Source organism: Phyllostomus discolor, chromosome 1, assembly GCF_004126475.2.
Source record: "Phyllostomus discolor isolate MPI-MPIP mPhyDis1 chromosome 1, mPhyDis1.pri.v3, whole genome shotgun sequence".
NCBI lineage: Eukaryota > Metazoa > Chordata > Mammalia > Chiroptera > Phyllostomidae > Phyllostomus > Phyllostomus discolor.
This window is the reverse complement of record NC_040903.2, coordinates 2607487-2880993: the sequence shown is the minus strand read 5'-3', so window position 1 is coordinate 2880993 and position 273507 is coordinate 2607487. Positions and strand designations below refer to the sequence as shown.

Here is a 273507-nt window from a genome sequence, read left to right as displayed (position 1 = left end):
GGAGGAGAACCAGGTCCTTATGATGCATTTTTATTTCAAAAACTAAGAAGCCCCGGTCTGACCACCTCCCGCCATCGCCAACCCGACGGCAGCCGCCCCGCTGCCCCTCCTCGCTGTTCTCCTGGCCTGGGTCCGGCCCCTTCCCCTGGGGGCCCCAGGCAGCCGTGTGCCCAGAGTCCGCCTCGCGCTCACTGCGTCCCGAAGTGAACGAAGAAGGTCCGGATTTCCTTCGGGTGGATGGTGACCGTGGGGCCCTCCTGGGGCGGGGGCCTGGAGCCGCCTGGGGTGGGGCAGAGGCGGTCAGTCCGGTCCTGCCCCCTGGAGCCCCTGCCTCCCCAGGACACCCCCCCGCCCCCGCCACCACCACACCTGCCTACAGCCTGCTGTGGCTCCGCTGGTGATGCATTAGGTGACGGGGCCCCCCTGCCCAGACTCCCCCTGCCAGTGGGCCTCTTGCTGCCCTCCCCCTAGGGCCCCGCCTGAGGGGGAGGGACAGCTGGAGGTGGACACTGGTCCCACCCGGCCGCATTTCCCCTGCTGCACGGCACTCAAGGCCTCCGGATTTCTCACGGAGGCCCCTGGGGCTGCCGTTTATCTATCTCACTGGCTCCTCCCTCCGAAGTCACACCCTGGGGCTCAGGCTCCAACTGCCCACCCACCCCTCCTCCCTCCCGTCCATTCGCCCATTCACCCCCACAGCCTCGACGTCCACCTGAGCACCCGCCAGCGTGCCCAGTGTGGGGGTACCGAGAGGAGGTAGGTGCGTGGGACAGAAATCACGGGGGCAGGCAGAGCAGAGGGGGCGCCCGGCCCGGCCCTGGCCTTGGTGGAGGCTTGAGTGGGACTGGCCAGAGTGACGGGACAAGGGCGTTGCCGGCGGGGGGACAGCGGGAGCGAAGGCTGGGAGGCACGAGGCGGCCTGTGGTCGGCCGGAGCCGGCAGGACCCGCGCCAAGAGGGGCACAGCACAGCGGACTGAGAGCACTCGAGGCGCAGCTGCGAGCCTGGGTCGCCCAGGGCATGGGCGGGGGCGGGAGCCCCAGCGGGCGGACGCCACCCCGAAGCCCCTCTCAGCCTCCTGCGGTGGGCCCAGGAGGGCTGCACCGTCGGAGAAGGCGGGCAGCCTGCCCTGGGTCACGCAGCCCCCGGGGCCAGCACCGGGGACCAGGGGCAGCCAGCGCCGGAACCAGGGGCCCCCGAACCTCCGTCCTCCGTCCGCCATCTCCAGCGCTGCAGCGAGCCCACGTCCCAGGTCCCCGTGAGCGAGCGCTCCTCCACCGCCAGCACGGGGCCCAGCCCCCGCAGCACGGACTGCAGGGAGAGCAGGGCAGGTGGGCGGGGGGCGGGGGGAGCCACCAGGGTCCAGGTCCAAGCAGAGCACACCCCGCAGCAGGGGCGGCCACCCAGAGCCCAGCACGCACCCCGTTTCATCCCCACAGGAAATGCTCTGGCTCAGGGCGGGAGCCCCATTTCACAGGTGAGGAAACTGAGGCGGGAGGGAGGAGCGTGCTTCCCAGGCGCCCAGCTGGGTGTGGGTCCCAGGAGCACACGGACACTCAGAACCCCCCTCCGGTGTCGAGCCCCCATGCCCAGTGGGGGCCACAGCCGCCCCAGGGGGAAGCCAGTCGTGGCTGCCCACCCCCCTTGCCCAGCAGCTCCGCCCGGACACCCCGTGCAGAGACGGGGCAGGCGGCCCGACCGGACGTCCAAGGGCAGGGACAGTCTGCTGACCGGGAGGGCGGGGGGGCCGGGGAGCGGCTCCCTGTGCTGATGGAGGGTGCGCATGCGCAGAGGGCCACCCCCGACACTTTGGTCTTACACCTGCTCGTGAGGCCTGAACCAGGGAGTGACCACAGGCCAGCAGCAGGAAGAGAAAGAGGCAGTTGGCTGAGGACAGCTGGGTGGGAGGACACAGGGGACCGGGCCCCTGAGGATGGCATCAGGCATCTGAATGCGGGCAGACACAGCCACCCCCAACGCCGGCCGGCGAGAAAGCCCCGGGCCCGTGCCTCAGCCGGCAGCTGTCACTCACAGCCAGCCCCGTTCCTAACCGAGGCCGCTCTGGCCGCCCTGACCGGCACCGTCCACGTGGAGAAGCAGCACGTGGTGCCCACCCACCCATCTGCCCCGCTAAGGGTCCCCGAGCCTCGCCTGTCCCCCCGGAGCGGCACAGGGTGCCCGGCGTCCAGGCGCTGCCTCTGTCTCCCCCGCGGACACACTCGCTCCAACCCGGGCACGCGTGGCTCGGACCTGCCTGCGCTCAGCCTCTGAGGGCCCATGGGGCGGAGCCAGGTGAGGAAGGGGCCGTCCCCTGACCCCCGACCCCCTTGGTGCTAAGCACCGAGAAAGGGGGTGCTCCAGAAGGCACCGCAGAGGAAGGCTCGGGTGGCTCGTTAGGGCTCTCCGGGTTCCACGGAGGACCTGGGCATCGGAGACGCCCACAGCAAGGTCGGGAGTAGGAAAGGAGACAAAGGACAGTGCACAGCCCCTCGTGGAGTGCCGCTGGGGGAGGCCCGAGGCGTCTCTCAGCACCCTCTGGGGAGGAGGGCGGTCTGGCGGGGCGCTGGTGGGGGGCACGGGGCGGGCCCGCCGGAGCCCACGCTGGGTCCTTTGCGAGCGTGTCCTGATGCACCTCGGACACTTCCAAGTCAGGGCTGTCGCCCTTGGAAAGTGCCTTCCCGGCTCAAGGTCCCCCCAGGAGGCCGGACATGTGGCCAGGCAGCGGGATGTGGGAGGGGGCGGAGTACCTTCAGGTCCACGGTCACCGGCTGAGACAGGTCCTGGTGCTCGCCCGCCTCGTACAGGTGGTGCAGCCGCAGCAGGACGCGGCGGAGGTCGGCCTCGGGCTGCCCTCGACGGCCTGGGACAGGAGGGGTCGGCGTGAGGACCCCGCGTGAACCCGGCACGTCACACACGCACTCCATTTCACACCCTCACGCTCCCGGGGGCAGCGGACCGGGCCTCCCCCGATGGACAAGGACGCCCAGGCTCGGAGCCGGGGACACACACGGCCACTGCACCCAGGGGAGGATCCCGCCCAGCCCAGTGACTCTAAGGGGTGACTGACGCTGGCGTCTGGGGGGTCTCGGTCCTCAGTTGTTGTTGTTATGGCCTTGCCCTCCAGGCTCCCAGTCTCTGCAATTTTCTCTCCTTCTCTGCCCCTGTCAAGTGCCGTGTGGCCACAGAACCCGGGGCCAGTGCAGAGCGAGCAGAGGTGACGCATCGCCTGCCAGTCGCCAGGACCAAGGCAGCAGGTGGTACCCACAGCCTCCATCAACGGGTCCCTGGGGACCACAGTGCGAAGGGGCTCCCTGCGGCCCCGCTGGGTGGGGGACGAGCACGGGCTGTCTGCACAGACAGAGCCTGGGGCCCTTGGTCATGGCAGCAGAAGTTTATAAAATCTCTTCTACGTGATCCTGGTAGGGCCCGGGACACGATCCGGGCCTGGCGAGGCTTTGGGCCCCTGGTCATGGCGGCAGTGGTGAGGGTGGTGGTGAGGGTGGTGGTGAGGGCGGTGGTGAGGACGGTGGTGAGGGCGGTGGTGAGGACGCTGGTGAGGGTGGTGGTGAGGACAGTGATGAGGATGGTGGTGAGGGTGGTGGTGAGGGCGGTGGTGAGGGCGGTGGTGAGGGCGGTGGTGAGGATGGTGGTGAGGGCGGTGGTGAGGACGGTGGTGAGGGCGGTGGTGAGGGCGGTGGTGAGGATGGTGGTGAGGGCGGTGGTGAGGGCGGTGGTGAGGACGGTGGTGAAGACGGTGGTGAGGACGGTGGTGAGGGCGGTGGTGAGGGTGGTGATGAGGGTGATGGTGAGCATGTTGGTGGGCATGTGAGTGAGGACGTCAGTCATCATCCTCTTCCTTTTCCTCTTCTTAATTGCACAGACTTACTCTGTGGGGACCAGGTCCCGGGGGGAGCTCTGGGGACCCGAGAGTGGCTGCGGTGCAGTCCGCTCTGCCTTTGAGCTGCTCAAGGGCAAAGGGGCCGGTGAGGCACCGCAGGACCAGCCAGGCCCTGGCCAGCGTCAGCCCCCTCTGGTCACCGTCATCACTGCGGCGACACGACTGCTCCCCGCCAGACGGGGAGCTCGGTGGGCAGAGACATTGCTCCCTTGGTTGCTGCCCCTCCCCGGTTCCCAGCACAAGAGTCACTTGTTCGGTGAATGAGCAGAAGTCGGGGACAGTCAGATGAGCGGAGCTCAGAGGGCGGGGGTCAGCCGTTCAGGACCACCGGAGGGGCCGGGGAGGCAGCAGCACCCGAGTGCAGCCCCGGGGCTGGGCAGGGTGGGGACAGCGGTCTAGAGATAGAGGTGGCTTAGGAAGGATCCACGGGAGGACCGTGCGGGCAGGTCCTCGACTCGGGTCCAGGCCCACCTTGCCCCTGGCTACTCGACGCCTCTCTGTGGGCCTCAGTCCCCCCATCTGGCAGGTAAAGGACCAGGTGGCCTTGCAGAGCCAACTGTGCGCAGGGGGCATGAGGGTGGGGGGAGTCCAGCCCTGGGCCACACGCCTCACCTGTCTGGAGTCTCTGCAGGTGCTCCGTGTGGTTGGAGCTGTAGTTCCAGCCGGGGATGCTCAGCGTCTGCAGGTGAAGGCTGGGGGGCAGCGTCACGGCCTCCTGCTGACGGGGGGCCAAGCGATTCTGGCCAGTCTCTGCAAAGCAGACAGCTGGGTGAGGGAGAGGGTGTGGGGTCAGACCCCTCCCCCCGCACAGGGCATTTGGAGCTCTTCACACCGTGGTCCCGTCACAGCCGACAACCCCCAGCCTCGCCACCAGCAGCCCATGCTGCAGGCCCTGACCCCCCGCCCAGGTTCCCACCCTGGCCTTTGCTCCCCCAGGCCCTTCCCCCCAAAAGCCCCTCCTCCCACATGTCCAGCTGCTCAGAGGATGAGCCTAAGAGCTGGACGGACCCTGAATCTCATGTCCAGCCACTTCAAACTAAGACGGGGAGACTAAGGCCAGAGAGGTCGCTGCCTGTTCCAGATCAGACGAGGAGCTCACACAGGGCCCTGTTTTCCGTGCAGGGTCTGGGGTGCCAGCCCCTCTCTCATCTGGTCACCTGCGCCCTCTCTGCTCAGAAGACCCCCCAGACCCTCCTCCTCCTTCTAGGAAATGCTCCTCTCAACTCTGGGCTGCAGCTGGAGCTGCCATGTCCCCACAGGACCCCAGGCCACAGTGATTGGTCCAGGCTTGGGTCACATGATCCCATCAGGACCAATCGGAACTTTCCCTGGGACTTTAGCCCTTGAGACCCAACGTCCAAGCCTCGATTCCTCTGTGGGGAGAAGACCTGTGGCCCAGAGCTGCTCACAGCCACGTCCCAGGTTGGGAGGAAGAAGCTCCACAGGCAGAGAGACACACAGGTGACAAAAGGAGGGAGGGGGACAGTCTCGTGAAGGTTCCAGCTTCCTGTCCCAGCTATACCTCTGCCTTTCCCTCAACTACGGAGCCTCAGAATAAAGTCTCCATGGCTCAGACATTCACGTGGGGTTTCTCTCACTTGCTCCAACAGAGACCAGAGTGGGGCCCGCTGGACCGAGCCGACCACGGCCACCACGGAGCTCGCCCAGACACAGCCTGTCCCCCATGTGGGAAAGACTGCCTTTGCCGGGAAGGACCACTGACCGACCCAGGAGCAGCCCTTGCTGCTAGCCAATCAGAGCCCGCTCCTGGAACCTGCAGCATGGGACCTGGCGGGGAACGGGTGGGTGCTCAGGGCAGTGCTGGGAGGGAGGGGGGTGCCCGGGGGGGCCCGGAGCTGCCCTGCCTGCCACAGGCCCAGGCCACTGCCAGCTCCCTGTCCATCCGCGAGCTTTCCCGGGCTCCGCACCCCCCGCTGCTCCTCCAGGGTCCTCTTCTGCCAAACGGCAGGACTTAGGTGACTCTCTCGGTGCGGACCCATGACCTCACCTCGGCCTGCAGCGTCTCACTACCCTAATCCCACAGGTCACCAGGTCACCAGGCCCTCCCCAGCCCCGCTCCCTCCTGCCCTGCGGCCCGGACCTGCCTGGCCACGTCTCCTCAGAGGACACCCGTGAGGACCTCCTGCCTCAGGAGGGGACCGGGCCCTGCACTTCCACAGCCTGCCCCGCCCCACCCAGGGCCACCCCGGCCCAGCTGGCTCCCTCTGGGCACCCCGTACTGGTCAGCCTCCCGAGCAGCACCACCGGCCGGTGCTGCAGGGCCAGCGCGCTCCTTTGCTGCAGGCCGGCAGTCTCTGGCCGGGGTCCCAGCAGGAGCCAGAGCACCGGGCGGGCGACCGAGTTGTCGTCCAGTGTGACGTCGTAGTCCAGGGACAGCTCCAGGTTGTTCTGCAGCCGGCGGTGGAGCATGACCTGCGGGGAAGGGTGGGGTGACGCCCCTGGCACCTGGGGGCGCCGGGGGTGGGGAGACGGGCCTCCTCCTACCTCCACCTGTCCCTTCCCCGGGCTGGAGACGCCGTGCGCCTGCTCCGACAGCAGCACCAGCCTGCTCCTGCCGTCCTCGATGTGGGCCGACTGCACCATGGGGTAGTAGTTCTGGGGGCGCAACATAGCCGGGGGTGTCGGGCAAAGGGTAAGCCAGGGTCACCTCTGGCCACCCCGGCCAGCCCCCGGCACAGATGCAGCAGCAGCTGGAGGCGGCGTAGGGAGGGGCTCTGAGCCCGGAGGCAGGCAGACAGAGGGGGACTCACGTCTGGCTCCCCCGTTCCCCCCGCCGCATGAGTCGGGGAACTGACCCCACTCAGGCCTCCCTCTGTCCTCCTGTAAACGGGGTGCAGAGACGCGCTCTGGACACGGGTGCCGGGGGTGGGCGATACGGGCCCGACAGGGGCCCTTGGCCGACCATGCTGGCCGTGGAAGGGCCCCACAGGCCAGGTCCCCCGGGGCAGGATGTCCCGGGGCTGACAGACTAAATGACCCAGATCGGGGCCCGCCCCAGAGGGCGAGGGCCGGCAGACAGAGAGAGTGGGGAACAGAAACTGGGGGGAGGCAGAGCAGGCGGGGACACAGCGCTGTGACGGGCCCCGAGGGAGGGAGGGAGGTCCCGAAGGCGTGTCGGGGACGTACGAGGTGCCCAGCACCCCTCCTCGCCTGGGTTCTCCCAGGGGACCCGCGGGGCTCTGGGGCGAGGAGTTACCCCCATTCCCACAAGGGCTGCCAGGGGCAGGGAAGCTAAGTGACCCGCCCAAGGTCACCCAGCCTGGGGCCAAAGGCTATGGGGCTGACCCTGGCATCGGACTTTGGGCCCTGCTCCCTGTGACCCGCTGCCCGCAGTGTCCCGGGCCGAGAACACCAAACACGGGTCAGTCCCGCTCGGCCCCGGCCAGGTGCCACCCCCCACTCTGCAGAACGGCTCTCTGACAAGCCCCTCCCGGTACAGGAGAGGAAACCGAGGTACGGACAGGCCCCTCAGGGACTTCCCTCAGCACACGGTGGCCCCGGGGTGCAGGCGCCAGGTTGGCCGGAGCCTGGGTCTCCAGCCCCTAACGACAGCCCGCGGGCCGGGCCCAGACAGGCTGTCCCCAGGGCCTCTGCGGCCCCGTGCCGGCGGGGAGGCGCCCTCAGGGCTGCACCCGTGGGCGCCGCGGGCGTACCCGGGCGATGGTGTTGTTGGCGTAGCGCCGGTAGGGCCTGCGCTGCGTCTGGTAGCCGTTGCTGTCCGAGTAGAGCACCTGCCCGGTGGGCAGGTCGGTGCTGGTCCGCAGCACGGCCTCGCGGTTCGGCTCCAGGGGGCCCACGCGGAGCTCCTGCTCGATGCGCTGGCACAGCAGGTCCCCGTCGTAGCCACGCGGCACGTGGGCCAGGCGGGAGTAGATGGCGTATGTGGGGTTCTTGGCGTTCGCCGTCCTGGGGGGAAAGCGCCCCATCGGTGAGCCACCTCCTAGAGCCTCTGGACGCCCTCCCCTCCCCCCGTCCTCTGCTCCTGCCCTTTCTGGCTTTTCTCCCTCCCTCCCCGCCTCCGCCCCGCCCCCTCCCTCTGCAGGCGGCCGGGCACCCAGGTGCCTTCTCAGGGACAGGATGGGAGGAGCCCGGTGGGCCGACAGGGCGGGGCTCCAGCCTGGCCCAACGGCCTCTGTCTGTGCTGTCCGTGGAGACACTGGCGGTCCCCTCCGTGTGTGCGTCCCTGGCCCCGTGGGCTCCTGTCCCAGCACATGCAGATGGAACCGGGAGGCAATTCACCTCTTCATCCGACTTCCATCGGGCAACGACCGTGCGCCCAGCACAAGCCCAGGAGCCGAGCATCTGAGCAAAGATGGGCCCTCCACACCGGCCCGCGTGCACCTACTGTGTGCCGGGCACAGCCCGCACAGAGGCCGGCGCACCTGTAAAAGTACTGCCGGATCTCGGTCGCGAGAGTCCCATCGATGACCTCCATCCCCACCGCCTTCCACGCGGGGCCTGCAGGCTGCCCAGGCGCGAACACGTAGTTATCGGACACAGGGCCCAGGTTCGTGTCGCCGTTGACGCGGTACTCCAGGAACTCCTGGGTCACGCGCACCGTCCGGTTGCTCTGCCTGCCAGGCGGCAAAGAGAGCGCTGTGTTGCTGTCGGGGGCCGTGTCTCCCAGGTGTCACCCTCAGGAACCGGAACCAGCTGCCCCCCACCCCTCTGCGCGGTCACCAGCCGTGAACGGGGAGGGGAGTGACCGGCAAAAAGGCTCCGGGAAGCTCAGGCACTTGGTTCAGAGAAAAGCCCTTCACACCCCGGCTGGTGGGGCTCAGTGGACGGAGCACGGGGCCTGTGGACCAAAGGGTCGCCGGTTCCTTTCCCAGTCAGGGCACGGGTGTGAGTTGTGGGCCAGGCCCCCAGTAGGGGGTGTGCGAGAGGCAATCACACACTGATGTTTGTCTCCTTCTCCTTCTCCCTCCCTTCCCCTCTCTCTAAAAGTAAATAAATAAAATATATTTTTTAAAGCCCTTCACACCCCATCCGAGTCCCTCCCTGGCCCTGAGTGCATCACAGAGGAGGAGGGGACAGAGGCTGCATGACGAGCCACAGGGGCACAAGCACGGGGCTAACGCTGCCACAGAGGAAACTGCCCACGGAGACGATGCGGGGTCACCCCTCCCAGCAGCCCCCTACAGTGCAAGGGCGTGTTTTTTCACGCTGACTCCGAGCTGTCCGGAGGTCCCACCCAGAGCCTTCGCCCACTTCCCGTGGTCAAATACTCGTGACCCCGGGGGCAGGGATTACAAAGCCGTTTCTCCGCTGAGGCTCCCGCGGTGGGAGTGTGACATCCCCCGAGACCGCACGTGCAGGAGGCGCACGGCCAGGACTCGGGCCCCCTGCCACGCCGCCGCCTGCACCCACCCGGTCACTGGGGTCCGGGGGAGGGAGAGGGGGGCGCAGGGGAGGCCAGAGCTGTCGACGCACGTTTGGGCTGCAGACCTGTGTGGCCCGAGCCACCTGTTCCCACCAGCGTGTCGCCCCGCCGGGCGGCCGAAGGGGAAGAGACACCTCTGTACCCACTGTGGGGCTGTCTTAGGGACGGTGCTGGGGGCGGGAAGGAAGAGCAGGTGTCCAAGAAGCCCCCCTGAGCCCCTCGAACGGAGGGAAGAGAAGAGAATCCTGTCCGTTGGTCCGGCCTCCAAGGCCACTCCCACCTGCTCCCGGGCCCCCACCCGGCTTCCTGCACAAACACTCCCCCGGAGGCGTCGAGGAAGTGAAGAGCCCCCACAGACCGGGAGATGGGCCGATGTCACCTGACAAGGGACTTCCGTCTAGCAGAGGTGAAGGACTCCTACAAGGGAGGAATAAAGGGACAGCCCAGCTTTGACACGGACAAAGGACGGGCACAGACGTCTCACCAGGGAAGACACCCAGAGGACCAGTGGGCACAGCGAGAGATGCTCAGCAGCACGGTCAGCGGGGAAATGCAAATCAGAGCCACCTGGAGGCACCGCTGCACACCCCGAGGACCGCTGTCCTCGAGAAGACAGGCCACGCCCTGGCTGGCATAGCTCAGTGGATTGAGCGCGGACTGGGAACCAAAGTGTCCCAGGTTCGATTCCCAGCCAGGGCACATGCCTGGGTTGCAGGCCATGACCCCCAGCAACCGCACATTGATGTTTCTCTCTCTCTCTATCTCCCTCCCGTTCCTCTCTAAAAATAAATAAATAAAATCTTAAAAAAAAAAAGAAGAAGACAAGCCACAACAAGTACGGGTGACGAAGTGACCCCCACACACCGTGGTGGGGCTGGGAGACGGAGTGGTCGCTGTGGGAGACGGCCCGGCAGCCCCTCAGACGGTTGAACACAGGGTCGTCCTGTTTACCCCGGGGATGCCGCACGGAGGGGCCCGCCGGAGAGGAAGGAAAGCCGTGACCACATGAAAGCACACACGTGCGTTGCCATAGCAGCACTATTCCTCAGAGCCAAAGAGTGGGACTAAGCCAAAGGCTCATCAGCTTCAGACTGGACAAATAAAGGCGGTATGTGGACGCTGTGGAATATTACTGAGCCCTGAACAAGGAATGCCGTACTCCACACACGCGCACTGTGAATGACCCTCGGAAATGCGACACTATGTGCCAGAAGCCAGTCGCCGAAGGACCACACGCGGTCTGTTTCCATTTTACAAAATGTCCAAATCCGGACAGATGGCCAATAGGTTAGAGCTGCTGGGGCCCTCGGGGAGTGGAAAATGGGGTGCGTGCGTCTTATCTTTGGGGTGATGAGCACGTCCTGAAGGACCCCCAAGCCAGCGTCGGATGCCGCCTTCTTCCACCGGACTGGGGAGCTCAGAACATGTGGGGGGTGTACCCCGTTTCTGATGCTCCCCCACGCTGCCCGCTCTCAGCCCTCCCACTGGCCACACGCTCTCAAGAAGGACCCCGTTTAGAGGGACATCCCAGGGGTGGCCTGAGGCTGAGCTCCGGGTGACACTCCCCTCGCAGCCACGCCCCCCTCCCTCTCCTCCTCCCCCCCACTTCCTCTGGGGGTCCTCCCAAACTGCCAGCTGGCGGTCCCCTTGGGAGCTGGAAGCGGGTGTTCTGGCCCAGGCGGCTGGGCCGGAATGAAAACCACTGGGGGTGTGGCCTGAGGGGGGACAGGGTTGGCCCCTATGCCCCCCCCAGGAGTCAGCTGCCCTCTCTGCTGGGAAGAGGTGGCTCCAGGTTGAGTGAGGGTCGGCACGGGTGTGTGGACGGGTAGAAAGGTGGGCAGGTGGCCGAGGGCACGGACGGGAGGGGTGTGGATAAACAGGCGGGGCGGATGGGAGACTGGAGGCGTGGGCGGGTGCAGAGCTGAGTGGGCGGGTGGTGGGCGACAGGTGGGAGGCGGCGGTGGGCGGACGACCAAATGCGGGGGGGGGGGGGGGGTTGGGTGGGCGGGCGAGTACATCAGTGAATTTCATGTTCCTCTAAGTTTTACAAAGTGAGCAAAAATGAACATTGTATTTGTTCCCTGGGGTGGGGGGTCCTTTAACACCCCTTTTCCCTCAGAATCAACGGCTCTGGAATAAAAATTTCAAGACAATCTTTCTCGCACTGGCCACAAAACTCACGCTCCTAGAAATAAAGGCGGTAACAGACAGAGAGGCCTCCCCCGCCCCGGGTTCCTCCCCCAGGCCGGTGAGGAGGTAAAGGCCGAGTGGGGGAAGGCCGGGCTGAGCCGCGGGCAATGCCTGCGCCTCAGAGCCGGCCGCGGCTGCACCTCACCTCTCCCAGACGCTGTGCATCAGGTTGGTGTCCCGGTCGAGGAAGACGGTGTAGCACCCGTTGTGCACGGGCACCAGGCGCCTGCCCCGGGGCCCGGTGCGGCTCCTTGGCCTGCGCTCAAACACGGAGGTGAAAGCCTGGGCGGCCCCATCGCCCTCCCCGGCCTCCTCGGCGGGCCTGACGCTGTAGTGCCGGTAGCTGAGGCCCGGCACCGTGGCCAGCACGTGCAGGTCGTATTTACGGGGCGCCTCCTTTCTTCTCTGGACCTGCAGGGCCCGAGGTGCGGGACGTGACCGGTGTGTCGGGGCCGGAGGGGACAGGTCTCCTCTGTGAGCCCCCACCAACCCCCCTCCTGGGCAGGGCACTCACTGCCCCAAGGGCAGCAGGGTCCCCCGCCACTGCACTCAGCTGAGCTCCCCTCCTTGCACCGTCCTGCTCAACAGGACCCATCCCCGGCCTCATCTCCCTCCCCCGCCCCCCTCCCTCCGGGCACCAGCATTCCCGACCGCCCTTCCTTCCCCACACGCCTGCCGTTCCCTGCCTCTGAGCCATCGCTCATGCTGTTCCCTCTACCTGGAAGGCCTTCTCTGGGAAGGGGGCGACCTTACTCCCCAGTCCTCTGATTTTGCAGGAGGGGTGCTCTCAGGGTACCCCCCGGCCTTTCTCACCCCCCATTCTCAGATCGGGGGAGGGGACTTGAAGAACACACAGGGCACAGTCAGGGACCCCCCTTGCTCTCTGGAGAGAGCATGCAGTCTCCGAGCCCCTGTGGGAGGCCTTTTGGGGAGCCCCGTGAGCGCACCCACGATTGCCACACAGCCCCTGCCACCCGGGCTCCCCCCGAAACGCAGGGGACATCCTATGCCCCCACACCCTGCTCTGCCAGGGTCTTCCCCTGTCATGGGGACCACAGGCCGTGTTTCCTCATCTTGTCTGCTGCCTGTCTCTCTAGCCTGAACGCCGACCCCCGAGGCAAGGACTCTGGCTAGCACCCAGCACCCCAGCGCCTGGACCCAGGCCTGACACAGAGTGGGCGCCCCGGAACACCATTAAGTGGTCCACTCTGAGCGGGGTCGCGTCTGGCGGGAAGGGTCGTCACGTGCCGGGTCTGCACGACGCAACGCCCTCCCCCAACCCCTCCCTCAGCCTCTCCCCCAGCCCCTCCGGGGCGGAAGGACACCCCCGCCTCCATCTCAGCTGAGGACGGCTGCCCTGGCTCCCGGCTCCCGGGCCGTTGCCCTACACCCGACTCTCTCTTCGCCTCTGTGTCTGCCCCTTCCCCACAGCGGCCCGGCCGGGGAGGCCGAGCCCAGCCCGGACGAGCGTGTGCTGAACGGCTGACCGATAGCAACTCCTCTCCCACCGCCCAGGGAGGGGCCGCGGGGTGGCAGGCCGGGTGCCCCGGGGGACCCGGTCCGGCTCCAGGCAGCAGAGGAGGCAAGCGGGGACCACACGTGCACACTGGTGTGGGGGTGCTGGGGAGAAGCGGCGTGGGCCTCTGCCCCCAACCTCCGCACCCCCACAGAGCACCCCACCAGGACGCCCGAAGGCCTGTCCTGGGAGGAGTGGAAATTCACATTGGACTCGAAACAGTCCCCGCAGGAGGGGAGGCAAAGGGCCTCCCGGGCAGCGCACGGCACGCCGGACGCCCCCCAGGGAGGGGTCAGCACCCGGGAGCAGCTGGCCAGGCCAGGCACCCGAGAGGCCCAGTGCCAGGCCCCCGGGTGGGTCCCACAGGTCCTCAGTGGACACCCCCCACGGTGACATCCTCGGCGAGGGTGGGGTTGGGGGATGGTCCCGTCAGCTGCTCCCCTTCCTGGGAGCGCCTGGCCCGAGCAGGGGTCAGCGGCGGCAAAAATCGCGCCCCTACCTGTGCGGGCACGGAGTGGCCCGACTCGTCCGTGACGCTGGCCCTGGAGAAGCCCACGGTCAGGCTGATGACGGTGGTGACCGCCCAGGCCAGGGGGTTGTAGACCACCGTGGAGTGGGCCTCGGTCGCCCGGCCTGCAACCGAGCACAGGCTCACACGCTGTCATCGGCCCCTCAGTGCCGGGGAGAGGGGGGCAGCGAGCCCTGGCCCCCGGAGCCCCCGGGGACCCGCGGAGAGGGCCGGGGGCGGGGGTGGTCAGCCCGGCAGGGCGCTCCACACCGCCCGGCCCACCCCTGTCCCCGGGTGGGAAGGGAACAGCGCCCCCCTCCCCCGCCCGACAGCTGAAGTGCAGGTGGTCCAGGCCCCCTCCCCGGAGCCCCCGCCAGGCCCCAGGTGCCCACCCCGCCCTGCAGGGCCTCGCTTACCCGCGTGGGCTTGCGTCCCGTCCAGGGCGATGGAGGACATCAGCTGCAGCACGCCCCGAATCCCCGCGCGCAGGTGCTCCGTGAACATGTTGCTCACCTTGATGGCCTCCGTCCCGGTGACGGCGTCGTGGTGCTGGACCTGCGCCCCCCCCCCCCCAGACAAGAGACCAGTGGGGTCAGGGCTCGCCGCTGCAAAGCGCTCCCCAGGCACCTGGCGGCGCCCAGGCCGGCCACCCTTCTTCTCAGCAGGAGCAGGGAGGGGGCGGGTCCCGGTCCCTCCCACGTCACAGGGAGGAAACTGAGGCTCAGGGAGGCTGACCTTGCCCGCCGTTTCCTGACCTTGCGGAAACCCGCCACCTGAGTCCCCCACCTTGGGCAGACGACAGACTCCAGGAAGGGACCTGTCCTGGCTTCGCAGCCATGGCACCGCCCTCCCCGGTGACACAGGAGCCACCGAGCTCTCTGGGAGCGGCCCGCTGTGCGGCAGCGGGCTGTGCCCGTTATCACACTCCGATGCCCCGCTGGGGGCGCACGCGGCCCTCACGTCCAGGGAGGGGGGTGGGGCTCAGGGAGGGGATGCCCGTGCCTGAGCCCGCACACGGGGCTGAGGCCGAATCCAGGCAGGACCCCGGACGCAAGGCTGCTCCGCCTTGCCCTTTGCCCTCCGGGTCAGTGCGGCTCTAGAGCTCCCGGAACTACCAGCCGATGCTGTCAGAGGGTCCCCTGTCACCGTGCCCCAGCCTCGTCACCAAAGACGACCTCAGCGTCCTCATCTGGGAAGCGGCCCCCAGGGACCGGGGGCTGCGTGCCGATGACCCCGCATGGGAGGTTCCCGTCCCGCTGCTGCCGCCGGAAGGTGTGACGGTACCTCGGACACGGCCCAGCGGAGCTGCTGGAGCTGCTTCAGGGCCCAGGCGGGGTCCAGGGCCCGGCGGGGGGCCGGCCGCATGTGGCGCGTGAACATGGACTCCCCGGCGTGCAGCAGGGCGCTGGCCCGCCTCGCCAGCCCCTTCAGCTGGCTGCGGGACGTGTAGAAGCCGGTCCAGGCCTTCAGCGAATCTGGGAGACGAGGGCCGGCGTGGGTGTGCGTTTCCTGCCCACGCAGCTCCCCACGCCCAACCCCAGAGGAGCTGGGGCCAGAGAGGGCACGGCCCACGTGGGTCACCCAGGAGGGCTTGGCGGGGGGGGGGGGGGGGCACCGTAACCCAGGGCTCCCGCCCCAACCAGGCCGGGAACTGCCCCTGAGCGCTGCAGGTCCTGGTGGGGACAAGAGCGCCCAGCGAGGGCCGGGGATGACATGGTCACCGGTGACAGCTGCGTCTGCTGAGCCCCTGCCCTGCGCTGGACCCTAAGCTACGAGCTTTCCTTGTTTCACTTTATTTCTACAAACCCACAGACTAAGGACCATTCGTGTCCTCGTTTCACTGAGACGCAACAGTTCCCTGACTCGCTCGCAGCCAGGACGCAGGCTCAGCCCGAGACCATCACTCCCAGCCCTCCACTGGGCTGTTCGTGGCCTCCAGGACACAGGCGTGCGGCACACAGGGTCCCCCGACTATGACCGTGTGAGGACAGAAGGAAAGCTGGGGCCTGCAGACACGCAGAGGAGCCCCCTGGTGGAGCCCCCATGTCAGGGGAGGTCCTGCAGGAGGCGACGTCACAAGGTCGGCAGAACTGACGCAGGGGGAGAAGGCGGGAGGGGGCCCTTCCGGCCGGGAGCACCACAAGGGCAAAGGCACGGAGGGAGGACCCCGCTGCGAGTGGGCAATGCTGGGAGCCAGGCTTCGTGTGTGCGGCAGCCGGGATGCTCAGGTGGGACAGGCGGGTGGGGACAGGGCCAGCCCCCCAGGCCGCAAGAGCAGGGCAGAGCAGACACTGCAGTGACACCGAACCGCCACCCTCAGCCCCCAGAGGCCGGTACCTGAGGAATAGGGCAGGAAGTCCTGGTGGTGGCGGACCTGCCAGGTGACGTTGTGAGCGTGCACCGCGCGGAAGTAGTCCCCCAGGGTGGCGTACTCCGCCGTGACTCTGAGCCTAGAGCTGTGTTTGTTGATGTAGCGCAGCAGGAGGTCCATGTTGGCGAACTGCAACGTGGCGTTGAAAAACCACCTGTCGCATCCCTGCAGGAGGGACACAGGGGCCACGTCCTGTCCTGAGAGCGGAGCTCAGCCCAGGCCGCGGGGCCACGTCCTGTCACGCCCTCCCACTCGCCACGGGGGCCACGACGTCCGCAGAGCAGCTCCCGCAGCCGAACCCCTGGGCGTCCCCTTCTCCTGCTCCCCCTCTCTCCCATCCGGACCTCAGGTACCTCCTGTACTTGCTCGTCTCCCACCTGATAAGGGGGAACGTGTGCCTCTGGCCACCTTCAGCCTCTCCCCCAGCCCCCCGACAGCCATGGGGCTGCTCTGTTTTTCTGTGTTTCGTGTGTGTGTATGTGCATTTCTATAAAATTCTCACCCAAAGACACTTTTTTCATGGTTTTGAGAGAGAGAGAGAGGAAAGGAGAAAGAGAAACATGGATCGGTTGCCTCCCGCAAGTGCCCAGACCAGGAATCAAACCCGCAACCCTCCTGGTTACAGGTCACTGCTCCAATGAACCGAGCCGCACCGCTGGGGCTCCATGTAAGTTGTGTTTTTAAATTTCACATGTAAGTGATATCACACAGTCTTTCTCCTTCTCTGACTCATTTCACTCCCTTGCATTTCTAAAAGCCATTTAGTGTTACTACTCGCCACGATCACTAATTACAATACTACGGTAACTATGAATAGCAATGGTAGTAGCCATGACTCATGTTTATTGACCTTAACATGACCTTCAGAAAGGCTATCAAAGTCCAAATTGCTAGAAACACGCCACCTACCAAGACCGGGTAAGAAAAGACAGAAAACGTGAACAGACATGTTACTAGCAAAGAGACAGATCAGTAATCAAAAAGCTCTAAACAAACATAAGCCCAGGACCAGAGCACTTCACTGGGTAATGCCATAAAACATTTAAAGAAGAATTAATACCATCCTTCTAAAATCTTCAAAAAAAAAAAAAAAAGAAAGAAAAACGAAACAGAAGAGGAGAGAACATTCCCAAACTCATGGATGAGGCCAGCCTTACCCTGATACCAAAATCAGACAAAGACATCGCAAGGACAGAAAAGTACAGGTCAGTCTCCTGGGCGACCACAGATGCAGACATTCTCAACAAAACATTAGCAGACTGACGTCAAAAGCACATTCAAAAGGTCACACGCCGTGACCCAGTGGGGTTCATTCCAGGGATGCAAGGGCAGTCTCCACCCACCAATCGACTGACGTGATACATCACGTGGACAAAATGAAGAATAAGAATCCTGCCATCAGGTCAATAGATGCAAAAAAAGCATCTGACAAAATTCAACATACATTTATGATATTTTAAAAAAAACCTCAACAAAGGGCACAGAGAGAACACACTTCCACACCACAAGGCCACGAGTGACGGCCCGCAGCCAACACTGCACTCGGTGGAAGGAAATGGAGAGCCCTTCCTCCAAGGTCCACAGCCAGACAAGGGCGCCCACCCTCACCGCTTTTATTCAGCACAGTTTTGGAACCTCAGCCACAGCAATTAGGCAAGAAAAAGAAATAGAAAGCATCCAAACTGGAAAGGAAGAAGTAGAACTGCTCTTATTTGCAAAGACAGGATACGGAGAGAACCCCCAAGAATCCACCTGAACTGTCGGAACCAATACACAAATGCAGTAAACTTTGAAGGATACAAAATCAATACACAAAAATCAGCGGTATTTCTACACGCTGATAAACTAGCAAAAGGAAAAGTTTGCCCTGGCTGCTGTGACTCAGTGGATCAAGTGCCAGCCTGCAAGCCAGAGGGTCACTGGTTCAATTCCCAGTCAGGGCACATGCCTGGATTGCAGGCCAGGTCCCCGGGGGGGGGGGGGGGCACGCAAGGGGCAACCACATATTGATGTTTCTCCCTCTCTCTTCTCCCTCCCTTCCCCCTCTCTAAAAATAAATAAATAAAATCTTCTTTTAAAAAAGAAAGAAAAACTTATAAACAATCCCATTTACAATTGCATTAAAAAGGATAAAATGCCTAGCAATAAATTTTACCAAAAAGGTGAGAGACCTGTGCATTGAATCTACACAACACTGATGAAAAAAAACAGAAGATGACACAAATACATAGATTGGAGGAATTATTACTGTTAAAATGTCCATATTACCCAAAGCAATCTACCGAATCAATGCAATCCCAAATGAAATTCAAATGGGATTTTTCACAGAAATAAAGTATCTGAAAATTTGTATGGAACCACACACACACACACACACACACACACACAAACCCAAACAGCAAAAGCAATATTGAGAAAGAAATACAAAACTGCACATATCAAGTTGATCAAATTTTATTACAAAGCTATAGTAATCAAAACAGTAAGCCCTGGCTGGCGTAGCTTAGTAGACTGCGCACAGGCTTTGAACCAAAGCATTGCAGGTTCAATTCCCAGCCAGGGCACATGCCTAGGTTGCAGGCCAGGTCCCCAGCAGGGGGCGTGTGAGAGGCAACCACACATTGATGTTTCTCTCTCTCTCTTTCTCCCTTCCTTCCTCTCTCTAAAAATAAATGAATAAAATCTTTAAAAAATAATAAAAAAATTAAAAATCCAGTGTGACAAATGTTGTCTTTTGTTTAAAAAAAAAGTAAGGTATTAGCATAAAAACAACCACATTGGTCAATGGAACAGAAAAGAAAGCACAGAAATAATCCTATTCATATCTGTTCAGTTCATTTATGGCAAATTAGCCAAGCATCTACAATGGGGAAAAGGACAGTCTCTTCAATAAGTGATGTTTGAAAAACCGGACACCCATGAAAAAGAATGTAACTGGACACGCCCTCACACCACACACAAAAACCAACTCCAGAGGATTAAAGACTTCCACGTAAGCCCTGAAACCATAAAACTCCTGGAAGAAAGCACAGCCAACCAGCCCTTGGCCATCAGTCTTGGTGGTGAGTTTCTGGCTTTGACACCACAAACACAACAAAAGCGAAAATAAACACGTGGGACTGTCATCAAACCAAAAGCTTCTGCAGAGCAAAGGAGACCATCAGGATGAAAAGGCGACCTACCAAGTGGGAGAAAATATTTGACAGTCATGTATGTGATAAGGGCCTCATATCCAGAATATATAAAGAACTCAAACAACTCTGCAGCAAAAACGCGAACAATCCAGTTTCAAAATGGGCCAAGGACCTGAGTAGACACCACCCCAAGGAGGACACACAGACGGCCGGCAGGCTCAACACCTCTCGTCATCAGAGAAACGCGGATCGAAACCACCGAACCGTGTCGCCTCACGCCTGGGAGGGTGGCCGTCCCCGCAGAGACAAGAGACAGTGTGGGCGAGGACGTGGAGGAAAGGGGACCCCCCGGCACCGTGGGCAGGAGTGCAAATCGGTGCAGCCACTGTGGAGAGCAGTGTGGAGGCTCCTCAAAACATGAAAAATAGAATTACTGTATGATCCAGCAACTCCACTTCTGGGTATTTAGCCAAAGGAAGCAAAACATTAATTCTAAAAGATACACGCACCCATATTCACAGCGGCGTTATTTACAATAAATAGCCAGTACAGGAAAGCGGCCCGAGCGCCCGCCCACAGACGAATGGAGAATCGCAGCGCACACACTTCCGGCCAAGACGGAGGCGCAGGCAGACACGCTGGGCCCCCTCGCACAACCAAAAGAAGGACAACCACAATTTAAGAACAAAAGACGACCAGCACTGCCAGAAAACCTCACTGTACGGAGTCCGACGACCAAGGAGTTAAAGAAGATGCGTTCACCCAGCCCGGGAGGACGGGCGGAGGTGGGCAGGCCACCATCACCCAGCCCTTAGTACACAAAATGCCAAAGGGGCTTATCTAAGAAAAGGGAGAAGACCAAAACTGTGAACAGTAACATGACAGCAAACTCACAACTATCAACAAACAAACCCAAAAAAACAAAAACAAACTAAGCAAACAACTAGAACAGGAATGGAATCACAGAAATGGAGGTCACATGGAGGGTTATCAGTGGGGAGGAGGGGGAGGGGGAGAACAGGGGGAAAGGTACAGGGAATAAGAAGCATAAACGGTAGGCACAAAACAGACAGGGGGAGGTTAAGAATAGTACAGGGAAGTGAGAAGCCAAAGAATTTACATGTACGACCCATGGACAGGAACTAAAAAGGGGGAATGTGGGTGGGGGGTGTGGGGCACGGGGGATATAGGGGGAAATGGGACAACTGTAATAGCATAATCAATAAAATATATGAATAAAAATAAAATAAAAAATAAATGTGGGATATATATATTTATGACTCTGTGCACCCTTATGTTCATAGCAGCATTACTTACAATAACCAAGATCTAGAAACAGCCTAGGTCCCCACCAGTAGTGAGTGGATAAAAAAACTGTGGTGCATTCACTCAGGGGAATACTACTCGGCCGTGAAAAAGGAAGCCTTACCCTCCGTGACAGCATGGACAGACCTGGAGAACATCAGCTGAGTGAAATAAGCCAGTCGGAGAAAGACAAATACCATATGATCTCACTTATGTGTGGAATCCCATGAACAAACTAAACTGATAAACCAAACGGAAACAGAGGCCTGGACACGGGGAACGGACCGGCAGCCGTCAGAGGGGAGGGGGAGGGGGGACTGAAGGAAAGAAGGGGAAGGGATCAGCTAAAGATCACAAGTGCATAACCCCCCCTCCACCCGGAGGATGGCGAGGTGATGGCCAGAGGGAAGGGGCGGGGCGGGGGCTGGGTGGAGATGGGCAAAGGGTGGGGGGAAACGGGGACATCTGTAATAGTGTCAACAATAAAATGAAGAAAAAATAAAATAAAAATGGATGCCTCAGGGCTCATCTAAAGCTATGTATACATAGCAATACATGGGCTGCATTCCAGGGGGAGGTGGGGGTGAGCGCAGCAGAGGGCCCCGGGGTGGGCGGGGGAGGAGGACCGCCCGCCCGCCCGGGGCTGAGGGCGGCAGCCCGGCCTGGCGCCTGGATAGACCGCAGAGACAGGCCCGGTGAGAGCGGGACACGAGCCCAGGGCGGCCCCGTCCCGGGGCTGTGATGCGGCCACAGGGCTGGGACGCCGCTTACCCAGGGCCAGAGGACGTGCGGGGTCCGGAACCAGGCGGCCCGCAGCTTCACCTCCTGCACCAGGGTCTCCGTGTACTTCTTGACGTTGTGCGCCGTGACGGGCTCGTCCATGTCCGAGAACAGCCCGTCCGCGGGCGGCTCCGGGAACCGGGCCTGACCTTCCCAGTTAAAACCCAGCCTGCAGGAGAGAGAAGGGTTGAGGGCCCCCACCCCAGGACGGGACGCCTCCTGCGGTCCCGGGGGGCAGGCAGGGCTCAGCCAGACCGCAGACCCTGCCGGCCCCGTCTTCTCTCCACAGCGCAGCGGGCAAGTCCGAGGTGGGCAGGTCGCGGGTGGGCAGGCCGAGGGGCTCCCATCCAGGCCCCATGCTCACCAGCGGTGGGACCTCGGGCAGGTCACTCCCCTGGGCTCACGTCACTTCAGCCCTCACGTGCAGCCCACCCCCTCTGCGCCCCACGTCACCATGCGGGTCACGTGGAACTCATGAGGTCGCTCCACTCAGGGCACCGCCGAGCCCACCCGAACAGGGGCGAGGGCTGCTCCTGGGTGGGCACGTGAGCCGCTCGCCCTGGACACAGCACGTAAGGGGCTGCCACAGGCCTGAGTCAACATCAGTGAGGTTTGAGGTGATGTGTTAGAAAATCAAATAAACACCAAAAGTCATGGCGAACAAAATCTCAAAGTGTTAACCAAAGACAGAGGAGCATTGGGGTCCCCCCGTGGCCTCAGCCTCCGGTGTGGCTTGGCCGGCCCGCGGTCAGGGCTGTCCCTGCCCGGGGGTGCGGCGAGGGTGGGAGCTGATCTGACACGGGGACAGCGCTCACGAGCAGTAGCTGAACTGGTCCATGACGTGCGTGAAGATTTCCTGCTGCGCCGCCAGGGACCGGGACCCCCGCCACACGAACTGCAGCCCCTGCACACCAGGGTGGGGGGGACAGTGTGAGGGCTGAAGGGCAGCAGAACGGCCACGGGGGGTCTCCGACTGCCCTCCCCTTGGTCCCGGGCTGCCTCCCCCTGAAGATCCCATCTCACCCCCCCGCAAAGCCACAGCAGGCTGTGGGCCTGCTCATTCACCCCGCCTCCTTCTCAGGGCCGCCTGCAAGACAAGCTCTGCTTGAATGCCCCCAGCCACAGGGAACTCATCACCTCTCACTAAGTGGGCAGCCTACGTTTTGTAGTTCAGACGGATAGAAAGTGTTCAGGGTTACAAGCAGGGATAAAATCCTGCTTCTGTTAGCATCGCCTCTGGGACCCGCACATGCTCCCTGACTCTCCTGTGACCTGATTCCAGGCCACGAAAATGGAGGGAAGCCACGCCCAGCTCACAGAGTTGCCCGTGGGTGCAACACGCTGGCACACACGGGGAGTGTGCTCAGTGTTCAGCGTGGTCATCCGTGGGGCTCACAAGGGTCACTTGTCTCGCTCACCTGCAGCCCGCCCGCTCTGCCCTCCTCCTTCTGGGCGGGCTCCCTCTGGGCGGGCTCCCTCTGCTCTCCGGACCATTGCTGCGGGGGTCGCTCCGCACGGGACCCTGACCTGAGGGCAGGGGCTCCGGGGGACACGGAGAACCCGGTGGCGAGGGGGTGCCGGAAGGGGCGGCGCGGGCGGGCACGCCCCGCACTCACCCGCGCCTTCTGCATGGCCTCCTTCAGGTCGTAGTCGATCCGGCTGACGACGTGGGCGTCGAACCCCGCCAGGGCGAACAGGGTGGGCGTCGTGGCGGACGCGCCGAACGGGTCCACCTGCCAGGAGAACTGCGGCCGGACCCCGAACGTTTCGTAGAGAAAGCCGTGTCCCTCTGCGGAGAGAGCGCCGCCGCCGAGCTGGGGGCAGGGCGGGCCCCCAGCCTCCCAGGGCCCCGGGGGCCCTGCTTCCCGGCCAGCAGGGTCTCCGGCACCAGGCGGCTAATGCAAAGGCCCGTCTGAGACCGTCCCGCCACTCGCCCGTTCACTCGCGGCTTCCCAGCCGCCGCCACGGCCACGGGCCCGGCTGTGTGGGCGGGAGGAGGAAACCAGGGGCTCTGGGAACAGAGCTGCGTGGGGTCCTCGGCAGAGTTGGGGCCCTTCCTGTCCTGGAGGGGTGCCACCCACTCCACACTTGCCATGTTCTAGGTCCGGCCTGCAGGGTTAGCCCTGGGGCGCTCAGGGCAGAGGGCACCGTGGACTGAGGCCAGAGCCCAGGGCTGCTCCCACTGTGGGCGCCCTGGGACAGGCCAGCCAGCTCCCCCCGAGTCACCCCACCCAGCCACACCCACCACTCTGGTTCGGCTGGACCCTGAGCTGAGTGAGCCCTGGGGCCCCAGAGGGGAGTCAGACTCATGTGGCTGACAGAGGCTGCCTGAGATTTCGGGGTGAAAGAGGGAGGCGGCAAGGAACTGTGGGGACCCAAATGAGGGTTCCTGGCAGACGAGACTCCTCAGTTGAGTCTGAACGGTGAGGAGAGTACCGCCACCGCCACAGGGACGGTGTGGTGGGGACAGGAGGCGGGGGGGAGAAGGTGGCGGGGGCAATGGTGATGGTGTGACAGCAGTGGTGACGGTGATGATGGTGGTAATAGTGGTGATGATGATGGTGGTGGTGGTGATGATGGTGATGGTGATGGTAGTGATGGTGATGATGGTGAGAATGATGGCAGTGATGGCAGTAATGGCCTTGAACATTTACCGAGTCTTCACTCGGGAACACTGCACTTCACTCACGTGGTCTCTTTGAATTACCACCAAACCCGTCTTAAGGAGGAGGACACTGAGGCGCCACAAGGGGACATGCCTTGCCCAGTTCACAGGGCTGGGCACGAGGGGAGCCCCATCCAGCCCACACTCACGGCCCCCGCATGCAGCGGCAGCACAGGCGCGACTGCGGCACCGGCCGGCCACTGTTCTCGGTGGCCAGTCTCTGGCTCCAGGGGAAGGTGAGGCCCAGGACCTGGATCCCGACACCAAGTCCCCGCCCAGATGGCGGCCCCAGAGGAGCCCTGGTGGTGGGGAACAGTGACCGAACCTGTGAGCTGTAGAATCTGGTCATCGAAGTGGGTCACAGCCTCATCGTGCATGACCTGGCCACCGCTGACAAACTCCAGGCGTCCTTCGGCCAGAAGCTGGCGAACCTGGGTGCGGTGGGTGGACAGGAAAAGCCGGGTCACCTCCCCAGAGTGGGGGAGGCCCTGCAGGGTCGTGCCCGCAGCGCCCCGCGGGGCCGTCCCTGGAACTCCACACTGGCATTTGTTCCACAAACGCTGGACGCTGCCTGGGCTGCTCAGCCCGGTGGCTGCCTCCCACGGCCACACTCGGCCTGTGGCGGCTACGTGATCAACCTTTTCCAAATGTTTTACTTTTGAGAGAATTTCCAAGTGAGAGAAAATGTGCAAGAATTGCACAAAGAACTCCCGTGTATCCGCTCCCTGGAGTCTTCACGGCTGAACGCTTTTCCTGGTTTCCCGGATGCTCCCGTCGCTCTCTGCACCAGGCAGCGCCTTGTAGGCCATCTGAGAGCTCGGGTCCGCACGTGCGAGCCTCTCAGTGCTTCGGTTGGTGTTGTGTAAGAACAAATGATTTGATTTTATTTTATTTCATCCTTTATTTATTTATTTTTAGAGAGGGGGGGAGGGAGGGGAGAAAGCGAGGGAGAGAAACATCGATGCGTGGTTGCCTCTCATGCGCCCCCTACTGGGGACCTGGCCTAGAACCCCGGCATGTGCCCCGACTGGGAATCGAACAGGCGACTGTTCGGTTCGCAGGCCGGCACTCAGTCCACTGAGCCACACTGGCCAGGGCAGAACAGAATGATTTTAATCAGAGTGTAATGATCAAAATCGGGAAATTTCACACAACACGCTGCTATCTAACCCACAGACTTTAACTGCATTTCGCCAGCAGCTCCTTAGGCCTTCCTGGCCTCTCATGGGGCTGGCCCCGTGGAAGACTACAGGGAGTCCTTCCATGTGGACTTTTCTCACGATATGCTGAAAGTTGTTTGTTTGTTTGTTTGTTTTCAGAAGATCTTCATCTGATCCATGTTGTCCAACATGTTTCTAATATTTTTGAATGTTAGAACATCAGCCCTGGCTGGTGTGGCTCAGTGGATTGAGAGTACAGGCCTGGGAACCACAGGGTTGCCAGTTCGAGCCCAGCCAGGGCACAGGCCCGGGTTGCAGGCCAGGTCCCCAGTTCAGGGGCACACACAAGGCAACCACACATCAATGTTTCCCTCTCTTTCCCCCTCCTTTCCCCTCTCTCTAAAAGTAAATAAATTAAATATTTAAAAATAGAAGAGAATGTTCATTTAATAGTATTTAATGTTCCTTCTCTTCGTCCTTGAGGAACATTAAACACTATCGAATGAGTGAATGGAAGCACGGAACACAGTAACAACCAGGGAATGGGGGCCATGGCGCCCCCTGTGCTGGGCCCCCTGTACTGCACGTCTTACTTCTTTACCTAGGCACAATGCTGGTGCCACACCCACTCAACAAACACCGAGCGAGCCCCCACTGCGTGCTGCTGTAGGCGGCCGCCCACCGCCCACCAGGCCCTGTCCAGGCTGTGGGGACTCGGCCGTGAAGAAAGCAGGCAAAAATCCCTGCTCCCAGCCAGCTGGGCCATCGAGATGCCCGTTCAGGGCTTTGCTGGGACCCCCCTCTCCCCAGGCATGGCGGTGGAGGTAGGAGACAGATGGCTGGGTTTGGGGGTGTCCATGGAAGGGAGTGCGGACCCCTCACTGGACACCTGGAGAAACAGACTTTGTCAGACGTGTCTGGTTCAGAACCCTACGTGTCAGGCGTAAGCCCTGCGACCCCAGGACAGTCCCCTGCCGTGCCTTCTCTGAACCTGGGCCATGTCTGTCAAGTGGGGTGGCTGTCCTCAGCACACAGGCTGTAGGCAGGGTTCGGTGAAGCAACGTGGAGAGTAGGAGCCCAGTGCCAGGCACGCACCCACCCCTGCCCTGCCCCTCAGCCTCAGACCCCCCGGGGGCGCCAGGGCCTCCCTGCCCTGCGTGCTCAGCGCTGCCTCCTGGAGCGAGTCCCTCGCCTCCCTGAGTTCGGGGCAGGGGCTGTGCCGAAGGCAGGCCGGTGCCTGGGGGTGGAATGTGTTTCTAGGGCAGCCCCTCCGAGGAGGGGGGGTCACTGCCACCCCCTGATGTGGGACCTGCAGTGCCAGAGTCCTGTCCCTGCCTGGGAGCACATGGGGAGGTGGCAGTAGCGGCAGAACCCGCCCTGCCGCCTCCCCGCAGAGAGGGACCTCCCTGACTCCCTGTATCGTGCAATTCCGACCTGCTGCCGCCTGTCAACCACAGGAACTGTGGCACCTGGCCAGTCACCAGGTCCCAGGCCCGTGGGGGTCGTGCAGACACAGAAACGAGGGAAGAGGGTGTGGGCTCGGGGCCACCCAGGGGGCGCCCTGCGCAGGGGCACAGCGGAGCCACCCGGCAGGGTGCTGCACGCTCCTGCAAACAACCTGAAACCCAGCACCGTCGCCGCCTACAGCCTGACCTTACAACGTACGTACGTGCGTAGGTACGCCCGACCCGACCCGATGGGGACACGTGCGTGCCCCGCCCCTCTCCCTGCCGTCCCCGCCCACGGAGTCAGTCACCTGCTGCTTCTGCGTCTCCGAGGCGACGCGGGCCCACCACAGCCGGAAGTACTCCTGCTCCGCCAGGACGAAGCGCCGGTGCTTGCCGCGGGTCAGCGCCTGCGCCACGGTGCTGTGCGTGCTGGCCGCGTAGGCCCGCATGTTCTCCTGGGGAGGGCCACCGTGGGGGGACGCGCGGTGACCAGGTGTCCCTGGGCCCTGCCTCTCCAGCGACACCTGCACCGGCCTGTCCCTCCCCTCCCCCACGGCGTCCCGACACTGGGGAGGCGGGGACCTGCCCCTTGGAGAGAACGTGCTGTCCTGCGGGGAGGCGGGAGGACTCGGACCGTGAGGCTCTCCACGGGCAGTGTCCCGGAGCCAGCGGCGTGCTCGCTGCCCCCGAGGGCGCCGTCGGGACCGCACAGTCAAGCCCACCCTGGGGGCCTCTGTGGGCTGACAGGACAGGGCAGGGTGTGTTGAGAGCTGCCACTGAGAGGAGCTGCCCCAGGGGTTGTCGCTGGGTCCCCTGCCTGCCTCCGCCAGGCGGGGGGGAGGGGGGGGGCTCTGGGGGATGAATGGAGCCCAGCCGCTTCCATCCGGGTCTCCAGGTGCACGGTGCCCCCCAGCGGCTGCCAGCAGGCAGCCAGCAGGCTCCAGGGCTCGTCCTGAGCGACCCCTAGGCAAGGCCCCACCCTCTCTGGCCCTCAGTTTCCTCTTCTGTAACTGGCGGGGGTGGGGGTGACAAGCGTGCTCCCGTCCCTTAAGCCATCTCCACCCGCAGGGGAGCTGTCACCCCCAGGGGTTCCCCGTGCCCAAGACCAGACCTAACACTCAGCACCAGTCCTCTCCCCGCCTCCCTCCCTCTCTCTCTCTGTCTCTCTCTCCCTTTCTCTCTCTCTCTCTCGCTGACTACTCCCTTACTAATGTCCGTTGCAGAGGTATCGATCCACAGCCAGGGTCTTTGTTCACTGTCACACATGTCCTCTCTCATTCCGAAGAAGAGTCTGAGGCAGCCATGAGGGCCATGGGGGTCAGCCCCTCCCACCACCCCCCACCCCCGCACCCCCCAGCCCTGCAGAAGAACCTAAGGAAAGCAGGGACCTGCCCGCTTTTTCTTTGTGCCGATTCCTCCGCTGATTCGACAAATAGTGTGGCGCGTGTCCGCCGTCCACCAGGCACAGCGAGAAGGGCAGGGATACAGCGGGTGAGCCCCGCCCCCGGCGGTGGAACCCCCCCCACCCCCACCCCAGCGGGGAAAGCCGTCCACAGAGACAAGGCAGTAGGGCAAATGTGGGGGAGGGGCGGACTTCAGATGGACTCCCGCGAGGCCTCACCGGAAGGCGACCTTGGAGGAACGAGCGCAAGGGAGTCGGGGACTGAGCCCGGGGCTGCCTGGGAGCGACACCTTCGGAGCAGAGGGAGAAGCCGGGCCGCGCTGAGACCCGCAGCACCCTGCAGAGGGGACTGGGCCCCGGAGGGGTCTCCGGGACAAGCACCGGCCGTGGCCTGATCTGGCCCACGCACTCTTCACCTGACCTCCACATCTGCCACTTTCCCTGTCTCTGGTGGGGAAGCTGAGGTTCACAGGCAGGAAGTGGTCCAGAGGTGACCCCGGAACCAGACCCTTCCGCGCTGGTGCAGACCCCCAACAGAAACCCACGGGGGTCCAGCAGGGAGGCACGGGTGGAGCACCCGGGGCCCATGGGGAGTGGCGCCTGGCACCTACCTCGACCGTGTAGAGCCAGCCCACGTCCATGTGGCTGTGGGGCACCACGAAGACCCGGATGGGGTCCTTGCACTGGGCCCCCGACAGCCGCCACGCCACCAGCTGTGTGAACAGGGGCAGCCAGTCGAGCGGCCCCATCCCGGCACCTGGCAGGTGGTGGCAGGCGCAGGGACAGTTAGTCCACCAGTGGGCGGGCCCCCGGGCAGCAGGCTGGGCAGTGGCCCCGTGGGGGAGGGAGCAGGCAGGGGCCTGGGAGGGGCGATGCCCCCCGGGCTAAGCGTCACCTGAGCCCTGCAGAAGGGGGCGCTTGCCCAACGGCTGCCAACGATCCTGCCCCTGTGTCCAGGTTTCAGGCCACTGCTGTCCACCTCAAAGCCAAATCCTACACACCGCCGCCCCGGCAGCCGGGCAGACATCCCTCCGGCCGGGGAGGGCCCCTTCCTCGCCCCAGTGCCCATGCCCCTCCGGGGCTCTGTCGGCATCCGCTCCGCACCCCTGGGCTGGGCTCCTGGACCTAGTTGGCCCTGCAAGCTCAACTCAGTCCTCGGCTTGGAAGTGCGGCCCCCGGTACCGGCGAGGTGGCGAGACCTCGGCTCTCGTCCTCTGCAGGATGGATTGGTCAAGGCCAGTAAAAACGTGCTGGCCATGCAAGACATGCTCCGAGGGGACTGGGTGGGTGCCCCGGGTGGCAGCATCTCAGCCAGTTTCAGAGCTCAGGGGTTCGTGGGCTCTGCACCCTGGCCTCCCCCACTCCCATCCCCCCTGCACACCCACCCCCCTGTTGCTCACCTGGCTGTGCCACGGCCCAACAGCGTCCTGAGGCTGAGTCAGAGGCCTGGGGACCACACCTCCGGCGTGGCGAGGCCAGTCTGGGTTAAGATTTACCCGAGGCCCTGTGGACTCGCAGGCATGCATGCAGGGACCTGGGTCTGCTGGGGTCCTGTCCCCCACCACCACCACCAGGAAGCCCTCCCTGACCACTTCTCCTGCAGGGAGTCCCCCGTCCAGCCCAGGGAGCTGGGACTGGTGTCACCACTGTAAGGAAGAACACTGGTCGTCAGAAGGACTTGCCCAAGGTCACACAGCCAATGCGGGAGCAAGACCACCGAAAACACTCAGAACTAGGACGGGGTCCCTGGATGGGGACCTTGGCAAAGTGCTGAAGTTCTCTGACTCCGGGGAAACGTCCAGAAATACGGGGCGGCGGCAGAGGAGCTGTGGACTCAGTGAGACAGAGCACTGAGGTGGCAGGCAGCGTCTGCGTCCCCAGCCCACCCTGGTGGACCGCCAAGGGCCCACGGGTGCAGCCCGGAGGGGTGAGAGTGTCGTCAGGAGCCACCCCTGTCCCCCCATAGAGGGGGCCCATATTGGGGGTACATTGCCTGAGACCCGAGGGGCCAGCCTCTCGGGCTGCGCTTCCCGGCACCGCCAGGGTGGGACCCGCCCTCCCGCAGCGGCCACCCACCCCGCCACCCTGGCAGCGAGCACTCGGGGAGACCGCCACCTCTGGGCAAGCCCGGGTCTTCCCGGCCCCACCCATCAGACCCTCCCTGGGTGCCGACAAGGAAAGTGTCCCCCGCCACCTATGTCCTCACGACCCTCCAGGACGCACGGCCAGACCCATCTCCCGCCGCCCTCCCTCATGGCCGCCATGTGCCTGGTTTCAGCCCCAGGACGTGGGGCAGTGCTCCCCTTCCAGCCTGGCCAAGTGGGGGGCCCTCTGAGGATGGTCGGGAGCCCAGAGCCACTGACAGAGGCCCCTGCGGACCCTGTCAGCAGACTGGGACCAGAGAGACCGACCGTGTCTCTCTGGTGAGCATGTCCCCATTCTGTTTCCCGAGATGGCCACACAACATCCCCCAGGCAGGGAGCATGTCACAGGCCATGGCCTCGACCTCCTCCCGTTGAGAGACGGGGTCTGTGTATCCTCCCGCTGCAGCCGGGTGGGCTGTGACACACATGTAACCCACGGAGTGCGGGGAAGTGGTTCCTCCTGGTGAGCGGGGCGTCCTCCGGGGCACGCCCACCCCCACCACAGGCCACGCCCACATCTCTGGACCCATGGACACCTTCGTCCTCCCTCTGCCCAGGGGGCCCTGGCACCCCTCCGTCAGTCAGTGTGCCAACGCTCTCCTGGCGTTCGAGGCCGTCCCCGCAGCATGCTGGCACTGCCTCCTGGGGCCAAGTCCTTTGTATGTGGTCACAGTCCGCTTGAGCCGCCAGCAGACACACCACGGACTGGGGGCTTCCACAGGAGACGTGCGTTTTTTCTTGGTGGGAGGCTGGGAGGGCCCCGGGTGCGGCACGTCTCCGCAGGGTCTGTGGCAACCACAGAGGCTCGCTGTCCCTTCCCCAGGAGTGGCCTTTCACTGCGGGGACAGTGCTCCCTAGGACAGGTCTGGTGTGTCAACCTGAAGAGCATTCTGTGTCCCCAGTCTGAGCAACCGACTGTCCACTCCAGGCCAGCACACACTGGGGTCTCCCCACATGGTGCTGGCGGCCCCCACACGGAGCCCCCTGCCCTGCGTGTCAGGTGTGGGCACGCCCCCGGGACCTCTCTCGAGCGGGCCGTGGCTGCGGGGGAAGGGTGCAAAGCGTGACCTGTTCTGCATGATCTGGAAGAAGGAACAGCCTGGCCGTTGCTTGAATGCATGTGTGGGAGTTTGCAGGGCCGGCACGCTGGCCCCGCTGCCTGTTAGTCCTTGTGACGCCGCGTCCTCCGTCCTCTGGAGCCAGTGGGGCAGGCCTGGGGGCTCACACTTGCTGCGATGGGCAAACTGTCCAGGCCTGCACCCACGCCCAGGCCCTGGGGCCAGCAGCAGGGACCCCAGCACCCCTTGCCTCCGACCTGCCAGCGCTCCCAGGGTCTGCCCGCCGGAAGCCTGACCCTCGGCTGTGTCTCAGGCCTTTGGGGTTTGGCCCTTGATCGGGCACTTCCAGAAAACAAGTCCCGGTTTGTGGTCCTTTGTTCTGGCGGCCACGGAAACCAGCACGCTGACAGTCCTGCGGCGACAGCGTGCCGCTCCCAATAACGGGGTCGCTGGGAGGTACCTGACCCTGGGCCCCTCATCAGGATAAGTCTGTTCTCCAGGGCGTGAGGCAGCAGGGCCCCCAGGGTCGCCGGGGTCGAGGCAGCTGTGGGCCTGTGTGAATGATGCAGAACCGACTTACCCTAACCTGCAACCGGAACACTCACTAGTATAGGCCAGCGTCCCCCTCACCCTCTCTCTGTGCCGTTTCTTAGTCCTTAATGAACCCCTCCGAGGACCACTGACCCCGGAGGGACGCAGAGGCCCCTCGTGAGTGACCATGCAAGGGACAAGGCAGCGGGGAAGCACCGGGAGGGTGTTCCGAGTGCCAGGCTGGGATGGGCCTGCAAGAAGGGACCACCCTTGGGCTTAGAAAATATACTTGACACGTCTTCAGGAGAAAACAACGCCACTTCCAGAGCCCCTTTGTACGAGGGCCCGAGGGCCGCCACAACCACGTGCCACACACTGGGGGCTTCAGCCACAGAAGTGGGTTGTCCCCCAGGTCCGGAGGCCGGGTGCCCAAAATCCAGGTGCCCGAGGGCTCCCGGGGAGGATTCCGTCTTCAGTGCCAGCTCATGGCGGCCCTGGCAGCCCCTGGTTCTCTCTCTCTCCCCTCTGTTGCTGCCTCCCCCTGCACAGAGCCGCCTTGCCTCGTCTCTTCTCACGAGAACACCAGTCACGGGGGAGCGGGACCGCCCCCTCCCACTCCAGCACAGCCTCGTCTACCTTGATCACTTCCGCAAAGACCCCATGGCCAGAGGAGGTCCCGTTCCCAGGTCCTGGGAGTGGAGACCCCTGTGTGTCTCCGGGGGCCACAGTTCCACTCGCTGCAACCTGAGAGAGCACAGCTTGCGTCTCCGTGCGTGGCCACATGTGGACAGATTTCCAGGCACCAAACATCCGGGGAAATCTCCACAGAGCGCCCGAGCCCTGCTTTTTCAGGAGCAGGTGGGGCTGACGGACTTTGGTCATCGAGCAGGTGGTGGCGTTGTGCATGACAGCTGCAGTTTGTAAGTGACCCGAAGACCCGTCCACAGCAGCGTGGATGAGCAAGGGGACAGTGGGTCTCCAAGTTGGGCCCCAAGACCAGTCGTCCAAGCACCACTTGGGAAGCTGTTAGAAATTCAGGTTAGCCCATCATAGACGAGTGGATAGCCCGGTCCACGTGGCTCAGTTGGCTGAGCACCATCCTGCAAAGGGGAAGGTTGCTGGTTCGATTCCCAGCCAGGGCACATGACTGGTTCGGTCCCCACTTGGGGTGCATGCAGAAGGTGGCGAGTCGATGTTTCTCTCCCTCTTTCTCCATCTCTTTCTCCATCCCTTCCACTCTCTCCAAAATCAAAAATAAAGACAAATTTTTCTTAAATACAGATGACCAGGCCCTACCCCAGACCAAATGAACCGGCCACTGAGGGGGCGCCCAGCAGCGTGTTGTCCCGGTGCCCAGGCTCCCAGGTGGTCCGGTGCGGGCGGCAGGCCGGGGCCCCGCCCAGAGCAGTCGGAGCCGCGGCCACGCCCAGCGCATTAGCGTGTTAGCGCGGGCGGAGGTGCGTGCAGAGAGATGATGGGGGCTCCGTTACCCGGGGTTCCAAACGGGGAAGGCATACCAGCTACTCAGGGTCGTTATCGCAGCTCCTAACACGATAAAGAAAAGCAAAGAAACCGGCAACCAGAGGCCGCAAGGGGGCCACATGGAGGGGGGAGACGCAGGACGGGGTTGGGGGGAGACGCGGCGCAGTTCCCGGGGATGCCGGCGTGGCTTCATTCCCGGGCCCGGCGGATGGTTACGTGCGCGTTTCCTTTAACGTTGTGTATCACTGTAGTTACATATATCATATATATTATAAACAGCAGACTTCCTATGTATCACATATGATCTATTCCCTGGGTAAATGTTACATAGATGACGTATCTATACATATATTATTTTCACAGAAAATATTAAAAATGTTAAAAAATATACAAAAACGTGAAAACGATACAGGTGAAAGCGAAACCAGAAAGAACGACTCCAGGGTCACACCTAACCCGCAAGGGCGCCCCGGCGGGAACCCAGCCCGCGCAGACCGAATCCAGCCGGCTTCGAGCCCGCGGGCCCTCTGGCCGGAGCAGGGACGGTCGCTCTCCACCCAGACCCCCTCTCCCCGCAGGGGGCGGCCGGTTGCGGCCCGGACGTGGCTCCTCAGGCGGGACTCCGTGCGGCGGGAGCTTTTCCACGACGTGACCGCCTCCGGGCCCACGGGCTCCTCCGGCCAGGACAAGCCGCTTCCCCCCGCCGCGCCGCCCGGTGCCCGCGGATCCGGGACTGGAGGTCATTCGGGTTCCAGCCCATTACGTGTCGGAGCGTCTCGGACACAGCGAGAGATGAGGGCTGCCATGCACCGCTTCTCCGGAAGCCCAGCTTCGCTCCGGGACGCCCCCTTCCTCCTGGTTCCCGCTTCCGGCCGTAGACACGCCCCCTCCCGCCACGCCCCGCGCCCCTGCACCGCAGGCGCTTCCCGCGGACACGGTGCACGTGCCTGCAGCTCGGCTCCATCTCACCCCCGCCCGCCGGTCTCCCTCCGCGTTGGGAGGAAAGCTGGCGCGCTCGCAGACCCTTAGGCATTTCCCCTCTCTCTGCTGAACTGAATTTTACTGCATTGTTGTTGGGTTTTCTCCTCCTTGGCTACTGGCCGGTTTCTGTTTTATTCTTTCTTCTCTTCTCTTTCCCCCTCATTACTCCGAAATTTCTACGAGTCTTTTCAATTTTGTTAGTGCTCACTCCCTGGATTTTTTTGTCCTATTCATTATGGATAAGCCCGTGTTTGTTTGCTGGGACATAGAAACAACCATCACACCCCGCCACCCCCAGGGAGGGGGCTTTATCACCCTTCTCCCCCCTCCTGTCCCGCCGGAGATGAAAGCTGGGGTGCAGCGGACATGCCCACTGCCCCTCCCTTTCTGACCCCTCCGAACTTGGTTTTGTGGGGCTGTCCACGCCCCCGAGAAGCACGCAAGAGAAAAACGGAGGGAGCACAGTGGTGGGACGCCCTGGGAACCCGCTGGGTGCAAACCGCAGGAGGAGGGGTGGGGGGACAGCCTGGTGGCGCCCCAATGACCTCAGGGACAGACAGCCGCCTTCTCCCAGCCCTGGAACTGGGCGTGCCCAGCCCAGCAGAGGGGCCCAGGCTCACTAGCACCACAGTGTGCAAGGAGCGGCTTCAGTCCCACCCTGCCCCGGGTGACTAACAGGTGTCCTGGGCTGTGCTCCAGGCCCCCCCCCCCCACACTGGGCCCCCAGCACCCAGCCAAGGGCATCGAGGGAGACAAAAAGTCCCTTTTTCTGCTCCCCCCGCAGGGTTCAGAGCCAAGCCAGGACACTCGGCCTTCCCGCTCCTGCCCCCAGGGCGCCTCACTTCACTGGGTGCAGGACGCACTGTTCCGTTTCAGACTCCAGGGACGAGCTCCCGCCTGGCTCGCACTCACGCAGCCGGAACGCCCGGTTTCAGCTGACCGCGCCCTGGGGCTGCCGGAGGAGGGCGAAGCTGGCCAGGAGCTGCACCTTTGACTCTCACGGTTTGGACGGAGGGCAGAGGAAGATGCTACGGCTCTCCTAGGGGGACCAGGGTGGGGTGGGGGCCGCAGCGGGCCCAGGGCAGGGCAGTCACCGGGAGGCAGGCATAATAAAGGGGGCAGCGTCAAGGGGGGCACTTAGGGCCAATAACACCGACTGGGTCTGCTTGTCACCGCTGCTCACCGGCCACTCCAACAGCACAGTGAAGCACAAACTCCCTCCCTCAGCCCGCGCCGGCTGGGGTCCCTGCTGGGAACGCGTGTGCCCAGGGCCGAGATGCCCCCGGGTGCCCACGTCCTAACCCCTGCTGCTGGGAACACCGTCCTTCACGCCCAAAGGGATTTTGCAGGTGGAACTGACGAGACAAGCAGGTGACCTCGGGTTATCCAAGTGGGGCCAGGTGACTTCGTAAGAGGAGTAGGGGGTCAGAAGCAGGGAAGGAGGTGGAAATGTGGGCCAGGGGCCAGGAGCCCAAGGGCAAGGGCGCCTGCAGAAGCCCGGGAAGACAGGGACCAGCTTCTCCGCAGAAGCCTCGGGAGGCCCGCGGCCTGCTGCCGTCTCCGCTGGACCGCTCCCTCCAGACCCGCCGGGACGAGGGTGGATCTCGGGGTGCGATCACCTGTCGCAGCAGCCACGGGAGACTCACAACGTGCAAGCTTGATGTGAGCTCATTCGAACCATGTTTCCCCTTCAGCGAGCACGTACTCTCCACACGAGTCAACTCGGGAACTTCCAGCTGCAGAGCAGGCCGGGCACCGGCACCGGAGGACGTCGCTGCCAGCCGGAGGCCTCCCCGCTGGCTTGTGCGCGGCTCCCCGTCAGGCCCTGCCGTGCCGCCGTGCCCGTGCTCCGCAGGGTCAACAGGGCAGGGTCAACAGACCGACAGCACCGTCCTCGTGAGAATAAACACGCCTCACGCTGCGGTCCGCACCCTGCGGGGCCACCTGGACTTCCAGCCTGTGTTTGCGATTTAAAACGCAGTGTTGGGCGAGTGGGAATTTTATCTATTGGGTGGTATATTTTAATTTGAACAATACCTTCAAAATGTAGTTTTAATGGTTAATTGCTTTAAAACTAAGGAGCTAATTAAGAAAACACAATGTTATATTAGTGGTGTAATTTACCAGTTGCCTTAAACTGCAACTTTGGCAGTTTCGGTTTTGTTACAATTCACCTACTGATTATTGGACACTCAGCTGTGTCAAGTGTTAAAGTGAGACTATCCTGGAAAGAAAACTCACTGTGTTTCTCCTTCACTCCCACGCCCCACGTCACGCCACACAGCACACGTGTGCGCGGGTCTGAGGGACCCTAGAGTCGGCGTCAGGCCCCACAGGGCAAGGGGCCCGCGCCAGAAGGCTGCCCCCACCTCAGACGCCGACCACAAGTCTCAGGCTGTTGTCACCGGTCCTCCTGACAGACCGGCTGTGACCCGGGTCCCCGGGACGGGCTCCTCGGGTCTGGCACCCCACTCACTGGTTCTGGGAGCACGGGGACACACTTGTCCACTGGGGCAGTACGGAGGACACAAGTGGACACATGAAGAGGAACAGGGGTCCCCGGGCACAGCCCCCGGGGTGCCCACCCTCCCAGCACGGGGACATGTTCCCCGGCAGGGCAGCCTTCGGGTCCTACGGAGGCTTCATCACGCAGGCGGCGGGGAAGATCAGTTCCTTCTCCAGCCCTTGTCCCCTCTGCCGAGTGGGGGGTGGGGGGGACACGCCAGGCTTATGGTCACGGCTGCAGGATCGTGGTCTCTCTGGGAGGGCGAGCAGCCCCCACCCGGGAGCCTACCAGGCCACTCAGAACAACAGGCACCGCCGTTACCCAGGACCCACCAAGGGACGCTAGAGCCCTGAGGTGGGGACGGGGGACGAGCACAGTGTGTGAGCACTGCCAACGCTGCAGGTGCCCCCACGCTCCAGCCGCCGAGGCTGGACAAGGCGCTCGGGGGCAGGCCGGTCCTCGCGGCCCGCATCCCTGCACGGGCCCGAGGGGTTGTCCACGCCGCTGAGGGCAAGCTGTGCTGTGTGTCCTTCGGGGCCCTGGGGGACTTTGGAGGACCTTGGAGCCCTGTGTGTGGGGCGACCAGCAGCCGGCCCCTAGGCATGCTTAACTCCGGTAAGAAATGTGGAGGGGGCGCCCTTAAAGACACGGACCCCGTGGAGCACAACAGAGAGACTGTTAAAGGAAGGAGGCGGCAGCTGGTCCGTTTTGAAACAGGAAGTGCCCACGACACCACGTGTAGTTTGGGTTCGAGTTTACTCCTGCGGGGAGTCTGTCACAGACAGGGAGATTAAAACCTATCCCCTGGGGTGTCCCACGTGCCCAGAACTTTACAGGAAGGGAGAACAAAGGGCCATCAACTCCATTAGCCCCACCCACTCCCCTGGTGCGGACAGAACGTGGAGGGGGCGGGTGGGGAGTGCCAGATCATGGGAGAAGCTGCCTTGGACCCAGAGCTACAATGGGGCTCATCCCTCCTCTTCCCAGAACTGAGTTTGGAGGGGCCACCACTCCCCAGAGGGCAGCCCTGCCAGCTGGGGAGCAGCAGCCGAGGGGAGAGGCCACAGATCGGCCACCGCCCCCTGCCCTCCTCAGATCCATCAACACCCGGCTCCCCACCCCACCCCACCCCACCGTGTGGGGTGAGGACTGTGCCTAGCACAGGGTGAGCCTGGAGGTTGCTGCTCTCTGCACCCCACACTCTCGCCCACACAGCGAGGGGCGCCAGCCTCACAGAGGGCGGTGACAACACAGTGGGGGTGCGTGCTCGGCCCCCAGGTCACTTCCCCGCAGCGCCAGCACCTGTGACCGCAGGGTGCCGCCTCCCTGTTCCCAGAGGAAGTCCGCCCCGCCCCTTTCCAGACTCCCAGGCAGGACTGCAGTCCACGGGGCAGCTGTTTTGAAGACTCAACATTTTTTTTAAAGATTTTATTTATTTTCAGAGAGGGAAGGGAGTAAAATAAAGAAAGAGAGAGAGAAACATCAATGTGCAGTTGCTGGGGGTCATGGCCTGCAACCCAGGTATGTACCCTGACTGGGAATCGAACCTGCGACACTTTGGCTCGCAGCCTGAGCTCAATCCACTGAGCTATGCCAGCCAGGGCTACGACTCAACATTTCACCCATAATCTTCTTTCCCATTCTTCATTTTCCTATAAAGTGATTATCACTGTAGTGTTTTACGCGTTCGTTTTGTGAGTACAGGGAAGTACAGAAACAAAACAAAGGATGGACCCTAAGCGTCCTGCTCTGATGCCTTCTGTGGGCCCGCCCCGCACCCAGGCCTCCCGTTTGCTGCAACCACCCAGGCGGCTCCTCAACCAGGGCAGCCGACCCTCCTTGACCTTGCCACTGCCGCCCTGACTCGCGTCTTCAGCAAACCCTGGGGCCTGTTAGGAAACGCAGAGCAGCCGGGGAGGACCGTAGGACCGCAGGACCGCAGCCCGAATTCCTGTAAGACCCTGGGAGCTCAGGTGCACCTGAACCATGAATACCTCTGCTCCGGGGGCCCCAGGAGCAGCCCCAAGACTGAGTCTTTCTTAGCCAGTGGCATGTCATCACAAGTGCAAACTACTCTTTCCTGTCAAACATCCGAGGAAGCTGGCAGCTCAGAAGGGCCCAGGACGTCCCGGGGCCTCAGATCCCGGAGCACGAAGACCCCAGTGGAGCATGGACATGCCCCTCAAAGCCACAGGAAGACCCCCGGGGCTACGCTCCTCCCTCCCTCCCCGCCTCCCAGGTGCCTCCAACACCCACAGGCCCCCTCCAACTGGGCCGGGGCCACTTCCGGGCCTGTGTCCCCCGGGCCTGCGCACGGGTGCTTCCAGGCCCGGACCAAGGGTCAGCGGGTCTGAAAAGTGCCCTCCAACACCCGGCTGACTCCCTCCTCAGCGCCCCACCACCACCACAGTCCCAGCCCACGTATACCTGTGGTCCCGGAGTATCCCCAGGGCCACCTTGCACTTGCAAAACTGCCCAGGTGTGTCTGACAGGTGAGTCTGCTGCCCTGAAGAGGAGTGCAGGCCTGGAGCCCTGGGCCCACGGCCGGGTCCCTGCCGGTCCCCATCCAGCCCCTCAGCAGGTCCCCCGAGCAACGCCTTCGGAGAGCCGTGCACACACTGACCAGGGCCTGCGGTGACCACTGTGTCCCAGGGCGCCTGCCGGCTCTCACCCTTGCTCCGCCCCCACAGTTGTTCAACCTAGCAGCCACTGAGCCTCTTCCTGCATGGTCAGACACCTGTCACTCAGACGACCGCCCCTTCCGATTCGCCGTCCCCCACCGGTCCCTCCCACTTGGGTGCCCTGCTCGTCCCACCTGCCTGGAACACTTCCCTGGACATCCCTGTGTGCCCCCCATGTCTCTGCTGAAGCGTCACTGTCCGAGGCGCCGCCTGTGTGGACAGCAACACCCCCTTCTGTTTCTCCTACTGGACTTACTGATGATGAGACACATAACCTCACTTCCTGCCTCACCGTGGCCAGCTCAGCTCCGGTGACATTCGAGCCTGCGAAACATCAGACCCACACGTACAAGCCCAGGGTCCAAGCACTGCCCAGCTGGGCGCCGGGGCACTCAGGGCTATGCTGGACCCAAGATCAGCGCGGGGCGGGGGCGGGGGGAGGCCCACTGCCACTGCAAGATCGCCTCTCCCGGAAGCCCCCGTGGTCGGTGCTGTGGAATGGCACAGGGTCGCAGGGGTGAGTGACCACATGGACTTCAGCCCCCTGCCGGTGGGGCCAGGCCGGGTTCTCTCAGAAGGCCTCTCCGTGCTCTGCCGCCCCCTTCCCGCTACAGCCCCAGCGGCTCACGCCCACCTCCCGGCCCCACGGGCTTTGGAGCCCTTTTCTGAGCACCCATCTGACCTCCACTTCACAACAATGATCAACAAGAAACTCCATTTTAAAACAAATTTATTTATCTCACCTTTTTCCTGGCCAAGTCAATGGCTTTGGTCATTGGTACAAAGGTTCTAGAACTGGGCTTTCAGCCTCTGTTCTCCCAGGGAAATCAACTTCATCACAAGCCTGAGCTCTGACGGCCGGGCTGGAACCCCTCCGCCGGAAGGGGCCTCCGGCTATCAGTCCGGGACCCCCTGCAGCCGCCAGCACCGTGCTTCCCTCCCCATCCCCACCCTCACCCGGCCCCACAAGGTCAGGTGCATTCTGGCAGAGATGCCCCTGAAATGCGTGGCTGCATTCTATCAAAAAGTCAGCAAACACACATAGTAACTAGAACTCACCCCCTAACCTAGGTTACTCACCAGACAGGTTACATGATGTGCACCAATTAATGTGCCACAGAAATACTACAGTTCTGGAAAAAAAAGAAAAAAACCACAGCCTTCTTCCTTGACTTCATGGACTGCACAGTCCCAAAATTCATTCGCCACCGTCCTCCACGCCCAGCCATCCTCCGAGCCGCCTCAGTTGGGTCCAAAGGGGTCTCCACGCCCTCCTATCGGGTCTGGGGTCTGGCTTCAGCGGCTGCAGCCAAGGCGTGTCTTCTGTCTTGCAGAACTCCGACCTCGAGTCCTTCTCACGGGTCCCCACATTCCAGGAAGCATAAAAAAACAGCAAAGCACAAGGGTATACTTGCAAACTTTAAAAATACAAGTTACAGTAACAATGATGACCACACAGCAGCTTCCAACCTAGGTCCTATTTCTTTTTCTTTCTTTTTTAAACGTAAGAGCATTTAATAAAAAGTAAAATGTACCTAAACTGTCTTTTCCGAGCTGAATGCACCTAACAGTCATATTTTACACAAAACTGTATAATACTGAACTTATATCTACCAGAATGGTCCTGGAGATGGCGCGTTTACCATGATGAAAACGTAGACAGAAAAACGGGGGGAGAAAAAGGCCGCCTCGCGGTTTCGGCCTCTCCAGGCGGTCAGTCCTCCTCACCGGCCGACCGGAGCCCAGCGGCGGGGAACCTAGAGTGCAAGCGGGGGAAGCGCGTCAGCACAGCGCGCGCACCCGACCAGCGGGCGCACCCGACCAGCGGGCGCAGTGCTGCCACTCCCACAGGGCCACGCTGGGACGCTGCGAGTTCCCCGAAGCACTCGCGCGTTTCCAGCCTGACTGCAGTTGCACAACCCTCCCACGCGTCTCTCCTCCTTTGGCCTGTGACCCAGGTTTGCGCCTTAGTGACTGGGCTGGTCCACATTCTGCAAATATTTCCTCTGCCTGTTTCCCAACTGCACACCAAACTATTTACTTCTCATCACCAACGTTAGGAAAGTAAAATGAGATCTAAGCGAAGTCGCAGCATCTTAGCCTCCCCGGCCCCACGCCGCCTCCCACCGCCCAGCGTCGATGCATTTCGGGGCAGAGCATTCGTCACGAAACCCCCTGCAGCAAGCGCGCCGCCGCCCGCCGAGACGCACCTGCTCCCGCGCGCGTCCTTCAGTAGCACCCGTGGCTGTCTATCTGCTGGTGCAGTTCCACGATCCGCTTCCCCATCAGCGCGGCCTCCGCCGCCTTCTTCTCCACCTTCTCGCACAGCTTCATCACCCGCTTCTCCGCCTCGGCTCCGGGGCTGCGGGCGGGATCCAGGACGCTCTCCTCCGAGGCCTCCACCTCGCTCTTGATTTCGTCCAGCAGGTTCTCGATCTCCAACAGCTTCCGGCGGGCCCTCAGGTGCGCGCGCACGTGCGCGCGCTGGAGGGCGGTGACGTCCCGGCGGACGGCGTGCAGCGCGGGGCTCAGGACCCTCTCCCAGTCCTGCTCGGGCTCCCGCTCCTCGTCGGCGTCCACGGGCCGCATCGCGCCGCCCGCCGCCGCCCCTCGCCGCCCCGCGGCCGGGTCACCGCGCCCGAGAGGCCGGCCGGCCGGGAGCGAGCGCCGAGCGAGGGGCTGAGCTCGGTGGAACCGCCACGGTGACGAGCAACAGGTCCTTTGAACTTTCGCAGCCGAGGCGGCGTCCAAAATGGACTCGCAGCCGTCTGCCAGAGCGCTGCTGGCGTGCGGCCCCCTTACGACACGCCGGAGCTCCTTTACGGCCACGCCGCTGGTGTGACCTGGCGGGCGCGCTCGCACGTGCCTGCTCCTGTCGCCCTGCAGCGCTCTGGCGCCTCGAGGTCTCACGCCCGGGTTACGAGTCTAACCCGTCTCCTTCCCGGCGCCGGTGTAGTAAAATAGCTACTCCAGCGCCTGCTGTGTAATGCTCTAAGTGCTAACGTTCTAAGTCTTACACTAGCAAATTAAGTTGGTACTGTTAGAATCCATGCACCCAGCAAGTAGGTGGCTTACCCAGGGTCTGGATTTCAATCGAGGCAGGGTCGTGGGGGAATTGCTTTTCCCTGAAGCTAGTTGAGAACTGTGATATCCCAGTGCGGGGGTGCTAACGGCCTTCTCCTTACAGCCCTGCCCAGCCTCCGCCGCTACTTTTGACTATAGGGTAGGTTTTACTCTGCCTTGGGTTTTGGTTATGTGTGCATCGTGCCTTACCAGACTAGTGCAGGTCTGAGTCAGCACGGTTCCTCCCCTCCGGCTGGCACTGAGTATGCCCTCGGAGAATAATACTGAAGGAATTCATTCTTCATTGTGCTGCACAAGCACCTCTATGAGACCACAGGCCCTCGGGGCAAGTACTAAGTCATCTATTTCCCTCCAGCCCTCACTGAGCTTGGCACACGGTCAGTGTTTGATACATGACGCGTTACTATTATTTCCTAGCAGACATCTGTATGATGGGCAGCTACTGCTGCGTGTTGTCGTTGCAAGATGGACAGTGTGAGTTTCTGGCGTTAGTCTTTGTGCATCTGGCAGATACACTGGGGAGACCCTCGTTGCTGGTTGACCAGGGTCACTCTCAGCTTCTAAGGCCACTCTCTGGTCCTTGCACATGGTCCCCTCCCTATTCAAAGCAAGCAACAGAGTGTCGAATCATTCTCATCCCCTGAATCTCTCTGACATCCCTTGTGCTCCTAGCCAAAGAAAACTCTGCTTTCAAGGGGGGCACATGAATGGATTAGGGGTACCTGAATGGTCTCCCTTCTGTGATATAATGTACCATAATCACAGGAATGATGCCAGGGAGCAGAGATCACAGGGGGCCATCAGAGGCTCCCAGGAATGCTCAGGGCATGGCTCTCACAGCGGCCAGATAGACAAAGGTGGTGGTCGTGAAGTCTAGAGGGCTAAGCAGACCTCAGAAAGACTGCTTGTGGTGCTTCCTTGGTACATGAGTGCATGCAGTAAAATACATGGGAAACCCACGAAATTTTTGAGGCAGCCATGTTAGCAACAATGCTGTCTGCCTGTATGAAAAGAGACTAAGACTGTTCAAAGTGCAAAAAAAACCTCCCAGACTCCCAATTTTCTACCAGTAGAAAGTAGGCTCCACAGCCAAAAGCTGGCATACTCTTCAAAGCGCTCTGCAAATGTGGTCAAGGAGTGAGACGGATAAGGAAGAACGGGCCCTGGCTGGTGTGGCTCAGTGGATTGAGTGTTGGCCTGTGAACCAAAGGGTTGCAGGTTCAATTTGTGGGTCAGGCCCCCAGTAGGAGGTGCGCAGGAGGCAACCACACGTCGATGCTTCTCTCCCTCTCTTTCTCCCTCCCTTTCCCTCTCTCTAAAAATAAAATCTCTTTTTAAGAAAAAGGAAGGACTCGTTGGAGAGCACAGACACCTGGGAAGAACAGTGGACAGAGACAGCCCCTGAACTGAGAATGGTTTCCACATGTTTAAGTGCCTGTAAAAAAGAACAGGAATATGTGACAGACTGTATTTGGCCCACGAAGCCTACACACACACACACACATACACACACACACATATATATATATATATATATATGATCTGGCTCCTTACAGAAAAAGTTTGTCAGTCCCTGCCCTAGTGAACCTCTTCTAGGTTTCAGAACCAGAGCCTAATCAAGGAACTTTTCTTCTCTTTAAAGTAAATAAACTTGGCAATATTTGCCCAACGGAATGTCAAAATTGTTACAATTCAGTAACTGGTGTTACTCATTCTTCCATTATACACGGGCATCATCTCGTCCCAGCCTCACCCTGTACGTTGGGTCTGTGTGGATATGACAGATTGTACATTGTGTCCCCCTGAAATGGTGTTGAAACCCTCACCCCCAATTAGATGGTATTCGGAGATGGTGCCTTTGGGAGGCAATCGGCTGCTGAGGGTGGAGCCCCGTGGTGGGATGCGTGCCCTCGTGAGAAGATACACCGGAGAGCTAGCCGGCTCACGCCCTCCGCCACGTGAGGAGACGGCGGGAAGGCAGATGTCTGCGGGCCAGGAAGAGAGCGCTCACCAGATGCCAACTCTGCGGGCCTCTTGACCTTGGACTTCCCAGCTCCCAGAACTACGAGAGATAAATGTTTGCTGTTTTAAGCCACCCAGTCTGTGGTTTTGTTACAGTGGCTCAAACTGACTAAGATAGTGGGCAATAACTTGTTTTTTTAAAAGTTCACGGGCCACCCTGGCTGGCATGACTCAGTGCATTGAGCATCAGCCTACAAATCAAAGGGTCACCAGTTTGATTGCCAGTCAGGGCACAGGCCTGGGTTGCAGGCCAGGTCCCCAGTGGGGGGCACTCAAGAAGCAACCACACATTGATCTCTCTCCCTCCCTTCACCTCTCTAAAAAAGAAACAAATAAAATATATGTTTTTTAATTCCAAGGCCTCTGGGCCATGAAAAAAACATATTTAAACCTGATGGGGATCATAGGATCCTGGATTTCCAGCCCAGTGACACAGTTGGAATAAACTGTGGGGCCTACTTTGATGAGGAAGTGGAGAGGACACTTTACACGCATAATTGGGGGCTGCGGGCTCAGATGGTGGTAGATTGCGTGGCAGAATCTCAATTCCCCACCCCTTCCCGCGTCCCTGTCCTGCGCCTTGTGTCCTGGCCAGTGAGGCGTTAGCAGATGTGAGACAAGCACACGCTGGAAGCTTGCCAACGAAGTCGGGCCCTCCTTATTCTCATCCTTGCCTCTGCTGTGAGAAGGGGAAGCTGGACTGTCTCCCAGGTATGAGGATGAAGGTCAGAGAGACAGTGGGCCAAGACGGGCCCTGGCAGGCTGCAGGACAGCCTCCATCGGCCGGCCCGCAGACCCACTCCTGAGCCGGGCTAGACCATCCAGCTCCCAGCCAACCTGCAGACACTTGAGAAATGTTTACTGTTACTGGACTTGGGGTAGCCTGTGCGGCAAAAGCTAACTGAGGCACACACTGGGAAGCCCTTCTAGGTAAGATGATGATTCCCAAATAAAACGCCAGCCTCTCCTCTACTCCACGTCTGTGTTTGATTCGGTCTCGGGGCGGGGGGGGGGGAGGTGGAATCTCAACAAGAACGCCCCAAGGATTTGAGTTTTCTCTTTAGAATCTTCAGCCTGGAGTATCTTCTTCTGGAAATGGTATTCACCCCTTTGGCACCCCCAAAGCTGCTTCTCTATCCCGTTTTCACCCCTTTTTCACCTTGAACCTGTGTCCTACTTGTTTGGATGTTGCGGCACCAGACTCACAAGTTTTAGAAAACAAATCCGCCGCCGCCGCCTCCACTTTTAGTATCGTCCCCATGCAGAAGTGCTGTCGCCAGAACCCTGTGCATTTTGCATGAGCAAGGTTGCATCACTGCTACCGCCAGCGGTGGACCACAGCAGACTCTGGGGAAGCAGTAGACGGGCAGAGACAACCGGAGAGAGAGGGGGAGAGTCTGGATCCCAGCTTTCCCTGATGCCGTTCAGTTCCCGCTCATCATCTGCGATGTGCAGTCTGTGAAATGAAACCCCCCTGGGAGAAGCCATCCATCAAGTAATTAATTATGAAGCAGAGAGCCGGTTCTACATGACCCACAGTGTGAAGACTTAAAAGGGGCCATTTCTTTCTCTCAGAGTTAAGTGCTGGTTGTTTTAAGCCAGTAAGCTTTCCGGTGATTTTTTTTTTTTTACATAGCGATACACAACTGAAAAAGATACTGAGATCTGAAAATGGGGTGCTGCTGGATCAGCCCCAAATGTGGGCGTGACTTGGGGACTGAGCAGCAGGCGGAAATTGGAAATACAGGGGAGAGCGAGAGAGGGCCTGGTGGTTTGAGGAGTCTCCCTGGGAAGGCTAAGAAAAGGGAGGAGCCTGGCGGAAGGGCGTCTTTGTTACACGGCAGCGGCAGAGCACTGGGTGACACTGCCGCCGGCGGGAAACGGGAAAGGGGAGCGCACACGCAGCCGTTGAACTGGGCGAGCGAGCTAAGGCCGTGCTGAAGGTGTTGCCTGGCTGCTTCTGGTCACTTGCAGTGAAATGCAAGCGTGGAGAAAGAAGCTAAAGAAACAACTGTAAAGTACAAACAAAAAATAAAAAAGCAAGCCGGGACTTGCTGGGCGTGCCGATAAAGTGGCTCCTCGTCACCAGCAGTGCCCGATGGCCAACGATGCGAACATTGAGAAGGTTTCCAGGCAGAGATCACACCCAGGGTGCTAGGGTGCTGTGGGGGAAACAGTCTTTAAAGATGCCTGCTGCCGTCTTGGTGGGGCCTTTCACACACACAAGAGGCCTTACAAGGATTTTAGAGGCACGCCCCACAGACATTTCCTCTTGAACAGGGTTTCTGAAGTCTTGAGGGCACCATCCCTGCAAATACCACTGGAGCCCGAGGGAGAGGAGGGCTTATTTCAACGGCCGTTGTGGGTGTGGTTTTTGCGTGTAAACCTATTAATCCATTATGAATAAATTAATAAGAAATTCACAAAAGTTTTACAGAGATGTTATCATTTTGAGCTAAAGGACACAGACGATACAAAATGAGAAGGGAATTTTGGAAACCGAAACATCGGTAGGCAGGAAGCAGGCTGAAGGCACCCCTGGGCTGCAGTCCCTGGCTACCTTTGATGGTTGGGCCTGAGCGCCCCGAGGGCGGGGCCAGCGTCCCCCAGGGCCTCCCAGGCGGTAAGAGTGAGCCGCAGTGGTAACGGAGGGACTGGACACGTGGCACAGCTGGATTTCAGAATCGCCACGGCCCAGCGACTCCACAAACTCCCCGCTTCCCCCCTGAAAACACCCACTACCCATTTAGCAGTCACCCCAGACGCAGGGAGGGCGGCCTCCCTTTATCTGCTGGCCACCACCAGTCTGCTTTCTGTCACTAGGGGTTGTTCTGTTCTGGATAGGTCGTATCTATTGGTTAACTGAAGCTGCCACAACAGAGCACCACGAACGGGCGGTTTAAACAACAGACATCCATTTTCTCGTGGCTCTGGAGGCTTGGAGTCCAAGATCAAGGCGCTGGCAGGTTCAGTCTCTCCAAGGCCTTTCCCCATCTGCTTGGGGACGGCCGCCTTCTCACCTTGCCCTCGCACGGCCTTTTCTCCCTCCATGAGCGTCCCCGGTGTCGCCTCCTCTTCTTGTAAGGATGCGAATCACACTGGATGACCTCTGTTAACCCCTTGAAAGGCGGCTGTGATCTGTTTGTGCCCCTCCCCCAAAGTTCATGTGTTGAAATCTCATGAACTACCAATGTGATGGTGCCGGAGACGGGCCTTCAGGGGGCGCGAGGTCCTCACCACGGAGCCCACGAGTGGGAGTCAAGGGTTCCCGCAGAGCTTCTTCCGCCTTCCCGCCCGCGCGGGCGCATCAAGACGGCGCAGGCGAGGCAGTAGGAAGAGGACTCCCGCCGGGACTTGGTCTTGGGCTTCCAGCCCGTTTTGTTCCCAGAGGCCTTGCTAACTTCTGCTACTAAAGCTGAGGACTGATCGTTAGCTTCTTTCAACTCTAGGAGCTGTGAGAAATAAGTTTCTGTTGTGATAAGCTACCCAGCCCGTGGTATTTTGTTATAACAGCCCAAACGCACTGGGACAAAGGCCCCGCCTCCAACTACAGCCGCGCGGGGGGGGGGGGGGCGGGGGGCGGGGCTAGGGCTTCTGCGCGGGAAGCGCAGGGAACGCAGTCCCGTCTGCTCTGGACATCTCGTGCGCAAGGGATCGCATACTACGTGGCCTTCCGTGTCCGGCGCCTTTCAGCGGGCAGCGTATGTTCCAGCTTTGTCCGGGCCGAGGTGCGTGCCCGCGCTCCATCCCCTTTCATGGCCGAACGATGCGGTTGCATGGAGAAGCCGCCGTTCGTTTACCATCACCATCCACCGCCGTCTGGGTCGTTTCCGCCTGTTGGCATTGCATATAATGGCATTTTTAAAATGCTTTTTCATCTTATTTTAAGAAATTCTTCTCTTCTATGAGGTCATAAAAATAATCTTCCTTTACAGTCTCTTCGGAAACATTGAGTGGTTGTTCATGTTTGCGGGAAATCCATCCGGGAGCGAGGTCGAGGCAGGGGCCTGGCTGCAGTTGCCCCCACAGGTAGAGCCCCGCTTCCTGAACGTTCTCTCCGTTCCCGCGGGTCTGCAGGGGTTACCCCCGTCCGTGCAGGGCCTCTCTGCTGGCTCGTGGCTGCACCCATCTGTTCCCTTCCCTTGGTCCCCAACTCTGGGCTGTCATGACCTCAACTTAACTACCAGATTAGCTCCACAGTAAAGGCACTGACGGCTGTCTGAGTGGGCAAGTCCCCACTGCCCCTCCCTTTCCAGGAACGTCCTGGCTTTTCCACGTGTCCATCGAAATCTCGGGCTCGTTCTCCACGTTTGACCAACACGCTCAAACAGGCCCGCCTGATGAGCTGTTTCAGATTCGGACTGCACTGGCCCGCCGGACCGACGGGGAGCATGACCGTACCGGTTCTGTCGATCCGTTTAGTTGCTCTTCACTGCATCCCAGTGCAGTCTCACGCATAACGTTTCCCCAGTTGCCCTGCGTCCGGGTTGTGAATAGCATCCCTCCCCCCTGAAACTGCTGTCCACTCCCACCCTCGGAACGGGGCCTTATTGTAAAGAGGGTCTCGGCAGCTGCCACGAGTCACTACGAGACCACACCGGATGAGGGCGCGCCCCAAGTTCCATGGCCAGCATCCTCACGTGGGGTCTCGTGGAGACCCAGGGAAGACGGCTGCACGAGGACAGAGGCAGGGACTGGACCAGGCGCCCACGGGCCGGAGAACGCCCAGGGCCGCGCCCGCTCCGCTGCGCCCGGAAGCAGGGAGAGGCTGGCACAGACCCTCCCCCGCAGGCCCTCGGAGGGCCGCAGCCCTGGGACACCCCCGTTTCTGACGTCCAGCCGCCGAACTGTGTGCGAAGAAATTCCTGCCGCTTGAAGCCACTCAGTTTGTGGTGATTACGGTAACCCTCGAAAAACAAGGTGCCATTAAAATGATTTCGGTCCTACGATAAATGACACCTTTCAGAAAATTCACTCGTTCCCGGCGAAGAGAAACACCACCGCCTTCCACGTGCCGGTTTGGTGTCTGGAGACCCTGCCGGGCTCTGCCACCCAGGCTGGGGGTTCACCTTCAGGGCTTCTGACCCACGCGGTTTCGGAAACATCGGGTCGCTGGGACGTGATGACAGCAGCGGTGGCGGTTTCAGAACTACGTCCGCAAGTGGTCTGCTTGTCCTCTGGTCAGGAGGGGGACTCGGACCCCTCCCCAGGCGCGTGGGCGGACCGGCTGCTGCCCGGAAAAGACCGCGGAGTCGGGCCTGTCCCCGCTGCTGCCGCTGCTGCTGCTGCTGCTGGGCGGAGCAGCCTGCAGCTCTAGGTGGGAGCCGCGGCCCTCGGGGGGAACAGCGGCCATGGCCCGGGCTGCCCCAGGGGAGCCCGTGAGGTGGGGAGTCCGAACAGGAGGCTGTACAAAGCTTCCCTGCGGAAAAGGGGCGGCGGGCAGCGCTCGGCACCTCCGGCCCAAGGAGCCATCGGAGCGCCGGGCAGGAGAGCAGAGCGCCCCCTTGAGCCCGCGGAGCCGTCCTGGCGGTGTCCTCTGGGGGCGCTGCTCGGGGACCCTGCCTTGTCCACTCTCCTCCCAGGCCACCTCCGACACCCGCCTCCGAGCCGCGCCCTGTGCGGCGCTGCGGCCTGAGGAGCCCGCTCCCTGCCCCCGCAGGTGCCGGCCCCGGAGCGCCTCCAGGGGCTGAGCAACCCCAGGAGTGGGCGCACGCGGCTGGGACCGTCGTGGGTGATACAGTGTCTCAGCACCCTCGGGCGCTCCCTGTCTGCTCAGTGTCGTCAGTGCCAACGTGCAGTCGACACAGCCAGGGGTCTCCCGGAGAGTCTGGCTGTTTCGGTGACTGCTCCCTGCTGTGTCCTACCGGCTCTATCCTCCCCCCCTCTGTCCTCCTCTCTCTGTCCTCCTCTCTCTGTCCTCCCCCCTCTGTCCTCCTCTCTCTGTCCTCCCCCCTCTGTCCTCCCCACTCTGTCCTCCCTCCTCTGTCCTCCCCCCTCTGTCCTCCTCTCTCTGTCCTCCCCCTCTCTCCTCCCTCCTCTGTCCTCCCTTCCTCTGTCCTCCCCACGCTGCCCACTCCACACGCCCGTGAGGAAGGCGTGGCTCTGGTAGGAAGGTGACGGCTGTGCACTTGCCCCACCACCTGCTGACACCCACCGTGTGGAGAGCCTTTGAGGGAGATGCCTGTGGTCTTGTCTCCTCTCTAAGACGGCGCCTTCTGGAGCCTTCTCCTAACCGCCTCCATTGGGGATGCAGAAACCCTGGCCGTTTGCAGCCCCGAATGGCCAGTGGTGGTGGACTCTCGGGTCGCCTTCAGAGAAGCCGCTGCGGGAAGCGCAGGTGGGGGACGAGGTCCAGCTGCCACTTCGTCGGCCCTGCCGCAGGGGCCGCGCCGAGGCTGCGTCCCCCACAGAGAGAGGAGTTCAGGGGCCAGGTTTGCCACCGGACAGCCCTGTGGCCCCCGTGACCAGCTGAGCCCAGGGTGCTGTCACCACACAGGCTGCCCGCAGTGCTCCCGACCCCACCCCTCCTGCGCCTGGGGGAGCTGCCCCCGGCCAGTGAGTGGCTTCCCGCCCTGCACCCCCACTTTGCCCTGGCCGGACTGCCCCCTCGGGCCTGGGAAGGGAAAGCCACTCACTCCCCCACACCCTTCTTTGTGCCTGTTCAGGGGTCGGGGCCACCTTCTCCCCCAGCCACTGCCACCTCCCTGCTGCCCTCCCTCGTGTTGAAAACGGCACTCCTGAACAAAACAAAACAGAAGAGTGCCCCTGGGGAGCACTCGCTGCTCACGTGACCACCCCCCCTTGTCATCCTCCACCCCCGCCATCGGGTCCCCTCCATTTATTCTAACTTTGGGCCCTGGCGCCTGGTTTCCTGTCCACCCCGTGTCCTGCCACCTTCCTGGGAGAGTTCCCTGCTCACACGGCCGCCATCCCGCACCCGGGCCCACCGCGCCAGTCGGTGGCTTCCTCGCAGCCGGCACCCTTCTCCACGTCCCTGGGCCGCGGGTCCCCCAGGGTGGCCAGGGCTGTCTCCACGGCAAACCGGCTCCATCCCGGCTCCGCCGCCTCTTCCTGAGTGCACCCCTCCTGCTGGGTGACGCTCTCACCAGAGTCACTGGAGCTTCTCTAAAACCTCTCTGACCCCAGAATTCCTTTTTTTGTTTGTTTTTTTTTGCATCTTTTTTATGTTCCCTACCCCAGGATACGTCAGTATTGATTTTAGAGAGAGAGGGTTGGGGAGAGGGAAGGCGACATCAGTGTGAGGGAGAAACGTCAGCCGGTGGCCTCCCACACGCCGCACTTCAGCTGGGGGCCAACCCGCAGCCCGAGGGTGTGCAGGCCGACGCTGCAGCCCACCCAGCCACCCGGCCGGGCCCCTTGAACAGCCTCCCCCTCCCGTTGCTGCCCCACTCCTCACTCCCCCATTCGTCCGGTTCGTGTGCGTGGTCCATGGCGGAGACAGCTCCTTGGCAGCACCCTAACCTCGCACCCCTCCTGGGCCTCCTGCCCCCTTCCCTCATGCTGCCAGAAACACGGCCCCCGGCCAGCCGAGCGCTGCAGGGACCGTCCCCACCGGGGCTGCCGAGGTGCCTGGGCTCAGGGGGTCCCGTCTCAGCTGTCCCAGGTGGTGAAGAACGAACGGTCTTTGAAGAGGCAGAGGATATTGTGACTGAGCTTCAGAGAGCTGGAGGAAGCCGCAATGGGGGTGCACACCGGGAGAGAGGGATACTGGACATTGGGAGTCAGGAGTGGAGAAAGCAGAGCTGACCGGGGAGGGTCCGTTGAGCGCAGGCACCGGGGGGCGGCCCGCACACACTCCCACTTGTGCGGCCACAGTGCTGACCAGACGACAGGTCCCGCCCGCCGTGGGAAGATGGCGGACACTGAAGTGCCACGTGCGTGCACTGCCCGGGGGAAACAGCTGAGGCCCCTCCTCGTCTGTGCCACCTGTTCGTCACGGGTCGCAGGGCGCAGCACCCACCCCGGGGTCCCAGGCCAGGGGTCAGCCAGCAGCCTCCCACGTGCGGGCCCCAAGCCAGAGGGAGGAGAGTTCTGGGCGGGTCTCTCACTGGAGGTCCCGGTCGGGTGTGACTTTCCTTCCCAGCTCTTGGACCGGGAGGGGTCTCACACACGTGTGCACGCGCACACACCGCCAGCACCGCCAGGGCACTGGGTGCAGCCCTCCCGCGTGCTGGGAAGGCGGAGGATGTGAACAGCTCTGATCGGCCCTGCGGCAGGAGGCCCGGGTCCACGTGAGTCCTGTGAGTCTCACAGAACGCCCGTGCGGGTGTCTCCTGGGGTCGCGCAGGGGCGGGGGGGGGGGGGGGCGCTGGGTGCTCGGCCTCCTATTCCCCAGCCCCTGCCCAGGGCAGCCTGGGCTGTGAGGGGTTGTTGTTGTTTCTGTTTTTAATCCGCACCCTAAAACATGTGTGAGAGGAAGAAACATCAACATCGATCTGTTGCCCGCCGTACTCACCCCAACAGCGGATCCAGCCCACAGCCCACGTGCTCTGACGGGGCGGGGGGGAGGGGGTTCAAACCCGCAAACTTGTGGTCTGCAGGCTGATGCTCCCTCCGCCGAGTCACCGGGCCAGGGCCACTCTGAGGTCTTCATCTCCGGGAAGGTCTCTGTTGTTAACGCCTCCCCTCCCCTCCCCTCCGGCCGAGGGCTGACCTTGTCCTTGGCTGCTGCCAGTTCTCCCGTCAAGTCCAAGAAAATTACTTTCTCCTTCCCAGGGGTCACCTCGGCCAAGGACACGTCCGGACACAGCAGCCTCCCCGGCCTGATGCGGCCAAGGGGGACTCTGACACTGCACCTCCACTTCTCGCCGGAGCTCGTCACCTCACCGCCCCCACTCCCACCCCCACAGCCCTTACACGCTTCCTTCCGTCATACCATCGGTGTGGAAGGACAGGCACACCCGCACCGCCTGAGCAGAGAGGCCCCAGCTCCAGGAGCCTCTGCGGCGTCAGGAGCCCCGCCGAGGGCCTCCGCCAGCCCCGTCTGCGCAGCGGCCGCCCAGGACCTGGTGCTGCCGGGCTGCCAGGCAGACAGAGAACGGGACCTGCCGTGGACAGCCCCAGCGACCCCACCGCACGAGCTGAGCTGCTCAGAATGCCTCCTATTGGGGCTCTTTGCTGAGAAACTGGAAGTGGCTCAGTTGCTCCTGCAGCCATCGGCAAGCCAGGGCAGACTACAGGGGCCAGGGGCCACCGGGACTTGGCGGCCGCTCTCCAGTTGTGACTGGAGTCATAAGAGGACAAGGAGTCGCTGACGGAGCACTCGGGACTGGCTCTCAGACGGTGTGGGGACCACCCCTGATGCCCACGTTCCCAGGGCCGTGAGTGCACGCAGCCCGTTTCAAACCGGGAAAAGGTGGCTCTAGGCGTTGGCACAGCATGAGGCTTCCAAACTCAGGTTTTTTTATTGATCTGAGAGAGGGAGAGAAAGAGAGGGACATCGACTTGTTGCTCCACTTCTTTCCACATTCACTGGTTGATTCTTCTGTGTCCCGACTGGGGATCAAACCAGCGACCTGGGCATCCCGGATGACCCTCCAACCGACTGGGCCACCCGGCCAGGGCTTTGCACTACAGTTTAACTGAGGAAAAAAAGCAACATGAAACTAAGGACACCCACAGGTCACACGTGAGCTACCTTTACGTTACAAAAATTTAAACTTTCAGAGGCTGGGGAGGATTCCCTGTGTGCACACCAAGACCCACGTCCGGAAGGGGGCACGAGGCGGTGAGCGGCCGTCTTCCCAGAGGGCGACCGGGGAGCCGGGGAGCAGAGGTCACCTCTGCATCTTTTGAAGTGTGTGCTATCTGTATCACCTATTTAAACACCCATCACCAAATGCAACACGGTGCCCTGACACAGGAAAAGGGCCTGAGTGGGAAACTGGTGAACCCGGAATCCAGCCTGTGGCCTATTAACCAACACAAGCATTGCACCAACACGAGTTTCCTGGTTTTCACAAACAGACCAAATGCAGTTCCGGGGGCTGGTTTCCTGGTTGGTAACCCTGTTCTACCTGCTTCTCCTCACCATTAGGAGGAGCCCAGAGCCCTGGCTGCTGTGGCTCAGTGGACTGAGCGCCAGCCGGCCTGTGACCTACAGGGTCACCGGTTCAATTCCCAGCCTAGAGCATGTGCCTGGGTTGTAGGCCAAGTCCCCAGTTGGGGCACATGAGAGACAACCACAAACTGATGTTTCTTTCTCTTCTCTAAGTGAAATCTTTTAAAAGGAAGCACAGGCTCAGAAAATCCCCAGTCTTGGGCACTTTCTCACTGTTCCTGTGCCTGGGACGTCCCTCAGTCTCTCCTCACTCTTCACGGCCAAGTTCGCCAGTTACTTGCTCTGAACGCTCTCCGTGACTCGCCCCCTTGAGACATGGTTGTCTAGAGTGTGACAATTTCCACGTGGTCTGCATTTCTCAGCAGGTTTCCCCAGGAAGCAGACTCTGATGCAAACTGGGGTGCAGGGGAGTCTGTTAGGGGTGAACACCTGTGGGGGGGGGGGGACACCCAGACGGGGCCCAGGGAGCAGCAGAGTGGTGACCAAGCCCTAACAGAAGTGTCAGCAGACCCCACAGGGAGTGGCTCTGAAGCTGAGACGCCCTTTGAAGTTGTCCCGGGGAGCAGCGAGAGGGCTAAGGCCCTCCGACCGCCAGCCCATGCACCACTGGGCACGGCCACCTGGGAAAGGGGGCCTGGCCCGGGCTAAAGCAGCTCTTAGGCAGAGGCGCTGCTCAGAGGACGGCCCAGCTGAGGGCCACCTGCCAGCGACCCTCACGGCAGGTGGGGGAGTCCATCCTTCGTTTCTTAAGGGGAGAGGTCTGCCAGCTCCCCACGCCTGAGGGCAAGGGCAGGAGGAGAACTGTTTCCATTTTCAAGAGAGAAAGATGGGGAGGACTGTGGCTTCTGAAGGCAGGAGCCTGGGCCCCGGAACACGAGGTCCCATCCCCAGTTCCCAGTGTGGTCTGCAGAGATAGGCCGGCCCTGTGACCCGAGGCTTGCCGGGGGCACAGAACAACCTGTAAGAAATTCGTCCTCCATCTGGCAGCGATGACAAGGACAAAAATTCCTTTCTTAATAATCGTTTAGGTCGTTTGTCTTTTCAAGCAAATGAATACTTTTATTAACATGGTAATTTTCTTAAACACATGGTAGGGTTTTGACCTCAAATACTCGTTAGGTCTGCTACTCAAACGAACCTAGAGCCAGACAACGTGTGAACCTTAGAGACGCCTCGTCCGGTGCCCGTCAGGGTCCAGTGCAGGCAGCCCTGGCTCGCCCTCCGCGCCCCTCGGGGCCTCTGCAGCACCTCCTCCGCTCCGCCCTCCGCGGCGCACCGGGCGTCACCCCGCGGCGTGCGGAGTGACCCGACCCCGCCTCCTGCTCCAGGTCCCACGTCAGACAAGCTGGGCGAGGCCGTGCAGACGAACTGACCAGACCGGGTACATCAGACAGCGTGCCGCGTCAAGTTTAAACTCTGAACAAAATACATCTCTCCTCCTTTGGTCTCACACAGAAAAACTTCAAGTCCCGACATACAGACGCCGCCATCTTCAGCCGCCGTCTGGGCCAGGCGTCCCAGCCAGGCCGGCCCGCTCCCGTTCCCGGGCGCAGTCTGGCCCCTCCGTCGGCTTCTTCGGCCGCTGCTCGCTGCAGAGTCGTCTTCTGCAGCCAGGCAGCTCCTTCAGCACCTCCAGAGCCGGGGACCCCAGCTCTGAGTCTCACGTGTCACACAGTTCCAGGGAGCTATCAGGTCGCACAAGACAGGGCAGAGCACCTCAACATCTGGAGACCACCAGAGCCCAGGGCAAAGGGGGCCGCCGCGAGACTCCCGGCCTGGGCCCCGCTCCCCAGACGAGACACTGGACAGGCACAACTCGCATTGAGGTCATCACCCGCAGACCACAGCAGAAACGTAGTGTAAATGAGGACAGAGCACAGAGAAAACGAGGGAGGAAACGGAAGGCTCTCCGGGTTCAGCTTCTCCAGGGCGGCAGCCCGTCTCCGCCAGCGGACCGGAATCCACTGGCTGTAAACCTGAAGGCAGTTGGGAAAAACCCATCATTAAGGGGCTGATTATAAGAGGAAAACCAACCCAACCCCCCCCCCCCAGCTGAAACCAGCCGTGGAGGCCGGACGCCCCCTCTCCCGGCGTCCGGCAGGGTCTCCAACTGCCCAATGACGGCCTGGGCCTGAAAATTCTGATTGCACGGCCCGTGTCGTGATCTCGTTCCCATGGCAACTGAAAAGTTCATTATCCCACAATTACCCAAACACATACCCCACCGAAAAACTGTTTTCTTCCTAATTACCAGTGTTAAAAAAAAAAGCATCTACGAACACCTCCCACAGTAAACACTGAGCATGCTTTTCTCCTCCCCTCCCCCCATTTCCCCTCCGGCGGGCACCACCATTAATCAAGCAAGCCCCGGAGACGAGCCGAGGGCTGGGCGCCTCGGGGGCCTTCCCCCCGCCCCCGCCTTACCCGCCGACCCTCGCTCAGGACGACTCGCTTTTCTCTATCCGCCGGACCAGCGCCACCAGCATCTCTGCCATCTTCGCGATCTCCTTGGCCTTCTCCTCGGCCTTCTCGCCCCGCTTGGCCGCCCGGCCGTCGCCGCCGTCGCCGCCGGCGCTCTGCAGGTGGTTCAGGGCGCTCTCCTCCGAGGCCTCCACCTGCGTTTTGATCTGGATGAGCATATTGTCCATCTCCCACAGCTTGCTGCGGTTCCGCAGGTACGCGCGCCCGCGCTCCCGCGTCAGCGCCGCGATGTCCTCCCGCATCTCGTTGATGACGGGCAGCAGGAACTGCTCGAAGTCCTCCTCGGGCTCCAGCACTTCCACCTCCTCGGGCTCCGCCAGCTCGACGACGTCCAGGGGCCGCATCCTCGCCGCGCCTCCGCACCCGGTCTCGGCGTCTGCTGCGGAGAGAAAATGGAGACTCGCTAGGCCTAGCAACAGAGTTCCAGAATATTCTCCAAAACTTTTACCCTTCTGAAACTTTCCGGCTCGGAGAAGCCACAGCAAAACACGACTTACGAGCAGAGCAGCGGCGAACAAAATGGCGTTGCGGCCGTCAACCAGCTCCCTGCGTGTCGCGGCCCCGTTCACGACACCGCCGTGCCTCTTTACGGTCGCGACGCTGGCAGCAGAGGCGCGGGCGCGCGCGCGTCCACGGAGAGGGAGGTGCCGGAGCAGCCGGCTCCTCCGCGACCGCGCGCGCGCAGACACGAGCACGAGCACGCAGGCTCCGCCCGCTTTCCTTTCCTCTCAGCCTGGCCACGCCTCTCTGCTCCCCTGGCTTTGGGGAGCGTGCTTCTCGTGCGTCCTCCTGGAGGTCGTGTGAATTAAATGTGTTTAAGATGTAAACGCGATATACGTACACGGACAGAGGAAGATGCTGTGACAATTATGTATTCAAAGGCTATGACATCCCTGAGGAAACCCTAACAGACCCTTGCTCTTCAGGAGCAGGGCTCTGGGCCGGCGGGGGAACGGGATTAGAGAAGGGGGCGGGGTCTTATTCCACTGTGTGTCCCTAAATCCTGAGCCCTGCTTGGCACCCATCAATGAATCCGCCTTACCATCACTCTTCTCCAAGGAGGACAGACAGATGACCAAAAGACATATGAAAAGATGCTCAGCATCACTCATTGGAAAGATGTAAATTAAAACCACAGTGAGATATCCTCTCACATGGGTGAAAATGGTCATCAGCAATAAGCCAAACAGTGAATGTTGGTGGGGGTGAAGAGGGAAGGAAACCCGCGTGCCCTGCTGGTGGAATGCAGTCGGGTGCAGCCACTGCGGAAAGCTGTACGGGGTTTCCTCAAAAAGCCTGACCATGGAACTGCCTTCTGACCCAGCGATCCCACTTCGGGGACTGTATCCTAAAAACTCAGAACACTAACTAGAAAGAATATACGCACCCCTATGTTCGTTGCAGCATTATTTATAATTGCCAAGATTTGGAAGCAGCCCAAGGGCCCGTCAGTAGATGAGTGGATAAAAAAGCTGTGGTACATTTACACAATGGAATTCTACTCGGCTGTGGAAAAAAAAAAACAATCTTACCTTTTGTGGCAGCATGGATGGACCTGGAAATTATTAAGCTAAGTGAAGTCAGCCACTCAGAGAAAGATATGCACCGTATGATCTCACTTGTGTGTGGAGTCTAATGAACAAAATTAATTAATGAACAAAATAAAAAACAGGTTCATAGAGAACAGACAGCTGTCAGAGAGGCGGGGGTTGCAGGTGGAGGTAGAAAATGTGAAGGGATTAAGCAAAAAAAAAAAAAACCAAAAACCTTATAGATGCAGACAACGGCACGGTGCCCACCAGACGGAAGGGCAGTGGGGGAGGCGGGGGAGGGCACAGGGGAGACAGATGTGGACGGAAGGAGGCCTGGCCCGCGTGCTGCACCCACAACACCGTCAGTGTGCAGACGACACGGAGTCGCACACCCGAAACCTACGTAACTCTACCAACCAACGTCACCCCAATACATTTTTAAAAGATATTATTTATTCATTTTTGGAGAGGGAAGGGAGGGGGAGAGAGAGAGAGAGAGAAACATCAATGTGCGGTTGCTGGGGTCCGTGGCCTGCAACCCAGGAATGTACCCTGACTGGGAACCGAACCTGCGACACTTTGGTTCGCAGCCTGTGCTCCATCCACTGAGCTACACCAGCCAGGGCCCAGTACGTTTTTTTTAAGAAAAGTAAGTAAGAGACCTTTGTGTTTAACACTGGCCACAGCTCTGTCTAGCAATAGCTGAAGAGAAGCTAATTAGCTCTGGAAACTAAGCTCACAGGAATATTTTTTTAATGTATTGATTTGAGAGAGAGAGAGAGACAAAAGCATCCATTTGCTGCTCGCCCATCCACTCGGCATCCCTCGCACTCAGCCGAGGCTGGAACTGAAACCCTGGGGCGCCCCAGGGGCACTCCAACCAACGGGGCCACCGGCCAGGGCAAAGGAGTATTTGGAAGCTAATTACTACAGCCATGTAAGGTCGTATACCGTCTGATTGATTTTGTCTGGTTTTCTTTTCGTGTTTGTGCACAAGTGAATTATTGAACCTACGCTCTAAGTGAACGGATCCATCTGAGAGTGAATAACTTAGAGTCCGTCTGAGCAGTGTCACAGACATCGGACACGCGCAGCGGCAAAACTTCAGCAGAGACACGGGCGGGCGAGCTGGGTGGCGGGCTGAGTCGAAGCGTGCAGACTTTCACTGTGTGTTTTGAACCCCAGGAACCCCGAATACTCTTCCAAGTCTGGCTTACCATGTTATCTCTCTGTTCTTTTATTTAAATTATCCCAGAAGGTCTTCTGTTTAAAACACAAATTAAACAATGCAAATGGGGGCAAAAAGCATTGCTCCATGCAAAAATGCAAGGACAGAGCAGTTCGTTTCCTAGCCTGTTGTTGACACAGTCACAAAACGGCGAGAAAAATGTCAGGAATCCAGCCTGACAAGGCCCTGGGCTTGGCTTCTGTTCTCCAGTCAGAGGGACACAGTCCTGCTTTGGAATGTGGCAGAGTTAAGACCAAAGAGAAACAAAAGTCATGGAATTCTCCTTGTGGTTTTTCCCACATTTCAGTTCTGAGTGGGGAGAGTGCCCCCTCCCCCGCTTTGTGTGGAATAGTTCTCCCTCTGGAAGGGCCCCAGGTCACCCAGAAGGCGGTCTGCCGGAGCTCCCACCCTCCCCTGGGCCAGGGCCCTGTCCCAGGGCCCCTAATTCAGAGCACGCTGAGGCCGCTGGCCAGGGAACCACACCGCAGACCCCTGGGCTGAGCAAGCCAGCCCCTCTGTCTCATTGCCTCATCTTAGGTGTCACCTCCCCCCAGAAGCCTTCCAGGCTCCCGCCAGCCTCTGGCACAACCCTGTCTGTTGCCATCCGTTTGCTTCTCAATGTCCAGACGCAGCTGTGCCTTGGAGCGTCTGGGGCAGAGATGGCAGCGGGGAGGCGGGGAGGGAAGAGACGGGAGAGGAACGGCCGTGAGTGCTGGGGGTTCCGACACCCTCCTGCCACACCTTTGAGTGCCCTCTCTACCTCTGAGGAGTGACAGTAGTATCAGCATTTCGTCGAAGACTGACCGTGGGTTACCGGAGAACTCGTCCCAGGGGTCGCAGAGCACGAGGCAAAGCGAAGCCTGCGGAAGGCTTTCTACCACGTCAGGGCGCTCACGGGCAGGCCGCTGGGCGCTGCCACCACGCCCTGCTGCGCCAAGGCCCTGGGTCGAATACTTTCCCCAGAAGCCTTGTCCTTCCCGGGACCTCGGATCGGGATCTGGTCGGGAACGGCCGTGGGGCATTCATTGCAGGTGGAGCAAGTGAGGATGAGGTCGTGGCTGGAGGAGAGTTCGCCCTTACGCCAACGTGGCTGGCGGCCCGAGCAGGGGAAGAAGACCCTGGGAGGGCGAAGGCAGGAACCGGAGTTACTCGGACACAACACCAGGGGGCGCCAAGGAGTGCCAGGCAGCACCAGGGGCTGGGAGGGAGGCTGGGCCGGCTTTGGAGCCTCGGGAGAGGTTTGCGAACAGCAGCCCCGCCCCACCGGCGCCTTCCCCAGGGCAGGAGGAGGAGGCCCCGCCCTCGCTGCTTGGAGGCCCAGGATCCGACGTTCATCATGCTCCAGTGAAGCTCGGTTTCCGAACTCTCGACCTCCCCCCTCACCGAAGTCCTCGTCCTAGGAGTTCCCGGGAGTAAAGCTGGCATGGTGCTGGATCTGTCTGGGCAGGGAGACGGCAGATGAGTCACCCAGTGGGCCTGTTCGCCCGAGCCCCTGCCCTGAGCCTCGGTTTCCCCTCTGTCGAGTGTGGGGGTCCACAGACAGTGAGGCCCCTCCTCGTCCTTCTCTTCCTCACTCCCTGCCCAGACCCCTGCCCGCTCCCAGATGTCCTTTGGGCAGGTGGCTGCAGGACCCCCCAGTGGGCCATGGCCGGAGGGCTCCTCACTTTGAGGCTTCCCAACTCCAGCCTCACCCTCAGGGCCCAGCAGCGGGCCAAGGGGGCCCCGACGGCGGGTCTGGCCTTGTCCCTCCCAGCTGGCTGCACAGCGGGGGCTCCTGGGGGGCTTTGGGCCAACCCAGCCCAAGGAAGTGGGGCCCAGGCCCAGCCGGTGCTCAGAGCCACCCAGGAGCTTGGCTGTGCAGCCAGGGCCCGGAGGCCCAGACTACCTACAGGAGAAAAACCTGGGGGGGCTGGCCTGCAGGGCCTTTCCTGGTGTGTGCACCCCTCTGTCCAGCCGCTCCCCCCGTAACTTCCTACTTCCCCAGAGTGCCGGTGGCCGGTGTTACCCAGCCTCCAACTCCCCGCCCCGCCACGCCCCGTGTGCCCTGGCTGTCCCAGCCCCTCTGCAGCGCTCCGGGACCAACTCCCTCTGCAAACTCCGCTTTGCTTTGTGTTTTAAGGGCTGTTTGTGGGTTTGCGGCTGACCCCTCCTTGCCCTCTGCGCCTCCCTCCTTCAGTCACCTCTCCCTGCCTATCCCTCTCTGGCTGGGAACCCCCCGAGGTCAGGATCTGGGTCTGTCCCACCGTGTGTCCCCCCCAGCCCAGCGTAGCGACCCGGTGGCCCCTGTGAACGTGCTGCCCCAGCGTGGTCTGGGGCCCGTGCTGACGGGGCCGCACACGAGGCCCTGCACCAGGGCTGCTGAGCACGATGTCCTTCTCAGACACCCCACCTGACTCCGACCCTGCAGGGCCTTCCCGGAACTTCCTGATCCCCCCTCAGGCTCGGACCTGCAGGAGGTGATTCCCACGCACCCTTCCCCCCCCCGGAGGCAGAACCGCCCGCTGGGCTCCCCGCATCCCCTGGGCAGAGCCTCCGGGTGATTGATTACCTGGCTCCTTTGTGTCTCCCTTTCACCTGCTGAATGTGGAGGAAAGTGGTAATTCTGGTTCCCCTGACCTCTCTTGACCCTGGACCTGGGAGCCGCCCGGCTCCTGGGAGTCTGAGTCAGCCAGGCAGACGGTGCAGGGGGCAGTGGGTGGCCCGGGCGAGGGGGGGTCCCAGGCCCTGCTCAGGTGTGGGGCCCTGAGACCGTGATGACTGTGGGGGAGGAGGGGCGGGGGGTGCGGGTGCTGAGGGCAGGGGCGCTTCCCTGTCCTGTATGGGCTGGCCGTCCAGGACACCCATGCGAGCCAACAGGAGACGACCCTCCCAGGCCCCCACCCCCGGGTGGGGGTGCCAACCCAGCTCCTCCAGCCCCCTGCTCCCCGCCTCGCTAATACTCCTGTGGCCCCGGGCCCCACAGAACCTGGGAAGGAGACCCCGGCGGGAACTAGTGACCCTGGGGGTCCTACGCCTGGCGGGGGTCAGTGAGCCCCCCCAGTCAGGGACAGACAGAGGGTTTTCCTGCATGATGCGATCCCCAGTCTCCTTTTGGGAAGAAACTAGCTTTCTGGACAAATGCAATTTCTGTTGGATTTTTTACATTTAAAAGTGGCACAAACACCTAGGGCGGGACGTTGGTTCCCTGCTGGCCCAGGACTCGAACCGGCATTCCCTCCTGTTTGCGTTTGCGCTGTCAGGGATGTCCCGGCCACTCGGCAGACCCTGCAAAGACCCCACCAACACGGGCCTTTGAGGGAGCCTGCCTTGGCTTCTGGAGCAAGTTAGAATACAAAGCTGGAAAAAAACATGCTCAGCTAAAATTTCAGAAAGAAACATCCTCTTTTTTTAAAGATTTTATTTATTTATTTTTAGAGAGGGAAGGGAGGGAGAAAGAGGGAGAGAGAGAGAAACATCCATGTGCGGTTGCTGGGGGCCGTGGCCTGCAACCCAGGCACGTGCCCTGACACTTTGGTTCGCAGCCGGAGCTCAATCCACTGAGCTACACCAGCCAGGGCTCAGCATCCTCTTTTTCAGCAAAGAGGTGGGGAGGGAGGTTGTGAGGGTGGGTCGGACCGCCACGGGCCCTGGCCTGTCCTCTCCCAGCAGTGCCTCCCCTGGGCACGCACCGGCCCCTCCTGGCCACGCAAGGCCCAGGTAAGGCAGCCGCCCTGGCGGCGGCAGCCCCAGGCCGGGCTCTCTCCTGTCCTACATCTTCACCCTGCGGCTCTGGGAGCTGGGTGTGACGGACTCCCTCTGAGAGCTCACTTCAGCCGGCTCTCGGTCCTCAGCCAGCCTGGCCCAGCCGCCTCCCCGCACCCATCTGACCCGCACCCTGATATGTAAGTCCGTGGCCTGCCTTTGGCAAGAACCCCCACCCCGTACCCTGGACATCCCCTCTCAGTCACTTGCCACCCGCTGACCCCTCACTCTGCCCCGCTGGCTGTGAGTGACAGCTGTCCCTGTCCTACTGGAGTTGAGCATGGGCCTGTGACCCAAAGCGTCAATGGTTCAATTCCCAGTCAGGGCACATGCCTGGGTTGCAGACCAGGTCCCCAGTGCGGGGGCGTGAGAGGCAACCACACACTGATGTTTCTCTCCCTCTCTTTCTCCCTCCCTTCCCCTCTCTCTAAAAACAAATAAAATCGTAAAAAAAATTATTCTGGATCATCTCTAATCTTTGAGCGACTGTGACCCGGGTCTTCTCAGTGCGTCTCTCTCGTTTTTCTGCGTCTGGGGTAACAGTTCCACAGGAGGAGCAGCACTAACCCCACAGCAGCGCCGGGCTGGACAGAGCCCGACCGACAGCCGACGAGGCAGCGCCTGCGGGGACCTGGGGACCCGGCCAACCGCGCACCCTCCACGCATGTCTCGTCACAATTTCGCAAATGGGGGCCCACTGATGCAATTTCTCCTTCTTTCACAGACACCCGGCCACGGCCTGGTGAGTCTGAGGACGAGGCACGCCGTGACAGACAGGGCAGGTCGCTGCGAGTCTGTCCCACCGCATCCCGGATTTTTCGTCTGCACGTCCAGGCGGCTCCGTCATCCGTTGCTATAGCGACGCAACACTCATCTAGGTGAGTCCCTGTATGATTCCACCAGGGGGGTGGTGAGGGGCGTGTTCTTGGGGTGATTTCCCCGAAATGGGCCCTTCCTTATAGACACATCTCGGGAAAAATGTAGCAAAGCTTATACTGATAGAAGGAGAAGCCCAACGTGTGGCCAACAAACCATTGACTTTGTTATCCTAACCAATACTTAGAGTATCATTGTCTGGTAGGTGGGAGACACTAGCAGGTACCCAAGTTAAATGTTTTTTTTAAATATTTTATTTATTTATTTTTAGAGAGGGAAGGGAAGGAGAAAGAGAGAGAGAGAAACATCCATGTGCAGTTGCTGGGGGCTGTGGCCTGCAACCCAGGCATATATCCTGACTGGGAATCGAACCTGCGATGCTTTGGTACGAAGCCCGAGCTCAATCCACTGAGCTGTGCCAGCCAGGGCCCAAGTTAAGTTTTTCGTGTCTGACGAGGGAGGGGCCTGGGGAGACACGCTGTTTCCATCAGGGGGCCGCAAGGAGGACAATGAGAATACAGTCGCTCCGTGCACATGCAGCCAGCAGCAGCTGCCGCCGGCAAGCGTGCAGGCCTTGCGGCCGCCTGGGACAACTGTCCGCCTTCATGGTTGGCGGCGTCTCGTCCCCAAAAAGCCCTTGATCTCTGCCGAAGGTGGAGGCCAGTGTCAGAGACAGGAGCACAGGTCCACGTGCCCTTAGGCCCCGAGTAGGTCCCTTCCGACCGTGCTGGGGAGTCTGCAATGTCTTTCCCAGCGGACAAAAGTCTCCAGGTGATAAGTTGTGGTCTTTGAAGTCTTTGTCATCCGGTGAAAGGTTACTCACCTATCAGTCCTTGTACACTGGCTAGTGTTACTAATGCATCGGTCCCTAGCAGCGGGCCAAGGAGCGCTTAGCAATAGTGCAGGATGTCTCCTTCCGGGGAAGTCGAGTCATCCGCCCCTCCCTCCGGGATCCCAGGGCGGCCGGTGACTGCGTCACACGGTTTAGAAAGGCCGTGCTCACCGCAGACTGCAGGCCGAGGGGCGCCACACGGAGAAGAAAAACTTCTGAAAAGGTGCCCGGCTGAGTTTTCCTCGTATCATTTGTGTGTTGTACCCATCCAGAGGCCTGGGGGTGACAGGCGGGCGCGATGGGAACACCGTAGACCAGGCCGGACGTTACACATGGATCGTATCGTTTGCCTGTGCAGGAGCCCCTGGGTCACCGACCCCCAGGGCATTCCCCAACGGGGGAATCAACTTTTGTTCAAAATAATTAACCTCCCACGAAAGCGACTGCTCTCCTGAAAAAGAACGCCCCAGCCCGTACAAAACCCCGGATGATGCATCTGTGTCTTCTCGACATGGTGACCCTTGGGGTAAACCCAGGGACCGTGCCCGAGGCCGAGGGGAGTGAGAGACCGGCCGAGTTAGGACGGAATAAACGCGCACCGTGTGCTTTACGCGCTGCGGCGGGAGGAGGAGTCCGGTAGCACCGCTTCCGCCCCGGACCCACCCTCCAGGGCTCCGACCTCGGCGCGCGTGCGCACCTGACGCCGTGCAGGAGCGGTAACGAAGCTCCCACAGGGGAGACTGGTTTCTGTGGGGTCCGAGCCGAGTCTGTTCCCCTGGGACAGAGGTCCCCCTCCATTGCCCCAGTCTCTTTTCCTCGCAGCCCTCCCTGGGACCCGGCCTCCCCGGGGGCTTGTCAGGCTAACATGGGGCCCCTTTTCTTCCGGCCAGGAAACTGGCTGTCCTCTGCTGGCCGTTTACTCCGGAGGGCTGGCGGGCCCCCAAGGTCGGACCCCGGGGGCCCCAGAAGCTCGCTGAGAACAGCAGGGATGCGATCCCTTTGGGAGGCTCCACCCCCTGGCTGAGAGGCTCCGCCCCCTGGCCCTGGGACCTCACCCTAAGAGGGATGCGTGGGTGGAATTCGTCCCTCCCTCTTCCCCAGTGACCCCCAGTAGGGCCACACCGAGGCAGGAAACCTGAAAGAGAGTGACATATGTCCAAAGAGCACCCGCCGCGGTCACCCTGGCTGGTGCTGTTAAGTGCCAACCCACGCCCTGGCCCCCAAGTTCTACCCAGGCTCTCCCCCTGCCTCCACAGGGGGCAGTGGGGGCCCTGCAGGCTTCCCCGGTGACCTACGCCTCCACTTCTGTGCCCACCACTGGGGAGGAGAGAGGGGGGCCGTCCGGGGGGTGGGGTGGGGGGACCCAGACTTGACCCAGACCCCACGCTTGGCGCGCTCCTGACCTGCACAGAGGCCCTGAGGAGCCCTCCCGCTGTCTTCCGCTTGTCGCCGTCAGAAACGGCCAAACCTGGGAGAACGTTTATGAGTGGATTGGAGCCGAACTGATGACAGTTGCAGAGAAGTGAAACCTCAGTGGACCGAGAAAATGCTCCAGAAAATGGCAGGTCTGCACCTTACGTTACACCTCGCAGTCCAGAGAGGAGGCAGGAGGGGGTTACGTGAAACCCACCGGTGGAGGACTGGGGGGGCCGGAGGAAGCACGGGGCGGGGGGCAGGGAACCTCTGGGACTGGGGGAAGGGGCCATGATACACAACTGCTCCCTCACATGGGCGGGCCCTGCACAGTTACCTGTCAGCCACGAACCTGGAGACAGTAACACTGAGGGCATTTGTGACTGCTCCGTGAGTGGTTGGAGGTGTGGTGGTGAGGTGGTTGTGCCCCAGGGGTTTGGAAAAAAGGGAAATAACCCACCACCCCAAAGCTGCGTTGCCGGAGATCTGGAAAGACGCAGAGTGGCCCCACCTGGGCAAAGGTGGACTCTCTGTTACTGGAAGACTCTGGCCCAGCTCAGGGCCTGCCAGCCAGGACCAGCTTTCAGTCATTTTAATTCAGACCATCCCCTGTGGCTCCTCTCGGTGCCTGAGCAATAAGGCTGGTGCGCAGACCTCCCACGGGCTAGTTGGTTTTGCTAGCTGGACTCGGTTCGCCCACACCCCGTTCACTGCTCAGGCCTCGGGACCGGGCGCACCCAGGCCCTGGGCCTTATCCTGTAACCGCGTGGAGGGGGTCTGCGGAGCGAGCAGCTCAGAGCTGAGGAGGGGCGGGTCCACTGGGTGAGTCACAGGCTGTTGTGAAAAGCAGGCAGGTCCCACGTCGGTTCACACAACGGTTCCCTCTGTCCGCCCGCGGGCGCAGCGCCAGGCCCACCTGATAGCCGCAGGGACGGACAGGGGCCCAAGCGCAGGCCCGCTCCTTCAGCACTCAGCAACACGCCCGGGCACGCACTTGCCCCGGAGACCCGGCGTGTCCCCCAGGGCGGGGGTCAGCATTGTCATTCGGTGACGACCCCAAGACCCAGGGAAGCACAGTAAAGTGGGGGGGGGGCTGTACCTGGCCCTGGCGGGCGGGGAGGGGGGTGCAGAGGGGGGAGGGGTCCCAGATCAGGGCACCAGGAAGTTACGAGGATGCATTTCTCCGGCACTGAGTAATGCGGCCCGGGGAGGAGGGGGCGGGGGGACGGGGGGAGGGGCGGGTTCGCCGGGCAGCCCAGCCCGGCTGGTCCCACCCTCTGTGTCAACAGGAAGCCGGGCTTTATAAAGGGCCAAGAGGACGCCCCTGGGCCATTTCCTCAGCCACACCAGCCCCCCCCGGAGGAACGTGCACTCGCAACCAGCACCATGTCGCGACTGGAGACGGCCATGGCCCTGATCATCGAGGTCTTCTCGCAGTACGCGGGCGCGGACGGCAACGCGCGGAGCCTGAGCAAGGGCGAGATGAAGGTGCTGCTGGAGAAGGAGCTGCCCGGCTTCCTGCAGGCGAGTCTCGGGCCCCGGGGCAGAATGAGGGGCTCCACCCGACGAAGGGGCCTGCTGGGGGCTGGGGAGGGGTACGGGGAGAGGCTGGGAGCAGGGGCAGAAACCATCAAGACCCAGCGGCTCCAGCCACTGAGGGATCCTGGGGGCCGGACCTGCTGCCCCAGGCCAGGGACTCTGGACTCCTGAGCAGGAAGGGGACAGCCCTTGCAAGAACTGGAGCGGCAATGGGCTGGTGACCAGCATCCTTCCTCTTCTGGGGCCCCATGGCCTCGCCAGGATGGGACCTGAGTGGTGGGGGGGGCAGGGGCACAGGGGTCAAATCCAGGGCCATCTCTGAGGGTGGGGGAGGATTGCCGGTCCCTCAGGACTGTCCCTGTCCAAGGCTTCTGGCCACAAACAGCCCTGTCCACTGGCTGCTTGCTCACCTCCCCCCGCCCCCACCACCACTCCCAGGTCCCCGGGGGCCTGGCGTCAGTGACACTGACAGCAATACAACGGGGAGGCGTCCCATCCTGGTACCTGTCTGTCCAGAGCCCACCTTCTGGGGGCCTGACAGGGAGGCCTCCCCGGGGCTTAAACCGAGGGTCCGCCGCCCCCTCCTCCGCCCCCTCCCTTATTCTCTTCCTCCCCTGCCTCTCCCAGGCTCTGCCTGGCTGCCCCCTAAGGGTCTGTGCTGATACTGATTCTTCGACGCGGCAGCCTGAAATGTAGAGCCTGGAGCGTCACTTAAAGACACCCAGCGTTTCAGTGCATTAGGTTTCGCTCCCTCCAGATGTGAATGCAACAAAGAGAGACATTTTTAAAGCCAAAGTTCACCTGCCTTTCTCTATCATCGACACGTCTGGCAGGAAATGTAAAAAGACGAAAATGTGGAGGCAGGAAAACCTCGTACACCCCGCCACTTTCCACGGGGGGTGTGAAAGTTGGTGTGAACCAATTTCTAATTTATGTGCAGTTTCATTTCCCTTTGAACTTGATGTCTATGCTCGCTGCACACCCCGCCCCGTGCAGGGGGTCCTGGGAGCACAGTTGGAGAACCGGCCAGGACTCTTAGGCTTGGGTTACTGCGGAATCCCGGGGCAACCTGATGACGGCGGGGGGCTGGGTTGCACTAGCAGGGCCCGCTGTGGCGGTTCCCCGACGCGCAGTCGGAGCTTCGTAAACCCCGGGTGGCTGTCGGGCCGCACCGCAAAGTGGTGGCTCTAGGATTGGCGGGTGCGGGGCTGGGTCGTCAGCGCCCCCTGCGGTTGGTGCTGGGATCTGCACCGTGTCGGTGCTCGCCCCCTCCCTGAAGTTGGTGCCCCGCACTGTCACGTGAGCAGGCTCTCTGAGACCCCCGCCCCGCCCTCCGAAAGAGGACCTGGGGCCTTGGGGCCCAAGCCAGGGACGGCAGGGACCCTGAGTGAACCCCAGATTCTCTGTTCTCCCCGGTGCCTCAGGCAGGGCCAATTGGTCTCTCTTATGCCGTGACCGCGTCCTGAGCCACACCTGCCAGGGCGACGCCCACAGAGCCACCTGAACTCGGAGCAGGGCTAGAGCGCGTTCTCTGGCACCCTCGAGGTGGCGCACGGTGTGCGGCCCAAAGACAATCCCCTCAAACGCGTCAGGGGAGGTCCCCGCCTCCCAGAGCCCCAGTCTCCTTTCCAGGGGCCACATGTCTGCTGCGCGCAGCGCGCGGGGGCACGGACTGGGTTTCCCGTCCTCCGCCTGGGGGCGGGGCTTGGCTGTGGCCGGGGCGCCCCGCAGCAGCACCCTCATCGCTCACCCTGGCGCCCTGTCTCCTCTAGAGCGGAAGGGACAAGGAGGCCGTGGAAAAACTGCTCAAGGACCTGGACGCCAACGGAGACGCCACGGTGGACTTCAACGAGTTCATAGTGTTCGTGGCGGCCATCACGTCCGCCTGCCACTCGTACTTCCAGCAGCAGGGACTCCACTGAGGCCCTGCAGACCCCGGTTCCTGAGTGGGGGGCCCAGGGAGCAGGCTCCTGGCTCCCAGAAAGCTCTGGGCAGCAGTTATTTATCTGGGATGAGCGAGTTGATTAATAAAATGCTTTTGTGAAATGATCCTGGTCTCGGAAGCTGATTATTTCTCCAAGGCCGCACTGTCACCTTCACCAAGGAGCTCACTGATTTGCCACCACGTTGTGCTCATCACCTGACCAGGGGAGACCTGGAGAAGGAAGGGCGTGGGTGGGTTGGTGATCCATTCTGGACGTTTGCTGAGTCCCCACCCTAGACCGGGCCCCAGGGAGGACCGTGGGACGGGCATCCATGCAGTCGGTCAGTCCTGTGGTCACTCATCAAACCCTGGCCTCTCCTCCACCTCCCATCTCTCCATGTCTTTTCAGGGAACACCTCTTTTGGGGTACAATACTATTTGTTCTCTTTTGGCTAAGAAGACCATAAAACACAGGAATAGAGGAGAAATGAATTAAAGCGAGGGTAGGGTTAGAATCACCGCCAGTGAGCGGCTGGTCACGGCTCCAGTGCTCCCTGTCCACAAATCTGTCTTGAGGAAGTCACCGAGGTTGGGTGTTAGGTCAGGGCCTCGACCTGCTGTAGGCGGTTGGAGCCATTTTCTCCAGAGCAGGAGTGGGCATCGCCGAGAGACCCTGAACTTGGCATTGGACACACTGATACGGAGGCTTTGGTGTGTCCCTTGCGGGGGAGGGGCAGCCCATGTTTTCGTGTGCGGGAGGGTTGCATGAAATCAGACAAGAGCAGACACACGTTTAAGTCAAGTGTGAAAAACCACGTGAACGTCCCATGGGGGAGCTGGGCGCGGGGACCAGAGTGGGAATCACTTTTCCTCTTTTCCTGCTTCTTCACAAACGAGTCGCCGCCCTGTGCGTGGCAGACCACCGGCTGGAAGCAGAGCCTACAGGAGCTGCTGCCCACGCCAGAGCCCTTGCTCCCCGGCTGCCTTAGGTCCGCAGGCCCGCGCTCAGTCCACTGAGCTGCACCAGCCAGGGCTCTCCCGGCCTCCTCATAGCTGGGGTTCAGGCACCGGACCTGGGACCCCCAGACTTGGGGTAGGACAATTTATGCCAAAAGGGGGACCTGCAGAAACTCTTGGGTTTGGCAGCAAGGCTGTAGAAGCTTCCAGCTACGGAGTCCTGCCCCTGGCTCTCCAGGTCTCAGCAGAGCCCGGCCAAGTCTCTTCTGAATCATCACCGCCTGGGGCGGGAGGAGGCCCAGGCTTTCCGACTGTGAGCACAGGCTGCTGGAGCGGGAGAGCGGCCAAGTGCCACTCCCTTCCAGTGTCCTTGGGCTTCCCGGGCAGGTCCTTGCAAGTCCCAGCCTCAGCTCAGGGAGACAACAGGGCCCATCGCCTTCGGTCTGTCCGATTTCACCCCCCAGGACGGCCTCCGGCAGAACCCCGGCTTTGAGGCAGATCCCTGTTCTGGCACAGGCAGCACCCACAGCCGCATGGAGGTCTGGGAATTCTCCTCCTCACGCTGGCGCCTCCCCGGCCTCCAGCTGGTTGGGAGAAGAGATTCCCGCCCCCAAAGAACAGCCTCCCTCGGGTCTCCGTCACCCATCTCTGTGCGGGTCCCCCGAGCAGGAGCAGGAGGCAGAGAGCCCGCTCCCCGCGGGTGAGGTCCCCAGCCACCTCTCTGGAGTTCACCACTTCCCGGAGCGCCCCCTAGTGCCCAGGCCCAGGTGAAGCGGAAGCCGTGTCCAACCAGCATTTTTTAATGATTGTGTGGAATTCGCTGGAATGAGGGTACCCCCGTTTGCTCATGATTCAAGACATAGTTCTTACTTTTTGTTTACTTAAAAGGATGCTGCAGTTAATATTTTCATGCATGTATCTTTAACGTAAGCTCAGGTCATCTCCCCAACATGAATTCCACTTTTAACCGAGGATTATTAGGTCAGAGGAGAAATGTTTGTTGTGGTAAAAATATACAATATCACATGCACTGTCTTCACCATTGCTAAATGTCCAGTTCAGGTGCCAGGTATATTCACGGGGTGTGCAGCCACCCTCCGAAACCTCTCACCTTGCCACATGAGGCTGCGTCCCCCTTGGACAGCCCCCCGAGAGAGCGCCCGGGCAAGCTCGGGCTATTTCCCCTATGATCCGGCTCCTCTCAGAACCCCACATTGGTGGAATCCCACGGTGTGCGTCTTACTGGGGCCGGCCCACCACACTCGCCATCCTGTCCTCCGGGCTCACCCGCGCTGGAGCGGGGCTCAGGGTCTCCCCCTTCCCGAGGCTGACTACAGCCCTTTGTGTGGGCGCACCGCATTTCGCCGACCCACTCATCCATTGGTGGACACTCGGGTTGCTTCCAGACGTTTTTTATTTATCTATTTTTTAAGATTTTATTTATTTATTTATTTTTAAGATTTTTTATTTACTTATTTGTTTATTTTTAGAGAGGGAAGGGAGGGAGATAGAGAGAGAGAGAAACATCAATGTGCAGTTGCTGGGGGCCGTGGCCTGCAACTCAGGCATGTACCCTTGCTGGGAATCGAACCTGCGACACTAAAAGAGGACGCCTGAACAGGGACTTGAACCCTGGACCCTCAGATTAAAAGCCTGATGCTCTACCAACTGAGCTATCCAGGCTATTTATTTTTAGAGAGGGGGGAAGGGAAGGAGAAAGAGAGGGAGAGAAACATCAATGTGTTGTTGACTCTCTCCCACACCCCCCACTGGGGACCTGGCCCACAACCCAGGCATGTGCCCTGACTGGGAATCAAACCAGTGACCCTTCAGTTTGCAGGCCGGTGCTCAATCCACTGAGCCACACCAGGCAGGGCCAGACTTTAAAATAGTATATATATTTAACCCAGGTGAGGTGTGTCTGCAGTATCATGCTTGGTAATGGCGCTTTTCTCCCCCAGAAGCAGCCAGGGAGGGCTCCCCAGCCCTCGGGCTGTCACCAGCACCCCCTGCTGATGACTTGAAGAATTGGTCCTTGGCCAAGCTGTGTCCCCAAGTGAGGACGGTGCATTCTCACCTTCTCCAGGATGAATGCCCACATGCCAGTAGGTGCTGAGACGGCCAAGGCCTGGCTAACTCACCCTCCTGAGCACAGCAGGTCACGTGGCCCGTGAACCAGGCCTAGCCGGAACTCAGGCTTCCGCAGGTCCTCCAGGCCTGCCCCCAGGTCCTCTCCGTGTGGCAGGGGTGGGCCCAGAGAGCTGCTCTCCACCGCAGCTCCCTCCCTCCCTGCTCCACAGCGACAACCCTGCTCCGCCTGCACACCCCAGGCCTGCCCCTGGCCGCAGGGCCCGCTGCCAGCCTGGCCTGCCCTCCATCCACAAGGCTCCTTGCCTGTCGTGAAAATGGCACCCACTTCTCCCACAGGCCGTCTTCCCACATCCCACGTGCTTCCTTCCACAGGTTCCGGGCCTTTCTAGACAGCCCTCCCTCCCCTCCCAGCAGGCCCTGCAGCACGGCCGTCGGGCTGCACCACCCTCCTCCCTTCTCCTCGGTCTCACGGCCTTTGGAGCCCCTCCCTCGCCGCAGTCCCGGGGGCTCCCGGGCGCCCTCTCCCACACCCCAGCCTCCCGCCCGGCGCACGACGGCTTGTCTGCAGCGAACTGTTCTGCAGCCTCGGCCTCCCTGGGGCTCAACACTTGGAAGGTTACAGGCCGATTTTTTTTAGAAGTTCTTTCCGTTTGAGTTTGTCTCTCCACTTGTTTCCCCACCGCCAGTCTGAGTCATGCATCGCTGGCGAGCCTGCCACGGGAAGCACTGAATGTTCTCCCTGCACCTTATCAGATGGCGCACCGCGGCGGCTGACTGTGGCCACTCCGATCACCAGGTTAAGACGGCATTTGAAAAAAAAAAAAAAACAAAACGGCCAGTTCCAGAGCTGGGCGTGAGACGTCTTGCTGGATCGAAACATCTTGTTCTGACAGTCAGGACATGTTTGAAGAATGACCAGTGCGCAGGGAACGGACACGGAAGCCACTTCGAACAGGCGCCCGCTGGCCCAGTCAAATGCTGCTCCACTATGGAGTAATTCTTTTCACTTTTGTAACTAATAGTACTTTGCATTGAGGTACTTTGAAACTATGTAAATATCCTGTTCCTTACACACTTAACTTATTCATGTATTTATATTTATACAGTCTCCCGTATTCGTCAATGGGTTGTCATTGCCACTACCATTGTTCTGATCATCAAATTGCCCCTGATCCGCCTGTGGGTGCCCACTAGGCTGGCCTCTAGGCCCTTTTGACATACCCCCAGGGCTTTTTGAACACGGCCTTGCTTTCTGCCATGGAAAGGTTACCGGAAGGAGGCCGGACTCTGAGCGGGTCTGCCCAGGGCCGGTGGGCAGGGTGTGGGTTTTTGACTTTGTGTGGGAAAGATGTGCCAACAGGAGCCCAGGTGACTGCGCGGGTGCGTTTATTAAAGCCGGAGCAGGGAGACGAGGAAGGGCCCAGCACAGAAGCAGCAGCAGGGGGGGAGTAGAAATGAGCCTAGGTGGGCTGCTTCACCTCCCTGGGACGTCAGAGAACAGGGGGGCTTTGGGACAGGTTCAGGGGATCTGCCCGGGGCCACCTGTTGCTGCCCATTCTGCCCCCATTACAAGGCTCCTGGGGTCCCCCAGAGTTTAGGAGGTGCATGTGTGAGGAGGGGGGAGAAAGGAGAGGAAGGAAATGCAGGGAAATGCTCCAGGGAGGGGGAGAGAGTCAGATCGGTGGGTCCTTCACCGTAAAAGCTTTTAAGGGTGGAGGTCTTTGGGGAGGCGCTCAATAGCGCATTCATCAGCTCCCCAGGTGTGTCCCCTCAAGGGCGTGGTTTCACAGTCGGCTGGCGCCAGGGCAGGGGTCATTGTCCCATGCAGCTGGTCCCAAGGTTAGCGCAGAGTCATACGTCTGGTTCGTGACTCAGGCCTAGATGGTATCTGCAGGGAAGAAAGCCCTGGGGACCTCGGGAAGAGAGGCCGAGGTCCTTGTCTCCCCAGGTTTGCCCCCGGCCGGGCACTTCTGCCGTGGTGACCATCTGCACCTGGCTGCCAACTGCTCAGCCAGTTTGTTCAGCCGTTTGCCTCGGTTTCCCCATTCCGCTTGCCAAGGAATTTTCCTAACTTCTTACTACCCTGCCTCGGAAAGATGTCTTCTTCTCTGTTTTCTAAGTTTTCTCCATTCCACACCTAATAACTGAGCATAAAAATGGGAGAAAATTAGGTGCTTCAGACAAAGACGTCTCGTCTTGGTTAATAATACATTGGACAACTGAAGGATTATACAGCTAAACCCTCTGGTCTTTCCGGCAGTGCCCTGGCCTTGATCTTTGCTGGGAAACCATTTCTTAATTTTATCCCTGTTATTTCAGACGTCTGAGGAGGCTCTGAACTTTCAAAGTCATCAAGCATATCTTTAGTTAATCTCTCCGCAGTTTGCTGTAAATAGCAAGAAAAAGCCGGGGGCAGAAAGGCACGCTTCCTGGTCCTGCCCACATTCTTCATCTCTTGGTCAGGACAGAGCTGCCAACCTCTGTTGGAAACCTCTGTAAGACACATCCGAATCTGTAAGAGTTTGTATGAGTTTATTTGAGCCAACCTGACAACAATTGCTGGGAAGCAAAACCTCAACGGCTTGAGAAAGTGCCCCGGAAAAGGCCGTTTTGCACCTTATTTTCTACCTTACAATCAAAAGAGGAGGCACAAGGGGGTCACGGGAAATCCACTGGGGGTAGACTAGGCAGGTGGGAGAAAGCAAAGCGGGGAAAACTCTGGGATTGGGGGAAGGGTAAAATGATAGACACGCGCTTCCTTACACAGGCAGGTAGGGACAGGGCAGTTAACTGTCAGCCTTGAACCCGATTAGCAATGACAGGGACGGGGTCTGTGGTGGTGGGTTTGCCGGTGCGCCCCCTGGGTTTGGAATGAAGTGAAGTTACCTGACCTTCCAAAGGTGTGTTATCACAGGTGCAAAACGACGGTAGACAGGCTCAAGATTGACTCTGTCACAGAATGTTCGAGCCCAGGGCAACCACTGCCCGCCAAGACCTGCTTTTGGTTATTTAGTATTAATTTCAGACCACCCCGTGTGGTTACCTTCGGTCTCAGAGTGTGTAAGGCTGTCATGCACGCCCCCCCAAGTGCATGACTTAGATTTCGTGTGTGGCCCCTTTTCATCCACACGGGATACGTGGCTGTATGAGATACAAAAAGTAACCAACGCGTACGCACTCTCCATACTTGCAGTACGCCTTCATTTTTAAATAGGGTTCTGACGAAGGGCATGCGCACAATAACCTCAGCGCGCACGCGCCTGGATGGGCGCGCGGAGGCCGAAAGAGGGGGCGTAGTGGAACGTGCGCGAGCACGGTCGGAGGCAGGGGCGTGCTCCTGTGCGTGCGCGCACGCAGAGGCCGGAAGCAGTCTGGGAGCCCGGAAGTCGCGGGCTATGGAGGGTCGCTCCGCAGACGGCGGGCCGTCTCAGGAGGGATCGGGGGCGGAAGAGGCCGAGCCCCAGGGCGCCGGCTGGAGCGGGGACAGCGGTAACGTGTCCCAGAGCCAGAGCAGCGCCTCGGGGCCGTGGGGGGACGAGGGCCCGGAGTGGGGCGCGCCGAGCCGCGATCTGCCGCTGCTGCGCCGCGCTGCCGCGGGCTACGCCGCCTGCCTGCTGCCGGGCGCCGGAGCGCGGCCGGAGGTGGAGGCCCTGGACGCGAGCCTGGAGGAGCTGCTCACCAGGGTGGACGAGTTCGTGGGCATGCTGGACATGCTGCGCGGCGACTCCTCCCACGTCGTCAGCGAGGGCGTGCCTCGCATCTACGCTAAGGCCACGGAGATGCGGCGGGTGTACGGCAAGATCGACAGACTCGAGGCCTTCGTCGGCATGGTCGGCGCCAGCGTGGCCAGAATGGAAGAGCAGGTCGCCAGGGCGGAGGCCGAGCTGGGGGCCTTCCCCAGCACATTCCGGAAACTCCTGCACACGATTCCCGTGCCCTCCATCTTCAACAAGGCGCCCCCCAGCGGGCCCCGGCAGACCCGCTACGAGCCCCCCGTCCTGTTTCGGACCGAGGACCACTTTCCCCCTTGCAGCGAAAGGCCTCCGATCTGAGTCGGCCGGACCACATCGCCAGAGGACGCTGCCTGCTCGCATGATCTCGAGTGTTAATTAAATCGATGGAAAATCCTGTTAATAGGCGTATGTCGGAGTACGGAGTTTTAGCTTATTGTTTGCACACTGTTTCTTACTGTCTTCGTTATTTCACGTCGAATGTATGCTACTTAAATGTCTTCCAGTCCTCGCCTGGAAGCTGCTTGGTGGGAGCGACAGGGCAAGCGGAGTGAATGAACTCGTCTATGCATTGTGGCAAGGCTGTTATTTTTATGGATTTTACGGCTCAACAAACAGTATTACCTTTAAAAGATTTATATATTTATATACTCTGGGAAACTACTGAGCCATTAAAGCTTTGGTATAATTCGATCCTAATAGCGATTCAGTTTTCTATAGCTTCTTACTGTGGTAGGTTGTAAACTATTTAACATCATATTAAATTTGCCACGTGGATTGTAAACCTAAGGAAATTATACAATTTCTGAGAAAACTTATTGAATTATTCCAGCTAATTCCGAAGTTGTAATTGAAAATATGACCTCACAATCTTAATTTGTTCCTAGAAGACATGTCTATATATGGTTGCCAACATTTGGTTTATAATTTAAATATTAATAAAAAATTTTTAAATTTTATGGGAAGAGATTTCCTTCTGTGAAAAGGACTGTACGTCTTTCATTTTCTGTTGGTTTGAAAGCAGGCGTGTTGCCCTTAGGATTTTAGGAGCGGGGGGAAGAAAAGGGCGTGGGAGCCCCTCCTTCCCAAGGCTGGCAGGAGGAACTGACCGCCGCCGCTCTTTCCCGGCATGCTGTGCTTCTCCCCCTCGAAGTGAAGGGTCAGATCCCGTGTTTGGGTGACTGGTCTTAGCCGACGACACAGAACCTTGAAGATTCGTTGTAGACACAACAGGCCTCGATCTGGACCCTAATCTGTTTCATGAGGTGGTCCTCCTAGACGGGACCCCCAGTGAGCACGCAGCTTAGGCCGCCTTTGCGTCCCTTAGAGAGCGTTGAGGCTGGCGGAGGGGGCGGAATCCTCACTCAGCTGTGCATCCTGGGGAGTCTGACAGCGTAGCTTCTGTGGCCGGGGCTTTCCTGGACCTTCTGTGTCTGGGTCTTCACATTATTACACAGTTACACTTTCTGTGCAGGGGCTTCCCTGATTTCAAATTGGAGAACTGAGTTCAGAAGCTGAAAGAACAACTATGTTGCATTTACTATTTGGCAACTACTGGGTATGGCTGTGGTTCATCAGTATCGCCTTACAACGCAGTCCGCTGAATATGAGAGTAGCTTCCTTCCATAACAGCTCTGTTGCTAAAATGGTTTTTGAACTTGTGGTCAATATTAAACAGCAGGTAGTAATTAGGACAAGTTATGAAAAAGCAACTTAAAAGCTGAGGTTTATTATCTGCATAATAGACACCCTAAATTCCAGAAAGCATAAGTTAACAAGTGTGTCGTAAAGTAAAACTTCCTTAATTAGGAATACATAGTGCTTAGATCTGTTACCTACAAAAAAGTAGATTGGGTTGAGGGAATTAAAAGTATAATAACCAGTAGAGGGATGAACGAACAAGGAAAGGGAACTCACAGGGAAAAGGGGGACAGACTCCGGTGGAGAGAATGACGGCAGGGGAGGGTGGGGGCGGAGTCACTGAGCAAAAGGGAAAAGGGCTCCCGGACTGGACCACAGCGTGGGGATCGCTGGGGGAGGGGAGTATACCCTTATACTATACCTAAATGGTATACCCCTATACCTAAATGGTAATGGGAAAAATACAATAAAGATTTTTTTCTAAAGGAATGAAATTCAACTTAACAGCTTTTCAAGCTAGCCATATGTCATTTTCTGGCAATATTTTTTTTAGCTCTGTTTTAGATGATAACTGACATGATTATATAAGCGCAGCCGAGCTCAGGGGCTTGGGCCAGCCAGTGCTGTTTCTGTGGTTTTTGAGCGGAGATTAGTGCGGGAGCGTGGCTGGCGTGGGGATTTGAAGCTGGGCTGCATAGCACAGAACAGGTTAGATAAAGGTCATTGGTCCCCAGTGGGGGTTGGGGGAGTCAGGCACCCTTCCCCCCATTCGCTCTGGCACTGCCACCTTCAGAGCTCCTGGCTCCCTCCTGCCCCACCCCCGACCAGCAGCAGAGTTCAGAGGGTGCATTTGGAGCTTGGAAAACCGGTCCTTCCACCTCTTCCCAGGTTGGTTAACCTGGGGGAGCTGGGGTGGGGGTCAGCTGTCTTCTTGGGGGACCCTGCAGAGCGTCTCAGCTGCTGGAGTCTGGAGCCCCTTCACTTCCCAGAAGACTAAACAGACGGGGTTGAACAGAGCCTGAGAGGGGAGCCCCCAGTCACACAGGAGGCAGTTACCGTGTTCTTTGCTCCCACGCCCGAGAGCACAGTAAGTGCTTGGAGGCGTCAGGAGTCCACGGGACACACCCCCAGTCCCGGGGCAGCCCTGCGTGTCCAGGAGTCAGGTTATACACACACACGTGGAACTGGGGGTTCATGAGCTGGAGAGCCCTTTGGGCTCCCTTTCCCCGCACCAGAACTTGCAGGAATGCGAGTGCCGGCTTGTGTGTGAGGAGGTGGGGCCTGGAGTCAGCCCCGTGTGAATGGGCTGACTAGGATTTGAGGGCCGGGGTCAGCAGAGGGCCAGGCAGCAAGTGGGGTTGCAGGGCGGGAGGTCTCCCAGCGATCCCCCGGGGCCCTGTGCTTGTCGCACAGCAGCCACAGAAAAGATTCCATAAACAAGCGTGCGGGCAGTGTGCGGGTACAGCTCAGCTTACAGACACGGGCATGTCTTGAAACACGAGAGACGTACGGAGAGGAAAAAACTAGCAGCGGCCAGGAATTTAAAGCTTTAAACAGCCTTGGCTAGACAGCTGTGGGGGGCAGCGGGGGGGGATGGAAAGTTGGAGTCCCGGGGATTTTTCTGTGGCTGAAAGTGAACATGGAGAAAGGTGACTGAGGGTGGCAGGTGGAGCCCAGGTCCCCAGCGCCTCTGGGACTTGAGACACCGTCAGGAGCAGGTGGAGCCCACATTGGGGTCCCATCTGCCCTGTCACCCTCACTTCATCTTTACCAGAAACTTGGCCGCTTGGACTCTCTTGCGGGAGTAACTTCTCAGGACGTTGGCTCAGAGTGACCTGCTGTTAACAGTGAGAACCAACACCCATTCCTCAGGAGGACTGGGCACCACCCAAAACACTGCAAATGCACCTCCTGTGCACCCCCCTCCGCCACCCCATCTTGCCTGGTGGTCCCTCTGTCCCCTCCCCAAGCCACACGCTGTTGCACGGCAGCCGACGGGGTCCTCGAAACCCGTAAATCAGATACACTGGCTTTGCCTAAGACCTTCAAAAGCTTCTTGTTATGTTAGAATAAAATCTAAATGTTAGTGCGGACACAAAAGGGGCCACAGAGTAAACGCGACAAGTTCAGGGAGGGCCGCCCGGTGGCCTTACAAACGCAGAGACTGCAAGCGACCACGTAGATGGGCTGAAACGGAAAGGATGCAAGTAAAAGCGAGTCACAGCGCGTAGTCACGTCCTAGGCCGGTGTGTTCCCTGGCAAAGGTCAATCTTTACCTTGACTCAGCCTGTCCTTACCAGGTCCTGGCGCGGGGAGAAGGGAATAGGGATTCTCTGAGCCCCTGCCTTTAGGAGCTTGCGAGTCCGAGTGGCTGCAGGAACAGCCGCTGCCCAGCAGGGGGCGCTGGCGGAGCAGGAAAGGCCTGGGAGCAGCAGGCGCAGCCGGGAGTTCAGGACCCAAAACTCAACAGCAGCGCGCGGTCAGGGCCCTGGGCTCTGCCCACCCCGAAGGCTCGCAGTGTGGGGAGCACAAGGCTGCTCTTCTTGTGTGGGGTGTGGGGCATGGGGCGGAGGGCGGCCGGTGGATGAGGGCCACGTCCCTCTCCCGAGTTCTGCTGGCCCTGTGACTCCTCTCTCTTCGCTCCGGAAGGAGCAGGTTCGTTTATCCATTTGTTTGTTGTTCTGTCTCCCAGCCAGGGCGAGGAGCGCGGCCTCTGTCTGTTCTGTGTGCCCCACGCCCGTGTCACCTGGGACAGTGCCTGGCCCGGGGCAGGCCCTCCAGACACACCTGGTGAAGGAGTGAAAGGGGCCCGAGAACGGGGGAACAGGACAAAGGGGGGGCGCGGGGAGGGGGGACGGGAGAACCGTGGAGGCTGCATCTCACGAGCCCCTTGGACGGCAGTTCAGCTCCTTGCCCGGGCAGCACCAGAAAACCTGCTCCGGTTGTTCTCAGGGGGAAAGGCCGGCCTTCCCCGCCCCCAACTCCCCCGCCAGAGCATCTGCCACAGTTCCTACCTAGGCTGTGGAGAGGCCTCCTGGCAGACTTTCCTGTGGTTCCCGGGACACTGGGAACTGAGACAGGAGCCGGCAGGCGGGAGCCTCTGCGGGGTCAGTCACACTGCGGGAGGGACGCGGGGCGGGGCAGGGCAGGGGCAGCGCCAGCCCGCCTGCTCCCGGAGTGGGCTCAGGAAGGCTTTTCAGTTGGAAACGGAAGTGCTCTTATTTTAAAAAATACGTTTTTGGAAAATTTAATCACTGTTCTGATTTTTTAAAGTTTGTGGTAAAACACACATCACACAGATGGACCACCTTAACCACGTGTGGGGTTCGGTCCGTTCCCGGGGTGGCGCAACCAGCCCCGCCCTCCGTCGCTGCTGGCACTCCCCTGGTCTTGCAAAACTGACGCTCTGTCACCCACTGCACCCATTACACAACCCCCCGCCCCCAGCCCCCGCCCCCGCCCCCACCATTGCACTCTGTCTCCCAGAGCCTGACTCATCTGGGGACCTCGTGCAAACTGGGCCACACAGTGTCTGTCCTGGGGGGGGGGGCAGGGTCGGCTCATTTCACTCAGCATGGCGTCCTCAGGGGTCACCGTGTTAGCGCCCGTGTCAGGACGTCCTTTCTTTTTTCGGCTGGATCACATTCCTGTGGACGGACGGTTCACACTTGGTTTATCCTCCCCCTGCACCCCAGGAGGAGGAGCGATTTCCCTGGGGGCACATGCAAGCCTCCGGTGGTGCCCCCCCCCCCCCGTCCCATCTCCCAGCCGGTGGGGTTTCCGGATGACAGCCTCTGTCCCCGCCAACTTCCTTCTCTCTGCTGGCCCTGGCTGCTGGGCAGGTGCCGTGGTCCCCCCCCCCCCCCCCGCTTTCGTGCAGTGAGATGACGCAGTGTCCAGGGACCACTCGCTGTGCCCCACCCTGCCAAGGTTCCAGAGTTTATCCCGGAGGCCGGAGGGCAGCAGAGTCAGGTTCCACGCGTCCACGCAGGTCCTCAGGCCTTGCAAGGCTCCCGGACATGCTGTCTCTGGCCACTAGGGGGCAGCGTGGCACAGCTGGACCGGCGTCCCCAGAGCTGAGGGCCTGGGGCAGGTTACTGCAAATCCCCATCTCAGGTTTCTCACCTGGAGGCTGTGCCCGGACTGCTGGACTGCTCGGGCCCCACAGAAATCAATCTCCCGGGTCCTGCTGGGGTGCTGCCCGCCCTGCGCCGGGCTCCAGAGAGGTGGTGTGTGGTGGACTGCGTCTTCCAACATGATACAATCCCACGGTCTCTCCTCACTCTGTGACCTGGCTGCTCTCCCCACCAAGCAGTGGGGGTGACTGTGTCCCTCTCCTCGGAGCCCCCAGCCACCTGCCTGCAGCTTTGGGGACGCTGGCCGCCCGCTGTGAGGAAGCCCAAAGCAGCCACGTGGGGAGGAGCTGAGGCCCCAGTGGATAGCCAGCAGACTGCCCAGTGTGGACACACCTCCGCAGGATTCCAGCTCGGGCCGCAGACGTCATGGGGCAGAGACGAATCCAGGTTCCTGACCCACAGCATCTGCGAGCTGAACAAATGGCTATTTCAGGCTAGGACATCTTGGGGTGCTGAACTCCACAGTCAGAGTACGGGGGCGCCCCCTGGAGGGGGGGGCAGCTCCGAAGTGGGGCAGATGAGTAAGTCGCCAGCCTCCACTGGGATGACCACCAGGCGGGGGAAACTCAAGGGCCGGGGCCCAACAGACAGGGAGAGGCACTGTCCCCAGCCTGGCAGCGTCCATCTGCCGGGGGCCTTGGTGCAGGGGTGGGGAGCCTGCAGGTGGAGCCGGCTTGAGGGCTGCTGCTGAGCGGCCACGGAGCGTGAGCACGGAGGCCTGGCCCCACCCATGGGCCTGGAGAGATTGATCCGAGTGCCAAGTGCAAAGTCATGAGGCAGGAAGTGAGGGCAAGGAGGGGGCTGGTCCCGAGGACTGGGAGTCTGTCCCCACGATGGTCCGAACAAGGGGCCATGACCGGCAGATTTGCCCGGGAGGGTCTTGCTCCGAGGCCGGTGCGCAGCGGCAGGCTCCGCCCACACACGCTGGACTCCCCTTTGCCGGCAGCTGGGTCCCCTGTGAGGCCCCGCGCTCCAGCCCCTCCTCCCGCTCACTCTGGGGCGCTGCTGCTTCTCCTGTCCGTGGGCCTTCCGGGGCCTGACCGGCTCCCTTGGGGCCCTGTCCCCAGGGAGGAAATGCCCGGCTGGGGGAGCAGGCACTTTGCTCTGGCCTCTGGCAGGGAGAGCTGTGGGGTATCCCCCCCCAGGAAGTGCACATGAGCCCACCCCGTGTCTTCTGAGCAACTCAAGTTTCTGCATGTGCCCCGGAACACCCAGACTACACACACACACACACACACACGTGTGATGCACACACATGCGCACACAGCACGGTGGTGAAACACACAGGCACGGGGCCCGGGAAGACCAGGGCTGCACCCCTGCCCCAGTATTTACCAGCCGTGACCCCGGCCCAGGTGGGACGCTCTCGGGCCTCGCTCTTCCCACCAGCGGGATGGGGTTGCTAAGGGCACCCGCGCGGAGGGAGTACCGCGGGGCTCAGGTGGCGCTGTGGCGCTACTCACCAGCCACCGCCTTTCCTCTGGGGATTTAAATTGTTGTCTGTTTTTGGGGAGAGGGAAGGAGGGCAGGAAGGCGTGTCCATGTCCCCAAGTGCACGCGCCTTTCCCCGGGGAGACAAGGGTCTGTGGCCCGGGCACGCGGACCCACTGTATCTGTCTGCGTCGTGACCCTGCACCCAGCCCCCGCCCCGCCCCGAGCCTCGGGAAGGTCGCCGCGGATGGATGGCCCGGTGTGGCCTCCCCGTAATAAAGACCTGTTTCTTCCTGGCCGCACTGGTGGCCTGGCCACCAGCTGCTCCGCGAGCTCCCCGGAGCGCCCAGCCGGCCCGCCCTGGACACACTCGGGCCTTCTGTCCGCCCCCACCGCTGCGGGCCGCTCACAATGCAGCCCTGTTCTCCCCGCCGCCAGCCCCGCGGGAGGAGCCCGTGCCAGCCTCGGGGACACGGGGGGGGGGGGGGGGGCTGCTCTCGCTGGTTTCCAGGAAGCGGGCACGCTGTGTGTGGCCCGGGCCGGGCACCCCTGCGCTGGCGGCCCTTCCAGGTTCGGGAGTGACTTGTCAAGGGCCGAACACCTCCCTGGAGGGCAGGATTCCCTGAGCCCCCGGCCCGCCGGGCCGCTGCCCTGGCGCTGGGCCTGTGTGCGAGCTGTTCGTGTGGCCCTGGGGGGCACGGGCCGCCGCCTCCTCCTCTCCAAGCCTGAGATTCAGCGAGGGCCGCCCCCATGTACCGGGATCTGCCGCCCCGGCCGCTCTGTCCCCTGTCCCTGTTCAAGTTCCCCAGTTTAGCGTCTGTCCTGTCTCTCCAGAGGGGAAGCGTCATGCACCTGAGAGCTGTCTGTCTTGCAGAGGCCCGTCCCCCAGAGCCCAGCGCAGTGCCCGGCCCCCAGGGGGCTGCAGGGAGACGAGTGAGATGCAGGAGTGGGCAGAACCACCGCCCCGTGCGGGACTCAGGCTAGAACCGGTGAAGCCGTGAGTTCGAGGACCAAGTACTGAATTGCAGTGACGGGGGGCACAGGTGGGAACCCCTGTCTAACCTCTTCCACCACCTGATCTCCCCCACGCACCTCTCAGCCCTCCCAGGGCCATGGGGGCCTATCTCGCTGCCCCCCCCACCTCATCCCCACACCTAGAACCCACAAGCAGCCCGGGGCCCGGTAACCCACCGCTCCACGAATATTGGTTGAATGAGCAAGCCTTTCACTTGACCTCTGGTCAATTTGGGGTCACCCTGGCTTTGTCCTATCTCAAGACCTTTGCACCGCTATTCCCCAGGCCTGGAGTTCTGCTGCATCCACTGCCCCACCCCCACCACGAGCATCCTCCTCCTCCTTCAGGTCTCAGCTGGAACCACCCCTTCCCAGGGTGGGCTGCCCTGGCCACCCCCTCTGGGCCACTCCCTGCTGCTCCCCACCCAGCCCCCAGAGTTCCTCCCCAGGCCTCAGGAAGGCCAGGTTCACGCACCCATTTCCACTACAAGGGAAGCAGGACCTGTCCTGTCTGGTCCACGCCGGTGTCCCCGCTTCTCAGCGCAGTGCCAGGCTCACGGTCCTGGCTCAGTGGACATTCCTAATGCCGCGACAACCCCAGGGCGCTGACTCGGTGTCCACGTCACAGCGCAGGGCCGAGACCCGACACGTGGTGTGCCCGAGGTCACAGTGTTTGTCCGCCATGCGGGCCTCCTGTCCCCCTGTTGACTGGACAGGTTTCAATCCAGACGGAGCAGCTGCCACTGTGGGAGGGAGACGGGGAGTAAGGGAGGCAGGTGTTTCCACGGAGGAGGACGGGAGCAGGGGTGTGGGGGGGCCGGGCTGTCCTCTCCTTGGGAAGAGGTGGTCAGGGAAGGCTCCCTGGGGGAGGTGAGGCAATCCCTGGACGGAGTCCCAAGAAAGGAGATGCACTCAGCAGGGGGTGGGGACTGTGCCAGCAGCTGTGCAGAGGGGACACGGAGCTGGCCTCGTGCTCAACTGGGCCGGTGTGAAAAGGAGGCCTGGGTTTGCTGCACACAGTCTCGTGAACCCAGGTCCTCGTGGGGAGCCCGGGGGAACCGGTTCATGTCAGTGTAGGGGGGCATGGCCCGGGACGGAGCCACGCCTGAGGAAGGGATGAGCTCTCTCTCTGGGTGGTATGTAAGTTAGATCGGGAGTAGGACGAGGGGTTAGCTCAGCAGGCAAGCTGCCAACCCCTTCTCACACAGCGAATCCAGAGGTCTGTAATTGGACAGCGTCCTCGACAGGCGACAGGCAGACGAGGCATTTAGCAGACACTATCAACATATTAATATAAATATGCACAAAGGTGCTTGTTACAGATTTTCGTGACGGGTAACACCCGGCTCCTCAATGTCACTTTTCAGAGTTTTCCTGATGCAATCGACTTGCGTGCATTCAGACACTGGGCTCACTGCCAATCATTTGTAACAGAGGAAAACTGGAAAGAAACTGAAAGTTCTCTGATATGTGAATCTTGTGCCTCCCCTCCAGATGGAGCTCCAAGAGGGCGGGCCTTTGTCCGCTGATTCGCTTCTCTGTCTGTCCGTCATACCTAGTGGGTGCAAGAGACACAATGCAGGAAAGAGGAGAGAGAGAGAGAAAACCCATCAAATCAGTAGTAGTGATTGTTGCCGGGAGATGGACTTAAAGGTAATTTTTGTTCCTTTATGTTGTAGTTATATTGTCTACACTAGTATAATGAATACACATTGTGCTTGTAATGGGAAAATTTTTGAGAAAAAAATAGAATGACATCAGGGTTAGAAAACATTGTTTCCTTCGCTGGGCTCTGAACAGGGGGTTTCTGAGGCCACGCCGAAGCACGGAAGGCTACGGCATCCTTTCTGGCTGGCGTCCCACGAGAACAATTCACCGGACTGGGGCAGAAAATAATGTTCAGTTTCGCAGCGGCCACTCCTAACCCCTCGCCACCTCCCATCCCCCGTGGCTGCTTTTATAGCCTCCGCAGGGTGCAGGCTTGACATTTATCTGGGCGGGCAAGGCGTGCAGGCTGCCGGGCCGCTCCAAAGCCGCGTGTGCTCGGGGCAGATAACAAAACGCGGATCCCTCCGCCAACAGGAATCTGCCTTGGGCGCCGCCTTCCAAGGCGAGCGCGCTCCCTCCCCGTGCGGGCAGCGGCGGCCAGTCTGTGTGGGATTGCTCGAGACCGTGAAATGGCCCTCTCCCGTTTCTCATGGCCATAGGGATTCGGCCTCTCCGGGGGGCAGCCACCAGCTGGAAGTCACCATTCACCATTTACCACCGTGGGAGGTGCCGAGCTCCCTGCTCCCGGGGTAGGGGGGAGGGGAGTCCCCAAAGTCTGGTCTCCTTGCTCCTTGAGGAGGCCACTCCCCAGGCAGCTGGTGCACCCTGCGGGGAAGGTGGAGGTGGCCACCTGCCTCAGCCTGGCGGCCCCCACCGCTGTGACCCAGCCGTGCATGGTCAGGAGGCCTCCAGGAGAGCCCAGCGCAGGGCCAGGCCCTGGGAAGGCCGCTCCGGGGGAGCAAGGGACCCACCCGCTGGAAGAGTCCAGCCGTCCTCCTCTGCCAGCCGCCACCGCGTCCCTGGAGAAGCGTCCCCCTGCCACGGGGAAAGCCAGGGCGCTCAGAACCAGACAGAACCCAAAGATCAGTCCAACCAATGTCAGTTCAAGCCTTCACTCCCCTCTTTTTTGTCCTCCCCCAGGGGCATCTGTTCATCGATTTAGGGAGAGGGGAAGGGAGCAAGAGAAGCATCAACGTGAGGGTGAAGGGTCGCATCAGTTGGTCGCCTCCTGTGCCCGCTGGGACCAGGAGGCGGATGTACCCGGACAGGGGCTCAAACCCACAACCTTTCGGCTCCATGACGACACTCCCACCAACGGAGCCACACGGGAGAGGGCTCTTCGCCCATTTAAAGTCAGGCCGTGAGGGGCTTTTGCTGTTGAGTCCAGTCGTTTCTTAGCGCCTGTACGCTCTGCACAGGTTTCCTCTCATCCCGCGGGCGGTCGGGAGCAGCCTCTCACGCACCACAGCTTTTCATCTGGATGAAGTCCGGCGCGTCTGTGCTTTTCCTCGTGTGGCCTGTGCGTTTGGTGCCGTGTCTGAGACATCATTGCCCAAGTCAAAGCCGTGAAGCTTTTCTCCAATGTTTTCTTCTAAGACTTTTACAGTTTTAGCTCTTGGATTTGGGTCCATTGTCAGCTCATTTCTGTGTGTGGTGCTGCCTTGGGGTCCGGCTTCATTCCTCGCATGCGGAGGTCCATTCTTCCCAGCCCCGTTTGCTGAAAAGACCGTCCTTTCCCCGTGGAACGGTCTCCGCACTCTGGCTGCACGTCCTTTGCCCAAGTAGGCGGGGTTCTGATCCTGGTCCTGTATCCCATTGGTCCATGTGTCTGTCTTTACCCCTGGGGGGCAGCACCTTCAGCTTCCTGTCCACGTGGGTGCACACTTCCTTCTGCTGTGAATAAGTGCTGATTTGGGGCTGAGATCAAGGGTGACTTTTGCTTTCTTTTCCTATTTTGAAGATTTTTTTAAAAAGATTTTATTTATTTATTTATTTTTAGAGAGAGGAAAGGAAGGAGAAAGAGTGGGAGAGAAACATCAGTGTGTGGTTGCCTCTCACATACACCCTGCTGGGGACCTGGCCCGCAACCCAGGCCTGTGCCCTGAACTGGGTTTTGAACGGGCAACTCTTTGGTTCAGGCCAGCACTCAGTCCACTGGGCCACAGCAGCTGGGGCCTATGTTTAAGATTTCGATGTGCTTTATTGTATCACTGTTATAATAAACTCTATGTGCACTTACTTGTTAACACATCAAATGGCCACTCTTCTTACCACCTCTCCACAGCCCCACCCCAAGGCCACGGCCAGGCCTCGGCGTACCTCGCAGCAACAGTTCGCTACTGACAGAGTCGTTTCTTGTTACTCTGAGCGGACAGCTGGGAGCGAGGCGCACAGCTGAAAGCAGCAGGCCTGACCGCGCCCACCCCTCGGTGACTCAGCGGGGTGGGCACGGGGTCCTCCTCCCGTCCTCTCCCTGGGACAGAGCCGCCCCCGGGGGGGGAAAGGCCGGGCGCACAGAAGGTCGACGTGGGTGCCAGAGGAAAGGTGACATGTCCGCCTTCTGCTCCCGGAACGTCCCAGCTGAACAGGCTCTGCCGGGTCACCAGCCCTGCGAGTTCCGGACAGAGGGGAGTGGAAGAGGGCTGGGAGTCGACTCACCCTGTAGTCAAAAGCTCTCATGGGGAGTCACCGTTCTTTCTTAAGAGAAAAGAGCGTTTGGGCAAAGGAAGGCCCTGTTGTCGGAGTAGGGGAATCGAGAGAGGGCAGGTGTCAGCCGCACACGGACGTCCCCTAAACGGTTCTGCAAACGACACCTGGGGAGTGCGCGTGGAGCCCCCCGAGTGGCCACCCACGGGTGAGGGCGGACGGAGTGCCGTCTGTTTGCGCTGCATACAGCCCCCCAGACCACGAAATCAGGCGCAGACACAGGCTGAGATGTGGACGAACCCCAAGTCCACAGTGCGAAGCAGCCAGGCACACAGGCCTTGGAGTGTGCGATTCCGGGTACATGACACGTCCCGAACAGGCCAATCCACAGAGACGGGAAGTAGGTGGGTGGGCCCCAGGGGTTGGGGGAGGGGCCGTCCGTGAGACTGCTACTGTGCCACAAGGCTTCTTTGGAGGGTGACCGGAATGTTCTGGAATTAGCCGGTGGCGATGGTTGCACAACAGGATGCGTACACTAAAAACCACTGGATTGTAAACTTCACAATGACCAATTGTATGTGACGTAAATTAATCTAAATAAAAAATGCAACTAAAAAGAGTACACGGAGGGCGCAGCCTGTGCACGGATTACCAGCAGCCACCGTCGGTCATCCCGCGCTCGCCCCGGCGTGGGGCGGCCCTCCGCGGGAGCCCACTCTGCTGACGCGCCCCGGGGCCTGTTCTTGGGTATCGTCACGGTTACAAATCCGTCCTCGCAGAGTGGGTGGACCACCGTGGAAGCAGGAGAACCCTCTTGTCCACTCTAGGCAGAATATTCTGTCTAAACCGTCATGGGCAAGGCCCGCCTGCCCGGGAGGGGTCTGCCCTGGACGCGGGCGGAGGGCAGAGCGAGCCGGGCTGCCCGTTCCCGTGGCTGCCACATGGCGTGGGTGGCGGGCACTAGTGTCCTGTGAAGCTCCCTGGTGTCTCCCCACCCACCCAGTGCCCTGAGCCCCGCTCTGTTCACCACGCCGGCTGGGAGGGGACTTTCAGTGTGCCACGGGCGTCGGCAGCTGTGTCGCACCGGGGCCAGCGGGGAGCCGTGCGGCAGCGTGGGCGGGGGGGGCCCGTGGCACAGAAGCCCCTTGCAGAGAGTCTCCTGGGGGAGGCCCCCCCCGCCGCTGCCGTCTTCGTTGTGGAAGGAGTGGAGGGCGGGCAGGGTCGGGCCGCAGCGGGGGCTGCGTGGCCGCTGCAGGGAGAGAGAGACACCTCCTGCAGAGGGTCCAGGAGGGTCCGGGACCCGCGGGCCCTTCCGGGTGTCTGGGAGCCCAGGACACGGGCAGCCACAGGGGGCGAGGTCCCAGGTGTGTGCCTGCATGCCCGGGCCCAGGCATGCCATCCGGGCAGACGGGTGGTCCCTGGGTCAAGCGGATGGTGTGGGCGTGGGTCTGTGTGTAGAGGGAGCATGACATGAGGTGTGAGTGTGCACCTGGGTGTGAAGGTGTGCTGGTGGGCACGTGTGTTTGTCCAGGAGGGAGGGCATGTGCGGGCTGGCCCCTGCTGGGAGCAGGGAGGAGGGGGCTGTGGGGGAGCCCTCTCCTGTGCCCGCCCCCCCCCCCGGCTTCTGTGCTCTTTGGCAGGGCCGCCCAGGCCCGGGGACCCTCCATGTCTGGGCCAGAGCTGCAGCGCCCAGGTTGCCTGTCCCGAGAGCCCCTCCCTGCCCTTCTCCCCTGCTGCCTCTCTCCCTCCCGCCCTCCGGTACCGCCGTCCCTCTCTGTCTGTCTGTCCCAGCACCCCCCACTCCGGAGAGGCCCGCCCAGGCCCTGCCGGGCCCGTCGGCAGACGCCACCCCACGGTCCCCGGGGAGCTGCAGCACCTGCCCGAGTCCACCCCCCTGGCACCTGTCAGAGTCCGGAGGCCTTGTCTTCTCATCTCCCACATGCCTCGTCGCCACCCCACGCCAGGGGGTCCGAATGAGTGTGTTCGGGCAGACAGAGCCGCGAGGGATGTGGGGGCGGACGTGGTAATTAAAGAGGGTGCCCGCAGCCCGCGCGGCTGGCACTGGGGTGCCTGGGAACTGCTGATAAGAGCGCTTCCTGCTCCGAATCCCCAGGGAGTCTCCCCAGGGACCTCGGGGACTCCAGAGGTCAGGAGCCAAGCTCTCCCACCCCCACGCAGCCCGGGGCACACTGCGGTCACGGTCCCATTTCACAGACGGGAAGACTGAGGCCGAAGGAGCCGGAGGGTAGCCTGAGGCCTCGCAGCACAGCAAAGGCGCCAGCTGTCGGGACCCCCCTGCCCTTGGGCAGTCTAGGCGGGGGTGGGGGGAGTCCTGAGTGACAAGGCCCCGGAAGGGGACTTGGGCCACCGTATCTGGTAGCTGAGGAGGACGGCCCCCCATTCCATCACCAGTGTTTCCTGGCGCTTCCATTACCGCCCTAGGAGGCCCCACCGAGGAGCTGCCCCGGGTCAGGTTCTCTCCCCGAGAAGCATTCCGGGTCTCATCTCCTTCGCTCCACATGCGCCCACTGAACCCACACCAAGCTCCCAGCAGGCCCTGGGCCCTGGGAGCCCACCACGCACCTAGTCTAAAGTTAAGGAGGACACCGAGGACCCGGGGCCGCCCCCTCTGGAGAGCCCTGCCCGGTCCCTCCCGAAGCCCCTGACCCTCGTGCCTGAGGTTTGGAGGGGGTGCTGGCCGTGGCTGTCTGTCTGTCGGTCTCTGCCAGCCCGTGGCTTCCGTGGGCCTGGGCGACAGGGCCTGCCCATGGCAGCAGTGGAACAGCGCTGCGAGGCAGGGGTGGCAGCCCCTTCCAGGAGAATGCCTCGTCGTAACTGGGGAGGGTTCATGCAGGGGCGAGGGGTTACAACACTCAGCACTGCAGGCTGGCGGGGAGTGGGGCTGGGGCGGGGTGGGGAGGGGTCAGCCAGGGGCAGGGATGGCGTCAGGAGGCCGAGATGGTGGTGGCCTGGCCTTGGCCAGAGAGTGCCTCTGGCTCGGGAGCTGCCCTGGTGCCACCCTGCCCTTTCGGGCTGACCTTGGCCTTTCCCAGAGGCCAGCCACTCCCTCTGCTGAGCCAGGGACACACCCCTCCTGGAAGATTCTGGACGGGGAAACTGAGGCTCGAAGAAGTGATGTGCTCGGACCCACGGCTCCCCACAAGCAGAGCTAGAATTCAAACGCAGGTCTGTCTGGCCTCCGCCACCGAACAGAGCAGCCTTCCGAGCTCCAGCCAGAGCAGCGCAGGGACAGGGATGGTCTTGGCAGAGGCGGCCGCCCTCTGTTTGAACGCACTTCCTCACGCGCCAGCTCCCTGGGCGCTCCGGGGAGCTGTGAGGAGGGGCTGGGAGGGAGGACGTTCTTATCTCCGTTTACGGAGGGCACAGGGAGGCTCGGAGCGCTGGGTGCCCCAGCCAGGGCAACCTGGGCTAAGGGCTACCCAGCCCGCAGAGGCTGGGCCTCGGCCCCGGGCAGGGTTGGCTCAGGACAGCTGGGCGGGGACAGGGCTCCCACCCAGCTCCGGGCTTCCCCTTCCTCCCCGCCCCTTGCCCCGGCTGCAGGCTGTGACCGGCCTGCGAACTCGCTGGGTGGCCTGGACACCGGGGCGGGAGTGACAGACCCAGGGAGGTGGAGGGGCCAGGCCAGCCGCCCATTCGTGCCCAGCCCGCCCACCCCGCTGTCCCCACCGAGCTCGCGTGCAGTGCCGCCAGGGTCTGTCCTGCTCTGACCTGTTTTCCTGGCAGCTGCTGTCGGGGCTGGGCCGGGCCAGCCCTGGGTGTCCTGCCAAAGCAAAGGTGGCCGCGGGGTCAGATGCGCGTTCTCTGCCGACCCCGCCTTCGCACACGCTGCCCCTCCACGGTGGAGGGGGCTCTCTCCTCTCGGCTCGTCCTGTGCACGCCAACCAGCCGCCACACCCCGCCGAGTGGTGGCGCGGCCTCCAGGAAGCTTCCGGACGCCCCCAGAGGGACTCTGCCCCTGCTTCCTTGTCACGATGGGTCCGGCCCTCTCTGTGGCAGTCCTGGCTACGGCAGAAGTCCCCCTCCCTGGCGGGGAGGCTCGACTCCCCCTTTTCTTAGGTGAGGGGAGACACTTTACACCAGGGCGAGTGGGGCGTAAGGGTCCCAGAATCAAGTGCGTGTCAGGGAGAAGCAGAGGCAGCCACGGAGCTGTCTAGCCGGGGCGAAGGGCTCAGTAGCCACCGCCACCCCCCCCCCCCGCCCCCCCCCCCCCCGGCTGGAAGGAGGTCTGGCTGCTGCTGCTGCAAAGCCCAGCATCCAGCAGCCCCCGGGGCGGTGGTTCGGTGCCTGGCTCCGCCCAGCAGCTCAGCTGATCCCCTAAGGAGCTCACTTTTCTCTTTTTTTTTAAAGATAAATTTTTAAAAAGATTTTATTTATTTTTAGAGAAGGAAGGGAGGGAGAAAGAGAGAGAGAGAGAAACATCAATGCGTGGTTGCTGGAGGCTGTGGCCTGCAACCCAGGCATGTGCCCTGACTGGGAATCGAACCTGCGATGCTTGGTTCGCAGCCCGTGCTCAGTCCACTGAGCTACGCCAGCCAGGTGGCGAAGCTCACTTTTCTTTAACTAGCGAATCCCATGTGCACTCTGGACCAGGCAGGGGTCACTTAGTCCTCACGACAGACAGTCGGTCAGCGTGGAAGGTGCTGCCGCTGCACCCGTTTATAGACGGGGAAATGGGGGCACCGCGGGGTCAGGAAGCTGGCTCACGGTCACGCAGCTGGGAAGTGGCAGAGTTGGGCTTTGGACTCTGGCCATCACTGAGGACCAGCTCCCTCTGGAAACCGGAACCCAGGGTCGGGGGGGGCTTCCGTGCAGCCAGGAGCACTGGTGCAGCATGGGACAGAGCGCCGTGGCCCAGCCTCCCCCTGGCTGTGCGGCCTTAGCCAAGTTGCTTAACCTCTCTGGGCCTTCGGTGTCTTCTTTCTAGATAGGGCCAGGGCCGGTGCCATGCAGGTGGCCTGTACTAAGCCCCTGTGGGGGGCCAGGGCCTGTCCTGGAGCCCAGGAACACAGCCGTGATCAGAGCACCTGCCCACTGCGACTTGGCCGGCGCCTTCTTCAGTTGCAATCAGCTCCTTCTGATGCTCCTCTGGGCCCGCCGATGGTGCCCAGAGGGCCGGAGAGGGTGAAGGGAACCCCAGGCCGAAGGCAGTGGGCAAGCCCTGGCCCAGGGGCTGGAGCGGTGGGCGGTACAGGGAAGCCCAGGACCGAGTGGGCACTGCTCCTGGCCCTGGGCTGGAGGCCCTGAGGTCGGGGCGTCCTGTCTGTGTCCCTCGGGTGGGGGCAGGGTGACAAACGGCAGTGGCGGGCTAGTAGTCAATCCCTGGGCCTGGCCCCGGGTGCAGGGAAGTCCCTGGCTGTCACGGAGCAGACGCTCCCAGCCGGCCAGGTCCAAAGCAGAGACACCCTTGGGTGCAAGCTGGGAAGCTCTGTTTTTTTCCTTCTCCCCTTTATTCCCCTCCATGTCTCTTTGTATAGAGTTACTTTCTTTCTGGACATAAAAGAGCAACTTGCTTGTTGTCAAATTAAAGTTGGAGAAGCTGGAAAGGTACCAAACTTGCACGGAACACCAGACCCCCGCTCCCAGCCCACAGAGAGGATGCCCCTATTGAGCAGCCCGCAGGGGGGCGGGGGCCCGGGGTCTCCCCGGCCCTTTCCGGAGAGGTTGGGGTCCAGCTGACACGGAAGTGTGTGCAGCTCCTTGTCCCGAACACAGAACGTGCCATCGGCTAAAACCGTGCTTCCTGTGTCTTCCCGAGCACAGAATTCTCATCTGCTCGTTGTGAAAACAAATCAGTTACAAACTCGCAGAACAGAGCGAGTCCGGGGGAGAGAAAGTGAAAGTGCCCGCCTCGGTCCAGCGTCCGTCCGGCGACTGCCCCAGACTCCACTGCGGGCGGCCCCAGGGACCCCCGCCCCCGGGGGGTAGACCAGCAGGCGTGTGAGGGGCACCGGCTTCAGCATCAGGCCCGCGGGGGTAAGGCTTTGCATCCCTCCGCCGTAGGCACCTACCTTGTCCGCTGACCTCTCCCTCTCCGGGCCTAGGTTTCCCGGGAAGTGAAACTCATCCGCGCGGCCCACCCAGTGAGGTTCTGGGGAAACCAGTGAGCGAGCAGAAAGCCTGGCCACGGGGGAGCGGAGACAGGTGAGAAGGAGTGACGGGTCAAAGGGCTTAGAGGCGCACGCCGTGAGCGCTCAGCACACGTCGGGCCGTGCAGCCCGCCGCCCGCAGAAACCGCGGCGGAGCGCGCACCACTCCGCGCGCACCACTCCGCGCCAGGGCGGGGCTTTGCGTCTGCAGCGCCGGGACTCCTCCCGACAGCTCCCGGGAAGGCGCGCGTGTCCCCCGGGTTCCACGGATGCGAGAGACAGCGGGCATCATGGCGGCGCTGTGCACAGCTGCCAGAAGGCGGACACAGCCCCGATGCCCAGGGACAGGAGGATGGACGGACGAAATGAGGTCTGTCCCACAACGGCGTGTTTTCCAGCTGCAACAAGGAGTGCTGTGGCACTGGCCCGGCTCCACCGCGGAGGGACTTCAAGACGTTGTGCTGAGTGGAAAGAGCCAATCACGAAAGACCACGTGCGGAGTGACACCGTGTCCGTGAAATACCCAGGACGGACGCAGCCCTGAGGGTGGGAAACAGAGGGGTGTGGCTGTCAGGGGCGGCGGGGGGGTGGGCGTGACTGCTACCCGGCGCGGGGTCTCCCCTGGGGAGCTGAACACGTCCCAGAACTAGATAAGGTGGTGGTCTCACAATACGGTGAATGTGCTCAATGTCACTCTAAAACAGGCGATGTTGTATTAATGCGAATTCCACCTTCATGTTTGGAAAAGAAGAAACAAAGACCAGTGACCTGCCCAGGCTCAGGTCCGCCCAGCCAGGGACAACCCAAGGGGCCGCGGGGGCCCTCTGGCCCGCTGACCCCGGGCTGCGCTGCAGAGCCCCCTGCACCCGTCAAGCTTGGGGTCCGGTGCCGTGACCCTGATTTCCAGAAGCAGTGTCATGAGGTCAGAGTCACCGAGTGACACATCTGGGGACAGAGCCTCGCCCTGCCCAGGCACCCGGGCGAGTGGGTGTGAGGGCCACAGGCCCGAATCCAGAGACACAGGTTGGTGCAGTTGTGCCCGGAGCCCAGCCGGGTGGGGGTGGCGCTGGCCCTCGGCCTGCCCCCGGGTGCAAGCCCGTGCACTCGCCACCTCCTCCAGGCTGCCTGGGTTCTATTTAATCCTGCTCTCTCCCGGGACCCCAGACTTGAGGGCTGCAGCAGCCCTCGGGGCCCAGACCCTCACACCCCCACGTGGTTGGTCAGTCATGGCACGGAGCCGCCGCCGGTCGCCTTGCAGGCTCAGGGCGTCCCTGGGGGTCTCCGAGGCTCAGTGTCCACATCTGGACGCCGAGGAGACAGCGACTCAACCGTAGGGAGGTCCCCACGGGAGCCAGGCAGCCTCTGACGAGGGCGGTGGCCCGTGTCCACCCACGTGCCACCCGCCCCTACACCAGGCGTCTTCCGCGGCATCTTGAGAAATCGGTTCCAGATGCGGAGATCCTGGCACACGACGGCAGTGAACACGATCGGTGAGCCTGGCACCCAGGGGATGCTCAGTAAGTGGGTGCTCTTATTATTATTATTATTATTATTATCATTTATGTAACGGTTTTCCCGCGCAAGTGTCCACGTACACGGAACACTTCCGGAAGGCAGCACAAGAAACTGTGGACGGCCGTTCGTTCCAAGAATGATGCTTCCCTCACCACCTGTCTGCTCTCTTGAAAACTGTCCTCAGGTGCATGGGTTACTTTTGTAATAAAGTGGTTTAAAATAAAATTATACTCCAAAATACAAAATGTTAGTTATTAGGACCCTCTCAATTCACAGAGTTCACAGAAGAGGAAACTGATGCCCAGAGTCCGCCTCCTCCAGGAAGTCCTCCCAGTGCCCAGGCAGCACACAGCCTCCTGCAGCCACAGAAAAGTCCCGCCGCCTGCCCCTGGCTGTTTCCCTGGCTGCCTCTCCCACGAAACTGGGAGCGCCTGGAGGGAGGGCCCGCTTGACTCACCCGAGTCCCCACTGCTCCGCTGCCCGGCCCCGTGCACTGGCTGGCGCCGGCTGGGCAGAGCCAAGTGAAGGAATTAGGCTCGGAGAGGTTGAGCTGGCTGCCTGAGATGACAGAGCAACTGGCTGTGCAGGGTGAGGCCCAGGTCTCTGGGCTCCGACTCCACCGCCCCCACTGTACCCTGACCTCTCTAGGACAGGCCCCAGCCCAGCCCCCAGGTTGCAGGGAGGAAACTCTTGCCCACGCGTCATAAATGTGCAGAGGAGGTGACCTGGGAACCGTCCAAATGGCCACCAGCCCTCCTGCAGCTGGGCTGGTGTCTGGGGTTCGGGAGGAAAGGTCGCTCAGGCCCCTAGGGGCAGCTGGTGACGCCCCAGGCACGGAAAATACCAGAAAGTTCTCCAAGCAGGAGCCAACCGGAGAAGGGCTTGCCCTCCTCCGCTGTCTTACGTGACGCTCCAGCGTTGAGGTTTCAGCCTCTGAAACTCAGACGCAAAATTTTCTGACGGCAGAAGAGTGCTTCCCGGGCGCGGAGCGGCTGCCGCTGGCTGGGGGATCTGCAGCCGGGCCCAGCGCACACATGGACCATGTTGCAGGGGAGAAAACGGAGGCTCAGAGAGGAAGCCGTTCGTGTGTGCGTGCGACCTCAGACAAGGCCGTTCTCTCTCTGGACCTCCGCTTCCCCATCTGTGAAACGGAAGGGCGGACCACGCGATGCTCAGTGTCCCTCGGTACCGTTCCACGGTGGCCTCCCACGCCTCTCTCTGGACACGTCGCATCCAGACGGCAACGGCTCCCTCCGGTCACTCCGCTGTCTGTGGTCCTGTTGGATTAGCAGGTTAAGTGACCGACCTATGTGTGCTCCTCCTCTGCCACGGCCCCACCCCTTCATGCACACACATGCACACACGTGCACACACACGGAACAGGGGAACTGCTCACTCCAGCCTGCAGCCCGGCCCTGCCTCCGCGGGAACACCGTGCCACCAGCCCCGGAGGGGAGGCACCCCTGGGCAGGCCGAGGACAAAGGCAGCTCTGTCCCGAGTCCCAGGGGTCACCCCACGTCGCTGTGCGGCCCTGACTGCTCACCACCCGGCCCTTTCCTCCCAGCACCCGGCGTTAAGGGTGGGCTGAAGCTCACGCTTGGGCAACCGGCCCGTTCTCCTGCTGCCCGATGCACCAAGAGGCTGCGGCCCGGGGGTCAGCGTGGAGAGAGGGCAGGAGGGCTCTGATTCGCAAAGAGCTGGGTAGCCTACCTGGGAGAGAGGAGCTCGAAGCCCTGCGTGAGGGGTGGAATGGCCAGCGGCTGCCCCCTTCGGGCGGCTGGGCTGCGCTGGGCTGGGCTGGGCAGCTGGCCCCGGGCGTGGAGAACTGTGGGTGCCAGAGGGCTCCCCGAAGCCAGCTGTGACCACAGTGACCAGCGTGGCCAGGAGCAGAAGCACAGCCCCTGATACTTTCCCCTGCATGCTCTTACTGTTACATTTACTTGTTTTAAAAGGCAAATATAAATGTGTATTTTATATGGTATTAGCGACATAAATAGATTTTGCACAATGCCTGGCTCTGATAAGAACTCCCTAAATTTTAGATATTTCTTCATTGATTGAATTATGTGTAGTGCTGATTTTACAACATGGCCCTGCAATTCCCTGCGTGGCAGGTGCGGCGGGTCCACATCGCTGCCTCCGGACCCTGGGTGGGACCCAGGGTGACGGCCTCAACCGAAAGGCACAGAGGACGCCGGCTCGGTGAGGCCGGGGCTGGGTTGCAGCACCTCCCCAGGCCTCTTTCCCGGTGTATGGAACGAGGCGGAGGAGGTCCCTGCCTCCCGGGAGGCCGGTGAGGATTTAGAGGGTGTGCACAGGTAACTCACGTGGGCCCGAGCCAGGCTCAATACACCCCACCTGGGGCTGCTGTCCCCCCGCCTCCCAGGCGGGGCCACCCCTGGGCTGGTCTGTGCTCCTCGGCCCACGCTTGCCCACACTCCGGTTTTCTCTCCCACCCAGACACACACACACACACACACACACACACACAGAGTATCCTACACGCAGTTGTCCAGCAAAGCTTCACTGGGTGCTGTGAGTGCTGGGCCCACCCGGGACACCTGGGAGTACAATGGGGCACCTGGGTGTGACCCGGGAGCTGCCCCGCCGGGGAGGGGGGCGCAGGTATTGAAGAACAAGTACTACAAGTGGTGACCCGTCCCGGCTGTGCCCAGGGCTGTGCCGGAAGGCTCCGGGCCAGGGGGGCATCCAGCCACGGGCGGGTCAGCAGGAGGGAAAGGGGGCCAGTGCGCCGTGCAGCGGGGCGGGGAGGGGACTCGATGTGGACACGCACACCCCGTGCGTGGGAGCCGGGCCCCAAGGACACACGGTTCAGAAAATGTTGTTCCCTGGGCTGACGGAGCCTGGCCCCCCCCCCCACCCCCCAAGTTCACAGCGAAAGCAGAACGACGCCTGAAGACGGCCAGCCCGAACCCTGCACCTGAGGTTCCAAAACGAGCAAAACCCAGGCCACGGGGAAACCGGTCGGGGGGGCTCTGGTGGGGGAGGGGCGTCGGTTAGACGGGGACGCGAGGGCGAGGGGTCCGGGAGACGGGCGTGTTCTAGGTCTCGATGGGAGCAGTGGTGCTGAGGGTGTGGACACCTGGCAACACGCGTGTCTCAGGTCTGTGCGTGTCAGTCCATGCAATCATTTATAGAAGAGAGAGAGAGAGGGAGGGAGGGAGGGAGGCGAAGAAACCGGCGGCGATAAGACAGCAGGAGACGCAGCGTCGGGGGGAACGGGGTCTCCCGCCCAGGGAGCCCCGCCGGGTGGCTGCGCCCTCTGAGCCTGGTGCTCCCCCTGTAAAACTGACCAGCCGCCTGGCCTGGCGGGGCTCCGTGCACCGGAACTCTCCGTGGGTAGTGCCTGGTGCCCAGGCCCACGCACTCGGTTACTCGGGCCTCCTCCCCGACCTTGTCACCTGCTTTGGCCTGGTCCATGTTGAAAATGCGTTTTGGGTTAGCTCTCTGGAGCTCACCGTACAGCTCAGAGCTACCTGCAGCAAGTTCCCGTCGGTCCCACCCCGGGACACAGCAGCCGGCCACTCCTCGACCGGGGGCCCTGCCTTGGTGCCATTGGGCCGGACCACCCAGAGCGCTCTCCTGGTCTCTGTCTGCAGGGAAAGGACCTCACAGGGACAGCGGGGACAACCGCGTGACGAGGAATACAACGTCAGTGTCCCCGAAAGCGCCGGGATCCTGCGCAGCCCTGGAGAGCACTCCTCAGGGCCCCGCCGGCAGCCCGGGTCTCCCGTCCGTCCCTCCCTCCCACCGGCTCAGGGCTGGGCCCCTTCCTTTGCTCCCTAGCCAGCCACCGCCCACCGCTTCCCCTGGGGCCCAGCACGCCACCCTTCCTGTGGAAAGGGACGCAGGAGAGCCAACAATGAGCCCACGTGGGACCAGTCCGAGGCTCAGGGCTCTAACAGTCACTGTCCCCACCCTGGACCCCTCCCTGGGACGATCCCGGGCCCATTGCTGGCTTCTGGCTTCTGCTCAAGGCCGTGAGCTTCTCAGGTCTCCCCGTCCTCTGCCCCCTGCCCTTGGAGCGGCCCACTGAGCCCCGTCTTCCGTCAGGTCCTCCCCTGGGCCAGAGGGGGCCCACCGGTGCCATCCTGGCCCCCCAGGCCCCCTTCTCTCAGCTGGCGTGGTCGGGGGGGTCTTCTCCAAGCAGCACTGTCTCCCTGGGAGCTCGGCTGCCGTCTGGGGTTCCCTCGCATAGTCTCGTGTCCCCCGTGATCCTGGGGCCCTGGGGGCCAGAGCCACGGGGTGAAGGGCCCCGCCTCCTCGTCCCAGGTGGGAGACGCTTGGTGGGCTCCTCCGCCGAGCCCGTCACCAACGATGCCAACCTCTCCCAGGGCGATGGGTTACACCATGTTCCAGAAGAGGAGGCGGCTCAGGGGGAATCCGCGGCGCACCTGGAGCCACACGGGGGAGTCAGAAGTCAGGGTTAGCTCCGACACTCGGGCCACCTGTTCGGAAGTGACCCCCGTGACGGGTCTCTTCCGTGGTGGAAAGAGGTGCCTTGGCCTGTCCCACTTGAGACGTGAGCTGGGCAGAAACCCTGGACCCCGAAGTGGCGGGGAGGGTCACGTGGGGCCCACCGCCCACTCGGCACTGAGTCAGAGTCAGACAAGTGCAAGAGCCCCGCCGGCCGTGCAAATTCTGACGGTGCCTGGGCTTCCTGCTAAACCCTCTCACGGCGGGGGTCCTGGTCGCCAGGTGGGTCGTCAGGCACCTGCAGCACCTGCAGCAGGGCCAGGAGCTCCTACGGGCCGGGAGCCTGCAGAGCCCCTGCTTGCTGTCTTTCTGGCCGGGAAGAGGGTCTTCTGGGAGGAGGGGCTGTGAGAGGGCTTGTCATCATGCCCATTTTCCAGATGAGAAGGCTGAGGCGGTGGGGGGTCACACAGGGGGTAAGCAAACCCTCATTCTTCAAGCCACCTCACACCAACTCTTTTTTTTAAAGTTTTATTTATTTATTTTTAGACAGAGGGGAAGGGAGAGAGAGGGAGACAGACATCAATGTGTGGTCGCCTCTTGTGCACGCCCCCACTGGGGACCTGGCCTGCAACCCAGGTATGTGCCCTGACTGGGAATCGAACCAGCAACCCTTTGGTTTGCAGGCTGGTGCTCAATCCACTGAGCCACACCAGCCAGAGCCACACCAACTCTTTGCAACAGCTTGTCCCAAGCTCCCTGGAGGTGACCTCCATCCCAGAGGGTCTCAGAAACCTGGACCCAGGCTCTGAACCAGAACTAGATTCTGTCCTGGGGCAGGTGATGGGGGACGTGACGATTCTTGCATTCTCGCCTGCCGAGCTGACCTGTAGCTCATCGTAAATCCACGCCCTGGCATCTAGAACGGCCTTCGGGTCCCCGGCAGTCTGGTCCAGGAAGTCAGCCCTCCAGAGCAGGATGGGGGGCCTCTGAACCCCATGCAGCCTCTAACAGGATGGGTCCATGCCTGGGCGAGGCTGAGGCAGAGGCAGGCTTCCAGCAACGGGGTGCCCCTCCCTCTCAGCGTGCTCCCCATTCCTGTCACCCGCCCCGCAGCTCCCTGCCAGGCCCACAGTCCTGCTCTGCCCCCTCCCCATCCGGGGCCTCAGCCGCTGTGTCCAGTACGGGCCCACACGGGCCACCGTGGGCGCGCCCATTTCCAGGAGCTGCAGGGGGTGCCAATCACAGTCCCCAGGCCTGGCCCCGCCCCCGACCCCACCCCCGCCCCGCGGAGCCCGCCAACATCCCGGCGGTCTCGCGAGCCCACCGCTCCGCCTGGCTCCCTCCCCGAGTGTGGTCAGTTCCGGGGCGGCAGGCGGGGAGTGCGTGGGGCTCAGCAGAGTGACTGTGGCTGAGTCACCTCTCCCCAGACCTGTTCGTCCTCAGCGCCACAGAGGGTGTTGTCGCCAGTTGGCGTTCCTTCAGCTCGTCTCTCGGCCTGCACCGTGCTCATCGCTGTGCGGACTGACCTCGTTTCATTCCCACGCAACCCCGAGGGGTGGCTGCGACCGTCTCCCCTGCTCTGCGGACAGGAAACCGAGGACCAGAGAGCTCCACTGACTTGCCGTGGGTCTCAGCGCCGGTCTGGGGCAGCCAGGCCCCGAGCCCAGGCGCCCTGGGCCCCTCCACTCCCCGTGGCTCCGGGGTTGACCGGGGTGTGGGAGGAGTGCGGAGGGGCCTGGGGGAGCAAGCCCTTTCTGCCTGCCCGCGCCCCGGGGTCCCCGTCTTGTAGAAAGTTACCAAACCGAGTCTTCCTTCGTCTTTAGCCGACAGCCACCGTGCGCTCGGCGGCCGGGTGCGGGGCTGGGTGTGGAGTGGTGGACGTGGCGGGGAAGCTGCTGCTGTCCCCACGACAGACAATGAGCAGACAGTGAGCGTATTCTAGTTCAGGGGGGTGAGCGACCCAGGGCGCGTGGACACCCGGGGCGGACTGCAGTGGGGTCCGGCCGGCCCCGCCCCACAGAGAGGACACGGGGGGGGGGGGGGGCCCGGCGTGTGTCGGGGCGTGTGGTCGATGTGACCGCATCCTTCTCTGCCAGGCGCCTCACCTGTGCCGCCTGGGTTCGCCCTCCCCACAACCCGCACCGCAGTTTCCTTACCGCGGTCCCACAGACGAGGAGACTGAGGCTCGGCGGGGTCAGGCCAGCAGCCCGGCGCCACACAGCCGGTCCGTGGGGCAGCCTGGATGCAGGGAAGTCTTCTGCTTCCGAGTCCAGGGCCTCCTCGCCCCGGGGAGCCGCAGGTCACAGAACACAGAGGCGCTGAGAGCTCTTATTTTAGGAGCCCGGGTTCCGGTCAGGAGTGGCCTGGTGTCAGAGGAGCTGAAGAATCTGTCGGGCCTTCCTCCCCCCTCATCCCAGGCCGGTCCCAGCAGCTCTGGCCCTGGGGTGGGGAGTCGGGGGGGGCGGGATGGGGCCACAGAAATGAATAAACCGTGAGGGGTCCTGCCTTCCAGGAGCTCGGGGTTTAATAACGGTGACCCAGACCTGCGACCCAGAGTCCCGGTGGCACTTTGGGGTGCCCACTTTGGGGTACCCTAACAAGAGCTGGGCGGGACACCCTTTCCCGACCGGCATTGATGAAATGCTTCCCCAACCACAGGGTGGGGCAGGGCGGGGCTGGCCCTGTGTTCTCTCTTGTGTGACTTTTAGGGCTGGGCCCTGCCCCATGGGGACCCTTCAGGGACCCTTCGGGGTCATCCTTCAGGGACAACACTGATGGGCTGACCCTGGTGGCTCCAGAAAGAGGGTGGGGCCCCATGGGATTCGGGGGAAGCTGGGCAGATGCAGTCCTCCCTATTGCTAGTCCAAAGAATGTAGGGCCCTGGGGGGGGGGGGCGGGAGCGGGGGTCAGCTCGGGTGAGCCTGTCCTGCCTGGGACCTGGGGAAGGCGCCTGGCAGCAAGGGTGGGGAAAAGCTGCACTTCCCTGGGGTCAGGCCATCACAGTGGCTGCAGAATGGAGCCAAGTGACGTCCGGCACTGGCTTTGGGGTCCGAAGCCTGCAGCGTGACTCCCGGCTCTGCCTCCCACCAGCTGTGAAGTCGTGGCCAGGCCCCGCAGCCTCCTGGAGCCTCCTGGAGCCTCCGCTTCCTCACCCACAAAATGGGCACGTCACCCGCAGGGAGCGCAGCGCAGTGCCTGGCGGCCACTCACTCAGGGAGCAGAACCTGCGGCCCCAGTCACGACGCTGCCGCTGAAGGGGGGCGTGGCCTAGAAGCCGCCACCTGCTGGGCGTCAGACCTGGGCACAGAGGAGGTGCTGCACTGCGGGGAGGTGTGTGTAAAAATGGAAATACAAACATACATTCTCGCAGCGACCTCTCCCGCCTTCTGTGCATGTTTGCATGTGTATAGTAAACATATTTAGAGAGGGGTGGGGGTGGGGGCGGGGAGGAAGGAGAGGACGGAGAGAACAGCCTTTGGGGGAGGAACCTGGGCGGACTGGCACTGATCTGTATTTGGATTTTGAATCAAGTGGCAGTTTGACTTCTTTAAAGTGACATTTGAGTTAGGCTTGTTGGTGAGCCTAATGCTGACCCTCAGGATGACCTGCCGGAGAGAGCCAGGCCCCACCCAGGGGGCGGTCGGGCCGCAGGACCCACCCACGGTCCCACGGTGAGAGGGCGGCCGAGCTGGGCCCTGACCCCAGCGGCGTCTCAGGGGACTCTCCCCGGGCAGCAGCGCGGAGGTTGTGGGGCGGGGCTCCGGAGGAGGGGCCCCGCGGCCATCCCTGGTGGCCTCTGGCCGGGCAGCGCCGGACAAAGTATCTTCCCCGGGCCTGGCAGTCCTCACTGGCTCCATCTGAGAAGCGGCCCCCGGCCTCCGCTCTGCGGGGGAGGAAATAAAAATAGCCCAGCGAGGGGACAGCGGCTGGGCGGAGGGCTGCAGGGCGTGCCTTTCCTGTGACTCGGGGTCTGCAGAGCGGGTCCCACCCTGAGCCTGCCCTGCGGGTGGGGCCCTGGGCCAGACGCCCAAGAGGCGGAGCCCAGTCGGGCACGGCAGCCCGGCTCGCAGGAAAAAGAGGTCACGCGGCCGAACACGGTCGTTCAGAAGGGGTGGGGGGGAGGGGGTTCCAGGCAGTGGGAACAGCCTTTGCAAAGTCTCCGTGTGACAAATGCGGGCCACGGGCAAGTGCAAGGTGCTGGGTGCCTCTGGGGGGTGGGGAGCCTGTTGGGCAGGATGCAGGTGGGACTCGGGGAGCAGGCCGGCCCTGCCGCAGTGGTGGCGGAGGGGGGCAGGGGGCAGGGGGCGGGGCAGGACTGCGGGGCAGTGGGGAGCCCAGGGAGGCTGTGGAGCGGGGTGGCGCATCCGATCAGCGTCCGAGAGAAACTGGGTATTCCCGAACTCAAGGAGCAGCCCCACCTCGGCCTGGACCCCACCGCCTGGTCCCTGTGCGTTGCTGTGCCTGCCGGTCCTCCCCAGGACTCTCTCCCTGGCTGCCAGCATGGAAGCCCCGCCCACCGCCTCCCGCGTTCACCAGGGCCCCGGGCCCTCCACATGACTGCATGTCCTGTCTCTGCTGTTAACAAATGACCCTGAATTTACCACCTTAAACAGCACACGTTTATTCTAACACAGGTCTGGAGGCTGGAGTCTGGCCCCTGGGCGTCTCCCGGCTAAATCGAGGTGTGGGCAGGGCTGAGGTCCTTCCCGGAGGCTCTGGGTGGGTGGGGGGAGGTCCTCCCCTTTCCCAGCACCTGCCCCGCCATTCCCAGGCCCTCTGCTCCCCTCCTCCACCTCTAAAGCCAGCCACAAGGTCAAGTCCTTCTCTTACCACGCCCCTCTGACCCCTCTCCTGCCTGCCTTCCCGCTGTTCCGTGATTGGCCAGATGATAGAGGATCCTCTCCCCACAGCACGGCTGCGTCTCCGCATCCTGGCACATTCTCTCAGGCCTGGGCACTAGGACATCCTTAGGGGCTTGTCTGTGGTAACAGACCGTTGGCACTGAATCTCTGCCCCAAGGCCTGCTTCAGGGGGCCCCAAATTAAGAACCCCAAATCGTAATCCTCAGCCCCTCACTCCCCTCCGGGTGCCCCCAGCACCCATCAGCACTGCCCCCCCACCCTCTAGGGGATCTGGACGGTTCTGCCTGTGACCGACACTGGGTTTGGCAGAATGTTCACCGGGAGTCACCTCCTGGAAGCGCCCGCCCCCTGGCCACAGCCTCGCACCTGCTGTCCCTCAGAGCCTGGGTGGGCTCCACTGACAGTGGGCGGGAGGGGCCGCCCGGACCCCTGGGCGGGTCAGAAGTGCCAGCCGCTTTCTCGGGACATGAGGGCCGCTGCCGGCAGTGGCCTGGTGGTTCTTACCCTTTGTCTTCTTTACAGAGAAGAGAAACAGTAACGGATGCTTCGCTACCACCCTGCACTGCCAGCCCTCTTAGGGGCAAGAGTAGCTTGTTTGTTTGTTCGTTTCCTAGATGCAGAGAACCAGCTGGCTTCTCCCAGCCCGGCACAAGGACACGTGTCCTGGCCAAGCGGGTGCCGCCTGTGCGGGGGCTGGCATTCGGGTGGCCTGGGAGAGGGCTCCTCTGGGCACCTGCCAGCACCTTTGCCTCCAAACTGAGACCAGTTGCAGGCCCGGTGCCAGCCATGGGGTCATTGGGCCGGATGGTCTCCAGGCAGACATACCGACAGTCCCGAGGGGCTCGGGGTCCAGCCAAGAACCGGAGGGGCGTGCTGTCGCCCAGAGCAGCCCGGCGGGGGTGGGGGGGTGGCAGGGTCGGTCCCATCTCCAGACACGCTTCTGCGGCACCAGGTGGTCCTGCCTCCATTCGATCCCGGACACGAGTTAGGTGGTGGATTTCGACTTTTGGGTATTAATGATATCTCCTTAATATTTTTTTGTTCAAAAAAGGTGTATAAAATTGGAGGTTTTGCATGATTTTGAACGGTTTTGTTGTTGCTTTGTTCTGTTTCACGCAGGCTGGGTTGAAGGAATGTTACTGTTCGGTAACGCTGGGTGCGCTTCGGCCAACTGGATGGCCCACAGAGCTCTGGAGCATCTTTGTCTGTCTCCCCCCAGGGGAAGCTGGAGGTGAGCCCCTCGGGGGCCGCTCCCCACTGCCGGGAATGCTGGAGACAAGGCGTGGAGGGGGCGGTAGTCAGGAGGATGGTCCCCTGCACATGCCCAAACACTGCCTTGGGGACTGGGCACCGGAGGAGGCCCGTCCCGAGGGCATGTGGGGCGGCGGGAGCTGGGCTTGGGGTCAGTCTCCAATCCCCATTCCCGCTCTGCGACCTCCTGGCTGCTCGACCTTGGGCCAGGCCCCTGCTTCTCCCTGCTGCTGTGACATGGGCTGGCACTGGCACCCATCTCATCGTATTGAGGCGGTTGGATGTATAAAAACATGTCGAGTTCACTCTGGCTGGTGTGGCTTGGTGGATTGAGCACAGGCCTGAGAGCCAGAGGGTTACCGGTTCAATTCCCAGCCTGGGTTGTAGGCCAGGTCCCCAGTACGGGGCGCACGAGAGGCAGCCACACATTGATGTTTCTCTCCCTCTCTTTCTCCCTCCCTTCCCCTCTCTCTGAAATAAATAAATAAAATCTTTTTAAAAATGTAAAGTCCACCAAATGCCCCTGGCACACAGAGAGCTCAGAGCAAATTCCAGCATCGCCGCTGCTCACCAGGCCTCCGGGGCTCGCTGAGCACACGGGAGACGAACCGACTCATTTCAGTGGGAGGACGAGGCACCACTTACAAATGAGGGACGAGGCTCGAAAGGAACCGAACCGAACCGATCCGCGGACTCATGCCGCGCACAGCCAACAGGCGCGCGGACGCAGCACGTACACTGCCTGGCAACGGACCAGCCAATGAATGAAGGGCGGTCCATCCGCGCGACCGAGCATCACTCCGCCCCAAGAAGGAAAAACGTTCTGACGCCGGCCCCCACGTGGCCGGACCTTGAGGACATCGTGCTGAGTGACAGAAGCCAGAAACAGATGGACACATTCTGTACGGTTTCATTCACATGAGGTCCCTAGAGGAGGCAGACTCATAGAGCTAGAAAGGAGAGCGGTGGTTGCCGAGGGCTGGGGGCGGGGGAGTCACTGTTAGCGGGACCAGTTTCACTTTGGAAAGGTGAAGAGTTAGTCCTGGCTGGCATAGCTCAGTGGATTGAGCGCGGGCTGCGAACCAAAGTGTTGCAGGTTCGATTCCCAGTCAGGGCACATGCCTGGTTTGCAGGCCACAACCCCCAACAACCACACAATGAGGATTCTCTCTCTCTTTCTCCCTCCCTTCCCTCTCTAAAAATAAATGAATAAAGTCTTTTTAAAACATCAACTGGGCTTTTTTTTTTGAAAAAAAAAAGAAAGGTGAAGAGTTGTGGGGGTGGGGTGGGGTGGGGTGGGGGTGGTTGAGCAATGTTATGAATGTATTTGATGCCACCGAACTGTGCACTTAGAAATGGCTACGGGGGGGCATCGTATGTCACGGATATTTTACTACAATTAAAACTCTTCAGAGAAAAAGAAGTGCCCCCACTTTGCCCTGGTCTCTCTGCTGGGAAGATGGGGGGCAGGTGTGTCCGTTGAGTGGATAGAAGTCAGGGGGGTGGGGGGGGTCTCCAGAAGAGAGCTGAGCGGGCATCCGGGGAGAGAGGAGAGATCGGTGGGGAAGGAGGGGCCAGGCAGCTCCTCCGTGCGGGCCTGGGCGCACATCACCTCGCTGGGCTCTGCGTCTCCACCCCCTGGGGCGTCCAGGCCCCCCAGCTCTGGGGCTGGGGGGGGCTGAGACAAGGTGCCGGGTTGCTCTGCAGGGACCCTGCCCGGCCCCTCTGTCCTTGCTGCTGCCGGGACCTGCCTCTTCTCTCCTCCGCGCCTGCCACGCCCCGAGCTCGGCTCTGGGCCAGGGGCCTGATGGGGGGCTGACATCCTATTGGGGGGACAGGCAATAGGCCGGTGAATAAACGGGCATAGGTCCTATGAAGAAAGATGGGTAATGGGGCAGGGGCTTCCAGGGGCAGGGCCGACTGAGTGTCTGGCGAAGGGGAAGGTGGTGCACTGGCTGGGGACTGGGACGGTGTCCTGGAGGAGGTGGCATTTCGGGCAGGCCTTGGGCCGTTGCTGAGCAGAGGGTGCTGGGCCGGAGGGGCTAGAGACGGGGAGCTCAGGGCCTCCGTCTCGTGGGAAGACGTGCAGATCCCAGCGGAGCTGCGGGGCGGGAGAGGGCACAGCCAAGCACCTGGAAGGAGATTCTCCTGGGCAAAGGGGCGGACAGCGGGCTGGACTTTGGAGGGTGAAAGAGTCCATCAGAGCCGGGCAGCGTGCCAGGCTGGGAGCTGCCCCGGGGGCCCGAGGGCCTGCTGCGCAGGTGGGGAGGCTCCGGGGCCAGGCGGGCTGCTGCGTGACCCTGGTGAGGCGATTCTCGTTTCTGAACCTCCAGCTGCCCGCTCACACGGTGAATGAGGGTGATAATGACACCCTGTGAGAGGTGCTGTTTTTGGGGAGGACCTGGGAGTATGAGCGAGGTGACGTAGGGACCCAGAAGACGCTCGGGGGCAGGGGACTCCTCTCGTGTCCCTCCCGGTGGGTGTCCGAGTGGGCGGGGAGTGAAGGGTGGACTTGCTCCATTCGGGTCCTGGAGACACCCCTTCCCCCACACTGGCTGCCCTCCTCTCCCAGGAGAGAATCCCCTTCTGAGACCCCAGGGTCCCCATGGGGAGCCTGCCCCTTCCCAAGCCCCAGCCAGCTCCACCCTACCCATTGGGAGCACCCCATCCTGGCGGCCATGCTTCGGGGAACCTTCTTTCTGCTCCCCCAAAGGCAGCCAAGGGTGAGCGAAATTCCTGCTTGACGTTAGGAGTGGCCCCAGGCCCTCTCCATTCACCCCTGAGGGGTGCCGCTGGGGGACCACGGGAGCCCCAGGCGGTCAGTGAAGGTGCCTCTGGTCAGGTGCGGTGGGCAGATGGATGTCACAAAGGTCCCCCAGCCTGAACTGAACGGGCCCTAGGGAATGGCCCCCAGCCCAGCTATTCCCTGTGTACAACACGGAGGCGCTGAGGAGCCGGGCCCCTGCCTTGGACTGATGCCTCACGCTGTGGCAGGCTCCGCACCATCAGCTCCCCCCGAGGCGCCTTCTCCCTGGAAGTCCCTTCTCCCTGGAAGATGCCAGCTCCCTACCAAGGGCGCTTAAGCACTGTCATCAGATTGTGACACACTCGTGGTGGCATGTAGACATCAACGCGGTATCCACTTTAATCGGCGCCTGTGTAAACACCGTGTGTCGGGAGCTGTTAGGACAGCCCTGCCCTTTGGGGCTGCGGCAACCTCAGGTCTTTATGCATTCGGGGGGCACGTATTTTGAGCACCTGCTGCGTGGGAGGCCCTGTTCCGGGGCTGTGGGTGCAGCAGAGCGCACAGCAGATGGAGGCCCGCCTGCCCCCTGGAAGTCGCAGTGGCTGCGGGGAGAAGGGTCTCTGTCTGCCCCCACACAAGCAAACACACAGGAGACACGTGGAGACTGCTACGGAGAGAAAAGCGGGTACCCCCGGGGCAGAGCCCAGGGCTGTGCTGTCTTATGGCCGTGGGAGATTTCCAGGAACGTGATGTGATAGGCTGAATGGTGGCCCCCCCAAAGATATGTCCACCCAGAACCTTCGACCGTGGTGGCCTTGCTGGAAAGAGAGGGTCTCTGCAGATGTCATCAGGTGCAGGACCTGCAGAGGAGATCACACTGGGTTGTCCGGGTGGGCTCCAACTCCAGCGACGAGGGGCAGAGGAGGACACGGGGACACACAGAGAGGCCCAGTGACTGCCAAGTCAGAGGCCGGCGTGATGCAGCCACCAGCTGGGGACCGTCTGGCCCCCTCCGGAGCTGGAGAGACACAGGGCTCTGCCTTAGCACCTTTGCAGGGAGCGGGGCCCCGAGGACGCCGTGGTTGCTGGTCTCCGGGAGAATGAACTTCAGGTGCTGGAAGCCACCGAGTTTGTGGCGGTGTGTTGCAGCAGCCCCGGGAAACCAATCCACGTAGCTTCTGACCCAAGCCTGCACGCGGTGAGGAAGTCACCACGCCCGCAGGGGGGAGCGGGGCTTTGCGGGTGGAGGGCATACTGAGGGCAAAGGCCCCGAGGCCGCCTGCACAGACGCGGGGAACAGCAAGAGGTGGGCGTGGCTGCTGCAGGTGGTTCTAGGAGCCTGAGAGCAGGCCTGAAGCCCAGTGGGAGGCCTCGTGAGTCAAGGACTTTGACCTTCGCGGCCCGCCATGGAAAACCACTGGAGGGGTCTCAGTTGGAGGGTGATATGACCTGATGTGGTCAGTAATCAGACCACCCTGGCAGCTAATGACACGACCAAGGGGGTGCAGGGTAGAAGCCCACTTTATGGGGCCCCCCCCGCCCGCTGCACAGAAGTCAAATCTGATTCCAAAAGTTTGTCCAACTCTCATGAGTTACTGAAGTTCTGGTGGGAAAAGAAAAGGGGAAGTTACAAGCCACGGCCCCCAGCAAATGTCCCCCCTCTTCCTGTTTGAACATCTCGGCTCCTTTCTGAGCGCGCTTCCCACAGAAGCCACTGTTCCTCTCTCTCCAGGCAGAGCCTCTCACCGCCGGGCAGAGCTTCCTGCAAGCCCCGGGGAACATCACTTCCTTATGGCCCGGTCTTGGGGCCAGACAGTGAGCAAGCGTTTTACGGGCATAGATTATCCTCTGCCTCCAAAGTCACAGCCGCCCAGAAGGGGCGATAAGAAAGCTGTGGCTCAGGGAGGGCCAGGGACTTTGCCCCGGGGAAACGCGACGGGTCAGCCGGGGAGCCGGCCTCCGCCCGACCCCGCGCCGGTGCAACCTGAACTCCGATGGGACGGAGGAGGAGGGAAGCGTCACCGCGTCACTGCGCGTGCAGGCACTGGCAAAGGCATCCGGCAGCCGCCTTTCCCCTGGGTTCCCGCAGTGGCCTGGCGCAGCCGGGAGACGCAGCAACAGCCTGCGCGGCCTCAGGGACTTGCAGGCCCCTGGGACGTATCCCGGAGCGACTGGCAGCGAGGCCTCCCCACACGGCAACGCTCACCACGCCCTCCCGGCCTCCGCCCCAGGATGTGGCTTCTTCCTAAGCGCACCCTTCGTCCGCCCTTCGACCCCGCAGTCCCAGACCCGCAGGGCCGCGGAGGTCCCTGGGGAGCGCGCTGCCCAGCGCGTGCCGGGTGCCTCCACGCCTCCCGCGGGCTCTCAGCGACGTGGTCGGGCGTGTGCAGGTCCTCCACATGCTCGTTGCTCGCCCCCCTTGAGTGGGTTCGTCCCATCTTGGATGACCTGGGGCAGCTTAAAGAGTTCTAAAAGGGGAAAGGATGACCCAGGTTCCGGTGCTGAGCCCGGTGACCTTGAACAATTCACTTCGCCTCTCTGAGCCTCACCCGTAAAATGAGGGCCCGTGGGGCGGTGGGCGAGGTTGAAAAACAGAATATAGGTGAAGGTTCTTTTTTTTTTCTTTTAAGATTTTATTGACTTATTTTTAGACAGAAGGGAAGGGAGGGAGAAAGGGAGGGAGAGAAACATCAACGTGTGGTTGCCTCTCATGCCCGGTCCCCCACACCGGGAACCTGGCCTGCAACCCAGGCACGTGCCCCGACTGGGAATTGAACTGGCGACCCTTTGGTTCACAGGCCAGCGCTCAGTCAGCTGAACTACACCAGCCAGGGCTAGGTGAAAGTTCTTAGCATAGTCCCTGAACATAGTAGGTGCTCAGTAAAAGCATCCGCTGCTAACAGTATAAATGTGTATAACCTTCCCGGAGGGCAATCCCAGGTGTGGCTGGAATTCTAAACGCTTGTTCTCTACCCAGCGCAGGTGCTGTTGATCCTCTTTTACAGGCGAGGAACCTGAGGCTCCGTGGCCATCCAGAGCCTGATGGCTTTGGCCAGAGCCTGGCTCTTGACATTATGGGAACTTTCAACTTCATATGAGTCTGAGATACAGTTAGAAGTCAAGGGCAGAGGGCCACCCAAGGAATCTTCCTCTTTCTGTCTCGTTCGGAGCTTCTGAAAGTGCACACGGCCTGGCTGACTGTGCAGGGGAGGGGGCAGGAGCCCCAAGAGAGGGTGTAGCTCCCTCCGGGTCACACGGTAAGCGAGGCCCAGCAGCCAGGCTCCTTCCCCCGGGGCCCTGCTCCCCAGACAGTCCGGGGCGGACTCCCGAACTTCCTTGTGGGCATTTCTGAGCGAGGTCTGGCCTGGCACCCGAGAACTTGGAAGGCAAACAGCTCCGGAGCCAAGAACTCCTCACCGTGCTCGACCCAAGCCGGCTGAGCAGTTAAACGAAGTGTCCCACAGCACATGGCCGCGGGTGGTCCTTTCCACCCTGCCCTATGAACGGCTTCTGACCTCCTGGCCTAGGAGTTTACTCCCAGGCTGTGGCCACGAGGCCTGGCCTGGTCTGCACTCTGCTCACTCTCACACACACACACACATGTACACACACGCACACACAGAGCAGGTCTCCAGTGGCCGCTGGAATTCGCTAGCCATGCCAAACTGCTTTTGGTTTCTCAGTGCACTACGGCCTTTCCTGCCTCAGGACCTTTGTACGTGCTGCTCCTCTGCCTGAAGGCTCCGCCCAGCGTGTGCCCCTTCCTGGTCACAGACGGCTGAGTCCTCCTCGTTCTTCGACCTGAATATCGCTTCCTTGGAGGAACTGTTGGCCAACCCCATCGCTGAGCAGATTCCTCCCATTTTTGTGTTTGTTCCTATGGCATTCGTCACTGTCAGTGATGACACCTTCCAAAGTTGTTCGAGCCAGTCTCCACCCTTACTCCGACTGCAGGCTCTGGGGAGCCTGCTTGTTTCGCTCTCCAGTGCCCAGCGAGGGTCCGGGCGGGGCCCGAGCTCAGGCAAGATTCACAGAGAATGCAGAGCAGCGAGGAGGGCAGGAAAGGAGCTCGGGGGCTGACGGCGACCGGGGTTTGACTCCGGGCCCGGGCACGTCCCAGCTGAACTGCGCACGTGTGAGCATCACTTCAGTGCTCCCTGAGCCTCGGCTTCTCCGTCTGTGAGTCAAAGGCAGCAGCAGCCCCTCCCTCCTCAGTGGGGGGGCGGGGTGGTTAAGTGAGATAGTGTATGCCATGCAGGGCCGAGAACTCGGTGGGTGTTACGGGTTGGAATGCGTCCCTCCAGAAAAGATAGGCTGGGGTCTGGACCCCCAGGCCCTCGGTGGCCTTATTTGGGAACAGGGTCTCTGCAGATGCCACTAGTTAGTTAGGACAAGGCCCTCCCGGTAGGTGGTGGGTGGGCCCTGGTCCACTGGGACGGGTGTCCTTGCAAGAAAAAGAGAGTCAGAGGGGAGGGAGAGCTGGCCGTGTGACAAGGAAGCAGAGACTGGACTGACGCCTCCACGAGCTGCAGGGCACCGGAACCGAGCCGGGGCCAGGGAGGGCTCTGGCCTGCGGCCGTCCCAGGGAGCACGCCCTGCGGACACCTGGGTGTCAGACTCTCACGGCTGAGACGAGTTTCCGGTGTGTAGGCCGCTGAGTCCGGGGTACGTTCTACGGCAGCCCTGATTGAGGGGGCTGTGAGGCCAGCGTGCCCTCCTTCTTTTAGGGCTTTGTCACAGTTCATGCCCACGCTGTCCCCGGTGGACAGGGCGTGCGTCCCCCCCCCCACACACACACGGCTCTGTGTCCTGTTCGCCTGGGGTGCTGACAGGCAGCCCCGAGCTGGCCCCTGAGCGCCTGTGGGGTGCCCTTAGAAGAGCGCCGTGCACTGAGTGGAGGGAGGAAAGGGCCAGTGTCCGCCGCCCTTGCCTGGCTGGGGCCCGCCCCATGCTGTGTGCCAGGGAGATCCTGTCTGGCCCCCAATGTGCAGGTGAAAGGAGGGGATCCGGTCCGGCCTGGGTTCTCAGTGGGGGGGGGGCTTCTTCTCTGAATGGTGTTCTCTCCTCCAGGTGCCCTCCTCCTGGCCCGGTGCTGGGGGAGCCCCGCTGGATGGAGAAGAGGGGAAGGCTACCTCCCAGCTCACCTGCTCCAGGCCCTCCAGTATCACCTGGATGGAACAGCCCCTCCTACAGAGGGCCCGGCTGCGGACGGCTGCCGGTAGGCTATGTTCACCGGTTAGCACCTTGCTTAGAAGTCAGTTCCCAGCCTTCTGCTTGCCCGTCACCCAGGCACAGGTATGCAAGGGTATGCCAGGGAAAGCAGAGCAGATGAAGCCTCCCAAATAGTTTTGTGTCATTAGTGACGACAAGCCATCAGGGCTAAGGCCCGGAGGTCTGGTGGGTGTCCGACCTCCAGGCTCCTGTCGAGGGGTCTCACTTGCTTCCCGCCCAGTTCCACCGGGTGGGAGGGTCCCCTAAACACCGAAGGGGCTTCGTATCCTGGGCAGCCAATGAGGAGACAGAGGTCCGGGTACATCTGTGGGGTCGGCCAAACAGTCCGTTACCGCTTTTCTCTGTAGGATGGCTCTTGTCCTGCTTAGTTGTGTTTCATTTCACTCCAAACCATTTTGTTAGATTGTATTGTCACAGCTGCCCTATCAGCCGTGCACTTAAAAACTGTATCAAAATTGGTGAACTTTTGTGTAGCCAATTTAATGTTGAAGATGGAAGAAGACACACAACGTTTTCAACATATTATATTCTTTCTTATTTCAAGAAAGGAAACAAACACGACCGAAACCCACACACAGATGTGTGCAGTGTGCGGAGAAGGTGCTGTGACTGATGGAACCTGTCAAAAGTGATTTGCAAAGTTTCTTGGTGCTATTGACAGTCTGACCAAATAATTCTTTGCCGTGGGGTTGCCAGGCATGGGAAGATGTTTAGCAGCACCCCGACCTCTGCTCCCTAGAAGTCAATAGCGGGAGATCGCTGACACACTCAGAATATCCAAATCGATATTGGGAAAGATGAAAAATGTGTCTTTTATTTTATGGAAAAAGTGTAACGGACTTTTTGGCCTAGTGAATATCTCAGAGCTGCGGAAGCCAGGTCGGAGAGAGGAAGGGGTTTTCTCAAGGCTACACGGCGGCCAGCTGTCTGGCCTCAGAGGCTGTTGCGAGGTCACTGCTGAGGCTGACTGGCCGGGCAGAGCATAAGGACCACAGCTCGGCAGGTGGGAGGGGGCGACAGCGGGAAACAGCAGTGGGCGAGGGGGCACGACTGTGCGGGCCGGCGGCAGGCGTGCTGGGGCCGGGGTGCCCCCAGCCCAGTAGACGGGTGCCGGCGGCAGGCAGGTCTCAGCCCTGGGAGAAAGTCCAGGGTGGGTTGGGGGGGGGCGATGTGGCTGTCCTGACACGTTCCTGTCGCTGCGGGCTGCAGCGTGGCTGGAGCTGCCCAGGAGCACGGTGAAGGAGGGCGAAGTGGCGGAGTCAGGAAGGACGGAGGAAGAGGGCCCGGAGCTGGGGCAGGGGAAGGCGGGCGGGCGTTCACTGAGTGTGCGTGCTGCGTGCTGCGTGCCACGTGCCGCGTGCGGACCTGAGCTCCCGCGCGGATCCCCTCTTCCCCGCACACCAACCGCCTCAGGTAGGTCCTGCTGGGATGCTGCCGTTTACAGGCGAGGAAACTAGGAGGCCAACTAGCTCACCTGGGTCAGCAGTCTAATCAGGGGCGGAAAGGCTCCAGCCCCGAGGTCCAGCCTGCGTGCTTACCCATCACGCTCCCCGCCTCCAGCCTGGACGGTCTCTGCGGACGGGGGGGGGGGGGGGGGGGGGGGGGGGACAGGAGGGGGAAAAGCCTTCAGCCCTTGGAACCAGTCTGAAGTAGTAAGATGGGACTTGACATTTATATGGCCTGTTAGGGTCTGGGGAGGACACCGCACCTCTGATTTTGTTCGGCCCTGAATGCAACGGACAGACTCGGCCAGTGCCCGCACCATTCTCTCCCCATCACTTCGAGTACTGGGGGGCCCTGTGAAGCCCCCTCCAGCTCCTCCAGGCCTTATCCCGAGTCTGTGTCAGAGCGGGAATGGTATTTACCACTCCTGAGTGGAATGCAGGGCTGCTGAGAGGGGGCTTTTGGGGGGCTGCAGGCCTGGGGAGATGAGCTGGCCACCTTGATTGACAAGGTCCACGCTGAGATGACCAGTTAAAACTCTAAATGAGGGTGATGGCGCCTAGGGAGGTAATGGGACGGTGCCTAGGGAGGGCTCTTATCTGGATGCGGATTAAAAGCTGACTCAGGAGGGACCTGAGTGACACAGTGCTGCCCGGTGGCAAGGGCAGGCTGCAATCAAATCCTGCGGCTTCCTCCTGCAGGGAGCAGCCTGGCTCGCGCAAGCTCCGCCCCCACCTCTCCGGAGCCCCCCCTCTCGGCCAGCGGGAGAATCTCCCCCTGGGGCATGGGGGGGAGTGGGGGGGCGTGGGTTGCAGCAGTGTGAGAAAAGCTGCTGGAGGTCAGTAAATGAGCTGGTATTTTTACTGTGGGACAAAAGTTGGGGTTTGTACATATTCCTTTATTTCTTAAACCAGACTTTATTTTGTAGAGCAGCGTCAGGTTCACAATGAAACTGAGCAGAAAGTACAGAGAGTTCTCCTGTACCTCCTGCCCCCACACACATGGCCTCTCCCTTTCATCCAAGTGCAGCTTCCCTGAAATTTTGTTTCCAAAGTTTGAAGAAAAAAAGGGGGGGCGGGCAAGAAGACACTTCAAAATCCTCCTGTCTAAACTCCTTGCTGTGTGGATGGGGAGACTGAGGCCCTGCAAGGGAGATCACGTAGCAGAGGCCTCGGAGCCAGGAGGCCTGGCCCCCGCTGTCCGCCGGTCAGCATGCGCATCATGAAGCATCCCAGATGCAGCCTTGGCCGCTGTTCACCACGCATGCACGTGGTTGCAAAACACTGCCCCAGCTGGCATCCAGGCCAGCCAAGTCAGAGGGCACCGGAAGTCGTCATGCTGCCCTTCTACCTGCCTCGCCCTCCTGCAGGGGTTAAAGAGCTGTGGTCGGTTGTTGTGAGTCGGGAGAAGTGAGCGTTCATGGACGTGCCCAGAGACCAAGTGGTTTTCTTTTTAGAAAATCCTGACATGGGACTCTTCTGCCTCTACCCACCTGTGCTTGAATGCCAGTGTCCTCTGGCCTCCTTTGCATTCCCTGGGGACCTTAACCAACAACCAAGATAATTCCCAACACTGAACAGAGCTGTGAATAAAAACCAAAACAGGGTGGTGGCCCTATGACTGGGAAGGTTGTTACTCTAAAGTGGGGGTCAGGGAAGGTGTCTCTGGGCAGGTGACACTGTAGCTGAGCCTTGAACAGGAGCCAGCTCCGAGAAGATCTGGGGACAGAGGGTTCCTTAAACAGGAATTGGTAAGCGCGAAGGCCCTGAGACTGGGTCAGCCAAGCTTCCAGGACTTTTAGCAAAGCAAACAATTGCTAAGGAAACAAAGTAACCAAGACAATTTCATTCTCTAATCTGTGTGTGGTTATATAGCCCTTCTGAGACCATCTGAGATAAATTGTTTCAATTTTTTTTTGCTTTCACAAAACAGTGACTATTGATGACAACAATGTTACTAATGTGGCAAAATTTAAAGTTGACAGCTCTTCAAATCCCCGATGTTTTGGAGGGGGCATTTTAATAGTCTGCGAATCCCAGGTTTGGGGGCACCTAGGAACTAACCCCTGAAGCCCCATTAGTTGACCCCCACCTTTGCTCCCTGAGCACCCTGGATTTCCTATACCCTTTCATTCTCTTTCTCCCTTTTCAGAGTTTAATTTCCAAAAGGGCAGGGCTACTCCTACCTGGCACCTAGCCAGGCCCACAATCAGCGCTCAGAAGATCCTGATTAAATGAACACACCCTGTTTCCTGATGAGATTCGTTTAACAGAGATAAATGCTCAGACAATAAAACTGAGCAGCCTGGAGAGAGCTGGGTGAAGGAAGAGACCCCAGACCTCACAGCCAGGAGCCTGGCTTCAAACCCTGCCTTCTGCAAGAGGTGGTGCGGCTTAGGGGGGACACAAGAGCTTGCCAGCAAACCTGAGGAGCCTCATCTTTCTCACCTGTGAAATGGGGGACAATAATGCCTGGACTCGGGATTCTTCTGAAGAACAAAAGTGATGCCCGCAGAAGCCACGCTGCAGGTGGTGTGTAAACGCTGCCGGGGCCGCCCCTGCAGCACTCAGCACCTAGCGACCGGAGTGCCCCTTCTCAGTCCGTAGGCCTGCTTCTCCCAGGAGCCTGTGAGCTGGCGCGGGAACTTCGCTCACAAGTTCTGAGCAGAAAAGTTCGGTGCCTGGCACCCAGCGGATGCCTAATAAGTAAATCAGTGAATAATGACCCCAGGCAGGTTGCTCCCCCTCTGAACCCCTTTCCACTTTGTAGGTAGGCAACCTCCCGGCGCTTTCCTCTCCGGTTCCTATCATACCTAGTGATTTCCTTTTTGGGGCCAGCCCTAGGAATCACATTTAGGGAAGGTGGGTGGGTGAGAACAGGATGATTAAAAGGTTAGTGCATTTTTGGTTTCCACTTCCGAATCTTCCAGAATTTATTTTTGCCTGCTTAATAAAAAGAGCCACGTTAAATTTTTTTTTAGCTTGTCTTTTTTTTTTTTTTAAATTAAAGTCTTTATTTTAAACCGCCCACTCCAGCCATCCCAGGACGCAGCGAGGAGGGGCGCAGACAGGTGGAGCGTGTGCCGGGGAAGGCGGGGGCTGCACCGGGCCGCGGGTGGGGCGGTGCAAGTCGCGCCCCATTTCCCGGGCGGAGCCAGAGCGGCGACGGAGTTTAGGGGCTTTTGCAAAGAGCAGCCCCACGCGCCCCTGAGTGTGGGATGTCTGCCCTCCGACGCTTCGCGCACTGGGTGGACTTCCGGCTCGCCAACCTCCCAGCCGGGCTGGGTACCCACGCCCAGCAGCGGCGCGGCTCCAGCAGGAGCCAGCGCGCTCCTCCCGCCCTCTCGCTCCCCGAGCCGAGGCCGGCTGCAGGGGCGGGGCGCGGGCGGGGCCGGGGCGGGGCGGCCGGCGCTGATGTAATCCCGACGCCTGGGCGGAAGGATATGGAGCGCGCCCGGTTGGCGGGGCGCTGAGGCCAGTTGCCGGGTAACGGAGCAGAGCGGCCACGGCGCGCCGCCTCCCGCCCTCCTCGAGTGGCGCCGGAGCCGCCGCCGCTTTACGTAAGGCGCAGGCCAGGGCCGCCCGGCGCTCGCAGCCGCTCGGAGCCCACGGAGGGAGAGAAGGCGCCACCGCTAGCTGCCGCGCCGCTCGGCAGGTACTGGGGGAGGCCGGGACGGGCGGGCGGTGGTCCCTCGGCCGGGCGGGTGCGGACCAGGCAGGCCGCCGCCGCCGCCGCCGAGGGACTCTGGGGCCGGCCTGATGGAGGCCGGGCCGCCCCCTGAGCCGCGGGCTCCTTGAGAACCCCAGCCCGGCTCCGGCGTGCGGTGGGCTGCGGGCACAGGGACCCCCGCCCCGGGTCCGGCTTGTCGCCGCGCTTCGGGCGAGCGGGGGGAGGACGATGAGTCCGCACAATGGGCCGGTGTCACAGCGCTGGGAGCGGCTCTTTGGGGGAAGTGAGGCGGGGGCCGGACGTGGGGCAGAGGCGCGGAGCCCCGCGCTGGCAGTGGCGGGATTCGTGGAGTGGCCGGCCGGCCGGCGGGTGGGCACTCGCCGTACTGCCCCCTCCCCTCTAGCATTGTCCTTTAGGGGCCCGGGAAGGGAAACCGCCGGCGGGGGAGGGGCCGGGCGGGGCGGGGCGGGCGCTGACTGACGGGCGCGCTGTCCTGTGGTGCGGCGCGCGGGGGGCGGGGACTGGCGGGGGGCGGGGCCGGGCGCTCGCGGGGTGGGGCGGGCGCGGCGCAAGGTTTAGCGAAGGTTACGGCCGCCTGCAGGAATGACAAACCCACAAAGTCACTCGCCTCCGCGGCGCGAGAGGTCCTGAGCCCGCTGGGTCCTGAACCTGCCGGTTCCTAAGCACGCGCGTCCGCCGCGGCTTCTCGGAGCTCTCCGCTTCTCTGCCGGAGAGAGACGAGGGTTGTCGCGTGTGAAATGCTGCGTTCCGCTCCAGGATTCGGCGTGCAGGCGGAGGGGCACTGATGGCAGGGCTCGCGCGCTCCTGGCAGCAGACCCCCAAATCGTAGCCGAACCAAGTTTTTATTTCCCTGGTTTCGCTTTCGCTGCCTCTCAGATTTTGTCCCCTGAAGGCCGGCTGCAGAGATCTTACCCGGCAGAAAGTATGGGAGATAAGCGGGGAGGGGAGCGTGAGACTCGTTGGAACGATTTAACTAAATGCGGCGTCTGCTAATAATTACCTGGCGAGATACTTGGATATCTGGGTTGAATACTGCGTCCAAGTTCCTGAGAAGGGGTTTTACGTCTTTGGGTCTTTGCTTGTCTAGAAACAAAAACCAAAAACGATGGTAGAAGATTGGTGGGGTGGGGAGGGTAAGCATTTTTGACAATAGGTGCTGCGAATGAAACTATGCACGGAATCCCGCAAGCTCGATTTCTTCCGTGAACATAAAATAAGACCCGCGCCAGGACCCCTTGACCGTTTCGTAGACTTTGAATTTAAACGGGGGGCAATCCGCCACTCTGCGTCCTGAAGGTCAGATACCCTCTCGTGGTGATTTTCGGTCTGCCGTTCTTAAATGGGTCTCAGCATCTTTATGCCTTTCCTTTGTGACAAACAGTATTTCTGAATCGGTAGGTAAGCTCCTTGCAATTCCTGTTTATACGGGGTGGGGCAAAAGTAGGTTTGCCGCAGTGCCTGTGTGAAACGCAGAGTTTATTCTTGTTGTTATTTATTACTGTATTTTCCATACAAACAACTGTAACCCTGCTTTTGCCCCACCCTATATTCTTGATTCAATTGCTGTACCTGGTAAATAATGAAATTTTTTAAGTTAGTTTTTTAAAATATTTTGTTTATTTTTAGAGAGAGGGTAAGGGAAGGAGAAAGGGAGGAAGAGAAACAGCAATGTTTGGTTGCCTCTCCAGCACCCCCTACTGGGGACTTGTCCTGAAACCCAGGCCTGTGCCCTGACTGGGAATTGAACTGGTGATCCTTTCTTTTGCAGGCCCGTGCTCAATCCACTGAGCTACAGCAGTCAGGGCTGAATAATGAATTTTTAATAATTCAAAAAGTAGTCAGTGTACTGCTTAAGTTTGGGCACATGTAATGCTTTCTACTTAAGCCTGTTTCATCAATGAAATGCCAGTTTGGCCACTGGAACATGGAATGGAGGGCGGAATACTACTTGTAAATGTTTAACTCCATATAGCAAGTGGAATTCAAGGTACAGGTTTTTTTTGTTTGTTTTTTAGACTACAGGTCTTTCACATGGCATTGACAGAAAGCATGTAACTATTTGAAGGGTAATTAGCTTATTTGTTACACCAGTTGCAAGCATTGAGGAGAATGACATGGATTTTTAGCACTTCTGTAATGCTATTGTAGGTCACTCAGGTTTTACAGCAGCACTTTTCAAAAGTAACAGGATTAAAAAAAATTTTCTCCCCAGTGTGGAAAAGTACTGAGCCTGGATTTTCTCTCTGTTTTCGTGTCATTTCACGTGGAACAGTTGCTGGCCCCTGGGCCAGTTTTCCCACCTGCAGAGTGGGGGTGATGGTGACACTGGTCTCCGGACGGTGGGGTGATCAAGTGAGGGGGGAAGTCAGAGACTCCAGCAACGTTCCCCCCTAAAATACTAGATGGATGCCAGCATGTCCGAGATTCCGGTTTCTTTCTTGGCTTAAAGCTTTGACTTCAGGCTCCTCCACTTCTCCCTGCCTGGCTGCCAGAGTCACCTCTCTGGAACCTGGTCAGATTTTGCCAGTCTCTGGCTAAGAAAGCTCCAGGGCTGGGTGTTGATTGGAGAATGGAAACTGGGCCCACGAGCGTCACACTCAAGGCCCCTCGTGGCCCGGCCCCAACTGTCCCTGAACTTCACCTGCCCTCCTCCTCACCTCTGCATACTCTGCTGCTCATCAGGGCCGCGCTTGGTCCGGGGGACGGGCCCAGCCGCTGCTCCCCTCCTTCGCGCATTGCCGTGGCTCCCATGGGAAGGCCCCTCTCGCTCCCCACCCTTTCCGTTCTCACGAGCCACATCTGGTTTTCTGTCCTCTCCGGAACGCTCTGGAAACCCCGTACAAGTGGATGGATTCCTCATTTCTGCAGTCACGGCCCTCTGTGCTGACGTCGGTGGCTATGTCAGGTGGTGCCGTGGGTGTCAGACTGGCTCCCAGCACCTCGCTCTGGAGTTGGAACGTGGACGTACTCGGGCGTCTGCTGGAGGAAGTCCGTGACCCGTCTCGCGCAGCAGACTGTTATTGTCAAGCACGCTCATCGCAAACGCAGAGCAGCAGCCACAGCGTTGGAAGTGCGCTTGTGCTCTGCTGAAGACAGTTAATACTTAGAATATTTCTTTTCAGTTATTTTTGGTCTCTCACGTGACACCAAGTGGGATCTTTACACAAAGTGCAAACCGCCACCTCCCATCTGTCTGAACTTTCAGGCCCCGCGAGCCTGCATTGCTGGCTGAGTCACTGCAGCCTGTCCCTTGGATAGAGGGGACCAGAGTCCAGGTTTGAAACATTCCTTTCCTTTGCAGTGGAACTTTGCTCCCAGCAGATTACATGCTTTTTGATTAAAACGGTTGTTAAAAAAGATTCTCTGTACCCATTAAATAGCAATCTGCATTTGGAGGGCTTACTTATTATAGATTGTATTATTTATTTTTAGAGAGAGGGGGAAGAAGGGAGAGAAACATCGATTGGTTGCCCCTTGCAGGCCCCCACTGGGGACGTGGCCTGCAACCCAGGCACGTGCCCTGACTGGGAATCGACCTGGCGAGCTGTGGTTCACAGGCTGGTGCTCCGTCACTGAGCCAGACCAGCCAGGGCTGCGGGGCTTGCTTAAAGACCACTAGGCCTGTGTTTGAGAGACTCCATTTTTATTTTTTTAAAGAAAGACTGAGGTTCGCATCTCTGCTCAGCACTCACCCCCCGGTGGGCAAGCCGGTTACGTCTCTTTTGGACTTGAGTCCCTTCACTTCATGAAACGAGAACAGCCCTGCCTGTGCTATTTTTGCCTCGTAGTGTCACTTAACTCGGCTCACACTCCGTGTGCGGCACGTCCTCTTTCAGATGGAAGGCAGTAAGGTGTCCGTCTTCACAGCACCTTCGTCCTTCTCGTCACCCGGCTGCAGTACTTTGTCTCCCCTTCCTCGACCAGAGCAGATTTTTACCAGGCCCCCCCCCCGGGCATCTTTTCCCTGCCCTTGTTTTCAGAGCCCCCCCCCCCCCCCCCGCCCCGCCCTCTGCAGGCGGGCGGTCCTTCCGTGGATGGTCGGGGAGGCCTGCCGCCCAGCCCCCTTCCTCTGGTCCCTGTGGTCCTCCTGTGTTCTGCTTCCGGACAGATCTACTGTGTAAGTCAATTCCTAGCACCCCCCCCCCCCCCCCCCCCCCCCCCCCCCCCCGCCCAGGTGTCTACACCAGAGGTCCTCGCAGTGCCCCGTCTCACCGCCCCGAGGGGAGCAACCTAGTTCTGCCGCAGGCCCCCTCCCGCAGAGGCCTCCCCTTGGAGGCCCCCCCCCCCCCCACACCTGGCCCGGCTGGGAATGAGTGTTGCAGGGCTAGGGAGTCGGGTGGAGACCGGTGCCACCCGGCCCGTCCCAGCCTCGAGCTGGGTATTGTACCGCAGCTCTCCTCGCCTTGCGTTTCAGCACTAGACCTCTGGCCACTGTCATGGTCATCTGTCCCGTTCCTTCGTGCTGGAATGTCCTTTCCTGTCTTGTTCTTACTGCCAGCGTCCCTGATGCCGAAGGTTTGCCTTGGATACATGTACTTCTGTGGAAGGAGCCGCCCCCGATTTTCAGAATTAACTCCTCGTTACCGTTCTCCCACACGGTGCCTGAGTGTGGCCCCCGCTTAGCTGTTTCTTCCTTTTGATTTTTTGGTCAAGCCTTCACGCAGAGGTCTCTGGATTACGGGCCCCTCGAGGGAAGAGGGGAAGTCTCCTCCGAGGTCACTTCCCCCTGCCGTGCAGCGCAGCCTCCTGCAGAGCAGGTTTTCACTGAGTGTTCGCATCGACTCCCTCGTTGTGTGGTCTCTGGCCTCGGCGCTGGGCGCGCATCGGACTGCTCTGCACGACGGCCTCCTGACTCCACCCTCCGGCCACACGCGGAACGGGGCCCACCCAGCGTGTAGGCGGTGCTCCGCAGGTGGCCGCTTTTAGCTGCTCGTCGGAGCAGGTGTGGAGAGCACTAGTGCTTGGGGGAGTTGGTTGGTGTGTAGCTTATGCTGGTTGACTGTGACAGTGCTCACGGGTTTACTCCTGGTGCTCGTATGTAAAGAAGTCATCTCGCCTCTCCACCTGCACCTCTGTTCTTTCATTAGTTTTGAGAATAAGCAGAAAAGTGAGCATTTGGAGGCCCATGCTGCTGTGGCTAAGTGGATTGAGCACCGGATTGCGAAGTAAAGGGTCGTTGGTTCAATTCCCAGTCAGGGCACATGCCTGGGTTCCAAGCCCAGTCCCCAGTAGGGGGCGCACAAGAGACAACCACACACTGATGTTTCTCTCCCTCTCTTTCTCCTTCCTTTCCCCTCTCTCTAATAAATAAATAAATAAATAAATAAATAAAATCTTAAAGAAGAGAAAAAATAAAGAAAAGCGAATGTTCAGTCGGAGAGGGTGTTTCACGGGCAGACTCATGATGGTGGTCCAAAATTACTCGGGAGACAGGCACACCTAACTGTAGGCAAGTCTGTTACTCTGCGTGTGACTTAAGGTAATCACTAGAAAATGGAAATTGTAAGTTTTTACACTGTGTATTCTCTTTCAATAGAGCAAATATTTCTATTTAAATCTTATATCTCGAAATAATTCATTAAGCAATAGAGTCTCCCTATTTAGTATATGGAATGGTGGTTGAAATGGAAATTGTGTCTTTGACATCATCTTCAAGGCGTTCCCCCCCCCCCCGCCCCCGCAAGGGGGCTTTCTCTGTAGCCCCGCCCCTCCCTCTGTCTGGTCGAGGTCTTACCTGGCCTGCCATGAAGGGAGAAACCAGGTGAGGAAAACTGGCTCTGATTCAGAAACTTTTAATTCAATGTTTAGTTACTATTTTTCAGTCTACATGCATTACTTATTAACAGATTGTATCCAGAAACTTTAAAAAGTGGTATTTGTTGGCTCTAAAGTAATATGGAATTCCTACTTGCAACAACATAAGAATATGTATTGATTGCTTTAGTGTACATTGACTGTATTTATGATTATGAGCTTTTAAAAAATCATTAGAAATCTACATATTCTTAATAAGCTGCTCTTAAAACTTGCCCCAAAGAATTGGGGATGATAGGGTTTCCCCAGTGAATGAAATAGTAACTGTATTAGAAATAAAGGCTTTAATAAAACAAAATTGATAATTACAAAAATGTTTGAGAATATGTCGCCGTGCGTGTGTGTGTGTGTCTAGCTAGAGTGACAACGGAATGTGAGTTCTGTGGGTGCAGGCTTTGTGTGCATGTGTGTGCCATGCGTGTGTGAGTGACCTTCTTGTGACCAGAAGTGAGCCTGGGCACCGTGTGTGGGGGGCTCGCTGGTGCCGGGCGCAGGGGCGCGGCCGCTCAGCACAGACTGCCAGGCGGTGAGCCGGGCGCCTGCGCGGCAGAGGTGTCCGCGGGGTTGTGTGAGGGTAAGGGGACCTGCCGCAGTGCGGGTCAATCGTCCGTGGGGGAGGGGAACCGAGGTGACCTCAGCGATGGGGGGAGGTAGAGTGTGGGAGGGGTTTGTTTTCCTTCCTGGCCAGAGCCGGTTTCCGCTCAGTTCCATGTTCCAGAGGCCTTTGCAGCCTTCAGAGTCTGGACGTGACTGGTGTTTCAGAATACCTGCCCAGCTGGGGGTGCGTTCGGGCTCTTCACCTTTGTCCACGCAGTTACCAGCCTTGTCTTAGACGTCTGGCCAATGTTTGCTCCCCGGCAGCGTCTTCTCCGACGGCATTAACCGAGCGGGGGTTGACATTGGAAGCCCAGGCGGCAGTGACTGTCCTTTGCCGCTGCTTGCTTGGTCCCACCACAAATAACGGAGTAATGGTTGTATTTTGGTAACATTTTTTTGCTAGTACCATCGAAGGAGTTTCTTGTTTTTGTAAAATATGAAGCTTAATTTCTTTTTAAAAAAGATTTTATTTATTTATTTTAGACAGAGTGGAAGGGAGGGAGAAAGAGGGAGAGAAACATCCTTGTGTGGTTGCCTCCAGTGTGCTCCCCACTGGGGACCTGGCCCTCAGCCCAGGCATGCGTCCTGTCTGGGAACCGAACTGGCGACCCTTTGGTTTGCAGGCTGGTGCTCAATCCACTGAGCCACACCAGCCAGGGCTGGAGCTTAATTTCAGACAGTTAAAGTATATTTTGTATTATTTACCAAAGCATTGTTTTGAATGTAAGTAATTATTATAAAGCCTCTGTTTACTTAAAAACATATGTTAAAAATCTAAAAAAAGAAGTAAATTGTAAGGTGAAATGTGGATCTCCTTCACCCTCTTTGCATGCTGTACTCATCTAGAAGAACTTCTGAGCAGCTTCCGGGACGTCCCGGGGAAGAGTTGCGCCCGTACTTGTCAGCAGCGGGGTCGTGGCCGGGAGCGCGCCGTGTTGAAGCAGACAGCAGACGCCGTGTCTCGGGTGCTCTCCGCGCGGCTCGCACAGACCTGCTTCGGCTGTGCCGGAGCTTCCTTAGCTGGCCGACGGCTGGGCCCCCCGCGCTGGGCCACTGCAGCGCCGGGCTGCGGCGCACAGCCTCACACTTGCGTGCCCTTGTGAACGTGCGTGAGGAGCCCCTCGGCTCCGTGCGGCCCGCAACACCTGATCGGCCAGTGTCCAACTTCTCTGAATTGTCGTGGGCCGTGTTCAGGTTTTTCTTGCTGGTTGTGTATTTTAACAGTTGTAGACATCGGGCTGGACATATTTCCTCCGAAGCAGTCACGCAGTATCATGTTGTATTATTGAGGATGGCAACGTTCTGAATTGCACATTAAATGTTAGGTTAGTAAAAATGGTGAAGGCCCCAGTCCACCTCAGGAACCAGCATCCTGAGCAGGCACGGGGCCCTCTGTTGGTTTGTGTAATGCCCTGCTGTCACAGTTTCGACACGCTTAATGATTTCGCACGGGACCCCGCAAAGAATGTAGCCAGTCCTGTAAAGAGTATTTACTTAACTCACTTATTTAACCTCTGCACTGAATTCTCCGGGGTGACGCCGGTGAGCAGAATCACACAGGCTTCAGGGGCACCACCCTACCACGCAGCACCCGCACGCTGCGTGGGGTGCTGGCTGGCCACCCCAAGTCAGGCCTCTGTCCTGTAAAGACTTTGAAAAGAAGCACGTAAAAGTAAGGGTCCCTCATTCTCCCGCGTCCCCGTCCTGCTCCCCAGGACTCCCGTGGACGGCGTACCAGGAGCGCCCCCACTCGGAGGCTTCTTAGAGTGCAGATAAGTGTGCACCACACGTGTGTGCTTGAGGGCTTTGTAACTGCTAAATGGAGATCCATGCAGAGTCAGTGTGTATATTCTTGAAATCTCAGTAATGATCTAGAATGCTGCAAACTAAAAAAAAATTTTTTTGAAGGGGTTCTAAAAACCTTAGCTGTAAGAAGTTGGTACAGAATTGTAGTTTCAGGTTTCATATTAGTTTTTGGGTTTTTTTAAGTGTACTTTCTTGAAGCTTTAGGGGAAGCAGCCTATGTTTCAGAATGTAACAACCCTCATCACTGATGAAATTTCACTTTCTTAAATCTAGTAAATCAGCTCGAAGCCCATGTAGGAGGGAATGGAAACTTTATTTATCGGTTAGGCCCAGCTGAACAAGGGGTTCGCTGGTGGGGTACAGGGTTATTTGGGGCTCGGTTTCATTGAACGGTAGTCAGGATCCGCGGGGAGGGGAGAAGGCAGAGGGTTCCTGGAAGCAGCTGCAGCAAGTGGGTGAGGAGCACGAGCCGCACCTGTCACAGCAGCCCTGCCGCGTGAGGCCGCGTGTCGGGGCCTCAGGTGGACGGTGTCATTTCATCCTCCTGGCGGCACCTGAGCGAGGGGGCGCCGAGATGCGGCTGTGGCTCAGCGGCCTCCAGCAGCCTCCTGGGGTTATAAATAACACAGCGGGGCAGGAGCCCAGGCGTCTGTCCTTGAAACTTGGAGTGCGTGTTCTTTCCCCAGCCCCACTCTTCCTGCAGGGGTATTCATGCCCGTGACCGTGACTGCTGGCTTCGTCCTAGGCCTGGACGCCGAGACGACTGGGCTTGCGGGGGACTTGTTGGGGGACTTGTTGGGGGAACTGCCTGGGAAGGGAACGGGGAAGGCGCGGGGGAGTGCAGAGGATGCGGCTGTGAAAGGCGAGAGGAGGGGTCGGGTGGGGGCAGCCTCAGGCCAGGGCGGGTTGGCGGACACTCGGCCAGGCCGACAGGGGTCTGCCTCGGGTGGGAGCCTGGGTCCCGCGCCCCTCTGTGCTCAGCATGGCTGGGCAGCCTGGGGTACGTGTGGCCTGATGTCCTTTCTGTGGGGACTCGGGGTGTGCAGTGGCCTGGGGCTGTCGGTCCGCTTGGCTCCCCACGGCAGGTTCTGTCGCAGGGCCTCGTGAGTGGGGCCACGCAGCCACCGCCTGCAGCGCCGTCTGTCCTGCTGGGTGGGGAGAGGCTGGCCGCACGGATAGGCAGCGGTCATGCACGTCGAGCAAGCGCAGGTTCGTGCTGAGAAGGAAAATGAAGCAAGAGGTGGAGAGGTTGTGTCATGCGGCGAGGACAGGGAAGGGCTCTGATGAGGTGACACTTGAGCTGAGACCTGAAGGCAACGGGGAGAAGGAAAGGAGGACATCCCAGAAGTACAGTGCATCTCGGGGGCGGGGGGCTGGGCTCGTGAGGACCCTGGGTCTGGGTGCTGCGGTGGCCAGCCAGGAGGAGGCTTGGCTGGCGGATGAGCTCAGGGCGCGAGTGCAGGCGGGAGGCACCGTGCGTGTGCGCCCCAGCACGTGGCTTGCACAGAGGGACCTCTGTCTGCCCTTGACTGACGCTGGGAGGGCCAGGGCAAGGGGGTCTGGTTGGGAACCCCATTTTTTAAAAAGAGGTGTTGTACGTGGAGATGCCGATTAGACACCGACTGGTGCAGTCGCCTGATGGCCCCAGAGTTCTGGGTTCGTGAGAGAAGGGCACAGTGGAGAGGGCGTTTGGAGTGATCGCTGCACAGGCAGTGTGTGAAGGCACGGGCTGGGGGCCGGGCAGGCCGGTGCTGGTCAGGAAGGAAGCCACAAGCCACACGTCGGCTTTGAGCACTTGAAACATGGCGGTTTTTTAAAAAAATGTCATTTATTTATTTTAAGAGAGAGAGGAAGGGAAGGAGAAAGGGGGAGAAACATCAATGTTTGCTTGCCTCTTTCGTGTTACCTACTGGGGACCTGGCCCGCAACCCAGGCATGTGCCCTGACTGGGAACTGAACTGGCAACCCTTTGGTTCTCAGGCCGGCACTCAGTCCACTGAGCCACGCCAGCCAGGGCAAAATGTGGCTATTTTTACTTGTCCTGTCTTGTGTCCAATGTGTATAGGATTTCAAAGACTAAGCATGGGAAAAAAGAATGTAAAATATCATTCCTAATCTTTTACTGGATTGTATTTAGAGTGATAATATTTTGGGTATATTGAGTTAAATAAAATATATTAAAATTAATTTCACTTGTTTTTCTTTTTTAATATGGCTACTAGAAAGTGTTAAATCACACACGCGTGGCTGAGACTTTGCCCTTGGACGGCGCTGAGGGAGGAAGCCCGGAGAGCCCGGGAGGGCGGGCAGGGGGCGGCAGGGCCGTGGTGGCTGCGGCCCTAGGGCCTGGGCAGGGCCTGACCTTGGCTCGATGGGTGGGCCCCTCTACTGTTTTATTTTTGTTAATTAAAAAAAAAAAATCGATTTTAGAGAGAGGTGAAGGGAGTAGAGGGAGAGAGACCAAGAAACATCATCCTTTTGTTCCACTTGTTGATGCATTCATTGGTTGATTCTTGCATGAGCCCTGACTGGGGATCGAACCCGCAACCTTGGGGTACTGGGGCAAAGCTGGGAGGCACTGAGCCACCCGGCCAGGCTTTTCCTAAGCGAGTCCCATCAGGACAGGAGCACGGCCTGTCCGATGTGAGCCGAGACGCACCCCTGCTGCAGCACTGCCCGCGGCAGCAGGAGACGCACACTCGGGAGCGCCGCGCTCGGTGCTGGCAGGCGCCGGGGCTCCTCAGCCCCTGGCTCGGGGCCGCGGCTCACAGCCCAAGCGATGAAACTGTCATGGGGTGTCGGACCGCCCTTCTTCTGATGCTGCGCGTGCAGGGTGCCTTTCCGTGTTCAGTGAGGCCCCCGGTGGGCTTAGCTGTCACGGGGCAGGGCCGTGTCGCCCTCTGGTACTCACTCCTGCAGTTGGGCGTTCCGGTCTGCACAGCGGCCCGGCAGCCCGCTCCCCCTTCTGCCCGCTCACCGCCCTGAGGCCCCCAGGCCCCGAGGCCCCAGCTGAGGCGCGGGCGGGCCTGCCGGGGGCCGTCCACAGGCGTCTGTGTACTGGAGCTGTGGCTGTGGCAGGGGCGTCCCACCCGCACCCGGGGCCTGCATGCAGCCTGCATGCGGCCCCACACAAAATCCTAAATCTACTCAAGACTTTTTTGCTGCTCAGTTCTCGTTAGTGTTTGTGCATCTTCCATGGGGCCCGGAGGACGCGGCCTCTTCAGCGGGGCCCGAGACCCCCGAGGGTCGGGCAGCCCTGCCAGTGTCGGGCGTGTTCTCCTCCTCCGGCGCCACGCTCCCCCGCCCCGCGCATCTCGTGCTCCCGCTTGCTGGGACGCGCGTGCCCGCTTGCGAGCAGCCAGCGTTCGGAACGGCCTTCCCCTCGCCACTCGGTGGCGCCGTCACGGAAACGGGACTGCTCGGCCTTGCCAGGGCGGGCAGAACGCTGCCTCGCGGAGGACCGGGTCCGGCCGCCAGCGCAGAGTCGGGGCTGGCCTCGCTCTTGCTCCGGCTCGGGCGTGGGGTCTGCCTGCCTCTCAGCGGCCCGTCGGGACAGGGGGCAGTAGTCAATGGCCAAACCAGACACTTTGATTAAGGATCTGCTGAATGCAAGACCAAAAGGCTTTGCTTGGATTTTTCAAAATCGTATGGTGGCACGGGGGACGGCAGGGTGGTAGGGGCCCCAGAGCAGCCCTGGCCCCGACCTGCTGGGGGCCTGCATGTGTGGTTATGTTTCTCTTTTCCCCCCTCCCCTTCCCTCTCCCCCTCTCCCCCTCTCCTCCCCTCCCTCCCTCCCTCCCTCCCTTTTTTCCTTTCTTTCATCCTTACCTGAGGACAAGCCCGTTGACTTGGGAGACGGGGAGGGAGGGAAACATCTCAGTAGGTGTGCCGCATCAAATGGAGAGTACTTTGAAGGCAACCAAGATTTAAACATGTAAGAATAAGTACATGATTTTTAATACATAAAACCTGGGTTTTTCTGGGGAGGGTCCCCTTTGTGGGTTGGTAAGCGGGGGTGGGAAGGTGGGCGCCGAGGCAGCCCCCTGGGTCGCCTGTGCCACGCCCCCTCTCGGGTGGGCGCTGGATCCCCCGCTCCGAGAGATGCTTGCGTGCCAGTGGTCAGGTCTGAGCGTGGAGGTGGCGTGCTTCCGACGCCGACCCCAGCCCCGGTCTTCCTCCTCGCCGCCACATCGCTGTGACACCGGCGACTCCAACCTCTCTCATCCCACGGCACACGGAAGCTGATTACTAATGCTGCGGCCCACCAGAAACTGTATTTTTGCTGATCTGACAAAAAATAGGTGTAACTTTGATTCATTCACACCAGATGGCTATTGTTGTATTGGCTGTTGTCATTTTTTACAATTTGACAGCCTACGGGGAGGGAGGCCAGTGCCCCGGACTGAAGAGTCATATTGCGTGTTCTAAACTTCCTCGCGGCGCGCCAGGTGGAAACCCCCGCTTTGTACTTTTTACCGAGACGCATGGTGCAGGGGAGTCCACGCCGCTTCAGCCAGCCGTGGGGTGGGGTGGGGCGGGGTGTGCCCCCCGGGAGCCGGGCTTGCGTCCCGGGGCTGCTGTCGCGGAGCAGAGGCCCTCAGGCCGGCGCTGCAGGCGGCAGCTGCTTCGCTCCCAGCCCTGGAGGCCAGACGTCTGACCCCCGGGGGCCGGCAGGGCTGGCTCCTTCTGGAGGTGCTGGGGGAGCCCGTATCCTGGGCCTGCCGCCCGGCTTCCGGGCTCACCTGTCATCTTGGGCGTCCCCAGGGCTTCCTTCGGGTGGCCTCTCCTCTCTGTCCACACTTCCCTCTCCTTACAAGGACACCGGCCGCCGGACTCAGGCCGGAGCAGAGGCGGGTCGGAGCGAATGGTGCTGGTAAGCGAGTGAGAAGGAGCCGCGCTCGAAGGGGGCCGGCGCGCCCGGGCTGCGGCGCTCGCACCGGGCTCTCAGACAGAGGACCAGCCCTCGGAGGGGCGGGGGTTTGGGTGGGTCGCCACGGCCAGAGGGCGATGTGGGCCGCTGAGGAGGACCACCCGCTGAATTCGCCGGAACACGCTCTCTTTGCTTTAAAGTTACCAGACAACACGCCGCCATTGCCCCCCAGTTTCTGCCCCCGCTGTGTCAGGCTCGCAGCGGGCACACCCGGGTAGTCGCAGCCCCTGCCCTGCGGCCACAGGGGAGGGGACAGTGAGTCTGGTGGGCCAGTCCGGTCCTTGCTGCTTGTTTGGGCCGGGGGTCCTCTGGAAGCAGCTGCGGGCAGGCTAGATGCGGAACGTTGGCGGGCAGGGACCCCTGGGGTCCACAGCCGTGGAAGGGGAAGGGAGGTGGGCCGCCTCGTGCGCCCCACGGGGAGCCAGGGAGCTAGAAGAGCCCCCGCTGGACCATGGGGCCAGGCCTGGGTGCGCTCCTGCGGCAGTGGGTGGGCGCGGGGCCTTCCTGGGCCCGGGAGGGCGCGGGGTGGGGCGGCTGCCCGCGGGGGAGGCAGTGCCGACACGGCACTCCCGGCGGCGCGGCGCGTCCCGTCCCCAGTGGGGCTGGGTGGTGCTTCTGCGTCTGCCGCAGCTGGACAGGGCGTTCCTTAAAACATTCTCCGGGTTGGTTCGGTTCGCTTCGTTGGTCGGCCTTCTGGGAAGATACAGAGCATGGTCTCCTTTCTTGGCGGCTCCCTCAGCTCCTCCCCGCACCGTGCACGAGGGGCGTGTGAGGCAGAGCAGAGGTACGGCGCTGGGGCTCTTCGGCCCCGGGCGCACGCCCTGGCTGCTCGCAGCCGTGTGGTCTCGCGCGGCCTCTGTGCCGGCCTGCCCCTCTCCTGCGTGTGGTTGGGACTCCCTGGGCTTTCCTCAGCAGTCTCTGTGCTTTAAAGCATTCATCGGTGGCGTTAAGGTTCTTCGAGCAATAGCTCATTTCCAACATTTTGGAACCTATTAGAATTTAAGATTCTCAGTTCACGTAATCCTAACCAACTCTTTTCCCCTGTTGAATTCGTCCTGCTCTGCTGATTCCAAGGACTTCTTAAGGAATCCCTGCGTGCACTGGACGACCTCCGAGCAGAACGTGGGTCCCGGACGGCCGCGCAGGACGCGGAGCACTCCGCTCGTCATCCCGGCGGGGCGGCCGCTCCTCTGCCCGGGCATGGGCTGTCGTCACGTGGTCTGCGCCGGGCAGCGCTTCGCTCTGGAGTTAGTTCCACCCGCTTGCAAGTCCCAGCTCTTCCTCTTTCTTGCTCCTTGGGGAGGTCAGTTTTCTATTCCTAGTTTCAGTTTCACCATCTAAGAAAGAGGAATAATAACGCTACCTACCTACCTCACAGGTTGTCAGGATGAATTAGAAATACGTGTAGGACTTAGGACTCAAGGAGCAGAAGCCGCTTCTGCTGTGGCTGGAAGGCAGCCCCGTTGACTGTGAGGGAGGAAGACCCCCACCTCCCTCGTTCCAGGTGCAGGGGACCGAGCCACCTCTGTGACCCTGGCAAGCTCCAGGGGGAGGAAATGCGCTGAGCCAGGCACGCACGTCTGCAGAGGGCCTGCGGAGAGGTCTGCGTGCGGGAGGGACCGTGGGAACCGCTCCTGGGCGACTGGCAGGAGACGGGTCGCCCCGCCGACGGGCACCGCTTCTCCCCCCTCCCGCCAGGCCGGCCTCCGCAAGGCAGGGGCCGCGCAGACGGGCGGCAGGAGGGCAGTGCCGGAGGCAGAGCTGTCATGGGCAGGTGCTGACGGTGTGGGACACCCGTGCAGGACACTGTGCCCGAGTGTCCAGGGATGCATCTAACAGCCGAGGCCTGTGTGTGAAGACTGGAACGCGCCTGAAAGACGTGAAGGGGGACCTCGGGAAGTGGGGTGTGGGCCCCGTTCGTGCGGAGGAAGGCCCGGCCGAGAAGTAGCGGCTCTGCTCACCTTGACCTCTGAGGGAATGCCCCTTCAGTCCGGGTCCCCGTGGGGCAGGGCTGCTCGTGGGACGGACAGCGGGTTCCGAGGCCGTGAGAGCGAGCGGAGGGCCGAGAGCAGGGGCACTTCCTGCAAAGGGCAGGTGACTAAAGCAGGTACCCTGAGCACACACGAGCGCCCCGACAGACCCGAGGTTACGTCTTGTGCCCCTCTGCTGCCGAGAGAACCGGGGTGACAGGTGGGGTGGGCGGACAGCCCAGGTGGTGCTGTGGCAGCTGGTGTTCCGTGCAGAAGAGAGAAACCGGGCGCTTTCTCCACAGTTCCAGCTCCCTGATTCCGGGAGCGAGAGAACTGGTCGGTGGGCAAGTCCATGACCGTTTTATTACATTTTACAAGGTTGTCCTGCGGTGACAAAAGTCAGCTGGGTGTGTCGACTCTCAGTGGCTTACACACCCAGCACTTCTTCCTGGCTGACACCACGTTTTGGTGGCAGCGAGCCAGCTGCTGAGTCTCGGTTCCAGGTGTCTTCTCATCCGGGGACCTATGCCGAGGAAGGAGGCCACCCTGTGCGGGACGTGCTGTTCCCGCGATGCCCGGGAAGAGGCCAGGCTGCATCCACAGTCACGTGGAAAGCCTCTGTGTGGACTTGGTGTCTGCCATGCCCACCGCAGTCCGTGGGCCGGACCAGTTCCAGGGAGCGGTGCGGGACTGGGTCTCCGCCGGCAGGGGGCGCTGCCAGACCGCCCCTCGGGGACCCGTGTGACACGTGCACGGCCGGCCTCGATAGAACAGAAGGCTGAGGAGGAAGGCTGCGTTTTACCGAGTTCCCCGGATGACCCGTGTACTTTAGAGTTTGGGGACTTTCTCTTGTTTTCAAGCACAGGTGTGCTTTAAGTTGTCTTGTCACACGTGCGACAAGAAGAACTCGGACGCTTTCAGAGGAAAATGCAGGCCAGTGTCTCTCTGACTTGAGGGTAGGGAAGGATGTTTGAAGAGTGTCCTCAAACCTGGTGAAGGGCGACTCTTCCTCACCCAGCCTTTCAGCCTCTTCAGGCGCAACCCCCCCAACCCCCCACCCCCGCCACCCCAGGACCGGGTGGGGGCCCCGCCCCGCCCCAGGAGGGCAAGCTGCTTGACTCGGCCCGCCGACCCGGGTGTGCGTTCCACGGAAACGCCCGCGCAGGCGCACCCGGCATCGTGTTTACCCGAATCCCCGGGCCCCGAGGCCCAGGCAAATGGACGCACCGAAGGAGCCTTCCCAGAGACTCGCCCCTCCCACGAGCCCTTCCCCAGCTGCTGTGGCGGGGACCTCCCAGAGCCCGGGGTGGGGCCGCGCCCTTCATCCCGCCCCTCTCGGAGCCCCAGGGCGCCTGCCTCCCCCCCAGCTCCTCCTGCGTCCTGCAGGGAGGGGGGTGAGGTGAGGGTGGCCTCGGGTCAGGCGTGGGGGTGGCGGCTCTGCTGTGGAGGTTGGCTCCAACCGGAAGGGAAGGGTGCCTCTTTCCCTCCCCCAAGGACCAGGGCCACAAAGGGGGTGTTGCCGGAACATACTAGATCACACAGTGGTGACTGACGCACAGAGCAAGGCGCTGGTAAGGTAGGGAGCAAAGCGTGATGAGTTCCTGGATGCGCGGTTTTCTCTGGGAAGGAAGGCGTGGCTGGACCCTGAAGGGAGGGTAACGGTCCTTGCACAGGCCGGGGCGCGGCCGGCTTAGCCTGCGAGGTGGGGGCGCTGTGGGGGATTTGACCAGTGGGTAGTGACGTTTGCATCGACTACACAGATCTTTGACGGGGACACGCGAATGTTCTGGGCTCTGTGAGAACTGGGGCAAAAGTCACTGCGCCGGTTACAGTTACTGGTAGTTAGGTGACACCCGGAAGGTGCATCTGAGTAACATTAATTCATTAAATATTTCAAGGGATTATTTCCATAGTCGTCTAAGTTCATGTTCACTTGAGCAGAACAGTTATCACTAATGCCAAGTCCAGTGTTTCTCATGACAGAGAACTTGACAGAATAATCAAGTTCGTATTTAACACGAGTCACTTGAAGGATGATTTTTATGTTCATGTTTAGATAGTTAACTATTTTTCTTCCAACTTTGTTTATGCTTTTCTGACCCAATGCAGCGTATGTTTCTGCTACCTTCTTTCTTCTTTCACCTTGACCCTGATTAGCGCGATGACGTGTGTGGCTGGAACGTATCCGTGACGTTGTAAAGAGTTCAGATGTGTGCGGGGCTCTGAGACAGTGTCCCAGGCCAGTACAGAGGGGAGAAGGGGCTCAACTGGTGTAGCGCCCAGGCCGGAGCGTGGCGCCGCTGCCCGGGAGCCTCAGTGCGGGCTCAAGAATGGTGCGTGGTGAACCTGTCTGTGAAGGGCTAGCCGTTCGGGTTTGGAGGAGTCACACCGTGTCGGTGCTTTAGGGAGAACTCCGTGGATACATAGTTCCACTGACGCTGTCCCACTGCGGCCGCGAGTGTGGCGGGGCCTCTGCCCGTGTCCCGGGCTCAGGGCGCCTGAAGCACGCTTCAGTTAAGCGGCATTTCTGCATTTTGGCAGCCGTGCCTGCGCCCGGCAGATGGCTGTGGAATCCAGGGCCTCCGGCTCGGCTCTCCGCCCCGCCAGCCCCGGAGGGTAGCCCCGGAGGGTGCCCTCGGAGCTCCGCACTCGCCACCGGGCATCGCAGAGCCACCGGCCGGCGGGCTCGCTCCTCGTGGTGGCTCTGCCGTTAACGCCCTTTTGGTCCACCGAAGACAGCGTGGCCGTGTTGTGAGGCGGGAACAAAGGCAGGGTCACTCCCGTGGCTGCGAGCGGCTGGCTGGCTGCCTGCCTGATGCGCGGGGCCCGCCTCGCTGCCGCGCACGCAGTGGGCGCCGGCGCTCGCCGGCAGTCAGTGCGGCCTCAAGGCCTGCGTGTGGGGCGTCGGAGATCATTCATGATGGGGGCCGGGCGTGCTGGGGAAAGGGGAGCCTGGGAGGCCCGAGACCCTGTAAGAGGGAGCACTGACTGACTGGCTGTACAGCATAGTTTGTGCAGGTTGTTACTCTTTGTGATTTAATCTTCATTGTGTTTTTTCCCATTACCATTTAGTCCCCTTGTACCCCCCTCCCCCGGCAGTCACCACCCTGTTGTGCATGTCCATGAGTCCTTTTTGTGTGGATTGTTTAAAGGAAAGAAAAGAATATATTTAATGATCACATTCCTAAATTATATCTTCTATGTTTAAGTTTTCAACCCTGCGAAATTTAGGAATTGAGGACCCTAGGTGATCTGTCTTCATTATAACTTGGGCCTTAGGGAAAATGTCCATTTCCCTGGTTAGACGGCCGTATCTCCCAAAACGTGCGCCAGAGGACACGGAAGGGTCCGTCGTGCAGCGAGGGTGGGGAGCGCTGTCTCGGGTCTCCGCCCCGGGGGCGCCAGTGCACGTCTCCGTGATGTGAGCGTCAGGATGCCCCGAGATACACACGCCCGCCTCTGTTTCAGCTCTGGCATTTCCCCAAGTTTTGCGAAAGGAAGAAGTTCTAGAGCAAAAATAAGCACACTTGCATTGCCCACCGTGCGCTCGAGGGACACGTTAGCAGGTTGTCTTTTAAATGCTGACACTGCTCATTTCAGTAGCTTCCTGGGAACTGCAACTACAGTTGTCTTCCGCATCCCACCGAAGTCATGGTTTAATCTGGAAAACCACTAAGGGGTAAGAAAATGAGATCAAGTCCTTTGAACCTGATCTGACTTGTCAACTGCGTATCTTTTTGCAAAATCAAATACAGAATTTTATTCTGATAGTTTAAAATTTCTGATTAGTAGGATATGAGTTGGATAACCCATTTAAAATTTTTATATTGATTTCTATAATTAGATTTCTTACTGACATACTAAAATATTACCAAAGTATTCCTTATTACCTAATTTTATTTTGGACGCCTGTAACATGCGTTAGTTAGCTTATGGCTTTCTCTAACACCGTAAGTAAGCACTGACCGCCATGTGACTGGCGAGTTGCAGAGTCACAGGCTGCTCTTCCTCCCACTCACGGAAACTCACTTCGTATTCCTGATATTAGCAGCTGAAAGCTGTACAGTTTTGTGCAGACGTTTTGACAAGCAACAGCCTCACTTTGAAAAATTATTTTAGTGCACAATAATCCAGTATTGTACTTTATAAAATGTTTCATGCTGGACAAAGTGGGTTCTAAGAATTGTAACTGTTTTAAGTTTGTTGTTTCTAAATAAACCTGCTCAGGGTTTTTGAAATTACATTTCTTTTTTAAATATAATTCATTGATTATGCTATTACAGTTTTCCCATTTTCCCTGCTTTATTCCCCCTCCCACCCACATGCCCCCTCCCTTTAGTTCCTGTCCATGGGTCGTACATATAAGTTCTTCGGCTTCTCCATTTCCCACACTATTCTTACCCTCCCCCGTCTGTTTTCCACCTACCATTTATGCTGCTCATTCTGTACCTTTCCCTCCTCTCCCCTTCCCCGCTGAGAACCCTCCACGTGATCTCCATTTCTGTCATCCTGTCCCTGTTCTAGTTGTTTGCTTTAGTTCTTGTTTTTTTAGGTTTGGTTGTCAACAGTTGTGAGTTTGTTGTCATTTTACATATTTTTGGTCTTCTTCTTTTCCTTAGGTAAATCCCTTTAACATTTCATATACTAAGGGTCTGGTGATGATGAACTCCTTTAACTTGACCTTATCTGGGAAGCACTTTATCTGCCCTTCCATTCTAAATTATAGAGTAATCTGGGATGTAGGTCCTTGCCTTTCACGACTTGGAATACTTCTTTCCAGCCCCTTCTGGCCTGTAAGGTCTCTTTTGAGAAATCAGCTGATAGTCTGATGGGACCTCCTTTGTAGGTTCCTGTCTCCTTTCCTCTTGCTGCTTTTCAGATTCTCTCCTTCTCTTTAATCTTGGGTCATGTAATTAGGATGTGCCTTGGTGTGTGCCTCCTTGGGTCCCACTTCTCTGGGACTGTCTGAGCTTGGAAATAGACTGTCCTAGAAGTCTATTTCCTTTGCCAGATTGGGGAAGTTCTCCTTCATTATTTGTTCAAATAAGTTTTCAGTTTCTTGCTCTTCCTCTTCTCCTTCTGGCACCCTTATGATTCAGATGTTGGGATGTTTAAAGTTGTCCTGGAGGTTCCTAAGCCTGTCATCATATTTTTGAATTCTTGTTTCTTCATTCTGTTCTGCTTGAATGTTTCTTCCTTCCTTCTGGTCCAAACCGTTGATCTGAGTCCCAGTTTCCTTGGTTCCCTGTACATTATTCTTTATTTCACTTTGCATAGCCTTCACTTTTTCCTCTGTTTTGCGACCATACTCAACCATTTCTGTGAGCATCCTGATTGCCAGTGTTTTGAACTCTGGTAGATTGGCTGTCTCTTCGTTGATTAGCTGTATTTTATCTGGAGCTTTGATCTGTTCTTTCATTTGGGCCATTTTTTTTTTTTTTGTCCCAGTGAGCCTATTATATAGTAAGGGGTTAGGGTTAGCCTTAGGTATTCGCCAGGGCAGGGCACCCACGTGACTGTGAGGGAAGGTTCGAGAGGGAACACTGCTGATTACTTGGCTCTGAGCTGGCTTTCAGTCACATCCCCTTACTTCCCACAAGCAAATGGGGCTCTCCTGGTCTTGATTCCTAGGTGGGTGGGTTTGTGTTCGTTCTAGGACCCTGTGGGTCTCTCCAAAGAACACTCCTGTGAGGCCGGGAGTTTCTCCTGCTGCAACCCCCACAGGTGTTTTCAATGGGAGGTTTTGAGGTTTTATTTCCCTGCGCTGGGATTCTTGGTTGCCCCGCACTGGGATCCTGGGTTGCAGGTTTGTCTCGCTCCCTAGTTGTTCCTCCCGGTTTAGCTGCAGGTGAATGTGGGACCGCCCGCTCTGCCGGCTGCAGCCTCACCTCCCCTGGTCCTCCAGCCTCCCCCCACAGCGAGTCCAGTCTGCCTGGCTGCCCATCTCCGCCCCTCCTACCCGTCTGGATGAATGTTTCTTCTCTAACTCCTCGGTTGTCGTTCTTGCATACAGTTTGATTTTCTGTCAGCTCTGGTGGTTTTTTGTTTTTAAATTTGTTGTCCTTTTGGTTGTGCGAGGAGGCACAGTGTGTCTACCTGCGCCTCCATCTTGGCCGCAAGTCCTGAAATTACATTTCCTAGAGTGAAGATCAGTTTCAGTTTCTTCCAAATGAAGTTTTAAAACTTCTAAAATTTAGTTGTTTCATCACCTTTCCAACGTCTTTTAGGATTTCACTAAAAAACCTTCTGTTTTGACGTTTGGATTTCGTTGGCAGCTGTTCTGCCGTCTGGTGCAAGAGGACGTAGGCCGCACCCATCCCCCCACCGCTGACCGAATGGCTTTTTATCCCTCTTTCCTCGCCCCCCCATAAGCGGCGCCGACATCCCGCCTAAGAAGAGTCTTCCAAGAAAGAGCTTATTTGAGCCGAAATGGTGACAGTCGCCAGGAACCGAAATCTCAATGGTCTGAGAAGATGCCCCGGAGAAGGGCAGTTCCGCAGCTTGTTTTCTCCACGAGACTCAGGAGGAGACGGGAGCGGTTCCCCGGGATCCGTGGGCGGCAGGCGAAGGGGCGCGAGAAAGCAGAGCCGGGGGTCTCTGGGTTCAGAGAGAAAGGAAGCCGGAGGGAGAGAGACCGGCCCCTGTCGCGGGGGCGGGCGCAGGGTGGGCGCCACTCACGGAGCCGGGTGGGTGGTGGGGCGTCCGCGAGCCGAGAGGGCGCTGCCGGCGTGCGCACGCGCAGACCGACCGCGGAGGGCGCGCCCCACAGCCGGACCCTCTGCGCGTAGCCCTTCGGCTGCTCTGCAGCGCCGCGTTGGACTCCGCAGTGGGGAAGTGAGACGTTTCTTACCGTGCGAGGGGACGAGGAGGGGATCAGTGTAAATGAAGGCAATTTTAGTTTTTTAAAAAAGGATAGTAAGGAGATTTTTTCCATAAAAGCCAGTATAATTTGCATAATTACTGTTCTTCACATAATCATACTAGTGAAGGAAGCTGCAAGATTAAACAAATACCCAACAATTGGGGAGGGTAGTTTCTAATACTATGTTCCATTTGGATACCATTTTGTGAAATGCAACAGCCACGAAATACGCAGTCGCGCTTCTCATTCCCCGCTGCAGCAGCCCTGTGAGCGGCTGAGAGCGGTAAGGGGGGCTAAAGCTTACCATTTTATTGTGCCGATGAGGACAGCGACCCCTAGAGGCTGGGACGCGAAACCCAGCAACCGAGCAGCAGAACCCGGGCCGACTGCAAACACCTGGGCGTTCTGCCGGTCGGACGAGCCGCCCTGCACCTGGCTCGCTCCCCTTCAGACTGCATTTCACATGCAGAATCAATATAAAGAGGAATAGACAGCATTTGAAGTTTGGGTGTTTGCCCACTATGCTCTTGAACTCGGCCAGGCAGATGTTACCTGGGTTTTTCCCGTGCTCGCCCCGTTTTGGCCATGTGATGGATTGCACTTGGAATACGTTTTAATTAAACAGATAATTGTGAGCCAACATATCGAGGAGTCTCTTCCTTTTAGTTCAGAACTAGAAATAAAGAACCTCTCATTTGTCAAATGTTTGGCCCTCTATCAAAGGCTCGCTGGTAACTGAGAGGAAGCTTAGTTATGACCCAACTGTCCTCCCTCCCCCCTCCCGCCCTTCGTTCCTTCCTCTTTCTTTTTAAAGATGTTGTTGTTGTTGTTATTATTTGAGCTTTTTTAGAGAGGGGGGAAGGGAGGGAGAAAGAGGGGGACAGAAACACCGATAGGTTTCCTCTCAGGCACCCCCAACCGAGGACCTGGCCCACAACCCAGGCGTGTGCCCCTACCAGAATTGAACCCTTGACCCTTGAGTTTGTGGGAGGACACCCAGCCCCATGGGCCACACCAGCCAGGGCCCAGTTTTCTGTTCCCGGGTCATCTGCTAACAGTGGGAGGGTCAGAGTGAAGAGGATGGCCACTCTCCAGCTCCAGGTGACGGCGGGGCCTCTCCCTCAGGCCCTGTTACCGGGGCCCACGGAGAGGTCCGCACCGGCGGCCGTGGAGGAGCCTGGACCGCCTGACTCACCGGTCCTCGCTCTCCTCCCCTGGTCCTCTGCCGTCTGCACTGCGGGGGGAGGGGGAACGAGTTGTCGTCGCCGCCAGCTCCGGGGGTGTGGCCAGCTCTTTAAGAATTGTCTGGGCCGGCCACTGGCCGAGGTGGAGGAGGAGCTCTGTTGGGGACGATGGCACACGTGAGTGTTCAACCGGCTTTCTGGGGAGGTCGTGGCAGTTCACGTGCGTTGTTTAGTTTGCGTTTGTTCGCCCGTTTTTTTCTCACCTGCTTCTTGAATTCTTCCTACGAAATGAGAAACTTCTTAATGACAGCGGAGAAAATCCTGTGGTGGATTGATACCATGCTCTAAAAAGTAAACATAATAACAAAGCTAAAGCATTATTTCTATTATTAGTATTCACAGTGAACCAAGTCTGTTGCGGTGTGAATTTTTGTGCATTTAAATAATGAAGAAAGCCTTACCCTAAGCTGGTTTGCAGTAAAATGAGTGTTTTAGAGGCCCCATGGCAACGGCGAGTACGCAGATTTCAGCTAGAGCGCGCTTCCCGCACCCCCAAACCCCCTGGGCGTGATGTGTGTGGTCGGGTTCGTTCCCCAAGTTCGTTTAGGAGTTTACCCGTGTGTTCTGGAGGGCCATCGCTCTGCAGTTCCCTCGTCTGGGGTTGGTGTCGGGACACTGCTGGCCTCGTGCCAAGATGTGGCAAATGTTCTCCCTCGAGTTTTTTGGAAGGGTCTGTATAGCATTGGCATTATCTTTTCCTTAAATACAGTATTTGGTAGAATTCAACTTTGAAGCCATTTTTGCCTAGAAATTTCTTTGTGGAAAAGTTTTGGACTATGAATTCAGTTCCTTTTCATAGATGCAGGGCTGTTCAGTCTGTTTCTTTTTGAGGGTACATCGGCCCTTGGTGTTTTCAGGGAATCGGTCCGTTTCACCCGGTCGTTTAGTTTATTGGTGGGAAGGTTTTCTAACACCCCCTTGTTTTCCTTCTTGTGCCGTACCAGCCACTGCGCCCCCGCCTCTCTCTCTCCCATCGCTGCCGGTGTGTGTGTCCCCCCCCCCCCCCCCCGCCCCGCCTGTCTGTCTCATTCGGTGTTGGGAACCGCCCTGCCTGGTATCAGAAGCTGTAACCCCTGCCAAGGCTAAGGCTGAGGGAGCGACCTTGGAACCATAAGCCAGCAAGGAGACAAAGGCTTATCTCCCTGGCAGGAGCACTGCTTCTGCTCCTTTTACTTCATCCATAACTGGTCCCCAGTGCTTGGTCGGTTAGCCAATGACGGGTAAGATTCCCCAAGGGGGGAACAACTTAAGACAGGCACGATCACATGGGAGGCCCCCAAGGAAGGACTTTGGGGGCTACAGCAAAAGGGGGTGATGGACCCTCGCCCCTCAGCTTTGACATAGCCTGAGTCCTCATCATCTGGGAGAAAATCTCCTTATCTCCTGGCTGCCTTACTTCCCTTGCTCCACCTAAGCCTGAAACAATGACAGGGTGGTGCAGCCCTGTGCTGGAAAGGGCAGGTTCCCCGGTGATCAGGCCTAAGAAAGAACATGTAAAATCCTGTGAAACCTGCTTTGTTTAGAATGCTCTCAGTTGAATGACCAGGGTCCAAGGAAGAAGTAAGTTTGTTCCTTAAAGTTTTACCGCTCTTTGACCCTGACTCAAAATAGGCCCTCAGACTTCCTTGTTACCTATTGTTTGATCCTTACTTCCTGAAAATGAGTAATGAGCTTTACCTGAATTCTTATGCAAACGAAACCAATAAAAAGCCTCTGGGGGAGGCGGGGACCAGGACGCTCCCCACTAGAAAGAGTGGCCATTGTGTTCCTACTTCCTCACAGGACCTGGTTGTCTCTGTGTATGTTTTTCTCGTGTGTTGAGGAGCCATCTGCAGCGTTCCACGCTCACTGCCGGTCAGTGATCGCGACAATTCCTGACACTGTCGGTGTGTCCTCTCTCTCTCCCCCCGGACTGTCTGGCTAGAGGGCTGTCCAGTTTGTCTAAATGAACCGGCCTGGTGTCGCTGTTTCCGTTCTCTACCTCGGTGTCAGAGTGAGGAGGACAAAACTCCTCGGTCCCAAGTCAGTGTGATGCGGACGAAGCTATCTCTGATGCTTTTGCTGATTGTAACTTTTGTGTCAGTTCTGATTGGGTTTTAATTAATTTATTTTTGTCTTCATTTCCCCTCCCTCTGTCTCTGCTTCTTTGCATGCAGGCTTTTTTTTTTTTTTTTTTTAAGATTTTATTTATTTATTTTTAGAGAAGGGACAGAGGGAAAGAAACATCAGTGTGTGGTTGCCTCTCGTGAGCCCCCTACTGGGGACCTGGCCCGCAACCCAGGCCTGTGTCCCGACTGGGAATCAAACCTGCAACCCTTTCGTTTGCAGGGCAGCCCTCAGTCCATGGAGCCACACCAGCCAGGGCACATGCCGGCTCATCTTTGATTGGATGCCACACATTGTTCGATAATTTTATCTTCTTGGATGCTGTAAATGTTTTGAGCTTTGTTCTGTGACTGTGGTGAAATTAGTTGGAAACAGTTTGGTCGTTTGGAGTCTTGCTTTTAAGATTTGTTAGGCAGGATCGGAGCAGAGTTTGGGGCTTTACCCTCTACTGCTGAGGCACGGCCCTGCTTTGTTTTCCACGCAGTGTCCCCTGAGCCTGGTGGCGGGTGTCGAGGCCGGCTGCGGGGAGCATCCCAGCCACACTGCTCACTGGGGCCCGCGTGCGCGGGCGACCCCTGGCAGGCTCTGGAGGCGCCCCGTGTGTGGCTCTCCTCTGCGGGACCTTCACGTGCGCCCCACCACGTGAGGGCCTCTCCCCGAGTTCCCTCCACCGCGGCTCCAGGTCTCCTCGCCGTCTTGGTTGGTCCCCCCTGAATGAGCACCCACTGTCACCTTGCTTCTAGTGGTGGCCCCAGAGCTGAATATCCTTTAACCTATGATCTGTTTGGCATTGTGAGGTCCAAACACATTAACGAACTTAGGGTTTTAATTTTCAGAGTCAGCTGGAAAATTTCAGCAGATGAGAATGATAGAAAGTCTTTTACTTTATGTAGTTTTTACAATTCAGAAAAGACAGTATAATAGAGAAGATTTTAGAAAGTAGCAGATTATATACATTAGTGATAAATTAATCTAGTAACCTAGTCTGATGATGGATAGAAATTAAAAAAAATTTTTCATGTAAAATTTGCTTTGTAATTAAATATGAAACGCAATAAACTGAGTCTTAAACCTTTGGGGGAAAGTCGGTCTTTCTGATTTGATGCTTTTACTGTGCTTTTACTGTCTGGTAATTCATGCAGAAGCTGAGCCAATGAGGTTTACCTGTCACTTTGTTAGTTTTCATTTTCTAGTGGCATTAATTTTCATCAGAACTCTAACACAAAGAGTATCATGATTTAATAAGGCCGTTGTTCGATTAGTTTGACGTGTTGAAAATGTTAGTCTGGGGGAAGTCGTTGAACGAACAGAGCGGTGTCTGTCACCAGCAGTCCCGAAGCCGGCGCAGGCGTGAGAGAGGGAGGGGGGTGCGTGGCGGGGCAGGGACAGCTCAGTCTGGCGGGGGCTCGGCAGCACGCCCACATGTCACTCCACTTCCTGTGCAGTGAGTGGTGAGCGAGTCCAAAGTTTCTAGCCTACAAAATACCTGATTATTTATGGTAAACCTAAAATGTAAAGGACCCTTCTGTCACCAGCATTTCAGTGCAGTCACTGCTCAGCTGCTTGTTTTCTGTTGTACTTAACAATGATTAACGATTTGTTACCGAAGAAATTCTTTCAGCTTTACAGGTGAACGGGATTTTACTAGTTCTGTCTTTTGAGATGGTTTAATAAACATGAGTATAATGTGGCACACTCTCAAGAATATACATTTTCCTTTCTTTTAAAAAATATTAAACTTTTAGCCCTGGCTGGTGTGGCTCAGTAGATTGAGCACAGGCTATGAACCAAAGGGTCACTAGTTCAGGTCCCAGTCAAGCAACCTACATGCCTGGGTTGTGGGCCAGGTCCCCAGTAGGGCCACATGAGAGGCAACCACATGTTGATGTTTCTCTCTGTCTCTTTCTCCTTCCCTTCCCCTCTCTCTAAAAATAAATAAATTAAAAATATTAAACTTTTAAAAAGTTCAAAATGACACTTAGCCTAAAATATCAAAGATTACAGAAAAAAGAAATCGGTGTTCTAAGGTACCAAAGGTACCTTAGGAGTAAAGAAGAACAGCTCATTGGGGTTTTTTCAAGAGATCGGTAACTTAATTGACATCTGTACATAACGCACACCTTTGTCCCTCTCGTGTGTGTCTGCAGGTTCTGCCGGAGGCTTACGTTCGGCCTCCGTGGGAAGCTAGAGCAGAAGGTCACGCCCACACGCGCGCCGCTGTCGGGATGCTGATGCACCGGCCATGCTCCAAGAGGGAAACTCTAGTCTAGACGGCTGACTGCCAGCAAACATCAGTGCTTCTCCTAGATGCCAGGCTCCTCTCCCTCTCCCTGGAGTGACCATCCCCTCCAGACACCAGCAGAACAGCAGCTCCGAAGATGCCTCGCGTTTTGAGGGTGCCAGCCACCTAAACCCATGCGCCCTCCCTGCGCGGTCGTCGCGGACCGCCTGCCCCCCGGAAGCCCCGCGGGCTCTGGCCCGGGCCCCGCCGCCGCCTCCGCCATGTCTCTGCTCCACGCGCTGGGCCCCGTGCAGACCTGGCTGGGCCAGGAGCTGGAGAAGTGTGGCATCGATGCCATGATTTACACCCGCTACGTCCTCAGCCTCCTGCTGCACGACAGCTACGACTACGACCTGCAGGAACAGGTGCGTGCCTCGGGGGCGCTCTGTGAGAGCTCGAGGCGGGGTCGCGCGCGGGCGGCCTCTCTCTTCCACGGGCGCTTCTGCGCTCTAGACCAGGGCCGCCCGGCACGTCCAGGACAGGGCGTCCTGATCGTTGTGTCGGCTGTGTCCACAGTTTAATGGTGCGTTTTACGTGCAGGGGTGATGTTCAACGGCTTATTAATCCCAGTGTGCCGAGCGTCACACATCGGCACACTTGAGAGTTTGCCGAGACACACAGCTTTGCCGTAAGTCACTGCGTATCGCCTGGTAGGTCAGCCGCGGCGGCGTTGTCCCTGACGTCAGTGCCGTGTCTGCAGGGAGGAGGCCGCGCATCGAGGCCCTTGAGTGGAGAGCGGTCTCGGCCGCAGCCTTGCGCCCCAGGAGGCGCTGCAGAGAGTGCGGCCAGCTGGGGACGGGGGTGGGGGGGCTGCCCCCATGGACACCTGGGCAGGGGGCCACTGCATGCCACCTGAAATGGGTGTTTCGTGGGTGGTGTCTGCTGTCGTGTCCGGGGGGGGGGGGGGGGGGGGGTGGCGTCCCACCCTCGGTCCAGGACGGCTGTGAGTGCGGCCCAACACCAAAGCGTCAGTTTACTCAAAACGGTTTATTTTGCTCATCAGTTTCGGTTAGTGTTTGTGTGGTTAACGTGTGGCCCAAGACAGCTCCTCCTCCATCGTGGCACAGAGACGGGGGGACCCCGGTGGGCGCCGTCACTAACACCGAACGCAGGGACAGGGTTTCGGGAGGGGCTGGCTCTGCCCTTCCGAGCCGCGGGCACGCCTCAGGGCCTGCAGCCGAATGAACACAGTAATGTACTTTGTGTTCAGTGTTGGGGAGAGGAGCAGGGAGGGGAGAGAGGGGCAGAGAGACTTCGGTGTGAGGGAGAGACCCGGTCGGCTGTCTCCCGTGCGCGCCCCGCCCGGGATCGAGCCTGCCCAGTCTCGGGCTGTCTTTTGCTCTGTCGCCGGTGCCTTTGGTGTCATATTCGGAAAATCAGTGCTGAGTCCACTGCCGTGAGGCTTTGCCCTGCGTTTCCTCCGAGCGTTTTATAATTTTAGCTCTCACACATAACTCTTTGAGTCATTTCGGGTTGGTGTTTGTGTGCGGTCTGATGTAGAGTCCCAGCTTGCTTCTCTTGCCTGTGGGCATCCGGCTGCCCCGGCGCCGGGTGCCGGAAACACTGCCGTTTCCCCGTTTCCCCGGCGCACAGCTGGGCGCCCTTGTCGGAAACCAGCTGACCCCCTCCGCAAGGGCCGGTTTCTGGGCTTTCTGTTCTGTTCCGTGGGCCCGGGTGCCTGTCCTTGTGCCATTACCACACTGTTTTGATGACTGCTTTGTTGCAGTTTCTTTTGAACCTCCTAATTGTATCTTTTAGCTCAGAGCCCGCGGTTCCGGAGTTGGAGCTGGACTGTGACGGTGCCTGTGTGCGCCCACAGGTCGCGTAGGGAGAACCGCAGCGCCGACTGCCCGCGAGGCGGAGCCCTGCACGCCTCTGCCCTTTCAGCCCCCGTTCCGCGCCCTCTCCCGCAGGCCGCCCCGCTCGCTCGTGTAGGGTTTCACGGCCCGGACGGCGAGCGCCTGCGGCATTTCCTTTCACACACCAGTGAGGTCTCCGAGCAGTCACGGCCACGGAGACGGGCCCGTCCCGGGCTCCCGCGGCGCCTCACTGCCCGTGCCGCGTTTCAGCGCTCACTCCACGGGAGCGAGGTCAGTTAACTGTGCACGTGAGGGGCGTGAGGATAAATCCTGAGTGGGAACTAGTGCCGGTGATGGGCCGCACAGACTCGTGTCCACAGACTCCCCAGGACACCATATAATATGTGATTTTTTTGTAAAATCTTACCATGAAATTCAGACACATTTTGAATATAAAGATTATATTTAATGCACAGTTTTGCTTTTCTCCTCGCCACCCGAATGTCCATGACTGTGCCAGATGCGGTGGCAGGCACCAGGAACACGGAGGTGACGAGGGGTGGTCCCTGAGAGACAGCCCTGAGTTAGGGTTTGGTCACACCCTCGGCTGTGTAGGGCACAGGCCCTGTGCGCGGTGACAGGCCATGGGAGTGACAGGAGGCTGCCCTGGAGCCACCGGGAAGGGAGGGGAGCAGGAGTGGGCACAGGGGCGGGAAGGGCCGAGCGTGGGCGGCCAGCAGGGGCTGGAGCGGGAGGGAGGAGAACCTGACCCGCTGTGCGGGGTGCGGGCCTCGGCCCGGCGCTGTGTTCCCCCAGCAGCACACAGCGGCGGGCAAGTGGCAGGCGCTGGCTGGGCCACCGGAGGCCGGGAGGCCAGGGAGGGAACGTGCTGTCGGCTGAAGCCCTAGTAGGGAAGAAAAGGACTCAGTTAACCTGAAATTGTGCGTGTTTGATTGGGGCCACTCGTTTGTTTGGAGGCACATTGCAGTTCTTTGGAGCAATGAGAAGTAGGTTTATTACTGAGGCCTCTCTCCTCAAGTTCTAGCTCATTCTGTCATTTACAAGCAGCCCAAAACTGCGTAAGCCTGGGGGGGCGGGCAGGCGGGGTCTTGTGTAACTAAGTGTCGAGAAGTAGGTGGGGCCGGCCCGGCCGTTCTGGTCGAGGCCTCCCGGTGACCGGGGCTCGTTCCCCGCCCCCCGTCAGCTGGGTCCGCAGCCGCCCGCCCGCCTGCCGGTAGAGGGCGAGCGGCACAGAGCCCGAGGGGTGTCTTCCTCACACTCCGTCTGGGGGGACGGACGTGCTCCCCACGTGCCCAGCAGAGTCCCCCTTTCCCTCCCCTCCTTCGTTGGTCGCGTGCCTCTCTCTGAGCCGGTTTTGGGTCAGAGGAATGACAAACACGCTGATTGGCGTTACGCCGGTGAGAGCACGCAGACGGAGCGGCGTTAGTCCGTTGAGACACACCGTGGATTCGGCTCTTCAGGACGCTCTCACCGGAAGGTGTGGGAGGCCGGTGGGTGCCGCGCTGCGAGCAGCAGACGCCACTGGCAGCAGCCGCGGTTCAGTGTTGTGTTCTTTCCCTGCCCCCGGCTCCCAGTTCCTTTTTGACAGAAGACGGCAGGGGAAAGTGAGTCAAAGCCGCGGCCTCGTGTCACCTGCCGGCCGTGTCGGGAGAGTCCGGGAGACGCTCGGGCGAGGAGCCTGCGCCGTGTCCTCCGTCCGTGCAGCAGCCCTGCTCTGTCTTACGGTCACGGCCTTGAAAGTCACGTGGATTCTGCTGAGCTCACCGAGCCAGCGTTTCACGTTTGCGTCTGCGTGGCTTTGAACCAGTGCAGCACGAGAGACTGAAAGCAGTGAAATAGAACCACCTGGAACCTTTTTAAAAGCACCGTGTTCGTTTAAGAGCTGATTACTGGTTCAGTGCTATTGGCGAATAAGTCATGATACACTCACCTAGGACATGAAGCCGGAAAAACAGAACAGAGGAGCTCTCAACTATAATATGTGAAAAGAGCAGAATGCGGAAAAGTGCATCTATTTTTGTGTGTCTTTTGCTATAGACTTCATGTTTCTTAATGAAGTCAATCCAAAATTATAAGGTAAAATAGCATTTATGCGAAATTTATAATGTAGTAAAGTCATCCTAACAGCTAACCTTGGGTCACAGCATCAGGTGGTGTTAACACGTTTTTGTTCTGTCAAAAGTCAGAACGGAAAGCAGGGTCTGCGCTCCACACGGACCTGCAGCGGCTGCGCGTTGGCGCGCACACCGCCAGCACGGCGGCCCCTTCCCGCTCGGCGGGCGCAGAGGCGGGCCTGCGCCTGGTTAGCCTTCCGGCGGGCACGCTTGCCCCTGACCGCCCCTGGGGGTGGCGAGTCTGCGGCAGAGAGACCAAAGGGCAGTGTCAAGAGAAAACGCCAACAGAACTTTAAAAGTGCTTTTTAAGAATTAATGTGTTCAGTTAAACTCATGCCTGGGAGTTCGTGTCAGTATTTGGCAGTGGCTTTTTTTTTTTTTTTAAGATATTCTCAAAGATGAAATAGAATGAGTAAAATCTTATTATAAGTCAGCATTATCAGAGCAGTTAGGTAAGAAAAAAAAGCTATCCAGATTGGAAAGGACCAGCTAAAAATATCTGCTGACATATGACACATTCTTATACATAGATAATCCTAAGGCGTGCAATTAAGAGATTTCCATTTACAATAGTGTCAAAAAGAATTCAAATACTTAGGAATAAATTGAACGGACAAAAGAAGTTTAAGAGTTGCACACTAAAATGATACAAGGTCATTGAGAGAAATCAAAGAAGACTTAACAAGTGGAGAAACACCCCGAGTTCGTGATAAGAAGATTTAACTAAGACGCCAATACTCCTCCCCCCACCCCCCGCCCATCACAGATCCAGCTCGGTCTGTCGCCATCTTGGTGGCCTTTGGTGCAGAAACTGACAAGCTGACCCTGAAATTCATGCGGAAATGTGAGGGGTCCAGTACAGCTTTAAAAAATCTTGAAGAGCAAAGCTGGAGGGCTCACACTTCCCAATTTCAGAACTTACTACAGAGGTCCAATGATCAAGACGGTGTGGCACCGAGAGCCTAGAAACGAAACCTTTTATCTTCGGTGTGGAAAGAGCAGCCTTCCCAGCACAAGGCGCTGGGACGGCAGGGCAGCCACACGCAAAGGAAGGAAGCCGGACCGCTCCTTCCGGCGCACCCGGAATGGCCTCGAATGCAGTGTAGACCCCAGCGCGGAGCTACAGCTGCACAGCCTGGGGGACCATGTGGGAGCCAGTCTTTGTGACTGGGGTTAGGCAGTGGTTTCCTAGATATGACCCCAAGCGCAAGCCACCAAAGACGACGCATCCATAAATAAACTAGACTTGATCACAGTGCAAAGCTCTGTGCTTCAGAGGACATCGTCGAGAAAGGGCAGAGGCAACCCACAGGATTGGGGAGAGTCTTTGCAGGTCATACAGCCGACAGGAGGTGTGTGTTCAGGATAGAGATGCTTCAGAAATGGGCGAGAGGTCCGAAAAGGGCAGCTCCCAGAGGGCCGAGAAGGGCGTGGAAGGGGGCTCCCCGTCCTGAGTGCACGCGCACGTTTCAGGTGTTTGGGGTGTGTCGTCAGACCGCCCCAGATGGACTGACTGTCCCGTCAACCTTGAAAGCCCTTTGTTTGCAATAAAACCTGATTAGGGCCTGTGAGTGCGTGCTGCCGTGCTGAGCTCGGACGCAGCCTCGGTCGGGAGCCGTGTTTGCAGTGCCCGGTGCAGAGAAAGAGCCGGTCCCGGCGGCGGGAACGGACAGGAGCGCTGTTCTCCACAGCCGCGCAGACGGCGCCTCCGCTTTGTCCGTGCGCCTGTGTGCGCGGCACAGACAGTGACTTCCCTCCTCGGCCTTCAGACGCCCCCGTCCACGCCGGTGCACCTCTGCCCTCCGTCCCGGTCAAAGGACGGGTGCTCGCTGTCCCGGAAGATGTCATCAGTGAGGGACGGCGGGTCCAGGGCGGTCCCGCTGCACACGCCAGGGAAGGGGAACACACGGATGGCTCTCGCTTGGCCACCGGGCCCGTTGCCCCTCGGAAAGTGGTGCTGACACCGCCCGGCCAGCACACAGGTGTCCCGGGCTCAGGACACGGGCAGGTGTCCCGGGCTCAGGACACGGGCAGGCGTGCCGAGGAAGGGAGCGACGGGTGCGCCGGTCACGGTGACCGTGGGAGGGGCCGGGCCCCTGCACTCTCGTCCGGTCACGTGAAAGCGGTTTCTACGTGTCGGATGAAAGGAAAAACTGGGTTATGGGTGGTATGTGATTTGATCTTGAAAATCTTTTGGATGAATTGTCGTGCTTTTTCTCTTTACCTCCCTTGTTGGTGTCTACTTCCCGAGGGCCCACTGGAGGCCAAGGCCCTTTGAAGAAGGTTCCTTCGTTTTGCCCTTGTCTGTCTCTCTAATTTTTTTCTTACTGCCTGTCCACTGGTTTCAGCCATAATCTGTCAGGTAAAGGCTTTTTAAACGACAAAACAAAGTAGTAACACGATTAAATATATGGAATTGAGCAAGTCCCAGTCTAGGGAAACGGTTAAGTAACTGTAAGGTCATGGAAAGTTATGCAGCCCAAGACTCCGCAGTGACAGCAGGCTGGAGCCCGGCACGGTGAGCTGAGCCCAGTGTGGCGTGTGCGCACGCGGCGCGGCCCCGCGGGGCGCGTGGAGCGCAGGGAGGTGACCCGGGAGGCAGAGCGCTCGCTCTGTCGCCACGGGCCACGCTGGCCTTGCTCCTTCCCACCTCTCGGATTTTCTTCAGGCTTTTAGAGTGGGCATATAGAATCAAGGGAAAAGTAAACTTTAAATACTAACAGAAAAATTGTATATCTTTTTCTTTTTTTAGTCTACAGGATATAAGGATAGAAATTTAACCGTTTAGTTGCGAAGTCCTGGGCGGGAAAGAGGAAGGTCGTTCGGTCGTGAGTGTAGTTTTGGACCCACGCTGGGGTGTCCGCGCCCGTGTCTGCGCCCGTGTCCGAGCTGTGTGTGAGGGTTTGCTGGAGGCGCGGGTGGGCCAGGCTCACTGAGCCCGCAGAGAAGCGGCAGGTTCGGTGGGAGACGCCAGCTGGCTGGGCACCCCGAAGCGCTGCCCCGGTCCACCGGCGTGGGCCGTTTCCCGAGTCGGTGTGTTTGCTGAGGCGTGTGCGTGTAAGTCTGTGGAAAATAGTGGTGTTTGCAGCCTGCTGTTCACGCTCGGTCGTGGAAACCTCTCCAATCTTATTTCAGGAGAATGACATCTTCCTGGGCTGGGAGAAAGGAGCTTACAAGAAGTGGGGGAAGAGCAAGAAAAAGTGCTCGGACCTGACTCTGGAGGAAATGAAGAAACAGGCCGCTGTGCAGTGTCTCCGATCTGCTTCTGACGAGGTAAGTTGGCGTTTTATTTCTCGCACTTAAGAGAGAACAAGGTGGAGAAAAGTTTACAAATATATGCCCCGGCTGGTGTGGCTCAGTGGATTGAGCGCCGGCCTGTGAACCGAAGGGTCGCCGGTTCAGTTCCCAGTCCGGGCACGTGCCTGGGTTGTGGGCCAGGCCCCCAGTGGGGGGTGTGAGAGAGGCAACCACACATGGATGCTTCTGTCTTCTCTCTCTCCCTCCCTTCACCCCTCTCTCAAAATAAATAAATAAAATCTATTAAAAAAAAGCTTACAAATGTAACATTTTGACAAAAAAACTTAGAAAAATTAACTACTTATTACCTTCCCATTTTAACATAAACATCGCTTTTTTAATGGTATTTTATATACATAAATATAGTTTCATGTAATATTTTATATGTATTGTAATTAGAGTACATGCAAAATTTCATCTCCTTTTTTCCTATTTAATATGTATTTCATCTTGTTACTATATCATCTTTATTCTTTTTAGAGACAAGTTATATTTCAGCAAATGACACTCCAACAGCACTGTAATATACCCCTTATTACTGGGTGTTTCGCTCACTCTTGATTTTCCATTGTGGTTGCTTTTCACGCGTGGCTTTTCTCCACGGCCCGTATCATTTCTCTGGGACGTATCCCCAGGAGTAGGATAGCTGTTCTCACATTTTAACTTTTCACATGAAATACTTCTCATGTCCTTCAGCGTCCCGAAATGACAGAATAGTTTTAGGATATAATCATTTAAGTGAGTACTGTGAATTATTTTATTACTCACTATAGATTGTAGTCTCTGATATCATAACTAATACTTAGAAAATTCTTTTGCTTTTATCATTCTGCTTGACATAGCATCATCTCAGCGCCTCCGTAATGCCACGTTAAATTGAGAGGGCTCCCACAGGGTGTCCAGAGAGGGTCCCCCCCTCCAGAAACTTTGCCCGGAACGCGGGCAGCTGACGGTCTGCGGTGGGGCCCACCGGCAGGGTACACTTGAAGACCCCGAAGCTGTCCTGCTGGCTGCCCCCAGCACCCGGGCCCATGCAGGCTCCCCCAGGGCGTCCCGGCCGTGTGCTCTCGTCCCGGGCAGTCCTGGGCAGAGCAGCCCGGGAGAGCACTCGGCCGGGACTGGCCTGGGCACCGCCAGCGTTCCCCCCAAAAACGCAGTGCCCACCGTTGCCTCCCCCGTGGGACTGCTCCTCGGGGGCCGGGGCTGCGAGCTGCCCGTCTCTCCCTGCCCCTCCCCCAGCGCCTGGCAGAAGGGGTGCCCGCCACACACGCCTCTGCAGCGGAGCCGGGCTCTCCTGTGAGGCGCTCCCCCTTGCCCCCCCCCCCCCGCTGGCCTCCTCTCGCCCACCCCTTCGGTTTTGTCGCTTCTGAGTTCCTGGCGCTGCTGCTGCTGCGTAGACTGTGAGCTAGGAAATGGAGGTTACCGCTCATGGGGCTGTTTTGTTACAGGCACCATGAGAGGGTAAAGAGCAGGAACACACTTCGCACAGTTTAAGGGAAGATGGGGCTCCTCCGTGGACGGGCTGGGGACGTCTCACTGGAACCCAGGCCGGCACCGCGCCGGGCCCCGAGCGGCCTGGACAGCGCGGAGGCGGCCCACAGCCCCCCCTCGGCACCTCTCTCTGCTCGGGGTGGCGCCCCCGCCACTCAAGTCCAGCTGTCCGGCCCCCGCACACAGGCGGCGGAGAAAGCACTGTGCTGCCCCGTCCCGCCCGGCGTGACCGCTGAAGGCAGGCGCCCGTCCCCGTGCAGTTGGGAAAACCGGGCTCGGGCAGGAAGCCCCCTGGCCTGAGCAGCGCAGGGAGGGCACGGAGGGGCCTGGAGGCCGCCGTGCAGCCGGGGCTGTGAGCGGTTCCCCGAGGGAAGGGTGCGGTCAGACGCTACCCGAGAATGTCTCCTGTGTGGCGTTGAGGGGAGTCGATTGGTCAAGTCGTTTGGGCTTCCAGAGGAATTCAGAGTGCAGGTGGTTTTTAAAAGGGAGAGGTTGGCTCAGGTAAATTCTGTGAGCAGATCCAAAGGAGCTGCTGAGTCACGGCTGGAGGAAAACAGGAGCAGGGAGTTTCCACCGGGAAGGGATCCGGTTTCTGCCCTGGACCCCAGGCGCGGAGAAGTCGGCTCTGGCCTCTGACTCTGGGAGAAGCGGAGGGAGAACTGGGCCGGCGTGGACCCTGGGAGAGAGTGCGGCGTGTCGGACCTGCCGCCAGCCCCGCCAGCCCCAGCCGCTGTGCAAGTGCCCCGTCGCCCCGTGTGCCCGGGGACTTTGTCAGGAGGCGCACATGGCGCACGGCCAGGGCGGTGGCTGGGGACGGTCTGTGGTTCTTCCTGTCCCCAGCCACCGTCCTGGCCTGTGGTTGCTGCAGGGAAAAGCTTTCCTTTGCCTGCCCATCAAGGTGGGATTTCTGTTTTCAAACCCAATGAAGTGTGTTTGTCCTAGCTTATTATTTCCTTCTCATTTTATAGAAGGAAAGTTCCATTGTTTTCTCTTAGTAGTGGTTGTTTCTCACATGTCACTGGAGCCCGCTGAGGAGGTCACCGTGCCGGTGTGTGCGCACTGGGAGCCCGGCGGGTGGTTGGGGGATGAAGGAAGGAGCAGGGAGCCCTCGGGCCTGCTGCTGCGTGCCTCCCGGCCCGCTCCCCTGGTTCTCCGGCTCCAGTGGAAAGAGCTCGACGCGGGCCTCTTTGGTTACGGTTACGGCCTGGAGCGAGGAGGAGCGGCTGCCGGTTGGGCGCGCGCCTCGGGCTCGCCGGGTGTCCCGGGCTCTCTCTCGGGAGCCCGCCCGGAGCTTCCATGAGCAGAAGGAAGCGGAGAGGCCCCACGCAGGAGCTGCGCTGCAGACACCTTGGCCACAGTGGATGTCTGCGTGTGGGTGTGTTGTCCGTGTCCTGAGTCCCCGGGACTGTCCTGTTCATGGTTCTGTCAGCTGTCCCACCAAGGCCAGGGGCCGAGTCTACACAGTCAAATGATCCAAGTTCAAAGCCACGAACAAGTTCACCGTCTAATCGATTAAAATGCCCACGGCCTAAGTACAAGACAGCGGACTGGGCGGGGCAGGCGGAGCTGATGGTAGGCGTTACACCTGAGCTGACCTCTGTCCCCGTCACGTGTGTGCACACGCGTGCGCGACACTTCCAGCCTCAGTGCTGCCGGTTTCTGCTGCAGGCTCCCTGGTCGGCGGGCCCTTCGCTGCCTCCGGGCCGCACAGGAACGGCGCCCTCCCCCCGCTCCGCTGCTGCGTCCCTGTATGTGACCCTCGGCCCCCGCGTGGCCCTGGCAGGAGGTCACGCCCCCCCGACAGCACAGCTCTGGACCCCCTCGGCTCAGCAGAAACGTTGCCAGCATGGCATGGAAACGGTTGTGCCAAGATTTCGTTTTAGCACATTGGTTAAGACTCCATCACCTGTGATGAAGACCTGCGATCAGCTGAAGCTCATTCCTCCGGAGAGCGCGGCCTCGATGGGCACCGCCTTCGCTGACGCCCTCGGTCGGCATGTGCGGCCACACACAGTTCCCTGGGGTCTGTTTTCCACCGCGTGTCGCATTTGTGTGGGCGGTGGTGAGGAGCGAGGCCTGGGCAGAGGCACGGTGCTGTGGCCCAGTCCCGCCCCAGCTGGGCCCGCTCATTAGGTGAGGCTTCCCGGAGCTGCCTGCTCTGTCTCTGTTTCCGGTGGACACCGTACACGCGAGGGATTGTGAAATACATCCGGACTTCTGGTTCTCCCTTTTTTAAGAAAAAGATTTTGTGTATGTATTTTTAGAGAAAGAGGAAGGGAAGAAGAAAGGGAGAGAAACATCAGTGTGTGGCTGTCTCTCACATGCCCCAACTGGGGACCTGGCCCACAACCCACGCGTGTGCCCTGACTGGGAATCAAACCGGTGACCCTTTAGGTCACAGGCCAGCACTCAGCCCACTGAGCCACACTGGCCGGGGCTCATTCTCCCTTTTAAACGTAAAACATAAAACAGAATGTTGAATTGTGCCAACTGTTTTTTGTTTTAGAATTCTCAAGGTTACTCGATTCTCTTTTCTCTGTCCCCAGAGTTAGAGCTTTCTGTAATGTTTGTCTTTGTTCTGTTGCTACTGTGCTGTGTCCGACGGCATCAGAACCAGGGCTCCCCTCCCCCCCACCGTGGGGGTGGTGAGAGGACCAGCAGCTCGGTGCGGCCCTGCCTGGGAAGCGGGTGAAGATAGAGCGCAGTGATGTCTTCTCTCAGTGAAGCTGGGTTTTCGTTTTTGTTTTTTAAGATTTTATTTATTTGGTTTTAGAAGGGAAGGGAGGGAGGAAGAGAAGGAGAGAAACATCCGTGTGCGGTTGCCTCTTGTGCACCCCCTGCTGGGGACCTGGCCCGCAATCCGGGCATGTGCGCTGACTAGGAATCAAACCGGCGACCCTTTGCTTTGTGGGGTGGTGCTCAGTCCACGGAGCCCCACCAGCCAGGACACAGCGAGGCTGGTTTTGAGAGCAACAGCGCTGCCGCCAGCAGGGCAGCTGCCCGGATCCGTGGTTGTAAAAAGAGCCGTAGGAGGCTCGCCGCAGTGGCTCCTGTCCTCACGGCCGGCTGGGCCCGCAGAATGGCAGCAAAGTGGCCCGAGGCCAGTGTGAGCACGCTTACTGGTCCTAGCATTTCGCACGTGTAGCGTGTCGCTTGTGTGCTGCGCAGAGTTGTCTCCGCAAAACCCGTGTCAAGTATTTCCTGGCTGTGGGCTTCCAAGGCTAGCTGTGGCCACATACATTCGTTGTTTCTCTGCGTACCGGTCTTGGAATTCAGGTCACAGTTCCTCTGGATACACTGAGAGCCTCAGAACATTGGTAGGTGTCCCTCACCCGACGCCGTGCCTGTTGGTGCGCCGTGTGCACGGAGCTCCCTCTACAGGCCAGGCCCTGAGCCGCCAGCGGCCACTAAGGCTGACAGTGCCGGTCCCTGCAGTCACAGCCAGCCCCGCCCGCCCAGGGAAGCCAACCGCCCCCCCCCCCCCCCCCCCCCCCCCCCCGCACAGGCGCAGCTGGGCCATTCAGGGGGCCCTGTGGCTCTTCCTCCCAGGAGCCGTGGAGGTCGGAGAGTTGGGAGCAGAGGGCAGTGCGAGTGGCAGGGCGCTGCAGGCTGCTAGTGAGGCTAGCCGGGACTGGCCGTGCGGGAGCAGAGGAGGCCGGGGGAGGGGCGAGGAAGCTGGCCCAGCAGTCTAGGAGGCGGTGCCGCCGAGGACTGGGGGAGTCTGCCCTTGTGTCCGGTGGGGCCAGCGGCACTGGGTGTGGGGTGGGCAAAACGGAGGGGTCGAGAAGTCAGCCAAGGCGTTTGGCCTGAGCAACTGTAAGGATGGAGTTTTCACTTCCTGAGGAAAAGGCAGCGAGGGAAGGAGCACCGATTTGGGGGTGGGGGGTGTGAATAAGATTTAAACATGAGAGGCTAAGAAGGAGCTAAGTGGAGATTTTCAAAAGGCGGCTGGATACACATCGGGGGTTGATGGGGCTGGGTTGTGTGCGGGGAGAGGTTAACGAAGAGGTCACGTGCTGGTGTGTCTGTCTTACCCAGAGCGTGCACACTCACGGGTCTCTGGGGCCGAGCAGGGGGCGCGATGAGTTAGCGATAGGGAGGGGTGAGGCCTGCGGTCAGCTGCGAGGCACAGGCCCGTCTCGCCCTAAAGACGGGACATGCACTTGCCCTCACCGCCTGGTGAGTCTATGGCAGAGCACGGATTCAGAGCCAGGCCCGTGGGCCCCCAGATCCAGGCACACCCCACTCGGCCATTTCCTCTGAGAGGCAAGAGCCCCTCGAGCGTGGGTGCTGGGAGGGCAGGGACCTCGTCTCCCGTGTCCCGCCTCACACGCGGGGGTGCGCCCGACTGCTTGTCGACCGAGCGAGTGAGCCCCTGCGTGACGGCTGGTTGGAAGGCTGCTCGCTGAGCGTGTCCTGGACTTGCCGCTCGCCGCGTGACCTCCCCAGGCACAGACTTGGGGTGCTGTCCCCGGACGTTGAGAGGCTCCTCTGCTGTGCGGGGCTTCCCAGCGTCCATTCACTGTGGGGGTCACTGGGTGCTGCCCTTGCTGTCGTTGGAAAAGGCAGCTCCGGAGTTAAGTGGGAGAGCGTTTGCATGTTTTCCATCTACAGCATGTTCTCCCTAAAGCATGGGTGTAGTTTATTTTCTATGTTAAGATGCAAATTGAGGATTCGGAGTGCTGCCGCAAGAGGGTAGAGTCCGTTGGCTGTGTCCGATGGCCCTCGGTGCTTCTCACTTGGCTGTTCTCACGATAGCCCAAGGGTTCAGCGATCAAAAACATATAAATAAATACACACACACACACGCACACGCAGGTGCTGCGGAAGGCGAGGGAAGAAGACGGAAGCAAGCACCCACCTGGTGGGTGGGGCTTGCTTTTATGTACAAAGTTAAGAAGTTTGTTCTTTCTTTGCCATTTATATATGAGAGCAAATATATCTACTTTTAAGCTGTATTAGTGCCCAGGACAAGTGAGTTTTGCAGTTGGGGGTGGTGACTTCCAAGGCAGAGCACAAAAAGACTCCCTAGTCCGTGGGCTGCGCGGCGGTTGTGCCGCGTGGACCGTGACGTGGCTGGCTGCCGTGGTCCCGAGGCAGGGAGGAAGGGAGGACGCGGTCCCCGGGCCGGTGCCGTGCGCTGGCACGGGCTTCAGGAACTCGGTGACATGGGCCGTGCGCGGAGCACACGCGGCAGCGGCGGGTCAGCTGACACTGGTGTTGGGTTCACGGTCTGCAGGAAGTGGAATGAAACGGCCGTCCTCGCCCCTCCTTGAACGCTATGGTAAGCCGAGTCTCTCCCACGGAATTCTGTGGTCAGAGCCGTGTTCGTGACTAACAGCTGCCTCGGTGTTTAGGAGTGTCCTGGAAGGAGCGGCCGTTCTCTCTGGGCCCCTCTCCCCGTCTCCCCCGTCCTGTGTCCCTGGGAGGGGCTGCGATTCGGTGTGGCTAGGACGTGACTGTCGCCATGTACACTTAACCCTTTTCACTGCGGTCTGTTTCTCGCTGCCCAGCCGGGTTCCGGGCGGGCACTTGCGTGGGGCATCTGCAGCGCCCGTGCTGAGTCATCCTGAGCGCAGCGAGCGGGGTGGAGTCCTATTTTTAGCCCCTCCGGCCCCGGAGGGGGAGGCCGGGCCGAGTCCGGGCACCTGTCGCGGCGGTGCCCACCCAGAGGGACTCGGCCCCTGTGAATGCTCTGAGGCCCCTGGACAGCACAAGGTTGCTCCAAGTCACGTTGACTTTCTCTGGTACATTGTAAAAGATTTCTTTTGTGAGAAATGGAGAGTTTTTAAAGTTTAAAAGTCTGCATAAGTAAAGGATCATTTGTGCCTGTTTCCAACATTCATTTTTCTTTGAAGGTGGGCCCTTATTCCCACCCTCCCAGTTTCAGGGGCTTCCCTGCACTCTCCCTTGGCTGAACCCCATTTCTGCCTAGAGGCCAGCTGCCCCGGCTGCGCCCCACCTGCGCCCCTCACAGGGGCACTGGGCCGGCCGTAGCGCCCTGCCCCTCGCCCACTCCCGAGTGCTTGCCCCAGAAGGAGAACCACCGCGTCCTCGCCGGGCTCGGGCTCCCTGACAGCCCGGAGGGGCTTCCTGCGGTTTTTCTCTTTGTGGGGTTCGGTGCCAGGGCTTGCGGGCACGGTGGTGAGTAAAGAGAGGGTGACTTTTGGTCACACGATGGGCACCTGGGACTCGGGCTGACCCAGCGGAAGGCGCTGTGCCCCCAGGAGGACGGAAGCCATAGTTTGGGTAAGTGCCGGGGAATGTGCTTCATCAAAATGGCCAAGTATGCATACTAAACTGGATCTACACATGTGTGATTTTCAAACTTGTTTTCATTTAAATATCGATCATGGGTTTCTTTGGAACGTGGAAAATTAGTTTATTTGTAGAACTTCTATGTGAAAGCAAGAGCACACACAGGCAGACCCTGCGCGTGCCTGGCGGTGAGCCCCCGTGTTCCGTTCCCCGCAGAGCTCCGGGATCGAGACCTTGGTGGAGGAGCTGTGCTCCCGGCTGAAGGACCTGCAGAGCAAGCAAGGTGAGGGCGGCCCCCGGCAGGTGGCGCGTGCGCGCGGGCCTGCTCCCCTGAGCGGGCGCCGGGGAGGCGATCTTGGGGCTGAGGGAGACGGCGACAGGTGTCGAGTCTTTGTGGTCAGCGGGCGTCTCCAGGCCACGCGGTCCGCCCTCCGCAGGCACCTGTGGCTAGGCCCGTGCTGTCACGGCGCGCTCCTCCACAGTCCCCGCGTGCGGAGGGGCCGGATCGCTCTGTCTGCCTTCCCACCTTCCCGGGGAAGACCTCTGCCCTCCTCGGGCCCCTGCTGGTGCCTGCCTGCGACCCCCGGGCCTCCGGAGAGGCCGTCTCAGGCTCAGAGGGCGCCGCCGCCTTGACGGTCGGGTTTTTGGGGGGCCGGCAAGCTTGGCAACCTCGTGAAGTCGTTTTGACTCATGAACCCTTCCAGCTGCTTTCTCCAGCTTTTCTCCGAGCCCTCAGAACAAGAGCTACGCGCCAAGATTGTCTTCTTCGAGCTCGTGCTGCTGCCCGCCAGGCCCAGAGCCGCCCGGCCAGGGCGCAGCTTGTTCGTGTGCGCTTCCAGCCCCGGGCCGTGCCGTGCGCTCAGCCGAGGGTGCGGCCCTTCGAGGCTCTTTTAGTTAGAGCGTGGCCCTCGGTCACCTGGGTGTTAAGCGACAGTGTGACTTGTGATTAAGAATTTTCTTTGTATGTTGGGGTAGTATTTGTCAAGGCGAGTCAGTGTAAAAGCCCATGAGTGCAGAATTTTGTGGGAAAATATTTTTGGAATCTAAACAGATTTTCGCTCCCCCCGGTGTAGTTAGTAAGAGCACACGGGTGTTCAGGGTCTCGGTGAAGCGCCCCCAGAGCACTGGGTCAGGGGTGAGGGGGCACGCCCCACCTCTCACCCGGAGCTCACGGGGTGCCGCTGGGGAGTTCCCGCTGGCTCGTGGAAGAAGTAGTCTCATTAGAAAGACACACTGCTATGGAGTTCTTTTTAAGCCACAAAAGCTTGTACAATTTATATTGAAGTTACTTGAGAAACTTTTGAAAACATGACAGATCTCTCTGAATTTTTGTTTCGTCACAGAAGAGAAGATGCACAAGAAGTTAGAGGGGTCCCCCTCTCCAGAGGCAGAACTGTCCCCCACCGCAAAGGACCAAGTGGAAATGTACGTAAGATTGCGTTCAGTCGCAAAAATGTGTGTTCGTTAAAGTCAGACTGATAATTGCTGTGTGGTTTACAGTTTCTGCTCGTTGTGTCTGGTTCCGTGTTTTGTAGTTCAGGAGTCATTCACTGAGCGCTCACTCGTGCACCCACTGATGGGGTGAGTGCAGGGGTGCAGAGACGGGCCTGTCCTTGGCGTGGGCACCGAACGGAGGGCGTCTGTGCAGCCACCGTCTGAAACACGCACGGTGGCTCTCTCGGGCGTGTCGCCGGGGGTGGGGCCGGGCGGTGGCCTGGCCAAACTTGTTCGCGGAGGGTGCTTTTAGCTCTTTCTTTGCCAGTGATTAGTATTAAAGTCAGCTGCATTGCAAGCAGACTTCTTTATTATATGTTTTAATCGACTCTCCTGAGCTTCTAAAACCTGCGGGGAAAACATAGCCTTTGATTGGTGTATGTAAAGCAAACACAGTGGCCGCAGGCCGAGGGCCGCAGAGCCCGTGGCCTTGGCTGCTCCACACGGAGACGGGCTGCGTGTGCAGGTCCCGCCGGGGAGCAAAGACTCAGCGGGAACAAGGGTGTAAACTGTTTCACTGAGGTCTGTTCGTCTCCATTGCGTGTTGCAGTGATGTTATCGTGGTTAGAGATGGTTAAGTAAAACACCTTATTGAAATGGTTTCACCTGTTTCTTTTACACTTCTAAGGTGATTCCCAGCACACTGAGATTACACAGGAGGCACCCTGTGCTCGTGGTAGACGGCCCTGGGACACGCCGAGAGGGAGTGTCTTGGCGAGCAGGGCCTTTGGTCACTTCACATGTGACCTTGACGGTGGCATTCAGAGCAGCCGTCCCCTTGGTAGCCAGCCCAACTGCAGACTCTTCCTCTGGCAACCTGTGTTGCTGTGGAATCCTCCGCGGCTGCCAGTTTCCTAGCAAACGGAAACTCGCTTTCCCTATTTGCCAGCCCTCCGAAGCCAGCCCCCCGAAGCCAGCCCCCCGACTGGGCTGACCAGGCCCCAGTTCCGTGAGCACGTGTCCGTGGCCTCACACGCGTCCCTGCACCCCCAGCCAGCACGCACTCGGCCGCCCCGCTGCTGGACTCTGCAGCGCACTCTCGTGCTGGGCTCCCTGGCACCCTCTCATGGGACACGGGACCGTCATACTCTCTGCCGATTTTCTGGGGGCCTGCTTAGTGCCTCCTGAGAAGAACAGTGACGATGCCCCCATTGTGTAGGTCAGGCAGCTGAGGCTCAGAGGGGTCCAGTCACATGCCTGAGGTCACCCAGCTAGGAAGGGACAGTGAGGACTGGAACTCAGGAAGTGTGGCTTCAGAGGGTGTGTTTTTACTGCCTCGCTGTACAGCTTCTCCCCCACGCCTGCGTCTGGTGCTCACAAGCTTGTGAGGTGCATCTCGGGGGCACTGCCGTGCAGCTGAGAAGTGTGGACCGAGGCACTAAAAAATGAACTTAAAGTCATGAGCATAGTAAGTGGCAGAGCTGGAAGTGAAATTCAGATATCCTGAATCAAAACATTACATTTTTTCCACTACATTGTAGTTTTTACTTATGGCTTCTTGATTAAAATTCAAGGCTTTGAAGCTAAAAACTGTCATTGTACATGTTTTCTTAATATTACAATTTTATCTGAGTGCTTGGTGCATCGTCTTAAATGTAAAGGACACTTGACTGCATTACTGGTTATTTAAAACTTAACAATGCACTGACCGTTCACACGAGAGAGCCCCTTGCTGCAGTCGGTGACGCGGTGTGACTGTACCAGGCGCGAGCGAGGGCCCACCGCTGACCTCTCCCTGCTGCGTTGCAGGTACTACGAGGCCTTCCCGCCGCTCTCGGAGAAGCCCGTCTGCCTGCAGGAGATCATGACCGTGTGGAACAAGTCCAAGGTCTGCTCCTACTCCAGCTCCTCCTCGTCGTCCACGGCCCCGCCCGCCAGCACCGACACGCCGTCGCCCAAGGGCTGCCACAGCGACGGGGAGGCGCGCCGGGAGAGGGGCGACGAGAAGACCCCGGGCAGGAGCAGACACGAGCGGGAGAACAAGGTCGGGAACGGCGCAGCAGAAGAAAAGCCCGCGTGGTGCAGAAAGCAGGTCCGACACAAGCCCGACGGCAAGGCCCGCCCTCGCTCGTGGTCGTCCGGCTCCAGCGAAGCGGGCTCCAGCTCCAGCGGGAATCAGGGGGAGGCGAAGCCGTCCGTGAGGTGCGTGCGAGTGAGGCACAAGGCACGGGAGATCCGGAGCAGGCGAGGGCGGAGCGGGCAGAGCCGGTTCGCGCTGAAGCACGGCGAGAGGGCCGAGAGGAACACCCACGCGGGCGCGGGCGGCAGCGGCAGCAGCAGCGGCGGCGGCTCCGGCAGACAGCCGTGCCGCCGGGCCAAGAGACCGCTGAAGGAGGCGGGCAGGAGAGACGCGGACGGCGCTGAGGGGCGGGGCCTGTTCCCGGACAGCAGGAACGACAAGGAGTACCGAGAGGAGCCGCTGTGGTACACGGAGCCCATCGCGGAGTACTTCGTCCCTCTGAGCAGGAAGAGCAAGCTGGAGACCACGTACCGCAGCAGACAGGACGCGCACGGCCCGGCGGCGGCGGCGGTGGACGAGCTGGCTGACTCGGTGCACGGCCTCCGCATCAGCAGCAGCGACGTCCACAGGACGTACCTCGCGGCGGGCACTTTCATCGACGGTCACTTCGTGGAGATGCCTGCGGTCATCGACGAGGAGCTCGACCTCGCTGGGACCGCGTTCTGCTCCCTCCCGGAGGACGGCAAGTACCTGGATGATATTCATCTATCAGAATTAACCCACTTCTATGAAGTGGACATTGATCAATCCATGTTGGATCCTGGTGCCTCAGAAACAATGCAAGGAGAAAGTCGGATTTTGAATATGATTCGACAGAAAAGCAAAGAGAACGCAGATTTTGAGGCCGAATGTTGCATAGTGTTAGATGGCATGGAGTTGCAAGGGGAACGTGCAATATGGACAGATCCGACCAGCCCCGCGGGGGCCGAGGGCCTGCTCCTGCAAGACCTCGGTGACCTGGCCCGGTTCTGGGAGTGCTGCTCGTCCAGCTCGGGCGACGCCGACGGGGAGAGTTTCGGGGGCGAGTCTCCAGCCCCCCCATCCCCCGTCTTAGACGGCGCGGCCCTCAGTCCGCACCTGCTCGCCGGCAGTCAGGAGCTCTTTTCAGATATTAATGAAGGATCTGGTATAAACTCTTGTTTTTCAGTGTTTGAAGTGCAATGCAGTAATTCTGTTTTACCCTTTTCTTTTGAAACACTCAACTTGGGAGGTGAGAGTGCAGACTCCAGTGCGAGCGTGCTCGGGAAAACACAGTCCCGGCTGCTGATATGGACCAGAAATAGTGCCTTTGAAGAAAACGAACACTGCTCTAACCTTTCGACCAGAACCTGCAGCCCGTGGTCCCACTCGGAGGAGACGCGGTCAGACAACGAGACGCTAAGTATTCAGTTTGAAGAATCCACGCAGTTTAATGCAGAAGATATGAATTATGGAGTTCCTAGAGTCTCGTCAAATTATGTAGATGAAGAACTTCTAGATTTTTTGCAAGATGAAACTTGCCGGCAAAACAGTAGAACTTTAGGAGAAATTCCTACGTTAGTTTTCAAAACAAAATCTAAACTAGAGTCTGTCTGTGGTATTCAGCTAGAGCAACAAGCAGAAAGCAAAGCCTTTGAAACCACACAAGCGTGCCGCGAAGGCAGCCCGCGCGGGGAGGGCTACAGCTCAGGGGTCATGAAGGACATTTGGACAAAGATGGCGGGTGGGGCTCCGGCAGCTGTGGCGGAAGCAGACAGGGTCGCCGACGAGTTGTTTCCGACAGACGTCCCTGACTACTGCTGCTGCCTGGATGCTGAGGCCGCAGCGGAGCCCCTCGAGGGGCCGAGCAAGGCCGTGCAGCGATCCGAGTACCACCTGTGGGAGGGGCAGAGCGAGAACCTGGAGAAGAGAGCCTTCGCTGCCGCCGGCGAGCTCTCCACGGTGGTGGACGGGGGCGACTACACCACGCCCTCCAGGCCGTGGGACGCCGCCCAGGAGAAGGAGAGCTCGTTCATCCTGGGGGGCGTGTACGGGGAACTGAAGACCTTCAGCAGCGACGGGGAGTGGGCCGTGGTGCCCCCCGGCCACGCGCGGGGGAGCCTGCTGCAGTGTGCGGCCTCCGACGTCGTGACCATAGCGGGCACGGACGTCTTCATGACCCCGGGCAACAGCTTCGCTCCTGGCCACAGGCAGCTGTGGAAACCCTTCGTGTCGTTCGAACAGAGCGACCAGCCGAAAAGTGGGGAAAACGGACTGAATAAGGGATTTTCTTTTGTCTTCCATGAAGACTTGCTAGGACCTTGTGGTAACTTTCAAGTGGAAGACCCTGGGCTTGAATATCCATTCTCTTCCTTCGACTTAAACAACCCGTTCTCGCAGGTCCTTCACGTGGAGTGCTCGTTCGAGCCCGAAGGGATCGCGCCTTTTAGCCCCAGTTTCAAGCCCAAGTCCATCCTCTGCTCGGACTCGGACAGCGAGGCGTTCCACCCCAGGGTATGCGGCGCGGACAGAACGCAGTACCGGGCCATTCGGATCTCTCCGAGGACTCACTTCCGCCCGATTTCTGCATCGGAACTGTCCCCGGGAGGAGGGAGCGAGTCGGAGTTTGAGTCTGAGAAGGACGAAGTGAGCATTCCCGTCCCTCCTCAGGGCGATGCCTTCGAGGGCCCACAGGCAGACCTCAAGCCGCTGGAAGAAGACGCGGAGCAAGAAGGCCATTACTACGGCAAGTCGGAGCTGGAGTCCGGGAAGTTCCTTCCCAGGCTGAAGAAGTCCGGGATGGAGAAGAGTGCTCAGACGTCCCTGGACTCCCAGGAGGAGGCTGCCGGGGCCCCGCCGGGGGCAGGGGACCAGAGCCGGTGTCTGCAGTGCGGCACGGACAGCGCTCTGGAAGTCGGCTTGGAAAGCTCAGAAGCAAATTGTAAAATAATGACACAATGTGAAGAAGAAATTAATAATTTTTGCAGTTGCAAAGCAGGTTGTCAGTTCCCTGCTTACGAAGATGACCCAGTTTCTTCTGGACAGCTGGAGGAGGTATGTGTCTGGGGGTTTGCTGGGGTTTGCTGAAAGGGTTTGCTCAGGCTGCGGTCCAAGAGCAGCCACGTCAGGCGAGGGAAGAGGGGGTCACATCGTTGGGAAATGAGCTTCACTGTCTTAAAACCTGTCATTCTTAGGGTTTTACCTAAGGACTTAAAATGCACTTGGTACTTATAAATTTGAACTAGACAGTGGGCATTTTCTGCAGAGAAAAAACATTTTTACATAAATCACAGGGTGTCAGATTCCTATGCGTTGTCTTAGCATGCCTGCCTCGTGCCTAGAGCGAACCCTGACGTAGAAGCGTCACCCTTTAAAGCTGACGGACCAGCAGGCGGCTCTCCCATCCGAAAAGGCCTCGGCGCTCCGGGGGCCGCAGCGAGTCCGCCTGCCCGCCTCCGAGACGTGGGAGTCCGTTGCGTCTGGGCGTGGGCCTCTGAGACGTGCTGTGGTCCACGCACAGATGGACCCACGGTCTGAATGCAGCCACACGCTTCTCCAGAGCCTGCACAGGTGGGCCTGGAGTTACACAGAGCGCGTCCTCCTGAAGCCGTGCAAATGACCTGTCCGTGTGGCAGGCGAGAGGAACAGCTATGGGAACGGGGTCATTGTGCCCTTTGACTGACCACTCCTGAGAAGTGGTTAGAGGCTACACTGCTTGTGTTAGAAATACCACCAACGCAGTAGCCTGTGGAACGAAAACGCACAGGGATCTGCCCACGTGCAGCCCTCGTTTGCTAGAGCGGGCCTGGCCTTTCCAGGCGCAGCAGGGTAAAGGGACCGTTGGAAGGGGTTACGAGTCACGACGCCCGGAGCAGACGGGTGTGGTGGCCCTTCCTCCCACCTGTCCTTCTGCACACGCCACCCGCCTTGGCACGTCTACCTCTGGCCCATGCCATGAGGCCCCCCAGGTCCCACGTTCTCCCCGGACACCAGCCCTCCTCCCTCTCTCCTCCCCTCTCCACTGCTACCCACATGGGACACAGCTGCCCCCCCCCCCCCCCCCCGCTGTTGTGTGCATCCCTGCCCCCTGCACACTGCACTGTTCACGTGGTAGGCGGCGTGGTAGGTGGCACGGCACAGGGTGCTGTGGGGACCCCGGGGGGACCCCTTGGAGCCTGTGAGAGCCCAGGAGGGCCTCTGAAACGTGCAGGGGTGCGGAGGCTGAAGGGGGGCGGGCAAGGTAGGCAGAGGACGGCAGCAGGGAAGGCTGAGAGGCGTGCACCCCCTCCTGTGTGCCCGCCGTCCGCGGCCCGCGGTCGTACGTGGCTCCCGAGGACCCGCAGAGTGCGCCTCGGGCGCCACTTGTGCACGGCTCCCTCCCGGCAGAAGGGTTCTGTCGCTCACCGGACGGCCGACTCCATGCCCCTCGAGGTGACGCACAGACCAGGAGCAGAGGCACGGCCCCGCCCGCAGGGCCCGGCAGACGGGGCCCCAGGGGGTCCGAGGGCTCTGAGGAGTAGAGGGCGCAGGGCCGTCCTGGGGCTGTGGCGCTGGGCCTCTCTGTGCCGGCACCGGCCTGCTGCGGCGTTGTCCTCGTCCTGCTGGGTGCTCCCAGGGCCCTTCTGCTGCAGGCCCCCGTGGGCACGGAGGACCTCAGGTCCAGGGGGCAGGGGCAGAGCCCGGGCTCCTCGCACTGGTCTGCACTTCCCGTCGGTGGAGGGGAGCGGCACGCAGCCGGTGTGGTGTCTCCTGTGGGTCTTGGTGGCTCTGTCTGCATTGACACCTCCGTGCTCTCCTTCCAAAGAGCAAGGCGTACTGGAGCCTTTTCCTCCTGTGCCCCAAGTAACCGAGCGCTGGCCGTGGGAGGGTCATCGCAGAGAGTCATTGCCCACGGAGGACCCCGCCCGTCCTCTCTGGGCCGGAGCGAGGCCCGCGGAGCGAGAGGTGCGTCTTCTAGAGAACCACTGAGGACCGCACCGGTACTGCACACACTTCCGGCCAGGCCTCCTCGGTGACGGTTATGGCTTCTCTCCCCGCCTCCCCGCCCCCCCCCGCCCCCACTGTTCCATTCACTCACCAGATATTTACTAAGAGCCCGCTGTGTCTGGGTGCTGTTCCAGGACAGACAGACAGGTCGCCGGTGCTGCGTCCTGTGAGGACGCGTGCCACGGGAAGGAGGGAGCAGCGTGGGGTGAGGGCTGCGGGGAGGAGCGGGCCCAAGGCCGCTGGGTGTCTGGGCGGCTCCCCAGGCAGGCTTCCTGGGGAAGGTACGGCCCCTGGAGAGGCCTGCAGGGCAGAGAGCCGGCCAGGAGGCCGGTCCTTCAGCGGAGGTGTGGGTGGCTCGTCCACGGCCATGTTCTGTCCAGCGGTCCTTTCCCTGCATCCTTCACTCTCGCCCCTCTCGGCCGCACCAGAAGTGGAGTGGGTGCATTGAACACACGACAAGGTGGGAGGGTCGGCGCGGTGACGAACTCGACAGCGTCAGGTGGTCCCTGGACTCACTGTGGCGGTCATTTCCTCAGGGTTATGGACGTTGGACTCTGCTGTCTATGAGGCAAATTTAACACCGCACTCTTAACAAAAGCTCAGGAGACGGAGCACGAGAAAATAGTGCCTGCACAGTGGGCGTGTGTTTGGTGTCGCACAGAGCAAACAGCGTCCTTGCTGGTGGAACGGACACTCACGTGGAGGCTGCAGAGAAAATACCCGAACCAGCACGATCTGAGCCTTGGTCGGAGTGGGGGGCGGCAGTGAGGCCCCGAGGTGCGTGCTGACCGCGGCCCGGCGCTGGGTGGGGGCTCTCTTCCAGCCCCCAGACGCCGAGCGTCCACGCCGGGCCAGGCTCCGTGCCTGGAGGTGCCGGGCTGGGTGAGACAGGCTCCCTGCCCCTCAGGAGCTCACAGTGGGTTCCCCTGGCACCCCACCTCCTCCCCGGGGCTGCGGACCCAGCCCCTCACTGGTGCCTTGGCCTCCTCCAGCCGAGTCCCTGACCTTGTCCCCTCCTCCCCGCACCCACGGCTGCAAGACAGGGTTCAAAGACAGGCTGTGTCCCTGCGAGCACACACCCCGCCTGCCCCTCCCTCCTCCAATGGGGACTTGAGTCCTCCATGTGCCCACGGCCCCAGTGCCTGGGGGCGGTGGGGCGGTCACTGGGAGTCTTACCTGGGGAGCCTGCCGTGCTCCTCCCGCGGAGCACCGCGTGACCTCAGAGCAGGCGTGCCCGGAGAGAAGGTGAGGCCGTTCTGGAAAGGTCTCGGGGTGCTGCGCGTCAGAGAGCAGGTGCTGTCAGTCACCTTGCATTAACTGCTGACCTCGCGGCGCTGCTGGCCGCGGTGGCGCTCGGCTGAGCCTCGTCGTTCCGTCGGCCTCGGCTCCCGTCTCTCTGGTCGCAGGCCAGAGAGGGAACACGCCACCGCTGGGTCACGAGTTTCAGACCTGGGAAACACCCCGAGGGAGTAATGCAGTGCTGTCGGGGTCGGGGGTCCTGAGGTGCTGATACGGTTCCGGTTTCAGACTTGAGCCGGCGAAACGCCTGCTGGAAGGACAGAGCTGTGTGCGGCGCTCGCAGGCCTGTGCGCCGAGCGGGTGTTTGCTGGGAGCGCGAGGGGCGGTGGGCGCCGAGACACCGGCCCGGGCCTTGCCTGGGAGGGCCTGTCGTGGGGCTGGGGGGGCGGGGCGGCGTGGAAGAGGGCGGCCCCGAGGCCAGCACGCCGGCAGGTGCGCGGCGGCCACAGCCGGCGGCAGGTCTCCCAGCTGCTGCTCACCGGGGCTCTCCTGCGTCACTGAGGGCGGCTCTCTGTTGACCGAGGGCCACACGGCGCCCAGGCCCTGCTGCCCAGGCAGGTGGGCGGTGTCTGGCTAGGACCGGAGAGTGTCCCGTGCGAAGGACGGAGCCTGGATCCAGACGAGGGGCCCCTTGCAGGCCCAGCGGCCACTCCGCCAGGGCCATGAAGAGGCGGTGAGTGTGGGCCTCCTGCCCACGCGCGCCCTTCCCCCCTCTGCTGTCGGGGCCGTGTCCGGCCTGAGTGGGACCCACTCCCAGCAGTGTCGGCCGGCGGTCGGACTTCCGTCTCCGCGGCCTTCTGGTCCCCGCGGAAGAACCAGGCTCACGTGGAGTTCCGCTGTGAACATGTCGGGCTGACAAGGGCCTGTGAAGCTTCCCTCTGCTCCCCGCTTCTGCCCGGGCCCCCTCCAGCCCAGCCGTGTGGCAGGGACCCCCCCCCCAGTCTTCTCCAGAGCACCGTGTGTCTGCACTCCCGCAGTCTCCACGCGGGCCTGGTTGGGGGGGGGGGTGGTTCCTGGCGTATGTTTTTGCCTTGGAGGAGTTCCGTCGAGTCTTCCAGGATCTTCCTTCTGCGTCCGGTGTGGGCGCGGCTTCAGGAACCCCCTACGTGCCGTGAACGCCGTGGCTTTTCCAGCTCGCTTCGTCTAGGACGTAAAAACACTGGTCCGTCTGAGGGTGTGTTGTCCATAGTTAGCGCTTGAGTTTCCCTGATCCTGGAGGTTTGTAAACTTCTTCTGTGTTTGGTTCAATCTGAACAGTTTCCCGTGTTGAACACTGATGCACAAGGAATGAACAGAAGTCAAGAAAAACAGACCTGGTGGGAAAAAGCCCTGCACTCTCCTCTTTTTCCTGCATCAGAGTGTGAAGGTAAGGAGACCTGTGTTAGGTCTTTCATTCAGATTTCTAATGCATTAAGAGCAGTAAATTGTTTCTCTTAATCCTCACCTGATGACACACTTACTGAGTGTAGAGAGAAGGGAAGGGAGGGGGAGAGAGAAAGAAACACTGATGTGAGGGAGAAACACCAATCAGTTGCCTCCTGCACGAGCCCCGTCGGGGGACCGAACCTACAACCTAGGCCCGTGTCCTGATTGGGAATTGAACCCACAACCTTTTGGTTTGCAGGGCAGCACTCCAACAGCTGAGCCACACTGGCCACAGCAAGAGCAATAAAACCTTTTGCTAGGAGTGTCAGTCCTAAACAACACCCGCCGCGGGCTCCAGGGGGCCGACAGAGGTGAGGGAGAGCTGGCTCTGCCTCTAAGCCCCCCGCAGCCCGTGGCCGGGGAGACATGGGGCCGTGCACCAGCCATGCTGGCCTCTGACGAGGTCCGTGCCAGCTCCCGCGGGCCGCCCGGGGAGGTCCTCAGCCGTGGAGGCCCCGGGAAGACCCCCAGGGGAGGCTGGGGAAGGGCGGGGCCGGGAAAAGAGCGGGCTGCACAGAGGCCAGAGGGCCTGTGGCGAGTCGGGGTTGGGGACCCACGGGCCCACTTGGGCTGGAGCTGCAGCCGGAGCGGTGGCCAGGGGGGGTGCCGGTCAGGAGGCGTGGGAGCCCTGCTCACTTAGGTAGCGTTTAACACGCAGGAAGGGAAGGCCAGTTACACGGCTTCAGGTGGAGGGTCGGGGCTGTGCTTTATGTGACACGGCCCTAGCATCAGGGCGCAGAGGCTGGCAGAACGGAAGGGCGCCCCGCCCGCAGGGGCTCCCGGCTCCGGCAGCAGCAGTCTGGGAGTCCTGATAGCTCGGAGGCCTGGCCCAGGACGCTAGCGGGGAATAATAGGTGGTAGACAACGGCTTCGGAAGGTTTGGTAGAGGATGCCAGTTTGTCGAATGACTTTCCGTGAGGAGTGAACAGCACGGGGGAGCTAGGGCAGACCAGGTAGGGAGGGAGATGGGACCGGGAAGGTGTGGTGAAGGTGGTTTTCATCTGTGAGCGTCAGAGGGAGACACGCCCAGAAGGCACAAAGCGGGTCCGCGGGAGAGGCCGAGCCGTCTGGCTGCCGTGGTCTCCCGGGCCTCGGCGCTGGGTTTCGGTCTCTCCCGTCGGCCCTGCGGCACGCCCGTCCCGTGCTAGTATGGACGTGCTCGTGCGTCCTGTCTCCCGGCCGACCTGTGACTACCGTGGACGCGTGCCCTCCCGCACTTCCCAGGGTGCCTCTCTCACCCGGGGCTCGGGCGCCGGCACTGGCCTTCTTCCGCAGCCCGGCCTCAGCTGCCCGGGGCGGGGGGCACAAAAACGCCTCCCCAGACCCGCCTTCCCCCTTCGCACGGGTTCGCTGGGCCCTGGGGGCGCGCGGCGGGGGCTGCGTTTCTTTTCTAGCGTCCTGGCTCGCTCGGCAGCGCTCGGGGGGGCCTGCTGCTTCGCCCCTGGGGGCCTTTTACTGCTGACGAGTACCCTCAATGTATTTTTTTGTCGTTGCATAGCTTCCTCAAAAGCTTTGTGCGGTGTCACCCCTGGATTTCGGGGGTGGGGCGTGGCTAACTCTCAGGTTTAGTAGTTTGCCCAGAATCGCGCAGCAGCTGGAAAGCGTGGGCTCGGGTGCAGCCTGTTGCTTGTGGTCAGAAGCGCTCTGCCTGCAGCAGCTGCCCGAGCGTGGTGTGCAGGGAGACGCTGTGGGGGAGGTGCACAGTTAACAGGAATGCAGGCAGGAGAGGCCGGGTACCCCAGGGCAGCAAAGCGAGGGCCCCCGGGGACGAGCTCAGGGGGCAGCGGGGTGGGCGGCAGGCAGGGCCTGGGCGGCAGGAAAACAGTGCCCGTGGGGCTCGGGAGGACTTCCAGACGCATGGGTTCTCACCGTGCTAGTGTGTCCCCGGCTGTCGTGGTGGCCCTAGTCCACTTCCCGTCTCCAGGAGGGACCTGTTCTTACCTCTAGGTCCTTGGTATCTGAATGGTCCCTCGCTAGGTGCAGCAAGTGATGGCTGGTTCACAGTGTGTCTTCGCTGTGAGAGGGGTGTAGGGGAGCTCTCAGTGGGTAAGTAACGGTGACCAGGCTTTGGAATGACCTGGAGCTCACAGGTGTGAGTTATACCCTGCGCGGTGGTCTCGCAGCGGGGTTTCGAGAGCCCCCTCTCCCCTCCTGGGGCGCAGGGCCGTGCCTTCAGGAGCCCGGCCAGGAGAGCAGGGAGCCTCGTTCGCACCCGCTCTGCTCGCCTCAGCTCCTGGACTTTCTCTTGCTGCCACGGACTGGTGCTGAGCATGTGCTGCTCCGAGTCAGGGGCCGGCCCAGGAGCTCTGGGCAGTAGAGGGAGGTTCAACCGTCAGCAGAGCGGGAGCCCGGCTCGAGTGCACCCTGCCGCCCGCCGGCCTTGCTGTGCCTGCACAGACAGGTCCGCTCAGCGCACGCTTCCTGCGCGCCTCCCCGTGCCGCCTGGCCCTGGTCTAGGCCCTGCGGGTGCGGAGGCTGCCTAGGCCAGCAGACCCAGTGCCCTCCTGGCCAGCTGACAACGAGCAGGGGCCTGAGGGAATGAGGGTGCAAGTCCTGGGCAGCTGGAGCTGCCTGCAAAGAGGGGCCCGAGCAGGAGCGCGGGCTGGAGCGGGGGTGCACGTGCCCAGCCCCAGCGGGCCTGGGACAAGGGAGCCGAGCGGGGGTGGAGCGAGGGCTGGGCTCAGCATCTGTCCTGGGTGGTGCTCTGCAGCGCTCATGCTCTCGGCCCTGCACCCACTGGAAGTGCGTGCTGCTCCAGTCTCGCAGGGAGAGCCTGTAGGAAGACAGTGTGGGTGACAGCTAAGGGCTCCGGAGAGAAACCAAGTTGCCATCAAGGCCTGCTGCCAGCTGCTGGACCTCTCTGGGCCCCATGGCCAGTGTCTGCAAGAGCCGTGCTGAGCCTCCCCTCAAGGCTGGTGTGAGCAGCAGCGTGCCCGGGGCCCTAGCCCAGACACAGCAGCTGTCGCTGGGAGCGTCCCCGGAACGCTGGCTGGCGGGGACAGACAGTGAAGGCCCCCTCTGGCACACAGAGAATTCCTAAAGCTGGAGGGGAAAGTGAAGGGGCCCCAGGCAGCACGGATTTGGCTCCTCCTGTGGGCGGGGCCCAGTCCAGGAACTTGCCCCTCCCCACCAGCCCCTCCCCTGGTGTAAATTCTCACCAGGTGGGGTGGGGTGGGGTGGGGTGTAGGCAGCTAGGGGCTGGTCAGGCCAGCTGAGGGAAAGATGGCCGCCCAGAGGGGTGAACGGGGTCTCCCTGCCTCATCAGCGTGCGTGGTGCCCTCGTGCAGCCAGCCTCCGAGCCCAGGGCTTGGCTTTGGAGCCCTCGCGGGAGATGCTGCGCAGGGTGCCGGTGCTACCGGGGCCGCACACACACCGTGTCTCTTAACCTGCACGGAAGTCCGTGAGGGTGCGTGGCTGGGGCACGGGAGGCTCGGCCGGTTTGCCCAGACCCATCCTGGGAGCGTGACCAGGACTCAGCTGACGTCTGTCTGTCCAGGAGCCTGGTGGTTTCTGTGGACCCAGCTAGGCCCCTGGAGGGCCTGGGACAGTCGGAGAGAACCGCCGGCGGTGGTGAACACGGTGTGGCCGGTGCGGCCTGGGGGGAGGCCGACGGGGCCCCAGGGCCTTCCCTTTGGCGCAGGCCCACTCACCCGATGGGAAGCACGGTAGTCGTCAAGCCCCAGTCCTGTCTCCTGTTTAATGGAGGGCCGCACACCCTTCCGTCCGTCGCCTAGGAAGCGGGGCGGGGGGGGGGGTAGGCGGGAAGACTCACACCAGTGATGCACACCCATCCGTCACCTAGGAAGCGGGGGCGGGGGGCGGGAAGACTCACACCAGTGATGCACACCCATCTGTCACCTAGGAAGCGGGGGCGGGGGGCGGGAAGACTCACACCAGTGGTGCGGAGACAGGGCCCACACCTGGGCCTGTCCAGGGTCTCTCCGCGCCTCCCTGCCCTCTGCTCCCGCCCCCTTTCCCCTGGAATAGTGGTGAAAGGGCCACTGGTCCAGATGAAGCCCCGGGGTCTCGGCTCTGGCTGGCCTCCGAACCGCCCGGGGGCTTCTCGAGGAATGCTGATACCTCGGCTCTTGCCGGGTCGATTCGGTGAGAACCTCAGATGGGGGCCGGGCTTCCGGACTTGCCTGCGAGTCCCCGAGGCGGCCGGAAGGCGCAGCTGGGGTCAAGAGCCGCTGGATCCACGGCGGGGCCCCTTCCGGTGTCCGTGCACAGCGTCCTGCTCGTCCCTGTCTGCGGGCCGCCCGCCCTGGCCGCCCGCTGGCCTCACCGCTGCAGGGGGCCTCCCCCCCCCCCGTGTGCAGGAAGGGAGTGCGCGGCTGGGCGGCAGGGGACCAATCGGGGTGCAGCCCTGTGCTGTTTTCCCCTGGCGCCTCGTGCCACCTGCACGCCCCCGTGTTTGTCCCCCTGCACATCCCTGTGGCACACCCACCGCCTCCCCCATCCGAGGCACGCTCCGTCCGCCCTGCCCCCGGGGCCCGCGGCGGCATGGGCGCGGGCCCACCCACACCTCGGAGGCGGCGCGGGCCGGGGTCCAGGCTGCCGCGGTAGAGCCGGCCTCTCACTGCAGCCGGCGGAGGGCCCCGCCTGCCCGTGTTGTTTTGAGTGAGTGTGCGAGGCCCCGAGAAGCGAGCACGGCTGCGTGCACTGCCGGAGGGCCGCGCCGCGGTGGGCGACAGGGCGTGCAGTCAGGGTGGCACAGTTCCTTGGCCACCTCGGTCTGCTCAGGGATGTCCCACTCGGCCCAGTGTCCTTCCCGTCCCCCCGGCCGGCTGCCCCGTGGCTGCGGAAGCCCCTCGAGGGCCCGCCGGCCCACCCAGCCGCCCCGACTCGATCTCGGCAGAAGCTGGAACAGGGGCGTCTGTTTCATGACTGTGTCTTAATGGACTTTCCCCTTTCCCTTTTCTCCCCTCCCTTCAAAATGACTAAGAATGTTATACAAATGCCAAGGGAGAGAATGGGATAGAAGAATGTCCAGATGCTAAAGAAATGCCCAGTAATGAAGAGCGTCTGTTAGATTTTAATAGGGTAAGTGGACTGTGCTGCGCCTTGTCACCGACTCACAGACGGCCACCACCCCCTCGCCCGACCCGTCCCTCGGGCTGAGGCCTGGGGGTCCCCCACCTCCCCTCCTGAGTCAGCCACCGAGCTTTGAGGGCGTGACCTCTCAACTCTGCGGCCCGGCGCCGGGTCTGTGTCGCCTCCCACCTCAGCCACTTGGGCTTCGTGGGTCCGCCCTTCCCTCCCTCGCTCCCCGGCCTTCGCACCAGTTGCTGCCGAGGGGATTTCTCCTCCCGGGCCTGAGCCTGTCCCTGCCCTTCCGACCCGTGGGGAGCACCCTCTTCCCCTCCCCCGCACCAGCCTGCGGGGCCCTGTCCGTGCCCTCTTCACGGCACCCCTCGGGGCCCAGCCCCACGGTGCCCGACTGCGGGCCGCCCCCCCGGCCCGGAGCCCTGGTGCAGGCAGGCAGGCAGGCAGGTGGGCAGGCAGGCGGGTGAACAGGAGGACCCCTCTTTTTCTGCTCGGTGTGACCGTCAGTGTGGTCAGCTGCTGTGAGCGTGGCCCCTGCGCGCCCTGCCGTGCCGCTGCCCACCCCCTGTGCACCCCGCCCCTCTGGCCGGAGCCCAGTCCTGGCAGCCCGGTGCGCTCACCTCCCCACTCCCCGTTCGAGCGGCTGGGGCTTCCCCTCGCTCTTCCCCTCCCCCACACGGCAGGCAGATGGCCGCAGGGGTCTGACTGTCCCCCCTCGCTGCAAGCCCAGGAGGCAGGGGCTGCTCTGCCGTGTGCCAGAGAGGACACTGAGGCCCCAGCGAGCTCGGTCCCCGGCCCCCTGCCGAGTGCAGGCGGAGCGGGCAGGACTTCCTCTCGGACTCAGGCCCCGGCCTCTGGCCAGTGTCCCTGCCTTCTGGGACGGGGTCCAGGCTCCCCGCCCTGCCCCTGAGGGAGGCCCTGCCTGGGGCGGCCCCGCGCGCCTCTCCGGTCCCATGCCCCTCTGCTCTCCCCTCCTTCAGTGTGGCTGTCCTCCTGTGCTGCTGCCTCGGGGTTCTCAGCAGGGGCAGAACTGCCGTTGGAGCGGGGTGCTGCTCGACAGTGGGACGGTGGGGGGGTGGGGGGGGCGGTGCTTTGCTGGTTGCTATGACTGGGCGTGTTCCTAGTTACCGCGACAGGTGGGGTGTGCTGCTAGTCACTGCCACTGGGGGCACTGCTGAGCACTCGCAGGGTTGGGGTTGTTACTGGTTACTCCGGGGGGAGGGTGGTGGTAATTTACCCTGGCGGGGTGGGGGGGTGTACTAGATACTCTGGCCGGGGAGGGCTACCATTTGCACTGGGGGTCCTGGGAGCAGGGACACTGCCCGTGTGCTGCATGGGAGGCAGTCCCACACACACAACAGTTTTCTCCTACAAGTGCCGGCACCCACAGGGCCCCAGTGCAGGAGCGCCGCCCCGGGTCCCAGGCAGGCTCTGGCTGCGCCTCGGCCTCAGGTGGGGGGGCGCCTGTCCTCGAAGAACCGCCCTCCTGGGCTCCCGTCGCAGTGCCTCGCGCTCTGGCCGAGTGCCAGTTTGCCGGCTGGTCCGGTCTGCCCCGGCATGCATGCGGGCCCAGGGCCGGCGGCCCTGTGTGGCGTCCGCGTGTCCGGCCCGGGCCTGCCTGTGCCGGGAGGGGAGGTGGGGGGAGGGGAGGTGGGCGGGCTCGGAGACTGGGTGACAGCGAAACTCCTCGCGGTTCCCGCTCTCTGCGGGGAAACGTCTGGTGGGTATGTGGGCGCACAGCCCTTTCGAAAAAGTCTGGCTTTTGATGTGTTGAAACTTGCTCTCTCATCTTAGGTGTCTTCTGTTTATGAAGCGAGGTGCACGGGAGCGAGCGCGGCCGGAGCGGAGGCGCCGGGCCCCGGCAGGAAGCTGCACTCCGGCGCCGGCTCCGGCTCGGGGGCCGCGGGCGCGGGCTCGGACGGCGGCGCGGGCGAGTGGGCGGGCCCCGGCGAAGAGGAGCTCTTCTCCCGAACTCACCTCTGACCCTGCCAGTGGCACGCGGCGTTTCTTAGAAACGGAATGTGATGGAGAATCGCCCTTTCGTGAGGCCCGTTAATCTGAAACAACAACTTAGGTTTCTTCTCAGTTAACTGAGTCAGATCAGTAATTACCTTTCTCTTCTTGCTTACTTTAGAGTTGAGAACAGCTAGCCTGTTGAAGATTTTTTTCCAAGCTGTTAAATCCTTGGCTCTTTGAACTAGACTAGACTGTGTTGTCCAGTCAAGGGTGGGTGCGCACGTGCCCGCCTCAGGAGTGCCGCTCTCCCTGTGCATCCATCCGCCCGCGGCCCTCCCGCTCCCCGGAGACCTGAGCTTCGGAGCACGTAGGCTTTATTCTTTAAGCACCGGGACGGAAACACGCCCCCGCGGCGGATCGGCGCCTCCCGGAGGCGAGAGGGAGGCGCGGGCGACCCCGCCACGGCCCTCGCTCACTGAGATCCCATCCCATGCACGTCGAAGTAGCGACCACCGGGGCACGCTTTTAGAGACTTACCGAGTGCTGTCTCCCCCTGCAGGGTCCCCCCAGATACCGCGGAAGGTGCTAGGGTTTGTGACTTGGCTGCTGACTGCAGAAGCCCAGGGCTTGGGGTGCGGGCTGGCTCGCGAGGTGCAGTGAGGTGAGAGGCCCCTGGCCTGCCCCGGGGTGCCGCTGCCGGTGCGCCGAGCTCCCGCCGGGGCTCCCTGTGGCGCTCTCACCACACTCGGTGGGGGTCTTCATTGCCAGTTATGGTTTTCTCAGAGCATACATTGGACTGAAACCTCTAGGACTCAAAATCCTAAACGTTTGACATGCAATAAAGGCCACCCCATCCCCCAAAGAAACCTTGGCGGCTGCAGCCAGTACCTCCCTTGGTTGTGACTTAGTGTAGTTAGACCTCCTTCGTGTTTGCGAGAATGTTCTGGCAGAGTTCTGTGTGCAGCGGGCTGGGGTCGGGTCGAGTATCCATTTCTCCCACACTTGAGTGGTCACCCCAGGGGCTCGGGCCCCCCCTGCGCGGGAGCCCGGGCTCAGTGCCAGGCCTGTTGCTCCTGCGGCCCCGCCCCGAGCCTCTCGCTGCCGTGCCTCAGGCAGAAGGTGGGAGCGGTGTTTGCAAAACCTGACCGTGTGGAATTGCTTTTCTTTTTTAACCAGCTCATTAAAAAAAAAAAAACCCTAATGTGTGAAGTCAGTTTCGCATGTCTGTAACGTGAGGAACGGCAGGAAAGTCCGATGTGGACGAGGCGGCCGCGCCACGGGTCCCGTGGGCGGCCCACACGCGACAGTCCACCGGCTGGGCGTGGAGCTGCCCGAGGAGCTCGTGCCTGGCTGTGAGCTCCGGGTCTCGCTGCCTTTCCCTTCGTCGGCGACACAGAAAACTCCCCCGGGGGCTGTGCGGTCGCCCCGGCTCCGTGCGTCCTCCCCGGGAAGCACGGGCGGCTGCGGGGCTCGCCCCCGCACAGCACGTCTTCTGACACTTTAAAGTGGGTTTGCGTGTGCGTGTGCGCGTGCAGGGTTTTTTGTTGCTGTTATTTATTTACAGATTTTATAAGGTTTTATGTATTTTCTTTCTTCCAGAGCTTCCTAAAAAATTCATTAGCATCTGCACTGAAATACAATTTAACAGCAAAGGCAAAAAAGAATTGGACGTTGTAAATTGTTAAGATCACTACAATGACGATTGTCCTAGAATCGTTGCTTGTGTAGCGGAGACCAAATCAGGAGATTGCCGACGCCACCTGGAGCTCGGCTGGCCGCGGGCGGAGGGGCGGCAGGCGGCGGGGCGCAGCCCTCCCGCCGCACCGATGGGACATGCCCGTGCCGTCTGTGGGGCGGGGGGCGCCCAGGGCGCGGGGCTTCGCGGGTCGTGTATTTATTTGTTTTCGTAGCCAAGTGGCTGAAGCTCAGAGGCTTTCAGCGACTGAGTTGAAAGTGTTTTTAGTTTTGTGGACGGATGATCCCGGAGATGGAGCGTTGTTCACAGCGTGGGCAGACCGCCGAGACGCACGCACCGTGGTGCGGAGCGCGTTGCAGGCCCGCAGCACCGACGTGTCCGTGTCCGCGCCCGGCCTGAGGTTCTTCCCGTGGTTGTGTTGTTCTGATTTCACGTACACCGGAGTAACCGATTTTTTGTTTTCTTGTGGAGTTAACACCAAAATAAAAGTTTGAAAAGCAGCTGGCTGTCTTTCTTTCCCACAGCACCTACCACCCCCACCCCCGACCACGTGCACCTGTGGGAGAGAGCAGGTGCCGGGTCACACCCTCCCAAGGGAAGGCCTCCCCTCCTGGCTGGCCAGCCGGGCTCAGGGGAGGGGCTGCCGAGAGGTGGGTCCCCCCTCCCTTCCCTGCCTAACCCCCCGGCTGCTCCCTCCGTCCCGCAAAGAGCACAGCATTTCGTCCCCGGGGCAGACAGGGCTTAGTCCTGTCCGAGAGGGGCTGTCTGTGTGCACTGTGCACGCGCACGTGGTCCTGTTGGCCGTGAAAGGACACCGGTGCCTTTTTAAAGAAGTGCCGAGGAAGGGCCGTCCCCACTGCCTTCGCCCCGAGGCGGCGGCCCCTGCGTCGGCGAGCACCACGCGGAGGGAGGGACCCGAGGGTGGCCCCTGCACCGGTGTGGCCATCGGCCGACAGGAGGCGCCTTTGCTGCGGGTTTGCCTCCCCGCGTGGCTGTGTGCCCCGCGGCCACCCCGGCCTGGAGCCGCCTGTGCCACGGTTCTCGAAGTGCCGTCAGCACAACTGCCTGACGGGCACCCCACCTGCAAGGGCGGGGCGGGGTGCCCGGCCTGTTACTGCCCCCAGCATTGCCGACGTCACAGCTGAGGGCTGTTTGTGCCACTGTGGGGCGTGAAGTCCCCTTTACATGAAGCGGCCACAGCGCTCAGGCCACTGCTGCTGCGGTGTGCGCTGCGGCCGCCCCCCTGCACCTGCCTCCCTGCACCTGCCTCCCTGCAGGCTCTGGGCACGCGGCCTTGGTGCTGGGACAGCGCCCAGCGGGCCTGTGTCTGCACTGCCCTCCAGGAACGGGAAGGAGGACCCGGCCCTGGTCTCCCTGGAAAGCAGCCAGCAGAGGGCCTCGCTGGGGCGGGCGGGCAGCTGGTGACATGGCCGGCCCGTTGCCTCACGTAACTGCAGCAGCCGGCAGCGGCAGCAGCACCTGCCGCGTGGGCGGTGTCGGTGCCGTGTGCGCCAGCACTAATCCCGGCCAGCACGGGCTCATCGTTGCTGCGCGTCACTCAGCATCAAGCCACAGCCTACGAGGTGGGTACAAGTACCCCGTTTCCCAGACGGGACAGCGGAGGCACAGGGGGAAGTGAAGCGCGTGGTAATCCCCCACCCAGGGACCGGCGGAGCCAGGGTTTGAACTGGGCACCGTAAGCACCGAGTCCACCAGACAGCCCCCACACCTCCATCCGGCCAAGACCCCCGAGCCTGAAAAGCGAGCGCAGGGGCTGTTGGTGACCGCAGCGAGGCAGTCTTTTTCCCGTGGCTGAGAGAGTTGCGTGTTGTGAGGGTGTCAGCTGCAGGAGTTGGACCGAGTCAGGACACCTGGGTGCCAGTCCTGGCTCTGCCACCCTGGGGCCCTGCGCCCTGGGGCGGGGCCCTTCCTCGCCAGGCCTGGGGTCCTCGGGCGTGAACGGAGACCCGATGGGACCTCTCGGAGGGCGGGCCGCACAGGCAGAGCAGCACAGCCACACGGACGCCAGAGCCCGAAGCCTCGAGACATGACCTCCCCCCCCCCCCCCCCCCCCCCCCGCCTCCCTGTGGTCTCTGGACAGGAAGTGACGAAGCCGGAAACGCAAGGGAGAAGTTGCCACACCCCAGTCCAGTAATTCTCAGAAAATCACATCTGTAGGCCGCCCCTCGCTTCCTCCACTCCCCGCCCTCCGTGGGTGGTAGCAAAGGCCCCCCGGTCTGTCGGGGTCAGGTCCTGCAGAGCCTGCCCCCATGGGTGCTGACTGACCGTGGTCAGGCGGCCATCATGTGGCCGTCTCAGTCCAGCCCTCTCACCCCGAAGTGCGGTCACTCCACCCCTCCCGGTGCTGGCTGGGGTCCAAGGCAGCGGCCGGGGTGGCAGTAGGACTGTGTAGCAGGGGGTTGAGGGGCGGGCATGGGGCCTGTGCAGCCCACAGTCCAGGGCGCCCTTTGGGGGCCCCAGGGCAGGGGGGGCCTCCTGCGGGGGCTGCAAGAGGCCCGCCCTCCGGCCTGCTAGCCCAGCTGGCCCGGCTTCCCCGAGGCCCAGCCTGCACGGTCAGACGGGGACGGCGCTGCCCCCCCCACCCCCGCCCCGCTTCCAGACGGCAGGGCTCCACGGGGTGCTGGGCCTCGGCACCCCTGGGTGCGTGCTGGAAGCTAGGTGGCAGGCCCACCTAGAGCTCAGGCCTCCCCCAGCCCCCTTGTCCCCCTCCCCCGTCACCGTGTGGCCGTGGCCTGGCCACTCTCTTCCCGACCGGAGCTGCACGCCGCCTGCTCCCTCCCCCGGCCGGGCCAGTCGGTGAGGGGTCAGCAGAGCTTCCCTTGCCTCACCCGCCTGGCGCTGCATGAGGACAAGCCCTTCCCCTGCCGCTCTGCCCACGCTCCCCTGTCCCCACGCCTCCCCACACCATCTGCCCCGTGCCCATCGCCTCGGGGACTCCCACTGCAGAGGGGCCCGTGCAGGGACCCCGCCCCCGCCCAGCAGTGAGCTGGGCCTGCTGTGGGCTGGTCGCCCCCCGGGCCACGGTGGCCACTCCCTCGCCGCTCCTTGCCCTCTATCTCCGGACCCCTGGGCGGAGGGGAGAGCCTCCAGAGGAGCCGGAGCTGCCGGCACTGGTCACAGCCCAGCCGGGCCAGCCCGGGTGCCGGCTGCTGGAGCTCTCCACGCCCCACCCTCCGCCCCTGCTGAAGCGGAGCGCCACCGGAGGACCCTGTGCTGGGGGGCTGTGGCCCCGCAGCCCCGGGCTGGCCGAGGGCCTCTGCAGGTCCTGGCCCCCTCTGGCTGGTCAGCTCCTCTCCTCCGTCTGTGGGGGCACCGGGAGCGCCCGCGGTGTCTGCTCAGGCCCCAGCTCCTGCAGGCCACAGTGTCGCACTACGAGCTGCAAGCCACTGGCACCGGAGCCGCCCAGCTCAGTGGGCTCTGGCCCGGGGCCCCGACATGGGCCTAGGCCTGGGACCCGCTGGGTGGACTCGCAGCTGCAGCCCTGGGCTGTGGGGCCTCGGTCCCCGTACCTGCTCTGAGCGCCCCCACACAGAGTAGCCCACACCTGTCTCCATGCCCACCCTTGGACCCTGTGTTTGCCCGAGTTCGGTCCTGGGGGCGGCCTCCACTCCCCCCGTCAAGCCCCACCAGCGATGCCAGGCGAGCCCACCCCCTTCCGTGTGGTCGGGGGATCCTTCCCGGCCCCTCACGTCCCCGCCTCTCCTGCTTTCCCAGCCCCAGCACCGCCCCCCCTCCCCCGCACCTCCCCTTCCCAAGCCGGGTTGGAAGTGGGGAGGCCTGGGGTTCCAGGTGACTTCCTCACCCCGAACCGAGGTGGTCCTCCCACAGCCGCCTCACCCGCACCCGGTGGCCCTGCCCCTGGGGCGGGGGGCTGGGGGGCGGGCGGGCGTGCTGCAGCACCTGGCGGCCCGCTGAGCTCACGGGCCCTCACGGCGGAAATGGGACAGCAGGCCGGGGTTTCAGGGGACGGAGGAGCTGGTGTTAAACGGATAATGGGGGGGAAAGGCCTTGGTCAGACACGGGGTTTGTGAACATCCATCGATTCACTCAGCAAACGCGCTTCAAGAGCCTACTGTGTGCTGGGTCCTGAACTTGATACTAGTGATACATTTTACTGTTCTGTATCAGGAAACCTCCCTGGGCTCTGGTTTTCCGCAAAGAAAGAGACCACAGTCCCCTCCTCCACGCACTCCGGAGGTCCGCCCCGGCCTGCCTGAGCTACGGCCTCATCTGTTTAGGCCCGGGAAGGAGAGGCGGATGCCCCTGCGAGCCCAGCCCAGCGGCCCTCTTCGTCAGGAGGCTCTTCCTTCTCTCGCCCCCAGATACTCCTGCCCGCAGCCCCGCCCACCCTGCTCCAGGGATCTGGGAGAGTCAGCCGGCTCTGGGGCGGGGGTGGGGGGAGCCTCTGCCCTGACCCCCAGGGCTGCCTGGCATCTCTGGGCTGGGCGGCGGGGCGGGGGGGGGGCGGGGGGGCGGGGGGAGGCCCAGTCGTCGGTTCTGCACGCTCAGTGGGGGTGCGGCACGCTCGCAGAACTGGTTACACGTCTCCTCGGGAAGACACGTGCACCAGGGCCCCTCGCCAGCCTGTGACCCTGCAGACCGGCCTTGGCACTGTGGTTTCCTCCTCGGCCGTGCTGGCTCCCCTCACTCACAGCTGCGAGTCAGCGGGGGAGACCAGCGCACAGCCCCCAGGAATGGGCCCCCGGCCCTGTGAGGGAGGGGGGCAGCAGGAGGAGCCCCGCAGTGGGGCCCTGCAGCCCGGGACAGACAGCCGTCCTCAAACTGTCCCGAGCACCTGCTGGCCGCCGCCCAATGGGGCGGACAGATGGGCCCCGACCGGGACCCCAGGAGGCCACGTCCGGGGGGCCTGGGAAGGGGTGACACACCGGGAGGGGGGAAACCGGCTCCCACGTGGCTCCAGACAGCACCCTTCACCCCCCGTGGTTCTCAGCCCATGTTTGGAGTTTAGAGGCGGTCCCTCTGTCCCCCGCAAGTGAAGAGGAAGGCTCAGTCATGGCCACATAGCAGGGGCTTGCTACTGAGCCCCCTCCCTGGCCAGCCATCAGGGAGTGGGGGGTCCTCCGCTTTGCTGCCGCCTCCCCTTGACGGAGCTGGGCCCCCAGCCTCATGCCGGCTGCAGGGGGCCTGGGGGGGGGTGTACAAGGGGGAGTAACCAGCCCTGCCAGGTGTGGGCACTGGGGGTGGGCATGTGGCGAGGAGGAGCCTTGGGGGTTGTTTCTGAGGGAGCTGGGGGCACCCGCCCTGCCAGCTGGCGGAGGGAGGCAGGGTGGGCATGGGAGGGGGGTACTGGGAAGCCCGTTTCTGTAGACGGGAGGGGGCTGGGGCCAGCCGTGTGTGTGTGTGTGTGTGTGTGTGTGTGTGAGACTGCTAGAAGGCCTGGGTTCAAATTCTGCCTGTGGACTTAGCTGCTCTGTGGCCTTGGGCAGGAAGGCTCCCCTGACCGACTCCACTCCCCTTCCCCCAGCTTCCCCTCTGCCACCTGGCGAGGGTGTGAGGGGCGTACCCACACCCCACATGTGCAGGGCTCAGTGAGGCTCTGCTGTCACTTGCTCCTCTGAGCGGGCCCCAGGGTGGCTGCTAGGGGCCTGGGGACAGCACAGAGACCCTACAAGACCAGGAGGTGTCTGGGGGGGTGGCCCAGAGGCTGCTGGAGCCCAGTGGCAGCATGGGGGTACAGAGGTGGCACAGAGTGGGGCAAGGCATTCTGAGGGCCGGAGCACCTGGGGCGGTGTTCTGAGCCGCCCCCGGAGGGAACGAGGAACTGAAGGAGGGAGGGGCTCCTGGAGGTCCCCATAGTGGGGTAGGGGGTGGACAGGTGCGAAGGCAGGGACGAGAGGGCGTTCAGAATGCCCCGGGGGCAGTAGGGAGTTCCGTGAGCCTGGAGAGACCTCGGGCCAGTGACGGAGCCTCACACGTGGAGGGGCGGTCCCCACAGTGGGTCACCTGGTGCAGGAGGGAGCTGGGCACCCCCGCCCACCTGTGCCCTATGCACACACCTCACCCAGCTCCCCCTCCCCCGTGAGGCCTGTTGCTGCGGCCTCTAAATGGGGCTTCACTTTCTGACGGCAGCAGCAGGCAACTGGGTGAAAAAATAAGGCTGTTTGGAAAATTCCACTGCCGTGTGCCAGAACAGGGAGCCCCACCCCCAGCGCCTTCTGCTCCTTCACACCTGGAGCCCTTGGGCCTCCCCTGCTGGGCACCTGGGAACGGTCCGGGAGCCGCAGGCCACAGGGGGCCCTGCCCCGGCCTCGTTGCAAGGTGCCTCTTCCAGTCTCGGCTGCTCTGGGAGCAAGGGGCCCCTGATTTGGGGCCAGACCCACCTGGATCCAAGGGCTCCTGGTGAGACGGGGCCATGATACAGCATCACGGGGCCCCCCGGCAGCGAGAGGCCTCACAAAGGTGGGCCACACAGCCTGCGGCCCCCACCCCTGCAGCAAGGGTGGGCCCCCGCCCCGCCCCGCCCATCGCCGCTCCAGCCTCCCGGGGCTCGAGCCTCCCTTTCACGCGGTGGGCACAGCGTGTGCCTCGCTTCTCTCCGAGCTTCGGTGAGGAGGCCCGGGGCTCGGGCCCTCATCTCACGGCCCCAAGCCACCGTGACTTCAAAGTCGGTGACTCACCCATCCGTGAGGATCTCGGCACATCTTCATTGTAAATAAGGCGCATGTTCCTTCTGGGGAGTCTGTCTCAAAATACACGGGGGCAGAAGGTAATCCCGCGTGTTCTGATACCGATATTCCCTTTGGTGTTTTCTTCCTTTTTTTTTTCCTGTGGATGATGCGAATTCCGTGTGTGTGTGTGTGTGTGTGTGTGTGTATTTGACTTGGTCAATAAGTTTATTAGTTTTTTTTTTAAAGATCTTATTTATTTTTAGAGAGAGCGGAAGGGAGGGGTAAAGAGAGGGAGAGAAACATCAGTGTGCGGTTGCCTCTCATGCATCCTGCACTGAGGACCTGGCCTGGAACCCAGGCGTGTGCCCCGACTGGGAATCGAACCGGCGACCCTTTGGTTTACAGGCTGGCACTCAATCTACTGAGCCACACCAGCCAAGGCAATTTAGCTAGTCTTTCCCTGACAGATCTTCACAGAAAACTGTGGTTTGGTGTATTCGCTCTCAGCAGCCCGTTCCCGAGTTCCCAGGAAGCTTGCCTTCACCTGGGCTACCCAGCCTTCTGGGCGAGAGACGTGCTGGGCGGCCCCACTGTTTAACCTCTTTCTCGGGCTTCCCCGTGGACCCGGCTCTCTCGCCCCGCAGCCTGGGCTTTCTCGCCACCTGCTCCCCCCCCCCACCCGCCTCCGCCCGTGGCGCAGGCACGCTGTTCCCCACTCGCTGAGAGCGCCAGTCCTTGGAAGCCTCTCTGTCTCCTTCCGTTAGGTGGCCTGCACCGCCTGTGGCCTTTGGACCCACGCTGTGCTTTTGCATCAAACTCCTTGCTTTCTGGACCGTAACCGGGCTGCGCTGGCACGGTAAGGGACGGACAAGCCTCCGTCCCCCATTCCCTTCGGGGCCCCCGACACTGTTCCCCGAGGTCATTCTGGCCAGCCCCGCATCTGGACAGCAGCTGAAGGCACCAGGTGGGCCATCGACGCTCTCCACGCTGCAGCCACCACCTGCACGTGGCCGCTGCAGACCTTGTCCACGCGGAGCCTGTTCAGAAGCTGCTGAGAGAGAAGCCCGCTGGCCGGCTGCTGCAGCCTGACCCGCCACGCGGTGCTTCGGGAGTTCGCGAGCATGGGCCGCGCACGCTCTCCTGTCTCCTCCCGTGCGGGCACGCACGACCTGACAAAGGCCATCTTTCCTGCTCACCCACACTACCACCCTGTATTTGGGGGGCATCGATCGTGTTTATTTTTGTCCCGGATTGCCGGGCACTTCTGGGCACCGCGCCGCTCCCCATCTTCTAACTTCCACTTGGTGTCTCTTAAAGCAGACTTGTCCCCGACAGGTTTAAGGAACCCCACCCGAGGAAGGGACCTGGATGGCCTTGGACCTGCAGTCCCCGTGCAGCTAGGGGCGGGGCAGGGGGCGTGCCTCCTACCTTCTTTGATTTTTATCCTTTACTTAAAATTCAGTATCACTGTAGTTTAAGCGTTTCCTCTGTGCTATAGAACACCTCCTTTAAGGGTTTCTAAGACAGCCGCCCCAGGCTCACCTTCCCTCACGGCCGCCCTTCCACATCCCGCCCCTCTCGCTGCTGTAGGTAACACCGTGGTGACGTCAGTCAGCTGGAGTCGGGGGTGACTCCACGAGTGTTTGGGGCCGCAGGGATTCTGAGGGCTGCCGTTCTCTGCTCCCTCCTTTGCTGGGCCCTGCCCTCTCCCTGTCACGAATGAGCCACCTTCAGGAGCCCTGCCTCCCACGGTCACGGGTGTTCACTGAGTGCAGGCAGGAGACAGTAACTGTGCGTGTTACAGCCAGGTGAAGTGCAAGTGGACGGCTCTGGTGTGAGGGTCTGTCTGCTGCTTCTTGCAGCCAAGCTCAGAGGTTCCTTCATGGTGGCGGTCTGGGCGTTTGGACACTTTCCTGTCCCTGTGTCTCTGGCTTTCTTCCACGCTGCCCTGTTGACACCTGTCTTGGTATCAGGGAGGGAGGGAGGGAGGGAGGCACTGAGCTTCTGAGAAGTGGTGTGCGTGTGCAGGGCCACACAGCCACACAGCCGACCTTGTTCGTTATATTCCTAATTTTGTTACTCAGTTGTGACGAGGACTCGTCTGGGATGCGTCTGGGTGCCGCTGACACAGCGGCACACATGGGCGGGCCTAAGTGACTGCAGGTGTAAGCGACTGATGGGCTCCAGGGAGGGGCTCCGGGCCCGGGGAAGGGGGTGGAGGGCAACAGGAGGGGGGGAGGGCGATGAAAGGGCAAACAGGGCGCCACAACCTGTGGACCACAAACTTCTTTGGGTTCTGGGCTCGGGACGATGGCTCCTTCTCACCGTGGGGTTTTAGAACCCTAAGACTCAGGACGAGGGCTGGGAGGGGTTTGTGGAGTGCAGCGGACAGCGTACAAGCAGATTTATGAAAACTGATGTGTTAGGTGGCTGATTCAGGCCTGAAGCAAGCCTGTACTTTTCCATTAGTGTTTTCTTCACATAAGCTGGGGAGGTCACGTTAGGGCTTGAAGGACACCCAGTATTATTTTCCCTTCATTTTTTAATATTTTAAAACATTTTCCCACCTAGAAATGGAAGCATTTCTAAAGCTCCTAGTATGCACCAAGCTGTCCGAGGGAGTTCAGGTACCCTGCTAAGAGTGTGCCTTCCTCACGTCCTCGCCCCTGGCCACCATAACTAACAGGTGCTACCGTGTTTGCAGAGCCATGAGACCGGAGAAGTCAGGGTTCTTTGGCCCAACCCACGTGACCACGGCCCTGACAAAGTAATCTTCCACTGCGCGCTTCCAGAGGCGCTCTGGGCTGGAGAGATTACCCTTCCTGCCCCTGACCAGTCTGCTATCCCGTCCTCCCTTAGCCTCAGTGGCGGGTCTCTGAGGTTTCCTCTCTGGTCATTCTGCCCGTGACAGTGCCCGGGGCTCCTGGGTGGCAGGATCAAAGCCCAGTGTGCCACCCAGGCCTTCCGGTTCCCAGCCACCGGAGTCCTCCCTCCAGACGTGATGCCTCCAGAAGACAATGACAATTTAACAAACATTTAAGTGCCTACTGCTTCCCAGACGCAGGCCACACAGCAGTAAACAAGACAGGCCGGGTTTGCCTCAGGAAGCCTCCATCCAGAACAGATCAGCTACTGCCTAACCACAGCTTTCTCGTCCAGGGCCTCGCGAGGTTTTGGAGGGTGGTCTGCGGGGGGCACCTAGCTTCCCACCCCTCCCAGCTACTGTCCGGGTCCGGGGACCTTGGACAAGAGGCTTCTCTGCCTCTCGATACACTACACGGCTTTAATCACAGACCCCGTCCAGGCGTTTCTGCAATGCTGGCGCAAAACGATGCCCATGAACCCTAGGCCAGGGGATCCCCAAACGTGTCTGCACATTACTCTCCAAGAAACTGGCCTGGGGAGCGGCCTGGGCTTTGGCATTTTCAAAGACTCCCCAGGCGCTTGTACTGGGTAAGGGCTTAGTAAAGGACAACTACCAGAAAAGCCCATTTTACAGATTAAGAGACTAAAGCCGGGCAGGGAGGCCGCCTCTCCGGCCGGTAGTCTCAATTCGCCCCCACAGACCTCCCGTCTCCGTCCAGGAGGGGACCTGGCCCCTCCGCCCCCCACCACCGCACACCAGCCCAGAGGCAGGGGCACCCATCGATGCGCTCCATCGCTCGGCTCCCCACGCCTGGTCCCTGCCCGCTCGAGCCCCTTCCCCCTCCCGGCAGCTTCCCACTTCCAAGATGGCCGCGGGTGGAGCCGACCAGGTAAGGAGGCCCCAGACGGGTGTCTACCGGGGCTGTGCGGGCCCGAAGATCCCCTCAGGCACCTCTCGCGGCTCCGCTTGGGCCCCGAGAGAGTAGAGGGCCGGCGACGCCGCGGCGGGGCCCTCGGCTGGCTGGGGAGCGGGTCGCAGGAAGGGCTGCAGGGCGAGCGTCGAGTTCTAGGAGCTGCAGCGGCGGTGCGGCGGGAGGCGGCAGCTTTGGCAGAAGGGCGGCCGCGGCCGGCAGGGGGCGGGGCGAGCGCGCGCGGGGCGGGGCGAGCGCGCGCGGGGCGGGGCGAGGGCGTGCTCCGCCGTTGGCCGCGGGCGGCTCGCGCGCACCTGCTCGCCGGACCCGCTGCCGGCCGCGCTCCCGGCGTTCTCGCCGCTCAAGTTGCGGGTCCCGCGGGACTTGGGGTGCCTGCTCGCCAGCTCCGGGATGGCGTCGGAGCTGAGCTAACTCCGGTACTGAGGGCCTGCGGCGGGGGCGGGGCCGGAGGGCGGGAGGGGCCCCAGGCGTGCGGCGGCGCTGCCACCTGCTGCAGCGTCGACCCGAGCGGGGAGGCGGCCTCAGGCGGGCGGGGTGGGGGGCCAGCGCGCGTCCGGGTCCCGGTCCGACGCCCTCTCGCCGCGCGATCTCCACTTAGTCCCGCGCCGGGGAGCCCGTGGGGCTCGGGGAACACTGCGGGGCCCCGGCGGCGCTCCACCGCCCCTCCGCCCCTCCGCGAGACGCGCGCCCTGACACGCTTCTTTTCCGGAACTTGGCGAAGAGTTTGTCCTTTCAGATGCGCGGGGCTGCCGGCTCCGCGCTGGGACCTGCCCCTCCCGGCTGCCCGGACCCTTCCACCTCTGGGTCCCCGACCCCTTGGAGCCTCCCCGTGGGGGGCCGCCCCTCCCCACGGGGCTCCTGACACCCTTCCTTGTTGGAATCCTTGACCTTAGGGCCCAGACGTCCTCCTCCGCGCACCGTCTGCCCCTCGGTCAGGACTCGCGTTCCCCGGCCCTGGACCCCCTGCGCCTTGGAGACCCAGGCTGGAAGGCTCCAGCCGGCGTGTGTCAGGGGTGGGGAGGACACTGCCCAGGCGGTCCTCGCTGGGCAGGGAGCTGCCTGGAGGAAGGAGCCGGCGGCTGGAAGCCGAGGGGGTGAGGCCGTGATGAAGCAGATGACTGGCCCTGCGCGCTCGAGTCCCGAGACCCCACACCGGGCACTTTAGTGGCAGGATCTTTGCTGGGGCACGTGAAACCATGTTTGTCTTAAAGCTGCCCAGGGCACTGTTTTCACCGACGTGGAAATGGCAGCTGTGCTTTGGACGGTTGTCTGTGCAGGAGTTCCTGGGGGCCAGTGCCTGCGGCGCGGAGGCCCCTCGCTGTTGTCGTGGCGCCTTTAGGGAGCGCGCGTTGCCACGCAGTTAGGTCTGAGCGCTGGGCACTGTGAGGTGCTTGGCCTGGGCCAGCTCTCCCTCTAGCAGTCTCGGAACACTTCCTCTTGCCCTGTTTATCTGGGTAGGACCAGCCCGGGTCTCCAGTTGAGTGCGAATTCCCAACCTATTACCCCTGCTCTATCCCCGGTGTCCCTACGCCCCCAGGCCCCCAGGTCCCTTGAGTTTGAGGGCTCCACATGATCCCCAGCCCTAGCGAGAACCTGGCATGGATTCGGGCCCAGGGTTATTGAGGGCATGCACCCTTTCGGAAACTAAACTAGGGAGGTAACGTAACTCACTGGCTGGTAGGCACCCAGCAGGGCAGAGGCAGAGGCAGAGGTGGGATTCCCAGTCTGCTCCCCAGTGTCCTAGCACTTCCCCGGGCCGGAGCCCGGCTGGCTCCAGGGCGGTGAGACAGTTTCCACCTTCTGCCCCGGCCTCGCCTGCCTCTGCTGACCGCCTCCAGCGCTCGCCACCAGGCACCCTGTCTCTCCCTCTCCGCCCCTGCATTTCTCCACCCCTCCGTCCAGCAAGTGAATTCCTGTCTTTTGTGCCTCCACCTCCTTGTGCTTGTGTCCTGCCAAAGGCCTCCGTGACAGCGAGGGCCCCATTTATCAGAGCACCTGGTTTGGGGGTCTCCCACCTGGGTCGGAGCCTCTGAGAGCCTTCTTGTCGCAGCCTCAGTGCAGGGCATGCCTGCCTGCCCAGCATGCTGTCCTTGCTGGTGGACCGCTGAGACCTTGGAGAAGGTTCGTCATCAAAACAGACATTTACATGGATGCCAGAGGATTTTAGGGAAACGGCTGTGTTGTCTGCTCACGTTTGTTTTAGGACGATGCAAACTTGGTTAGGGCTTGGGTTTAGAATTCCGGAGTGTGGCGCTGGAAGGAGCTCAGGTAGATCAGCAGGGCTGATCGGCTCCTTTTACAGGTGGGGAAGGGGAGGCCCAGAGCTCGGGTCAGCGCTGCCCAGCAAGTGAGAGGAGAGGCGTTAGGGATCGCGTTAGGGATCGGAGGAAGCTGTGCAGCAGGCTGTGCGGACAGACTGGCTGTGTCTGAGCTTGCTTATGCAAATGAGTTGCTAAAATAGTGGGCCTGAGCTGGCGGGGCCTATCCGGTGCCCAGGAAAGAATAACACCAGCCAGCTCCTCTGGGGCTTAACTCTTGCCTGGCAGCAGTTCTGAAGGCCCTGTGTGGGCTACGCCCCCCAGTCTTTCAGCTGCCCGAGGACACAGGCTCTGCTGGCGGCCCCACTTTACTGCACAGAAACTGAGGCACAGGAAAACCAGGCAACTCGTTCAAGGTCATAGAAAATGGAGAGGCTGGGATTTGAACCCAGACAATCTATCTCTAGAACCTGCATTGCCCCTCCTTATTTGTTTATTAAAATATTCTATTTAATTATTTTTAGAGAGAGAGGAAGGGAAGGGAGGGAGAGAAACATCAATGTGTGGTTGCCTCTCCAGCAACCCCTACTGGGGACCTGGCCCGCAACCCAGGCATGTGCCCGGACTGGGAACTGAACCAGTGACCCTTCGGTTCGCAGGCCAGAACTAAATTCTCTGAGCCACACCAGCCAGGGTTCCCCCCTCATTTACTTTATTTTTCAAACTTTTCTATTGAAGCTAACATACATGCAGAAAAAAACTGTTAACTGTTCAGCTTACCGACCATCACAGAACGTGGGGCCTGTGTTCCCGAGCTCAGCAGCAGCCATTCCTGCGGCCTCGACGTCAGGCCCAGTGAGGGTCCGGCCTGTGCTCCTGTGCGAGCTCGGGCAGGCTGCTCAGCCCCCCTGGGCCTCGGCGTCTGCAGTGCGCTTGCCGGGCTCGTGGCGGCTGGCGCGGGCGGTGGCACGTTTGGTCTCTCATTACCGATTGTGAGTGTAAATTATGTTGGCTTTCTTAAGTGGTCGGAATGCCCCGACCTGTCTGTGGCCCCTCAAGCACACCGGCGCTTAGGACAATTAGTTTTGGTAAACCACCACATGCAGCTGAAACATTCTGGCGGCGCGGGGAATCCCCCATATGTTGAAAGTCCTCAATTGCAGATGTCCCCCCCGCCATGCCTTTTCACCATGACCACCTTTGGGGTGTGTGACTTCAGAGTCTGTCCCGTAGGGTTGCGAAGGAGCCTTTCGGGACCTTTGGCAGTTTAGCCCCAGTTTCTGCCCGGTTTGCTGATGGACCAAAACCTATTTAAACAACGTTGTGTTAAGTTCCAGGTGCCTGAAAGTTGCCATTCACCCTCCAGAGGAGTACATGGAACTTCTAAGAAATTGTTTTTTTTTTTAAGGGCTTTTTTTTATCGTAAAGAATAACCCACTTACCTGGCTGGCGTAGCTCAGTGGATTGAGTGCAGGCTGTGAACCAAAGTGTCGCAGGTTCGATTCCCAGTCAGGGTACATGCCTGGGTTGCAGGCCATGACCCCCAGCAACCGCACATTGATGTTTCTCTCTCTCTCTCTTTCTCCCTCCCTTCCCTCTCTAAAAGTAAATAAATAAAATCTTTAAGAAAAAGATTGATACTTAAAAAAAAGAAAGAATAACCCACTTAAAAACTAGACTACTTTTGTAGTTGACTTTTCATTCTACAAAATGCAGATTAGCCTGCTGTTTCAGGACCTTGTGCAAGCCGTGTGAAGAGAAAGTGCCTCAGCGCCGGGTCAGCCCTGGCACCACCGCTTTGTCACACGCGCCTTCCGGGCCTCTGTCTCATGCCTGTGCATCCCCATCGGTGATGACGGGGTCGCTGCGGAGGGCACGCCGCAGGTGGGCGTGAACACTGAGCGGGGAGCGCAGTGCCCGGTGTGCCGCGCGCGCTGGGCGAGCGGAGGCAGCTGCCCTCGTTAATTGTTGATGCCGAGGCACCCGAGCCCTGGACCGGCTCCTGTCTTTCTTTCCGGGAACCTGGGTGACAGAAAGGAAGATGGGGGCTGGTGCCGCGGAGCCCTCTGTGGGGCTGGCTCATGCACAGGGGACACGCTGTCCACAGGGGACACGCTGTCCACAGGGCACGTGCCGTAGGTAGCCGTGCACTCAGCTCTGGAGAGGAGAAGGAGCATGGAGCTGGGTCAATGGGCCTCGTGGCAGCGCAGGTGAGCTCCCACAGCCCCCCGGAGGGGTCGGGGGGAGCAGCCGCGCCCCGTTCCTGTGCCGGTGGGGCCTGAGGGAGCGGCTCTCCTGTGCAGTCTCCGGAGCGCAGCTGGACTCCGGGGCTGTGGACTCGGAGGACTCGGAGGGCCGAGTCATGGATGGGAAGGAGCCAGGGGCGTCTGCGTGGGGGGGCGGTGCAACTGCCCCCCCGAAGTCGCCAGTGAGCGTGTCTCCCCGCCCGGGACCAGAACGGAGTCATTTGGTTCTGGCTTTGTAAACTCTTCCTGTTGTCCGTGAAGGTGCAGTCAAGACCCCGTCCTGTTGGTTTTTAAGCAGGAGAAAAGGAAAGCTTTGCTTCGAGATGGAGCTGTTGTCCAGCCCTGTTCAGGCCCACGGGCCGGAGCCGCTGTCCGCTCTCCGGCCTGCAGCACCCCCGGGACTCACCCCAGGGCTCCGCTCTGTGGCGGCAGATAAAACTCAGGTGGCCTTGCCGCCCGAGATGGACACCGTTGTCGTCTTCTTTTCCGTCCTTGACGGCCGGGGTGTTTCTCTGGTCCAGGAGGCGGCGTCATCACGCTTGTATGGAGCATCTGCCTGCACGGCTGCTGCCGGGCCGTGCCCGAGAGCCTGAGGGTGTGCCGTGTGGTGGCTGCGGCGGCAGCTTGTGTCCCCGGGCCGTCGTGCTGTGGCCTTGGGGAAACGCTGTGTGGTGTTTCACTTCCCTGCCCCGCTGGCGGTGCTCCCTGCTGGCCGGCCTGGTGGCAGACGGGAGGCACGGGGTGGCCGCTGCTCCCCTGCTGGCCGTGTCTGCCGTCCGCTCGCCTGCCAGGGGCTCCACGGGACGGGGTCTCTTCCTCGTCCCGATGCGCCCACTGCCGGCCTTGTGTTGGGAGCATGACCGAGTTCTCGGCAGGTGTTTCTTGGATCGACCGCACCTGGAACCTGCCCACTTAGAACGTAGCTGTTAGTAGCAATGCATTCAGCAAATGGATTTGCGAGTCCTTAATCTGTGCCGGCTGTGTGTCCAGCAGTGGTGTCCGGGCGCTGTCAGTGCTGTGTCTGCCTGGACCTTGGAGGCTGGTACCGGCAGACATGGGGACGGCTGTGCACACAGTTGTCTTAGGTGGGGTGTGGCCGAGAGGAGGCCTGGAGGGAGGAGGGCCTGCCGCTTCCTGGGAGAGGTAGGAAGGCTTCTCGGAGGAGGTGGCCTTGGGAGTGGGCTGTGCCTCCTGGTGGCACCTGCTACCAGATCTTGGGGGGCGCCGAAGGCCCTGCTGGGAGCGCCCCAGGCACGGTGCGGCAGCCCTGGGTGCCGGCAGAGCCGGAGTGACGGTGTGAGGCTGGGGAGGCAGGCAGGGGCGGGGCGGGAGCGCCCTGTGCCAGCTCGGGGCCTTGAGGCTTGTCCTGTCTCCAGAAGACGTGAGACTTGGAGGCCGGCCATCGGCAGTTGGCCTCCTGGCAGGCTCCCAGAGGCCGCCCCGCAGCCGGTGTCCGCAGGTGCTGTGCACCGCCGCCCCGGCAGGGCACCCCGGAAGGCCCTTGTTCTCCAGGGTGCGGTTTCTGGTTCCACAGCACTGGGGACGCCAGGGGGCAGGGTTTGAGGACAGGTGGCCTTGGCCCTTGCAGCTTTTGGTTTCAGGGCGTGTTGCAAGTGGAAGTGCTTTTTCCCTTTTGGGTTTGTTTTCCTGAAGGAACACCCTGTTCCTGAAGCTCAGGGAACTTGAACTGGACTGGAGGGCCCGGAGGCCTCGCCGGGGCTCAGCAGCTCCCTTAGCGGACGCCCGGGGATGGGGATCCGGGTGGCCCTGTGAGGCCACGCCCACCGTCCTTCCCGGTGCGCCCTCAGGTGACTCGGAGAGGGGTCCCTGGGTTCACTTACCGCACTTGTCACGCATTCCTGTCGCTGTGGCATTTCAGTTCAAGTTCATTTTTTTGCGGGTGCTTGAGCTTTTAACGTGGCTCAAGTAGAGAAAGTTCCCATTCATTGTTCACGGGGTACCTGCCCGTGTCGGGTGCAGGGTGTGCTGCCGCTCTCCCTGGACCTCCTCCTCTCGTTGCTCTCAGGCCCCCCTGGGATTTCTGGGGTGGCCCCGGTTCCCTGCTGGGGGGAGGGGAGTTGAGGCTCAGAGGTCCAGCACCCCCCTGTCCCCCCAAGGCCACCCCAGCAGGTTGGTGGCAGAGCAGGGGTTTCAGCCAGGCCCGTCCGAGCCCCGCCCTCCGGAGTCCAGGCTTCGTGCCATGGGCCTGTCCGAGTCCTGGTGGTGCTCGGATGCTTCTGATCACCCTTGACGTCTCCCAAGATGATCTCTTACCTGTGTTTTCCTTTTCGTTAAAATAAAATAAAAAAGTAGAACTTTCAGGTTTGTCCAAGTCTGACTCCCTGTGTCTTCCTCACGTGAACCCTTTGTTTCGCTGCCCCGGCTCAGCTCCGAGACCCCCCAGAGCAGGGTCCCAGACACGGTCTGCTGTGGCCTTGCTGGGGAGCAGCTCGGGACCCGCCGGGGCCCGGGGAGGCTGCAGCCCGGGGGCTCAGGGCAGGGGGAACTGCCCCAGCGCTGAGAAGGTGCTCACCTGTGAGAGCGGTGCTCAGGCACTTCCAGGGGGTGAACCGAGTTTTTACTCTATGATTTTTGTTTTTATTTTTAGTTAATTAGTTGCTTTTTGCTTCACCATTTATCTCCCCTGTCCCCACCTCCAGCCTCCCCTCCCCGCGGTGCCCACACTGGTGTCGGTGCCCAGAGAGCAGCACTTTCTTTCCTGCGAAGGGCTTTCACAGGGCAGCGCTACACTCTCGTTTGTGTGTGGGGCTCTGGCCGCGCTGGTGGGTTTGTTCTGGGGCAGCGCGAGGTTCCGCCTCCCGAGAGACACCGCGACCGAGGAGCGGAGCGTCGCGGTCAGACAGCCCCCGTCCCTCGCGGGGCCGCGTCGCAGGGTCTGCGTGCGGTTCGCCTCTCCCTGAATTCTGCCTTTCCGTTCCTTCCTTCGCACTTCGGTTGTTGCGTCGGGGCTGTGCTGTCTGGTTCCTTGGAGTTCGCGGAGGGAGGGCGATGAACCCACCCCCCACCCCCCACCCCCGCCCTGCTCTTGCGGAGCTGGCTCTGCGGTGGTGGTGGTGTCGGCCGCGCGGACGGTGAGAGGCGGCCAGGCGCCTGGAAGGGGGCGGGAAGGCTCTGTGCGGAGCTGGATGAACACCCGGGAGGGCGGGAGGGCGTCGTTATCCAAAGGGCCCGGCTGCGGCCCTGCCTCAGAGCCTTCGGGGCTTCCTGTTTGATGGAGGCCGCCGCCCACAGAGCTCTGCGGGGCGTGAGTGCCCCCTCTCCTCTTCCCGCAGGGCTCTCACTCCCCCGAGGCCAAGGGCGGGGTGGGGGGGGGGAGCCGGGGCAGGGGGGACCCGGGAGCCCTATCCTCTCCGGGGCTCGGTGCACAGGTCAGATGAAGATGCACCGCCAGACCCCTTTAGTTTTGACACTTTAAAGGACAGTAGAGGGTGACATCGCTGATGCCAGGGTCCTCAGTCCTCTGGACACCGTGCTGTCCAAACTGCTGCCCCTCCTCCCCACCGCAGCCTTCAGCCAGAGGACGGCAGGCCGGGCCCTGGAGGGTGTGCATGTGTCCGTGTGTGTGTGTGTGTGTGTCACCGGCTGCTTTGACTTCTCAGTCTGTATTGTGGGCCCGTGGTCCATCTTTTTCCCGTGTGGCTTGTCCGTCCCCACTGAGCCAGTCTTCTGACCTGGGCTTTTCTGACTCCGCACGAAGCCGTTCACCCACTAGGTGTGGCCTGCACGGGGGCTCAGCCCCGCAGACCCCAGCCCTGCCCTGAGTGACCGTGTGGTGTCGGCCGGGCCTGGTTCTGAACCTCTGTGCCCGCAAGTTCTCCTGTGGCGAGGGGGTGCTGCGCCTCCCCTCGCGGGCCTGACCGGGCGACGCCGCCTTTGTGGAGGGCCGCTGCCAGCAGGGCTGTGCCCGGGCCCTCTGGCCGCATGGGGCGTGTCTCCTTGATCTTGTTTTAAAAACAACTTGATTGTTTTTAGAAAACCTCACCTGAGGATACGGTTGCTGATTTTAGAGGAAGAAGGGGGCTTGGGGGGGGGGTGAGAAAGGAACACTGATTGTTGTCTCCAGGGACTGAACCCGCAGGCGAGGCACGTGCCCTGACCTGGAGTCAGACCTGCCCATTTCGGGGCACAGGACGCAGCCCCGGCCCTCCGAGCGCCCGGCCCGGGCGGGGCGGTGGGGTGTGCGCGCTGCCTCGGGGCAGGCAGAGCCCCGGCCCGCGTGCGGGTTAGGAGTCCACGTGCTCCCAGCAGAGGTGGCCCGTCTGCACACCACGGAGACCCCCGACTGTGCCTGGCCCGTCCTCCTGCCGCTGCCAGTGCTGCCCTGGAGGCCGCAGGTGTGACCGGTGGGTGGCCACGAGGTGGCGGAGGTGACTATTTTATGTATCTTTGCCCTACGTGTGTCCTTTGCTCGAGTTATCTTCCTGGCACTTGATATCGTAGTAATTCACGCCAGATCTCTGGCTGCTGGCCCCGAACGAACACTTGGGTACGCAGGGCCTCTTTTTCCCGGGATTCCTTCTCCAGGAAGGTGTCGGGCCACTGGAGCTGTGCACCGGTGGAGTGGGGTCGTCCGCCTTCCCCTCCGCGGCCTTAACTCCCGCTGTGCTGTTTCCCCTAGTTTCTCCTCGGACCAAGATGACCGATGGGAGCCTCTCCAGCCCCACGAATGGCGTGGCCCTGATGGGCATCCTGGACGGTCCGCCCGGAACCCACATCCAGAGCCTGCAGTGCGCAAACCTCAAGGCCCCCAGCCCCCTGTCGCCGACCGAGCTCGGGCCCAGGCCGAGCCCCGGGGCGCCGGACCAGCGCAGCCTGCAGTCGGCGGACTCAGGCATCCCCACCCTCGAGATCGGCGACCCCGAACCCGTGGCCTGCGGCGTGCCCCGCGTGAGGAGGAGGCAGCCCGAGGCGGAGACGGCCCCCGAGCGGGCCTGCCAGAGCGCGTGCCCGCTGCCCTCCTGCGCGCCCCCGGCGCCCGCCGGCGCCGAGCGGGGGCCCGGCGTGCGGAAGTCCTCCACGTTCCCCAGGACGGGCTACGACTCGGTGAAGCCGCACAGCCCCGCGGCCAGGGCCCTGAGCCGCAGCGACGATGTTTCCGTGGGCAGCGTGTCCAGCCTCAGCACCGAGCTGTCCGCCACGCTGTCGGTCAGCAACGAGGACATCCTGGACCTGGTGGTCACGAGCAGCTCCAGCGCCATCGTGACCCTGGAGAACGACGACGACGACCCGCAGTTCGCCGACGTCGCCTTGAGCTCCGCCGGGGGGAGCCGGGACCGGCCCCGGCAGGACCGCGCGGACGGAGCTGCGGAGGGGAGTAAACTGAAGCTGCTGGGGCCCTTCGGCCACTTCTTCTCCAGGTAACGCCTGCCGCCTCCGTGCTTCCTGGGGGAGGCGGGCCGTGGGCTGCAGACCGGCTCCGCTGTTCTCGTCGCGCGGGTGTCGCTGCGTGTCCCCCGCCCGCGGAGCAGGCCCCGCCCAGAGCGTGGCCGGGTGCCGCGTGGGCCCGGGCCGTCGGCTGTCGCCCCTGTGTCCCCGGCTCTCGCGCACAGCCTGTCGTCACCTCCTGGCCTCGGACCCGCTGCGGCTGAGGGCGCCTCACAGATGGTCCGTGTCAGCGCCCCAGTGGCCGGCGTCTCCTGCCTTGTTCTCTGCGGGGCCTTCCTGCCGCTGCCCTGCGCGCTCTGGGCCCGCCAGCGGTGCTGAGGAGGCCGGGGACGGGGGGGGGGGGGGGGGGGGGTCGCCCACGCTTCCCACTCCAGCCCCCCACCCCCATAGCTCAGGGCTGGTGTTTCCGGGAGCCCCCGGTCGTGTGCCCCATGCTCCTGCGTGGCTGTGTGCCTGTGTCGTGCCCTGGCCCCGGCCTCACTGCGGAGGTGTGTGCTGTCACGTGTGTCGGGACCAGACCGTGCACCCTGTCCCCAGGCGCCACACCAGGGCTGCGGGGGTCCCCGTGGGGGTGTGTCCCGCAGCATCGGCCCCTTGTCTGTGCTTGTGTGCTGTCGCTCGGCCAGTGTGTGTGTGTCCCAGGCGCGGCCCTCGGTGGGGGCGCAGGTGCCGCAGGCGGCGCCAGTGGTCGCAGGCAGTGACTGTGCTGGGCGTCCAGGCTCGGCGGCGAAGCGGGCACAAGAGTCAGTCGCACGAGCAAACGGGAGGCCCGAACCGCCACCTGCTGTGAGGAGGGCGCGGCCGTGGAGGGGGCGTGCGGGGAGTGTCCAGCGGCCCTGGAGCTCCAGAATCGGGGTCGCTGCAGGGGACCTGGGGGACGGGTGTCCACAGCCCCTCGGGGCTCTCGGCAAGTTTGGGAAACCTCGCTCCAATGAGGGTGGCTGGGAAGCCGCAGCGAGGAGAGAGCTTAGTTGTGGGGTTCCAGAGCCCGTACCCACGCCTGCTGTGCGTCCCTGCGTGGGCGACGGCACCTTGGAGCCGGCGTCCCCTCTCTGAAACAGCGTCGGGGAGCCCTTGCACGCCTGCTGGCGCGTCCGCGTGCCCTCGGCCTCGCCGCCCTGGCCGCCGCGCCGTGGGCGTGGGAAGGCCTTCTCCCCGTGCCCCTGGGGAGCAGGTGGCCCGGGCGGAGCGGGCCTCGCCCCGCGGTGGTTCCCTCCCGGCCTGTGGTGGGGCCTCTTCTCCTGCGCGAGGGGCCCCGTCCACTCCCGCGGGCCTTCCCTACGGCCCCTGGCTCTGGAACGTCCCTCCTGCTTCGTGCGCCAGAAGTCAGACGTCTCCTCTTTGTTGTAGCCCTCTTCTCGGTGGCGGTGACACTGTTGCGAGCCATCGTTGAGTTCCTCTGGGGGCCAGTGGCAGTAATGACAAACGAGTCAAATATGTGGTATCACAGGCCAAGTCTAGTGAGTTTCTTGTCTCAGGATCTTAAAGTGTTAGAGAAGGATTTTTTTCCTCTAAATATTTTACTTATTTTTAGAGAGCGGGAGGGAGAGAATGAGAAGGAGAGAAACACTGATGTGCCAGAGAAATATCAGTCGGTTGCCTCTCACACGCCCCCAACTGGGGACCTGGCCCACAGCCCAGGCATGTGCCCTGACCTGGGATCGAACCAGCGACCTTTTGGTTCGCAGGCCGGGACTCAGTCCACTGAGCCACCCCAGCCAGGATCAGAGTTTCAATCTAGAATTCCTTTGAAGGGGAAAGGGCTTTGTGCCAAAAACGTTTGGAACCTACTACACATTTTATGGGTGAATGACAGGGGTGTCACAGCGAGGGCCTGGTGCTCGGAGGACTGCAGGCTGTGCGAGTTTTTGTGGGGGCAGGTCTCTGGGGGCCCCAGCCAGGCCTCTGAGTCACCCTGCTTCTCCGCTTCACCCCCCGAGCCCAGGGGACTCTCGCCACCCCGGAGCCTCTGTCCCCAGCTCACCGGGCCTGGTGCTGGGGGGTAGGAGGCAGCGTGGGAGTCTTTGGGGTTTGGAGGGGCTCCACCCGCAGGGTCCCCCTGGTTGCCTCGAATGAGAATCCGTCTACCAAGACAGGATCTGCTGGGGGAGGAAGGGTGGCCGATCTCTCAAAGCAGAAGGGCCGGGAGCCTGTTCCTCACTGGGCTTTCATTGGGTTCGTTTGCACAGGAACGCAGGTGAAGCTCATCAGTCAGTGTCAGGCAGTGAGGACGGAACATGGATAACGTACACAGAACTACTGGGGCCTATTCTGAGTCGGGGTCAGTTAGCTAAAGGGCCACAAAACTGTGGGGAACAGTCTTTTCCTGCTCAGACTGTTACAGAACAAACAAGGGGGGCCTGGGACGATATAAAGAAGTCCCCGGGTCCGTTATGTCCGCCGCCAGAGGAAAGACGTCTCTCCATGCCAGAGATTTGTGAAAAGGAAAGGAAATGTTTATTTAATGCTATACAGACTTAAAGCAGGGACCTAATGTCTTCCCTAAAGTCCCTAAAAACACCCACAAACAGACACAGTCCTTCCTTCCTTCCCCCTTTGCCCAGTCCAGAGTACCGTATCTCCTAAAGCTGCGGGGGTCCCTCCTCTGGCAAAGGCACGTGGTCCTCTCTCCCCGGACCACGGGAGTCCCCACTCTGCCAGAGCCGTGTGGTTCTCCCTCTCAAGGCTGTGAGAGCCTTCACTCTGCTAAAGCTGTGTGGTTCTCCCCCCTTCAGGGCTGCCCATGGTTCTCCTCCTCCAATGGCTGCCGAGTCTCAGTTTAAATCCCGGCGCCGATCTTCCTCTGCAGCCCCATTTCCGGCTCCTCTCACAATTGGCTCCAGCTGCCAGGTCCTGGGCAGGTGTGTGGCCCTGTGGTGTGGAGCCAATTAGGCTCCCCTCTTGGCTGCACCCTGTTACAAGACCCTTATCAGTTAATTGAGAGCACTCTAAACAAAGCAGGTTTCAGAGGATTTTACATATTCTTTCTTAGGTCTGATCATCCGGGGAACCCGCCCTTTCCTGCCCAGGGCTGCACCGCCCTCTGTCACTGTCTCAGGCTTTAGTCAGGCGGGGGAAGTGAGGCAGCCAAGGGATTAGGAGATTTTCTCGCAGACAGAGTGAGGACTCAGGCTATGTCGAAGCTGAGGGGGCGAGGGTCCATCACCCCCTTTTGCTTAGCCCCCCAAGTCCTTCCTTGGGGCCTCCCTGTGATTGTGCCTGTCTTAGGTCGTTCCCCCCCTTGGGGGAATCTTACCCGTCATTGGCTAACCGACCAAGCATTGGGGGCCAGGCAGGGCTAAGTAAAAGGGGCAGAGGCTCCTGCCAGGGAAATAAACCTTGTCTCCTAAGTGGCTTATGGTCCAAGGTCATTCCCTCCTCCTTAGCCCTGGGGGGGGGGGGGGTGGTTACAGCTCCTGAAACCAGGCAGGGCGGTTCCCAACAGTGGGGACAGGGGGCTTGTCAAGGAGTAAGGGCATGGAGGTGGTGAGGGCCCCAGTGGCCGAGGGAGCAGGCCTGTGGGTGACGGCGGTGGCGGCTTCCTGCCCTGCCGCACGCTGACTCCCGTCGTCCCAGGGGCAGCACCGACATGGCGGCTCCCCGGGGCACCAGCTCAGGGGGCCTGTCCTGGGGGCCCGTGCGGAGCCCTTGCAGCCTTCTTGAAACCATCCACTTCCTTAAGTCAAGTCCCTCCCTGCTTAAAATTCCTGGAGTGGTGTCTGCACCCTGTGCTGAGTGCTGGTGGGTGTGGGTGCGCACCGCCTGTGCCGCCTGGGTGAGCGGGGGGGCCTGGGGGAGGCAGTGAGTGGGGGGGCTGGGTGGGGCAGTGAGCGGGGGGGTCTGGGGGAGGCAGTGAGCGGGGGGGCCGGGTGGGGCAGTGAGTGGGGGGGTCTGGGGGAGGCAGTGAGCGGGGGGCCGGGTGGGGCAGTGAGTGGGGGGGTCTGGGGGAGGCAGTGAGTGGGGGGTCTGGGGGAGGCAGCGAGTGGGGGGTCTGGGGGAGGCAGTGAGTGGGGGGGCTGGGTGGGGCAGTGAGTGGGGGGGTCTGGGGGAGGCAGCGAGTGGGGGGTCTGGGGGAGGCAGTGAGTGGGGGGCTGGGTGGGGCAGTGAGTGGGGGGGTCTGGGGGAGGCAGTGAGCGGGGGGCCCGGGAGCTCGCAGGGGTGCAGAAGTGGTGCAGGGCTCGGGTCTTTGGGCCTCAGTGTCTCGTCTAGCAAACAGAAGTCAGTTCCCGCGTCAGAGTGTTGTTGGGGTTCCGTGGTGGGGGGGAGGTGCCGTGAGTGTGCGGCCCTGAGCACGTGGCGGACCTGCTGCTGTTTACCCTGTTGTTACTGTTTTGCCCGGCTGACTGGTTTTCTGCTGCTGTGACCATTTCAGAATCAGCGTCAGTGAACTGAGGTGTAACAGCGAACTGTGACTTTTCTACAGAATCTGCTTGCTAAGGCCCCTGGAGACTTTGGGCTGCACGGGGGGCGGGGGGGGCGGGCAGGGCGCGCTGCTGAGTATCTGAGCTGCTGGGGGTGGGCGCGCCGCCCTGGTACCTGAGGGGGGGAGCGCTGGCCGCTGCTCCCTTGGCCTGGCTGTGGGCTGGCCTGTGGTCTCAGACCCGGCAGGCACCCTGCCGCCCTGGGGCTTGTGTCCGTGTTTGCAGAGTGAGCGCGGGACCCCTCTTTACAGGGCCGTGAAAACGAGGAGCCGCCGGGTCCGGGGCTACACGCCAGTCCCTCTCGGCAACGGGAACTGTCTGGACGAGGGGGGCTGTGCCCCAGCTGCCTGAAGGGGCTCGGCGCCACCTCCTGAGCGGCTCCCCCCCGAGTGGGCGAGTGGGCAGTAGCCGCCCTGTTGGGAGCGGCACTGGGCCTTCCTCTCCCTGAGTCTTTCACAGCCCCTCCAGCAGAGACTGGCCGCGCCCTGCAGGCGGCTCAGGGGGCTAACGCGCAGGTCCGAGGGGCAGACAGAGCTGCGGCCAGAACACTCGCTTGTCCGGCTCCAGGGTCCGATTCCCCAGGCCTTCCCGCGGGAGCCGCTCCGCTGCCTCTGCACCCCGTGCTGGGGGCAGAGCCAGGGCTGGGGCTGGGGGAGCAGACGGGCCACGGGTGGGTGCAGAGCCCCTCTCGTCTCAGCTCTTCTGCAGGCCCGTGGCCCTGGAGCTGACAGGTCCTCTGCAAGGGGGGGGGGCTAGAGGTGTGCGGGGGCCCCGAACCGGGGCAGGGAGGTCAGCACTGGGCTCCCCCTCAGGGCATCCCCCCCCCCCCCCGCCCCGAGGCACCTGGAATTGTGAGGCTGAGGCCGGGGCCACTCTGAGGTGTAAGGCCTGCTGCCTGCGAGGTCTGGTTGGCCTTCCCGCCGGCCACAAGGGCGGGGTGGGCTGGCGGGGGTGGAGGACAGCGGCGGGGCGGTGGCGCAGCGAGTGGGAGGCCCGGAGCAGACGGAAGCAGGACGGATTTAGCGAGCAAGGAGACGAGCGGAGGGGGCGGCCGCCATTGTCCCCGACTGAGGGCCGCGAGCTGCGTCAGTTACCCGGAGTTCTGTCCTTCCGGCTCCGTTCGGGCGTCCACCCAGGCACACGCTGACCCTGGCTCCCCTGAGCCCGCCTGGGTCTCCCCACCCTGGGGTCTCCCCTCCCTCGGGCCTCCCCTCCCTCCGCTGTGAAGTCGGGTGCTGGGAGACTTCCAGCCGCTGACCCCTGTGGTCATGGAACGCCGGCCTGGCCTCCCCAGCCGCGAGCTGCACCGCTGGGCTCCTACCAGCCGCGCTCTCAGCGCTGGGAGGTCGCCGGCGACCTTGACCGGAGATGTGTCTCTGACTCCGGGTGAGCTTCCCTTGGAGGTTGTCCTTTGCGTTTGGAGCGGGGGCAGCAGGCGGTGTCCCCCTGCAGGTGCGGCTGACAGGAGCCACGGGAAGCCAGCTGTCTGCGTGCTGGACCCAGGCGGGAGGTCGTCTGGCTGCCACCACGGGCACTGCTGGGGAGCCCGCCGTGGCCGTGCGGCTGTGCTCAGGCGGAGCGGCCGGGCGCGTGGGGCCCCACTGCCCCGCACTGCGCTGCAGGTCACGGGCGTCATCACGCAGAGTGCCCGCGGTGGGCAGCACTGTGCCAGGTCCTCAGTGTCTCTCGTCGTGCGTCCTTTTAGGAAACACACGCCGAGCCTCTGCCACACGCCCGGGAGCCCTCACCTGTGAATGAGGCCAAGGCCTTGCCCTCGAGGAGCTCGGGGTGGACCGGGAGGGGGCTGATGGTGACCGCACGGAAGAGCGAGGGAGCGAGGGAGGGAGGGAGCGAGGGAGGGAGGGAGCGGCATGTGCACGCTGGGCGTTAGAGGTGCTGTGGGGGAGGAGGCGCAGAGGCAGCGGCCAGGCAGCCCAGCTGGTCGGGGCTGCCCGCCGGGCAGTGCCCGTGGGGTCAGTGAGGAGGCGGGACTCGGGCACAGACCTGGAAGGGAAGGGAAGAGTCTGGAAGCAGGTGCCTGGGAGGAGGGCTGCTCAGGTGAGGGGGCGCAGGCAGGCCCGGCGCCGCAGAGGGAGGCCAGCAGCTGAGTGATGCCGAGTGCTCGACGGGGGCAGGGACGCCGGGGGCCAGCGGCCGGGCCGTGGGGCCACAGGCCGTCCACTGGGGGGTGCTGGCCGGGCTCGCGGCGTGGAGCGGTGGAGCTGTGCTGCCCGTCCCCTGATGCGGACGAAGAGCCACCAGCACAGCGGCTTCCGGCGGCGCCCCTGGCTCCATGTGCGCGCTGGCCTTTCTCAGGACCATCCGGGAGGGAACCAGACCGCCGGCGGCTGTGGCCTCAGGGGGAGGCTGGGCCGGGGGAGTGGCTGCCTCCGTGCCCGTCCTGGTGGTCGGCCGGCCACAGTGCCCTGTGGTGACGGGACACAGTCCTCAGACCCCATCCCCCCACCGTGAGCGGGGCCACTCTCCGCTCCGGGAGGCCTCTCACGGTCCTCGCCGTGCGCCCTCCGTCTGCGGAGCTGGCAATGGAGGACGTCCCCGGTGTGAAGCTCTTCTCACACTTGGAACCCCTTTTCTGCAGGAAGAGCCTCGTTGTCTGAAGGGCTCGCTGCCGAGGGGAGGCCCCTGGGAACCATCTCCCCTAGAGTGACCGGTGCCATGAGACAGGACCTGACCCTGGGTGGCCGTCACATTCCTGTGCTGGAGACGGGGGTCTCCCCAGGGCGTGACCCCAGGGGCAGGGGTGCGGTGGGCCGTGCTGGGGCTCCGCCTCCCGTGAGAGCGTTGGCTGCACCTCATCTTGGCAGCAGCGCGGCCGCGGTGGCCGCGAGGTGCTGGGCAGGGGAGGGGCTGCCCCGCGCGGTCGCCGCGGGGACGGGGGAAGCAGCTGTGGCGTGAGGCGTGCACTTGGGGTGTGGAGCGGAGCAAGGCGTCCAAGAAGAGGCTGGGGTCTGGGCCGGAACCTGCGGAAGGGGAGAGCGGTGCAGACAGGTGTGGGAGGGAAGGCGGGGCGCTCCGCTGTCTGAGGCAGCTGAGTCACCTCGGGAAGGCGGCGGGGTGGGCAGGGCCTGGCCTCGGGGAGCGGGGTCTGGGCGGGACGCAGCAGCTGCGTGTGGCTGGCATCGTGGGGGGTCTGGGAGCAGGTGAGGTCACCACAGACGTGGGTGGTCAGAGGACAGTGCCCAGGAGTGTGCGGCCGCGGCGCCGAGCGGCCTGAGAGGGGGGACCCCAGGGAGACCAAGGGGGGCAGCAGTCACTTGGGCAGAGGGTGCGGAGGGGTCAGGGAAGAGGGGACTGAGAAGTGGCCGTGTGGAGAAAGCAGGTCACCGGGGACTTTGCGGTGCGGGTGGAGGGAGAGCTGGGGAGGAGGTGAGGGGGCAGGAGTGGGGGCAGGAGCGGGTGGGAAGGGCGCGCAGACAGCCCTGGGGCGGGCGTGCTGCCGGGGGCCAGAGAAGGAAGGGAGCAGGGAGCAGTGGGAGGCTCTCCCGGCTCCGAGGCTGGGGCCATGTGTGTGTGTGTGTGTGTGTGTGTGTGTGTGTGTGTGTGTCTCTGTGTCTGCCTGCTCTCGGGACAGCCCCGCGGGAGAGCAGAAGCTGTGTCCGCAAGGGGAGTGCGTTCTGGAGCGCCCCCCCCCCCCGACCCCGTGAGTTGCATCCAGTGGAGTGGGGCCTGGCTTCCACACGGGGGGCGCCTAGGTCAGCAGGTGGGTGGCGTGGGGGCTGGGGTGGGCGGCCACGGGAGGGTGGGGAGCCTGTCTCCAGTGCCCCAGGCTGTTTGCTGTGTTAACGCTGCTTCCCTGTTTGTGTGAAGACAGATTTTTTTATCTCAACATACTTTTTTTGTCCTCACCCGAGAACAGGCTGCTAGTTTCAGAGAGAGGGGAAGGGAGGGGGAGCGAGAGGGAGAGAAACACCGATGGGTTGCCTCTCGGGTGCACCTGGACTCAGGACTGAACCCGCAGCCCAGCATGTGCCCTGACCGGGGATCGAACCTGCAACTTCTTGGTTTGCAGGACAGTGCCCAACCACCTGAGCCACACTGGCCGGGCTCAATGTACCTTTTTTTTTTTTAATGAACTGGATTATTTTAGAGCAGTTTCACATTCACAGCACAATTAGGCAGGAAGCCCGGGCTTTTCTGTGTCCCCTCGGCCCCCACGTACGCAGAGCGGGCCCCCCCCCCCCCCCCCCCGTCAGCATTCCCCTCCAGAGGGGCGCCTGCGATGTCACCGTGTCCCTCCCGGTGCTGGGCGCCCTGCGGTTTGCACAGGTGTCGCCGTGACGCGTCTGCGCCATCATGGACTCAGGCGGAGTGGTTCGCCCTGACATGCCCTGCGCCCTGCCCGCCCCCAGCCCCCGCACCTGACTTCCCCGTCTCCTCAGTTCTGTCTCCTCGGGGCGTCGCTGGTGGGAGTCCAGCTGTGGGCAGCCCTGGCCGATGGCCTCTGTCGCTTAGTGGTACGCGTCACGTTTCTTCCAGGTCCTCTTCCGGCTGGACGGCTCTCCACTCTCCGGGTGGCCGCGGCCTGTGGGCTCGCCCGCCCGCCCGCCAGAGGGCGCCTGGCTCCCAGGGGCGGGTGTGAGTCCCTGGCTCCTGCGGGCGGGCACCGAGGAGCCTGGTTGCTGGGTGGAGTGGCAAGAGTATGGTCAGTTTGGTTTAGGTTTTCTTTTGTTTTTTTATTGGAGGTGAGGTGGATTGAGGGATTTCTTGTTCCACTTACTCATGCATTCACCGGCTGATTCCTGTATGTGTCCTGACCAGGGATTGAACCCACAGCCTTGGCGTACCGGGGGGACGCTCTGACCCCAACCAGCTGAGCTGCCCGGCCAGGGCCGCGTGTTCCGTTTGGTGAGAAGCCAGCACAGTGCCTTCCGAGGTCCCCGAAGGCCGGGGCGGGGGCTGTCTGCACGGTGGCCGGTGCCCTCGAGCACCTGCCTCGGTGTCCGGGACGCTGGGTGCTGTGGCGGCGGGGAGCCTGCTCCGCTCAGCGGTGTGTTCCCCGGGGGCTGGACTCGGTGGGCGTTCGGAGAGGGCGCTCGCGGCGCCAAGATGCGAGTCCCTGTGCCGCCCTTCCAGCCGGCCCCCCCCCCCCCCCCCCAGGGCAGGGAGCTGCTTTCTCCTCCCAAACCTCGGTCTCCTCGTCTCCGAAACGGCAGTGACGGGCGGTCAGGGCTGTGTTGTTCCCCCCCACCACCCCCATGTTTCCCTGGGGCCCCCCTGCGGCGGGGCTGAGGGAGTGGGGAGCCGGAGGCCGGCCAAACGCCGGCGGGGGCGGGTGCGGACTGGCGCGGAGGCCAGCGGCAGGACAGGGGAGGCCGAGACGGAAAGGGTTGGGTCAGCCCTGCGGGGCGAGCGCGTTGCGTCTGACTGGGTCGGAGCTGGCCCCGCCGGCCGCCCTGTGGCCTGGCCGGTGCTCCCCCAGGAGCCGGGCTTCAGGCCGCGGGAGCTGCTCTGCACCCTAGCCGGGCTCCACGAGCCCGTCCTCCCTGGGGCGGCTCAGGGCAGCTCTCTGATTCGGGAAAAGACACCTTGGACGTTCAGCCCCCCTTGGCGCTGGGAGCTGACAGTGAGGTTCCGCTTGCCCCCAGGTGGGGAGGTTGGGGGGTGGGGACCGTCCCTGTGGAGGCAGTGACGTGCAGGAGGGGCAGGGACGAACCGGGAAGGACCTGCGTGTCGAGGCGGCTGTCCCGCTCCCGCTCGCCAGCCGGGCTGTGCTCCGGGCGAGCCCCTCTCTCCACGGCAGCGCCTGCGCCTGGCTCCGGGGAGGCGCCCCAGTCCTTGGACGCGTCCCAGCTGCAGGAAGGTCACTTGGGGGCCGGGGGAAGGAGACTGCACATGTTCTCTGAGGGTTCCTTTGCCCCCGAGTTCCCTGTGTCGGGAAGGCAGGTGCGCCCCTACTTCACGGGACGCCTCGGTTCCCACGCCCAGCAGCCCTGCCAGCCTGCGTGGCTCAGCCCTTGGTGTGCTGGTGGCAGCCTGGTGGGGGTCCAGGGCGGCATGCAGGTGCTCTGCGGGTGCCCAGGAGCCAGCTGGGCCCTGAGAGACCCGCGGGCAGGGCCGTCCCTGCAAGCAGCTCTGGGCTCCCAGCTGCCGCCCCTGGGGCGTCCCCGCCTTCCCTCTGTCCCTCCTTGGGGACGTGCCCGCGGACGGCGAACGGCCGCGCCGGCTCCCAGGCTGCTTGGGCTGCTCCCGGGTGGCTGCCCGTGTGGGCTGCGGGCCCGACGCTCTGCCGTGGCCGGCACCAGACTCTCCCGGCCGCCTGTGTTTCCGCGTGCGCCCACGTCACGCGTGTGCCTGGGTTGCCACATCGGCCGGTTCCTGTTTCTGTGAGTGAGCTGGGCTCGTAGCTGAGTGTTGTTTCGATTCCAGTTTTGCTGAGTCTCTGTTGTGGACACTTGCGGTTGATTTCGGGATTCCTATAAGGTTCTGGACGGGGAGGAGCGATGAGTCACCCACGTTTGCCTAATCGCTGTTCGCACACGGCAGCCGGTTTTCCTGTTAGTTCCCCTCTGCTGCCAGCGGGAGCTGCTCGGGGCCGGGCTCCGTGGGCACGGCGTCACGGGGAACAATAGGTGTTTGCAGGAGTTTGGAGATCTCCTGCTAGCCTTCAGGTTCCAGAGTTGGGTGTCACACGCGTTTCCTACTGGGAGGGGAGGCACGGGGGGAGAGGGAGGTGCAGGGGCTGCGGGCTCAGCCCCCAGAGCCCTTCAGAGACGGGAGGGAGCCTGGAGGAGGAGGAGGAGGAAGAGGAGGAGGAGGAAGAAGAGGGTAAGGGCCGGTCAGACGGGGAAAAACGCTTCCTGGGTCAGCCCTTGCCTGATGAGCACCTGGCTGCACCTGTCGGTGTTCTCCTGGAACGAGCAGCTTCGTTCCCTTGAAGATTCCTTTGAGATCAGTTAGCTTTAAAGCAGACAACACTGAGTGGTGTAGTTTGTGGAGAAAACTGGCAAATATATGTTTACTTAGGTGACTGCTCGTAGCTGTAGCAAACTTGAATAGACTAATGGCTCAGAGGCGGTGGAAGTGTATTTCCCAGGTTCCCTCGTCTCCTGGCTCCGGTGGTTCCAGCCGGAGGCGCCGGCTCCCCTGTGTCAAGCCAAGAAGGGGGAAGCGCCCCGGCACCCGGGGTGGTGGCGTGGGGGCCCGGACACGGCAGAGGCGCACATCCCTGCACCTCGCGCCCCTGGCTGGAGCGCAGCCCTGCGGCCACACCTGCTGGCCAGGGAGGCTGGGAAGCCGGTGCTGGGACAGTGCCAGGGGGGTTGGGGAGGAGCTGGGAGTGTTGCCCATTTCTTGGGGTCGTTTTTCTCAGTCCCCCTTCCCTTCCCAACTTCTTCGTGGGAATTCAGTGCCTGGAGTCGGCCAGTTGAATATTTCGCCACTCCGCTGCCTGGACGGAAGTCCTCACCACCTGCAGGATGACCTCCAACTCCTTGGCATGGTGAGAGGGGTGTTCTGGGCCTAGCCCCTGCCGCCTCTGAGGACCCCAGCCCCCGTTCTGTGCTGCGGCCACAGCCGCCGAACTCGCCCGAGCCCTCCGGAGCAGCCGTCTCCTGTGCGCAGTCTGCTGTCCCCGCCCGGCGAGCTCCTGTCGTCCTCCGGGACTCAGCCGGAGTGACACCTCCTCCAGGAAGCCCTCTCTGACCGCCCTCGCCCCTTTCAGAACTCTCGTTTGGACCCCACGGCCTCTGGACTGTGTTTGGAACCGTGCCGCCCCCTCCCCACCCCGTGGACTGGGAGCGTCCTGGGGTAGGACCCTGTGTTATTCACTGTCTGTCTCCTGCCAGTGCGGGCGCTTAGTGGGTGTTCGCTAAATAGCCTTGAGTGAGGGAGGAGTATGCTGTAAAGCTAAAAAAGTGGTAGATCTGGTACGCTTAACCGTCAAAATCAAAACATTTTCCTTTTATGTTATTGTTCTAGATTTTGGGAGAAGACCCACTCCCTGCCCCCCGCCCCCCAACATTTAGTCTCCCTTCTTGGGTCCCAAGGCCGTGTGGGTTTCAGATTGCCGGTGTGGCATCTGCACCTGTGGTGTCTGTAAAGCTGGCATGCTCTTACGAGATTCTGCTTTTTAAATGATGAACCTTTGTAAATATGTTTTCTTAAAGGTTCTTTTTGTTTAAATATATGAGGTCTGTCTGGATAAGAATCCAACCATTGCTAATATTAACAAGAACGGTTTGCACAACATTCCCGGGTTCAATGTGCTCAACGTGCCCGGGTTCCGCACGCACGTCTTTCACTCCCAGCGCGGCGGGCGCCTCTCCTGCGCAGCCTCCCTGGCGGCCCCGGGGCAGAGGCGCCTCCGCACAGCACGCTGCTCCTGGGGCCTGCTCTCCGCAGCCTCGCTCCAGTGCGGTTTTGCTTTGTGTGTCTGCGCTCCCCGTGAGCCCCCCAAGGGCAGAGCCGGGGTCTTGGTCGCCCCGATCCCCAGATGCTGTTCTTGAGTGGCCCTGCAACGTCGGCGGAGCGTGGCGGGGTTCTGCGCGCCTGGGGCGCGGTGTAACCTGGCAGCCAAGGAGAGTGGACTGGAACGTGCATGTGTGAACAATGACAACTTCACTGTACTAGTCAGTGGGGGCGGTAGATGCTATTGAGTGAGCATGTGTACTGTGTGGTTGTTGCATTCGAAATGCTTGAGCGAGTTGAACAAAGAGCCTGCATCAGATTTTGCATTAAGCTTGAACATTCCTCTGTGGAAACTATTCAGATGGTTCAGAAGGCCGCAGCTGTGGGCAGCTGGTGATTGGCAGCTTCATCACGACAATGCAACTGCACAAGCATCACATCTCGTGTAGAGGTTTTTGGCGAGACATCAAATCACCCAGGTGACTTGGCCCCTACAGCCCAGATTTGGCGCCCTGTGGCTTCTGGCTTTTCCCACTAAAATCACCTTTGAGAAGGAAGAGATTTCAGACCGTCAGTGAGATCCAGGAAAATAAGACGGGCAGCGGATGGCGGCTAGGGGAACTGTGTGAGGTCCCAAGGGGCCTGCTTTGAAGAGGCCTGAGGCGTCATTGTTCCATATACAGTGTTTCTGGTATCTTTTTCAGTAAATGTTTCTGGTTTTTTTTTTTTTTCTTTTTTATTGCATGGATGGATACTTTGTAGGCAGACCTCATATGCAGGAGAATTTTGGCTTTTCGTGTTCATCATTCCATTTTTCCTCTTTCCACGTTTATATTTACTACTGATTTTTCCTTTTCCCTGTATTTCCATACTGACTTTCTGTGGATTTTAAACATAAAAATGCGTCTGTTTCTACTGCTTGATATCTCGTTTTTTACTCGTAGGAAACATTTCCCCACACAATCGAGAATGTATCCGTGTGTTAGTGACTTTGTGACACTCTGTCTTTCGAGCCGTTCAGTTGTCTGACGACAGAGGAGGGGTTTCTGCCCTGCCGTCTGGCGGCCACGTGCGTGCTGCCTCCCAGACGGTTTCCTGGGCAGGACCCCGGAGTGCCGCCCTCTCACGGCCGCAGCCCCGACCCCTGGTCACCCCTCTCCCGAGCTGGTGACCGTGCCCCCCAGGAGCCCCCTGCCCTCCGCGCAGTGAAAAGTCCAGTCTCTGCCGTCCGAATGAGGACTCCCAGCGGGGGCCGACGGACTGTCAGAACTGGCCGTGGCCCTGGCCCCGGCCCCGGCCCCGGGGCGCTGTCCGGCGGAGCCGGGCAGGCGTTGTCCTCGCAGGCCCTGCGGCCCGCAGCCCACAGCCCGGCCTTTGGTGTTCTCCCCTCCTGCTCCCCAGCCCCTGCCTTGGCTCCCGGGACCGACGGTCAGCCCCGCAGCGGCAGGTCGCCCGTCCCCGCCTTCCCCCTGCCCTGGGAGCCTCGGCCCGGGCTCCGCACGCACGTCTTTCACTCCCAGCGCGGCGGGCGCCTCTCCTGCGCAGCCTCCCTGGCGGCCCCGGGGCAGAGGCGCCTCCGCACAGCACGCTGCTCCTGGGGCCTGCTCTCCGCAGCCTGCTCCGGTGCGGTTTTGCTTTGTGTGTCTGCGCTCCCCGTGAGCCCCCCAAGGGCAGAGCCGGGGTCTTGGTCGCCCCGATCCCCAGATGCTGTTCTTGAGTGGCCCTGCAACGTCGGTGGAGCGTGGCGGGGTTCTGTGCGCCTGGGGCGCAGTGGGACCCGGTTCCGGGAGCCGCAGGCGGGAGTGGTGTCTGCAAGTCTGCCTGGGCAGGCCCTGGGCGCCTCGCTCCGGGCTGGGCGTCTTCCCCGTGGGAGAGGACGGGGTCTGCCGGGCCCGGGGGCAGGGCCCAGGCGTGCTGTGGCGGAGGGAGAGGGTGTGCTCTGGAAGATCCCTGGCGCAGGGATTGGCACGCGGCCGGGACCACTGGAAACTGGGGATTGGACGGTAACTAGAAGAGCTTACATCTCAAGGCAGGCGGTCCCAGGTTTTTTTGTTTCTTTTTTTAAAGATTTTATTTATTTATTTTTAGAGAGAGGGGAAGGGAGGGAGGGAGAAAGGAGGAGTGAAACATAATGTGTGGTTGCGTCTCATGCACCCCCCACTGGGAACCCGGCCCACAGCCCAGGCATGTGCCCCGACTGGGAATCGAACTGGTGATCCTGTGGTTCACAGGCCAGCACTCAGTCCACTGAGCCACACCAGCCAGGGCACAGGGTTTTTTTTGTTTGTTTGCTTTAGTTAGTAGAGTTGTCCGTAGTCTAAAGTGAAATCTAAAAGGTTGTGATTCACTGTTCCTGGAAACTGCTGGGACTGAGCTCATCGTCAGTCCACGTGGATTAGAGCTTCAGTTAAAGAAACGCGAGAACACGGCAAGGGACACACGTTTATTGGTTAGGGACAAAGCACTCAGCCCTACCGGCACAGAAGAATTGTCCAGGACACCTAAAAAAAAAAAAAAACTGACGTCTAGGCCCCATCAGGACCTTGGAGATCAGTTTTCATCGCTTTGGGGTGAGACCAGGATGTTAGGGTTTTTAAAAATTTCCCCAGGTGATGTGAGCTTGCGGCCGGGATGCAGAACCACTGGTGGGAAGCGTGGCCTGAAGTCCACAGCCCAGCCCTTCAGTGTGCGGTGTGGCCTTGGGCAAGGCCGCCTCTCCAAGACGAGGAGAGCCGCACGCGGGCACCCTGGGGCAGGCGCCTGTGCCTGGTCGTCGGTGCGAGTGTCCCCTGTGCCCGGGGCGGAGGCGGTGCCCGGCGTGCTGCGTGTGCGGGGTGAACGTGGCGCGCTGTGAGCGGCGTGGGGGTTGGACGGGACGAGACGCTGGGCCCCGGACGACGCGCACACCGCCCTAGCGTGGCCAGCGAGCACGCGCAGCACCTGGGTGCGGCGATGGCGAGGTGCCCCTGCGGCCCGGCACAGAGCCGAGGGCCCGTGTCTCACCCCCGAGGACAGCCTCTGTCCCTCGGTCAGGCCCCGTCCCGCCAGCTTCCCGGAACCCACAGGGGGCCGCTGCCCCATCCGAGCGGGGGTGGGGCCGCGGTGCTCCCGACCGCCAGCCAGCGGCCCTCCTTCCTCTGCCCTCTCAGTGCCCGCTGGAGATTCAGAGTGAAGCTGCATCTGTCTGTACGAAGCCAAGCCTGCGCCCGGCCTTCGCTCTTCCTGTGGAAGCCTGGGCTGGCGCCAGAGGGGGCACCGCGGGTCACTGTCTCGTCCCCGTACGTGCTCCAGTGCCGGAGGGCGTCTGCAGGAGACCCCCAGGGGCCGTGCCGCACTCGGGACCCGGGGCGCGCCCCGGACCCTGCCCGTCGGTGCAGGCGCACGGGCCCGAGGGCGTTCCAGGGCTAGTTAATGAGTGACCAGTCAGTGCAGCCCTGTCCCCGGGCTTCCTGCCAGGCCTCGGGGTGCCGGGGACAAGTGGGACACACCCGGTGTGGTGGGCGGGGACATGGGAGTCATGAAAACGCAGGACCCGGCTCCCTGCCAGGGACGCGCGGAAAGCGCCCTGGATGGGCATGACGTGTGACTTTCAGGCGGTTTCACGGTGGCATTTGTGAATGCCTACAGTGGGTGGCAGCTAATGCCCTCCGTGTGCAGACCCCGGATCCTGGGGACCGTGCTAAATTCAGCTGTTCTCCTGGCCTGTCTGTGGGCTCTTTCGGACTTTCTGGGTGGAAGGTCACCTGTGTGTGAACGTGTTGGTTTGTAGTCCTCCCCCCTCGCCTGGTTCCCTGCCTTTTCTGCTGCGCATCGAGGGCCTCCCGTGAGGCTGGCCGGGGCTGCGTCTGGCCCCGGCCCCTGGGGAGCTCTCCCGCCCCGTGCCATCCACGCGTGCCGGCCGGTTCCTCCTGTGTCAGATCCCTGACCTCGTGTGGACACCTTTGACCGGGTTAAGGAGGTGCCTTCCGTTGCTAGTTTCGTGACTGGAAAAGATCACAGCTGTGCTGCGTTTCGCCAGGCGCCCTTTCTCTGCGTCTCTGGGTTGTGTTTTCCCGTTTGCCTCTGCGGGGACTGACGCTGTGCCTCCCCCAAGGTGAGCGCGCGACTCCGCACCCTAGGGCGACCCCAGGTCGCTCCTGCCGCAGCGCCCGCCCGACTCCGCCGCCGGGCTGGCTCTGCCACTGTGCGGCTTGCGGCTGTCCCGTCTGGGACCGGCCTTCCTCACGCCGTCTGTGCCAGGCTGGGCATCAGGGTGAGGCGGGCCTGGGACCCGGGCTCCGGGGTGTCCGCCCGCGTCTTCTCAGCAAGACCTTTCCCTGGGCCTGCGCGGACCCCCCACGTGCTGAAGCACTGGAGGTCGGGTTGTTGCACGCGCGTTGAAGAAGCAGAGGCCTTCACGGGGAGGTCAGAAACGGGGGGGCGGGGCAGGGGCGTGCACACTCCCAGAGTCTGCCAGCGACTCCGGACGGGGAGCCGGACAGGCCTGGGTGGCGAGTGTGTTCTTGTCGGGCCACGCCCCTGTGTGCTCCCCGCACGGCCTGACACACGTGCCCCGGGGTGGGGAGGGAGGGGCAGCAGTTCTGTCCTCCGGGAGAGTTCATGCGTCCCTCCTCGGATGTCCGGGACAACGCGTCAGTGAGGCCGTCCGAGCCGGAGCTCTTGGGGGCGCGTCTGACGGTCAGTGTGTCTGGAGACCGCTTTGCTCGGGGTGATGCCGTGAGGACTGCGGGGTGAGGGAGCGCGTGCAGGGCTCGGGGACGCGCACCCGTAGGTGCTGCAGTGCGGGGAGGACACGGGTGCCCCGAGGCGGGCGGAGGGCGCGGCACCGTGTGGACGGCTCTGCCTGCCCTGCGCCCTGAGGGGTGGCCATGCGGCTCTGGCCCCTCGGGAAGTCCGAAGCGGTCAGACGAGCGCTTGTCCAGGTGGAGCCGGCAGCAGCTGGCGGGAGGGCTCCTGAAATCGGGGCTGCTGCCCCCCACGCCCCCCCCGCCAGGGTCTCACCCGGGTGCCTGGGTGCGTCTCGGGAGCCGGTGTTTCCCGCCCGCTCCCAGGCGATGCCGCCTCTCGTCCAGACGCTGTACTTCGGGGTCTGCGGCCTCGGTGTGGTCACTGCTCGCCCCGCCCGTGCCGGCTGCTCTGGGGCGAGACCTCGCGGGTTTGCTCGTCGGCCCAGGGCTCCACGCACACCAGGTGCCTGTGCCGCTCCCGGGCCCTGTGGCCCCCGCTTGCTCGTCCTGCTTTTTGTAGTTGCGACAGGAAGAACGTGTGCAGTTTTGGTTCTTTGTTTTTTGTTTTAGTGACACGGAAATTTGTGAAGTAAAATTTCCGTCTTGGCCCCTTGCCCCCTCCCCTTGCCAGAAGTGGCTGTCTCCCGGCCGTCTCCCGTGGGCCGTCTCCCGTGGGCCGTCATCTCTCATGGGCCGTCTCCGGTCAGGCCTCTGTGCGGCTGCAGCCGCAGCGGCGGGCGGTCTTCTTGGGCTGCAGCGGCGATGGGGCTGGTGGTCGGAGGACCCGGGCCGGGTGGAGCTGGTTTCGCCGTGGGCTCCTCGTTGTTGGCCCAGGAGGGCGTGGCGCTGCCCGACGGGCGGGGAGCCGACCTGTAGTAACCCCTGTGGGTGTGCAGTGGGGTCAGGCGTGTTGACCTTGAGGTCAGTGTTTGGTCTCGTCCTTGAGGAGTGAGTTCTCCACGGTGTTTTCGGTCGGAGCAGGGGCGTGCCTGGTGGTGGCCCTGACGCCGGGGTTGGGTGGGGGCTTCCGTGGCCCTGTTCGTGACTCACCTGGGAGCTGCCCTCTTCCTCACAAGGGGCAGTGTCTGCCACGCAGGAGATGCTCTGTTGTGGCAGATGTGGCTTCATCTGTCTTCCCAGACAGAAGTGCCGTGGGTTCTGTGGCCCCGTGGCTGAGCCTGGGTTGTGTGTGGCTCTGTGTCTCTGCAGGGCGAGGAGGCGTGGGGTGGAGCTGTGCCGAACCCCCAAATCGGCCGGTCGCTCCCGGGTTACTTCCCGGACTGCCCGCCCTCCTCCCTCCCTCCTTCCCTCCCTGGGACTGGGGTGGAGGCAGAGCCCTGCCTGCCCAGCCCCGCCTCTCCCGCCGGTCCGTCCGGCGCACCTTGAACTTCCAGGTGACTCGGGAGCTCCGCTCTGAAGGGCGTCCAGTCCATGGGGCTCCCCGGGGCCTGTGGCTGCCGCTCGCCGGGAACGCGGCGAGGGGAGAGGGAGCGCGCCCGCGGCCAGCCTGGCAGAGCTGCGGGGCCGCCGTAGCCGTGATGTCTGTCTCCTCTGTGCTCCTGTTCATGGACAGGTGGGTGGTCGCCGCCTGGCCTTTTCTTGCTCTTGTAACTGGGGAGGAAACTGGGGACGAAACTGGGGCCAGGCGTTCCGGTGTGTGTGGAGGTCGTGGGCCCCGCCCCGGCCCTGGGCAGAGCTGCTCCCTGGGGTGCTTCTCGGGTGGGTGGGTGTGGCCCCGCGTCCCAGCCAGGCTCCCGCGCGCCGCCGGGAGCTCCAGGGCGTGTGCTCGGGCCGCGGGTGCTGTTCGCGCCTGCTCCCCCGCCGGTGACTGTTAGCTCTGTTTGCGGGGTCACCTTCTTGGCCTCACGTGCCGCTTGGGGCCCACATTCCCAAGGAGCAGCGGCCCCGTGGGTCTGCGGCTCCTGACGCTCCAGCTGCGTGTGGGCGGGGGCTTGGGGCACGGCCTCGGCAGCAGCCCACAGGGCCCCCCCGGGGCGCGGGCTCCTCCGCCCCGCACAGAGGCTCGCCTTGCAGAGCGCCGTCCCGCCTCCCGTGCCCCGGGGCAGGGTCGGACGGGCGGGGGGGGGGGGGGGGGGCTGCCGGGGCCGTGAAGCCTGGCGGCGTTCTCGGGGTGCAGGCGGGGCGGGGGGGGGAGCCGGGAAGGGGTTTGGAAGCACCACTCGAGAGCCTTGTCCCCTCGGCCCCGGGGAGCGCCGGCGTGTGTGTGTGTGTGTGTGTGTGTGTGTGTGTGTGTGTCCCTGCAGGAGTCGGCCCCCGCCCTCCCCGGGCCTGGCCCCGTCCGCACGCTGGTGGCTCTGGCGCCCCCCGTGCAAAGCTGCCCCACACGTGCAGTGTCCGTGAGTCGCGCGTGTGGGGGCCCGAGGGGCCGGGCAGGTGGTCCGTGGCTACAGCTCGGGAAACGGGGGAGGAGGCACCCCCGTCCCCGTGGGACTGGGTGCGGTGAGTCCCCATTCACTCCTGATGGTGTCGCCGCAGCTGCCGCCAGCGAGGGGAGGGCGAGGAAGAGTGGGGGCCCGGGGAGCTCCCTGGGCCGCGGCTCAGGTGCAGGTGGGCCAAAGGAGGGGCCTTCGGAGCGTCATTGCTCAAGACCCAGAGGTGGTGAGCCGTCCCCGCCGAGGGGCGGGGGCTGGAGGAACCGGCTCTGCAGGCCCGGCCGGGGACTGCTTCCCGGCCCTCGCCCCAGACTGCGGTCTGACTCGGCCCGGCCCCGCGTGGGTGAGCGGTGGGTCTCTGGGCGGGGCTCCTGACCTCCTCTGTTCTGCGTCGGCAGGGATGATTCTCGTGGGGTGCCTGTGAGGGCCCCCCAGAAGCGTGCATCGAGTACGTTGGAGTGTTTCCCCGCACGCCAGGCGCTGTTCTAGACTAGAGGCGCCCAGCGAGTCCGAGAGAGGGCAGAGTGGGTCCTCGCGTAGCCTGTCCTCGGGTCTGCGTCCTGCAGCGGAACGAGTGACCGAGCGGTCTCACCGAGGCCTCCCGCCATCTGCAGGGCGAAGCCCTGGCTTCTCAGTAGGGTGATGACAGACCAGGCCGTTCCTGGGGACCAGCTGTGCTCCCCTCCCGGGCGCTCCCTCCCAGCGGGAGGGGAGCGACAAGCGGGCAGTGTCCAGGCTGCTGCGCGGTGGCTGCGCCTGGGCCCGCGCCACCCCGGCCCAGCACCTCCTGTCCCGTTCTCAGCAGGGAGCACAGGAACCTGCTCCCGAGTCGCCTGTCGACCTTGGGCGAGCCCGCAGGTTCAGCCGGTGGGGGCGGGGCTGAAAGGACAGCCAGCAGCAGCCTGTGCCGCGAGCACTGGGCCCCTGGGCCCCGGGGTCGGCAACCACACAGACGGGGTTGGGCTCGTGGCGTCGCTGGCGCTTGCCCTTCAGGACCCTCGCCTGGGCCTGGTTCCAAGGTCACGGTCAGACACGACGGAGGTTCTGTTCCCCTTGCAGAGGGCTCCCCCAGACTGAGAGCTCCGTGAACCCCGATTCCCTTCCCCCCGCCCCAACAGGTGGCAGCGGTGCCGCAGCCGCAGGGGTTTTCTCGGGGCAGGTCGACGCCCCAGCCCGTGGGGCCGAGCCCCGTGTGGGGTGGGCCCAGTTTTAGGGGGGGCTCGCACTGAGGGGGGCGCCAGCCTGCGGCTTCCCGCAGCTTTGCCCTCTGAAGGTTCGTTCGGGCTCCCCCTTGCGGCCTTGCCCTCTGGCAGGAGAAGGGGGGTTGGGGGAGCCCACGTGCCCTTGCCTGGTGGCGGCAGCGCTGGCTCTGCGTGCCTGGAGGCTGCCAGCGTCGTGTTCTTCCCCCGTGTGTGTGTGTGGGGAGGGGGGGGGCTGCCGAAGCCGGTGGGCCGTGTCCAGGGGCAGACTCTGTGTGCCGCCAGCGCCCGACCAGCAGCCCTGCCAGGGCCGGGGCTCAGTCCCCCATGGGTGACCTCGGAACTTGCCTAGCTTCTGAGCCAGTCTCCCCGGGACACTGCCTCTCACACCCTGCCCCGGTTTCCCTGGCGACGGGCAGGCGTCCACTCTGCAGAGCTGGCGCACAGGTGTCGGCCACCGGGCTGAGAGGGCGGAGGGACCGGGGAGGTCTCTGCGGGGCACGCCTTCACGGGGGACGCCCTCACACGCGACGCCCTCACGAGGGGACACCGTCGCAGGGCGGCTCCCCCACGGCCCCTGCTCGGCAGTGCACTTGGGACCGTGCGGAGGCCCCATGCACCGTGGGTGCGCGGGGCCGGCCACCAGTCTGTCTGGTTGTCTCCTCACAGCGGCCCTCGTGGCGCCGGGCGGTCTCTAACCCCACTCACAGCGCTTCTGTGGGAGCGCATCGTGACAGCTGTCCTGCTGCGTGCTTCTGAAAACTTACAAAACTGGTGGATTTTTGTGCAGTCATTTAAATATTGAAGATGGAAGAAAATACACAACATTTTTGGTGCATTGTAAATAGCTTTATTGCTTCAGGAAAAATAAACGAGCAACCGATACGCACAGAAACACGTACGCAGTAAATGCGCGGAGCGGGTGCCGTGGCTGATCAGACGCGTCAGCAGCTGTGTGGGAGGCTCGTGCTGCAGGTTCCCCCGCGGACGCCACTCCGCGGTCGGGCGGGGCAGGTGACGTTGGCAGCGGTCACGCCGAGACGTCGAGAGCGGTCGGCGCTCCACTGCGCGGGAGAGAGCCGACAGACTCAAATGATCCAAACCAGTCAGTTACCGGTGAAAGTGAGAAATGTGTTTATTTCACAGAAAAAACCGAACAGACTCTTCGGCCAGCCCAGTACTTGCACCGCTGAGTACACGCGCTGTCGTCACTGGGCTCTTCCAGAGGACCCACGCCCCGCGCAGGGGCGCGTCACGGGCGCGTCACGGGCGAGCTCCCGCGTGCTCCCTGCGGCCTCTTGCTGGTGCGCGTGCTTCCGCCCAGCGCAGTAGGAGCTCCTGAACTCGCTGCCGCCGGGCGCTCCTAGGCTCCTGTAGAGAAACCGGGCGCAGTTTGGGGGCTAGATGCGAGGGGACTGGTGCAGAAGCATTTCATTGTCACTGACAGGCAGTCCTCCGTTCTCCCCGGTTTTCAAACCGTCAGCCTGTGTCAGGGGGCGGCGCCTCTGTGTGGCTCCAGACGGGAAAGGTGCCGGGGAGGAGCGCATGGGGTCGGGCTCCCCTCCTGCCGCGGGCTGCCGTGCCCTCTCAGCTCTGGGGGGCGGGGCCGATCGCTGGGGGGAGAGGAGAGGGCCGTGGCGTCGGCAGAGGCCGTGGGCAGGCTGCAGGGCCGGGGCTGGGGGCCCGGTGGCCAGCTCCTGGAGCCAGCTCTCAGGGGTGTGCCTGCTGCCCTGAAGAGGAACGGCCTCGGGCACTGGAAGAGGCCGTCGGAGGTGCCGTGCCCCTCGCCCTGGAAGGCACCCCGGTTCCCCAAGAACGAGGGCCTTCTCTGACCGGCCACCCGCAGCTCCCAGGGCCGGGAAACCTAGCGCCAGCCCCAGGCCGTTTTCCAGCCCGTGCTCTGGGCTCCCGTTCTGCCGAGTGCCTGGTAATCCCCCAGCTCCCCCCACGGTCCGGGCTGTGGTCCCGGCTGTGGTCCGGGCTGTGGTCCGGGTGCACCCACCGCCTTTCCCAGCTGGGTCTCCTTAGCTGGCTTGCAACCCGGGGCAGCCCTGCTGCCTGGCCTAGCCTCGTGTGATGCCGGGGTTTGCGGAGTCTGGACTTGCCGTGCCGTGGCTCGGCCCTCGGTCTGGGCGTGTCTGCGTGTCCCGGGGGTGCGAGTCCGGGTGCGATTTTGGGCAGCGGCGTGCGCCGTCTCTCCCGTCGTCAGAGACGCCAGCGCGGACCCCTCGGGCGAGGAGGCTCCCTGCTGTGGGACGGCTGTGTTTGCCGCGGTGATTAACAAGCGACCTGCGGGGGACGCTCTCAGACTGTGAGATCGATTCCCGGGGCTCCTCCCGCTGGCCTCCCGCCCTGTTGGTTCCTCTCCGTTTGCCTGCCTCCCGAGGGCTCATGCAACTCTGCGGTGGGCCGCGGGTTGTCACCCCTGTTCTCATTGTCTGTGGTGCTGATGGCACCGCTCCCGACCTCGCCGGCGGGAGCCCCCACACCCGCAGCCGCTCCCCCAGCCCTCGGCGTACCCTCCCCCTCTCCGCACCGGGCTGCTGCTCGCGGCGTCCTGCCGGCGGCCCTGGAGACCTCTGGTCTTTACCGAGGGCGCCGGCGCAGTGCATTTCAGAGCCTCCCCTGTGCCGCCCTCGGGGACCGTCTGTGGGGTTTGGGGCACGAGTCTACGTGTTGCTGGGAGAGAAGACCTCGTGACAGTCCCGTGGGGCTGCCTTTCCGTGACACCCAGGGACGCCGTGAACAGGCGATGCGGGTCCACCTCACAGGCGGTCTGCGCGGAGCCCGAGGTGGTGCACGGACGCAGCTGTTCCCCGAGCACCGCCGCCGCCGTGTGCCGTGGCCTCAGCTCCTGCAGGGGCCCTGGTCGGGGGCGGCGCGGGTCCGAGTCACACCGCCAGCGCGGGCCGAGCCGGAGCTCCGCTCGCCGGGGTCTGCCTGCCTTCGGAGCTCCCTCCTTCTGGAGGCGTGCTTCGTCATGATGTATCACGTTTCTTTAAACTAAAGGGCTTGTACAGGTAGCAGCGAGGGACAGAAAGCTTCTTTGGGGTGTAAGCTCCTTTGCCTGCTGCCTGGTTCTGTGTCCGTGTGAACATCGAGTCTGAAGAGCTACGGTGTGTGGTCTGCCCCGGCGCCCTCCCGCGGGAAGTGGGCGTGTGCTCGCGCGAGGGGGCCGGGGCTGCCCTGCTGTCTCTGTGCGCACCGGGAATGCCCTAACCGTGTCGTTTCTCTCCTGTAGGAACTTGCTTGCTAGAAAACAAAATGCAAGACTTGACAGACACAGTGACTTGGGATGGAAGTTGTTTGGAAAAATGCCGCTCCGCGAGAATGCTCAGAAAGAGCCAAAGAGAATGCAAAAGGTATACGCGACGAAAACCGCAGAAACGTGCTGTGCGGCATATGTGTTTGACGCTTGCAAAAGTGACTGTTTTTGAGGCTTTGCACCTGGGAAACTATTAATTTGCATGCCAAGTTGCTAACACTCAAGTCTGTCTTCAGAACGTGGGTGACTTTAACTTTTCTCACTTCTTAACAGTTTGTAACGTGCACACAGGGGAGCTCAGTTGCGAAAGCCGGCCTTCGGGTATTTATAACGATTTAATTTAACCAGTGTCCGGTTACAGTTGCAAGTGTGATGACTGCTCATTTTTGTGGATTGTGTTTGACACTGAAGCATGCTCCTTCTCCCGTCCCATGAGCTCCGGGAATGGATCCTCCTCCCGGGGCAGCTCTGGCCGGGAAGGCCGCCGTCCGCCTGGCCGCAGGGGCCTCTTCCCCTCGCTGGCTCCGAGGCTGCCTGCCTGAGGCTGGGGAGGGGCGGGGTTCGGGGCCCGGCCAGGGCTGCCGTGTCTCCCCACCACCAGCCCCGTGGAGGGGAGAAGCCAGCTGTCGGGGGCACGTGCTGGTCTCCCCAAGGAAGGGCTCCTGCAAAGACACAGCGAGCCCGGGGCTGCTGGTTCTCGCCCCCGGCCTCCTGGCCGTCGTGATGGCGTGCTGTCTGCCCGGGACGGGGCCTGCCCATGCCTTGCCCCTACACCTTGGCCCCCACCCCGCCCCCAGTTTTGTGCTCAGTGGTAAGTGTTCAGTGAGCACGCGAGGACCGACTGCCGCGGGCCCGTGTGCTCTGCACGGGGGTCAGAGAGATGACACGGCGCCTGTGCTGAGCCTGCCGTTGGGGCAGACAGGATTCTGGGGCGGGCGCGGGAGGGCGCCCAGGGGACGGGGTGTGAGGGTGTGCCGGAGAGTGAACCGTGCTGGGGGCGGGCGCGTGCCCAGTGACTGCTGTGCGCCAGCGTGGAGTCAGTGCTGCGGCTTCTAGAGCACCTGAAACTCGCAGCCACCCACCGCACGAAGAACACGCTGTTACTGCCCTCGCCGTACCAGAGCAGCACCGAGACGCAGGCCGAGTCGCCTGTGCAGCCGGCGGGTGGCAGAGCCGGAGTTCGGCCTGGCCGTGGGGCCCCACTGCCGCTCTGTCTCTCTGCTGGAAGCAGCAGCAGGGGCCCGGGAGGCAGGGCGAGGGGCTCCCGGGGCCCGGGTGGGGCGGTGGGATGTGTCTGCTGGCTCTGACCTGAGGGCTCTGACCCGCGTGCAGAACGGCGCGGCCACCTGGCACGGGCGTGGCTCTCGGACCCTCCCCGGGCAGAGTGGTGTCTGGCTCAGCACCGTGGCAGCTGTGGGGTCCCGGAGCGTGGCCCCTCGGAGGGTCACCCGTGTGAGACCTGGGCACTGAGCGTGTGGTGTGCGGGGCGAGGCAGGGAGTGCGCGCCGCGGTTCCGGCCTGCGCACCCGGGGGGACGTGAGCCGGGTCCACGCCGTGTCAGACGGAGCCCCTCTTGGACTCGTCTGGAGGAGTGTCTGGGCCCCGGGACTCACAAAGCGGGCCGGGTCGCAGCGCGCCCCGGCAGGCCGATGTGTGTACGTTTGCACCCCTTCTTGCGTAGGCTTCTTGAAGTGGGATGGAATTAAAGCTCGATGATGGGTTTGTTTGCAAAGCTCAGTGACGAATTTCTTAGGACACGTAAGTAGGTAAGCGGTTAAAATATTTTGAAAGAAATCCATACTTTCCAGAAAATAATTATCACACTAAATAGATTTTCCCCGTGGCTCTTAACACCCCTTGCCACGTGTTTGAATCTCTTTGCTGTCTGTTCTGTACGTTTGTTCAGAGGCGAGCGTGCGTGTGCTCTCGGGCCGCGAGGGTCTGTTGCCGCCGCCGCTGCCTGTGCGGTGACACGACACCGCCGAGACGAGGGCCGCCCGGCCTCTGCCTCGGCCATGAATAATGAAGGAGCCACACAGCCCTGCTGTGCCCTGCCTGCCTGTGCGCGGTGTCTCTGGCTCTCTCCCCTCCCTCCCTCCCTTCCTCCCTCTCCTCCTCCCACAAGCTGGCAAGGCCCGAGGGGGGTCCGGAGCCAGGGGCCTGCCGCTGTCGGGGGCTCCCGGGCACCAGGCGCAGGCTGGTGCTGCCACAGGGGTCGGCCCACATGCTCCAGAGGGCCTGAGCGCCCGGGCACGTGGCCCCAAGTGGTGATGGCAGCTCCGGGTGGCGCGGCAGCCTCAGTGCGGCGTTCAGGAAGCAGATCCCTCTCCCTTTCTTCTGGAACATTCTTGTCGCTGGAGAGAAGCAGCGTCCCGCCGCAGTTTCAGAGCGGGGACTCCGGGGTCCGCACCAGGGCTCCCGCCCCTGCTCTGGCGCACTGTGGCCGTGTGGCCTGGGGCATGTTACCTGTGAAATCTGGGGAAAACTGTGTACGTGTGTATCTAGGTATGTATGCATACAAACACACACACGGCAGCAGTTTTTAGGAAGTTTTGAAATGTTACTTTCGGTTATCTTTTAGAATTTTGTAAAAATTTTGAAAAGTACGTTATTTTCTACGAGCTTACGTTAAGATTTCCGGGAGATTTTCCTAATAGGGCGAATAAAAGTGACCCAGGACAGCTGTGTGGGTCACCTGGGGCGGGGGTCCTCCGAGTGAGGCCCCCAGACTGACGTCGTCGCCACCTGGGCGTTTGTTGGAGACACGAGTTAACAGGTGGCCGGACAGGCACCGGAGCCGGGGCCCGACGCACTGCGTCCCGGCAAGTGCCCGGGGTCCTGACCCCCGCGGAGGCGCGGAGCTGCTGCCGTGCGGGAAGGGCGCATCGGCGGCTGGAGGACAACAGCCGTGTCTGCCAGAGTAGGTGACAGGAAGGGCCGGCCTGGGCGGGCACACATCCCGGCAGGTGCACGAGAACCGTCGCACTTGTGAGAGCACGGACGGGAGACCGGTGTGGTGGCGACGCTGTCCCCAGCGCGGTCCTGGGCCTCGTGGGACGGGAGGGGCCGCCTTCCTTGGGCTGCACCGTCCTCTCGTTGTTCCACAGACTGAGCCGCCGTGTGGTCCACCCCGGGGCTGTGACGAAGGCACAACTTACTTGGCTTCTGCCCCTGTTGGAGCTTAACCGCGGACGCGGCCTAAACCCAGGACGAGCCAGTGCCGCTGAGACAGTGACAAGCCGCTGTGACAGCGCGGCGCGGGCGAGGGGCGCCGCCGGCCGAGGGGCGTCTCTGCAGCCCTCGGCGTGATTCTCTGCAGTCAGGCTTTGACTGGCTGCCGGCGGTCAGCCCTGCGGCCGTCTCCCAGTCCTCGTCTTGGCCGGCCTCTCCCGGGCCTTCCCGTCTCCCTTGCTGGGAGCCTCTGCGTGTCAGAGGGCCCTCGGCGCTTCTCCTCGCGGTCACCCTCGGAGAGATCCCGGCCGGACGCGAGGCTCACACACACGCCCGCCCCGCCTGCGCTGACACCCGCGTGAGTCTGCCGCCGGGGCCGCGTCCCTGAGCCTCCGACGGAGCCGCCCCTGCGCAGCCCCACGGGGACGGATGGCTCACAGGCATTTCCCGTTGGACGGGTACAGGCCTGGCCTTGGTTTTCTGCCCCCTCTCTGTTGCGCTCGTTCCCGTGGCACCTTTCCTCACCGCGGGGAATGGCAGACGTGGCCCTCGCCCCGCCTGAAGCTGGAGCGCCGCTCTTGGCTGCTTCTCTCCGCCCCGCCCTCCCCCGCAGTCCGACAGGTGTTTCGTTTCTGTCGGGGCTCTGTAGGTGGGGGCTGGCGTGCACTGTCGTTCGGGGGGCAGGGACTGGCTGGGGGACTCTGGCGCCCCGGTGCAGCCAGTGGGGGGCTTGTGGCAGCGAGGTCTCCCGAGCAGCCCCCCGGCCCAGGGAGGTGGGCGCACTGGCCCCCGGGGGCTGGAGATCACGTGGCAGTGCGCGTCCTGCTTGTGTCAGTGCGCAGGTGTGCGTCGGTCAGTGCACAAGTCCTGCTTGTGTCAGTGTGCAGGTGTGCGTCGGTCAGTGCACAAGTCCTGCTTGTGTCAGTGCGCAGGTGTGCGTCGGTCGGGGGTCGGCAAACCAAGAAAAAGTAAACACCTGGAGTCTGTCTGCCCCCAGACGACTACTGTGTGCATTTTGGTGTTTTTCCTTTCAGTAATTTTTCCACTTCCTTTTTTTTTTAAAGATTTTATTTATTTATTTTTAGAGAGAGAAGGGAGGGAGAGAGAGAGAGAGAACATCAATGTGCGGTTGCTGGGGGTCATGGCCTGCAACCCAGGCATGTGCCCTGACTGGGAATCGAACCTGGGACACTTTGGTTCCCAGCCCGTGCTCAATCCACTGAGCTACGCCAGCCAGGGCTTCTTTCTTTTATTTTTTAAAAGGTTTTATTTATTTTATTTTTAGAGAGGGGAAAGGAGGGAGAAAGAGAGGGAGAGAGAAGTATCAGTGTGTTGTTGCATCTTACATGGCCCCCACTGGGGACCCGGCCTGCAACTCAGGCGTGTGCCCTGACTGGGAATTGAACTGGCGACCCTTTGGTTCGCAGCCCTTGCTCAGTCCACTGAGCCACACCAGCCAGGGCTAATTTTTTTAAAGAAGAGACTTCGTAAGTGAAGGTGAGTCTTTGTAACTTGAGTAGGTGTTGGGTGCTCAGGGCCACCGACCTTTGGGGGGGGCTTCAGAGCAGCGTGTGAGCCCTTTCGCCGCTGTGCTGTGTGCACGGACCCGAGAGGCTGGCCCTGTTGCCGGGCAGCGAGGGGGGCAGGACGGTGCGGTCCTGGTCGGCCCCGAGGCAGCCGCCGTGTGGCAGGGATGGGGGGGCGGGGAAGGGCAGGCTCGTGGCCCTCAGTGTCCTGGACAAGCTGCCGCTGCGTGAGCGGGGGTACGTGCCGGGGTTGAAGTTTTACGAAAGCCCAGGGTGTCTCGGGTAGCCTTCTGGAATTTCAGGTCAGCTGTTAGCCGAGAAGAGAGAATCCCAGGAGGGGGCAGATCCAGGACGTCTCGGGGGACCGCTGGTCTTCCCGCGCTCGGGTTCTGCGAGGTAGGGTGCCTAGAAAACCACGAGGCCTCGCCGGCCGCAGAAGGGATGAGCCCGGGTGACCGGTGCGGGCCGCTGGGGCGGGCCTCGGATGGGTCCCAAAGGCAGACGCCGCCTGTCATCGCCTTCGCCCCGTGCACCCTCGGGGGCCGGTCTGAGCGAGCTGGCGGAGGAGAGCAGAGCCCGTCCTGCATGGGGACGGGGGGCGCGCCCCGCTCCGGCTCCCCCAGTGGGCGCAGCTGTGTGTTCGAAAATAGCGCACGGAGCGGCCGTTTGACCGTCTGGAAAAGGGGCAGCGGCAGGCGCATCGGGGAGGGAAACCGGAATTTGAGGCTCCACTGAGTCGACCGAGGTTGCCCTTTTCCCTGTGATACTTCACAGCCCGACTCGGGGCAGCGCCAGGCCCAGGAGCGGGTGTCGGCACGGACAGGGAGAGTGCCAGGGGCTCCCCAGTGGGCTCTGAGGAGCCAGGCGCCCCCACACTTCCCCCCCCCCCCGCGGTCTCTCCCAACCCCCGTGAGCCCTGCCTGCAGGCAGGCTCCTGGCCGCAGGGCAAGGGCTGGCGGGAACCTTCCGCTCCCAGGACAGTGGGGCAGACGCACCCCCGGTGCCGCACCCTCTCCTGCCAGGCGGCCCCGCCGCGGACCCCAGGGCAGGTGTGTTGGGGGGCCAGCGCCTGGAGACCCAGGAAAGGGAGGGGAGGCGGGGGAACTGGTGAGTCCTGAGTCCCGAGGGCCGTGTGAGGAGGAGGAGAGGCTCGGGGAGGCGATCCCTTCAGGTTGTTCTGAGCTCCTGGACTCACTCCCCAGTTGTGGGTGCGTGGGTCCGTGGGCCCAGTGACTTATGTGGACTTGGAGGACTGACCTGGGGACAGAGCCCCGCACAAACCCCAAGTCTGGCCACCGGGCGGGGCACACGTGGGGTGGACTCACCAAGGACAGCAAAGGCTTTGAGAGCTCCACCTTGAACCACAACAAACAAGGCTGGCTGGAACGTGGGTCTGGAATGCAGCTAGGTCACTTGCTTATTGAGACAGAGTATCAGCATTCCCCGGGGTTCAGACAGTATTCACAGTGTCACCTCCCGCAGGAGAAGACAGGCGGCAGGCGGCGGTGCCCAGGTAACCCAGGTGCCGGAACTCCCCCGCTGGTGCTCCAACCAGCGAGGGCGAGTGAGGGGGGGACAGAGTGTGTGGGTGAAGGGGTCGAGGACACGGAGGAGTCCCTACAGACCGTGGCACTGGGAAGCACAGTGACCGAGATAAAGACGGACTGGACGGGCTCAGCAGCAGAGGGGCGGTGACGGCGGAAGAGTGCGCGGACTTGGAGACAGGTCGGCGGCAGTCAGTGTGAAGGGTGCGGAGGGGAAGGTCGGGGAGACGGGAGCCTGCGCAGAGCCTGAGGGGCGTGCGGGGCGAGGTCGGGGCCGGCGTCTGTGTTGCGGAGCTCGAGGAGAGGGGGAGGAGGACGTGGCGCAGGAGAAAAGGGTGAAATCAAGGACGGCCGAGCGAGTGTCGGATCGGACGCGGCAGAGCGCCGCGGCACGTTCGCGGGCGGCCGAGGCCTCGGGGGCGGGGGCGGGGTGGGGGCGGGGGCGGGGCGGCCGGGCCCAGACACGCCCGCGCAGGCACCGGAGTTGCGGGCAGACACTTCGCGGGCGGCCAGGGAAAAACGCGTCACGCGTTGGGGAACACACGGTGGTGACTGATTTTTGTCAGCACGAAATGGAACAGCATTTTTATTTTTAAAAATTTTTAATCTTTTTAAGTTACTGTTTTGGAGTTCTTTCTTTTTTCTTTTTATTGTTGTCAAGTACCGTTGTCTCCATTTTCACCCCACCCGGCCCCCCGCCCCACCCCTTTGGCTCGGCCCACGTGTCCCTCGATGCCCTTCCCCGGCTGTCCCCCGTGGCCCCTCTTCCCCTCCTCTCTGGCTACTGTCGGTTGGTCCTTTTTTCAGTGTCTCTGGTTGCATGTTGCTTGCTTGTTGGTGAAACGGCCTTTTCAAAGTGCTGGAAGAAGAGAACTGTTAACCCAAAGTCCCGTACTTAGCAGAAACGCCGGGGCGTGAGAATGAAATGGTGCTGTTTTCAGACGAGGGAAACGAAGGGGACCTGCGGCCGGCAGATCGGAGCAGATCCCCAGAGGAGGCTCCTCAGCCGGGGTGGCCGCACCCGGGGGTGGGGGGGACGTGGCACCTGGGGAGGAGGGGGAGCAGGAGCGGTCCCCTGGATGAGCTCTGCAGAGGGTCGCTGGCTGAGAGGAGCAGACAGTGGGTGTGGGTGTAACCCACGGGACAGAGGAAGTATTGGGGGGTGTGACGTGCAGGCCCCGCTTCTGCGGTCCCCCGAAGCCGTGAAATGCGGGTTCTGAATAGGCCGGGACACATTCAATGTATTGTAACCCCTAGATCACCTACTCAAGAGAGCCAAAACCCAATGAATTAAAATGGAATTCTAAGTTTAAAAGGCCAAAATCAAGGCAGAAGAAAAAGAAAGGAAACCCAGGAAACAAGTAAGGCGGTGTAGGTCAGATGGAAATATCGTGGTGACCACACCAGTGTGCGTGGTCGGGACAGAACCCGTCGCGCGTCCACATGCCAGTTCTGACAGTCACCAGAGGGGGGGGGGGAAACGACCCAACTCGATACTGTCCAAAAGAGACTCACTTCAGATATAACATGTGTGGGCTGAAATGAAAGGACTGGTGAGACACACCACAAAAACGCTGATCAGGATGAGGGCGGAGTGGATGCAGTAACGTCAGGAGAAGACGTCACGGCAGCGAGTGTTCACAGGGAGGAGGCGGGGCTCTGCCTGGTGGGGGCGGAGCGACTGGGAACGCGAGCGCCCCTGGTACCCGCTGCGGACGCGCGGTGCGGGTGCCGGCCGGTGGGAGGCAGGCGCACGGCACCATGGCTAAACCAGGGGGCCCAGCCCTCCTCTCTGCGCGCCCACGGACAGACCTGCGACAGAGTCAGCCTGGCGCAGCGGCGCATCGAGGGGCTGACAGCGAGAGGCCCTGGAATCAGGCCGCTTGGCTTTACATTACCCGCCCCCGGCCCCCCCCCCCCCCCCCCCCCCCCGGGCTGCCTACCAGCTGTTCACAGGGGAGGTCGCTCGGACCCTCCGTCGCGTTAGCTGGGGGGAGGGCCGGGGCCGGGATGCCGGTGGTGCGTGCATCAGGGTGCTTGTCGCTGCTCTAAAAAGTGCCCCAAACTCGGGGGCTGCAGCCAGCGCGGACTTATTCTCCTCCAGCTTTGGAGGTCAGAGCCCAGAATCAGCCTCCCAGGTCGAGAAGGAGGCATTGGCCGCGCTGGTGGTTCTAGAGCAGGGGCATCAGACTCATTCTCACCACGGCCACGTCAGCCCCGCGGTCGCCTTCGAAGCGCCGAATGGGATTTCAGCTCCTGAACGGTTGAGGAGGAGTTACATTCGTACAGCCCTAAAGTGATTTCAGCCCCGGTGAAAGCCAGTCTGACACCCCTGCTCTCGAGGCCTCAGGAGAGAACCTCTCCTTTCTCTTTCTCTCCCGGCTTCTAGAAGCTGCCGGCGTCCCTCGGCTCGCAGCTGCGTCACGCCTGTAAAGTCCCTTCCGCCGTGTCGGGTAGTAGTCCCAGGTGCGGGGGTTGGTGTGTGGGCGCATGCGGAGGCCGTCGGTCACTGCTGGCGACGGCCCAGCTGTCACCGCGTGGTACAATGTGTCGTTGGGCCTTGTAGGAGGGACTCAGCTCTGAAGTGCGTGTGGTGACGTGCAGGTGACCACCTGCGCGCAGAGACAAGCCACGTGGTCAGACGAGTGTGTGACGCGTGTCGAACACACGCTGGGTGAGTCCCGCGTGTACGTGGAGTGAGCCCGTGGGCCCAGGGTGGCTGACGACCCCAGTGTGCGTGGCACGCGGCGCTGGAGGGGGTGTGGGGGGCCGAGAACCGTGCTGCGACTCTGTGAGCACAGGGTGTCTCAGCGTCAAGGTGTTAGCCCTCCCCCGCCTGCAGGAGTGGCCGCCAGCCAGTCACCCCTCCCGGGGCCCTGGGAACCTCAGGGGGTTCTCGCAGGCGCAGGGTGGGCACCTGTGTGGGGCAGTGACTGGAGTGCTGGTCTGGGAGCCACGCAGGGCCGCGACCTTGCCCGTCTTTGTCCCTGGGGCCGAGCACCACAGGGCGGGCGGGCGGAAGGCAGGAGGGACGGCAGAGGACCGAGTCCACAGAAGCCGAGCGAGTGCCGTGCTCTCAGCGGAGCTGCCGTTAGTTAGTTGTGAGAAGCCCGCTGAGTCCCCGCTCTCAGGTGTTACTGTGTCTTGAGGGGAGTTACCATCCATCAGACAGTTGCGTGATCGCACGCGGTGAGAAGCGCTGAGAGAGCAGCTCGCTGCAGGGCCGTGCGGGGCCCGCAGGGGGCGCTCCTGTGGGGTGGGCACCGGACGAGCTGCTGCCCTTGTGGAGAGACGTCTGACCCGCGGAGGGGCTCGGACAGGTGCTTCAGCCACGCCCGCGCCGCGGAGATCAGACAGGTGTTGGCGTTCTGCCTTACTCATTTATTGGGCCTCCTTCTGTTTTCAAAAAGTGGAACCGCCTGAAAGAAGTTGCAGCTATCACGACTGTCCGCTGCCACGTGCGCCGGCACACGGCTCTGCGGAGATGCTCCCCGGGGCGGCCCGGAGGGTTCCCGGCGGCTCCACTGGAGCCCCTGACCCTGACCCTGACCCTGCCCCTGCCCGGCCGCAGCACGGCCCTGAGGGGGACGGGTGCTGCTTCCCCAGCTGCCCTCGTTGTTTGGCCCATTGGTCTCTTAACAGAAGGGTGGTTCTGCCCTTTTTCAGTGACGCCTGCCTTTTCCGTTCCGATGGCCACGGTCAGACGGACAGAGTGTGTGGTGGGGATGAGCAAGGCGGCGGCATCGGCCGCGAGGGCATCTGAGGAGCCAGGTGCTCACGGGCACACGCACGGAGAAGAACGTGGATGAGACCGTTAACTTGGGTTTACACCAACAGACTGCTTGGGACAAAAACCTTGGGCTCGCCTTCTCTGTTGGACACAGACGCACAGGCGGTGTGTGGCTCCGCAGTTTCGGGGCTCGCTCTCCCCTGGAGACCCCCGTGGGCCTCAGGCAGGCGAGGCAGAGGTTCCCGGGTGGGGAGTGGAAGGACCCTTTCCCGCTGCTGTCCTGTTTTATTTCCAAACTTTGAATAATTTTTCTTGACAAGGTTTTCTTTAATCCGGCCAGAATCGACCTCTCCACTTTTATCCCATTACTTTTTTTACAATAAGGCTTTATTTTTCAAAACGGACAGTTGGTGGGGCCCGTTGTTCATGCATCTTCACCAGTGGCTGGGATGCCCTACCCCCCTCGGGTGCACATCCTGGTGTGCGTTCCTCCAGCCCCGTGCAGTGAGACCACCGGCAGGGCATTTCCCAAGGCGCCCGAAGGGCCCCCAGACCGCGGGACCCTGCAGGCAGCAGCCGGCTGTGCGCCCGTGGCGTGGGCACGTCCACACAGTGGGCGGCATGTTGCTTCGGTGGCGGACCAGGTTCCTGAGCCGCCCGACTCTGCCTCGGGGCCACTTCTGATTTGGCCTCGCCCCCAGATGCCTTGGGGGGGGGGGGGGCTCTTCCTCTGTCCCGGCTGACTCACCCGCGTCTTCTCGTCCTTGGGCGGGTGCCACCACTGCTGCCTCGGGGAGACGTCAGACAAAAAGTACCCCGCTGCTTTTTTTTTTATTGTTCAAGTACAACCGTCTCCATTTTCACCCCACCCACCCTCTCTACACCCCCTACTTCTTAAGAACGGCTTCGCCGAGGCGTAGTTACGACACCACGAAAGGCCCTTGTCGTACCTGTGCAGCGACTGTGTGCGCACTTGTGCAGGCAGGCGCCTGTCTGTGGCCACAGCAGCCCGGCTTTAGAGCACGTTCCCCCCTCGGAAACGTCCCCCCGGAAACATCCCCTCCCGCCTGTCTGCAGGGGCTCAGCTCCACCCCTGGCTTTCGGGCAGTGTAGGCGGAGACGGGAGTGTGGGAGGTGCATGCTGGACCGGAGAAGACAAGGCCCCCCTCTCCCGAGGGGTTCAGGGGACGCCCTGTTTCTTCAGGTGGTCAGGCCGCGTACCGCTGTCTCTGGTTACGGCCCGTGGGCAGCGCAGGCTTCACCCGAGGAAGGCGTTTCTGGTTCGGTTTGGTGATGCTGTTTATCCGAGAGCAGCGGAGCGCAGCCCAAGCCTGGGCACCCGTGAACTTCCGCCCCGGGAGGGTCTGGTGTGGTCTCAGACCGAGTCTGTTCAGCCCTCCGACACTGCACCCGTGGAGGGACCAGAAGTGGCTGCACACCCTTTAAAGGTTTTTGAAATGGAGATGTAATTCCCAAACGGTGGAATGCTCCCTTCTGCAGCTCACTGTTAGCCCTGATGGGCCGCCAGGAGTCAGACTTGTATCGGCATGCATCTTTGTGCGGCCCCGACGTTTTGATTGAGTTCATCTTCACTGGAGAAAACATGACCCACAGGAGAGTCTAGAGAAGATAAAAATTGCTCGTGACCCCCCTCCCCCCACCCCAGTTTACCAGCTTCAGTCGCCTGTGTGAGTGCATCTCAGGAATGGACGTTTCTCCTTCTTAAACGGGGGACGGAGCCGAGCTTGCAGTGTGCCGGCGCCCGCTCCCTCCCCGCTGGAGCGTCGCTTTCCAGCCGGAGGTCTGTGCGGACTCCACAGCCCGACGCGCTGCGCTGAGCCCCGTGGAGCCGCTGGCATCCCGACGGGGCGTGACGGGGGAAGCCCGCTCTAACCGCCCCGCCCCTGTGCGCCCCCCAGCGCCCAGGGTCCCCGCGAGCCAGGCCTGACCGGCCGACGCGGAGCGCGCCGATTGGCGGGCCGCGCGGCATCTGCGTGCGATTGAGCAGACTGCCGCCCCCGCCCCGCCGAGCCGCCGCCCGAGGCCCCGCCGCCACCGCCTGAGCTGCCTGCTCGCCCGCTCGGGCATGGAGCCGCCAGCCACGCGCCTCTGAGCCCCACGGTGTTCATGGTGAGTGGGGCCGGCCGGCCGGGACTCTGCGTGGGGTCTGTGGTCCATCACCGGCTGAGGCTCCGCCGCGGGCGCGCCGGGTGCACGGGTGTCAGGTTCGCCTGTTCCCGCGAGCGAGCTGAGCCTGCCGGGGGCCGCGCAGTGCGCCTCGCTCCGCTCCTCCCGGCCTTGCTTTGTGTCTCTGGTTCCATAGGACGTTCTAACGGGGTTCCGTTTCAAACGGGTGTGGTTCGGAATTGTAAGGGGGAGGGCCGGCGCGCCCTGCGACCCTACCGCGCAGAATTCGGTCGCAGCCTGTCTCGGGATTCAGGTCAGCCGGGCCAGGCATCCCTCCCTCCTGGAGGCCAGCGGGCCTTGCTGGCGATCCCTGCAGAGGATCGGCTTTCTGACCACCAGACAGCGCCCTCGACAATGGGGTTTCGGGGGCAGCCGGGCCTGCTAAAACCCGCGGTTGGGTGGGCACGCAGGACCCGGTCTGTGCACGCTGTAACTTCGGTGCTCGAAGGTGTGTGAGGAGTGCGGCCAGCAGGGAAGGCCTCCCCAGGGTCCGTCTCCCCGAGCCGAGCTCGCGGTCAGAGGATGCTTTCTGGGGGAACAGTGCCTGCGGGGCGGTGGGCGCACGGAGTCTGAGGACCCCTGGGGTTCCCGGGGGCCCTGGTTAGTGTGAGGCGGAGCCCCAGCGGTCACCGGGGCGTCTTTCCGGAAGCCGGGCGTTGGTAAGCCCTGCACAGGCCCCCTCCCCGCTGAAGATGGTGAAACAGAACGGGTCTGGCGTCAGGTTTGGAAGCAAAGTCTCTCCCCCGGAATCGCCTGGTAGAAATGTCAGCGTGCAGCCGGCCGCAGTGTCCGGGACCCCCTCCTCCCCCCCCGCCACGTCTTCAGCCCCGTTAGGTGCCCTTAGTGGGGAGCCCCGTGAAGAGCAGCTGCAGCAACGCGAGGGCAGTGACTAACACTCCCGGTCCCCGTCCGGGCGCTGCTGTGGCCACATGTCTGCGTGCGCCGCTCCGCTCCCACTCCGTCTCCCACTTAGGAGAGGAGACGGGCTTGGGGGGGGGGGGTGCGGGGGACGTGCTCAAGGTCAGGCTGCGGTCCCGGCCGGCCGAGAGGGTCCAGACGCAGGCCGGCTGCCCCCCCCCCCCCACGCTTCCCCGCAGGCGGGCTGTGCACGGGCGCCGGCTGCTCGGACGCTGGCCCCTGGCGCCGTCTTCTCCCAGGGGCCGTGCCTGACCGCAGACCCGCCTCTGGGACTCCCAGCAGGGGCCTGAAGAGGCTCCTCCTGACACCGCACTCAGCTGAGTCGGGGGCGCAAGGCCGGGTGTCCAGTGATGCCCCCAGCGGAGGCGGCTCCCCCAGAAGCAGGGGGACTTCCCCGGGCCAGCTTGGCAGCCGGCTCGGCGTCCCTTCAGGTCTCACACAGCCCCCCACTCCCCGCCTCAGTCAGGCTGCCGGGAGCGCGTTCTCTCCATCGTGGGAGAGCCCGGGCCTCCTCTTTGTTCTCTTAAAACACGCCCGTCGAGGTGGGCCTTTTTCTCCTTCAACTGGCAGACCGTGCGCTTGGCGCTTGGTCCGGGACTGTGGCGCCCCTGTCCTCGCCTTGAGCACGCTGGGATCCCATGCCAGGATCCCACGCCGGCTGCAGACCCCGCGCCCTCCTTGTACGCCGGCTCTCGGCCTGAGAGTCAAGAGCAGGACGCAGACTCGCTCTCTGCCGAAAGTGTGCCTGCCGGCCCCGGAGCAGGCCCGCTCGGCGCGCCTCCTGGCCGCGGTTGGTGCTGTCCGGCAGCCTCTCCCTCGCGGCTGCGTCGCCCAGTCCTCCGTCCACTTGGCTGGGGCCCTCGGTGGGACGCTTTCCTCTGCCCCCCCTCTGCCGGTGGCCCACCCCCCAGACTGGGGGCTACGGTTTTGCGTCCAAAGCCTTGGCTCTTGCCGCACCGTGTGCCGGCCCGAGGTTGTCCACAGGGCTCCCGTGGCCGGCGGCTTCCGCTCTGGGGGCAGTTTCCATGGCCTGCCCGGACTCCTGGGCTCTGCCAGCATCTCACCTGCCCCTGCCGGAGTGGGCACTCGCAGGCTGGGCTCCGAGGGTCTCCGGACGTGCTCCCAGGAGAGGCCCTTTCCACCTCCCCCTGCCGCCAGGTCTCACAGCCTGTCTTGCTCGTGGCCTCTGCGTGGAGCTGGGGTCCTGCTCACTTGCGCTCTCTTGCTCCCCGGTTCGCCCTGACCCTTCGCCGGGCCGCCAGCCCACCCCCACGTCCTGGCCCTGGCCGGAGTCGGCGTGCCCTGCTGGCCGCTGTCTCACTGGCGTCGGTCCTCTCCTCCAGCAGGGTGCACGCTGGACTGCTTGGGGCGTGGGCTCGACCCGCTGTGCTTCCCAGTCGGTGTCTTGTGGACTTTTTTGACGTGACAGCCCCCCGCCCCCCACCCCGCCAGGCCGCTGGAGACGCAGCGCCCGGGTAGAACCGGGCGCAGAGCCGAGACAGACTGGCCTCACTGTGTGCGCGCTGGTGTGCGTCACTGTTTGATTTTTCTGGGTGCCACCCCATCACGTACGCCGGGGTGCCACGAGACCGCCGAGGACCACTGCTCTCAGTTCCCTCGTGACCAGGGCACTGGAGCCCCTTGCGGTCGTCTGAACGGGCGGCTCGTACTGACACGCGTGCAGGGCTCCTTCCTGCTGAGCACAGGGAAGGGCGTTGTCGCATCGTTTACACCAGGGACTTCGGGGCTCCGCCCGGTGAGGGTCCGGAGCAGGGAAGACTCTTTGCAGTGATGGGCTGGACCTGGGCTTCGCCGCAGTTGCCTGGCGCCGTACAGGCCTGGGACCTCGGGGTGGCGGGCATCGACGCCCGTCCTCCCGTCGTCGTCCTGGGGCCCTCGCGGCGGCTCCCACTTGACAGCGAGGAAGCCGAGGCCCGGCCGGAAGCACGAGGATTAGCCTGAGGTCCAGGGCTGGGACTTGGAGCTGAGATTTGCCTCCAAAGCCCTAGCACCCGCCACATCACGTGCTGACCCCGTGTCTTCCCACAGACCTCTCCTCTGCCCCCGCTCCCCCGCTCCCCGCAAGGATCCCCGCGGGGGAGGGTCCTCCCTCTTGGTTCTGCAGCTGGTGTGTCTGCAGTGGAGGCTGAGCTCGCTGCCGACCTCTGGGGAGCCGTGGGAGAGCTGGCTCGGGGCGGGACCTGCAGCAGCTTCCGGTGCCACCCGTGCTCTGAAACGCTGCCCCGAGCGTTGGGGGGCCGTTCCCTGGGGGGGTCCACCGCGGGCAGGCCGGGCCAGGCCGGGCCTCCTCTGCTTGTCAAACACCACACAGCGCTCCGTGCGGCTGACGCAGGAGCACGTGTGCCACACGCAGCACCCCAGGCTTCTGTCGTCGGCGGGAGGCTTTCCTGCACGGAGCGTGGGAGTGTGAGTGAGGAGACGACCCTGGACCGTGCCGGGGCATGGCCGCCCAGGAGACACGGGCTGCAGGGCCGAGTGCGGGGCCTCTGGCCCCTGCTCCCGAGAGGCAGGGCCCGTTTTCGTCTCTGGGCCTCCCCACCCGTGATACCAGGACGGTGGCAGCTTCCCCCTCAGAGGCTGGGGGGGGGGTCGCACCCAGCATCTCACGCCCTGACTGCCGCTGCCTGTCAGTGCGGGCTCCTGAGCCCCAGCCGCAGGCAGCGCGCCGTGCCGGCCCCGAGTCGGGCCTTCAGTGCGCTCCCCTGCTCTTCCCTGTGCTCGGGGGTCGTCGAGGGCCTTGCCGGTGCCCACTCGTGCCTGGCCCCAGAGCACCATCTCTGCCCCCAGCAACCCCAGGCGGCGTTTCCCCGCCCCGGGAGCTGTGCTCGTGGCCTCGGCAGCCTCCCTCGTCCCAGCTTCCCCACCCTGGCCCCGCGGGCCGCCCCGCCGGCTCTGTCCTCGAGGGCCGCCAGCCGCCACACGTGCACAGTGCGCTGGCCTCGCCACGGGGCTTGTTGCGGACTCACAGTGAGACGGCACGTGTGCAGCACACGCAGGAGCCCTTGGAAACGGGCGTCCGGGTTCCAGGCGTGTCCCGCCCGTGCGCCGGCCCCTTCGGGCTGGACAGTGCCGTTGGCTGGACCAGGGTCGGCGGCGAGCAGGCCGCACCGCGTGGGGCGCTCATTACGGACTCTTGTCCGGACGCCGCAGGCCGGGACTCACTCTCGACACGCAGCTTTGGGCGCGTTTCCTGTGAGACTCGGGGTTTGGGCGCGCACACGCCAGGTTGAAGCCCTCCAGCGGCCGGCGGGGCTGCGCGAGCGCCCGGCACCCGTGTGCGCTCGGGCGGGAGGGAAGGGCGCCTGCGATCTGTGCTCGGTCGGTGCGGGTCGTTGGGGCGCTCCGGGGGCGCCCCGGGAAGTGGGGGCCGGCCGTGTCGGGGCACCCAGCATCCCACATGCGGGAGGACAGGAGCCGCCCCGGCCACCCGGTCCCTCGCGTCGCCTGCCGGTTTGGAGACAGGCTTCCTTGCCGCGCGTGGAAGCCCCGTAGGCTCTTCTGGCCGAGAACAGTCGCTTGCCGGCTCATCTTACCAGCAGCCCCCCTGCACCACTGGTGCCGGTAGTTTACCCATTCAGCAATTAATTACTTTCTGCTCCCGGCGCTGCTTCTGTTGTCACCCGGAGCGGCCGTTTCCGTCTGTGGTGAGCTGCCCGTGTGTGTCCTGTCTCCCGGCAGGTCCCAGAGCCTCGCCTAGAACAGGCAACGAGAAAGCGTTGTGAGTTTTTTACCTTGCAGAGGGCTGAGGGCGTGCACACACGCACAGCCACAGTTGCAGAGGCCGGGCTCTGAGGCACCGGCGTGCTCGGCCCTCCCGCACTCTCCCGGCGCGCTTGGGACGTGGGCCAGCCGGTGTGACTGGGCGTTCGTGACCCGGCCGTAGCGGGGCTGCCTCTGGGTTTCCAGGTGTGGTTGCTTCTGCAACGGCCTGCAAGGACGGTTTCACGCACAGGTGTTCACGATTTCTCTTTTGATGCTTCTGGTTTAAGAAAATGAAACAGCTTTCATCATCCTCATGTAAACGGTAAACCGTTCCCCGTTTCAGTAGAGACTTACAGGGCTAACACGTGTCCTTCAGATGGGATGCAGGGATGTGGGTTAGAGGTCCGGGGGGGGGGGGGGGGGGGGGTTGTGTGTGAGACAAGCCAGGGGCCAACTGGGTGCCAGCGTCGGCTCTCGGCCTGGCTCTGAGAGTCCCAGCGGCTGCTGCGACGGTCAGTTAGAGCTGAGAGTGTCCAGGGAGCACGGCCCTGCCCCAGGAGCAGTGCAGGGGCCCGAGGCAGTGCCCGTGGGCCCTGGTGAAGCACCACGGGCACCCGGGACAGCACGGCCCTTGGGAGCCTCCCCACCAACGTGAGGAGTCCGCTGTGCTCACATGGGCCAGCCATGGCCCAACCCGCAGAGCGGTCTGACCCCTTTGCTGGGCATTTCTCGCTTTTGAGTGGCAGGAGGTATTTTCAGCCCACGGTCCTCGGAACCACCGTAAAGGACTGCACAGCGGACACTCTCCTGCCTTCTGGAGGGCTCCGTCCTGTCCGAGTGGGTCTGGTCTCGCGTTCACCCCGCTCCTCTGCCCTAGGAATATGAAGACAAGGCGGGAGCACCTCGCAAGCCGCCCTCCCCAAAGCAGAATGTGAGGAAGAACCTCGATTTCGAGCCGCTGTCCACCACCGCCCTCATCCTGGAAGACCGGCCGGCGTGAGTCCGGGGCCCGCGGGGCGCGCGCAGCAGGGGCGGGGGCGGGGCGCCTTGGCGGCCAGTGGGCTTCCCTTACGAGGGAAGTGGGGGGGAGGGGAGTGCGCTGCAGACTCGTCAAAGACGCCAAGTTCCTCTTTATCTCCTATTTTTTTTTCATATTAATTTAGCATTTAAAAATACATAAGTGGCTCTTAAAGATCGTAGACTGGCCTGTGACTGTACTCGGACCCCAGCAGCGGTGGCCTGGAGCCCGGGGGGTCTGGGGACGCCCCGGTGCTGCTGCTGTGGAGCGAACGGCGCCGCACCGGCCAGCCGGGCCATCTGGGGTCTGCAGGGACAGGTGTTCCCGGCCAGTCCCTCCTCGGGCGCCAGCCTGTGGGCGGGCTGCACGCTTCTCAAAGGGGGCGCGAGTTTTATTCCTCAGGAGCTGGGGTGCCCGTTTGTGTGCGACGGCGAAGCTGCCGGGGAGCTGGCCCTGCCCGGCGGGCTCTGCCGGGTGCGCCCCGTGCACCGGACGGCGGCGGGTTCGACGCCCAGGCGGGGCTCGTGCAGGGGCAGCTGACCGGTGTTTCTCGCTCTCCCTCCTCTCTCCACAATCGACAAAAACAAACCCTCGGGCGAGGATTAAAAATGAGCGTGCAGGCAGATGGAACGGAAAGCAGAGCCACGGCCCGCGTGGCTGGCGTGACACCGGCGCACTGACGGCCAGCCGGCAGCTGTGTTCGTGCCGGCGGGGCCCCTCCCCCCAGGCGCCGTCTGCCGCTGTCAGTGGCCGCTGTCCGTCGGGGCGTCTTCGCAGGCAGGAGGGAGGCATCTGAAGTGTTCGTCTCTGTCTGGGATTGTGGGCAGTTGTTTTCTTCATTCTTCTCATCTCTTTATTACAAGTTTTTCTCCGTGAGCTCATTTTCCTTTGGAAGAAAACAGTTTGTCTGTGAAAGAGCTGTGTCTTTGTCACCTTGGCGTGTTTAGTTTCCGTCTTTAGGCTTTCCCATTTTTTTAGTAAATAATGCTTCAGGTTTTGCTTTTCAAACAATTTTATTTGCTATTCATAACGGCAACAAATCACGTGTCTCCCACCCAGAAACCTCCCGGCGAAGCCAGCGGAAGAGGCCCAGAAACACAGACAGCAGTATGAAGAGATGGTGGTCCAGGCCAAGAAGCGAGGTAATGGCGCGCGAGGCTCCCCACGCCCCCCATGGCGGACACGGGTCCGGGGAGGGCCCCCACGCCCTCCGCCAGTGCTCTTCTCCGGGGTCTGGCGCCGCGTGACTCCGAGAAAAGGGCGGAGCCCCGCTAACGGCATCTCCCTCTGTTCCCCGCGCGGCCCCCAGAGCTGAAGGAGGCCCGGCGGAGGAAGAAGCAGCTGGAGGAGAGGTGCAGGCTGGAGGAGAGCATCGGGAACGCGGCCCTGACCTGGAACAACGAGGTCCTGCCCCACTGGGAGACCGTGTAAGCCTGGGGGCGGGCGGGGCGGGCGGGGCGGAGGGGCGTCCCCGCGCCAGACGCTCATCCCTGGGGTCTCCGGCTGGCGGCCATGCTGCCGGTGGGTCCCCGTGCCGCCTCTGGTGGCGTGACTGGAGTCAGCTGCCCTGCCGTGGCTCAGGCCCCACCGTGCCTCACCTGTCCTGCCACAGCTCCCCTGCCTCTTCAGCTCGCCTCCTGCCCAGCGGCCAGGGCGGTCTCTGACGCCCTGGCCTGGGGCGGGTACAGTTTGAACTCCGTGGACACGCTGCTCCAGTTGTCCTCTGTCTGAGGACGGCCCCCGGGGGCCAGGCCCCCGCAGTCTGGCAGCTGCTGTCACCCTTACACCCGAGGGACAGCTGTGGACATTTCTCCTTGCGATGCATGGGGCGGTGTGTGGACAGCACGTGCCGCTGGGAGTGTGGGTGCCCAGCTCCCTTCCGCACGTGTCCCTTTCGGCTTGGACCACCTGCGGGAGGGGGCGGCCTCCCTCCTGGCACTTCCCTGGGTGCCACTCACCCTCATCGGAGGGTCAGGTGGCCCCGCTGAGGACACCCGCTGGGAAGACCGGCCTTTCCTGGCAGCGCCTCTACTGAGCAGGCCGGGCGGGCGCGGTCAGGGAACAGCCTTTCTCTCCAGTGGGACCCGGTGACGAGAGGGGAGGTCCTCAGAGACCCCAGGCCGTCTCCCTGTGTGCCCCGGTGTGCGCCTGCTCCCGTGGTCGGGGCCGGGCGCCCGGCAGACGCTGCTCCAGTGATGGCACACTCACAGCCGCACGCTTCCTCGGTGTCCAGGTGGAGCTCGAGGAAAGTGCGGGACCTGTGGTGGCAGGGCATCCCCCCCAGCGTGAGAGGCAAGGTCTGGAGCCTGGCCATCGGCAACGAGCTGAACATCACCCACGGTGAGTGCTTGCGTGGTCGTGGGCGCGGGGACCCCTCCCCGTGGGTCCCAGGGCGCCCCCCGTCCTGCCTGCGGCTGTGACCCTCGAGAGGCCGATGGCGGTGTCCTCCCGGGGGTGGGGGACCGTTGGAGGGCCTGGGCTCTCTGCTGGCAGGCGCCTCATTGCCCCGGCGGCTCAGAGCGGTCGCTGGCCTTCTCCCCGACACCTGCCAGCTGCCCGAAGGGCCGCGGCAGCACCTGTGGGTGTGGTGTCACGGCCATAGCATCAGTGGGCGGAGTTTGTTGGGATCTCCCCTTCGAGCCCGAGCCCCAGGAGAGGCAAGCCTTGGCCGGGACACGGGGGAAGGGAGGAGAGGTGCGGGCGGTGCGGACTGTGTTCGGGGTCCTGTTGGCTGATTGCAGCCTTTTTCCAGGGAGCTTGTGTGTGAGCGCCTCTAGGGGGGCGGGGGGGGGGGGGGCGGTCAGCATAGTGCACTCGGCTGGGTGCTTGAGGTTCTGGTGGCTCAGGTGTGGGCGGGGAGGTGACATCCGGACTCACCTGTGCTGGGGCTGGCCGGCTGTCTGGCCACACGCGTGGGTTCCGTCTGTGTGTGCCCCTCCTCCCCCTGCGTGCCCTGCTCCCTCCTGCTCTGTGCCCCGTGCTGCCTCCCGGTGAGACCCAGGCCGGGGGCTCATGGGCTGTGACCAGGTGCTGAGCCCCGAGTAGCTGTGGCTTTATGCTTTCCCCCTCTGTCGGCGGGGGTGGAGGCTCCTGCCTTGTTGTCTCTGTGTCACTTGTACCCAGCAAGTGCTTGTGGAGTCAGTGGTGGCAGTGGAGGCCTTGGGTTTAAAGCAGATTGATCCGTGTCTTCTCCGGGCACTGGTTCGAACCGTCACGGTCTCCACCCAGGATGGGTGCTGGGCCCGTCGGCCCGTTCCGTCGCCGGGCAGGCGGTGTGGTGGGCGGAGAGGCGGGGCACCGTGGTGCTGGAGCTTCCCCCGCATGCAGCAAGGCCCGCAGACCACGGGCTCTTCAGGCTGGGCTGGGGGCCCACGTGGCCTTAATGAGGGCGTGGTCAGTGGCTGGGCTCCGAGTGCCCCAGAGGCAGCAGCGTGCCCCCCGGTGCTTGGAGGGAGCGCATTCCCCGTGCGCGAGGTGCTCAGCCGGGCTTCTCTTCCAGAGCTCTTTGACATCTGCCTCGCCCGAGCCAAGGAGCGGTGGCGGTCCTTCAGCGCCGGCGGCCCCGAGGCGGAGAGTGAAGGTACGTGTGCCGCTGCGGCCGGGGCTCCCTGCTGTGGGGGAGGGGGGTCGCTGTCACCTAACAACGAACAGGCGCTTCACCGAGGTCGCGCTTGCTGCAGAGTCACAGAAAGCTTCATGGAAAAGGTGCTTTTTTTTTTTTTTTTTTTTTAAGAGCAAACAAGTTTTAAAAAAACTTTAAAAAAATATTTTATTAATTTTTTAGAGAGAGGGAAAGAGAGGGAGAGAAACATCCATGTGTGGTTGTCTCTCATGTGCCCCCCGCACTGGGGACCTGACCTGGCGCACAGCCCAGGCGTGTGCCCTGACTGGGAATCGAACTGGTGACTCTCTGGTTTGCAGGCCGGCGCTCAGTCCACTGAGTCCCACCAGCCGGGGCAGAGTAACTTCTCTGAGAAAGAGCACAGGCCAGGTCCTGCGAGGGGTTTGCGTCCTTGGGCGCCGCAGGGCCGGCCGCGATCACTGTGGCTTCCCTCGTCCACGTCCGGCAGCAGCCCGGCACCCACGGGTGCTCCAGCATCGGCTTCAGGGGAGCATGGGTGCTGCCTCCGACGACACCGCACACCGCATTTGCTAGATGGCGCCTTTAGAGTCCCCCACAGCGCACGAGCACGATGCTTGTGCTGGTTCGGTGGTATCTCCCTTGGTTTTTGCTCCTCACCTGAGGATATCTTTCCTGACTTTTCGAGAGAGAGGAAGGGACAGAGAGAGAGAGAGAAACGTCAGTCTCCCATACGTGCTCCGACCAGCCGCAGCCCAGGCATGGGCCCTGGCTGGGAATCAAACCCGCGACCTTTTGGTGCACAGGGTGATGCTCCAACCAACCGAGCCACCCGGCCAGGACCGGGTAGTGTCTTTTCTACTGACCTTTTAAAATACCGTCTGCCTGGTGTCAGAAGTCCAAGAGGCACAGCCCACGCTACTCACGCACACTCGTGAGCCAGGGGCCAGGAGTGAGTGTCCCGCGGCCACGCTGCTGGTGGGGTCCGCACGCGCAGCGGTGCGCCCCGGACCGAACGACGGGAGCTCGTGTCTGCTGGCCCTCGGGTCGCGGTGGGCGCATCCCCTTCCTCGGCCTCGGCGCCCCTGCCCGCCCACCGCTGGGGAAAGGCGCTGGTGGGTGAGGCTCGGCTCAGACTCGAGGGAGCACCCGAGGGTGATCTAGCATTAGGCGCTGCGGCGAGACCTTGGCTCCTTTTTTCCTGGGTCCCTGCGAGGGCGCAGCTGTTAAAGCCGGGGATGGTAAAGCCGGTGAGGGCTTGGCGTAGGGGAGGCAGCAGCAGAGCCCACGCCAGCGCCTTTGCTCACTGGGAAGTTGGAGCAGGGGGGTTTGGGGGCGCCTTCAGGGTCTCAGCCGGGGGCAGGCTGCCAGCTGCCCCCTGACCCTGGGGAAGGAAGTGGGGGGATGGTGTGGGCTGCTCCCCAGAGGGAGGGCCCTCCCTGACGTCCGCCCTCAGAGGAAGGGGCTCTGCCGACGCCTGGCTCCAGGGGTGGTGCAGCCCGTGTCTGCGGGAGAGTCCCCGGTCTCACGGCCGGAAGGCCGCCGAGCCGTGAGGGAGTGGTGCCGGGTGCTGCCTCCGCGAGGTGTGACCGCTCTCCGTCTTTCGATAGATGCCGGGTTTTCGGCGGCGGACAGAGAAGCTAGTCTGGAGCTCATTAAACTGGACATTTCTAGGACATTCCCTAACCTCTGCATCTTCCAGCAAGTAGGTGGTTGGTTTGTTACTTTCACGTGTGTTTGTCTAGCAGTCACAGGCGTCAGACTGCGTGCATGTGTCACCAAGTGGGGAAAGCGTGGGGGCTTCTGTGGGGAGGCGTGGCAGAGGGAGGGAGGGCCTCACGCTACCGCGGTGAGACTTCGGAGAACCCGTCGCCGGTGCTTCCCAGCAAACTCCCAATGCGGCCATGTGTCTGCCCTCGGCCGCAGCTCTGCGCTCGAAGCAGACGCACCAGGAGCCTCCCTGGGGCCCTGCGAGGCCCCGTGTGCACCCCGTCTGTCCGTGCGGCCCTGGGGGCTGCCTCTGCAGCCAGGACCGCCCCCTCAGAGGACGGGCTCTGTGTGCTCCAGCCGGGGCGGGGCAGGGGGGGGGACGGGAAATCCTTGGCCGCCTCTGGGGTGTCTGAGCAGGTAGACCAGCAGGCCCATCAGCGAAGCCAGCTGTGGAGACAGAACCAAATGTGCTCCTTGGGGAGGCGTCTCCCCACGGGCCCTATTGCAGCGTGCCGCGCTCAGGGCCGCCGGCAGCCGGTTTGGGGGTCGCTGGAGCAGGGCGTCAGCGGACCTTCGCCGGCGTCTCGGTCGGCCCTCCCGTGGCTGTGGCCGTGGCCGGTGTGGAGCAGCTCCGCCCGAAATGCTCACAGATGCGCCCCTTGCCCGCTCCCACCACCCTCCCTTAGCTCAGGTTCCCGTCCTCTGTGGGTCGCTGCACCTGGCCCCCACGCATCTCTCCTGACCTCCCCCTCTGTCCAGTCACCTCCCTGCCCCCAGAGTGGCCGTGGAGTCCGCCGCCGGATCTGCCACGCCCGTGTTTCCGGCTCCGGACTGGACAGCACCGGGAGAGCGGGGAAGGGCGCGGGGTGGCTGCGAGGAGACCAGCGGTCGGCCCTGCAGAGAGGCGGGGGGCGGGGGGGGGGGGCTGGACCCCCGGCGGTGCGGAGCCGTGGCTGTGTCCGGGCACTCTGACAGCGCAGGGGGTGAAGGCGCACCCCCCGCCCCCGGTGGTGCGGCTGTGGGCAGGGAGCAGGGGTCGGGGCAGGGACCAGGGGGCCAGGGGCCTGGTTGGTGTCCCGGGGAAGCGGCTCCGAGGCTGAGCTCGGGCTGGGTTTGCATGGCCGTCTGCTGGAGAAGGGAGGGCGGTCCAGGCAGCAGGGCTAGAATGGCAGCATCAGACCCCTGAGGGGGTGGGGGACCCCTGGCCCCTCCCCGGCAGAGGGGACGGAAACCCTCCAGCCCCAGCCCTCGGACACTCCTTCCTCACCGGCTGCTCTGTGTGCGCTGGGGCCAGCTGGGCCGTGCTGCTCTGGAGGACAGGGTGCGGGGCCCAGGCACTGGGTCCGGAGGGGGCAGTGCCCTGCCGAAGCCGAGGCCCGACCCTCCCCGTACCCTCGGCCCAGACGGCCCGTGGAGCGTCCCCTGGGAGCTCAGCTTGGTTGACTTTGGGAGTCACTGGGTGACGATCTCGCTGTAGAAGGGGGAGGAGCAGCTTAGGGTCCTCCTTTGGGTGGGGTTTGGGGCAAGCGGCTCTTCTCTTTCCCTCGGGGCCCCTCTGGGTGAGTCTCCCTCCGTCCGCGGGTCCCACGGGTCCGGGTCTCCCAGGTGTGCGATACGGAAAAACTGGGGGGGGGTAGAGAGCGGGGAGACATGAGCCGTGCAGACCTACTGTGGGCATTTGAGGAAGGCGCTGTTGTCGCCTGACAGCGGTCAGCACGGACCTGCTTCGGGCAGGAGCACCCTGGGGCCCTGGCCACTCGCTGACCTTTGGAGGCGGTGCAGTTACGCAGCAAGAGCCAGCCGGGTTCGGGGCATGTTTCCAGCGAGGTGCTCGTGCCTGACCCACCAGCTCCTCCGGGTGCCTCGGTAGATCGACTTGTGGCCTCCCTGGCTGACTGGGCCAGTGGTCTGCTGGCCGAGTCCCGCAGTAGCGCAGGGCCGCTGGCACGTGCTTGGCAACCAGCTCCTCCTCCGCTTGCGGCTGGGGAGGCGGGGGAGGCAGGGGAGGCGGGGGCGCGGAGGTCGCCCTGAGCACTAACAAGACTTCTGCATGTGCCCTTCCCGTGTGTTGCTCCCTGCAGGGCGGCCCGTACCACGACACGTTGCACAGTATTTTGGGCGCTTACACTTGTTACCGACCGGATGTGGGCTATGTAAGTGAACCTCTCCAGTAACGTGTGGCGTTGCCGTCCACAGAGAAAGTCAGAACGGTGCCCGCACATCTGAGCGGCAGGGGTCGGGGTGCACGCCCCGTTCCTGGTCGGGGAGGGGTCGCCCCGAGGCCCCGAGCCGCCTGTTCCCTTGCAGAGAAATTGCGTGGACACGGCCGCTCTGTGGCTCTTGTCACATTGTAATTCGATGTAGTTTTTGTTTTTTGCATGTGGTTTTTTTAGCATTAGATGAAAAGCTTTGGCCGTAACCGTGTTAAAGCCGCGCTGCTGCTTGTCTGCGGCTGAGCGGACACGTGTGTGCCTGGCCCGGGGCTAACCCGCTGTCGGACGCCTGTCTCTTGGGCCCAGGGACTGCGGTTTGGGGCAGGGTCTCGGGCGGCAGGTGCCTGGGGACTCGGGGACACGGGGACATGGGACGTGGGGCGAAGGAGAGCAGACGAGGCCGCTGGGGTGGCACAGCAGTGCGCTGGCGAGACCGGCCAGTGCCGAGGCTGTCAGGTCAGCTTAGGGGGTGGGGGGGTGGTTGGGGAGGGGGGCTTGTCGTCCACCATGCGTGCGGCTCGGAATATAACACCCCCCCCGCCCCGCCCGCAGGTCCAGGGCATGTCCTTCATCGCCGCAGTGCTGATCCTGAACTTGGACACTGCAGACGCCTTCATCGCGTTTTCCAACCTCTTGAATAAACCCTGCCAGATGGCGTTCTTCCGAGTGGACCACGGCCTTGTGAGTATCCCCGTGCGTGTGCCCCCCACGCAGCAGGGGTTACCGGAGCGTCTGCGTGTTCAGGGGAGGAGAGCACGATTCCCCCTCCCGAGAGGGGCTTAGAGTGAACGGCACCGTGGAAGGTGGGGGTTCCTTGGGCGCTGCGTCGATCTTTAAAACACGCGGTTACAGGCGTACGTATGGACTTCCGAACACGCTCTTCAGGAAGCGTCTCTAAACACACGTCCTGCGCACGAGGGGGAGGGGCTCCTGCAGAGACACGCACATGGGGGGGGGCCGTCTCCGTGCTTGTGTCTGTCTCGCGGGACGCGGCGTGACGGCGCGCTCCGGCTGCTCGCTGGCGCACCCAGATGCTGCCGGGCGCAGCTCCCTCTCCCCGGGCCGGGGGCCTGTGTCCGGTCAGCTCCGTCCTCGGACAGAGCGGCACTGGGTCCAGGGCGCTCTTGCAGGCCCCGGGCGGACGGAGGGGCTCCGCGTACTCGGCCCCCCCTCCGTGCCAGGTGGTTGTGGCCCAGGAGGCCCTGCACGTGCTCACACGGATGGGGAGGCAAGGCTCAGCGCGCCGGCACCTGCTCGCGGCCCCCCGCTGGCCAGGGGAGGAGCTGAGGGCGGCCGCTTGGGCCCCCGGAGCCCCCGTGCTCTGGGGCCCAGAGGAAAGCTGCTGGTCCCACAGACGCGCCACCTGTGGAGTGGGCGTGGCCTTGACCTGCCAACGTAGTGGGCTGGGCGGGGGCGGCGGCGGCGCCGGGACCCGAAGGCCAGGCGATCCAGGGTTTCGGTCAGCTGGGGCGTTTCCCCCGCGTGGTGTCTCTGGGGCTCCTCAGTGCTTCCTGCTCGGGCAGCGTGTGCACGCGTGTTTTCAAACACGTGCTTAGAAACCGCCGCTCGACAGGCGGCTGTCAGGGGAAGGACAAGCGGGCAGAACCCGTCCGGCGGAGGTGTGGCGTCACGTGGCGTCACGTGTCGGCAGCGCTCCGTGGCGGTGCCGGTGCCGGTGCGCGCTCCCGCTGCTGCGGGTCTGAGGGGTCCGAGTGTGGGCAGAGCGCGGCCCCCGGCGGGTTGCCGCTCGGGTATTTGCAATCGCTCAGCAGCGATTTGAAAACGGGCTTCGGTGTGGAGGTGGGAGCCTGTGCAGGTGGGTGTGGGGCGCGCAGAAAGGCGGACTGGGGCCCGGGGTGCCCCGGCGCGGCGGCGGCGGTGCTCGCGGGGTCGCACCGCAGAGAAGCGCTGAGGACGGGCGCCGGCCCCTTTCAGACGCGCGGGGGTGGGACGGGCGCCCTCGGGCCCCACGGCCGGCTGCCAGAGGGCGCGCTCCCGCGTCAGCGTCAGCGGTGCCGGTGGGCGTTCCCAGACACTGCCGTCAGGTCGGGGAGCCCCTCCCACACGTGGTGCAGCCGTTTCCGTCTGCGCAGCTCCGCGTGTGAGGGTGAGGCCCAGCTTTCTCTTTGGCGACAAATGGTAAGAACCGTGCTGAAGGGTTTCGTGCCCTGGCTGATGCGGCTCAGCGGGTGGGGTGGCTCAGCGGGTGGGGTGGCTCAGCGGGTGGGGTGGCTCAGCGGATTGAGCGCCGGCCTGCGAACCAAAAGGTCTCCAATTCAGTCCCCGTCGAGGGCACAGACCGGGGTTGCGGCCCAGGCCCCCGCTTGGGGGCGCCTGAGGGACAACTGTTCTCTCGTACACAACAATGTTTCTCTCCCTCTGTCTCTTTCCCTTCCCTTCTCCTCTCTCTAAAAGAAAACAAATAAAATCTTAAAAAAAAATAATTTGGCCCAGTTACTACGGGAAAACCACAGCACTGGGATGTTGAACGGGACCTTTGTTTGGAGCAGGTCTCCCGCGGTAGGGCCCCTGCCGGCACCAGGTGCGGGCGGGGTGGGTGGGGCTCTCCCGCACATCCGCCGGCCTCTCTGGCCTCTCCTAGATGCCAGCGGCACCTCCCCCGTAGCTGTGACGACCAGAAGTGTCCTCAGTCATTGCCGGAAGTCCCCTGGGAGGCACAGTCCACCCGCCCCTGGTTTGCAGGAGGGCCGTTCGCTGAGACGAGCAGGCAGCGCCCGGGAGCCGCACCTGCCCGCAGCCGGTGGGGGTGGAGCAGACCTGGGCTGCGCCCCATCAGCTGGGCCGCGCCCAGCGCAGCGGTGGCCTTCTCTGCAAGCCCCACCCCGCCCCGCCCCAGTCTCCCACGGGCCCTGGGCGGCAGGAGAGCCTGTGCTGGTGGAGCAGGGGTGGCCATCTGACCGCTCACTCTCCGAGAGCACTCCCTCTGTCGCTGCCTCCTGAAGCCGGAGCGGCATCACCGCGCCCCGGACGCCAGGGTCACCCCGCTGGGTGCGCTCGGGGTGGGTGGGAGGCCTGCGTGTCACCCGGGTGATTCGTTCTCAGGAAAGAGCGTGGCACAGAGGGATGGACGTGGGTGCACGTCCCAGCGGCACGCTAGGGCCGCGGCGTCCCCACTGGGCAGGCTGGGCCCGGCGTCCGTGTTTGTCGGTGGAGGAGACGGCAAGGTGCGGCGAGGGGAGTTGCCGTGGAGATTGGTGACTGTCGGCAGGTGGACTCAGAGACACCGTGGTGCAAGGCAGCGTGGCGGCGCAGGCCCCGGCGTCCGGTTTCCCGGTGCCCAGGCAGAGTGCTGCTCTCCCCGGGCTGCCGTCGGCCACGCGGGCTGCAGTGGTGCGCCTGCCTTCGTCACAGAGCGCTTCAGTGAGCTGCCCACGGCTGCCCACCACGGGAGACTGTGGGTGTGGTGGTGCGGACACACCTGCTGGACGCAGGCCACCGGCGGCCAGCCCGTCGGCAGCCCGGGGTCTTGGGAGCACGGGCACCGGCGGCAGCAAGCAGGGTGGCGGGGCGAGCCGTGCCCTGGTGGAGGCGGCCTGTGCGCCCGTGCCGGCGGTCCTGGCCGGAGGGTGGGTGCGCGTGGACCTCATTTTGCCGGCCAGGAACGTGTGCTGGTGATTAGCTTATTCGTGTCTTTCCCGTCCTCTCCCCAGATGTTGACTTATTTTGCTGCGTTTGAAGTATTCTTTGAAGAAAACTTGCCGAAATTATTTGCTCATTTCAAGAAGAACAACCTCACTCCAGACATCTACCTGATCGATTGGTGAGTCTGCGTCTTCGCGTTCAGGGCGCGTGCTCCGCCCCTGCCCCCGGGTCCCGCGGGCCTCACGGCCGGGCCCTGCAGGGCGCAGCCGCCCGCCCTGCCGCCCCCAGTGCCTGCCCCTGAGCCCCGGCACCCCTGGCGCCCGAGGGTGCCATCGGCTCTGTGGTGTCCCGTCTGTGGCCCTGCTGCCCCTTCTGAGCCCCCTCGGGGGAGGGGTGGTGTGTCGGACCGCGTCGGTTTCAAGGTGCCGTCTGTCCGTCTGTTAAACGCGGTGTCACTGAGAGCCAGCAGGGCCACCGGCGCTGGTGGGACACCCAGGTGGCCAGGCTCAGGGGGCGGCAGTGGTGGGCCCGGCGGGGCACCGTGGGAGCCAGCAGCGAGCGCAGGGCCTCGTGACGAGCGCCAGGGCGGGGGGCTGGGGCGCGCAGGTGGGAAGGAGCGCCCGGCTGGGACTGGGGGGCCCCCCAAGCTGAGGGAGGAGGGTGGGCCCACGGAGGGAGGGCGGGCTCGGTCCGGGTCCCGCTGGGGAGCCCTCAGGATAGTGTCTGCCCGGCAGTTTGCCTCGTGAAGATCACAGTGTTTCAGGGGAACACGTGTTCGTGTCTCCCCAGCAGACTTGCTCGTCTGGTGGTCTGCACGGTTCAGGTCCGTTCCTGGGAGTCCAAGGTCACATCTATTTGAAAAAATGTACTTTGTTCCCTGCTGACCCCTACTGGGGGGAAAGTGCACAGCAGCGTGCCCCCTGGGGCGGGTCCCGGTGCCGGGAGCCGTGAGTTTCCTGCGCTGTCTCCTCCCCGCCCCGACCCCGGGCTCTCCCTGCCGCAGCCTCACAGCAGCAGGTGCTCGGTGAGGGCTGTCGCGGCACAGTGATCAGCATGACAACTCAGAAACCGTACTGCGCGTCGTGAGGCTCTGCGCGAGACCAGGGATGCTGTCCCCTACCGCTTTCCCGTTGGCCGCGTGCTCCTGCGCTGCCAGCCCCTCGAGTGAGGGGCGCCCCCAGAAAACCGTCAGAACTGTCTTCTGCAGGGCGGCGGCCCCCCCGGTGGGACAGGCGCCCCCCACTAGTGCGCGCTCTAGGGACCGTCGGCATCAGCGCACCGGCTGGTGGGGGTGTGAGGGGCCGGGCTGACGTCAGTGAGTTTGTTTTTACCTCTTTCACTGCGTTGGCCCGTTCCACGGCGGGTGACTTACCGGCGCACCTGCCCGCGCCGCGCCGAGGGGTCAGCGGTTCTTGACCGAAGACGGCGTGACCCCTGGGCCTCGCCCTCCCTGTTCACTCAGGCTTGCCCTGAGCGACTTCTCCCTGTTTCTCCTGACGAAGAACGTCCTCACAGGGGAACGGTTTGCCGTCGTGGGGGAGGGGAAGCAAAATCGTCAGAAGCTCTAAAAGGTGTCGAGATCGGCGGGTTCACAACTGTTCTGAGCCGCGGGGAGAACGCCTGGGTGGGGGTGCTGCGGCAGACGGGGAGCACTTTGGGGGTGACTTTGAGGTCTGAACGTGTTGGAGTAAAACAGACACTTCTGTACGAACTCCCGGGTTTCTTGCCTCCTCCCCCGAGTGGGCGCGGGCGCCGCAGTGGCCGGCCCGGGAGGGGGCGCCGTGCGGGGCGCCTGTCCTTCCCCCGGGCCCCGGCACCTGAGCGGCTCCGCCCCCCCCGCCCCCCCCCCCCAGGATCTTCACCCTGTACAGCAAGTCCCTGCCCCTGGACCTGGCCTGCCGCGTGTGGGACGTGTTCTGCCGCGACGGGGAGGAGTTCCTGTTCCGCACGGCGCTGGGCCTGCTGAAGCTGTTCGAGGACATCCTGACCAAGATGGACTTCATCCACGTGGCCCAGTTCCTCACTCGGCTGCCCGACCACCTGCCCGCCGAGGAGCTGTTCGCCTCCATAGCCACGATCCAGATGCAGAGCCGCAACAGGAAGTGGGCCCAGGTACGGGGTGGGGGGGGGGGGTCTTCCGTGCCTCCCCCGCGGGGGGGGGGCGGGGCGGGGCGGCATGGAAGCACTTGGCTCCCGGGTCCCAGGGAGGTTCCTGTGCCGGAGGCCAGCTGTGAGGCGATGCTGTGCCTGGTCTCGGGCCGGCGTCGCCTTGGGGGCCTCGGTCCGACGGCATCGCCGGGAGGTCAGAACCCCTGGTGCGGCACCGGGTGCTCTCTGTGCAGTAGGCAGCACCTCGTAACCTGAGCCACCCCCCCCCCTTAAAAAGGGCCAGAGACAGAAAGCAGGCGGGCTCACACTCACGGGCCCCTCCTCTCCCCGAGGCGGGATGATGGCTTCCCGGGATGGCGGTGCCGCCCAGCGAACCTGGACTGTGTCACCGCCTTCGCTTGCCAGCGCGGGGCTCAGCGTCGGCTGATGTCCCCTCCCTGTCCCTGTCCGGCCCTGCGGTCAGCCCCACCCCCGTTCACGCATGTCACCCCCGCACACAGCCCCGTGCACACCCACCCACCCAGGCATGTACACACACAAGCACGTGCACACACCCATGTGTACACGCGCCCAGCTGCACGTCACAGACACACCCATAGACGTGTGCACACCCACCCACCCATACAAACCCACACACACGTACACCCCCCTCACGCGTGCACTCACACACAGAAAGGATTAAAGCTACATCTGACATCTTGTGTCTTAGGTTTAGGAACTAAGTAAAAATTATCGGTTAGTCCTGGCTGCCATGGCTCAGTGGACTGAGTGCGTGTGGGCCTGTGAACCACAGGGTCACCGGTTCAGTCCCCAGTCAGAGCGCGGGCCTGGGCTGCGGGCCGGGTCCCCGGCTGGGGGTGAGCAAGACACAACCGATCCACATGTGTCTTGCACATTGGTGTTTCTCTCCCTTCCTTCGCTTCTCAAAGTAAATAAATAAAATCTTTAAAAAATAAAAATAAACTAAAAATAAGGTGTTAACGGAGAGCAGAGAGGATGGAGCTGGCTACACTCCGAGAAAGCACGGGAAGGAGTGAGACCCGGAGCTGGTGGTGGCCAGGACGGGGCTGGGTGGCCGTGGGGAGAGCCCTGCGGCCCCACCGCCTGGGTGGTCGCACTGCGGGGCTGGTGGGGTGTGGCCGGAGGACCTCCGCCCTGGGCAGCGGGGGGCGGAGCTCCCTGCCAGGAAGGCGGGTCTCAGGAGCCCGGAAGCGGTGGGCGGAGTCGCCACGCCCGCCATTGGGGTCTGGGTCCGGTCCAGCGAGTGTTGCGGGCCGCCCACGGACGTGTCCCCTGTGGTCCCCAGGTGCTGACCGCGTTGCAGAGGGACAGCCGGGACGTGGAGAGAGGGAGCCCGTCTCTCAGGCACTGAGACGCAGGCAGACGGACTCGCGCCGGGCACTGGAGCAGCCCTCCCAGTGCGCCCAGGCTGTCCGGGACAGACACCGGGGCAGATGCGCCGGCAGCCGGGGGCGGGCGCTGTTGCCGCGTCTGACCCCCGACGCAGGAGTTGGCCTTAAACCAAACAAACAGAACTTGTCGAGAAGTAAACCGAGGCTCGGCCTTAAGAAGCTCAGCGGAGCAACGACACGGCACTGGCCTGGCACCCGCGGCCCGCTCGGCGCGGTCTGGCACCAGGGCGGCGGCCAGCTCCCTCCTCCTGCTCCAGGGGAGGTTATTAAATTGTAACGCTTTTATGTCGCCTCCTGGAAAGGACGTCCCGGTCTTTCTTAGCCGGGGTGCACGAGACGTGGGTTGGGAGGCCTCCGAGGAGTCCTGGCCCGCAGTTCCCTGTTTCTGCCCTCACCGACGGAGTTGTCCGGATAACCCAGAAACAGGCCCGGCGTGGAAGGCCTGCCTTCCAGGGACGCGCCAGAGGCCCCGAGCCCTCCCGGGGGGGCGGGGGGGGAGGGGGGTGCTGATGAGTGCTCATGGCGCCCCGGGGCTCCGGCCGCCCTCGGGCTCACGTCTTACCACGTTGCCTTGCCACGACCACAGCCCGGGGGCTGGGAATGCACGCGTGGGTCCTATGGGGGCCCCGTGCCCCCAAGGGTGCTCCCCGCCCCCGGGCACCGGAGGGAGGTCGGGTGGGGGCGTGTGGGTTGTGCGCACAGAAGGTGCAGGGCTGACGTGCACGGGGTGGAAACGGCTCCCTTGGAGGCGGAGCAGAGGGAGCAGGGTGCTGAGACCCGCCCCGGCCCCCTGCTGGTTCCCGGGGACCTCGGGCAGCACGAGGGGCGGGGGCCGCTCCTTGCCCTCACGGAGCGCTGCTCTTCAGCACCTGGATGGCAGCCTCAGCCCAGGGTTCCCCTCCCCGTGCACGAGGCCCTCGGGTCGGCTGCTGCGGGCACCCCAAGAGGAGAGCCGTGCGCTGCCCCCACAGCCCAGACAGTGTGGTCACGTGCAGGTGTCCGTGCCTCAGCCTTCCCGTTCCGGCCGGTCTCCCTGGGTCTCCTCCGGAGCTCCGAGAGCTCTGGTCACCCAAATCCGGAGCCTCCGGTGGCTTTGCACAGAGCAGTCCGAAGGTGGGTTCCCCGTGCCGGTCTCTGGGCAGGCCAGGCACACTGGCGTCCAGGGCCCTGGCGGCCCTGTGGCACGGCCGCTGTGGGGGTGGAGCCGGGCACTCGCTGGCCCTTCTCAGCCGCACCGTCCGGCCCAGGGAGCAGCTCAGGGTGGGTCCCGTTTCTGACACTGGGCGGGCCCTAGGCTTTGAGAGTGTGGCCTGCAGCTAGGGGACCTGCGGTGGAGGGTAAATCCGGGCCGTGCGTTACTCTGGTCAGTTTTCTACTTACGCCACGCCCACTGGTGACGCCTCCCGGCGCCACGTCCAGCGGCTGCCCGGCCTGCGGCCATCCTCATGCCCCATCCTGGCTCCGTTCTGAGAGAGGTTTCCTGGAACCCTGGTCCCCTCACCTCCTTCCTGCGTTCCCCAGGGAGGCTGCAGAGCAGCGTGGGGGCCACTTTCCGCCTCAGCCTTTATACACGGGCTCGCCTGGCCCCTCGGAGGAGGGTCCTGTCTTCCCTGAGGTCTCGGGGCCGTCCAGATGCAGCAGGTCCGACACTGAGACTGAATGTACGCGGCTGAGCCACCCCGACGGGCTGCCCATTCCGTCCCGGGTATATGGGCTCCTGCTCCTGGAAGGCGGGCGTGGTTCCCGACTGTCCTCAGGGACCCCCTGGGGGGGGGGCAGAGAGGCACGGCCCGGGCGGCGGGTGGGCTGTCGGGGTGACACCGCGGGGTGGCACCTCGAGTGCATTACGTGCTTGAAGGGATGCCGTGTCCGTCTGGAACGCTGACCAGACCTCTGGTTCCGCAGGGGCTTTCCTGGCCTGTTCGGGGACCCCATGAGGCCTGACCGGTCCGCTGTGTCCCCTCCAGACGCCGGACGTTCTCGGTCCCCCCCCAGAGTCACCGGCCCCTGTCCCTGCAGGGGGGTTGGGCGTCACTAAGAAAGTGGAGGGTGAGGGCACAGCCCCGGGGAGCCGCGCCGACCCCACAGCGGCCCTGGTCCCTGCCAGGCCTGGAGCCGCATCTGGAAGCCAGGTTCACTTTCCAAGATCCTTTTTAACTGCTCAGTTTTGACTATTTTAAATAGTTTGCTGATAGAAAGTTCCTGATAACACTTGCTACATATCATGTTTTAATTGCTTGTACAGTCAACCTTTTATTTAGTACAGTATCAAATTAGGACTTTTTGAACTGTAAATATATGGTTTTATTAAATAAAAGTCATGTAAAATTGTTATTTATACTCACTGTTGTTTGGTTTATTTTATTTAAAATACAAGGTTATTTCACTTAAGGGGACAAAGAGCTGTCGACTTCAGCAACGAAAAGAAATGATTACAGCAGAGTACAAGCAGAGTCACTTTATTCAAGGCAGAAAAAATTGTACACTGGCTTAAAATGGAAGTTCTCATCTTTTTTCTTACACGTTTTTACGTGTGTGTGTGTGTGTGTGTGTAACTCTCCGGGGTGACTTTGGCCGGTGGAGCCGTGCAGGTTCCGGGGTGCGGGTCTGCACCACGTCCTCTGGGTGCTGTGCCGCGTGCTCGCCGCCACGGGACGGGGCCCCTCCCATCGCCGTCGGCCCCCCACGCTGTCCTGCCTCCTCCACCCCTTCCCTCCCTCGGGTGGTCCCCGCGCTGTGGTCTGGGTCCACGAGGGGTTTTCCGTCTGTGGGGGTTTTTTGTTTGTTTTGCTAACCCCTCCTCCCCTTTCCACCCCGTCCCACAAGCCACCCCCTGCCCCCCCGCCAGCCGCCAGCCTGTCCCCTGGGAGCCTGTTTCTGCCTTGCTCATCCTGCCCGTCAGACTCCACGCGGGAGCGGAGTCATGCGGTGTCTGTCTTTCTCTGACCGGCTTGTGTCACTCAGCGTGACGCTCGGCAGGCCCACCCGTGCTGTCGCGAGTGGCAAGGGGCCCCTCTTTGTCACGCCTCAGGAGGAGGGTTCCTCCTCTGTGTGAATGCACCACAGCTCTTTCGCCCGCTCGCCCACTCGGGCTGCGTCCGGGTCCTGGCTGTCGTCCACAGCGCTGTCGAATGTGCGGGGTGCGCCGTGTTCTTTCTGGTCAGCGTTCCAGGCGTCCTCGGGTGGGATCCCAGCGGTGGGGTCGCTGGGGCAGAAGGCAGAGCCATGTTTAACTTCTGAGGTGTTTCGTGCTGTTGCCACAGTGGCTGCGCCTGTCTGCGTCCCTGCCCCAGTGCACTGGGGGTCCTCTCCCTCCGCGTCCCCCGCACCGCGTGCCTGATGGTTCACGGGCGGCAGCCGTTCTGACGGGTGTGTGGACAGCTCACGGGGGTTCGAGGGGCGTCTGTCCGGTGGTCGGAGACGCTGAGCATCTTTCCTTTCGTCGGGTGGCCATCCGTGTGTCCTCTGTGGAAAAGCATCTGTTCAGGTCCTTTGCCCGTGAAATTTAACTGCTCGCCTTGAAGTATGGCAGATACTTGACTTGGAACGTGGCGCTGTTTCAGAATTTCAAATGTCACTTTTGATCAGTGAAATCAAGGGGGTGGCACAGTTTTGGTAATTTGGTTGAGGGGGTCGGGAGTTTAGTGCGTCCCGTCCACGCTGAGAGGGAGCCCCAGACTGGCTGCCACCCCAGCCCGGCTCGGCCCACCCCCAAGCTGCAGCCCCTTGTCCCCACTCCCTTGTGTCTGCCCCTGCCCCTCCCGAGCCTGCTGCCCCCCCCAGCAGGCTGTGGCCCCCTCGGTGCCCACCGCCGGGCCCTGCCCCCTCCCCTGAGAAACCTGGTCAGCCAGGTGCTGCTGGCCAGCTCCCCCACCAGCCAGTGGGGGCCCGGATTCCCATCGGTGCAGCCCCACTCGGGGTGGCAGGCGGGGCGCGGTCCTCAGGGCCCCCAGGCAGCTGTGCCCGTCCAGCCGGCTACTCGGGCAGAGAGCAGGAGGCTCAGAGGGGGTCCCTGTCCGGGCTGCTTTTCCGCTTGTCCTTGTCCCCCATGACCGTCACAGGTGCTGCCACCCCTCCTGCTCACCTGAGCCTGGGGAATGGCCCCCGCACCACGCCTCCCTGCCCGTCCCCCCTGGGACTCCGCAGCTTCAGTCCCCACCCGGCGCTCGGACAGCCCTGCCTCCCCCCGCCCCCCGCCCCAGGGACCCACCCGCTTTGCCTCCCCGGCCCCGGGAACTGGGGGCGAGCGAGGAGGGGTCACGTGGGACAGTCACACTGCAGGCAGCCCCGCCCACCCGGGCCGGGCTCCGGCTCAAGGGCTCGGAGTGACCTCGTTTACCTCCACAGCCGCGCTGTCACTGTCCCCTTCCAAAGGTGTGGCACCGAGAAGTGGTCTCTCTGCTGGGGCTCCTGCGGCCAGTGAGTGGCGCCTGGGGTTCGGGCGCGGCCTGTGGCCCCCACGCCCCTCGCAGCAGTGCCTGCCCGGAAAGCGTGCTGGCTTCCGGGCCCCCGGCCGCCCGCCGCCGCTGCAGGCGCAGGGTTTGTGTGGGGCGAGGCCTGAAGGGACAGGGTCTCCTGAGACCCCACGTGCGAGGCCCCACGAGTGGGGACCTGGCCACGCCCACCTGGTGGCCGGCTCCCGCAGGCAGACCTCGGGGGAGCACACCATCAGCAGCGGGTGGAAGTGGACGGACGTCTCCTGGAGCGAAACCCGGTGGGTGGGCGGCGCGGCCGGGTCAGGACCACCACCCAGAGAGGGGCGCCGGCAGAGAAGGTGAGCGGGGGAGCGAGAGGCTGCACCAGCGAGGTGGGCGGAGCAGCAAGGCGACAGCAAGCTGGACATAGGGGTGAGCTGCTGGTCACCATGTGGACTGGGGGAGGAGTCCCTCCAGGTGGCCCAGCAGATGGAGGCCTTACCGCCAGAGCACGTCCTCCAACGGGGCCACACGGAGCTCGGAGCACTGCCCGGCCCTCCCCCTGTCCCCCTCCACCCCCCAGGAGCTCAGCCCTGACTTCCGGTCCCCGGGGATTTCCCAGAGGCCCGCTGCACTGTCCAGCTCAGGTTGGCTGGGGAGCGCGGCCGCCCCCGCGGTCAGCTTGCTCTGGGACGGAGCTGCCCCACCGTGGGGCCCTCCTACCAAGGCCCCATGTCCCCGGGACGCCCGGCCCCTTCAGGGTCCCCTGTGCACGGAGGGGCGGTGGCCTTCGCCCTGAGCAACGACACAGTGAAGCAAGGGGTCCCCGGCTGATGATGCCAGCACCTCAGCCGTGTTCCTGGAGCTGCTCCAGCCACACACCTGAGTCTAAGGTGCAGCGTAGCTGGAGGTTGGTCAGGGACGGGAGAGCTTCAGGTCCCTAGGCCTTACCTGACGTTCCTTTGTCGTGGTGACCAGGGTTGAGAAGGGCACCCAGCACCTGTCCACTGGTTTGGGGGTTAAAGTAACTGGCCGGCCTGACTGTGCCGTCGGAAGAAGCATCGCCGTGGGAGCGAGACCCATCCCCCCGACACGCAGACCTGCACTGTGGCTCCCTCTCGGGGAGCTCATGAGCGTCCACACATCGGAACCCGCCCCGCCCCACTGCGCACTGCGTAAAACTCACACGTGAGAGAGAAGCACACAATAAAGTCGTCATTTCACCACCCAGCAAAGAGGTCCTTTTCCCTATGCTCACCTCTTTCCCGCTTTCCCCAGGGGGTACGCGGGGCCTGGAGTGTCTTGCGTTGTGGTGTTTGTGCCAGGCGACAGTCGGAGGAGACCCGAGTCCAGAGCCTTCGCCCCCCCCACCCCCCCTCGTGGCCCCACCCTCCCCCAGTCAGCGCCCCTTCGTCCTCCCCCCTGGGCGGAGCGTTGGAGGACTCCAGCGGAAACACGGGGGAGGGTGCACACTGATCAGCTGTTGAAACGTGCAGGAATTCCACCATCGGTCGTTCACGTGAAGCTGGAGGACCCTTCGGAAGGGGACCCTGCTGCGTGGGGCATGGGAGCCGGGAGCTCGGGCAGCGCTCTTGCGGCCCTGGGGTGCTGGTTGCCCGCCCCTCCCTGGCTTCTGGCGTGGCCTCCTCCAGGGCAATGTCGCGGGGATTCCTTGCCGTCCCGGCATTGGCATGACCTGTCGGCCTGATGTGAGGCTTGCTGCAAGTCCAAGGCGTTCAGACGCGCACCAGACCGGGGCGTGTGGGCTGGGACCTCATGTTGTGCACGGGCGTCCCTGCCCAGCGGCGAAGCGTGAGTCAGGGCTGCCAACGAACTTGCGTAGTTCAAAAGCCCCGAGCGTGGTGAGTTGCCAAGAAACGGTTCTCAGTGACCGACGACAAGGTGTCTTTTTCAGCTGTCCTGCCAGGGCTGCCAGGAGCCCCCGCCGGTGACGCAGGCACTCGGACCCGTGCCCACAAGCCCGGTTTCACGTGCCAGCGCACCCGCGTCTCACGGTGGCGCCGTTTCTCAGGCCCCGCGCTTTTTGACAAGAGGAGGAGACCTCTCCCCTTAGATGTTAGCGTTCGTAAAAAGGAGCTTCGTCTGAGGGGTCTCTAGGCCCTGGCGCCAGCTGTAGGGCGGTGCTTCCGGCACAGGCACGCCGCCCTGTCGCCTCCCTCGCGGGTCCCACTTCTCGCGCTTCCTCCTGTGCCCGCCGTCGCTTGGGGCTCCCATGGGGCAATGATCAGTGCCCGGCGTATGTCACAGCCACTCAGGCGACACTTACTTTCGGGGAACGAGCCTGGCATTGTTCATGCGTCCAGCAAATATATTGAGAACCAGGGATAGGCTGGGCATTGTGCTGGCTCCCTGGGGGGATAAACCAGAGGGAGGCCTTGCCTGCCGGGCCCCCTGCCTGCCGGGGCGCAGAGAACTAACCGGACATCACAAAGCGGGGTGTCCGGGGCTAACCGCAGCCTATCCAAGAGAGAGAGACAGACAGACACACACACACACACACAGGCCAGCGAGGATGCTCTCGGGCTCCTCCAGGCAGTCTGCCCGAAACAGTCAAGTGTTACTGTTTCATGACTGAGCTCTCCAGTAATCTAACGAGAAACTTGTTGTGAAGTAATCAAGATTATCTTCTAATTTTGACACTGTAGCGTGTGGTAGCAGAATTTGAGAGAGCGAGCCCTGGTAGCTCCGCCCCCTGAAGCCCCGGCAGCCTCTTCACTTCCTTCCGTATCTTCGCGCTGTGAAAAGCCCCGCTCGCTGCCCTGGCTGGTGCAGCCTGTGAACCAAAGGGTCACAGGTTCAGTTCCCAGTCAGGGCAGACGCCTGGGTTGCGGGCCAGGTCCCCAGTAGGGGGTGCTTGAGACACAACCACACGCTGATGCTCCTCTCCCTTTCTCCCTCCCTCCTCCTGTCTAAAAATAAATAAATAAATAAAATCTTTTAGAAAAGAGAGAGACCCACTTGCTGCTGGGGTCGGGCCGTGAGGGCATGTTTGGTCTGACCCACAGTTCTGACCCGCAGAACTGCCAGTGGGCCAAAGTCAGCTGACGACGCCTCTTCCTTACTCCCCCCGCCCCCGCCCCCAGGGAACCGAGGGAACCGTGGGGAGCACGGGGAGGGAGGCCACAGAAGCTGCTGGCCCGGGGAAGGCACCAGGCGTGTTGCTAGTTTCGCTTTGAAGTCTCCCCAACCAGGGCACCCAGCGTTGCTTTTCCTGAGGACTCAACAGAACAATGTTCTATTTGAAGTGATTTCCTGCTCCACGCGGGCCTCCGGGGACAGGCAGAGAGAGAACAAGGAAACGCAGAGGACGAGGCACCTGCAGGCCGGGGGTCAGGCTGTCCGCCCCGCTCACGGTCACGCCTGTGTGGTCGGAGACGTGCGTGACTATAAACAGTGTGTTCAGCCCTGGCTGGCGTGGCTCAGTGGATTGAGCGCAGGCTGCGAACCACAGCATCGCAGGTTCGACTCCCAGTCAGGGCACATGCCTGGGTTGCAGGCCACGGCCCCCAGCAACCACACATTGATGTTTCTCTCTCTCTCTCTCTCCTTCTCCCTTCCTTCCCTCTCTAAAAATAAATGAATAAATAAATGAAATCTTAAAAAAAAAAGTCTTGCTTTTAAAAAAAAGTGTGTTCAAGGTGTGGGATGTGAAAATAAATTTTCATCAACCTTTATCGGCACGAACGCAAAAACACGCTAGGGAATAAAATCATCAAAGGGCTATTGTGACCCCCCCCCACAGCCCGCAGAGCTGTCTGTCTGGGGGGAGGGGGGCTTCTGCCGTTTCTCAGCAGGCATTTAGCGCCAAAGACTAGATTGGAGTAGATTGCCCTCCTTGTGATACACTTACGCTCGGGGACAGGAGAATACTTTTAACCCCAGGTCCGCAGACCTCAGAATTTAACCCGGGATTAAGGGGAGATGGATCCAAGCCTCTAGCTCCGAAAGCATCAAAGAGAACGGAAACTGCCCACCGGTGGTCGTGAGTGGAGGCGGCAGACCCATCGGGTGTCTCCTGCATTAACACGGGAGCAACAGGCATTTCCCTGTTTGCTCCGGAGCAGAGTCACCTGCACGGCGAGGTCCTGTCACCCTGCGGGTACCTGGCACCTGGCAAAACGCAGCCATGGTTATTTCCACTAGAAAACAAGCCGCCGTTTACTGGGACAGACCAACACGTTCCTGCAGGGGAGCCGAGGAGACGCTGCATGAGAAGGGAAGACTGCCGTTGGGCCGGAAACCAGCGTCGGTGGTCAAGCAGACTGAGCCCCGCTTTCGCTGGAAAAGGGGGAGACGGAGGGACACGGCTCCCTTCCCGTTCAGCACTCCCCCGCTTGCCGGCTAGCGTTCACTGCCCCAGGGGCTGGGCCGCTCACATACGGAAGGACTTCAGGTTGGTCTGACGGGACCAGAGAGCTTCGAGTCGGGGCCGACACGGGCCGCACGGTTTAATAAACTCGAAGGGATTTCCCGGTACAGAGATTCCGGGGACACCCGCACGTTGGCCGAACCCGCCTGCCTGAGGGAGAGGAACCGTTCTCCTCGGTGTCAGGCGACTGGAATGATGGAATCGCTCAGATACAAAAAAAAGGCTTTCGACAGCTTTTTATGAGAAAGCAAGGCAAGTGCATCACCCCTCGTTTGCTTCTCCGGGCCTATTTCACGTCGCCCCACGTAAAACTGACCGCTGACACAGGTCTGTGCTCGGCCCTCCCCGGGAAGCTGAACATTTACGAGATAAACACAAAAGGCAGCCCCACCCCAACACCACAGGCCTTAGACGAAGGGCGAAGAACGGAGAGCGGGAGCTAACGGCAGAGGGTAACGCCCGCCGAGGTGGGAGCTGGCCCGCCGCTGCCGTCAGGAGGGGAGGAAGGCCTTGGCCTCCTGGATCTTGCGCCTCATGCCCTTGCAGGACAGAGTGAGTCCGGCGTGGTGGCGCTTCAGCGACTCCAGGCGCTCCTTGAGCAGCGCCGTCTTGCCCGCCTTCTCTTCCATGTCCCGGAGGAGCGCCTCCTTGCCCAGCAGCCCGCACTTCCGGCTCAGCCTGACGTTGTCAATCCGCAGACCGTCTCGGGCTTGCTTCGTCTTGGTCAAGATGTCCCTCCTCAGGGCCACCTGACTGTCCGCCTCCAAGAGCTGAGAGTTCCTGCCCGCGTTCTCGATGTCCACAAAGTGCAGCATTTCCTTCACGTGGGTGATGATCCGCACGTTGTTGTCCACTTTGTTGCGCAGCTTCAGAAGCTCCTCATTCCGCTCCTCCACCTTCTCGTTGAACGTCTGGTTCTCGATCTTCAGCTGTTCGAAGTCGATGAGCAGCAGGCCCTCGGTGGTGTCCTCCTGCGCCCTCATCCGGGTTTCGAAGTGCACCAGGCTCTGCTTCAGCTGCACGTTCTCCAGCCTCACGGCGCTCATCTCCTTCTCCTTCTTCTCCTCCAGGGCCTGCAGCTGCTCCACCTCCCGCAGAGCGGCCTTGCGACCGCCCCTCATCCGACAGCTGCCCATGGCCTGCATCACCACCTGCTTCTTGAGCGCCTGGAACCTTCGCCATTCCTTCTCCACCCTGGAGAGGTTCTCCTTGCACTGCTGCTTCAGCTGGGCCAGCTCCTGGTGATACCAGGCCAGGTCGTCGGCCCGCTGCTTCCGGAGCTCCTCCAGCACCGCCAGATAGCTGATATACGCGTGCTCCTTCTCAGGGGCCTCGGGCTCCGGGCCCATGTCGGGCGCCTCGACCACATCCAGGCCCTTCTTTTTGCGCAGCGCCTGGCAGATCTTGTGCTGCAGGTAGGAGTTGTAGCGCTGGTAGTGGCTCCGCTCCACCATCAGGGAGCGGTACTGGTCCAGGAGCTCAGAGCGCAGCTGCTCCTCCTGCAGCCTCTGCACCTCCTCTGTCCATTCCGAGTCCTCGAACTCGGGTTGCTCGTTCCGGTCTTTCTGCCAGAGGTCGCTTTTCGCCCTGCTTCCCTCCACACCCTTGCTTTCGATCTCCTCGTACTCTGCTTCCTCCTCCAGAATTGGCTCAACCGTCTCCCGGGCAGCCCCGTACAGCTGCAGAGAGATGCTCAATGGGGCTTTCTTCCTTTCCTCCTCCGATGCCTCCTCTTCCTTCTCGTTCTCCTTGTCCTCCGGCGCCTCCTCCCGCTCTTTCTCCTCCGGTTCCTTGGGTCCGCCTGCGGACCCCGGCTCGGCTGGCTCCTCTGGCTCGGCCTCGACCGGCTCTGCCCGCTCTCTGGACTCTTCGCCCTCAGCCTCGGTGGCCGCCGGCCCTTCCCGGAGCTTGGCGAGGTCGGCCGGCTCGTCCGACCCGGCTGGCTCGGGGAGCTCGGGGATGTCGGTGGGCTCAGCGGGCTCAGGAGGCTCAGCCGTCTCGGGGGGCTCGGCCGCGGCGACCTCTCCCTCCGAAGTCTCTACGGCTTCCGGCTCCGGCTCCGTGGGTTCGGCCGGGGACTGGGGACCAGAGCTGACCTTGATCCCGGACAGCCGCGAGGCTAGGCTCACTACATCTCCGTCTTTCGTCTCAGAGGCCCCAGGGGGCTCGGAGGGGTCGGAGGGGTTGTCCATCTCTCACCTGCTCTGCTAGTGCCGCTGAATCCCGCGGCCGGCTGTTGGGTTTCCAGGGGCAACCAGCGGCGCTCGCGGTGGGCCCAGCGATTGGCCAGACGTCAGTCCGACGCCCTGCCCCCTTCTCTCCTCCTTTAAAACCAATGGGAGGCCGCGGGAGGACTGCCGGCAGCGTTGATTGGAAGGGGATGTAGGCTCGCGCCGAGAGGGGCGGGGCGCGCCCGCCGCGCTCGCTTTCGTCCCATTTCCTCGCGTCCAGCCTGGGGCGTGGCGTTAGGTGGTGGTGGGAGGGGCGCGCGGCCGGCGCGAGGGGCGCGCAGGCGCAGAGCGGCGGGCCGGGTTCCGCGCGGTGGCGCGCGCGGGGCGCCTGCGCGATGCGGCGGGGCGACGGCGGCGGCGGTGGCGGCCGGTCCGGGCCGGAGGGCGCCTGCGTGCTGAGGCGGGACACGGCCCGGCTGGCCGGCTCCGGCGGCGCCTGGGCGGGGCGGCGCGGCGGCGGCAGGCCAGGCGGCGGCGGCGGGCGGCGGTTGCTGGAGCGCGGCGGCGGCGGCCCCGGCGGCGCCGAGGGCGGCGGGAGCGGCGGCGGCGGCGGCGGGCGCGGGCGGCGGGCGGGGGAAGATGGCGGAGCTCGGTAAGAAGTACTGCGTGTACTGCCTGGCCGAGGTGAGCCCGCTGCGCTTCCGCTGCACCGAGTGCCAGGACATCGAGCTGTGCCCCGAGTGCTTCTCGGCCGGCGCCGAGATTGGCCACCACCGCCGCTACCACGGCTACCAGCTGGTGGACGGCGGGCGCTTCACGCTTTGGGGGCCCGAGGCCGAGGGCGGCTGGACCAGCCGCGAGGAGCAGCTGCTGCTGGATGCCATCGAGCAGTTCGGCTTCGGGAACTGGGTGAGTGGCGGACCCTGCGCGGACGCGGGCGCGGGCGGGAGACGCGGGGGCTTGGCCCCCTCCTCGGTCAACACGGCGGCGAGGCGCACCTGATCGGTCCGTGCCTGGCACGGAGGGCCGGGGAGCGGAGGCAGTTCGCACGGGAAACCGAGGCGCAGAGAGGTGAAGCAGCCTGCGGAAGGTCACACAGCCAGGAAGTTAGCAGAGCGCAGAGCAGGGGTTTTGACTGTCGTTTTCTGGCAGCGCAGAGCCATTTTCCAGACCGTTAGGGACACTTCGTAGTGTTGGCTGAGTGCAGACGCGGGGCGCCGCCGGCCTCGGCGGAGTAGGAGCTGGTGGCTACACGCAGGTGAGCAGGGGCCAGGGCGGCAGGAGCACCGAGGAGCGAGCGGGCTGTGCCTGCAGAACGGCGGTGGCGGAGGCCAGACAAGCCTCACACCTGCCCTGGGACTCCTGTCACCTTCCTTGATGCACTTTGCACTCGAAGGCCCGCTCTCTGTGTGCGTTGTCTGTGCAGGTGGCGGCCCTGGGACCCTGGGACCTGTGTCCCCTGGGTCCTCACGACACCCAGGACGTTGTGTGAGGAGTGGTCAGTAGGGGCTGTCCAGAGGAGCACGGGCTGGGGGGCGTCTGTCCTGGGTGTTGTCCTCTGTCAGAAGGTTTCAGTAGAGGCTTTTACTGGACGGGGAGAGGGGGCAGCTGACCTGGGCCCACTGACACCAGCGGGTGGGGAGCGGTGCTCCTCTCTGGGTGGGCTGGAGTTGCTCCCTCTTCTGGGTTGGCGGTGGGGGGAGCTGTCATCTGTTCTAGAAAGAAAGAATCTCAGGCTGCACTCTGGCCCGGAACTGCCCAGGGAAAGGGGCTGCCTCCAGGCCTTCTGAGAAGTGGGGAGGAGAGACACGAGCCCAGTCCCGCATCCTTCCAGAGCCTTCCACACGTTGGGCCCCTTGTTCCCTGAGCCACACTTCGCCTTGCCCCTTCAGAAGCACCCCCTCCTGCCAGGCGTCCTGTGGAGGATGCTCCGCGCTGCTCCTCTCGTCCCCAGACCCATCCTGCTTCCCCACTCTCCCGCTTTTCCGTGACGTGCGCCTGTCCCCAGGACCAACACCCATTCTGCACCCTGGCCCCCGGCCCCCTCCCGGCTCCTCCGACACGGCTCCGCAGAGCCTCACCCCCAGACCGGCACTGGGTTGCCGCCCTCTGGAAACCGCCGCCGCCGCTGGGCCCTGGGGCGCCGCTGTCAGTGTGTCTCAGACACGTCAGGCAGTGGTGAGAGGCACGGAAGGGAAGGAAGGCTCCGTCGTCTTTAAGGGTCGTCCTCATTCGGCCCTTAGACTGGGACTCTTCCTCCCGTCCTCAGAGTCAAAACGCTGCTCGACTTCGCACGTGCGTGTCTCAGGGACGTCTTGGACCGATGTCACACCACCTCACTCGGTGACTTAGACCCGGGGCCGTCCTCCGCGCCTCCTCCCAGGTCCGGCTCGGCAGCGGCCCGTCCTCAGGACGGCTCCGAGTCAAGCCGCCTCTGGTAGCCGTAGACCGGGCCGCCGGTGCTTCTCTCTCGGCTCGCTGACTTCCGCAGCC

At 62.0% G+C, this 273507-nt stretch overlaps 9 protein-coding genes, 1 long non-coding RNA gene and 1 other non-coding gene across 20 annotated transcripts in view; 6 read left to right on the top strand and 5 right to left on the bottom strand.

The window, feature by feature from the left end:
* Positions 1-29: 29 nt before the first annotated feature.
* On the bottom strand, positions 30-28572 carry MAN2B2 (mannosidase alpha class 2B member 2). The gene is given in 19 exon segments (XM_028505542.2): positions 30-280; positions 1202-1310; positions 2747-2859; positions 4510-4647; positions 6138-6330; positions 6403-6513; positions 7572-7824; positions 8301-8492; positions 11637-11902; positions 13507-13640; positions 13908-14070; positions 14800-14990; positions 15853-16051; positions 21097-21284; positions 21904-22009; positions 22722-22894; positions 24096-24201; positions 26687-26833; positions 28392-28572. Coding segments are annotated over 19 exon segments (3012 nt in total). The 5' UTR covers positions 28530-28572; the 3' UTR covers positions 30-188.
* Positions 28573-39876: 11304 nt separating this feature from the next.
* On the bottom strand, positions 39877-41929 carry LOC114492880 (putative MORF4 family-associated protein 1-like protein UPP). 2 transcript variants are annotated; one of them, XM_036018613.1, is made up of 2 exons: positions 41374-41929; positions 39877-40514 (listed from the first exon to the last, which is right to left on the bottom strand). In XM_036018613.1, the coding sequence occupies exon 1, from the start codon at positions 41750-41752 to the stop codon at positions 41393-41395; it is 360 nt and encodes a 119-aa protein (XP_035874506.1). In that variant the 5' UTR covers positions 41753-41929; the 3' UTR covers positions 39877-40514; positions 41374-41392. The 2 variants fall into 2 exon arrangements, with proteins under 2 accessions (XP_035874506.1, XP_028363274.1); XM_028507473.2 differs by having other exon boundaries at positions 39878-40920; positions 41374-41928.
* A 13453-nt stretch (positions 41930-55382) lies between these two features.
* On the bottom strand, positions 55383-57455 carry MRFAP1 (Morf4 family associated protein 1). Its single transcript, XM_028506300.2, has 3 exons — positions 57329-57455; positions 56775-57210; positions 55383-56326 (listed from the first exon to the last, which is right to left on the bottom strand). The coding sequence occupies exon 2, from the start codon at positions 57173-57175 to the stop codon at positions 56789-56791; it is 387 nt and encodes a 128-aa protein (XP_028362101.1). The 5' UTR covers positions 57176-57210; positions 57329-57455; the 3' UTR covers positions 55383-56326; positions 56775-56788.
* Positions 57456-67769: 10314 nt separating this feature from the next.
* On the top strand, positions 67770-70041 carry LOC114492964 (S100 calcium binding protein P). Its single transcript, XM_028507620.2, has 2 exons — positions 67770-67977; positions 69765-70041. The coding sequence occupies exons 1-2, from the start codon at positions 67840-67842 to the stop codon at positions 69912-69914; spliced, it is 288 nt and encodes a 95-aa protein (XP_028363421.1). The 5' UTR covers positions 67770-67839; the 3' UTR covers positions 69915-70041.
* Positions 70042-72483: 2442 nt separating this feature from the next.
* On the bottom strand, positions 72484-72556 carry TRNAK-UUU. Its single transcript has one exon. It is a non-coding gene; the product is annotated as a tRNA-Lys (tRNA).
* A 3755-nt stretch (positions 72557-76311) lies between these two features.
* BLOC1S4 (biogenesis of lysosomal organelles complex 1 subunit 4) lies at positions 76312-77673 on the top strand. Its single transcript, XM_028506933.2, has one exon. It carries the CDS (start codon positions 76360-76362, stop codon positions 77014-77016), a length of 657 nt encoding a protein of 218 aa, XP_028362734.1. The 5' UTR covers positions 76312-76359; the 3' UTR covers positions 77017-77673.
* Positions 77674-120169: 42496 nt separating this feature from the next.
* On the top strand, positions 120170-183362 carry KIAA0232 (KIAA0232 ortholog). 4 transcript variants are annotated; one of them, XM_036018541.1, is made up of 10 exons: positions 120171-120359; positions 147872-148370; positions 155075-155212; positions 163202-163268; positions 164329-164410; positions 166229-169511; positions 173040-173042; positions 174000-174108; positions 179113-179210; positions 181008-183362. In XM_036018541.1, the coding sequence occupies exons 2-10, from the start codon at positions 148140-148142 to the stop codon at positions 181194-181196; spliced, it is 4200 nt and encodes a 1399-aa protein (XP_035874434.1). In that variant the 5' UTR covers positions 120171-120359; positions 147872-148139; the 3' UTR covers positions 181197-183362. The 4 variants fall into 4 exon arrangements, with proteins under 4 accessions (XP_035874442.1, XP_035874448.1, XP_035874434.1 ...); XM_036018549.1 differs by lacking the exon at positions 179113-179210 and having other exon boundaries at positions 120170-120359; positions 181008-181171; XM_028507503.2 differs by lacking the exon at positions 173040-173042.
* A 9868-nt stretch (positions 183363-193230) lies between these two features.
* Positions 193231-262378, top strand: LOC114492888 (TBC1 domain family member 14). 6 transcript variants are annotated; one of them, XM_036018561.1, is made up of 14 exons: positions 193231-193270; positions 202456-203194; positions 227571-227691; positions 245271-245389; positions 246471-246553; positions 246721-246838; positions 247645-247751; positions 248911-248991; positions 250602-250696; positions 252783-252854; positions 253467-253595; positions 256586-256695; positions 258371-258629; positions 259933-260256. In XM_036018561.1, exons 2-14 carry the CDS (start codon positions 202473-202475, stop codon positions 259996-259998), a joined length of 2082 nt encoding a protein of 693 aa, XP_035874454.1. In that variant the 5' UTR covers positions 193231-193270; positions 202456-202472; the 3' UTR covers positions 259999-260256. The 6 variants fall into 6 exon arrangements, with proteins under 6 accessions (XP_035874454.1, XP_035874464.1, XP_035874461.1 ...); XM_028507504.2 differs by lacking the exon at positions 193231-193270 and adding an exon at positions 193575-193728; XM_036018568.1 differs by lacking the exons at positions 193231-193270; positions 252783-252854 and adding an exon at positions 193573-193728 and having other exon boundaries at positions 259933-260257.
* LOC118498984 lies at positions 230189-234746 on the top strand. Its single transcript, XR_004901488.1, has 3 exons — positions 230189-230370; positions 231206-231214; positions 234735-234746. It is a non-coding gene; the product is annotated as an uncharacterized LOC118498984 (long non-coding RNA).
* A 6956-nt stretch (positions 262379-269334) lies between the features above and the next one.
* LOC114493116 (coiled-coil domain-containing protein 96-like) lies at positions 269335-271035 on the bottom strand. Its single transcript, XM_028507828.2, has one exon. It carries the CDS (start codon positions 271033-271035, stop codon positions 269335-269337), a length of 1701 nt encoding a protein of 566 aa, XP_028363629.1.
* Positions 271036-271425: 390 nt separating this feature from the next.
* The window catches only part of LOC114493117 (transcriptional adapter 2-beta), a 31353-nt gene continuing 29271 nt past the window's right edge, over positions 271426-273507 (top strand). Inside the window, exon 1 of the mRNA XM_036018526.1 lies at positions 271426-271923. Within this exon, the coding sequence (XP_035874419.1) occupies positions 271654-271923 (270 nt within the window). The 5' untranslated portion in view covers positions 271426-271653. The remainder of the gene's footprint in view (positions 271924-273507) is intronic.

Excerpts from the sequence above, each read along its gene's own strand:
- LOC114492888 (XM_036018561.1), top strand. The coding sequence starts at position 202,473 with ATGACCGATGGGAGCCTCTCCAGCCCCACGAATGGCGTGGCCCTGATG. Across the intron at positions 250,697-252,782 it reads ACCTCTGCATCTTCCAGCAA|GGCGGCCCGTACCACGACAC; the intron begins GTAGGTGGTTGG and ends TGCTCCCTGCAG. Across the intron at positions 253,596-256,585 it reads TCCGAGTGGACCACGGCCTT|ATGTTGACTTATTTTGCTGC; the intron begins GTGAGTATCCCC and ends TCCTCTCCCCAG.
- BLOC1S4 (XM_028506933.2), top strand. The coding sequence starts at position 76,360 with ATGGAGGGTCGCTCCGCAGACGGCGGGCCGTCTCAGGAGGGATCGGGG.
- MRFAP1 (XM_028506300.2), bottom strand. The coding sequence starts at position 57,175 with ATGCGGCCCCTGGACGTCGTCGAGCTGGCGGAGCCCGAGGAGGTGGAA.
- KIAA0232 (XM_036018541.1), top strand. The coding sequence starts at position 148,140 with ATGCGCCCTCCCTGCGCGGTCGTCGCGGACCGCCTGCCCCCCGGAAGC. Across the intron at positions 155,213-163,201 it reads TCCGATCTGCTTCTGACGAG|AGCTCCGGGATCGAGACCTT; the intron begins GTAAGTTGGCGT and ends CGTTCCCCGCAG. Across the intron at positions 164,411-166,228 it reads GCAAAGGACCAAGTGGAAAT|GTACTACGAGGCCTTCCCGC; the intron begins GTACGTAAGATT and ends GCTGCGTTGCAG.
- LOC114493116 (XM_028507828.2), bottom strand. The coding sequence starts at position 271,035 with ATGGACAACCCCTCCGACCCCTCCGAGCCCCCTGGGGCCTCTGAGACG.
- LOC114492964 (XM_028507620.2), top strand. The coding sequence starts at position 67,840 with ATGTCGCGACTGGAGACGGCCATGGCCCTGATCATCGAGGTCTTCTCG. Across the intron at positions 67,978-69,764 it reads AGCTGCCCGGCTTCCTGCAG|AGCGGAAGGGACAAGGAGGC; the intron begins GCGAGTCTCGGG and ends TGTCTCCTCTAG.
- LOC114492880 (XM_036018613.1), bottom strand. The coding sequence starts at position 41,752 with ATGCGGCCCGTGGACGCCGACGAGGAGCGGGAGCCCGAGCAGGACTGG.